General features: G+C 49.5%; 1 protein-coding gene, 1 long non-coding RNA gene and 1 pseudogene across 16 annotated transcripts; 1 reads left to right on the top strand and 2 right to left on the bottom strand.

Annotated features, from left to right (window-relative positions):
* Positions 1–4,407: 4,407 nt before the first annotated feature.
* Positions 4,408–6,690, bottom strand: LOC105061664 (capZ-interacting protein pseudogene; annotated as a pseudogene).
* An 11,941-nt stretch (positions 6,691–18,631) lies between these two features.
* Positions 18,632–207,282, top strand: SPECC1 (sperm antigen with calponin homology and coiled-coil domains 1). 14 transcript variants are annotated; one of them, XM_074342064.1, is made up of 16 exons: positions 18,657–18,738; positions 19,348–19,403; positions 67,449–67,615; positions 77,971–78,103; positions 134,196–135,745; positions 146,347–146,554; positions 150,364–150,437; positions 150,774–150,952; positions 163,094–163,239; positions 164,245–164,345; positions 167,520–167,601; positions 171,226–171,382; positions 173,965–174,067; positions 194,984–195,100; positions 199,543–199,602; positions 206,846–207,282. In XM_074342064.1, exons 3-16 carry the CDS (start codon positions 67,463–67,465, stop codon positions 206,933–206,935), a joined length of 3,153 nt encoding a protein of 1,050 aa, XP_074198165.1. In that variant the 5' UTR covers positions 18,657–18,738; positions 19,348–19,403; positions 67,449–67,462; the 3' UTR covers positions 206,936–207,282. The 14 variants fall into 14 exon arrangements, 13 of the variants coding, with proteins under 13 accessions (XP_074198167.1, XP_074198165.1, XP_074198160.1 ...); XM_074342059.1 differs by lacking the exon at positions 206,846–207,282 and adding an exon at positions 205,606–206,819; XM_074342067.1 differs by lacking the exon at positions 206,846–207,282 and adding an exon at positions 202,654–205,560.
* LOC141573548 (uncharacterized) lies at positions 79,488–84,687 on the bottom strand. 2 transcript variants are annotated; one of them, XR_012499348.1, is made up of 4 exons: positions 84,175–84,687; positions 83,378–83,851; positions 82,742–83,140; positions 79,488–82,380 (listed from the first exon to the last, which is right to left on the bottom strand). It is a non-coding gene; the product is annotated as an uncharacterized LOC141573548 (long non-coding RNA). The 2 variants fall into 2 exon arrangements; XR_012499347.1 differs by having other exon boundaries at positions 79,488–83,140.
* Positions 207,283–227,813: the final 20,531 nt, after the last annotated feature.

Below are 227,813 nucleotides of genomic sequence, written 5' to 3' on the forward strand. Positions count from 1 at the left end.
CTCGTTTGTTGGTTGGGACGAAAGGGACAGAGGAGTGCAAGAAATGCCCTGAAAACCTCCGAGACAGGAGCAGTGCACAAGGGTGTGGGGGGAGCGCTCCCGTCGCTGTAAATCTTCCTTTTCTCTCCAACTTCGTAGAATCAACGTAAAAGCAGGGTCCTACAGTGCTGCAGCCCCTCCCAGCAGAAATTCTGGAGCTACCTTTATTTTCAAGACACCTGAGTGCCTCCCAGGCAGCTAACAATAGCCGTGATTATTCATTAAGTACTTATCATGTGCTCTCAAAAGTATTAAGTGATTTATAATCACAATCTCACGTAATCGTTTACCTTCTCCACCCCCACCCGAAGCCGGTGTGAGGTGGCTCCCATCATTACCCCCAATTTAGGGATGATGACTACTGAGGCTCAGGTCACTTATCACAGGATCATAAGGCGTAGAGACATGATTTCAATCAGGGTCAGTCTGACGCCAGAGCAATTTGCTTATACCACTTCCTCCAGTCTTCCCCTCCACCTCCTGCTAACAGCCATTTATTCCATGTTTCGGAATGGGATGTCTATTGGATGAGTATAAGGGGATGAATGGTATTTAGCAGTGCGGATGCCTTCTGACTCATCACCCATTAAAGTTTTTATACTCTTAGGGAAGCTTTAAGGGTATTATCATTTAATCTTCTGAAATTTGATGATCCACACATGAATAGAATTAAAATAAAACAAGAATATCAAAATAAACAAGAATATTACATTAGCCTAAATACCCAGTTGTGACTGATACTTTGCGTTGCATTTCCAAGTTAATTTCTTAGAGCCACTGTAATTTACATGTAAAACAAATTTAATTTTTGTAAAGCAAATTTTTACCAGAAGGAATTTCTTTCATTATGTTCCTAATTTTAAGCAAATCCTCATAGTCTTTTTATACTAGTTGTATTAATTACAACAAATCAGTGAGGTAAAATAAGCAAGTTAATTATCATAAAGCCAGTGAATAAAATTAATCTCCTATGACAAACACTGTTTACAAAGCTAATGAACAGTGTCCTATAACAAACATTCATTCTAACGCATGTAGTTTTCTATATCAGACATTCATAACCTCAAGGAAACTATTCAAATAAATATTTTGATATTATAGGAAAAGGAAGCTCCTTATAACTTTTTAATAAGCAGATAAAAACTAGGATTTATAACAAAATTCAGAATATATATTGATATAACTTTAAATTCTTCTTAACTGTCCAAAGGCTAATTTTTAACCCTGTGTTTTACCTTCTCAAAAGCATTTGTGTCAATAACTTTGTAAAATTTATCTCTAAAAAAACTGTGGCTTCTGATTTTCGTTTTAATCAAACCTGAACCAAAGCAATTTGGCCTTAACATAGTTTATTTCTTCTGTAGTCTCTATATTGTGACACCTAAATGGGAGTTTAGATTACATTTTTCCCATCAAAGGAACCCAAAACTAGTAGTCAGGAGGTTATAACAATAATAATTTCCTAGATTTGCAAAACAGAGATTTCTTCTTCTAGTAACAGTGGAACAGGTCATTTGGACAAGCCAGCCACCTGCTAAGGAAAGCTGGAAAGGGTGAACAAAACATTAAAAGACACTGAGGCAATAAAAAGATAATGAAGAATTACCTGGTGAAGATAGAGAAGAAAAACAAAGTCCAGTGAATTAAGCCCTGCATTTGGGTCCTCCTGCTCTGGGAGCATCCACTGTTCATGGAAAAGAGTCTGAGAAGCTGAGTGATGCTTTCGATAGCAACATAGACTAAAGGGAAGAAGTTGGAGCCCAGAGCCTGTTTTGGGCTGGGATTCTGAGAAAGCTGCACCAGCCCTGCAGGGATCTCAACCCATCTTCAAGTCATCTGTGTGGCCCAGGAAATCTTAATCCCTAAAGTAAGCCAAGAAAATCCTACTAGCTAGTGTTCCATGTGCCTGATAGAAGCAAGTGAAAATCCTCTTGGAATAAGATTTCAACACCCAAGGTCTCAAATTATTTCCACAAACAATTTTCAAATATAACATCTGACACACAGTCACAGGTATCAGACATGCGGAGACAATGTTTTAGGAGGAAGAGCCAAGAGAAATGGCAAGTGATAGAAATAGTCGGATGGGAGCTTCAAATAGTAGAATTATTGGACGTAGATTTTAGCATAACTTTGCTTACTGTGGTCAAGGATATAAAAAACAAGACTGGAAATTTGGGCAGAGAACTGGAAACTACAAAAACTGACAGAGCATACGTGAAAAAGAAGCAACTAGAAATTCTAGGACTAAAAAACAAAATAACTGAAACTAATAGCCAAGTAGACGGGTCTGTAAGCAGAGTTACAGCTAAAGAGAGAACTTGTGAAATGGAAGACAAGTCAGAAGAAAATATCCAGAATGAAGCGTGTAGGGAGGGTTAGAGACGTAGAGAATACAGTGAGAAGGTTTACCATGTGTTTGATCAAAGCCCCAGGAGAAGAGAAACAATGTAGCAGAGGAAATATTTGAAAAATTAATGGCTGACAGTTTTCCTGAAGGGATGACAAAAACCAGCCTATCCATTCAAGAGTCACTATGAACTCCATACAAAATGAAGAAAAAAATCCACACCTAGGTTATGAATAATGATACTTAAAGAAACAAAAAACAAGTAAGAATTATTAAACCTAGCTGAGGGTAGGAGAAATAGATTACCTTCAAAGGAATGACACTTTGGCAGCTGATTTTTTCAACAGCTATGATGGAAGCCAGAGGACTGTGGAATTATATCTTCAGTGCGCTAGAAAAAGTAACCACCAACCTGGCATCCTTTACCCATCAAACACATATTTCAAAGGTGACACAAAATTAGACATTTTCAGACAAAATCAGAAAAAAATTGTCACCAGCAGAACTTACTAAAGGATACTCTAACGAGCTTGTTTCACACTATTCACACCAGCCAAGACATTGATAATAGCCAAGATAAGACATATTCACAAGATGGGCAAGCAACTAAATGTCCATCAACAGATGACTGGATAAAGAAGATGTGCTGTATATACAATGGAATAGTACTCAGGCATAAAAAAGGATGAAATAATGCCATTTGCAGCAACATGGATAGACCTAAAGATTATCATACTAAGTTAGGTAAGTCAGACAGAGAAAAATAAATATCATATGATATCACTTACATATGAAATCTTAAAAAAAATGACACAAATGAACTTATTTACAAAGCAGAAAGAGATTCACAGATATAGAAACAAACTTGTGGTTGCCAAAGGGGAAAGAGCTGGGGCGGGGTGGGTAGGGATAAATTGGGAGTTTGGGATTAGCAGATACAAACTACTATAAACAGAACAGATGAACCACAGGTTCCTACTGTACAGCACAGGGAACTGTATTCAATAGTTTGTAATAACCTATTATGAAAAAGAATATATATGTGGAACCGAATCACTATGCTGTACACCAAAAACCAACATGACATTGTAATTCAACTATACCTCAATAAAAATAAAGACAGCAAAAAAAGAATTTGCTTCAGGCAGAAGGAAAGTAACATCAGGTGGAAAGCCTGAGATGCAAGATGTCGTAAAGAGCTAAGTGGTAAATGCGTGGACAAACGTAGATAAACGTTTAATAATAACGTTAGGAAAGATGGGGGCAAGTTCTGCCCTTGCCTCAACGCTGTCGCTCCTCGTCCCTCCGGGCCGAGTCCCGCCCGAACAGGCTGTTTGAACCAGCTGTGGATGTTCTCACCACAGCCCTGGATCTCTTCTTTCTTTTCTTTTTTTCACTCGACCCAACACATTTTTTTTTTAATAGTTCAGTAATTTTCTCTTCTAGTCCAGCGTTTTCAAAATTGCTGGGCCAGTTCAAATGTGGACCCAGCTGAAAGGGTTGTTCTGGGGCCTCCGTGCAACTGAAGGTCTTTGGTGACTTGCAGGGTTTCTGTTTCCAATGATTCTCTTTTGTTTCCAGCCACCTGAAATGACTTTTGACTTACATCCGAGAATCGTGAAAGCTTTAGTCAGAAGGCGCTTACTTTACCCAAACCAGATATGACTCCCTAAATCCCAGGCCGCTTCCGAGGTCAGCCACAGGGAGAGGTGGGTGGGGAGAGCACCTGGGCCCCCTAGGTTGACCAGTACCCCTGGGGACTTGTCATCACAGTAGATTGTTTTAAAAATATATTTTTTAAAACCAAGTCCGTCAAGTGACACAAACTCAAGCTGATAAAAATCTGCTGCGCTCAGATCCACCCTCCATCCTACGGCACGGAGGTGGGGAAATGGCACCCTGTGCCTCCAGGCGGACCCCTGACCCTCAGCACGTCCCGCTTCTGCCAAGGCTTCCCTGGCTTCCAAAGAGACGGTCCAGCAGCTCCCTCACCAGCACGGTCCGCTCCTCTTCACATCTTAGTGTCCTGGGCAGGGTGTTGCCCTCTGTCTCGGGACCTCACTGCTGGTGTCTGGCTGGGCGTGGTCAGGGCTGGAGTCATTTGCTTTTCCCTGCCTTTCCCCTGTCTGGGGCTGTGGCTGCCTCCGCTCCCCCGGAGGACTTTGGGGGGCTCTCCTCTCCCACAGCGGCCTCCTCAGGCCCCTTGCATCTTGGCTTCTTTCCCCGGGCTCAGCTTCTTCGCTGGCCGCCCTCTCCTTCACCTCCGTAGGCTCCTCCATCTGCTTTCCCTCTGTTTTCTCCTCCGTGGGGCTCCCACACCCGCCCTCTGCCCCTGGGCTGGACGCTGGGGCTGGAGACTGGGGCTGGATGCTGGCCGGCCTTCTCTTCGTGCTGCGGGCCTTCCTCTGTGGCCGTGCCCTCCTCCTCCTGCTTCTCTGTCCTGCTGGACGTCTTGCTCGGAGGAGGGGATCCTGAGGCCTGACTCAAGGGGGGAACACATCACCTCCATTCTCTTCCTTGGCACCATTCTCCTGGGAGGGCTCCATGGCCCTGAAGTCTCCCAGGTCCCCACAGTTGGACTGGGACCTTCAGAATTGCCTGGACGGAGGGCGCCTTTTGATCAAGCCCCTGGTCTGCACCTTATTGTGACAGGGCAGACGGCTGCCTCCAGGAGGCTGGCTGGAGCTGACGGGCACCCCTTTGGCTCACTGGCCCGAGACCGCACGCCAGGGCTGCTGGGGGTAGCTGGCAGGCTGTGAAAGGGCAACACCATGGCCTTGAGTCCAGGACTCATGGGTGAGGCCGCAGGAAGCAGGGCTGCTGGATCAAAGGCTAAACTGGCCTGAAGCTTCTCCATCAGAGGAGAGCTCTTCACCTTGACTTTAGGAGTGTGGTTTGCACTGGGCGGTGACTTCTCCCCATTCTGGCCCAGCTCTGCCTTGAGGGGAAGAGAGAGACGGAGCAGCGAGGTTTCCTTCTTGTTTTTCTGGCTAGTGTGTCCTTGGCAGCAGCTGCCTGCTCCCTAAACCGCCCGGCCAGCTGGGCCACGGAAGGGGTGCCAAGTTGTCCGCGTTGGCGTTGGTCCCTGCCGGCCTTTCTTCCCTGTCCTCTAGGGGTGACTCAGAGGCGGCTGTGCGCTCCTCATTCGGCCCAGCTTCCCGATCCCTGCTCTCTGCTGGCCAGGTTCCCCTGCAGCCGCACGGCGCAGGTGGGTGACTGGCTTGCTGGCTGCGGGACTTGGATCTTTTATGTGGAAGTCTAGTTGATTTACAAGGTCGTGTTAGTTTCAGGTGTACAGCATAGTGATTCAGTTATACATACACACATATATATATATGTGTGTATGTATATATTCTTTTTCAGATTCTTTTCCATTATGGGCTATTACAAGAAATTGAAAGTAGTTCCCTGTGCTGTACAGCAGGATCTTGTTTACCTATTTTATATACAGTCGTGTGTGTCTGCTAATCTCAAACTCCTAATATATGCTTCCCCCCACCTTCCTCTTTGGTAACCGTAAATTTGTTTTCTGTGTCTGTGAGTCTATTTCTATTTTGTAAATAAGTTCATTTGTATCATTGTTTTTAGGTTCCACATGTAAGTGATATCATATGATATTTGTCTTTGTCTGTCTGACTTACTTCACTTAGTTTGATCTCCTCTGGGTCCTTCCATATTGCTGCAAATTGCATTAGTTCATTCTTTTTAATGGCTGAGTAGTATTCCATTATATGTATATATGTGTGTGTGTGTGTGTGTATAAATAGCTTCTTTATCCAGTCATCCAGGCCATTTAGGTTGCTTCCATGTCTTGACTAGTGTAAATAGTGCTGCTGTGAACATTGGGGTGCATGTATCTTTTTGAATTAGAATTTCCTTCAAATATATGTCCAGGAGTGAGATTGCTAGATCATATGGTAATTATTTTTTATTTTTTTAAGGAACCTCCATACTGTTTTCCATAATGGCTACACCAATTTACATTTCCACCAACAGTGTAGGAGGGTTCCCTTTTCTCCACACCCTCTCCAGCATCTATTATTTGCAGACTTTTTGATACGTGAAGTGATACCTCATTGCAGTTTTGATTTGCATTTTTCTGATAGTTAGCAACATTGAGCATCTTTTCATGTGCTTGTCACAGCATTGGATCTTGCCTCGTGGACGAAGCCCCCTAAATGGGAAAGCGCTCTCCCTCCCCACCCTTCCCCTAGTCTGACAGCTTTAAAGCCCACTCTCCCACACACGCCCGGATTCTGGCCATACCTGGTGGCCAGGGCTGAGAGTCCTTTGGCGGGCATGCCATTCCCTCCCAGAGGAGGGTCAGGCTGTGTGGGGACCTGACCTTGACTGTTTGCTTTGAGACAATCAGGAGTGGAGTGTGGATCTCCAGTAGAACGGGGCGTCTTGTGAGGCACCTGCTCCAGCTAAGGTCATGGTGCTGCCACATCCAGAGAGAACAGGGGCCTTGAGGAGTCCGCAGGTCCAGGCTCGTCGGGCATGACCTGTCAAATGCCCCTACTTCACAGCTCCGATTCCACGCCTCCCCATCGACTGTGACTGCAGCTGGGGGGCCATCTGGACCACGCTCTCTTTTCAGCTCTGCCACGCCTACTATTAGACCTAACTCTAACAGTGAGATCCTGGGTCTGCTCTGCAGCAGACTGTCCTGCAGCTGCTCCTTACAAGCTGCCCAAGGGGCCGGCGGCTCTCAAGGTGTGACCAGAGCTGGCACTCAGCCACCTTTACCATTTTTCAACCGGAAGCCAGGTGACCACAGGGTCATTAGAGGTATGGCTGCCCTGTACAAGTGCCACAGCCACCACCTGTCATTTCTTTAACATGCTAATTAAAGGTGATAATTTCATGCAGGCGGTTCTGGGTTTAATCCCCAGTGCCTCCATTAAAAAAAAAAAAAAGATAGCTGAAATTATCACCTTAAAACCGCTGGGTGGCGTTTCTCCCAAATTCTGTTATGAAGACCCATCCTTAGAGGCTCAGGTTCTAGACAAAAGGATGGAGGGAAGAGACTAACATCTGCTGAGCGCACACCAGAGGCCAGGTATCGTCCAAGAGACTTTTCACTCGATTACCGTAATATTGCATTTAATTTTCACAGCAGCCTGGGACGTTAGGTGTTATTATTTGCCTCATTTTGCAAACGAGAGAACGAGTCTTCAGAGAGGGTGAATGAATTGCCTTAAGATGTTTTCAGCTCAAAGGCACAGTTCTGCCTGGCTTGAAAGCCCGCATCTCTACGCCGTGCTGCATAAAGGTGTGGTTTGTCAAATCCGCTGGTTCACTTCATTTGAAAACAGTCACCTGACTTTATGTGCGTGTCTTTCTGAGATTGGAAGTAGCTGAACGGTCTCCAGTTCCCTATTTTCTGACTCACACATCCTCTCTTTGCCCTCTCTTGGTGGTGGTGGTTGAGGGGGCGGTCAGAAAGCAAACAAGATACCTGGGTCTGCAGCAGAAATGCGAGACCCCACACACAGCTTTTGTTCTCAAGCCAAGCAGAAGACAGAACCTGTCTGGAGTAGGACTCATCAAACCAAGGTGCTCAGGGCTGAACCATCTCTCCTGAAGACGACCTGAGCCTGTACTTGCTTTTGGACAAAGATGTTTGTAAGAGTTTTTTTTATTTCTTTAGAAATTTAAAAAATTTTATCTTTTAAATAAAAAAGTTATTCTGGTAAAATACACATACATAAGATTCACCATTTTAACTGTTTTTAGGTGTACAGTTCAGCAGTGGTAAATACATTCATACTGCTGTGCAGCCATCACCACGGTCACCCTCCATAACCCTTACCATCTTGTAAAACTGAAACTCTGCCCATTAAACAATACTCCCCTCAAAGATCTGCAAGCATTTTTTTTTCCTGATTGTGTACTTAATAGTAGTGAAAAAAATTAGAAGAATTCAGATCAAGGAGACATTCACCTGAATCAACATGTTTTAGTTTCCTTTTTGTTGAGCAATTAACTGATAAGCTAGTTTGAACCTGACTTTGAGGATAGAATGCCTTTGAGGTTATAGTAGTTTTCAACAGGCAAGTCTTGATGGTAGATCAATTAGCAAATCCTGAAGAATTCATATAAATGGTGTGGTAATGCCTGTTATGTAAGAGTTTTTTAAAATAACAGATGAATGTACAGAGAAACTGAGACTTGCCCTCATTGCGTCAGGCAAGTCGACTGTGTAGCCAAGCAGAGAAAATGCCAAATCGCAGCTCGGTTTTGTGCAAATCCACTCTGCACAGGCTTCTGGAACCCATCTGGCTAATTGTGCCAGCAGGGAGCTGGGAAGCTGGGAGCTGCACTCCTGATGAGGGAAGGCGAGAAGAGAGTCAGTGAGGCCACGTCGAGAGGGAAGCCCTGTGCAGTGGGCGGGGGGAGCGGCCCACGGCGACTTTCTGTCTGGTCTTTCCTCACCAGTGACTGGAGGTCAAGGTTGGCTATCTGGTGAAAACCATTGGATTGGCAAGGAAGGCTGATGCCAGGCTAAGGAGGCCACCATTTCCTAACTGTTTTCTGAGCTTCTGTTCCGTCTGCTACCTCTGCACAGGGAGAGCGCAGGTTTGGGGGCGTCGGTGATCTGGATCTCTGTCCAGGGGCAGTCTTTGACCTTGGGTAAATTCCTCTCCCTTGATGACTGGCGTCTGTAAAATGGAAATACCAGGAGTAGGAGTCTGGAGGCGGTGGCGGAGAGGGGCACGGCTGCTCTCGGGGTTTCTGTGGAACTGAGCAGAACCCTGCCACCCGCCCGCCCCCGCCACAAGCACAGAGGCCCTCTATGTCCCCTGCCTCCTGTTTGTGGAAAAGCTGAAGCCCCCAGGCCTCCCTGAGTCACGGAATAGCAGGCTCAAGCGTTAAGGATGAGGCCAACAGAGTCAGACTCCGCGTCTGATGCGCATTCCTGAGCTGTTTTACAGACACTCTAACTGCCACCAGAGGGAAAAAGCTACCTGCACAACGACCAGACTGCAGCCAGGACGTGAGCGTGAATGTGTCTGCAGCCCCCTGTTGTTGGGTGTTTGGGTTGTTCCCAACTTGGGGTGATCGTGAATCACACCGCCGTGACCGTCGGTGTACGAGGATGGCTCAGTCCCGCGTACTTCACCACGTACTTTGGTGTATCTAGCCAGGAGGAAAACTGCTGGGTCATATGGTAATTCTAGGTTTAACTTTTAGAGGAACTTCCAAACTATTTTCCGCAGCAGCTGTACCAATTGACATTTCCACCAGCAGTGCACAAGGGTTTCGATTTCTCATTAACACTTGTTACTTTCTACTTTTTTTCTTTTTTTTAAAACAACCATCCAAATGGCTATTGGAAGTGGTATCTCATTGTGGTTTTTTTTTTTTTAATTTTTAAAATATTTCCTTTGGATTCTTACATATTTCCCTTATACTTCCCCTGTGGTGGCTTTGATTTGCCTTTTTCTCATGGCTAGTGATGTTGAGCATCTTTTTCTGTGCTAGTTGTCCATTTGTACATCTTTGGAGAAATGTCTACTCCAGTCCTTTGCTGAGACTGTTACTCGTAAGAGCTAATGCTGTGCTTTCTCCAGGCTTGCTGTACCTGTCAGTATGGGCAAGGTTGTGCTGCAGTAACAAACAGCACTAGTATCTCAGTCACCAAAGACAAGAAAGTTTACTCCTCGGTCATCCCACGTGTGCAACACAGGTCCCCGGGGGGGGGCCTCTGCTCATTGCAGTTCTCAGGGATATGAGGTGATAGGGACTTCATCACCACATGTGCACCCACGGTTCCCACATCAATGTGAAGGGGCCGTGTCAAAGCACCTGCTGGGTGCTTTCCATTTACTAAAACAGGTCGCATGGTCACGCCTAACTCACTTCCAAGGAAACATCAAAGGTGGAATTTGGATGCCACGCTGGATCCTGGGACAGGGAGAGACGGTCTGCTGGTGAGCCACTGGGATGCCTGCCACCTCCGTCCACACACTCCCTCCAGCGGCTCCTTCTGCCTTGGCAGAAGTAGAGGAGGGTGGAGCTGGAGTTGGTAACCTCGCCCAGTGCACACCCATGTTAATTGTTACCAGAATCTCTGATTTATTCTCTGGTTGCCCCTCTGATGTTTATTGCATAAGACAATATCCCCTCTGGTTGCCACAGTGAATTTTTAACCATTTTCCTCCTGTATTTTGTTCATTTTATCATTTTTCAGATGAGGGAGTCCCTGTGCTTCAGTTGACTCTCTTTACCTGGAGCTCCTCTTGCACAAATTTTAAAGACACACTGCAGAGACAATAGGTCAGTGAAATGTCCCACCGGCCCTGACTGGGAAGCCCACCTACAGGTAATAAAGGGGGAACACTAACTAACGGTTTATTCTGTATCTGCCACTGGACATGCCCTTTACGTTTATTACCTCACTTAACCTTCACTCCAACCCCATGAGGTCAATACTGTTATTATACCCATTTCCTCTCTGGGGAAACTGAGGCTGAGAGCCAGAGCTACCTGGCGTGGATTATATTTCTATTTGAAATTGACTCGAGCTTGAATTCTGAGGTTTGGCTGGTCCCCATGTGACTCTGGGCACTCACCCTGGGCCTGGCTTCCTGGGCAGCCCCAGCACCCCTGGAAATGTGTCGGATTGGTTTGTGCACTTTTCCGAGAGTGTCCGTTGTTTGATAACATCTTAACCTGACCCAAAGCGTTATCCATTCCTGTGTTAAACACCCAAAATTTCTTGTTCAAAACTCCAAATAATTCTGCTTTGTTGGGTTACACGCAGCCTCCGCTTCCAGGCTCTGAATTTCAGCGCATCTAGTTCAGCACTAGGTCAGTCCTCTAGGTGGCAGCAAAACCCCCAAATAGACTTACCCCGGGTTTTTGAATTTTCTTACCACCTTTTTAAATACAAGGATGGAACCCAAACCCAGAGCTTCTTCCAGCTTTCAGTGGTTTATCTCACCATGAGCTAAATATACTAAGGTGCCTACTGTTGTGATTGTTGGATCCAAGCTCCGACTGCTGGATCGATTTAGGTAGGGCCTCAGGGAGTACAGATTTTCCTCCAAAGAACTAGAAGCACCCTGACTATGCCTCCGACATTTGTGTTCTCAGTCCCTGGAGCAGAGTGAGTTGAACAAATGAGTGCATGGATTACAAAAGGAAAGGAGGAACGTTAGGCATCACGTGGCGGGGCAACCCGGGTGCACCAGCCACCATTCTTGCCTACAAGCAACAGAAATCAGCTCTGGCTGTCTTAAGGAGAAAAGGAATTTACCGGGACAGTATGGGAATAGATCACAGAGTCATGAGGAAGGGGTTTGGACTGTTCCCTCACTTTGTGTCACGTGTCCAAGACTTCTGTGCAGTTGGATCCTTTGACAGAACCGAAGTCACATTCCAGAGCCCCCTGCACAAGGTGGAGAGAGGGAGGATGCACTTCCCAGGGGGGAGGACCTGCGTCCCCCAGCAGAGTGAGTCAGGTCCTTCCCCAGCCTCTGCCCATCCAGTATTTTTATTGCCACTCGTTGCTCTTTCTTGACTTCTTGAAACAGTCGTGAAGCCCACAGGCATTCTTGTCTTGCCTTTCGCTGGGAGTGCTTTGAGTGTTCCACTACGAGTGTGCGTTTGCGGAAAGCTTCAGGTGTTTAGATTCTCTCCCTGGCTTAGGAATTTTCCTTGTAGTCCCGGCTTACTGTGTGTTTTTGAACACAGAAATTGGTACTGTGTTTTGTGAAGGGATTTATGAGCACAAAGTCCCTCTACAGAGGACACTAACAGACCTTCAGGTGGAGCCAGCCTCTCGCCTTTGTGAGATGAACTCGTCTGACAACCAGTCTTTCTGCAAATACTTTCTGAGTACTTGCTGAGTGAGACGGCACTCTCAGCACTGGATGTGACCAAAGCAGAAACAAAGTGCCTACCTGCAGGGAGCTAGCGTTCCAGCCGGAGGGAGACAGAAAGTTTTTTTTTTTTTAAACATCCAATGTAAAGTATGTCAGAGACTAATGAGTGCTGTGGAGAAAATAAAACTGGGAAAGAGACAGGAGAGGGGTGTGTGTGTGAGATTTTAAATGTGGTGGGCAGGAAGTGACATTTCAGAAAAGACCTGAAAGAGTCATGTGACTGCCTGGAAGAGCATTCCAGTAGCTGGAACAGCAGATGCAAAGGCTTTGGCGTTCAAAGAACAGAAAAGACAGCTGCCGGCTTAGGGGCTGGGGAGTGAGCAGGAGGAAGAAGTTGGAGGTGACCTAAGCAGGCAGATCGTGTAGGCCCCTGGGGGGAGGACTCTGGCTTTTAGTCCAAATGAGATTAAAATGGGGAGTCACTGCAGGGTTTTGAGCAGAGCAATGGCATGATCTAATTTACACTGTCAGACTCCCTCTGACTACTCTTTAAAGACTGTGTTGATGTGGAACAAAAACAGACACCAGCGAGGGGGCAGCTCCCACGATCCAAGTGATTGGGGAAGGTGGCTCGGACCAGGTGGTCCCAGGGCAGAGGACAAGAACTCATTAAATTCAGAAGCGATTTAAACATGCAGAAAGACGGGAGATGGTGTGCAAGAGAGAAGAGTCAAGGATGATTTCGTCTTTTTATGTCTGCAGGCTGGGTTTGCCGTTACACTAAGATGTGAAAGACTTCAGGGAAAACAAATTTGAGGGGAAAATTTGAGCCTACTGCATTTGAGATGCTAATGATTGCTGTTGGATACGTGAGTATGGAGTTTGGAGGAGGACTCCCAGCTAAAGATAAAAATGTGGGTGTCACCAGTATACCGATGGCATTCGAAGCCCTGAGACAGGATGAGCTGGCGAAGGGAGTGAGTGTAGACTGGGAGACGGTCCAGGACTGCGACGTGGGGCACTCCAAGGTCAAGAGGGCGGGAGGGTGAGGAGGAAGCAGTGAAGGAGACTGAGAGGTCCAATCAGAGGAACAGGACAATCAGAAGCGTGTGCTGAGAAAGGTATGTCTAAGAGGAGGAGGGCTGGGCTGGCCCAAAGGCTGCTGAAAAGTCAGGTAGAATTACGCACTGAAAACTGGGCATTGGGTGTAGGACGGTAGAGGTTCTTTGGTGACCTGAAGGAGAGTGTTCCGTGGAGCAATTAAGACAAACATCCGATTGGAGCGGGCTCAGCAGAGAAGGGAGGGGAGACGTGGAGTCAGCACATTCAGTCAGGACACATTCCTCTTTGGAGGAATTTCTCTGGAAATGGAAATAAACAAAGGGGAGAGTAGCTGGAGGGAGGGGGGTTAAAAGAATATTTATCAGACGGGGGAAATATTATGAAGTGTATGTGCTGCTGGGCATGGACCAAGGAAGAGGAAGCTGACGAGCCGTCAGCAGGTGGTGGGGGCCAGGACGGAGGTCCATCCCGGCAGGAGGGGAGGCCCGTCTGGATGCAGGTGTGCGGAGGTGGGGGGCTGTGGCTGTGCTGGGCAGTGAGGGGTCCTTTTCATACGCATCCCTGTCTCAGCAAGGCCAGCAGTGGAGGCCGAGGATGGGGAAGGACGTGCTGGAGGTTTGAGGAGAGAGGAGGAAGGACATAGCTTTTGGGAAGAGGGAGAGAAATACAGTAGGGTTTCTAGGAAAGGCTGAGACTTCGGGCTGAGACCTTGAATTCGGAACTGAGACAGCAGAGTGAGGAGGAATGTCTTTCTCCAGTGGCTTGGCAGAAGCAACGTAGGTGTGAGCTCGCCAGTGTTTGCTCTTTTTATATGTCTTTGTGTAGAACCAATCTCTTTTGGGAGGGGGGTAATTAGGTTTATTTATTTAATTTTTTAAAAAATGGAGGTACTGGGGATTGAACCCAGGACCTCGTGCATGCTAAGCACACGCTGTACCACAGAACTATACCCTCCCCACCCCAGAACTTGTTTTATTGACCAGGTCAAACATTTTCTGCCTTTACTTTTTAAAATCATGTCCTCCCATATATATTCTTCTAGCTTTTAGAGTTGAAAACTTGATTCCTTTATTTTTAGTGCTTGTTTTTCTTGTTTTCAAATAAATTCACGTATGGTGATAAATTTTCCCAAGTCCTCCTTTGTCAACCTCGCTCAGGCTTTGCCAGATAACTCTCATGTTGAAAGTTATTTCTGGAGAGAGTAGGTAATTTCAATGTTCATTTCCTCTTTCCTCCATGACTTGAGTAATTTATAACATCATGTTGTGGTTAATTTCTAATTTTATTGCATTGGGGTCAGTGTGATTGTTGATTTTGGAATTTTTTGAGATTTTTTTTTCTTTGTGGCCTAATATTTATGAAGGGAATATTTCTCAAAGTAGAAATCCGACAGGCATTTTTATTAAATATAACACCGTAAACGCATCCCCATGGTTATGGTTTGTGAAGCAGTCCGTTCAGGGAGGTGGACGGACAGGGAACTGAGCTAAGCTAGGCTCTGCTTTGGTGACATGGCTTGCAGTCCCTTAATATGCCAGCTAACACGTGTCTGGACGGCGGTCCCCCAGGGCCAGTGCAGGGAGCAGTAACTGTGCTGGATGGGGAAGTAGCAAGGCTGTCCGTCCAGCTGAAATAAGCCTGCGAAGAGAAACTCCAGACTCAACAGTCAAAAGGTGAGCACCCCAAGTTAGGGTGACCACACCTCCCCTTTCCCAGAGATAATCTCAGTTTACAGTGCAAGTCCCAGCATCATATTAGCATCACCCTCTTTCAGACCCATGGCATCCCAGTTTGGATGAGTGCCCATAAAACATTCGCAAAAATTGACCCCATTGAGGCCATAAAGAAAACTGAAATATTTATAAAAATACGTAGTAGAGACAACATTTATTTCTAATCAGTGTTCACAATGAAATAAAATAAACATTAATAAGAAAATCAGAAACAAAAGACCCCAACACCCAGGATTTTAAAAACTCTCACACTCTCTCCTGAAGTTGAAAAACTCTGCATCAGTGGTGGTCATTTTGTAACATATAAAAATATTGAATCACTGTGTTGTACACCTGAAACTAATATAGTATTGCAAGTCAATTACACTTCAATTAAAAAAACATTCTACAATAGACTCATGAACAAGAAAATCTATGGCTACCAGGAGGGAAAAGGGAGCGAGGGTAAATTAGGAGTTTAGGATTAGGAAATACACACTACTATATATAAAATAGATAAACAACAAGGACCTAGTGCCCAGCACAGGAAACTATATTCGGTTTCTTGTAATAGGTATAATGGAAAAGAGTGAAAAAAATGTACAAGGTAAAAAAAGGTATATATATGTATAAATGAATCACTTTGCTGTACACCTGAAACTAACACTGTAAGTCAACTACACTCCAATAACATAAAATCTAAAAAGAAATTCTACAAAAAGACAAGTCAAAACTAAAATTGAAAAATATTTACAAAATAGCAATCACGGAGGTAATAAACACCAGAATTTACAGGCTGTGTCTAAAGTAGCACGCATCCGCGTCTAAAGGCTGAGCCTCGACCTTAAACACTCACATTTACAGAAAGAATCAAAAAATTACACCCAAGGAAAGCAGAGAAACAGAAACTAATAAAGATAGAAGCAGAAATTAACGAACTAGGAAATGACAGCCGCAATGGTAAAACATAAATGGTAAAGAATAAATCTAAGGTCCGATTCTTTGAAGAGAAAAACGCAATGTTAAACTGTGACATAATCAAGAAAGCAAAAATATACAAAATAAGGAATTAGGGGGAAGGTAAAAAGCCCCCAAGAGACTGCATTGCTTCCCTTTATGGAAATGCACTTGAAAACTTGGATGAACTGGACAACTGGTTTTGAGGAAAATACAATCTATCAAAATTGACTCTACAGTAGTTTTACAAGTTTAAATTGTGAAATTTCCACAAAAGAAATAAAGAAGGTTGTCTAAGAGTCATTCTCCCCAAGGAAAGTATCAGGCTAGACGTTTTCACCTGGATGATGATCAAATCGCAGAGGACAGGAAAATTGAATGCTAATTCAGTTGTTCCAGAGAAGCAGCAAAGAACAAAAGCTTCCAAATGTTTTATGACATGAGCACCACCTGAATTCTGAAAACCAAACAATATTAGACATTCAAAAAGAAAATTATAGCCCACTCTCACTTTTGAATATCAATGTAAAAATCTTAAATAAAGTATTAGCAAACAGAATTGGGCCCTGATATTTTAAACATATGATAGTAAGCTTATTCCAGGAATGAATTAGATGTTTTTTAATTTTTGAAAAAGTTAAAAAGAATTTTAAAGTTTGCCTCTCTCATGTGCATGATTTGTCATCAATTTATTTTTGATTTTAGGAATTTGGGGGGGGGTAGATAATTAGGTTTATTTATTTATTTTAATGGAGGTACTGGGGAACGAACCCGGGGCCTTGAGAATGCTAAGGATGCACTCCACCAGTGTTATACCCCCCACCCCTGAATTAGATTTTTTATTAGAAATTTATTGTAACTAAGGCATCATTCCGGGGGTAGGAACTCCGCTGTCACAGGGTTTGCCCAGACTACAATGCCAGGAGGGATGTCTCACCTGTTGGGTGAGGCAAATTCTCTGGTCTGGAGGCTCAGTCTTCATTTTTGCATGCCTGTTTACATCAGTCAACTTCCAAGACGTAAGACACTAGCTCACCTTTATGTCCCTGCCCCCCCCCCATGCTCTGTATTTCTCCCTCCTGATCTAGTTCTCCCCCCTCCCCTCCTGCAGACCCTCCCCTTTCCTCCCTCACCCCTCTGCAAACCCATTTCCCAAACCTTTCCCAACCTGACGTAGCATCCCCTGGAACTTCTGCCCACAACCCGCCCTTCCCTCTTCATCCTCAGTTACTCCAGTAAGATAAATAGATCTCTGGCCTGCCTCAAAACTACCAGTCTGCTGGACTCGGGACTCCCAACCATTTGGTGCTCTGCCTCCTACTTGTCTTCTTGCCTGTTTAGACCCATGATCCAGCATCACTCACATACACACATACACACACCTGCTGTCCTCACAGCAACCTCCTCTCTTCCTTTCCAGAGAGAACCTCTTTGAGTTTTCTCCACCAAACCAGACCTTTGCCCCTCTTCCTCCTTCTCTCCTCTTACACAAGAGGGTTGCTGCTGCTCCTGGGGGCTGCTCCACTGTTGGCATTTGGGGGTGTGGGTGTCCTGGGCTTTGCAGGATGCATAGCAGCACCCCTGGCCTCTACCCACCAGGTGGTGGTGGCATCCCCAGTATGACAACCACATCTCCTGACATCGCCTAGTTCTCCTGGGTTGCGGTGGGGGCCGGATGGCCCCTGAGAACCTCTAGTCCAGGCTCGTCCCGCTACTGGCACCTGGGACTCCACCTGACCCGTGCTGTGGCCTCCCATATATACAGCTTCTCCAGAATCATACAGTGTGAGGTACCTTTTTTCCCCTATGTAGTCCTTAGCTCCCATGCAACTGGATTCTTCTCGTAACCAGTTAAACATCCTTAAACAACCCTGCCTCAACTACACTTCCACGGAACCCCATACAACTGCACAGAGCACACCTGTCCTTACTCTCCCCGGCCCCCATCCTGAAGGGCTGGTTCTCCGCCCTGCTCCATTCCTCCCTCCTGGTTCCGTCCTCCCTCCTTTCAGTACGACTCAGGGTCCTGTCGTTCCCCCCCTGCAGGTCCCACTAGGTCTTAGGTGACTTTCGTGTGGATACATGCAGCGCTGGAGGAGAACCAGGTTGAGGGCAGCGAGGACCCTGAGTCCGGTGTGGTCCCAGTGGAGGCAGCGAGGACCCTGAGTCCGGTGTGGTCCCAGTGGAGTCCCTGCGTCTCAGTGACATCCTAGACGAGGTGCTGGTGGGCGTCCGGACGTGATTGCCAGGGTGACAGGGGTCTGAGCCAGCGGTGCCACCGGGCACACAGCCAGGCATGTGTGCACGTGTGTGTGTGTGTGTGTGTGTGTGTGTGAGATGCCACGGGTGTGAGGAGGTCCCTGGCAGGGGGTTGTAGAGCGGTTGTTCTCAAACTTGAGGGAACTTCAGATTCATTTGAAGGGCTTGCAAAATGCAGATTGCTGGGCCCCACCCTCGTTTGTTGTTTTTTGTTTTTGTTTTTGTAACGCAGCAAATCCTGCGGAGACTCGGTGGGAGGGAGGGCTCGCGTTTGCACCGGGTCCCCAGGCGACGCTGGAGCTGCGGGTCCCGTACCGGGCCGAGCTGGGCGGCCCCGGCGCCGCGGAGCGCGGCGGCGGGCGGGGGGCAGCGCAGGGCGGCCGGACCACATCTCCCAGGCTGCCCCGCGCCGCCCGCGCGCGCCCCCTGCCCGCGGCTCGGGGGGCGCCGCTCGGTGGCCGTGTCCCTCGGCGCGCCCGGGAGGGAGCGCGGGAGCCGCGGCGGCTGCGGGCTGAGGAGCCGGCAGGTGAGCAGCGGCCGCGCCGGCCGCCCGCTCCTGGCGCCTCAGCCGCGTTGTCTTCGCGCGGCGGGCGGGCGCGCGCGCGCGCGCGCGGGGTGCGGGTCCGGGTCCGAGTCCGAGTCCCGGTCCGGGGTGCGGGGTCCCGGCGCGGGGCGCGGGGCGCAGGGCGCGGGGCTGCCCCTCCCGGAGGCGGCGTCCTGCCGTCCGCCCGCCCCGCCACGCCCGGGCGGCGGGACCCGTGTGGCAGGTGGCGCGGCAGGTGGCCGGCCTCCCCTCCGGCCCACGGTGTCCAGGAGCCCAGGACGGAGGCCGGTGCTGCGGACACTGGGCCCCAGCGGCGCCCCGGCCCGGCGCGGGGCAGCCCCGCGGGAGTTGTCCCGGGTGCTGCGTGGCGGGGCCCGAGCGGCCCGCGGAAGCCGGCCCCGCGGAGCCGTGGGCACGGCTGCGCTGGCGCGGCGCCCGCGAGGCGCACCTGGAGCCCGGGCACCGTTTGGATGCCTGGTGGCCCGGGATGCGCAGCCTGTCAGGGGCGCAGCGGGGACGCCTCCTCCTGCCCGCGCATCCTGGGAGTACCATTAGTTACATATGCTTTTCTTTCTTTTTTCTTTTTTAAAGGAAGTTGGACCCCGAATGTCTTATTTTTCTTTTGTGGGAGCTCCGTTTGCCGGCAGGTAAGTTTATATAATAAGCGGTGTGCGGTGAAAGACGCGTTCCGGTGAGGCTGCTCTCCCTTGCCCTCTATCGGAAGCGTCCCCGGACGGGTTGACATCCTTGAGCGACTGCGGTCGCTGCAGGCGGCAGATAAAGTGGCGTTGAGTCGTCACAGCTCGACCCTTCCGAGCAAATTTTTGGTTCAGAAGGTTTTTGTTAATCTTGTTTCAAACGAGATGTTGTTTCGTTTAAGATGGGGGAGGCGGGGCGTGGGGAGCAAAGCCTGTGGGGCCTGATGCCTTGTACAGAAATGGCTTTGCGGGATGAACTCCCAAAGCGAGTTTAATTTGGTGCCCCAGACTGGGTCGGAGCGGACCCTCCAGCCTGAACTCTGCCCGTTTCAGTGGTTTTCAGTTGATTTGTACGTAGACAAATCTCTTCTGTGAAGAAACGACAGATGTCTCTTTCTAACGTTTGCACTTCTTACATTTTGTTTTCTATGGACCCCCCTCTCCACAGTGCTGACTATTTAGGTTAAATAGGACATTTTTATCTTGGGCTTGGCTTTAGGGGAATGCTCCCCAGTATAGCTTCACTAAATATCTTCTTTATTAGATTGTCTTCATTTTGTTGATTCCTCCCCACCCCATTAGTTTGTATAGTAAATACTGATAGGACCAGGCAGTTTTCTTCTTAAACATTGGTGATTATACTGCTGGCTTTCTGTCTCTAAAATCCTGGGATGAGTTAAAATGTATGTTCGGGTTGTCTGATAGATTCAATTAGCTAACATTTCATTTAGCGTTTTTGCACCTGTATTTACAAGTTAGATTGTTATATATTTCTTCACCCTCCCATTTTTGTCTGAGTTCATAATCAAGGTTTTGCTGTCTCCACTGATTATGGGGGTGCTTTCCATCATTTTCTATGCTCTGGAGCAGAAGAACGATCTGTTCCTTGAAGTTTGGCAGAATCTGACTGCAGACTGCCTGGGCTGCTGGCGGTGTTTTTTTATTTTTTAAGAAATCGGTCAGTATTTAATTATGTTTTCATTTTTTCCATGATCATTGACTGTTCTATTTCTTCAAAGTCAATCTAATACTTTATATCTTCCTAGAAAATCATTAACATTATTGAAATTTAATATATATTAGCATAATGTGGTACATAGTATTCTCGTTGCAGGAAAATAAAGTCTTCCACATCTGTGGTCTGCTTTCCTTCTTGTTCACACGTGTGTGTGTGTGTGTGTGTGTGTGTGTGTGTGTGTGTGTTTGTGTGCGCCTCTTCTCTTTTTTAATTGGTCAGACTTGCTTAAGGCTTCCTTATTTTCTTAGTCTTTTCAAAGAACTAGCTTTTGGATTTATTGATTAATCCTATTGATTTTTATTTTTCTGTGTCATTAATTTCTGTTCTTTTTCTTTCTACATCATTTGAGTTTATTTTACCCAAGTTCTTGAAGCAAAAGATGAGATCATTCATGTGACCAGTCTGTCCTCGTCCTGGTCCAGGCCAGAGCTTCTAATTCCCATCACCTCTCGTTTGGCCTCAGCTCTATTTTCACTTTAAACTTCAAATTAGACATTATTGCTCTTGCTATTATTATTGTTTTCCAGGTCACTATTTGCTTGATTTATCTACCTGTTTACCATTTTCTTCCCTCTTCACTCCTTCTTGATCACAGGTACTCTCTCTTTCTCCCTAAAGTACATTCTTTAGAAGTTCTATCGGTGTTGATACATTTTCTGCTTTTGTAATACCTGAAAATGCCTTTATTTTGCACATGTTCTTTTTGGGGGGGGATTAGGTTTATTTATTTATTTATTTTTTTTAGAGGAGGCACTGGGGATGGAACCCCGGGCCTGGTGCATGCTAAGCACGCGCTCCAGTCCTGAGCTGTGCCCTCCCCCCTTGCACACATTCTTGAGTGTGTTTGTGGCTTGCCCATTCCCAGTGCTGTATATGTTCCACTCTTGTACGTGTCATGGCGTGGATGTCCATTCCACCTTAACTGGCCCTTGGGTGGTTGGCAGTTGGGGGCCGTCATGAATAGCGCTGCGGTGAAGCTCCCGGTCTGCGTGTTTGGCTGAGTGGGTGTGTGCGTTTCTGTTTAGTAGCTGCCTAGGAGTGGAATTGCTTGGTCATAGGGTGTGCATATGCTCAGTTTTAGCAGATCTTGCTAAACAGTTTCCAACAGTGGTTGCATCCACTTCTGCACTGAGAAGCATGTGTGGTTGCTGCACATCCTTTGCCAGCTCTTGGCAATTTCTGTCCTTTTTTATTTTAGTCATTCTGGTGGGTATCACACTGTGGTTTTAATTTGGATTTCTCTGATGATACGTGAAATTGAGCTCTTTCGGAATCTTTAAGTTTTCACACATCTAAACTTTTTTCCCTTGACTTTCAAGGATAATCCGTGCATATGAGGTTTGGGGGTTTTGCACATGACACATCCACAGTTTTAGGTTTTACTGATTGTTTGCTCATCGTTGGTTGCTTGATCTCTCGTTTTCCTCCGTTTTGGATTCGTCTTTGTTTTGATTCAGCAAGTCCTTAAGTAACTGTATTTTTTACCCCTGTGATTCTGTGGGTGGTAAAATTTCTAAGCCCTCACATGTTTAAAAATATATAAAAGTTTTGTTTTCCATGTTGAAGACTCTTGACTGGGTAGAGGAGTCTGGGTTAAAATCTCTGAATTTTGAAGATAATTCTCCATTATCAGCTGGCATGAGTGTGATTGGTGTGAGGTCTCTGCAGCCTGACTCCCACTTCTCTGTGGTTGACCTGTTTAGATTTTCCTTTTTCCCTCGTGTGCCGAAATTTCACCCCTGCCTGTCCGGGGTAGGGGGTCCTCCTTTGTTCTTCCTGCTCAGCCCTCGGTGGTCCCTTTCATTCTAAAGCTTGGCACTGGGGGAGTTTGAGTACTTCCTTGCTTCCTCCATTTTCTTTATTTTTCTCCTTCTGGAATTACTGTTTGATGGATATGAGAATTCCTTAAGTTATCCTTCACATTTCTTGACTTTTCTCTCACATGTCCTATCAATATGAGCAACATTCTGGGGGATTCCAGCCAACTCCTCAGCCCATCCGTTGAGTGTTTTTATGTGCTTTAAAAAAAACATATATTTAATTTTCAAGGTTTCTACTTTTGTAAATTTAATTTTTGGAATAGGTAAGATATTCAGTGTTCAAACAGTAGACTGTATGAAAAGCTGTAAGTGAAGGACCCCCCCCCCGACACCCCCCAGCTCTCCCTCCCCCACATGCGGGGCCACTGTCACTAGTTTCTTGTATGTGCCTCTGGTCTCTCTTGGCAAATACAAGCAAATGTGAATTAGAGGCTTAATTCCTCCTTTTTTTTTTTTTTTGCGCAAATAGTAGCATTATTCCATATAGTGCTCTTGACTCTACTTTTTTATTATTTTTTTAAAGTGTCTAAGATCACACAGGTTTCCTTTTTAAATTTTTTAGAAGAGCATATATATATATATATATATATTTTTTTTTTTTTTTAATGGAAGCACTGGGAATTGAACCCAGGACCTCATGCATGCCAAGCATGTGCTCTACTTCTGAGCTATACCCTCCCTCCCCCAACCCCACTTTTTAATTTCACAGTATAGAGTGGAAATCCTCACCTGTCTGTTGGCTCTTGCTTTTCACGGGTAGAGTGTCCCCTCACGTCTTTCTGAGGACGTCTCATAACTCCCTCTATGGCTCCATTAACTGTGCCCTTGGATCTATGTTCTCCTGTTGCTTCGCTGTGCCCATTTCATGACGTTGAGTAAAAACTTGGGGAATCTTCCTTCGTCTGCTCATCCTGGAGTTTGAGGATTCCTGATTCCTGGTCTCTTTGCTGCCTCTGGTGGTTGCTGGACATGCTGCGGACTGGGGTGTAGGACCAGGAGATGGGGTGCGTGTTGTGGCTGCTCAGTGTATGTTGGGAGGGGTCCCCGAGCCCTGGCCAACCCACTGCGGGTCCCCACTTCTTGTCAGATTCCATCCCGCCCCTCTTTCTCTGCTGATTTGAAGCCTGAAACCGGTTACCATGTCCCCCTGCACCACAGCCTCCTCCCAAGCTGTGTGGGGCTGTGGTGTGCTCACCTGTCCCTGAGAACTCTCCACCTTCCAGAAACGTCTTAGATGTTTAGCTGGCACTGTTTCTGTTTCTCAGGCCTCTTACTGATTTAGTGGTTTAAAAATACTTCTGCCTCTCCAAAGGACTTTCGGGTACCCGGAAGGCGGAAGTGGGTATCTCGCCCATGATCTTGGTCCGACCTCCAGTATTATCTTTTATCTTGAATTTATTTCTGTGTCGGGGTCCCCAAGGCCACCCCAGATTCAGTGCTTCACCAGGAGGTCTGACAGGACTCAGCGTGTTGTCATCCTCAGGGCTGTGGTGTCTCACAGGGGAAGGACGCAAAGCGGGATCGGCAAGGGAAGAGCCCACAGGGCCAAGGCCGGGGGGCCGGGTGCGGGCTTCTGAGAGTCCTCCCCGGGCGGGGACGCGGGGGAGTGCTGGCCACCGGGAAGCTCGCGGGAGACGCGGCGCCCGGGCTGTTTTCTGGGGGCTGGTCCTGGCGGTGCCCTTGGCCTGGCCCCAACCCAAACCCCGGGCTCCCAGCAGGGAAGCAGGTGTTCCACCCAAACCGCAGTGTTTGTACGAACAATTTAGGAGCGGTAAGAGCCTCTCTTATCAGCTCTGCAAATGTCAGGACCCAAAAGCCAGGTTCCTGGAGCCCAGCCAAGGGCCAGCCTGGCAGGCAGGGCTTCTTAAGAGGAGCCATCTCAAGCCGCTGTGTTAACCCTTTTTTGTAAAGTGTCCCCCCTGTTTTCCACAGAGAAAGATGGACACCGCCTCTGGGAATGACCGCTCTCAGCCAGATCACCGGGTGTTTTTCCCCTCTCTGGGGAGGGAGCAGCGTTGTCTGAGGACTAAGATGCAGTGATGGGTGTGGAACTGTGTCCTGACGTTGGAAGACGTCAAGGCGTGATGTGTGCCAAGCAGCTCTGAGGGGCGCGGGTGGCAGCTGTTTCAGATGATAAGTTCTCTAGTTGGTCTCTGGTCACTGTAGGGCAATTGGTGGCTTATGGTGAACATGGTGGACCGCAGTGTCATGTACGCCTTTTCCACAGGACATTCTGGCCACCCCGCCCACATCAGGCTCTGCCTCCCAAACTCTGGTCGTGGCTACATTCAGGCAGCATTTCATCTCTTACTCCTCTTCCGTGGCTGCGGCCGTGGCCGATGGTTTTGATTGCTTCACCCTGTGTCTGAGTTTAATCTCCCTCAAGATTGAGAATTCCCTGAGGACTGGAAAGCCGATCACAGTGATGTCCCCAGCGGGGGACATGCTTCCTTTGTGCCTGTTAGTGGCCGTGAAGGGGCACCTGCAGGGACGCAGGAAGCCACCTCTTCTTCACACTCTCCCCTCCCTCTCACTGCGGCGCGGATGTCGGCTCTGTGCCGAGGATGCGGATGTGAATCCCAGGCGGACGCGAACGGCTTGGGTCTGAGCTCCGACCTCCCAGGTGGCAGATGGTCTAAATCAGTGTTTTCGTCTGAAAGGCTTTTCGAGGTCATTGAACCTGCATGTGGACTCAGATTGTCCAGCCTTTTCTTTTCCAACTCTGCAGGCTGTGTCTGGTTGTAGACCTGTTTCCTCCCTCTCCTCGTGCTTCTTAGGCCCCAGGTGTGGGGAATTGAATTAATCACATTCTTGTTCTTGGCGCTTTGTCATCGCTGGTCCCTGCAAGCCACCCCTCACACTTCCACTGGTTCACTTACTCATTCATTCCTCTTTCTTCTGTGTCCCCCACTCTCATTCTCTTCCCCCCAGAGCCAACTATTCTAATGGGCTGAATACACGTGCTTCTGTTGAATGTATTCTTAAGATTGTGGACTGTGTTGTGTGCATGTATTTTTAATGTACGTCAGTGGTGTCATGTTGTAGCTTTAGACTTCTCGCTCACCACCATGTTTTCGTGACTCATCCCTGTTGCTGCGTGACTGTCTGGTTTGTGTACCCAGTACATCTCGCCCACCTCTTTCCTGGAGACAGACACCCGGATCCATTCCTGTGCCCAGACACTACGAACAATGCTGAATGACCCACCTGTACCTGTCCCATGTGGACTTCTGTGAGTCTCTTTAGGACTGAGACTAGGAGCAGGATTGCCTGGTCGTCGTGTGTGCCAATGCTTAGTAAAACCAAGTACCACCAGCTGCTCTTCAGAGTGGCTGCACCATCCCACGTGTCCCCAGCAGCGCATAGGAGACCATTCCAAATGCCCTTATGTCTGCAAACACTTGGCATTGTCCATTTGTAATTTTTAGCCTTCTTACTCCTTTCATTTACATTTCTCTGGTTACTACCAAGTTTGAGAATATCTTTACAGATGCTTGTTACCTTGCTGAGTTTCCTTTAAAATAGATTGCCTGTTCATGCTCTTCCCCTGTTTTTCAGTTGGGATTTCTGATTAGAATATTTTAGACATTAGCCACTTGTTGATTTTTAGACAAGGCAAATGGCTTCTCCTGATAGATAATGTGTCTGTCCACTGTGTTGTTGGGTATCTTTGTTGAACAGAAATCCTGAATTCTATCATCAAAGCAACCAGCTGGCCCCCAGATCCTGAGATAAATACCTGTATTTGTTGATTGACAACACTGTAATAATCAAGACCCTTCATATGAACATTCAGATTTCTAGCTCCTGCTGAATCAGTACTTGACTTCAGTGTTGATTTCGGTGTTGGCCAGAGCAACTGAGGGGTGGGGCTCTTCACCCGCCGGCCCTCCTCAGGCTCTTGACCGGGTCATGCAGTCTTTCGAGTTGATGTCCATCCCCTGTTGCACGTGAAGCAATACCTGGAAGATAAACGTAGTGGTAGCGTCATGAGTGTTCCTGAAGGTGTTAAAGGAACTTGATTATGGGGTGGAGTGGGCTTGGAGCCGAGAGCACTCATGCCGTCCAGTGCGTGTCGTCACAGGAACAGAAGATAGATCACGCTGCCCACCCTCTTCCAGCGGTAGTAACTCAGTCTCTTCAGCCTTTTCTGCGGTGTTCCTTGTTTTGACGCACTTTTTAAAAGCCCATGCTTTAGTGGAGTCTGCGTGTGAGTGGAGATTCCAAACCAGGGACCTAAACACTTTTCCTACAAAGAGCCAGTAGTAAATATTTTAGGGTTTTTGGGTTGTACAGTCTCTCACGACAACTCAGCACCTATAGTTTGAAGGCAGCTGTAGACAATATAAATGAATGTGGTCCATTCATTTGCCCAGATTGGACCCACAGACTGCAGTTTGCTGACTTAATTTTTTTCTTCCTTCTGTTGTTTCTAAGATGCGAGTTTATTTTTCATTTTTACAGGGGGCGGTAAGTAGGCTGCTTTCTTCACTCTCAGAGGAGGTGCTGGGGACTGAACCCAGGCAGGCCCTCATGCTTGTTGAGCGTGTGCTCCACCACTTGAGCTGTACCCTCCCCCTAAGGTGCGAGTTTATAACCCGCTCCTAATTACGACATAGTAAGTACTTATCGTGTGCCCGTGCTGAGATCACAGTGATGGATGAGACACACAGTTAGTCTTTAAGCTGGAGGTCTGGGTGGGGAGACAGGCAGGTGAGGATAACAGGCCCAGACGGGGTTTAGGGTGGAGGCTATCAGGGAAGGCTTGCCGAAAGAGGAAACTGAAATGAAAGGGGAAGAGGAATTACATGGGATGGGAGTGGGGGAGGGGTCTTCTTGTACTTTATCTGAAAAATCCAAGAGGGGAGAGTTCAGCTCAATGTAGTGAATATGGGTTTTGTAGTGGTGGGGAATGTGGGGTCCCCAGGATGGACATGGTGGGGTGGTAACCAGCCAAAAAGTGGGTGACAAGAAAGAGGCTGCGTAAAAATTCCACAGACAGTCACAAGTGCTGAATTATCAGAGGTTGATGGTGACAACACCCATGCTATTAAAATGTGTCAGAAAATAAAACAGAATGTTAATTTCACAAAGTTAAAAAAAAAAAAAGACCCTGAAAAAGAAGGATAGACGCCCACAAAAGTAAACCAGAGACCAAGAGTACATATGGATACTTGCAAATACCCGCCATAAGACAGCAAAATGAATTCAGCAGAATTCAGAGCGTAATAAACTTTTCCAAGTAGGTTTGATTCTGGGAATTCTAGAATGCTTTGATGAGGAGTGACTGTAGCTCAGGGGCAGAGCACGTGCTTAGCAGGCACGAGGTCCTGGGTTCAGTCCCCAGTACTTCTGTTAAAAGAAGAAAAGAGTGCTTTGCTCTCAGGACATAGGTTAGTTTAATCCACTTATGTCAGTCATGGAAGGGGGAAGCTGTATAGCCGCCTTGAGAGAGACTGAAAAGCACTGCATGGAGTCTGACTTTGAGTCCTGTCCTTCCTTGTCCCCTTTCGCGTGCCTGCCTCCAAGCCTCTGCCTGGCCAGCTCTCTCACTCTTTTATTTCTCCAGCAAATCTCTGCTCGTTATTTCTTGAGCTTTTCCTTCCCCATGCTTTTTGTGACCCTTCCCTGTGTGCTCTGCGTGAGGTACCGTATTCTCTTCTCTCTAGTCCAGGGAATGCTCTGTTCAGACCTCTAATCTTGCATTTCCGTGGCAGTTCTTGGTTCCGCTCAATGCTGAGTTGACCTCCGTCTGCAGGAGCCTGGGCCTGTGTTGGGCTCTGGAGACACTGAGATGAGTTAGCGGACGCAGTGGTCATTGGCCTCCTCGCCCTCAGGCTCACTGCTGCTGCCCTCCCCCAACTCTGCTTCTGGCTGGGAGAGGGGGAAGTGAGGTAAGACAAAGGATCTGGGGGCTTCTGGATGTCTCAGGGCTGGTTCCAGCTCCAGCGGGGTGACACTGGCCTCTGGCCATACCCCCTCCTTCCCCAGTCCCTCTGGGGGAGGCGTCCCACCGGTCCCATCCCTGGGTCGGCTCACCTCCCCATCTGGCTTTTTAGTCCTTCCCGAAACCTCTGAGCTGGTTTCTGTATTAATTTGCCTCTACCGAGTTCCCTCTCCTGAGTTCTGTTTTCCCGATGGGCCCCTGCCCCATGTAGACCAGAAGCCTGCTTCCGTGTGTCCACAACCTTACAGGACAGACACACGTTACTTAGGACGACTGTGATTTCTGTCTGTTCAATGCTCCATCCTCCCTTCCCCCTGAAGTAGCCTCGCCTTGGCCCAAGGACTGGCAGTGACCCAGAATGAGACCATCATAGACCGTCACACTCCATGTTCACAGAGGTTTTTCCAAGGGCAATCATGTCCGAAGCCAGGCTAACTACTTTCCTTTGAGTTATTTGAAGTGGAGCTGGGAGACTGAGAGCCCCCTTGCTCTCGGGGTCATGGATGTATGAACTCTGCTGGAACTTGGTCTGTTTTTTTTTGTTTGTTTGTTTTTTAATTCATGAAGGTGGTCTTTATTTGGGTTGTGAACGAAAAATACTGCAAACTATATCAGTAAATAAAGAATGCTGAAGCCTTCAAGTCATCAGGTGCTGCCGCCACCCCTCAGTGAAGACCAGCCCGCAGCCCGGCCTCTGCAGCCACTCACAGTGGTGCCCTACGAGGGGACTCAGAATAAGAAAGGACAGGGCACTGGCCCTAGAAAGCGAGGTGCTTGTCAAAGGAATGAATTCACTGAGCCCAAATATTTGCTCCCTCCCATACATAGAAAAGCGCTAAATTCTTTAGCTTGAGATGCCTGGTTTTCTTTAGTTAACAAGTAATCTTTTATTGTTCCAACTCCCTGGTCTTTGTTGTAAAGCTCCTGTATGTCCTAGCTCCTCCCCTGCCTCTTCGGAGCAGCCCCTCAGAGCCATCTGGGAGGCTGTCATCCTGGCTCAAGTCCTCCCGCCAAATAAAACATAACTCAGCTTTTAGGCTGCGCATTTATTTTAGTCGACAGGGTCAATGTATGTCTCCCATGCCTGGTAAGTGCCCAGTAAATATAATTTCATAAAATCTAAGGTGCCACCCTTTAAAAAAAATAATTAATTAATTAATTTAAAATCTTATTTTTTATTAAAGTGTAGTTGCTCTACAAGGTTAGTTTCAGGTGTATAGCAAAGCGACTCGGTTATACGCATACATATACGTACATTTAAAAATGTATTTTCAGATTCTTTTCCATTAGAGCTCATGATGAGAAACTGAATACAGTTCCCTGTGCTCTGCAGTAGGGCCTTGTTGTTCATCTATTTTATGTGTGGTAGAGATGCTATCCATTTTAAAACAATTATTTTGCGTTCCACTAAAAAAGAAAAAAATACTTCTGATTAAACTACCACATGATGTTTTTTTCATTATGCGCGCTTTCTATTTTAGACTTATTAAAAGAGCGTTTAGACATATTTAGACACCAGTTTATATCCTATAGCATTTTTGAACGTCTACAAAAAGGAAAGTATGAGTGAAGAAAAGCAGTTAAGGCATTTCTAAAACTTCCCCTTTTGAACCACTTTTGAGATCAGGTCGTTTGTGGTTTCTCACAGACGGCGTCCCCTCGGCCGTCAGGACCGCTGGTAGCGTGTGGTGGTGGTCATGCAAGCGGTCCTCTCTTTGGGGTTTTCTTTTGAACTTGTAACACCCACTCTGCAAATCTGAGGCTGGCACTTCCTCATCTCAACTGAAGGCAGCCACACAAGTGTTGATGAAGCAACCAGGACTCACACTCCTTCTTCGATGGTCCTTGCAGGTGTCTTGGAGTCGATGGACCGTGGTATTCGTGCAATTAATTTATCGAACGAACCTGGTTCTGCCTGAACCCACCCACCCGTCAAGACAGTGAAGGCAACACAGAAAGACGTGGAGGGCGGCTGTTTCCAGGTCCTGCCAGTCCTTGGGCCCCGTCCACCCCTGCGCTTTCCATGGTTTATTTATGGACATACGTGACCCCTCCCTCTTTTTTTGTGGAGCTGGTTCAGGGTAGTTTAATGTCACTTGCAACCTAGAGAATCCTGACTAATACAGAAGCTTATAAAGTGATCATAGACGACGTGGTGTGTGCAGGAGTTAAAACTCCCTTGCGGCCCAGGAGCAGCAGTGAGGAGAGGGGGCTCGCTCCGTCCGAGGCGTCGCCGAGAAGGAGGGGTTTAGACTTCGGCCCTCTTGACTTTCCCAGGTGAGGCCAGACCCTCCTCTGAGGTGCAGCCAGGGCCCGGACCCTGCCTACACCCAAGCTTCAAGTTACTCGTTCCCATTCTCTCTTCCTCACCGCCTTCTGTTTCCTAGGCAGGACTCAGACCCAGTAAATCCCTGTTGAACAAATGGATAAACGGGTTTTGAGGACTGAGAGGTTGCTCGTAGGCAGGATGGAACGGGAGCTCCAGGAAGAGAAGCCAGAAGGGCTTGCTCTTCCTCGTCTTTTCCTTCTTCTTTTCATGTCAGCGTGTGTTTTAATTTACGTCTGGTGGTTCATGGCTGTCGTTACGTTTTGCTGGTGTTGAACTTGTCCGGAACAGGCTGAAATGCGCTCCTTCGGGCTGACCCCTGTGTTCCTTTGACACGGCCCCGCTGGTCTTAGGGCGCTGCCTTGACTTCTGGGCACCACGTGGCGTCCCAGACTCCCTTCCCTTGTTCACTGTATACTCCACACCTGGAGTTAGCTGGTCTCCAGGAAGCCCTGCTTCCGTTTAAGAGGGACGGGCACTTGGAAATGGTGGCATGTTTCTAAGGGAGGAGAGTGAGAAGATAACGCACTGGGTTAAAGCAGTATTTCGTGGTCAGAGCTCTTGCTATTTTGGTGACTCAGTTCCTCGTTCAGAGTCAGGGAGGGAGAGTTTCGGTGTGACAGCAGTCTGTGAGCTGTTTTTCCCCTGTGAGACTGGATTTCTTGGGAGCCAGGCTGGTCTCTTTCTCAGTTTTATATTCAGTGTTTAGTGTGGTTTCTGAACAAAGGAGTCACCTGATAAGCATTTGGAGTTAACTGAACTCAGGAACGACTCATCTTCTACTCAAGTATTTGTCTGACCCCGTAGGAAACAGTAAAGGGTTTGGAAAGACGCTGTGGTGGAAATGCTCACAGGCTGTGGGCAAGTTATTTAATGTTTGAGAACTTACTCCCCTTGCGGAACGGCAGAGATTTTATTGGCTTCATTATGCTAAAATGGCTAAAATAAGATCTGAGGCTGTTCTTACGAGGCGGTGTGAGGCGGGGGGATGTGGCTCAGGTCGGACGATTGCTGGAGGTGACTCGCAGGGCCCGCCCGGGGGGTGGATCGGGCATGCTGGCGTTGAGCCTCTGTGGAGGAGAGCTAGGTTCCTCCTTGGCTGAGCAACACTCCCTCTGCGTGGCTTTATGGCTTTTAAGTCAGTTGCTCAATTTCTTTTCCTCATTTTCATCTGAAAAGGAGTGTGCCAGGACACTAACCAAGTTGAATTAAGGTGTAATGAGAAAAGCACAGAACCCTTTGATGTGTCGTATTAAAAGTGCAGAGCTTAGTCATTGTGAGTAGCAACAAAGGAAACCTAACCCCATGTGCTAGGGTTTGCTTTCCTTTAAAGGAGTTGCAGTTTGGCATTTTAACAAGAGTTCCAAATGAAAAGGTAGTTGCAGGCCGTGTCTGGCTTTGAGACTGATCATAAGGGCTGTAAGACTGGAGTTTTTTTCGGTTGACTCTAAGTGGGTTTTGGCAGAAGGGCACATTTGTGACCTGCATTTTGAGCGAAGGAACAGAACCTAAAAGGAAAGATTAAAATATTAAATGCAGTATTTATCAAGAAAAGGGTGTGTGTGTGTGTGTGTGTATGTGTGTGTGTGTGTGTGTGTGTGTATGTGTGTGTGTGTGTGTGTGTGTGTCGGTTTTTTGTTTTCTATTTTAATGATAAGAAAGAAAACGTTTATTCCATCACCATTGGCAGAGGTATTCCTTGTGTGTCTCTGTGTGTCCCAGATATCAAAATACAAGAAAAGTTAGGGATCCCTTAGGTTTAAAAAAATACTTTGCTTCCCGAATTCCTCTTTTCAAAGAGGAATTCTTGCCTGGTGTAAGGAATTGCAAACAGCACACATCTCTGTACGTCAACATGGGACACCTTCGTGCTGCTCTGCGAGGGCCGAATTCTGTGGGTGTGCTCTCACTGAGCAATATCCTGACGATGGGCGTTTGGATTATTTCTCCTTTTCTCCTGTTATAAACAGTGTTTCGGTAACATCGCTATGTGTTTATCTTTGCCCAGTTATGGATTATGGTAGAATTGGCATCAAGGAGTAGAATTACTGAGACAAAAACTGTGGATACGAAATGTCCATCTCTAGATGAATGGATAAGATGTGGTATCATCTCTCTATCTATACACAATGGAATACTACTCAGCCATAAAGCAAGAATGAAGTAATGCCATTTGCAGCTATATGGATGGACCTGGAGATTATCATGTTAAGTAGAGTAAGTCAGAGAAAGAAAAATACCATATGAGATCGCGTCTATGTGGAATCTTTAACAAATGATACAAATGAACTTACTTGCAAACCAGAAATAGACTCACACACATAGAAAACAAACTATGCTTGCCAAAGGGGAGAGGGGTAGTGGGAAGAGATAAATTAGGGGGTGAGGATTAACATACTTCAATATATAAAATAGATAAACAACAAGGTCCTACTGTCCAGCACAGGGTACTGGACAGTGTTCAATTTCTTGTAATAGCCTATAATGGAAAGGAATCTGAAAAAGAATATATATATATATATCTCTGAATTGCTATGCTGTACACCTGAAACTAACACAACATTGTAAGTCAACCACACTTCAATACAATTTTTAAAAGTGGATATTTAAGATTTTTCCAATTGTTTTCCTAAAGAGTTGATCCATTTAGAGTGGCTGAGAATGCTTCCCCGACAACTACATCACCTTTTCTACACTTTCGAAGCACCTGTATTTCTCCACTGTACCACATGGCAGAGTTGCATTTAAATAATTATGTACTCACTTGAAAGTCCCTCTTCCCTTAAAAATCCTCTAAAAATATAAGTTCTCTCTGGACAGGAACATTGTTTTTATATCATTCATGTTTGTATCTCCAGCATCCAGCGTAATTCCTTATACACCCTGTGTCCTCAGCAACGGTAAACATTCTCCTGAACCCTCGCCTTGGTCTTGTCGATGCCTGCCGGGCTGACAGGCATCATAGGTCACTATTTTACTCCGTATTTAAAAATTATTAGTCAGTGTGAGCAACCTTTCACATAGCTCTTAGCCATTTACATTGTTTTCTTTGTGTAAATATCGTTTATTGAAGTGTAGTCAGTTTACAATAACCATTTATATTTCGTCTGTGCTTTTTTCTTTTTTTTCCCAACAGGACTATTTACCGTATAATTGATTCAAACAGCTCTTTCCATTTTCTGTGTGGTATTAGCGGTGTTGCACGTATTTGTATCTGCTTTGCAGCTTGCCTTCTGAATTTGGATTTTTTTTTAGACAGTTAATGAATCATTTATTCAGTGATTGGCAGAACCAGATTTTTGGCGTCTTTGTCTTTGGAAGCGGGCGATGTCCTGTTGGAGTTCAGCAGGTGCTCTGGGTGGCTGGGTGGGTCCCTGGATGTGGGTTTCGGTGTGTTTGTGGGACAGGGTGAGCTACGAGCGTCCTTCTGCTCTGCCATCTTGCTTCTCTTCTCCTGAATTTGTTGATGGGGTTTTGGGCCATATAAAAGTTTCGAGTTTTTACACAGTAACTCCATAAATGTCTTTTTTTCCTGCCACGTATCAAAGGATATTTCCCACATCACGGCTTTAGAATTTCATTAGTACTTTTTTGATAGTTATGTTGAATCTACATCGTGAAAATATGTAACTGTCTCTTACACTACTGTTTCCCTTATATGGACCCTTTTGACTTAGTTTTCTGGGTAGATACATGTTTAATGGTTACCGCCAGTCCTCATGGTGACACCTCCGCACACATTTTGCTCAGCTGATGATTGTTCTCTGGGAGATTCCTCGGAAAGTGTCCACCAGAATTATTCTCCCTAAGATCTTCCATGTCCAAAACAGCTTATGATCTTTACGCCTGACAGTCTGGCTGGTTGGCTGTAAAATCTGTGGCTTATGTTTTCTTCCTTGAATATCTTCGATATGTTACCCACCTGCCTGCTGTCAAAGTGTGATGACAATTTGATTTTTTCCCCCTTGTAAGCAACTTGATTGCTCTGCCTAGATACTCAAAGGGTTTTTTTTCCCCCTTATCTTTAAGATCTGGCAGTTTTCCCAGCAGTGCTTCAGAGCTGGCCATTCTGGGGTTCAGGACGGAGCTCCCATCTCCTGGCTTGTTTAGAACACCAGGTTCTAGTCTGTGTCCATTTCACGAGCTGTCCCGCTGACATGCCTTCATCGTCTGACGTTCGTCTTCTCCATCTTCTGCTTTTTCTATCATACTTTGTGTGGGATTCGGCCTTTCTTCCCTCCTTTTGCTTCATTTGAGCAAGACGGACATGGTGGACGGCTGTCCGGGCTCTCAGCACCCCGCGGGCTCTCTCCCGTTCTCACGGGCGCCCAGATCCATGACCTCGGGCTCAGTGAGATGTACAAGCTGATTTCCTCCCCTACTTTTATCTGGATCTTGTCTTTCCTTTGTCCCTCATGTCCCTGAGCTGCTCAGTTTGTCCCTAATGCACCCCTGGCGGTTGTCCCCCGTGTGGGCCTGTGTCCTGGATGGGAGCTTTGGTTGCTCAGGTTCTCCAGTCCCAAGGCCCTGGACAGTAGATGGCCGGTTGCCATGGTTTCTCACCTCGTTTTCCGCACAGCTGTGCTGGGTGGACGAGACCTCCTCGGACTTGCCTGTCTCCCTCCCACCGCGGCCCACTGCTCAGATATGGTGGCTACAACTGCGGGCACTGAAGGTGCCGATGGAGACGGTGACCCCGCCTTCTGGGGTCATCTGTGTCCTGCAGGACGTCCACGTTGGCACACCCAGCTCTCAGCCTGTTCCTCCAGCTCCCTGCAGGCTCGGCAGAAGGGGGCACGTGTGTTTGTAGTTCGCGGCGTAAGACCCTGGCGGTTTTCCTGATTAGTCTGCGGTGATCTTTTCTTCCCTGTCCGCTGCCAGTATTGTCTGGGTCGGAGGTCACGGGAGGAGGTGAAGCAAAGTAGCTCCTGCCCCCTCGTCTGCAGCTAGAAGCGAATTCGTATCTTATCCCACGTGGTCTGGTTTTCTCTCCCCCCTCTTTTATTTGGAAGATATGCTTGTCTGTTTTTTATTCCCCTGTTTGTTATCTTTATATCTTAAACGATATGCTTCAAACGTCTCTCTCAGTGTATCAACTTACATACCTTCTGGAGTATCTTTCCGAAAAAAATAAAATAACTGGCACGCCCTGCACCCTTTCATTTTTGTGACCGTTCGGGAATTTTTGTTATTGTTTTTGCATTATTAGCCTTTCTTTCTCAACTTCTCAACATGGCATCCCGTATTGTAGCCATGGTAACATAGGTTATTTAGACTTAATTCTGTTTAGATTTAATTCTGCGCTTCACTGGGCTCAGAACTGCTGATTCACTCATTGTTTATACTGAATACCCCGAACCACGGACTGGCCTGTGTGCCTCAGGTTTACAAGTGAAGAAAACAGACACAACCTGTGTCCCCTGGAGCATATGTCCAAGAAGGGGCAGCAAACAGTGACCCTAATACAGGAGTAAATCAGACAGTGTGTTAGAAGCAGGGGTGAGGACTCCTGTACCTGATGCTTGGTTTGTCAATTCCATTGATCTCGTTTGTCGGCAGGTACCAGTATCAAAGTTTTAAAAATTCAGTCTTATAATAAATTAAAAAGAAAAATGAATTCAATAAAATTATTTTGCAGAGAAGTCATGTGGGAAGGTGTTAGTGGTATCCTCACACTAAGCGGTTTTAGATGCCTCTTCTGGACGGATTCTGCGATTCATTCTCAGGACGTACCTTTACTTACTGGCTTTGAACTGGCTTTGCTGATAGAAGAAAGGCCTTCCGGTTGCTCATTCCACACCCTCCTTCCCTGGCTCCCCAGAGACAGAGGAGATGCATCTGCAGGACTGGCAGAGGTGGCTGTTCTGGAAGATGTGGGCGCTCACTGAGGCTCATGCTGGATAGCTGCATCTTAGTAAGCCTCCTCCTTTAGTTAAACTGGCCGTGGCCATCCTCCAGGAAAAAAATGATAATTGCTACTATTTTTCAGACAAAGGTTTCCTGAGCTGATAAAGAGGAATTGCTTTAGGCACAATTTCAGAGATACAGAAGCACGTCTTTGTTATTATGATCTTGCAAGTTTGCTCACTGCTTTTCTGAAAACAGTACATGGAAAAATACAGTATGTCCCGAATAAGCACTTGGGTATTTCTTTTGAAAAGTTATGATTTAAATTCTGCCTTGGAGTTGTCAAATACTTTCTTTTAAAAATGCATATTTATGTAAGCATTTGCTTTAGTGTTTTGCTACAGAACCAAACTTGGGCCCGCTCGCCAAGCCCATCTGCGACACTGGGTGGGGGTGAAGGAGAGCGCAGCGTTTATTTGCAGGCGGGAAAGGGCAGCTCAGGCTCAGAAGACCTGCACACCCCCAGGGCTTTCAGGGAAAGATTTTTAAAGGTTACATTGGGGTGAGGGTTGCAGGGTGTGTGATGAGCTCATGCACAAGTGTCTGGTTGGCTGGTGGGGAGGTAACGGGGAGATGTGTCAGGAATCTCAATCCTCAACCGTCTGGTTCCAGCCAGTCCGGGGTCTAGTGCTGGTGGTCAGCATGCAGTTAGCTTCTTCCACCTGGTGGGGGCTCAGTACCTGCAAAACAGCTCAAGGCTGTGGCTCAGGACATTATCTACAGCCCTTGAGGAGGAACTGAAAGTCCTTGACTTTGTTTTATGGCCAAACTGTGATGATTCTGTCTTGCTTGGCTGTCTTCCTTTGTTTCTGCATTTTCTCACTTCTCTGATTAAACCTGTTCTTTGGAACTTGGGGGAGCCTAGGAGGCTAAAGCTTTTCTACAAACAAGAGGCGGGGGACATGGGAGGAGGTACCTGTTGTTAGGGGGCTCCCGCAGGGTCCTGCTCAGTTTAACTTTTCCTTTGAATTTTCTTCATTCGTTTGTTAATTCAGCAAATATTTATTGATTATCTGCTCCATGCCAGATAATATTGTAGGTGCCCATGAACGGGGGGGGGGGGGGGGGGGAGAAACAGACAAGGACCCTGCTCTCACTGACTTTATAATGTAGGGGGCAGATAGGCAAGCCATAAGAAAATTTCAGGTGGTCATCAGGGCTATGGAGAAAATAAAGTAGGGTCGTGTGACAGTGAACGACCTTGGGGGCACTCTCTGGTAGGAGGTGATGTAGTTGAAGTTAGTTACCATTTATTAGAGAGCCAGTGTGGGAAAATGGAAGAAGCATGGACTTCAGAGTTAGATGAGGTTCTGTGAAAATCTCAGGTTTTCCAGCACAAGTTGTGTGAACTTCAGCAAATTATGTAACGTCTCTGATCCCCAGTTTCCTCAGCTGCCCCGATGATAAAAAATAATACCCAGCTCGTAGGGATTTTTTTGAGGATTGAATGTGACAACTTAAGCAAAGAACCTAGGAAACTTTCATCTGAAATGGTTCCCTTATAAATAGTAGCTAAAATACTTCTGACTTAATTGCCTTCTTCATTAAAATTTTAAAAATAAGACGTCTCCCCATGAGTTCATTAATTTTTATATTTTGTACCTAATAAGATGTTTCAAAGAAAGCACTTTTAAATAGCCATTCATGCCCATGGTCACCATGGTAACTGCTAAAATGGGGACTTGCTGGTATCAGCTTGTTCATTTCCATGAATCATCATAGTTTAATGTTCATCTACTGTTGGTCAGATTTTGTTGAGGGCATAAATAACAGGAGGGGAGCTACATTTGTATTTAACATCGCATTTGTACTAACATTGTCTTAAAACAAATTTTAGCAGAGCTGTAAGCAGAGTTGACACACCAAGGATCTAGACTCCTGAACAAACAGGGTTCTGGTGCAGAAACAGCACCGCCAGCTTCACCTGTTCCACACTGAGCAACGCGACACCCCATGGTACAGAGGACTCTCACCACCTCATCCACGCTGCTGGGGTCCTACTGCGCCCCAGACCGGGTGCAGGCAGAGCCCCGAGACGCCAGGTCTGCAGGGCTGCTGATGGGTGCTTTCCGTGGAGGAGATTCTGAGGCCACGCTGGTCGTCTTCTTAGATCCGCAGCCAATCAGATGCCATCCCAGGGAGGAGGACCAGGGACTGTCAGAGGTTAGGGAACAGGAACAGGGAAGCGGGTAAGTCAGAATGATGCAACCTGCAGCAGCCAGGAGAAGAAGCAGGGGTCTGCGAGCACCAGCAGAGAAGGTAGGAAGGCTCCGGCCATGACTGAACTGACTTGAGTGTGTTTCCCCTCGGGGGTCTGTCTTCCTCACAACACATGTTGCTGTGTACCCACCTGGCCTAGAGACGGGGCCACACTACGTAGCACCCCTTCATGCTTGTTTTCCTTCTCTCTCCTCTGTCCCAAGTCAATGGGCAAGGCATTCTGCAAGAACTTGTCAACCACCCCCTATTCGTTTATGTTTTGACTTGTCCCTCTCTGCTGATTCCTTTGCCCTCTACCTATAGACATGCTCTTAGGCTTCCTGGTTTTTTTCGTTGTTGTTGTTGTTTTTAAAGGGCCACCAAAATCCTCGATCTGACCTCTAACAGTTGACTTCTTTCATGGCTAAGTTTTCAGGAGCAGCCCGACTCCATTTCCTTTGTCTTTCATCTCCTCCTTAATTCTGTGACCTTGCTTCTAATTCTGTCTTCTGTAGACATTGTCCTTGCTGAAGTCAGCAGTGACCATCTAGGGGTATGTTTATCTGCCCGCTGGCCTCTCCCAGTTGGACATCTAAGGCATTGCAAATTTAGCATGAATGGAACCCACCATCCACTTCAGTGGTGTGATGATTTAAAAACATATCGACAAATTCTCTGATACTTTTCCTTTCAAGAGTTGGAGCTAAATCTTCTTGTCCTTGAATGTGGGCTGGACTTAGTGACTCCATCATAAGGAACGGAATAAGGCAGAAAGGATGGTGTGAGACTTAAGGGTTATTAAATACACTGCAGCCTCCTCCTTGCTCTTTCTTGGATCACCTGGTCTGGGGGAAGCCACTGAAGGATATTCAAGCAACCCTATAGAGAGGTTCACTTGGCAAGAAACTGAGATCTGCCGACAACCAGCACTTACTTGCCGGGCAGGCAAGTGATCTCCTTGGGACTCCAGCCCTGGTCAGGCCTTCAGATGATGCATTTTCGTTGAACAAGACCAACCCAGCAAAGCCTCTCGTAGATTCCTGACCCACAGAAACTGTGAGATAGTAAATTTTGGTTGTTTCAGGCTGCTAAATTTGGGGGGTAATTTGTTACACAGTGGTAGATAACCAATACACACGGCCAACCTTCTCTTTTTTCAGTCTCAGGAAATTGTACACAAACCAGGAAACTCCTCCTTCCTCACCAAAGTTCAGCTGATGATCGAGTCCTGTTATTTCCATTGTGGTATCTGTTGGTTCGAACTCTTCTGACCTTCCCTGTCACTCTCTTAGTTTATTGTTTCTCATTTAGGCTGATTAAATTTCCTCTTAACCAGTTTCTTGCTTCCAGCTTTACTTACTTATAATCTGCCCTCTGTGCTACCAACAGAGCAGATGTTCTAAAATGTGAATTTGATCACCTTGCTTCTTTGCTTAAATCATCCTCACTAACTCAGGGCTTATCAAATCCAAGCACCTTAACAATGCAGGTAAAGTCGTTTGAGGTTTGAGCCTGTCTTGCTTTGCAGCTTCATCTCCTGTCTCTCCTGCAGGAGAGAGTCCAGCCATCACAAAAGTACTTGTTTATGTTGCTTTGCAGCATTTCAGTACAGTTTTAAAATATGCTAAAAATACATGAACGTTTTAATATGTAAAGAAAACTGTCAACTCCTGGGGAAGTCAGACTCACAGAGACTTAGCTGCCCACTGTAGTGTAGCCACATCACGGTACCCTAACATCTTAGCATGAAAAATCAGGATGTTTTGGGTAAGATTCAGGCTACTCCAGATACTGATGACTGAGATGTACTATGCCAGCAAATCACCTGTGGTCGTAGAAACAGTCTTAATCAGCATCACCAATGTTGTGAAGAAATAGTCCTACACCGTCCCTCATGGTCACTCAGTCCTCATTTCCTCATTTTAAACACTCATGTGAGTGCCCTTCCTGGTGTGAAAAGCAAACTGTTGTGTCAGTTTGAAGAGACAGATTATCCATGACTGTAGTTTGATTCAAAACATTTATCCCTCTCTCACAGCTGAGTGAAGGTCAGATTGTTTCTTTAGATCATCCGCTCTGGTCTGAGGACAACAGCAGTGGTGAGGGTGGACGTTGAGGGCCATGCCTTTTAGTCCGCGTCGCAGTTTCCTTGCTCCCTGGCTGCTCTGGCGACAGGTCTGCCACCTGTCTAGTCCCTGGGCCCCTCCCTGTGTGCCGTGGCTCTGGCGGTGAGCCTCCCACAGCAGAGCTGGGCTTCAGACCCTGCATGGAGGCTCAGTCACCGGCAGGTTGGGGCTGCCTGCTGTTCCTCTTCCACGTGGCGCGCCGCAGGCATTCTTGATGTTCCGAGCGTTATTTGATGGAGGAATTTTGCTCGCACCTTGTTCTGTTTTCTCTCTGACTGAAACCTGTATCATTAACTCTGGGGCAACTCCGAAACACGTTCCGTGAGTGTGTGTTCTGTGCCAGTTTTATCAGAGGAGTGCGGCTTTCAGTGGTGCCTCCGTAGTTCTCCTTTGAAATGCGTCCGTTTTACCTTGGGAACCGTTATTTTGCCCTTGAGGAAGCGCTTGGCCACTGTGCGGTGCCTGAAGTGACGCGGAAGGCGTGCGTGATTGTCTGCCACTGTTTCAGAAGCTTCATAAAAGCGATAAAGCGCCCCAGGTTTAGGAGCAATGCATCAGCGACGCGGTGAGTCCCAGCTCCTTAAGGTTTGCCGCCGTTCTGCCTGTTTGCTCTTCCCCGTTTTAACTGAGCATCTGACACGGCACAACCTGCAGGGCAAACATCCCTCCACCTGGAATTCTGGTCCCGTTCAATGGCGACCCTTACAATCGCTGAGTCGTATTTATTCTCTCAACATGACCTTTATATTTCCTTGAACCACGTTGCTATACCAGTTTTTCTGAACTGATACAATGCTACAAAATAGAAGGAGGTGAAAACTGTGAATTTTAACAAATAGGAAAACACCAGTGCACCAATATTATGAAAATGTTTGGTGAAAATACGGCAACAGGCTAACCAAGGTGAATCACATCCTTTTAACTGAAGGTTAGATGCAGACAAATGACCAGTGCAAGTGTAAATTTCAAACTTAACAGTCCTATTAAGAGCGTTAACAGGATTTTGGTAAAAAGAATAATCTTACATTTCCAGTTTGTAAAATACACGTGAACAAAAGTGTTTGTTTCTTTTGAAACTGAAATTCCCAGAGTGCCTCTGGATATGTTAGTCCCATTTTCCTTCATGCATTCAGCAAACATTTGTAAGTGCCCTGTGCCAGTGTTCTGCAAGGGGAGGAGACACTGAGACAGAGCTTCTGCCCTCAGGAGCTAATGATTTTTGCACGTGTGGTTTTTGTCTGTATTTTGCTGCGTATTTTTCTGTTTCTCCTTTTACTTACTTACTGTTTCAGATCCATAAACTATTTAAAATTATTGTGGGGGGCAGGGTATAGCTCAGTGGTAGAGTGCATGCTTAGCATGCACAGAGTCCTGAGTTCAATCCCCAGTACCTCCGTTAAAATAAATAAGTAAATAAATAAACCTAATTACCTCCCCCCAAAACAAAACAAACAAACAAAAAAACAAAAACAAAGAGCAACTGTGGTATTAAATCTTTGTGGATATGGGTTTAGACATTACAGTTTTAAAATTCCAGGTATAATATACAAAACACATTCTGTAAAAAATTCAAATTTAGAAGGACGGGGAGTAAAATGCGAAAAGTCCCCCTTTGTAGTCTCCATCCCAGCTGTGTCGCAACGGCCTCCCATCCGGTGTGTGGAAGTGCCTGTTGCCTACATTTTTGCTAACATTATTATCCTGTTTAAAAATATTAGTCCATAGACATTTTGTTGATTCTTAAAAAAAAATTAGTCCATAGACGGGCTTAAAACGTCTTACTGCTTCGGGTCGTGTTTGCTGGCTGCTGGATAGATGAAGCATCTTCTTGAGTGTCTGTTAGTCTTTAGGATTTTTGTGAATTGCCTTTTCCTATCCTTTGCCTTTTTTTCTCTGGGACTGTTTGTTTCTTATTGAGTTAATTTTGGTAATCTGTATTTTCCTAGAAAATTATCTGTTTTGCCTAGTTTACAAATCCATATATATAATTATGTCCTCTTTCTTGTTTCTAATTTGGAAGCCTTTTTTTTTTCCTTCCTTGATTAAATTTCCTGGAGATTCTACCTTATCAGTCCTTTTAAAACACCAGCTTTTGGTTTTATTAATCTTCTGGGCCCTTACAAAATGTTTTGTCTTTCATTAATTGCTGCTTTTTCTTTCCTCCCATCTTCGTTCTGCTTTCTGTGTGCACACAGGAAGTCGGGAGCGAAGGTTCAAAGGCTGTTGGTGGGGGTTGGGAGTGTAATTGTTGACCTCATCCCCTGCCCCTCAACTCCACCCGTCACCAGTGCAGACCGTTGAGAATCAGGAAGAAACACGTCAGGCATCAGATGGAGATTAGGTGTCAGTTCTGCTAATAGTAAGGCTGACTTGGCGAGTAATGCTTGACGTGTGATCAGTCGGGCTGACGACCCTCCCCTCTGAGTTAACCTGACCAAGAAATTCTGAGAATAAATAGTTTTTGGGAGGTCCAACAAGAAGCCAGTTAGAGCTGGAGAAATGAGCTGTTCAGGGAGTTCAGTCTTTATAGCTCCATCTGGAGACCCAGACAGGAAACAAAGGGAAATGGGTGATTTGGCAGACCCGGGTGGGCTGCCGACTGAGCAGGGCCAGAGTCAGGGCGTCCAGAGAGCTGGTGGCCAGCGAGGTGTACGGAGGTGTGTGAGACCTGCAGGGAAAGGGACCTGAGACCAGGCAGGGTTCAGGGCCTTCAGCTGAATGTGACTTTGAAGCAAACCTGGCTGGGAGGGAGGTGGTCTTGGGGCAAAGAGGGGTCTTTCAGGTTCAAAATCCTGACGGCAGGAGAGTCAGGCTGGAGCTGCGGGGGACCGAGGCTGAGTCCCTCTTCAGACTCTCTGGGGCTCCTGTTCTTTTCCCAAATTAGTTTAACATCTGCTTTGAAATCAAAAGCCTCACAGCTTTCCTATTCCTAGCTAATTAAACAAACTCAGACATGTGCACCGCCCCACTCAGCATCCTCACGCTGCCAGGGAGGGAGGCGTGGCGTGGGTGGGAGGGGCGTGTCCCTGGGAGCAGAGGGTGGTCCCTGCCGGGTGGAAGGGCAGCAGGGACGGTCCAGCCCTGGGGCCCACATGCCTCGTGGCCACATGACTGCTCAAGGTTCCCCGGAGTGTGTGAATTCATCTGGCCCGACACAAGTGCCTTTCACGGAAACTTATCAAGGCGTGGTAGCCTGTAAGCTGGCAAACATCGCATTCCTGGCCAGCCTTTTACAGAAGGAGCCTGGCCTTTGTGGCTCCTCCGGGCGGGCGCAGTGGCCCCTGCCTCAGAGCTCATAGGAAGGCCAGCCTCACTAACCACCCCTTCCCACATGTGGGCGTCTCCCTCTGTAATTACTTCCCTCTATGTAATTTCCTGCAGTGGAATCTTATGCTTTAGAACTAAATTAAAAGTCATCTAAAGAGATGGTTTGGTTAACACAGAAGTCAGGTTCCTCCTAGGAGGAATGAGTGTTTGCAGTCCCGCCTCACAGACACTTACAAAGGAGAGCAAGGCTTACCTGAGGCTTGAGATTCCATGTGGTGTACCAGCATGCTCACTGTGACCTGCTCACCCACCAGGGAGACAGTGTCTATTTATAATCATTTTCTTTTAAAAAGACTTGGGGAAAGGTAATTAGGTTTTATCTATCTATCTATCTACCTATCTATCTATCTATCTACTTATTTTATGGGAGGGACTGGGGATTGAACCCAGGACCTTGTGCACTGCAAAGAAGCACTCTACCCTGGAGCTATACCCTCCCCCCAGTACCCATTTTCCAGTAATAAACCCTGGATCTGCCGCTGGCTAGATGAAACTTGGAAACCACGAAGGTTTTCACCTGCTTTTGCCCCGGGAGTGCGCCCTGCCATTGTAGCAGATCCTCTTGGTCACCTCGCTGCAACGAAGCAGAGTCCAGAGGACTCCTACTCTGACAATTTTCACAAAAATTAGTCAAACATCTGCTGGAAATCCATTCAGAGCCAGTTTCATCTTTGGGCTTTGTCCTAGTTATTTTTGGGATTGATACATTTATTTTCCAAGAGCAGAACAGAACATTTTTAGGCTTTGATTTTTGGCTTAGAGGTTAGTGAATTCTGTTCTGGGGAGAGCTGGCAGGTGCCCCTTGGAGGCGCTGTGAACTCTGCTGGTGCAGAGGGCAGCGCTGGTCTGGAGTCACAGGTCAGTCCAGGAGCTGGACCACTCTTGGACTGTGCAGCCTCCGGGCAGAGGGACACGGGGACATGCGGTTGTCCCATTGCCACACTCTGTTCTCAGAGAACCCAGGAGTAGAGGTTTTCAGGCCCTGCAGAAAAAGTCCTGTCCAGGGTCTAATTCTCCAATTAATAAAGCCTTCCTTGGGTCAGACTGAATGCTCCGTTCTGCAGTGTAAGCCTTCATGTCACAAATAGAGTTTGATGCCATCAGGATGCATACTTGTTGTCATGCTTAAATAGTCTTTTTTAAGATTCTAGAACTGTTACATGTTCATTGCAACTCGTGTGGAAAAGTCTTAAAAGCGTAAAGAAAATTAGGACTTCCTGGCATCGCTGCACCCAGAGATAACGTCCCCGTTCTTTGCATTTTTTAAAATTTTATTTTACTGTGGTAAGAACACCTAACATGAGATCTAGTCTGTTAAATTTTTCAGCGTGCGGTAAATGCATGATTGTTGGTTATAGGGACAGACAGCGGTGTCCGGCAGGTTCTCTAGAGCTGACTCATTTTGCTTGACTGAAACCTTTTGTCTGTTGATTGGTGACTCCCCACCTTCCCCGCCCCAAGCCCCTGGAAGCCGGCATGCCGCTCTCTGAGTCGATGAATCTGACAATGTTAGGTACCTCGCATAAGTGGAACCATGCACCATTTGTCCCTTTGTGACTGGTTATTTCACCGAGCCTCGTGTCCTCAAGGCTCATCCCTGTTGCCGTGTGTCGCAGAGTTTCCTTCTTCTTTAAGGCTAAGTAGGATTCCATTGAATGTAGAGACCGCGTCTTATTTATCCAGTCGTCGGTCAGTGACATTCAGGTTGCTTCCACGTCGTGGGTATTGTGACTCGTGCTGCAGGGAACATGCGGGTGTTGGTACCTCTTGCAGACCGTGATTTCAGTTCTTTTGGATGAACACCCAGAGGGATTACCGGATCGTATGCTAGTTCTCCAGCTGACCCTTGAACAACATGTGTTTGGACTATGTGGGTCCCCTTATTTGCAGAATTTTTTTTCAATAAATACACAGTCAGTGCTCCCTATCCAAAGGTTCTGCGTCTGCAGATGTCACCAACCGCTGGTCACGGCTGGGCACACGGTGTGAGGTAGGGATCGCTTTCTTCCTCCTTCCTTCCTTCTCTCTCTGTTTCTTTCTTTCTCTCTTTCTTTCCTTTTTTGCATACGATCAGCCAATTTTCCCAATGCCACTTTAAAAAAATGTCTTCAGGTTAGTAGCACTGTCTTGTTTTTTTTAGTTGAAGTGTAGTGCATTACAATGTGTGGGTTTCTGGGCCACAGCATCATGTCCCAGCCATAATGCCATCCTTATTATGATCCAGGTTCTTGTGTTTGGGCTCTGTTGTGATCCGTGGATGGTCCTTCTATTCCCGAACCATACTATTGTAATTATTTTACTTTTCTGGTCCATTTCATTATTTTTTAGTTGAAATAAAGTTGATTTACAATGTTGTGTTAGTTTCTGGTGTTCAGCATAGTGACTCAGTTATATATACATTCTTTTTCATTATAGGTTATTACAGGATATTGAATATAGTTCCCTGTGCTGTACAGTAGGACCTTGTTGTTTATCTATTTTACATCATTTGTATCTACTAACCCCAAACTCCTAATTTATCCCTCCCCTCTGCCTCCCCTTTTGGTAACCATAGGTTTGGTTTCTGTGTCTGAATCTGTTTCTGTTTTGTAAATAAATTTGTTACCTTTTTTTTTAAGAATTTTTTTTCTACAGAGGATGAATTATTTTACCAGATGAATTTTAGGATAATTTTATGAAGAATTTCCTTCACATTTCTTCTATTAGATTTTCTACTGGGATTAGAATACATTTATAAAATTATTTTGTGGAGGATGAATATCTAATTGGAAAACCATGGTATATTTTTCCATCCAGTCCCCGTTTTTGTCATTCAGTAAAATGTTGTAGATTTTGGGGGGGGCCACTGCAGTTTTCTTACCAGCTTTATTCATAGAGATTTTATAGATAAATATTTCACTTTGTAAGGAGGATTTGTCTAGCAGGCAATAACTAATTATTTATTATACAATTTAATACCCACTTGTTTGAGAAAATGTAGACGATACAGTGTGAATTAAAATAATAAATGACCCACAATTCCAGAGATAGCCCCTGTTAACGTTTTGTGTGTCTCTCCGTTCATAGGTTCAGGGCCTAACTGCAGGATAGGACGTGACCACATGAAGGCTTAGCAGTCTATGCAAGGCGCTGGTGGGCGACTAGGTTGTACTTTTTGTCTGCACAGTGTCGTTTTTTCCTGTGGGGAAACGGCTCTTCTAACCAGTGGGGCCACCAGTCACCCAGCTCCCTCTCCCCAGTGCCTGGGTGGATGGTGTATCGCTCTGGGGTTCTTTTCTGAGGTGTCTTCTTCCGGGACCCCGAATGCTAAAGGCCTCGCTCCTGGGATGTACCGCTGGGAGAGGTTTCCCGTCCCGAGAACACCTGGGTTTGGGTGAGGGAAACCTGGGGAAGCAGCTCAGGGAGGTGGTGGGAAACTGGGTCCCAACGGCTTCTGTGCTTCTAGGTCTGGCTGGCTTAGAGCCAGCTTGAATTCATCCCAGACCGCTGGTTAGCCAAGGCAGGAGGGTTGCTACTTCGGGTGGAGTTCTGTCACTGGCAGAGTCCCGACCACTGCCACCTCCCGTGTTAGTGTCACACAGTGGGATCACCCAGATGAGCTGGGTCCTTGTGTGTCCCTGGCCCCTGGGAGGGCGGATCACCCTCAGTGAGACCATGTCCCAGGCGCTGTGCCTATTGCTTTTTCTAAGGCAAAGAAGAAGGGTCCCCAAAGGGGACAGCATTTGCTGGGGGTTGGGGGTGCACAGGGGCCACAGTTATGACAACACACCTGGCAGGGGAGGCCAGCTCTGAGCTGTGTGGCCACAGCTCTTTACTGTGGTTGGAATGGCAGAGTCTGGGGATGGGGATGGAACCATAGTGAACACGGGGGTGCCAGCATCTCTGAGGCTCTGTAAACGCCGAACCGCCTGCTGAGTGAGGGCTCCCTGCCATGGACCAGCTACTTGGCTGCTTTTCACACTGATTATACTGCAAAATAGCAATTAAAATCCAGCTCAGGTGATGGAACTGTAACTTGGTGCAGCAACTATGAAGGACAGTACGGAGATTCCTTAAAAAACTAAAAATAGAGTTACCATACGATCCAGCAGTCCCACTCCTGGGCAGATATCCAGGGGGAACTCTAATTCGAAAAGACGCATGTACCCCAGTCTTCATAGCAGCACTATATACAATAGCCAAGACGTGGAAACAACCTAAATGTCCACCAACAGATGATTGGATATAGAAGACGTGGTGTGTATATACAATGGAACACCACTCAGCCATAAAAAGAGTGAAATGTTGCCATTTGCAGCAACATAGATGGACCCAGAGATTGCCATACTAAATGAAGTAAGTCAGACAAAGACAGATACCATATGATGTCACTTATATGTAGAATCTGAAAAAAATGAGGCAAATGAACTTATTTACAAAACAGAAAGATACTCAACAGACATAGAAAAGAAACTTATGGTTACCAAAGGGGAAAGGGGGGGTGGAGGGATAAGTCAGGAGTTTGGGATTAGCAGATACACACTACTCTATATAAAATAGACACACAAGGTCCCACTGTACAGCACAGAGAACTATATTCAGTATCTTGTAATAGCCTATAATGAAAAAGAATATGTATGTGTATCTGTGTGTATGTATAACTGAACCACTATGCTGTACACCAGAGACTAACACAACATTGTAAATAACTATATGTCAACATAAAAAAAAAACCAGCTCACGGCAGTGACCAAGCTCCACCCACCCTGATGACTCTGGTTCTTGGTGACAGTGGATGTAACACATGTACCTTGTTCACCTTCACAAAACTTCTTCGACGTCTTTTTTCCCGGAGTGTGTTTGCCGCCCCCGCCCCGTGGCAGGAGATCTGACCGTCCCTGGGGCGGGTGGGCCACCTGTAGTGAGAGCGCGCTTATGACTTTGAAGCTCTCTGAATTCAAAATGAGGTCTGAAAATGTGCATTTAGAATGGAAAAAGAAATGGCAACAAATTACTGGCGCCACAGAGATCCAGATGCCGGGCCTCCGAGAGCCCTGAGTCCGCTCATCAGAACCACCTGCACTGAAATGCGACCCGCCTGTGACCCGACTGCCCCTTCCTGCTTAGAACATTCTGCCAGTCCCAGGCTTTGGCGAGTGAGGGGCCCAGAGGCTTCAGGACAGGCTCAGCTCCGAAGAGCAGACTGGCTTTTTCTGCTTGTTTTTTCCCGGTCTGGTATCTCAGGGAGCAATCAGCAAGAAAGTAGTCAGCCTACATCTTTAAACCCTTATGTGTTAGAGAAGGGGTCGAAGGGAGTATTGGGGATGGAAATGATTTTGCACTGTGTTGTGGGGTGGGGGTAGGGAGAGGCCGCCAGGAGCCTGGAGAGCAGAGCCCGCCTGCTTCCTGAGTGAAGCGTGGCTCGGATGCTCAGTGCCCGGCCCCCGAGTGCGGTTTCCTCCCGGCGGCTCCAAGCCCCAGAATAGCGCCGCGGACTTGCTGACTGAGGGCAGCAGCTCCCAGGGAGCAGGAGCAGCGGCGGCTCTGCAGTGAGTACCCGGCGGGGGGCTGTTTACCACGGGCATGGAAAATCTTAGAAGAACAGCTCTGTCTGGGGAAGGGGTTCTTCTGCTGTGGGCGTAACGTCTGCTGTCCCCGGGGATCCCTGCTGTGACTGTGGCCCCGTCATCACGTGCTCCCGGGGTTCGGGGCCGGGCACGTCAGGGCCGCGTGCGCGCTTTACGGGTAAAAGTGAACTCCAGACGTCTTCTGACAGCTTGAAAAAAACTGTCTTTTCTCACTGCCCTGCCGCTTTTTTTCCTCTTGCCAGGGAAGGGTAATTAATGCTAACTCCAGGTTAGGTGCAGAAAGGACCTGGGAGAAGAAATCCTGCCTCCGGGTACTCATTACCGGCAGGGCGGAGGGCTGTTGTTCACACTCCCGGTGAGTGGGGCTGCTTCTGCGCTTGCTTCTCAGCAAGTGTGGGGAGTCCCACAGCCCGCGGGGGCCCTCCCGCCTTGCAGATCCGCTCCGAGCGGAGGGCGCGACCCTGTCCTGGGCTCAGTATCTGGGCCAAACACGGTGCCTGGCAGGCCCAGATGGCAGCGTCTCAAAGATGGGACGGAGATAGAGGCTCTTCTAGGAAGTTACTACTTACGTGGTTTCTGTTTAGCCGCTGTTTTGCCCCACCCCTCGGCAAAGGGCTCGCTGCTTCGAAAGGTCTCCATCACTGTTTGCTGGAAATTAAGTTATGGGTTTTTTTTCCCCCATAAATACAATCTCTCACGGGGATAAACATTTAGCTCAGGAATGTCGGAGTCCATCCTTTAAGCGTACTGGAGAAATGAGCTTTCTCTCTCTTGCCAGGATGCAAAGGTCAGGACAGAGGAGTGCAGTGTTCCCTGTCCCCTGCAGCCCAGCGCCACAGACGGGACGTGTTGACGAGGCTCGAGCTGGCGTGGCCGGTTCACTTCCCTTAATCTTCCCTTTGCCCCGTGACTTTCCGTGTGAGGGTGAGAGCCGTCTCAGCAGGAGGAACCCGCAAAAGCCCACGGAGTGCAAAATAAACAACGCCTCCCTTGCGTTTGGGAACGCCCGCCGCATGCGAAGTAGCTTTTCTCCTCGTTTCAATTTTATTTTTCAAGCACAATAATTTTTAAAATGATAAAAATAACTTTTTTTTTTTTGCATGCTGACTGTGTGCCAAGCGCAGCAGTCCAGTTCCCCCCAAGTATTAGCTCCTCGATTGTCACAGGGGCCCCAGCAACCACCCACCAGCCTGCGGGACCTGATGTAAAAACGCAAGTAAGTGTCAGAGGACACGGAGAGGTGGGCGTCCGTGCCCACGGCTGATAGGACAGGAGTTAGTAAAGCTTTTTGTATGGTGATTTTACAAAATGTAAAGTAACCTCTCATATGTCTTAGAAGGTACTGGACATGCTTTCATGTAGGTTTATACAATACGGTCATATTTACATTAAAATTTCATTATTTTTGTTAATAAACCTAAACTCTTTTTTTAAATTGAAGTCTAGTTGATTTACAATGTTGTTAGTTTCTGGTGTACAGCATAGTGATTCAGTTATACATATATATATATACACATATATATATATATATGTATATATATATATATTCTTTTTTATTATAGGTTACCACAAGATATTGAATATAGTTCCCTGTGCTGTATAGTAGGGCCTTGTTGTTTATGTATTATATACATAGTAGTTTGTATCTGCAAATCTCAAACTCCCAAGTTACCCCTCTCTCTCTCCACCCCTGTAGCCACAAGTTTGTTTTCTATGTCTGTGAGTCTATCTCTGTTTTGTAAATAAGTTCATTTGTGTCATTTTTCTAGATTCCACATATGAGTGATGTCATATGGTATTTTTCTTTCTCTGCCTGGCTTACTTCACTTAGTGTGATCATCCCTAGGTCCATCCATGGTGCTCCAAATGGCATTACTTCATTCTTTTTTATGGCTGAGTAGTATTCCATGGTGTATACAGCACATCTTCTGCATTCATTCATCTGTTGATGGACATTTAGGTTGCTTCTGTGTAAACTCTATGTTTTTATTTGTATGTATGTAGTTTATTTTTAAAAAGTTCTGGATATAAAATATCAAGCTGTTTACTGTGTTACTTCTGGGGAGGGGGTAGATTTAGTCAAGGTCTCTTTCATTTTTTGCTAGATTTTGTTTGAATTTTTTATGAGTCTGTATTCATGTAAGATAAATAAACAGATGTTTTTCCAGGACCACAGGCAAGAAAATTTCAGTGTGCAGGATCCCAGCTGTAGAGTCTCAGGGCTGGGAAAGTATACAACCATTTTTAGGAAAAGTGAGCATTCGGGGGCAGCATTTTAACATTTCTTTGGGGATTTTAACTTATATTTTAGGAAAAGCAGACTTGTTGAGAAAACTCAGGAGGGGCATGGAGGAAAAAAGATGCTTCTTCCTTGACGGAGGAAGGGATAGCTCAGTGGTAGAGCATGTGCTTAGCATGCACAAGGTCCTGGGTTCAGTCCCCTGTACCTCCGTCAAAAAAAAAAAAAAAAAAAAAAGATTCTTTTTCCAAACCCTGAGCTGATTCCATCACTCCAGCCTCCCCCATTCCATCCCCTTTTCTCCACCCCTCCTACCATTTCTTCATTCCTTTCACTGGGGCCAGTTTCCCAACTTTAATCATTTAATTCCTCATTTCCCAGGTTTTTGCCATAGCCAGCTACCATCACCTCCTGGTTAAATGTCCTCAAACTGACTTACATTATTAACACCTTTTATTTTATTTTTTTAGCTCAATATGAGATTTTTTTATTTTTATTTTTAAAATTCTATTTATTTTTTAATTTTTAATTTAAATACAGTCAGTTATGATGGGTCAATTTCTGGTGTAAATCAGTGTCCCAGTCATGCATATACTTACATATATTCGCTTTCATAGTTTTTTCATTAAAAGTATTATGAGATATGAATATAGTTCCTTGTGCTATACAGAAGAAATTTTTAAAATTTATTTTTATATATAGTGGCTAACATTTGGAAATCTCAGACTCCCAGATTTATCCTTCCCCCCCCCTTTCCATGGTAACCATAAGATTGTTTACTATGTCTGCGAGTCTTTTTCTGTTTTGTAGATGAGTTCATTAGTGTCCTCTTTTTCCTTTTTTTTTTAAGATTCCCGTATGAATGATCTCATATGGTATTTTTCTTTCTCTTTGTGGCTTACTTCACTTAGAATAACGATCTTCAGTTCCATCCATGCTGCTGCAAATGACATTATCTTATTCTTTTTTATGGCTGAGTAGTATTCTACTGTATAAATATACCACAACGTTGTTTCCATGTCTTGGCTATTGTAAATAGTGCTGCTATGAACATTGGGGTGCATGTATCTTTTTGAATTAGAGTCCCCTCTGGATATATGCCCATGAGTGGGATTGCTGGGTCATATGGTAAGTCTATTTTTGGTCTTTTGAGGGATCTCCGTATTGTCTTTCCATAGTGGCTGCACAAAACTGCATTCCCACCAACAATGTAGGAGGGTTCCCTTTTCTCCACACCTTCTCCAGCATTTATCATTTGTGGACTTTTTATATGTGTCAGTAGTTTATTTCCTTTTATTGCCAGGTATGGATGCATTACAGTTTGATGACTGATTCCTATCTGTGTGTGCACGTGTGTGTCTGCGCGTGTGCGTGTGTGCATGTGGGTGCGTGTGTGCTGCTTCTATACAGATTCTCAGAGCTGCCTTTTTCATCAGCCACCCGCTGATGAGTTTTTGGCCTTCTGGCCATGTAGGAAGCTAAGTCCCAAGCATGGCAGCTCAGAGTCACCCTGGGAGTTTATTAAAAAATTGGAAGCAGGACTCACCCTTGATGGACTGAATCAGGGTCCCAGGGAGTGACCCCCAGGGGTGGGCGTTGTTAATCAGTCTTGCAGGTAATTTCCATCAGCCAGGGAAGGGGGCTGCTGCTCCAGGTAACTGTCGTGGGAACAGTGGCTGTGGAGTGATAACCCCCCGGTCCTGTTTGTGTGTCACTAAGAGGCCATTTAGTCTGAACTCCGGGGTGGTGTTACTCTTTCTGAGTGCCGACCACACCAGCCTTACCTGCCGCGGGACATTTCTGAGCTCTCCCTGCGTGTAAGGCATGGATCTGGACGCCGCGTGTTTGTGCGGAAGTGAATCAGGCTTGGTGCTCGCAGCTCGTTGGAGAGACGTGATGCTGACGTGCACCAGCTCACAGGAGATGGCGATCGTGTAAGAGTGTGTAGACAAATGCTTAGAATTTAGAGGCACATCCAACAATTTCCCCCTTTTCGTGGGTGTGGGGAGGTGGTGGCCGGTTAAGGTTGCAGGAAGGAGTACCATTTGATCTGGGACTTGAAGCAGGAGTGAGATTTGTGTGAGGGGCAGCGAGGCCGGGAAAGGCAGAGCAGGCAGAGGGAACCAGAGGAACAAGAAAAGACGCTCGGCGGCGCGCAGTCCCGCCTGGAGCCCAGCGGGACTGGGGAGGAGAGCGAAGAGGGCGGAGAAGGGCGGCTGGGGAGGGGGCGTGGGCGGAGCTGGAGATCCGGCCCGCGCTCGGGCGAGAGCTCCGCCCACAGGGTGTGGTCACCCCCGCGGCCGCCCCCACGTGCCCTGGTGCGCTCAGGTCAGCCCCTTGCGTGTGGTTTCACACGCCACCAAGCGTTCGCTCACTTCTGGCTCTGTCTCCCTGGACGTAACGTTCAGGCTCAGACCCACAAGACTGTCCAAAGTCAAGGGCTCATCCCGCAAGGCTGCCCCGCCCCCCGGACACTGAGCGCACGTCCAGGCTGACGCCTGTGCTTCTGACCCACTGGCCATAGATGGGAGGTTCCCACGATGCCCACCTCCGATTGGATCAGTTTGCTGCTCAGAGAAACACGTGCTTACATTTGCCAGTTCACGATGGAGGGCGTTATAAAGGATACAGATGAACAGCCGAATGGAAGGGTACTTAGCAGGGAGGTCCAGAGGGGTCCCGAGCACTTCCTGTGGAGCTGGCGTGGGCCACCCTCCCAGGTATGGATGTGTTCACCAACCTGACGGTCCTCACTCTTGTTGTTCAAGGGTCCTCAGGGAGCCAAGGCTGTGGTGGGTGAGGCTGGAAGTCCCAGCCCTCTGATCACGTGGTCTGTCTGGGCAGCCCCACCCCAAGAACCACGGACAAAGCCCAGATGTATTTCCTATACACAGCCCCTCCTCCCACTCCCAGGCCCTGGTGACCACTGGCCTGTTCTCCGTCTCCACGTGCCGCCTTTTCTAGAAGGTCACGTAAGCAGCATCCTACAGCAGGAAGCCTTTAGAGTCTGGCTTCTTTCACTTAGCACAACGCGTTTAAAGTCCACCCATTTTTCTGCGTGCACCACTAGCTCATTCTTTTTTCAGTGATGAGGAGGGTTTTATTGTGTGTTTATCCACTCACCACGTTAGGCCGTTTTCAGTTTTTGCTGTTATGAACTGTCGATGAAAAAGAGTAATCGTTAGTCAATCTAAGAAAGAAATGGGTATTTTATTCCAGCCAACCTGAGAATTATAGCCTGGGAGACAGCCTCTCAGAAGGCTCTGAGAACTGTTTGGAAGAGGTGAAGGAGACCAGTGTACGAGTGATTTTAGCGAGGGAGGTCCAGGCAGTGAAGCGCACAGCTCAGTAGAAGGAACTGACATCTTAGTTAATGCTTTTTTCTAAAGTGCTTTTCTAAGTATGGGAGGATGCAAGAATCCAGGTTCTGGATGAAGAATTTCTCCTGAAAATATCCGACTCTCTGAGGGCTGGGTCTGCCAGTTTTCCCAGAACACGGAGCTCTCATCCTGGTTTTCGCCCTGAATTCCTGCCGGGGTCAGTTACAGGCCAGCGACTGCCGTGGCCAATGACTTGACTCTTGTAGACCTGGATGGTGGGCAGCTTTCTTTATTTTTCAGTCCCTTCCCTTGGGGTCTTAATTTCCACCAAGGTTTGGGGGGCGTTCTGTGACCCATTTGTCCCACAGTGCTAGGAATGCTCGTTCCCAGGTCAGGCGATGGCTTTGCTGACAGGACACTCCATGTGCTGGTAGTGGACCAGGCTCCGTTAACAGTGACCAGTGGCCCCTGGACCCTTGTCTCACTCGTCTGTTACCATCCAGGAAACGGGTTCTCTCTTGCTGCTTCTTCCCATATTTAGAGTGACACTATTACAGTCATTGGTCTTGTAGGACTACGTACCTGATCTATTGTTTCAAATCACTGGACCATCATTAATTTTATCTGAGGCTCAGCCACACATCTGGTAACGCAAGAAACAGTAACCTGCTAATACAGGCAGACTGCAAGTAATATAGCCAATAACGTTAGCGGGGCCATTGGTAAGTATTTAAGCTGAGAAGTTCCACTGGGTGCGGCCCAGGATCTCCCCAGGTTGTCTGACTTAGTCTGTTTTGCACCAGTCACTGTCTATAAGGGAACGATATATTGGCATCGTACATAAAGTCCACCAAAGAGTCTGTATGTCTAAGGAGAGTGGTGGGTCATCGTGACCCCTTACAGGATAGAGACAGGAACGTTGTCTTCTAAGGAGTTACATGGCTGGAGCCAGAAGGAGAAAAGCTGATACTTGTGGTTGAGCAGGTATTTCTGCCATGGGGGAGGTCTGGGTAACGCAGAACACAGACGCACCATTCACACTGGAGGGGAGGGAGGAGGCCGAAACGGGCAAAGAAAAATTTTATGTTTCAATTTTTCTTGTCTTGCCTTAAAATATGAATTTTATTTCATCAGAACCAAGCCTGTGAATCAAGCTGTTACGAGCATTTTCATTACAGACACAAGTTTCCATCATTCTTGGGTAAATACTGAGGAGTGGGGGTCACTGGATTATATGATAAGTGCATGTTTAATTTAAAATATTAAAAACAAGACAAGAGGCCCAAAGTAGAGTCACTTATGCTCAGCCCCATGTCACCCAGAGACTTAATTTAGAGTCTAGGCTCTCCCAGGAGTGGAATCTTCAACCGTGAATCAGGAATCCCCTGAGCAGCACCAGGGAGGTCGTCTGCCCTGGAGACCCCTGCGGCCCCTAAAGGGAAGCCACCTTGCAATAAACAACCTGCTTTTTTATTTGGCCAAGTGTAACTCCCTGTCCTTGCTCCCTTCTGCCTAGAAAAGTCTTTCATTGTGTATAGCTCCTCGGAGCTCCTCTGCTGCACGGGACACTGCCCCATTCATGAATCACTGAAGAAAGCCAATAAGATCTTTAAAATATTACTCAGTTGAATTTCATTTTTTTTTTAACAATGAGAAATGGCTACATTGATTTGCAAAGCAGCTGCGCCATTTTGTGTTTCCACCAGCAGTGAGTTCCGGTTGCTCCTTGCAAGCACTTGTTTTTATTTTTTTTAATTTCAAGCCATTCTGGTGGGTGTGCAGTAATATCTCCCTGTGGTTTCAGTTTGCAGTTACCCAATGACTGATGACACTGAGCATCTTTTCATGTGTTTATTTACCATCCAGTTGTCTTCTTTGGTGACGTGTTTAGGTCTTTGCGGTTTTTACCGAGTCGTGCGTTTTGTCGGTGTTGAGTGTTGTGAATGCTTCATCAATTCAGGAATCGAGTCCTTTTTCAGTTTTATGTTTTGAGGATGTTTCCCTCCCAGTTGGCGGCTTGTCTTTTCATTTTCCTGACAGTGTTTTTCAAAGAACATAAGTTTGAAATTTCGATGATGTCCAATTTATAAGGTTTTAAAAAAAAATTTTATTTATGGATCATGCTTTTGGTGTTGATGCTAAGAAATCATTGCCTAACTCAAGGTCACAGAGATTTTCTCTTGTTTCCTCCTAGAAGTTTTCTAGTTTTATTGAGATTTTCTGTCTGTCTTTGGCCAACATTTATTACAGACAGGGGGCCCAGGGCTGTGGAGCCCCAGGGGAATGAGACAGCCCTTCACTCCAGACCGCTCCAGGCCAGGGATCTGGGGCTGGAGACAGGCTGCGGGGTGTCCTGCTGTGGACGCTCCTCGTGCTGGGCAAGAGGAGCTGCTCCTGGACAAGGGCAGGCGCTGACCTTTACAGGACAGGCGACGTTAGGAGAAAGTAGCTGGGGGCGTGGGAAGCCCACTGTCCCAGCCCACTGTTCCGGGTGGTTGTGGGGAGCCGTGGGGAGGCCTGGAGGCTGGTGGTACGGCAGCTGCCTGTCGTTTGCACGCTGGGGTCTGAGTGCAGGGCGCCTGGCAGGCCCGCAGCGGACCTAACCCCCAAACAAAGAGAGGGTGGGGGCGGCTGGGTGACATGGCTCCTGCTTTGTCTCCTGAGGAGCGGGGCCTGTCTGAAAGTGAATCAGATTCGTCTGTATCACAAACAGCCCATCCCTGGGGGGCAGCCCCGTGCTGACTGTGACTGTCTCGGGCTCCCACCCTGGGGGCGGATCCCAGAGCCACTGCTTCCGCACTCCATGTACCTTCCTCCTGGTAGGTTTCCTCCCAAGGCCCTTGCAAGGTGCATGTGCTGACCAGGTGGTCCCGGGAGCAGCTGGAATGTTCTCTCTGGTGTTGGCAGCTATTGTGTGTATTTGAAACACACCACCAGAAGCGGGGTGGTGGGGGAGCGAGGGCATGTTCCAGACACCCAATGAATTAACCCCGCAAAGCACAGCCGTAGCTTTCTTTAACCAGCTGGCACTATAGGAAAGCAGCTGAAAGCCTGGGGGTTAGTCAAGAATATCTTGGGAACCGAAAACAGAAAAGAAATCAGCACATTCAGTAATTTCACTTAATCCTGTAACAATAAGGACACCTGGAGCCACAGCAGACTCCCCCAGCCCGTGTGAAGGGGCGGGCTTTGCCCCTCACCCAGAAGAGGGGTCTGCTCTCCTCTTCGAGCTCCTGTGACCGCGGGCTGCCTTTTCAGGGTATCACCGTTACAGGGAGTCCACGTCATTCTGCTGGGGTCCTCTGGGAGTCTCTTGGGGACGACAGGCCTCAGAAGGTCTCTTGTCAGAAGAGGAGGCCGCCGACTTTGAGCAAGAAACAAGAGGGCAACCAGAGCCCATCTTGGTTTCTTCCCTACATACGTTCTTTATTATGTCAAGCTCAAGTTTTGCTTTGGTTATTAAATTGGTTGTTCCCACTGCCACCCCCACCACCTACCCCCCACACATAGGCACACAGAGCCAGAAACTGGGCAGACAGCTTGGGCATCGGCTGGGGGAGCCCTTTCCCCCGGCATCCCGGTGCCCGCCTCTGACAGCAGCAGGTGAGGGGAGGACCGGGCAGGGATGAGCGCATCTCTCAGGGGAATGGAAACTAAGTTGTCGTGACGACAGTGTCGGAGATCCTGGCGTCCTCTCACTGCCACGCGGACTGTGTTGGCTCCAGAGCATGAACACCCGGGCCCTCGCCCTGAGTCAGGGTTGGGGGTGCCGGGATCCCCCACCACGGCTCCTGAACTCCTTTCTCAGCAAGGGGCCTTGGAGGTGAGCCTCCGGGGTTTCTCTGAGTCCCAAGTGCAGTGTGGACAGTGAGGCCTGTGGATGCTGCCCTCCTGGGTTTGCAGGGCAGGGGCTGCCTTCTTCCCAGCTTGTATTTCCCTTTTGCCAGAGGCCGTGAGTGAGCTCAGGGGGCAGTGGGTGTGGGGAGGGGACCACCTCCCCACCGTGGGTGGGGGCTCTGGCCATGGCACGACCCTGTCTGCATCTGTGCCCAGCAGCGTGGGGGAGAGGACTCGCGCCCGCCCCCGGCTCTCGGGACTGCCAGTGCCCTGACGGGAGCTGGTGGAGGGCGTGGGGGAGGCATGCCCTGCACCGCTTGCATTGTTTCTGGAGGAAATAGGACAGAATGAGTCAGAAGTGGCCTGTTTCCTTAGAAGCTGTGCCACTGACATCACAGGGCTTTGCCCCTTGTCCGACCTGACTTGGGGGCCCCAGTTAGGAACAAGGAGACAGAAAAGGTTGGAGAAAAGGTAGACTCTATGCTTTAATCACTGGGTCCCTAAACCTGTGGTTGCCATTGGCTACCACTTAACAGCTCCCATAAATTCATGTATTATGATGTTTCCATTAAGATGTCTGAACCCTTAAACCATAAAATTGTAAAATATTATTTACTATCACTGTGAAATTGGGAAGGACATCACATATTTCAAAAGCTGTCCTTCAGGAATAAAGTCAGGAACGGAGATGAATCCATAGATGGTTTTAGAGATTTGGGGTTGGATAATTTTAGGATCTATTTCTCAACCATGTTATAAGTTATGGGGCTAATTTTTATAAGGTTAATGCTTATCTGTCAACAAGGTAATAATGCCGGAAGGCTCTGTAAGCACATTAGTGGCGTTCTCATCCTGAAAGCAGCCTGGGGATCGGTTTATTTGGTAATTGTTTGGAGACCTTCATGCGTCTTATGGGAGAAGGGCTGTCAGTGCTGCGTGGCTCCGCTTTGAATTTGCCCGTTAATTCGGCGCCTATTTTGTGAGTGGCGGGGCCCCCCGCCTGGCCTGGGTGGGGGTGAGGGAGCTACTCCAGATTGTGGAGAGAAAGGGCCTCTTGGAGCAAGAACCCCCGTGCGAAGGGCAGGGGCGGGGCTTCCGGACGCAGAGCTCTTCCTTGGGGACCAGCTGGGCGTGTCTGAGGGGCTGGAAGTCTCGGGACTGAGGCAGGCGGCCCAGCGGCCTGGGCCTTTGGGAGGCCTGACAAAGATCTTGGATTTCCATTCTCAATGCAGTGAGAAGCCACAGGGGGGTTCTCCACAGTGAGGGACATGATCTGACTTGTGTGTTTTTAAAAATATTTTTTAAAATTTAAATTGTGGCTAAAAGCACACACACACCTTAAAATTTACCATCTTAGCCATTTTCATGATTTGTGGGGGTTTTTTTTGGGGGGGGTGCTTAGGTTCATTTATTCACTTATTTTATTTATCTGTTTTTTTTTAATGGAGGTACTGGGACTTGAACCCAGGACCTCATGCATGTTAAGCACTGAGCTGCACCCTCCCCCTGTGATTTGCATTTCCTAAAGACCCCTCTGGCTGCTGAGTGGGCATTAACGGTGGTGGGCAAGATGGGGAGAGCAGAGCCAGAGACCGTGAATGGGGCGGGTGGGCTGCTGGGGTGTCAGGAGAGAGGCGGAACCGGGCAGGGAAGCGCAGGAAGCCAGGCTTGGAGGGGTGAGTATCAGCAAGGCCTGGCGAGGAAGTGGTGTTGGCTCGAGCCTGTGGGAGGGGCTGGATGGTTCACAGAGGGGGGTCTCAGGGGAGGGTCTTGGGACTGGGGATACCCCAGACGAGAAGATGAGGGCCCCGGCTGGGGTAAGAGGCCCTGCTCTGGCCACACCGCAGGTGAGGGCCACGCGGCTGGCGGAGCTCCTCTGGGCCATCCCTTAATCTGGAGAAAGGTCGTGCAGAGGCCCCGTCAGGGACGTGAGCAAACCCCTGGGCGTGGGTCGAGGCTGACGGTGACTCGGGAGGACAGCAGCTGCCTCCTGGGGCGACTCTGGACGCCGGCCGAGGCTGGCGTGGAGGCGGCACGGTGAGCGTCTGTTTGGAGATGAGGGAAAATGCAAGGTCTGAGCAGGGAGCGGCGTCCCCGCTGAGTGCGACAGTTCTTGAGTATGGGCTGACTTCAGGAGGGGCGTCCGAAGGGGGAGGCAGAGCTGGGCTCAGCCTGCCCGAGGAAAAGGCAGGGCTCTGGGGGACAGGGCTCTGGGGGACAGGGCTCTGGGGGACAGGGCAGGGGCCTGAGCTCCAGGCCAGGCGGTGGGTTCTAGAAACCCAGCCCAGGGGAGGAGGCCAAGGTGCCTCTGAGGTTTCAAACCCTGGAGAGGCCGGCAAATGGGGAGCCGGGAGAAGCTGGCTCAGGGTGGGTCTGGGTACTGTGCCCAGGCTGATGGCTGGAGCTGGAGGCTGTCCCCTGGGGAGGCAGGTCAGTGGACAGACAGGTGCAGGGGTCCCAAGGAGGCCCTCCCAGGCTGGGGAGGCTTCCGGAGGGGGTCCCCCAGCTCACTTTGGAAGGCGAGTTGGAGAGGGTCAGACCAAGGGCAGGTCCCCGTTTGTCCCTCTACATCCCCTCTCACCTCCTTGACGACGGTGGCCAGGGAGCAGAATGGGTTTCTTCTGAGTGAGGTCTGAGGCATTTGTCTCCCCAGCTCCCCGCGGGGCCTCCATGGGTTGGCTGTGTTCCTCTCCTGAGGCCTCAGCTGCTGCTCTGTGTCCAGCTCTCTCCGGGGTTCGGCTGTTTCCTCCGCCAACCCCGGTGGGCCCTGGGGTGCTAAGGGTCCCAGCCCCCGGCTCCACACCTTCCCGGGCACGCGCACCCCCCCCCAGGTCCCGCCCACCCCTGTGAGCAGTTCCTTTCTGAGCTGTCCTCAGCTTCCCAGCTTATGTCTGACATTTAGGCCTTTGACCTAGTTTGAGTTAACTTTTATGTGGTGTAAGGTGAGGGTCCAGCTTCATTCTCTTGATGTGGATGTCCAATTTTCCAGGCCCTGCTTGTTGAAAAGACTGTCCTTCCCTATTGCACGGTCTCGGCAATACACGGTAGTTTATATTCTTAGTTACTCTTTCAATAGACCTTTTGAAACCGTTCCTACAGAAAGAGGTCTTGACGTATTTTATCCCCAGATCCTTCTCTGCTGCCTTGGCTCTTTCTCGTTCAGTTCTTTGATGGGAAGCCACAGTGTAGGCAAGGGAACAGCCACTGATCAGCGGCCCCCAGCTCTGTGGGATGCCGACTTCTTGGTTCAGCTTTAGAGACAGAAGGATGGCCCAGGGCAATGATTCTAAGGGCTTGGTCTTAATATAGCTCCAAGATTACAGCCTCCGTCTAGGGTCTGTGTTTCATGGTTAGAGACTCAGCTTCTTCTGTTTCTTATTCCAGATCAAGCCCCGCGTCATAGTTTCTGCAAGCCCGTATTCCATTTCCAGAGTCTGTACTCGGTTTGAGATGGTGTGTTTGGTGACGTGTAAATGTTCTTTTCTGGTTTGATTTTGTTTTAACATTTCTTGGTTCTCCTTTTCTGTAAGTGACGCATGCTGATGGGATGAATGAATTGAGGCTCGCCGTCTTCCTTCAGATCCGCGTGGAAACCTGCTCTTTTCCCTTTTCACCAGGAAGGAATCTAAGGCTAATGGGATCATTTTTCATCTCAAGACCAGCAGGAAATAATCAGCTCTGAAGAGTTTCCTGTGGCCTCAGCCCGAGTCCGGGATTCCTTCCGCTGCTCCCAGACCAGATTCTCAGCGCCGATGTTGCGGTGTCAGGCGGGAAGGCAGCCAGTGCCCGTACGAGAGCCAGCGCCGGAGGGCCCGCGCTCTTCCTCTGGGACCGGGCTTCTCACCCTCGGCTCCTGGCATTTTAGACCGGAGCGTTCTTTGCCGTGGGGCTGCCCTTGGGGTACCAGGGTGTCCAGCAGCATCCCCGGCTCTGCCGCAGTGCCCCCAAGCCGTGCCAGCGAAGAGCGGCTCCACACCTTGCCAGCTGTCCCCCGGGGGCAGGCCCCCCGCCCACCCCTGGAAGAGGTCAGGAGCAGAGTCAGCGCGTGTCCCAGAAAGCTCCAGGAGATATTTTCAGCATGTTGTTCTCTTGCCTTCTATTTCCTGCCAAGTCCCCTGGTAGTTGAGCTATGTGAACATTCTTATTTTGTTAGTTCTCAGACTTGAATGCCTCCGCTCTCTGCTTCCTGGTGCTCATTGTCCTGGGACTGCAAACCTCAGGGCCCTCTCTCGCTCCCCGAGACTCCTTATTATTTGGGATAGTCCAGAATACTTTCCCTGTCGCCTTTCCATTTTTCTTGCCTTAAAAGGGTAATAAAGCTGAGGCCCAAGGCAACCCCTCCAACACAGGCTCTGAAGGCGGTGAGGAGGGGACTGAGCAGCACGTTGGAGGGGGCGGGAGGTGCAGACAGGGGCTCCGACTCCCCACCCTCCGGTGCCCGGATGCCTGATGGTATTCCTAGAACAGCATCCCCCTCCCCTCCCTCTCTTCTCTTTTCTACTTGGCTCCGTACAATCTCTGAATGATGGTTTAAGTGTTAATTCTTATACTATTCAGGAGAGGAAAGGGGCTTGATAAGAAAATAAAATGAAAAATTTAAGGCAAACACCCCCTGGGAAGACCCTCTCCCTGCCCCTGTGGGAGTGGGATCCTAAATTTAGCTGCACAGTGAAGCCTCGAATAACACGGGTTTGGACTGCACAGTTCTACTTACGAGTGGATATTTTTCAATAGTAAATGCTACAGTGCTGGTTGAGTCTGTGGATATGCAGGAACCACGGATGTGGAGGGCTGACTATAAATGATAGGTGATGTGGAAAACAGTAGGAGGTTCCTTAAAAACTGAAAATAGACTTACCTTATCATCCAGCCATCCCACTCCTGGGCACATATCCAGAGAAAACTCCAATTTGAAAAGAACATGCACCCCAGTGTTCATAGCAGCACTATTTACAATAGCCAAGACACGGAAACAGCCTAAATGCCCATCAACAGATGACTGGATAAAGAACGTGTGGTATATCTATACAGTGGAATACTACTCAGCCATAAAAAAGAATGAAATAATGCCATTTGCTGCAGCATGGCCCCAATACTTAACCAGGTGCTGGGATGTGAAGAGTGGGGAGCAGGGCGTAAAGCTAGTGTCAGCACCAGCTGAAATGGTTTCCCCACTGTCCCCTCTCATCCTCTCGCCGTCCCTGGAAAGCTGCATTGATCTTGCAGAGCCCACCACCCCTCCGAGCATCCTGTCCTCGGCATCCTGTCCTGGCATCCGTCCCCGGCAACCTCCCTGCCAGTGGGGCTCTCTTCCTGGTTCAAGAGGGGACGTTACTTATTTCAGTTCTGTCTATTTTGATTTCTTGAAGAAGATGGAATTTGAGGGGAGGAATCTGGCTGGTGCATGAGGACAGAAGAGAAGCCTCCGTCTGGGGAAATAATGGGAGAGACAAGTGAGGGGAGCTGAGAAAGGAGAGCCTGGCAGTCGGGAGGAGCCCGGGGAGAAAGACCCTCTGGGTACATTCGTTTGGGAATAATCTAATTGAACTCAGAGACTCCAGGAGAATAAAGGAAGGTGTGATGATGCAAATGAAGCAGCCCTGGGAATCTGGCCTCAGAGCAAATCACCTGTCAGCCTTTGAAAAGCAGCTGCACGTTCTTTCAGGTGGTTGTCCGGGTCGCCAGAGGTGAGGAGAGGGGTTGAGATCTGGAGGTTTTTTTTAATTGAAGTGTAGTTGATTTACAATGTTGTGTTAGTTCTAGGGGTACAGCAAAGTGATTCAGTTATACATATATATATTCTTTTTCAGATTCTTTTCCATCATAGGTTATTGCAAGCTATTGAATCTAGTTCCCTGTGCTGCACATTACGTCCTTGTTGTTTGTCTATTTTATACAGAGTAGTTTGTATCTGCAAATCCCAAACTCCTAATTTATCCCCCCTCCCTTGCCCCTTTGGTGACCGTAAGTTTGTTTCCTTTTAGGTTTGGGGTTTTGACTGGGATGCCTTTTTTTCTTTCTTTTTTTTTTTTGGTCAAGGACTTAGGGAAATGTTGGGGAGAATTTCTATCCTCTTCCTGCTGCTATTTGTCTTTACATTCTTACCTTTCTTCTGAAGGATAAATAAAAGGCACTTCATTTCTGGGGTGACCCGGGCAGGTTTTGGGAAGTGTAGACTCATTGCAGAATCACCTATGTTTTCACAAAGTAAACCCTGCAATAATCATCTCTAAGTAGTTGCAATCATAATGTAAAAGGGTGTCTTGATTAGAGATATTTTACTTAAGTCATCTTCAAGAACCAGACTGACACGTGACTGGTTGGTTCTGCAGTAACGGATACAGCTCATCAGTCATTCTCCCCAGAATCACTCAGACTATGTTTGTTCATTTTATATTGGGGGTCCTAATAGCATTAGTTGCCATCTAGGTCTTCACCTAGGAATTCTTTCATCATTGCTGTGGAAACCAGCATTAAAAGCTGCGGGCCAAGGAAGAAAAATAATTGGTGCCAAACATCAGTAAAATATGTGAGAAGTGTTTTTTAAAATACAGAATTTTTAAAATTGTGATACTTGGAACCAAGCTGAGACTGATAAGGCACTGAACTAATCATATTAATGGGAATCATGAAAAATTTTTCTCAGAAACACTCTTAAAATGTTATTTTCACCTGTAGCCACATTCATACAGCTGCCAGGGCCACCGACTGCAGAATGAGCTCTACGGAGGGTCTTGGACACCTGCCCCAGCTAATCCTTTAAGTGGGAACAGGAACTGGACAGCCCTGGGGAGACTGAAGTGGTCAAGGGAACCGGTGTCCTCTGGCCGGAAGAGGAGACACAAACAGGAGGAGGTCCCGGCTGCCCTGGGCTGGGGGGGACGGCCTGTCCTTTTTCTCAGAGGGGTGAGTGGGGTGCACTGGGATGCAGTGAGGGGAGAGGAGGACTGAGCGGCTGAGCACCAGCTCCGACCTCCCGGAGGCAGTTAACAGACCCCTCAGAAGTGGCAGTTGAGTTTTTGGTCTTTGTGTATCTTGTCCATAATCTGCACGTGCATGCACTTATTTTCAGTCCCTTACAGTTCCTTTCCTTTGTATCCTGTTGCTCCAGGGAGACATTTGTCCAGGTGCAAGCCCTGCAGCAAGGGCCCCAGGCCCCCCCTTCTCAGCTGCACCTGCTGCTTTGCTCAAGTTGTCTTTCATAGAGTATTTTTGTGAGGGGGAGTAACTCTGCCCCACAAGTCAGGTCTGACCAATTAAAATATGCTCTATTAGTTTGAAATATCATTTTTGTCCAAAAGAAGAAGCTATGCTCCTGTGAAACCTAATTTTCAATTAGTTCATTTACATCTACTTTCAACCCTAAAGCCTCAAGGCTGATGGATATAGGATGTCTGGACTCAAGCCGACCTGTTTTATGTGAGGAGATACATGCGTGTGTGTGTGGGTGTGTGCATGTGTGTGTGTGGTAGCAGTGCTGTGCCAGGTGCCCCTGACAAAGGAGAAGCCATTGTTTTGCTGAAAAGTGATGCCAGAATATCAATAATATTGCACTTTAAAAAAGATTGAAATATAGTTGATTTACAGTGTTGTGTTAGTTTCAAGTGTACAGCAGAGTGATTCAGTTATACGTATATGTGAATGTTCTTTTTAGATTCTATTCCATTATAGGTTATTACAAGCTATTAAATAAAGTTCCCTGTGCTGTACAGGAGGTCCTTGTTGTTTATCTATTTTATACAGAGTAGTTTGTATCTGCTAATCCCAAACTCCTAATTGATCTCACTCCTCTCCTTTCCCCTTTGGTAACCATAGTTTGTTTTCTATGCCTGTGAGTCTATTTCTGGTATGTAAATAAGTTCATTTGTATCCTTTCTTTTTTTTAAGACTCCACATATATAAGTGGAATGATATGTGATATATTTATCTTTGTCTGACTTACTTCACTTAGTATGATCATCTCTAGGTCCATCCATGTTGCTGCAAGTGGCATTATTTCATTCTTTTTTATGGCTGAGTAATATTCCATTGTATATACATACCACATCTTCTTTATCCATCTGTTAGTGGACACTTAGGTTGCTTCCATGTCTTGGCTTTTGTAAATAGTGCTGCTGTGAACATAGGATGCACATATAGTTTTAATAATTTGGTAAAAGCTGTTGTCAAATTGTAGTGATTAGCCTGGTGCAAAGGTACCATCTCAGGGATTGAATGCTCCATTTGCAACCCAGTCCTAAGGGCTCGTTCTCCATGACAACAGTGGGGACTGTGGTGTGTCGGGGAACAGCTCTGTGGTGTCACTCAGCAGGCTCCAATCCAAAGTGGACACACATGTCTTTCTTTTCTGTTCTTGTACAGAAAGACCCTCAGGGATGAACATGAAAGGTGCAGCCAAGCCCTGGAGTCCGGTCACCAAAGCGGGGAGCCATGGGCTGGACCGCGCGCGGGCCCTCCCCACCGCCTCTTCCGGCATGAAGAGTTCCAAGTCTTCCACCTCGCTGGCTTTCGAGTCCCGACTCAGCAAGGTATGGACCCGAACATGCGGGGCAGGGCTGCTGGGCACCCTGGTGGCCGTCAGCCAGGCAAGTAGCCTCTCGAGGTGGAAAGGAGGCTGCGAGGACGGTCCCAGGAGTATCTTGACCTAAAGGCACAGGGCAGAGGGGGTTAGAGAGGGAATCTGCGGAAGGTTGAGTGACTAGGAACCCCTGAGCCAGATCGTGCGGACTCTTTGGCCAGAGTTTGCCCCCAGCGCCCACTGGATGGAGTCAGGATCACCAGGGAGCCTCAAGGCCCTGAGAAGCCCCGGTCAGCTCCCCACCCGCCTGCGTCTGGGGTGGGCTCCTGCTCTCACCGTTCTCTCCCCACCCCTGCCCCCCGCAGCCCCTGGGAATCTCCACTGCTGGTTCCTCTCCACCCCCGGGGTGGGGGCGGGCTCTAACAGCAGGTGGGTGGGACGCAGCCTTGTCTGTGTGCCACCCAGTGCCCCCTTCCTCACCCTGAGATGAAACGCATAGACAGTGTAACCCACCTACACACACTTACTTCGGAGAAATCAGTGCAATATCCTAACCACAGAGGAGAAACACTGTGATTGCAGTGGAGTGATCCGCGTCTCCCCGCGTCTGCCCGGGCGCGGCTCCGCGGAGGGGCCCGCCGTGCTCCTTGGAGCCCGTGGCCCTGGCCGCCGCAGGCAGGCTGATCCGGGGCTGTTGGGCTGATGACTCAGACACCAGGAAGGCTGTGGGGGAGGGCGGGGGGCATGATCGTTTGGATGAGGAGCACTCTCGGTGAATTTCTGAACCCAAGTACAATCTTCCCTTCCCTGGAAAGCTGAGTACATCTTAAAGGTGTGCAAGAAATACAGTTTTTATATGTAAGACAAAGGAAGGCACTGAGCTGGGATAACAACAAAAAGATGCTCTGGGAGTGTCTGCGGAGTCTGTGAACCGTGTGCGATGGGGGTTAGTTCTGTGCAGTATCGTCACATTCACCGTGGGACATCTGGGCTCTCCATCCTCCCACCCGTTAAATACCAGTAGCACCTCCAGTGATGGTGACAACTGAAAGTGCCCCCCACGTTCCAGACATGCTCCTTGACAGATAGCACTGCCCCTGCTGAGGACAGCTGTTCTAGGTGGCAGCGTCTGTTCTCATGAATTCTCACAGCGTGCGTGGATGACACACAAAGTTAGCACTCCTCCAGCTGCCTCTGTGACACCGCCTCTCAGATGTCTAGAAGGCACCTTGAAGGTGACTCATCCAAAGCTGAACCTAGACCCCTTCCCCTCCATCCCTCCCGCCACCCCCAACCTGCTCCTCGTGAACCTTCCCATTTGAGTAAAAAGCAGCTCCGTCCTCCGGTCGCTCCGGCCAGCGCCCGCGGCATCGTCCGTGGACCTCCTTTCCTCACATCTCACGGTCCGTCAGCAAAATGCTGTTGCCCTTAGAAACAGATGTGAACTCCATCCAGCTCCCACCGCCTCCCAGTGGCCACGGGGGACATGCCACCACCTTCCCGCTTTTGTCTCTGCTGCCTACGCTCCATTCTCAGCAGAAGCCGAGCGGTCCTTCCAACGTATGAGTCATGTCACTTCTCTGCTTAAAACCCTCTAGGTTCTCCCCACTCACTTGGAGCAGAAAACACAGTCCCCTCTGTCCTGGCTCCCCAGGCTCTGGACACACAGCCTCCAGATGCCTGTGGGCTGTCCCTCCGGCGAGCCAGGTGCTGCTCCTCCTGCCTGCAGACTCTGTGCCTCCATCCCCACACCCCAGCCGCTCCTCCCCTGCGTCTGTGCCCAAACGTCACCTTACCAGACGCCGCCCCAGACCACTCTGTAAGGACTCCCTTGCCCTGCCCTGTTTTCCTTTTTGGCTCTTCGACCCTCGCAGCCGCCTGCTTGGGCACTGCCATCTCCCAGGTAGACTGGAGGCCCCTTGAGGGCAGGGACTGTCTGTTCCTTGGTTTGTTGCAAGCTCTGTCCCCCACACTCAGGAAAGCACCTGTCCCTGGCCAGCACTCGGCGTGGGTTAAGTGCCCGAGTGAGCCAGTGACGGATGCTGGAACAGGAGGACCTCTCTGGGAGGTCTCAGAACAGGCTGTGCTGGGGTCCTGGTTCTGCCGCTTTGTAGCCATGAAGCCTCAGCCAGGCTGTGCAGCTGCCCTGAGCTGCGAGACGAACTGCATACCGTGCTTGCCGTGGGGCGTAAACGCGGACAAAGATTCCTGCACGTAACTTGGTTTGTTGTTCTGTTACCTGGAGTTGACCGTAATTTCCATGATTTTATCGTCTTTGTCCTATGGCACATTTGGGAGATGTCTTTAATTTAGATTTTATTTTTTAATTTTATTTTTTATTATTTTTTCCTTTTTTTAATTGAAGTACAGTCAGTTACAATGTGTCAGTCTCTGGTGTACAGCATCGTGTCCCAGTCATCTGTATACATACCTATATTCGTTTTCATAAAAGGTTAGTACAGGATATTGAATATAGTTCCCTATGCTATACGGGAGGAATTTGATTTTTATCTGTTTTTATATATAGTGGTAATTTAGATTTTAGATTAATACCTACATTTCCCCCATAACAGAGCCTTAGAGCTTCTGGAATATATTAAAGTATTTTTAAAAGCAGTTTAAAAAAGAATGGTCTGGAGCTCAGGTGTGTTTCCTAAAGACGATGACAAGGTGGCCACTTCTGCCCCCTGACGGGCGTGCGTTTCGGGAACTTGTTCCACGGGGGAAATGTCGGGGGGAAAGCGAATACCCTTGTGGAGAGTCTCTGCTCTGGTTCTGGTTCTCGGACCTCCAGGCCCAGTTCTGTGAAAGAGGAGGACGGGGTTCGGGGCGGCGGCGCGGACAGCTGGAGGCCCCTGCCCCTTCCTGGCCCCGGCCGTGTTCCCCTGCTCTGACCGGCCTCCCCTCTCCACCCTGCGGGTGGAGGAAGAAGAGAAAAAGCCCGGAGAACAGAAGAGAGAAAAAAACGTCGGTGGGCAGGAGAACAAGCCGATTTCCCCCAGTGCTTTACGATGAAACCCGCAGGCAGAGAAGTGGAACCGCACCGGAGCACCACGCCCCCTGCTGGACGCCACGGCTAACGTCTTACTATAACCACTTTACGGAAGATGGAGACACATGTTTTAAGTGGCCCCCAAATAGGAAAACGAAACTAAATGCACCAGAAGTAGAATGAAATGCCCTACCCGAGATACTGGCCGGAGCCGTGTCGCCACCAGAGAGCAGGGAGGGGGACGGGAGCCCAGATGGGACAGGGTTGGGGGGAGGGGACTACGTGAATCTTCCTGTGTCACCCGGGCCTAGCACAGGGAGGCCAGCACCCGCAGGGCTCTGATTCAGACAGGCCACGTCCCGCTGGCCTTGTAGAAGGCCCACGTCTGTTAGTCAGGACTCTCCGTCGCAAATGACAGAACATTGGCTTCAGCAGAGAAGTATATTGCGCAGGTCACCTTGTGCAGGACGGATGTGCAAGACCGGAGCACAGAGGGGCCGGGACCAGGGAACAGGACACCCAGGACTCTGGGTCACCCATCTCGGCTTCTCTGTCCCCTGTGTGTGGTGCAGAGCGCGGCTGCCAGCAGGCTTAGGCCTTCCAAGGCCTGGCTGCTTCTTGGCTTCAGATTGGTTAGAAACAAACAAACAACAGGTGATAAATTGGGAAAGGTTTCTGCTTGGCTGGGTGTGAGTCATGTACTGACCCCGCCCCATCTCCTGTGTCCTGGGGTCAGGGGCCCCAGAAAGTGGAGTCCTACAGTTTAGGCATGTTCTCCACGCATCCGGGGGACCTGGTCCGTCATCTTTCTTGGGGAGGGAGCGCTCTATACCTGCGCCCCCAAAGCAGTAGCCACCAGCTACGTGTGGCAGCGAGCCCTTGAGACGTGCCCTGAGTGCCAAAGACTCACCAGATTTTGAAGAGTGAGTGCGGAAAACGTAAAACATCTCATTAATATGTTTTATGTTGATTGATTGTATTTTGAATATATAGGGTTGAGAAAATATATCATAATTAAAATTAATTTTACCTGTTTCACTTAAACTTTTTCTTTCTTACTGTTCCTATGGAGATAGTATAAATGTAGGCATGTGGCCCGTATAATAATATTCCCATCTTCGGTGCTGCTCTAAACCACTTGGTTCTCAAGGTGTGGTCCCCAGCCGGCAAGTCAGCAAATGCAAATCCTCAGGCCCCACCCCAGACCTAGGGAGTCAGAGGCTTGGTGGTGGTGGTGGAGGTGGGGTTGGGGCTTGGGATCGGGCAGGCAGCCCCTTCATTTTAACAGACCCTCCAAGGGTTCTGACGGACCCTCAGGTTTGAGAACCACTCCTTTAAACCACCTTTAAAGCTGGGATTGTGTCCCGTGTGATGATTTTACAGCTTTAAATTCCCCGAGCCCCCCTTGGTGGAACTGAGAGACATTTCTTAGTTGCATTCCTCTGTGAGCTGTCTAAACATTTTCCTTCTGTGAGCTTTCCTGTGCAGGTGCTCCTTAGCTTAAATATCAGTGAAATCGTTAGTGAAAAAGATCTATTAAACATATCAAAGCAACACCGACGCATTGGTACAGATCTTCTGTGACAAACCAAAAAATCTCAAATTGTGCTGAGGCTGCATCCGATGCCCGGGAAACAAAGCCGAGAATGCAGCTCCAAGTAGACAAGGAACCAGACTGAGTGGCTGACACGGCCAGCTCTCTGCGTCTGACGTTGCCTCCAAAACATGGGCGTGCGGTAAGAGCGGCTTCAGCTGTTTGCCTTGGAGGACGGGTGGCATCAGCCTGGGGTCTGTGTGTCCTCCCTCTGGGAAACCTTCCAAGCAGGGAGTCTTTCTGAGTTGGAATTCCACGCGGGAGGTGCAGGGGCACGGAAGCTCCCTGGAAAAGCTGTGCTGTCACCCAGACGCCCCGTGCTATGCAGGAGGGGCACGGCACGACACTGGCCTGGATCACGTCTCCTTAGTCCTTTTGCCTGGACAGGACGGGATCAGATCTTTTAATACAAAGTGGGACCCCGAAGTCCAAGAAGAAGCAGAGTAAATGGGGTGCGGCTGGTAACATGGGACTCGGAAGTGGGCTTCGGGGCCGCAGGGGGCGCAGAAGCGGCAGAACTTTCCGGAGCAGCTGTCATTTGTGCAGCAGGCGTCCTGCGCCAGCGTGTTTTGTGTATTTCATTTCTGCTTGGCACGGTAGCATGTAGAGCATCTGCTGTCCCCACTGTGCCCGGTCCTTCATAAGCAGACACACTGTGAATGTATCCGGGACATTGTTATTAAATGAGCTCATCAGATGAAGGGTCCGAGGTCCAGGGAGGCTGGTGACTTGCTTTAAAGTTCCACTGTGCCCCCTGGAACCCCTGTGGCATCGCCTTAATCTTTTCTGAAAACACTCCCTTCTCGTGCTTGCTTTAATTGGGATTTAACTTTGATAGGATAACAATGGTAAAAACAATCATGTGATTTGCACTACTTATTATAATAGCCGCTGTCTATTAAAAGCATGCTACTGTGCAGACACTGTTCTTCTAAGCACGTTACATGGCTAACCCATTGACTGCTCTGAGGTAGGGACCATTGCTATATCTGTTTTTTAAGTGAAGAAACCAAAGCACAGAGAGGTAAAGTGATTTGCCCTAGGTCACACAGCTCAGAAGAGGCAGAACCAAGATTCAAACTCAGGATTCTGTCTGGACTTAGAGGTCTTGTCCTTAGCTACCAAGCTGTGCTGCACATGGTAGAGCTGTGGTTTGAAGGAGAAGAAACCACATTCTCTGGGTAAGGGACGAGAAGAGGCCACGGTGCCCTGTGCCGTCAGCTCGTGTTCATTCCCCAGTGCCCTCAGTTCCGCCCCTGACCCCCAGATGGGCTTGTCATCCTCATCGTCCAAACAGAACTCAACGTTGCCCTACTTCTGCCTCCCCCATGTGCCCTCCCTGGCTGCCTCCCCCCCCCGCCCCTCCCTGCTTTGGTCCTGCTCACACAGGGGTCTCCCCAGCACAGACCTAGCTACGTCACTCACCTGGCTTCAGACACACCAGCATCTCCACTCTCTTCTCACCAAGTCCAAATTCCTCCTCATCGCCCAGGCCTCGGGGAATCTGGAGGTCCCACCTCGCCCCGAGTACCTGCCTCTGTCACTAGGGACTCTCTGGGACGCCCTCCTTCCTCTCCCTGGGACCCCGACTCTCCCCACCCACTTCTTCCTGGTTCTCACACCTGATGAAATCAGACACAAAAGGCTATTCAACGGCTGAAATGCCCTTGAACCTTTAAACTGGTAACAGCATCTGATATTTAGGCTCGCCTCCCTAGTCCACGGGACTCTAAGGATGAGGGAGGTGGCCCGAGGAGCTGGGGAGGGGAGGAGGGAGTTCCCTCAGGATCTCCCGTGTCACATTCTTCAGGTGTGAAATGCTGCTTCAGCCAGACCCGAGGTTATTAGTCAGGGCGTTTCCATATTGTCTGTGGAATGAATTTAAAGTCTGCCTTAGGATTAAGGGTCAAAATTCAACGTGTTTGAAATGTAGGTTACATTCACCAGGTACTATAATACTTGGCTTTTATCACAGGCGCCCTTAGCAGTGTGGTGTTTCCGATTTAAGGGGGGTTCAGAGGCAGCCCCTGTGGTGGTGAACGGATGGGTGACGGGCACACACGGGCTCCAGTTTATAAGCCCAGAGCATGGGATGTTGTCATTGCTGTATTGTTGCAGTACTTGGGCTTTGAGCAAAAGCTTTATGAGGGTACGATACGCAACAAGCCTGATCAACAAATGCTTTCAGCAGAAATAAGTCAATAAAATCTAGTATAACCACTGAGACTTAACTCAGTGAGAAGGACCTGAAGTGACTTGATCAAGTTCTTCTATTTTTTTAGGTGAGAAAACTGAGTTCCTAGATAATCACTTGCCCAGGGCCCCACCGCTAATCAGTGCCTCATTTCTAATACAGCACAGTACCCCATGATCTGGTTCCAGATTTTTGCTTGTAAATATAAAGATGCTACCAGTCCAGAGAAGCATCATGGGAGGGGCACCAGGAAATGGCTCAGGCCGAGTTCCCACAGTTGTAACATGATGATGATGATGGTGATGGAGGTGGTGGTGGTGATGATGGTGGTGGTGGTGATGGTGGTGGTGATGGAGGTGATGGAGGTGGTGGTGATGGTGGTGGTGGTGATGGAGGCGGTGGTGGTGATGGAGGTGGTGGTGGTGATGGTGGTGATGGAGGTGGTGTTGATGGTGGTGGTGGTGATGGAGGTGGTGGTGGTGATGGAGGTGGTGGTGGTGATGGTGATGGAGGTGGTGATGATGGTGGTGGTGGTGGCAGTGGTGATGGAGGTGGTGGTGATGAAGGTGGCGATGGTGATGATGGTGGTGGTGGTGGTTGTGGCCACTATTTATTGTGCTCTTAATGAAGGTCACAAACCTAGAGGTGCATGTCTGATTTTCTCCCTTTTAGAATTGAGCACCCCCCAGCTCATTTCCTGTGTCTCGCGGGTGGGAAGAGGTAGAGCAGCCTGTCTGGGAGCCCTGGGCGCACACACCCTTACCCACACTCGGCCTGCCTCCCACAAGATGGCTGGACACCTTGTATGTAGAAATCCCACATCCCAAGCCCTCCTTTGCCTCCCCCCACCCCTGCAAACACACGTAAACGCTGCAATACAGCGCCTGGGCAGGTGGCCAGACAGTGTGGTTATGTGGACAACAAGCAGCAGCAAGCGAGCGCACACAGATTATCCCGTCAGTATTAGCATTTGTTTTAAAAAATAATCGTTTGCTGTACATCTGAAATACGTGTAGTTTGCTGTTCAGGAATCATACCACAATAAATGTGTTTAAAAACTAGATAAACAGGGGAGGTACAGCTGAGTGGTAGAGGGCGTGCCTAGCAGGCACAAGGTCCTGGGTTCAATCTCCAGCACCTCCATTAAAAATAAATAAATAAAATCTTTCAAAAAATTAGATAAATAACAAGGACTTACTGTACAGCACAGGGAACTACATTCAGCATCTTATAATAACATATAATGGAAAAGAATCTGAAAAAGTGTATGTATATACATATACGTATAACTGAATCACTTTGCTGTACACCAGAGACTAAAACAACATCGTAAATCAGCTATACTTTGGTAAAAATAAATTTTTTTAAAAAATAATCTTTTGTTTAAAGATCTCGACTAGGATTACTTGGCTAATATTCTGACTTTTATTGGAATATTTTTTCTCTCTTAAAAAGTAAGCTGTGGGGAGTTAATGTGTAGTGGGTAGTTTCAGTTTGGGAAGATGAAAAGCTTCTCGAGACGAATGATGGTGCTGGTTGCACACTGTGTGATGGACTTCATGCCCCTGAACTGTACACTCAAAATGGTTAACAGGATCAATTTTGTGTCATGTATATTTTACCACAATAAAAAATGTAAAGAACAATGGGGGAGCCCTGGACCAGCAGTCTGCGGGGGGCGCTGGGGCTTTGCCCCGGTCTAACACATCCTCCAGTTCTCTTCTTCTTTTTCTTTTTTATCAAACGTACTTACAAAGCGGTGTGTAGGGTGCATTCATCTTAGTCTTAGCTGTAACCTCACTGAATTTCTACATGTGCTTGTATCTGTGTGCCCACCACCCAGCAAGAAACAGAGCGTTCCAGCGCCCCAGAACTTTCCTTCTGTCTGACTCTCCCAGGGTTCACTGCGGTTTTGACGTCCATCGCCATCACTTGATTTTGTCCTTTCTTGAACTTCATGTATGTGGAATCAGGCAGAATATGCTCTTTTGTGTCTGGTGTCTTTCACTTAGCATGGTGTCTGTGGGACCCTCCTACTCATTAGCATATCAGTAACCTTTTTTTAATTGCAATGTAGTCTCCATCGTATTTTGTGACATGATTTAATTTACTCCTTCTGTTGAAGAACGTTTGGGTTTTCTAGGTCTGGCTGCTGTAAATAAAGCTGCTGTGAACATTCTTTTGAGGAATCTGTGTACTCACTTTTCTTGGGTGGAGGGTGGGTTTGCCGAATCACAGGATGCAAATATGTAGCTGGGGTAGATCCTGTCCATTTTCCAGAGTGCTTTACCAGGCTGTACTCGCTCCCGCAGACCAGGAGTGTTCTGGTTGCTCCCTGACTTTATCAATGCTTAGTATTTTTCTCCTCTTTTAAGCCATTCTGGAGGATAGGTGATGATACCCTGAAATCTAAACAATGCAAAAGTGAAAAATGTTTACAAACTATTTATATACAAAATAGGTCCTACTGTACAGCACAGGGAACTATATTCAATAGCTTGTCATAATCTATAATGAAAAAGAGTGTATATATGTGTGTAACTGAATCACTGTGCTGGACACCATAAATTAACACAACCCTGTGAATCAACTGTACTTCAATTAAAAAAAACTACGAAAGTGGAAATTTTTTTTAATTGTGTGAATATTTAGACCCCTAATCTTCAGAAAATGACCTGGAGCCTGCAGAGCGGGATGGATGGAGCAGGGCCCGTGGCCCGTGTGGGGTGCCGGGCTGCCCGCCCCGCGTCTCCGTTGATCTGAGGGCGTTCGCGCTGTTTCTCCAGACGTCAGGCTTGTGGTGGCTCCGGGCGTCCCGCTGTCCATCTCCTAGAACGACTCCTCTGCACGGTGCTCCTTAAAGAGGACTTACAACAGTTATGAGAACCGATCTATGGTTTTCTCATTAACCTTAAATATAACGTACCTGGGTGACAGCTGAGCTCATCTAGGGGAAGGGGACCCTTCTTGCACTTCAGACCCTTTCAGCAAATGTTTGTTCTGTGCCTCCCATGACAGCGAAGAAGGCAGAAAAGGACCGGAGGGGCCCTGCTTTCGTTCTGCTGTCGCTAACAGTGTCCTTCCGGCCCCCAAACAGCCCCTTTCCTCTCTTTGAACGTGGTGCGCCTGTGAGGTCGTGTGCGGTGCTTGGAGTTCAGGTCTCCCACCTCTTTCCTCTCCCTCCTCCAGACGTATGTGTTTGCACTACTTTTTATTGTTTTTGAGTTTCTTATGCATCGCCCTACCCTGCCTGCTGTGCACATATAGTTCTTTTCTCACCGGTGCCCTTCTTTTACTTTTTTTTTAAAACCTCATTATTTGAAGTGTGAGTAACGGGCAGCACCCACCCACCACCTGCTGGGGTTCTCTGAGGCAGTGACAGCGGCTCGCACTCCGGCCTGCGAAGGGCGGACGCGGCGGGCGTGTCCAGCTTTGCGCCTTTCCCTTCACGCCATCCTGCTGCTCAAGGTCCCGAGGCTGGGCCGCCGCCGGGCAGGCGGGATGCTCGCCGCGTCCTGGTTTACGGTGCTCCTTCCCGAAAGTGCACCTCTTCACGCTCCCTCTCTCCCTCCGCCTGTCTCTTAGCTCAAGAGGGCCAGCAGTGAGGACATGCTCAACAAGCCAGGGGCTGCTGCCGCCCCTGGGGCGGTTCGGCTGAAAAAGACGACCACGTCCGGAGCCATCTCCGAGCTCACGGAGAGCCGCCTGAGGAGCACAGGTAGGAGGGACCAGGTCGGGGGGACCAGGTGGGAGGGATCCAGGCTGGAGAGACCCAGGCAGGAGAGACCCGGGTTCTTGTCCATTTGAAAGCACATCAGAGATTCACGGCCCCTCCCTCATGAGGCCTGTACTGGGCACTTACTTTGGGCTGGGAACTGTTTAGGCCACCACATTCCCTATGCAGGAATTTCACATCTCATGGGGAGACAGGCAAAACTGAACAAAAAGGCAGCGGGAGCTGTGTGCTTCCCTCAGTCCCTCCAGTCACCCGTCACATTGCAGGTGTCGCGTCCTTTGAGGTCCAGGCAGGGTGGTGTGGGTCTGGGGCTGCCTCGGAGCTGCACGTGCCAGTGGGTGAGTGAGTCGGGAGGCCCGGGGCCCCGCGTCTGTCCTGGGTCCTGTGAAAACCGGGAAGACCCTCGCAGAAGGCTGCGCAGTGTCACCTAGACGCCAGGGGCTGCTGGAACCCCTGGCCTTTCCCAGTGTTACTAAGGTTTCGAGAAACAGAAAGCGTTTTTTTTTTAAACCATTCTATTTGAGGTCAGAGTGTAGGAAACTTAAAACATCAAAGAACGTATTTAATTTTCTCCTGCAGCACTTAGATAAGAAAGTCAGGCTTCCCATGAAGTCAAACTCATAATGCAGCTCAATTAATAATCATAACGTATTGCTCAATTGTCTAAGACGGGGAAACAGCTGAAACACGTCGTTACTAACTTATAATAGGGGTTGAATGGTAGCATACTTACGATTTTTGCACTTATACATAAACTATCTCAATCCAGGTTCGCTTTCCAAAGGTATGTTTTAATTTATTCAGTGTTTGAAAAGTTGAATCTGTAAAGAGTGTAAGTGACTTTTTTTTTTAGGATGCAGGGGAAATGGCCTCATGTTTCTATATAATGGTTTTACTTTTTGAAAGACTGCTTTCATACTAAATATACACACGTTTGGTTTTTAAAATACGACACATGAAAGTACAACTTATTTTTATCAAGCCAGCCTAACACTGGTTCTGAAAGTTAACAAAGTGCCATGAAAAACTAAGAGGGGAATCTCGCTCTCAAATGTTGATGCAAAAGTGTGAGATGAAAATCTTAGCAAATAGAACTCAACCATAAATTAAAGAATAGCAGTGCACATCACAGCCGCCGGGGTTTCTGCCATCTCGAATGACTTCCTAGGGAATTCAGGAGTCGAATCCACCACTGCAGTATTAATAGACAAAAGAAGAAAAGCCTGTGGTCATCCTGCTAGAGGTGGAGGATGTATTTGACAAAATCAGCACTCTTCCTGATTTCAAAGCAAACTCCTGGTAGACGATAAATGTATGGCTGCTTCTTTGGTGATGTGAAATGTCTGTATCTCAAGCCAAAGCCAGCAGTGTGCTCAGGGGTGAAGTCCTAGAAGTGTTTCCATTAAAATCAAGAACGATTCAAAGTTGTCCACTGTGACCTCTGCCATCTAGGTTTTCCCACAGGTATTAACCACGGCAGTGAAGCCGCACAGCTATGGAAGTGTGTAAATGTTGGAAATGAATCAGATACAAGATGATAGTTTTAGGCAGATAATAGCACTGTATGCTTAGAAAAGAGGCTTAGAATTTCCTGGAAGTTGCATCATTAGGACAAAACCTAAAGTGTCCTGAAAATCTATTAGCTACAGGAAGAGTTCAGAGTGTGGCCACAGAATGTGAGATATCAGTGGCTTTCCCGTCAGTGGTTACTCAGAAAAGATGATCGTGTAAGAAATGATCCCACTGGGATCATAAAGGGGCAAAAAAGATAAAATAATAAATTTAATGTTAGAAAAGCTGACATTAAAAAAAAAATCCTAAAACCCTTTTGAAGGACGTAAAAGAGACATAAATAAGTAGAAGGATATACGTTAGTTCTTGCCTAAGAAGATAAAATGTAATTAAGATTAAATTTAGTGAGTATAATATGTTAACTCTAATGAAGATGTCAAAATGATTGTGAATCCATTTTCATCCCAATTAAAATGTCAGTGGGAATTTGGGAGTAGAAGCACTGATAAAATGGTAAAACGGGGTTACGTAAAACGCACACCTCCCTGGGCGCGGTTTTGCCCTCCGCCCCAGGCCGGCCTGCAGACACCTGGCGTGATACTGACACCTACTGGGCACAGGTCAGGGCTGCAGCCGAAATCCCACAGCCAAGAGAGGTCCAGCCCTAAGTGTCAACAGTGCGGCTCCTGACAAACCCTGACCTAGAGGAACAAATACTCTAGAAGAACCAGGAAATTTCAGAAAAATACTGATCAGGGGACTAACTGAAGCATCTTGGAACTGGAGAAGAAACAGGCCCTTCAGGGGAACGGTGGAAAAAGTCCCAAACACGCTGGAGGATTTCGTGTAGGATAAAGGCGGCATTTTATATCAGGACAGATAATTCACTCAAAACTAGTGATCGACTGGGTCTTTCGGGAAAAATGAAGCTGGGGTCCCTATCACATTCTTCTCATCCAAATAAATTCCAAATAGATTAAATATTTAAATATTAAAAAGTGAAGCCATGAAAGTACAAAGAGAAAACATCAGAGAATCAGCTTGTAGTCTTGGCCTTGGAAGGGCCTTTCTAAATTGGAACAAACACAGAATCCGTAAAGGAAATGGTGAGAAGTCACATAAATATTAAAAACTGCTTGGTTAAAAAGAGGAAGTTATTTGCAATACACGTAACAGGACTTATTTACAAAGAGTTTGTATAAATCAGTAAGGAAAAGAAAAATAGTACAGAAGAAAAATGAGTAGTTCACTTAAAAAAGAAATACAGCTAGCCAATAGGACGATGCTAAGTCTCACTTATAGCTAAAGAAATGTGGATTAGAACAATAATGACGATATACAATTTCCCCTCACAGATTAGTAAAAATTAAACCTGTTGATAATTTCTGGTGTCATTAAGCGTGGAGGGAGCCGGCACACAGCACAGCTGCTGCACAGGACAAGCTACATCTGAAATACGTGTAACCTTTCACCAAGGATTTCTACTGCTTAGCATTTAGCACTACTGATACAGTTGAACAAGGATGCCTATATATGTAGACAAGATGTTCAGTTGTGGCATTATTTAACAGTAAAATATAGGAAATACCTAAATGTCTGTCAGTCCAGGGCTAAAGACACAATGGGATTTAGGTACAGTGGAATAGTACGCAGCCAGGAAAACAGACACCATAGATTTGTATGAGAAAGATCATTAAGTGGGGAAAATAACATGGTGCCTGTAGTATGACCTCATTTGTTTTACTTTTTAAATACATATTAATTTAATTTTTGAAATCATAGCTTTTTTTTCTGGAAGGGTGTAGGAATCTTATCTTTGAAGAGAGTTACTGGAATTGAAAGTGGTGGGTGAAGGAGATGTTCATGATAGATCTTCTATACTGTTTAAAAAAATTTTAAAACACATGCATACATTGCTTTAAATAATTAAAAACAGAGTAAATACAAATCATAACCTAGACTTTATTTTTTGGCCTTAGCCAAATCCTTCCTCTTCTTCTTGCCTTTTGTGGTGTTTCTCAACCGTTTGTTGGTGAATTATTTAATGTCCCTTTATTCAGGATCTTAGAGAAAGACCTCGGTTTTACTGGTTTCCTCACCCCCTGGGCATTACCTTCCTTTCTCGTCACATTGAGGAAATACCACAGAATCACCTGCACAGTGCTGTTCTCACGACAAGGGTCTCTCAGTGCTTTGTAAAGTGTGCTGGGCTGCTGGACCATAAGATGCAGTTTTATTTCTAGAGTCACCACTCACACTCAGTTTGCCGCCTACTTTGTTGTAATGAAATGGTACCCTTTGACTTAATCGAGTTGAATTAGAAAATTACATTTGTCCCTAGAGCTTTTATTTTTAAATGTAGGCAGTCCTCAGTATTTTTGTATCAGCTTTTGGACCGCTGGCACTTTTGTGCATGGTAAGGGATCCCCAAACTGCCTCCCGCGTCCGTGGTGAATTTGGACCCGGGCATAAGCCGTTAAGAGCAGTGGCCGGCGTGGCGGTGCTGGCAGTCAGCCGGGGTCTCTGCACTTCACGGTGCTCTTAGGGGGTCACTGAAATATCGGATCGCACTTTGTCTTTATGTGTCATGCATGAAGAAGAAGGAGGTGGAAGTGCTGGCACCGGCAGTGAGTGTGGGCTCTTACATCTCAGTACCGTTGAGACAAAGGGGCAGGTGATCTAGCGCGTTAGGAACAGCACCTCTGTCGGGCTTTCACTGGGCTCACAGCCGAACTCTATAGATTCAGCTGCAAAGAAAAAGTAAAGAAAGAGGACAACGCTAGCAGTGTAGATGGTTTCCTCCTACAGGAGAGGTGTAACTAAGTTACGCACGGACTCTTGGGGGCAGAAGTCTTCTCAGGGCCCTCAAGTCTTCGTTTTTGAACTTTTGGCTTTGGGACACGTTTCTGTAATGCACGGGGTGGTATAATTGGTTTTCTTTCCAACACGTTCACTTTGGAAAGGCTCTCGTCATGAAAGTAGAGTGCAGTGTTGTGGCTCTAAGCACGCGGCAGCCACACCTTTGACCGACCAGCCTGTGTTGCACATTTTCCTGGGAATTGCCCTCCCGGAGGACCTCTAACCTAGGGCAGGAGGAGATGCTCTCACCTTAGGTAGCAGTGATTGCATGGGTGGTCACGCTCGCATGCGGTGCGGGCACTGCCTGAAGGGGCAGGAAGGAGTGTTTCCAGGTTCTGGTGTCCAGGCCCGATCTGCCCCCGGGCCTCTGCTGCCGTCTGCGGTGACAGGGGGAGCAGGTGGTCCAGCCCTGCTTGGTGCCGCCACGTGCCGGCCTCACTTGTCCTCACAGCAGCCTCCAGGAGAACATGGTGTCTCCTCTCCTCCAGATCAGGAAACCTCCGGAAGGTGGGCGAGTGTGGCTTTGTCTCTCCCGCTGCCCCACTGAGCGCTCGCTCCTCCCGTCGGATGCTTTCATCAGCACTGAGCATCTGCGGTACAGCCCGGGCACCTGCTTCCTTTTCTCCCTCAGGTGCCCTGCCGTCTTACCTGACGGGCGTGGAGTTTAGGGAATGGGTGGCCCCTTGTGCCGGCGGTAGTCTTCCCTGCGACCCCGTAACTGCTCTTCTTGGGCCCCACGAAGTGCTGAGAGCCCGCCAGAGCGCTAAAGGAGTCCCGCCACCAGATGGCAGCCTCGTCCACAACACTGCCCGGTACTGGGCATCCCCACCGGACCAGCAGTTTAGGTGCCTGGCTTCAGAAACAGCCCTCCCTGTAGTCACTCACCAAGTCTACAAATACTCTTGAGTGCTCACTGTGCACTGGGCACTGTTCCAGGCAGCAGGGGGACCCCAGTGAACAGGACAGAACTCCCTGCGTCCACGGAGCTGCATGAACAGACATGGAAGGAACGCGGTGACCAGCCCAAGACCAGTAGGCAGCACGTGACTGGGGCCAAATGAGGAGGGGGCAGTGGTGGGGGGCGCGGGCAGGGGCTAGGGGACTGGGGAAAGAGGAGTGAAATGACCCGACCTCACTTTGGAAGGGGTGCTTTGGCTGCGTGTGGGGAGTCGATGGATGGAGGGGACCAGACCAGAGGCCAGTGCCAGGCCCGGGAGAGAGCCTTTTGAAGGCTGAATAGTATTCTATCCTCTGTCAGCGCCACCTTGTCTGCGCCCTCCGTCATCGGCAGACCAGGGATGAGCTGTAGCTTCTGGCCGCGTCTGGGGCGACCCAGGTGTGAGGTTTTGAACTTGGTACCTGTGCCAATGAGTCCTGGATTCGCGGACGGTACCTGTGGGCTTCACGGCCCTGTATTTCCCAGGGGAGCGTGGCCCTCGGGGCTTGGTGGCTTTCCTGGGTCCTGCCTAGCAGCCAGTGATTCAGGGACGTGGGCAGTCTCCCTGCACCCCCCCGCCAGGAATACTGATGTTCTGGCCGAATCTTCCATCCAGAGCCATGGCTGCCTCCCTGGTTCCCTGAGTCTGCTCTTGTGTCTTCCCTGAAAGTTCGCTGACTTCCCCCACCTCCTCTTCCCTCCTCGGTTGAGTTTACACCTAGGGGTAAACTTTCATTTTATTTACCTTATTGCTTTTGTGGATGGGATTCCTTGGCCATTGTATTTCTTCTTCTTTAATCTGGAATTCTCCGTGAACTTGCAGGTCATCTCCACACTAGTCGTCCGATTTTACATGTGCTGCTGATGTGAATGCTCGCGGTGTCTTTTTAAAATCAGCTGTTTAAAAAAATATTTAATTTGCAACTGACTCCCTCCCTGACTGGCACTAATGGTTTTCAGCTGATTTGCACATGTGTTCCAAGTGGATGGCTGTATCAGCTGCAGATAACGCGCCTTTTGTCTCCTCCCCGGCCCCCGGACTGTGCCCTTCCTTTCTGATTCCTGCCGAGTCGTGTGTGGCCCGAGCTACGTTAAATGCCGGCCGTGTCATTGTTCTCACTGTGCTCTGGTTGCCCTTGGTGTTTCCCCATGAAGTCAGATGCAGACGGTTGGCTTGAATAGTCCATGCTGTGTGGGTTCAGTCCTTGCCTCCCTCTTTTGCTCAGGGTCGTTAGGATTGAGTGATAGATTTATTAAGTGCCCTCAAGGCATTTTCTTATTCTTGTCATTATTGCTTTTCTTTTTACCCTGGAGTCTCCTTCGGGAAATTCAAATTTGTGTCTATTAGGTCTCCTGGGTGTGTCTTCCACGTCCCATATTTCCCTTGATTGTTTTGATTACTTTCATTCATCCTCTGATTTTTTTTTAAGTTTATCATCTAATAAGCTTTGCTTTGTGTTTCTTTCCTTCAACTACTGTGTTTTTAACCTTTAGTCGAAATTCTCTGATCGTGAACTCTTCGTTCTTCATGACTTCTTGCTCTGGCTTCATAGCTGTAAAAGCTCCTGGAATTTCAGTGAGGATGCAAATTAGAGATTTTCTAAACTCTTCTATTTCTTCCAGGAACTTTGTTTCGTAGGTGCATGTTTCCCCGGGTTCCTCAGATCTCTCCCCTTTTGCAAACAGCCAAGACTGTCCATACAGACCTAGTGACTTTCTAGAGCCGTCTGTCTTCACAGAGGGAAGTCCGTGCCCTGTCACGTGCTGGGGGCGGTGTCCACGCCGGTGACTTTCTGTCTTGCTGACGACTCGGGGTAAAGTTCTCAGCAATGCAAAGGGCTGTGTTCCCTTGATTTACGTGTTGGCTGCATTTCTAGAAAATTCAGTGTATAATCATGTGTGAAAACGCTCCTTGTGTTTCTATGTGAAACAGAGTTGGATTCCCAACTCAGATCACAATAAACAGGATTTTCACTTCCCGAATGCTGGGTCTCACAAGAAAGGAGAGTGGACAGTAGTAATCAGGCAGACCCCTGGTGTTGCAGGGCCCGCGGCAAGGAGGCAAGTCAGGGCCCACTGTTTATGGGCAATGTTCCGGCCAGGAGTTAAATCTGCTAGTAAAGAAAACCAAGTTTCAGGGAGAGGGTGTAGCTCAGGGATAGAGCGCGTGCTTAGCATGCACGAGGTCCTGGGTTCAGTCCCCAGTGCCTCTGTTAAAAAAATAAACCTAATTACCTCCTTCCTCCCCTCCCCCCCCCAAGAAACCCCAAACAGACCAAAACAAAAAAAAGGAAAAGAAATTTCAAGGATTTCCGATGACCTGTTAGGTTGTGGATTTGATGAAAATAATTTTCTGGCTCATTTTCATTGTTTTTAATCAGAAATGAGTGAATTTTGTGTGGCAAATTTTATTCTTTTTCTTTTTTCCGCTCAACTTTTTCTCCCGAGTTCATCTTGGTATTTTGTAATTTCTATCACTTCATAACTTTTAATTATTCTCAAAGATTTTTAAAATGTAATGGTATTCAAAGTGTGCCATTTTTATATAAATTTTCATCAAAATGTAAGCTAAAGTCAATATCAAGGGTAAAAATGTATTTCCCTTATTTTAAATTACCTTTAATGTTGCAATAACTGTAGCTTCACGTGCAGTTGTGAGAAATAATAGAGGAAGACTCCCTGTGTCCTTTACCAGTTCCCCCAACGGTGCCTTCTTGCAGAGCAACAGGACAGTGTCACCAGTGGTACCGACATTCCGTCTCTCTGGCCCCGAGCCATCCTCTCTCAGTGGTCTCAGATTTGCATATATTCAGAATCCTGAAATACAGGGTGTTCCTGAAAGTTTGTTCGGCTGACTGGCTTGCTTTCGAAATTTGTTTGTTTGCATATTGGTTTCCAGGTCAAAACTTCGTTGCGTGCTGGGAAGGTACTTTTCCCACTCAGAGTACAGTGCAAAGTGGAAGTGCGTCGGCCCCACTGGACCTTGCTCCAATTGTCTTAATGCTGTTAGAAGGGCTGTTTTTCCTCCTTTGATCAACCCCCAAAGACAGTCCAGCTGAGGTGGTTTTACGCGGTGGGGACGCCTTTCGGGACACTGAGGCAAGAGATGAACAATAAGTGAAATCAGCCTGCATTGGATCATCTGCATTGTGCGGGAACTCTGTGTGGGGTTGACGCGGGCGCGCCAGCACACGTCAGCGGTGCAGCACAAGACTGTGGGAGCAGTGGCACGGGGGCGGGGGCCGCCCTCCCTGCCGCATCCCAGCTGCGGGGCCTGAAGCAGATGAACCGCCCCTGCTCTAGGGAGCAGCCGCGTCTGTGGGCTTCGAAGCGAAGTCGGGTAGAAAGGCTCCTCCTGCAGCTGCTTACGCGCGATGAGTTTTCCGAGTGAACCCGTCCCGGCTCCCGGCAGTCCCCGTGTCTCCTTCGAGGCCCTTGCAAGCCATTCCTTTAAAAAAATCTGTTCTATCAAATTCTAGTGTTTGGCCAGGTAAAAATTTTCACTTGTATTCATTTTTGTGAGTAGGCTCTGCAATTCCCATGGCACCACATGTGAAGAGGGCGGTGACATGTTTTGCTCCCCCCCCCCCGCCCCGTCACCCGCCGTCTGGCACGCGGGTATCCCAGAGACGCCCAGTGTGTTCGGGGGCAGGTGCCGCTTCTTGTCCCTGCTGCGTGCGGGGCGCGGGGCGGGGGCCGGTGGGTCATCCCCACGTGCGCAGGGCTCCGGCCGTGGTCCACGCCACTCCCCCTTGTGCGTGCAGTTTCTGTCTCTCTGGGCCCGAGCCGTCGCCTCTCGGGGGTGACATAACCATCCACGACCTCATTCAAAGTCACCTCAGCGTCTGGGGTTGTAATTTCCCAGGGCCGGGGGATTTAAACTCATTTGGTGGTTTTCTTGGATTTGAGAATCCTCTCACTGAAGTCTGACCTGCCCTCTGCAGGGCAAACCATTTTGGGGTGTCCTTGTTTTTTCTCTTTAATTTTTATTTATTATTATTATTATTATTTTTAATTGAAGTATCGTCAGTTACAGTGTGTCAGTCTCCGGTGTACAGCACAGTGTCCCAGTCATGCACACACATACTCGTTTTCATATTCTGTTTCATTAAAGGTTATTACAAGACATTGAGTGTCATTCCCTGTGCTACATTTGGGGTGTACCTGTGAGAGGGGACAGGACAGGTGTGGGGTCTAGAGCAGTGGGCGGGGTGGGCTGGGGGCTTTGCCCTTAACCATTTCCAGCAGATCTCGGCTCCTTTTCAGGGTCAGCTTTTCAGACTTTTTCTTCCAGAGTTCTGCCCACGTCACAGCCCCCTCACCCCCTGACTCTGTGTCCTGTTCTTCAGTCGTCGACACGCCCTCGCATTTGCCGGGGTCACAGTCACACTGGTTGTTTGGGACGCTCCCCGTTTTTCTCCCGTCGGCATCATCGTTACTCATTGTTGGGGGGGCTCAGAATCTCCCCTTTGGAGAAGCATCGTGTGTCTCCCTGCCTGTAAGATGAGGTTAATCACACCCCACCTCGGGCAGTGGCGTGGATGAAATGAAACAGCCTTTGGGAGGATCCGAGGGCAGAGGGTGAAATGTAGCTGCGTTTGTAACATGTTCTTTCCCTCAAACCCTCCCCCTTAACGGAACCCCTGGGCTGGGAACTACTGCAGTTAAATAAAACCTCCCTGCCTTGGCCTCTGGGGCGCCTTGCCTGGAAGACAAGGTGTTTTTTTTTTTTTTTTCTCCCAAAGTTATCACTGAGTGCACTTGGTCAACAAGTCCTTTTTCAGTCAAAACAAGTCATTTTTAGTCAATTGAGGGCCAGGTTTTGACTTGATATACAGAGGAATGTTCTAACAGCCAGAGAAGTTCAGGGACGCCGCCCCAGTAAATGAGGAATCCTGGTTACCGCTGGGGAGGCGCTACTCTGTGCCGCACTCCTCGGTGGAGAGGTTTGGAAGTGACAGGGTCAGATCTTTGTGAACATCCTTCCCCAGCCGGAAGGGGTTGCCTTTATGCTGAAACACATTTTCCTAGATGTCTTCCCTCGTAGGAGACAGTCTTCCAGGTGCGCGGACTAGAAGGTCCCTGATGACTCCCAGACCTGCATCTCTGCCCCACCTTGCACTGCCTTCCAGAAGCACGCCCCCAGCTGCTGACAGCATCTCACGGATGTTCTGCATGTGTGTCCATCCGTTTGCTCCTTCAACAAATGCTTAGTGCCCACCAAGTTCCGGGCATCTTCCTAGGTGCCAAGGATGCAGCGGTGAACGAGCCAAGGGAAGCCCGGCCCTCCGGGGTCTCGCTCTGCGTTCTCGTGGGACTGATGGGGAGGACGTTCACCGCCCTGCTGCCCTGGTTCCCCTGCTTCCTCTAGGTCCGACTCCTCAGGACTGCGGCGGGCTCCCTCGCCCAGATCAGCCTTGCTGTTACCTGCCAGCCTCCTTCCCCTCAGTGTGTGATGCTCTCTGTCGCGGTGTCTCATTTCTTCTGGGCTCCCCTGACCCCACCCTGCACAGCGTCTCTCATCTAAAGCACCGACGCTTCCCGGCTGGAGCTGGGCTGTCCTTAACGCTTGCTTCACACTCCTGCCCTAAGTGACGGGGACCAGTTTGGGTCAATTGGTCGACGAAGTTGGTTAAATCAGGGAATCCTAAAAAAGCAAAATGTACACTCTAAACGTTTTATTTTCACCCACAACGTCCAAGTGCTCCCGCCCGCCGCCGTCTGCTGCAGAGCCAGGGCGTTTTCTTGGAGTGCGTTAGCATCTCCGCACACCTGGACCTCGCCTCCCGGACTTGCGGTTCTAGTCTCTAGACAGGAGCGAGGGCTTGGGTGCTCCGGAAGAAGAAGATGCCTGCGGGGTCCTCTCTCGGGATTGCAAACGGACCCCTCATCTCGTGTAGCTGCTTCCAGCACTTTTAAACAGCTCCCTTCATCAAGCCTTTTCAAAGCATTCAGAGTGGCTTTTGAGGAAAGCGTCTCTCTTTGCACTCATATGTCATTGGTTCCCATGATAATTCAGCTATGTAAATAAAATCACTAGTTCGAGCATATTCCATATTCGGGGTTGTGACAAATGCGCAGGCCTCTCGGTACAGGGACGCCCCGTGTGGAGGGAGCAGGGGCACCGAGAGGGCTCATCCCACCCAGGATACTGGTCAGTGCGTCTTATTCACATGGTGACTCGATACCTGTAAAGTGTCAGGCAGCAGGTGCATGAGACAGCGTGGTTTGTGCCAGAAGAGTAGCCGTCCTGAACTGCAGGTTTCATCAGCCACCCGTCTGCTCAGACACTTCAGGTGCAGCCCTGCTGGGCCGCGAGAGGGACTGGGGCAAACCTCTTCATCCAGCGTGACCCCTGCAGCCCCATCTCCACCCTGTTGGTGCCCTGAGCTCCAGTCCCAGGCGCAGGGACACACGCAGGACATTCTCACCATCAAGCCTTTGTTCCCCTGGATGAACACAGGCGCAGCCCAGCTGCTGGGGCCCACATCTGGGGACACACGTGTCCTGCCAGGCACCTGCGCCTCCAGCCACGGAGGGACCAGCTCCAGCCTATAGACAGCATCTCCTCCTTGAAGCCTTTCTTGATCTCACAACAGGATGTGCTTTTCCCCCTTTCAAAGACATGCTGCCTTTGTATCCCCATCAGGGCCTCGTGGGTCCCGGCCTGCGCTGTCCCTCCTTCCTGCCCAGTCATTGTCTGTGGCTTTGCATGGAGCCGGGTGTGGGAGCTGCCGGCAGCGCGTTCCGGAAGCAAGTCCATCTATCTCTCTCCCCCTTTATCTCATCTTCAAAGCCTATGTCTTCCCAGCCTATCTTCTCAGCGGCGAGGCACCCCCAGGATTCAGTCACGCTAATTGATTCAGAATGAGGACGGGGCTCTTTTTAGTTCAGAAATAATTCATAGTCTTGAAGGCTCATCCATTTATCTCCCTTGATTTAAAAAAAACCCAGTCTTATTGAAATATAATTTACATATCATCACAGTCACCCGTTTGAACCGTGCAAGCCGCTGGTGTTTAGTAAGCGTACAGCCGTCCACCTTGACGGAGCTTCACAAGACTTTCAGAAAGGTCCCTCGTGCTGATTCCAGTCAATTCCGGTGCCCCCGCCCCACCCCGGGCTCCAGGCCACCACGACAGAGCCTCCCTCGACTTTTCCTGCCACCTTTTCATCACTGGAGAGGTTTTTAGACCAATAGACATGCTGTTTGCCTGAGGAACTTTTCTTCTGGTCCAGTTACTGAACTTCGTTCATTCGCCTCCCTTTGACTTTCTCCCTGCGTTTAAGTTTCTCTTGGTTTTCTTTGTGTGACTCTTGTCTCTGCTAAGCAAGTTGGCCTTCGACTTGTTAAGAGAGTCAAGGCTTCCCCACTCCTTTAGCGTATGGAAATCGTGAAGAGTGTCATGTGCAAAACAGGTCCCTAGCCCCTCCAAGGTGTGGAAAATCTGATCTCCTGTTATATTCAGTATAGGGCACAAAAAGCCACGTTAGTGTTTTTGGTAACACACAGTTTTTGGTAAGAAAAATGACATTGTTTTTTTGAAGATGATCAACGCCTGATAGCTTTAAAAATTCGTATGTAGAAAAGTACAAAGAACGTCAAAGCATGACCCAGACAGAACCCAGCTCTCAGAAGCAACCGGCGGTAAACGAGGGTGGTCTTCTTTCCTAACACCCCTCTCGGCAGCGATACAGCGAGAAGGACGGTCGCTGCTAGGCCTGCCAGGCCGGGCGGCAGCTCTGGGTCCGGGGCCCCCGGCCAGACCCGGGCATCCTCAAGGGCAGGCCCTCGGCAGGGCAGCATCCGACCACACCGGGCACAGAAGCAAAAGACACCTGCGGCGCTGGCTGGGTGGCAGGCTTGGCCTGTCTGCAGTGGGGATGAAGGTCGAGTTATAGTAATAAGTGACCAGAGCTAGAAAGATACCTTTTCACCCTGTTAACTCGACCCCCATTTGTGCTCCTGGACTCGGCAGCCTAGGGAACCTTACGTGCCACCAAGGCGCCGGTAAATGTTCAGCCTTGGCTTGTCTTTCACATATAATGTGAACTTCAGACTCTTCAGGCCAGCGATGAGTTTTTAGCATTTACACGCAGCTGCGTGGGCAAGTGGTGGGTGGGCAACAGAGCTCTGAGGCTGGGGGGAGGGGAGCGTGACACGGGCACTCAATGAGGCTGGCGGAGACGGGGACGGACGGTGGGAATTTTGTTGGATGGGGTTTGCAGCGCTGATGGTCACATCTTCTTTCACTTAGATTGTAGCGATGTTACTTATATTTAAGTTGAGCCCTGTTGAAGATTTTTTTAATTAAAAAATGTGTTTTCTGTAATCCAGGAAGGGTTTTCAAGATTTTCTCTTGGAGTTTACAATTACTTATTACAAGAAACTGTTTGCTTTTCTGAATCCTGAATCCTGAATTAGTGGCTTCACTTTGAAGATTCTGGGCTCGGCTTCTCTCTGAGGCAGAGAGGTAGAAAAAGAAAGAGTAAGTCCTTTGGAGGCAATGGGCCTGACTTAAACCCCCGCTCCTTCCTTTTCACCTGTAGGTCCTTGGCAGGCTAGCTAGTCTCTTTAACCTGAATCCCTGACTTGAGAAAAAGAGCCTTGAGGTCAGACCCTGACTCAGCGGGACTTCCACACGCTGGAAGCGTACCATGCAGTATTAACGAAACAAAAGGTGGGTGACTCAGAGGTGGTCTAATCTGGGGACACAGTGATGTCGTGGAGGAGCCAGTTCTTTCCGTCTTTCTGGTCTGCCCTCTGCAGCATGTGGACGGAGCCCTCTGGCCAGCTCCCCTCCCCGTCTGGGTGGAGTTGGCTGCTGTAATTCTGCTGATCGCGAGCAGAGGACAAAGTCCAGTGGAGGAAAAGGGCATCTCTTCCAGTGTGTCCCCTTCAGGGCAAGAAAGCTTTCCCCAGCCCTCCCACCAGGCCTCCCCCAGCCACCAGCCAGGAAAATGGAGTCACTGTTATTGGCTTAGACTGTGTCACTAAGAGTCACTCCTGAGCTAAGAACCGTGTGACTTTCCATCAGTGTCCTGTCTCACGTCCATGGAGCTCTTCAGCAAGAAAGGAGGAGGGAACAGCTGACAGACAGGTAGTCCCCAGTGACTGTTAGACCTGTGTTGGGGTGTTACTTTAGATCTGAGGTCATTATTGTCTTTAAAGGAACAGACTTTATTTTTTTCATTTTTCATTTTTATTAGGTAAAATTGATACAATTTGACTGTACATATATAATATGTTACATGTAAATATATATATATAATATACTGCACATTTTTTACATATATCACTGTTTATTGTTTTTAAGAACAGTTTAGAGCTTTAGTTTTTTAAGCTTACATAGTTATCAAAGGAATAAAGCCAACCACAAAATAAAAATCAACAGAATGCAGTAATCCAGTCATAAAGGACAATCAGATGTGCTCACACATATTCAAGAAATCAATCATCTAAGTTGTAAGTAGTTCATTTGTGTCCTTTTTTTTTTTTCAGATTCCACATATGAGTGATATATGGTGTTTTTCTTTCTCTTTCTGGCCTACTTCATTTAGAATGACGATCTCCAGGTCCATCCAGTTTGCTGCAAATGGCATTATTTTATCATTTGTTATGGCTGAGTAGTGTTCCATTGTGTAAATATACCACAGCTTCTTTATCCAGTCATCTTTCGATGGACATTTAGTTTGTTTCCATGTCTTCACTGTTGTAAATAGTGCTGCCATGAACACTGGTATGCATGCATTTTTCTGAATTAAGGTTCCCTCTGGGTATATGCCCAGGAGTGGGATTGCTGGATCATATGGTAAATCTATTTTTAGTTTTGTGAGGAATCTTAATACTATTTTCCATAGTGGCTGCACCAAACTACATTCTCACCAACAGTGTAGGAAGGTTCCCTTTTCTCCACACCCTCTCCAGCCATTTATCTTTCATGGACTTTTGAATGATGGCCATTCTGACCGGTGTGAAGTGATACCTCATTGTGGTTTTGATTTGCATTTCTCTGGTAATTAGTGATATTGAGCATTTTTTTCACGTGCCTGTTGCCCATTCATATGTCTTCATTGGAGAATTGCTTGTTTAGGTCTTCTGCCTGTTTTTGGATTGGATTATTTGTTTTTTTCTTATTAAGCTGTATGAGCTGTTCATATATTCTAGAGATTAAGCCCTTGTCAGTCTCATCTTTTGTAAGTATTTTCTCCCATTCTGTAGGTTGTCTTCTTGTTTTGCTTATGGTTTCCTTTGCTATGCAAAAGCTTATAAGCTTAATTAGGTCTCATTTGTTTATTTATTTTTTTAATAAGTGTTAAGAATTAATATCTTGGTAGTGAGATGTTTATGTACATTTGTAATTATTTCTTTTGAATAAATTCCTAGAAGAAGAATTGCTAAGTTTAAGGATATGCACATTTTTTTTCTTGTTTTGTTTTCTGATCATGAAAGTAAAATATGTTTATTGTTAAGGTATTAGTGATACTTGCTATAGAAAAAGCAACTCCTGTATAACCCTGTTTTTCAGTTACTTGGTTATTTGTTATTTGGTTATTTGTAGTAATTTGCTACATACATGTCCAAATTCACTTTTACACATACTAATATGTACAATGTGAGAAAGCATTAAAAATATTGCCGTGTAGATATTATTTTATTGTATAAATGCCTAAATGTAAGGAGGTTCTTATATTCAATGAAGATTCCTAAAAACCCTTTTTTTGGTCTTCCTTAAATATCCATTTCAAATATAAGTGAAATAGAAAATACATAATTTTAAAATTAATTTTTGTAAATTGAAGTCTAGCCAGTTTACAACGTGTCAATTGCTGGTGTAAAACATAATGTCCCAGTCATACATAGATATAAATACGCATATATTGGTTTTCATATTCTTTTTCATTATAGGTTACTATAAGATACTGAATATACTTCCCTGTGCTAGAAAATAATAATTTAAATGTCTAATTTATCAATTTAGTTACACCTTTACCTTTGAAATCACACCTTAGATAAATATAATCATTTAGAATTACATCGTTGCTCTTTTAAACAAGCGTCATAGGCACCTAGGACAACCCTAGAGCATTTTTGAGGTCATTTAGCACAGGTTGTGGAACTTACCGCGCCACCTCCCCGGGGCTCCGGATGATCACTCTGAGTCCCTTGGAAATTCCGTCCTAATCACGTAACCTCGGGCAGGTGGCTGTCATTTGCCCCGAGTTGTGATTCCCACAACCTGCTTCTGAGGCTCTCTTTAAAACCTGTGTTTTCAGTGAGGGCGAGTGCTGTGCGTCGTGAGGTCACGCCCTCAGGAATGATCACAAGGAGTGTGTTCACCTCCTTTCAAAACCGTGTGACCATGTTAAAACTAGCATTGGTCCAGGCTGTTTCAGGATGTGTCTTCCATAAATAGTATTTAATGCTGATTGGATCCTGGTGGTTTTTGAAAAAAAAAAAAAGAAAGAAAGAAAACAAAGAACTTTGGAGACATAGGGAAATTTTAGTACAGACTGTATACTGTATCATATTTTGAACATATGATTTTCCGTGGGTTGTGATAAGGCTGCTGCAGGAGAGTGCTGCCGGGGGTCATGCTGGAAGTACTTGGAGGTGAAGCCTCATGATGTCGGCAACGTGCTCTCAAAGGAGTCGATGGGACGGAAAATGGAGAGGGGTGGAGAGAAGTAAAGGAGATAAAATGTATCATTGGTAAATGCAGGTGAACAGAGGTGCCATCGTGGTTCTCCCACTTTTCCATGAATTTGGAAATGCTCAAAATGAAAAACTGAACAATAAAGAAGGCTTTCCCCCTCCAGCATTATAAAAATATTCATCCATGTTTATTTCTGGGACTTTTATCTTTGTGTATTTTACACTTAAATTTATATTGAATTGGAATTTATTTTTGACATAAAGAGTGAGATACAGTCTGCATTCCACTTGAAGTCCTACTTCATATTAAACTCTTTTAAATCTGTTTTTTGGGGAATTTCCGCTCTGTTGTAACCACACTGTTTTTCTGATGTAACGTTATGGCATGTTTTTATTTCTAATAAGACAAATCTCTATTCTCTCTCTTCCAGATTTTCTTAGATTTTCCCATGCTTTTTTTCCTCCAGGTGAACTTTGGAATTAAATGCATGACATTCATGATTCATTTGAATTTTGTTAAAATTAAACATTAATTATTTGGGCATACTTGATTTTAAAAAATAATGTTTAGTCTTATTTCAACAACAAGGATTTCTCTGGATATCAAAGAACCCTTCAGGTGAACTGATGGCTATTTTGTTTGAGAAGTTAGCGTTTTTGTTGATTATAGAGTAAATAAATATGTTATTTACTTCAGTATTTATTAGAGTTTATGGAGGCAAAAATGACTAAGACAGCATCACTGCTACTCAAAGAGTTCATAGTCTTCTAAAGAAGAATAGTTTACATAATGTGATTTTGTGGGAACATACACACATTTACAAGGTACAGAAGTACAGTAGGGGATTTAATTCTGGCTAGGGTGGGCAGGCTCCCTGGAGGAAGCGATGCTGGACCAAGAATTTAGAAGAAAGGACAGGCATTTGCCAGGTGGTCAGGTTAGAAGGGTACCGCATCAGAGGGCACATCGCAGATAGGAAGGCACCGAGGCCCAAGGCAGTAGGGTGTTTTCCAGGCACCACAACTGGCCATGTCGCTGGGAGATAAAGGGATGGTGTACTTTTGTAAGATGAGGCTGGATTGACAGGTGTGGAGGTGCGGTACAAGATTACACCGTAGGGAAGAACTGGGGACTTTGTCCTAAGGGTAGAGGGAAGCCTTGGGGAGCTTTTAAGCAGAGGTGTGATAAAGTTGGATTTGCCTTCTTTTTTTTCCCTCCAATTTCACACTGAATCTTTTTTTAATTGAAGTATAGTTGGTTTACAACACTGTGGTTGGTTTACAACATTGTGTTAATTTCTGGTGTATAGCACAGTGATTCAGGTGTGTGTGTGTGTGTGTGTGTGTGTGTGTGTGTGTGTGTGTGTGTACCTTTTCATATCCTTTTTTATTATAGACTGTGACAGGATATTGACTATAGTTCCCTGTGCTATACCAAGGACCTTGTTGTTTATCTTGCATCCTTGATAAATCGAGGTGGGGAGGGGTTTGAGCAAAACTGGGAACCCCAAGTCAGTGGGAAGCTGATGCTAATTCATCCTTGTGAGAATGAAAGGCCCAAAATAAACAAGTTCCAGCAAAGACGAGAGAGACAAGATTACAACGATGTTACAGAGATAAAATACACACAGGACTTGAGTAAATATTTTAGACTATAAAAGAGCCATAGTTGTCGGGTATGTATCTTGGATTGGTATCTTGTCCAGTTTTCATAAAGGGACGCACGTTCATTGCATAACACTTGATGGGATTAATGAGATGGCCCATCAGGTTCCCAGACTCTCTGGACCAGTAGGTAACTGTTCCATAAATTGAAGCTCCGGCACTGTCACGGCATTCACAAATTCAGCCTTTGTCTGTTGCTCCATAAATATTTTGGGAGATTGACCATCTGTTTTGGGCCTTTTCTTCGTCTTTTGACAGGGCGGGGGACTTGTACTTGACCTCATATGCGTTTCTGCTCTAAAAATCTTCCTTATGTGATGTATCTTCCTTAGTCCATTAGCTCCGGTGTGTTCTGTGTTGTGCCAGGTTTCGTAGGTTACAGAAACAGAACTATGACTCCTGCCTCTGACCAACTAGTTTTGTTGGAGAAACTGCCTTGTGGCACTATTACTGAAAGTAAGTAATGTGTAAGAGCTGATTTGTTTATGGTACAGCCATTCTCCGCTCTCATGATGTTTGGAGAGACAGTAAACCAATAAACAAGTATATTGTCTACTACATGGTAGTAAATGTCACAAAGTTCAACAAAGCAGAGGAGTGTGTGTGTTGAGGGTCTGATTTACTATTTTGTGTGGTGTAACAAGAGAAGCCCTCCTTAACTGAATGAATGAAATTTGACCAGAGACTGAAGAAGTGAGAGCAAGTGAACCATATGGTCTGTGTAATGTAGGAATGTGGGGAAAGGCTTTCCAGGCAGAGGGAACAGCAAGTGCAAAGGCCCTGGGGTGGGAACAACTGAGCTGGTTTGAGGAGCAGTGTGAGAGGGGAAAGGCGAGTCCCCTGGTGGAGGGAGGGGCCTTAGAAGCCATTATCAGGGCTTTGGCTTTTCCTCTGAGTGAGACATCAAGCCATTGGAGTGTGTGAGTAGAGGTGTTGTATGATTTGACCTGGGTTTTAGGATTGTCACTCTGTTGTGTAAAGATTACAGGATAAAGAGGCAGGGCAGAAGAAGGGAGACTGGCTGGGAGGCAGCTGCCATCATCCTGGTCAGTGATGCTGTGGTGGTGAGGAGCACTGAGATACAGTGGCATTTGCCACATATGTCTCGACATATTCCATTTACTGAGATGGAAAGACTACGTGAGACATGGATGGAAGAAGTCTGGAATTCGGTTTTGTTCCCGTTAACCTGAAGGTGCCTGTTAGGACATCAAAGAGGAGGTGTCAAGAAGGTAGTTGGACAGGGGAGTCTGGAGTTCAGAAGGCAGGACTGGGCTGAAGGTATACAGGTGGTATTTAAAAGCCACAGGTTGGCTGCGATGAGCAAGTCAGACAGAGGCGATGACTAGATTGGACAGAGATGACCGAGCTTTAGGGCACTTGGGGTCTAGAGGTCCAGGAGATGAGGAGAAACCAATGAAGGGGACTGAGAGGAGGACTGGGGAGGTGGGCAGAAAACCAGGAGAATGTCGTGTCCCGGAAGCCAAAGGAATAAACTGCTGTGACTCGATGCTGAATGACAGCTGAGGCGGACCAGGGTTCACGTGATGCAGGAGACGGGGCCAGTCCGTCCCGTTCATGGTTTTACTGCCCATGAGATGCTTTTTGCTGCAGGACTTAGTGAGTTCTAAGCATTTCACTGTGTGGCTAACCATGAAAGTCGTTCGGGGTAATTTCCATAAGTCAGTCATTTCTGATAGCAGTTTCTGTTTAGGATTGGCATGAATTTTTATAACGAGTGGCAGTATTCATCTTGGAAAGCCGGCAAGTCTTCGTTAAAGCGTTTTCTTCACCACCTCCGTCCCTCAAGTTGTTTGTTCGTCTGCTCATTCATTCCAAAACGGACTAATTACCAACACCCCAAAATACTTCGGAAGCGCCTGTCGCATGCTAAGCCCAGGTTTTCCTGAAGGACCGCGCCTTTCTCGGGACGCTCGGCCTCAGCCTCCCCGCAGCGGGGATTTTCCAGGCCAGTGTCCAGCTGCAGTTCGCGGCGTCCGCCCCTAGAGGCCGGAAGTCGGGCAGCGGGCGCGTCCCTCCCCCGCCTGGGAGGGACCCCTCGGATGCTCAGGGACGACATGCAAATCAGGTGGGCCGGCGGTATGCAGATGAGGTGGGCGGGCGGTATGCAGATACGCAGGCCGTGTCGGGCCGGCTGGCCGCCGGAGTCGAGGTGGGCGGGCCCGCGAGGGGCGGTATGCAGATGAGGTGGGCGGGCCGCATGCAGATGAGCGGGCGCGGAGCGGCCGGGCGGCCGCGGGGACTGGAGGCGCCGGCCCTTTCTTTGACTGGAGCGGACCCGCCGGACGCAGCCGCCTCGCCAGTCCGGGCCGGCGCGAGCTGCCGCGCGGTGGACACGCCGTCCGAGGCGGCCAGCCGGCCGCGGCTCGAGGCGGCCGAGCATGGGCAACCACTCGGGGCGGCCCGAGGACCCCGAAGCAGGTCTGTGCGGTGGGCGGGGGTCGCCGCGCCCCCTCCCGCCGGGCGCCCTTCCCCCACCGCCTCCGCCGGGCCGCGCCGCCCGCGGGCGCCGAGGGGCGCGCGGAGCCGCGAACTTCCCGGCCGCGAGTCCCGCCTCTGGAATGCGCCCGGGGCTTGTGCAATCACCTGTGCCCGCGCCGCGACGAGGAAGTGCCGCCGGCTCACCTGGAGCCCCGGGGGCGCGGGGCCGGGGGCGGGCCGCCGGCGGGCCGGGCGCGCGGGCGCTGGGCGCGGACTCCCGGGGCTCCGGCCGCGCTTCTGGTCTTCGTTCCTGTGCGTGTCGCACACTTTCCAGAGTCCCGTGGAAGGGGCGGCCCGTCAGCAGATCTGTTACTCAGCCTCAGGCCCGCGGCCGGGTTGTGACTGTCTCTTACTCAGAATAGCCGGTGCTTATTCTGGAATACCAGGCGCTTCTCTGGTTTATCAAAATTTTATTTCCTCCAACTGAGCGAGCTCGGCGGAGAGTCAGCTGGCCTCTGGGTTTCATGTCCCGGTTGGTCCTCCTGGCCTCCCACACAGATTTAGATGCTGGTGACTACGGGGTTGCATTTAAAAACAAGACGGAACATTTCTGTACCGTCGCAGAGGCAAATGGGATTTAATTTGGCCTCCAAGGTGCCCCCTGGCTGGTTTGGGAGAGATGGTAAACCTAGGGCTGGAGGCCTGGGCTGGCAGGTGACAGGTGTGTGTATCTGTGATAAAGTTAGAATGCTAAATACTTTTTCCAGGGAGTCATTCTTAAATCTGCATTTGAGGAAATTGAAGCCCTAAGAGGTGGAGCCGCTTGTCCAGGTGACAGGCCAGGAATGGGGGGCGGAGCTGTCACTAAGACTTGGGTCTCTTGGCCTGCATCTTCTGTTCTTCACTCACTGTGGCAGGGAGGCCACGCCGGGGCAGGCCGTGACCTTGCGGCTGGGCGGAGGTGGGTGCCTCCCAGGCAGCTGTGGGACGTTGGACTGGCAGAGCAACCAGGATGGAAAACTCCAGAGATGGGGTCACTGCATGGATTACATAGGGGTGACTCTAAACCACACAGCACCTACCCAAACTTCTTGGGGTGAAATAGGCAATGTTTGCAAATTAATGCCTTTGTCATAAGCAGCTCCATGATAAACGACTAGGTAGACGATCTGTAACATTTTAAGAGCACCTCGCACTAGCACATCCCTGCCCAGGTATTGTGAAAACCCCTGTGCTCTTTCCTTAGTGTCAAAACTGTGAAGACACTGCCCGCTTGCTAGAGTTTTTGAGTTATTTGGGTGCTTGTATTCCAGTTTCTAAGTGACCTTGCTTTTTAAAACACTAATAGATAGGGGATGGACAGGACACTATGCCAGTGCTTTATTTTGCTGCATTTTTCGAAGAGGGCGTATAGTTTCAGAATGGGAACTCAGTCTGATTAGCTGCCAGTAAGGACACCTGATTATAAAGTCTCAGGAAAGACTTTAAATGCTAGGCTGTTGTTAGCTGAAAGTGTGTGTATAACTTTGAGTGACCTCAGTGCTGTGATGAAAGGCTCTAGACTGTCCCTATGAGACCCTGGGAATCAGAGTTTTGTTAAAGATTCGCATATCCGCTGTCTGCATTACCGTGCACGGGGCTGGGATGGTGGTGGGGGCCTCCCACTGGCAGTGGTGGAACCCTGGACTAGGATCAGAACAAGTGCTTCAGTGGGTCATCGGAGCAAGGGGCCCAAAGGGGCTTGGTAGAGGTAAGGGGGACACAAGGGGGCTGGAGGAGGCAGAGCAAGACCCAAGTCTGATTTTCACGGTTCCTGGGTCATGTCAGTTTTGTCCTTGTGGGGTGCAGACCCTTCAACAGCATTGGGAATGAAAGAGTGTTATTGGAGAGTACCCCCTGAGAAAGACCAAAGGGGTAGGAAGCAGAATGGGCCGGGAAGGCCTGTAGACCATGGTGCAGACACAACACCCAGACAGGAAGGGGAGGCGGCGGCTGTTTGGGCAGAGAACCGTGCGGGTCTGACCAGGCCCTGGCAGCTGCCTGGGGTGCCCAGAGCAGACCGGCCGTTAAAGGAGTCCCGAGTCAGGCGGAGGTGGCCAGTCCCTCGTCCTGTGGCTGGGTCAGTCCTTGCTGGAGGCTGCCTGGGAGGAATGTGCCCTTCAGCTCAGAGGCCAAGCTGAGCCTTGGTGGCACCAACAGCTGGAGGTGTCAGCTAACGGCAGCCCTTGCAGCTGAACGCCAAGTTCTTTTCTCGAATAGAGATCCAGGCAGCACACCTCGTGGCTGACTCCCGTGGGACCTCAGTTGCTTGGACAGGGAGGGGCTATTTAAAAGGCAGATGAGGTAAAATCCCCATCTCAAACCCTGCCCTACCCCCGTCCCCACCCTTTGTGGAGTCTGCCGTCCTCTGAGTTGAGTCATCGTGACTTACTGTGGTATCAGAGGATGGAAAAGAGAAATGGACCAAGTAAAAGACTTGATCTTTGTGTGAATGAGGGCAGCTGGAATCAGAACATGTTGATGACCATATCTCTTACCTCCTGGAAGGTCCCAGTTAACGGTCCTTCCATTTCCAGGCAGGTTGTCAGTGCCTGCGTTGTCAGAGAGGGTTGCCACGGACAGTTGTGCAGGTTGTGCACTGTTCAAAGGAATAAAGCAATGAGTGGGCCCAGGTGGGGTTGTAGCAATCCAGAGGAAGGGGTGCCATTTTGCAGTTTTGCCTTTGTACGGTCACGCAAAGGTGCCCAGTATTTTAAAGGAGGCCTCAGTAGAAGGTGAGCTTAGAAGGCTTTTCCTGGCCTCACTGCTAGCTGCTAGCTGCTAGCTGCTTACTATTTGCTTTAAATTTGCATTCACGTGTTTAAAGAATGGATACAAACCACAAGACACAAAGTAAAAGCTTCTACCCATACTCCTTCAGGTACCACTCTGAATTAGTTATAGTTAATGCTAACTGTGGTTAAAGATGAATCCCAAAACGGCCTCTTAAGACAGTAAAAGTTGCTTTCTCCCCTTTGGGGAGTTGCAAGCTGTCCGGGGAGTGGTATGATTGTTGAAGACTCAGGCTGGTGAACGTCCACCTTCAGTGTCTGGCTCCCCAGCTGGCAGTCAGGAGAAGGGAGAGGGCGCGGAGCATCCCGCAGGGGTTGTAGGGCCGCCCGGAAGTGGTGCCCATCCTTCCCGCCCCTCCCTCTGGCCAGACTCTGCCTGGGTGCTGAGGGCTGGGAGGAGGGCCAAGCAGAGGGCAGCACGGATGTGATACCCACGCTCAGCCACATTTGTGTCAATATTTTCTAATGTTAGTCAGAAAAAGTGAAAGGCATATATGTAGTTTACAGCCATGAACCCACGACATAGATTCAACGATTAACACTTTGCTATGTTTGCTTTTCTCCTTATTTTTATCCTACTGTCCATCCGTCTGTCCCTCTTATTTTTTAATGCATTTCAACGAAATGGTGGTTATCTCTGTAATTCTACCTGATGTGTTGTACCTCTGCTGCTTTCTTGATTTATTAGCTTTCAAGGCTGTCTACCAGCCCTCACTGTGAAAGCTGAGGAATTAAGTGCATTTTTACTACTCTATTCCTCCCCTCCCTGATTCCTGCAAGTCATACTTAAGTTTTCTAAATCTGTTAGTGGAGTAAAATGTTAATGGTGGAATACAGGTCTTGGGTGTAAGCTGTTCACTGTGAAATTCTTTTAACTTTGCTATGTGAGATTTTCATTCAAAAAACTTTAAAATGGGCAACTTGGACACACAGGCTCTGAAGCACAAGGCAAACATGGCAGTGTTTGTATGTGAGAAGCTAATCGTGTAGTAGGTGGTGAGTCTGTAGCTGTGCTGCGCCCTTAGTGAGATCCAGTTTAATTCAAGGTGATCTTCTGTGTACAAGAGTATAAACTTTTTTTGTGCTTTTATTTTTCAGTTGTGAGAACCACTTATTGGTATGTTCAACAGATTTAGGTATGCAGAGACATGGATAAATCACTGATATATATATACCTTAGGAAAGAACTTTAAAAATTCTAAGGAAATCTGTTTACCACCTGTCTTTCTTGACTAGCCAGCTTTAAACAGAGCCCTTGGCGAGGTGAATGAGGGTGTACCATCCCTAAGTTTCTCCTGCCTTTTCGCTACATCCTCTGTACCCTGCTGTTGGTCTGCCTCTGAAATTCTACATGGCTGGAATGTTCTGTTTCATAATCAGTGTTATTGAAATCTTCCGTGTGTTGTTTTTAGGTTGATTCTAAAAATTGAAAACCAATCAGCATTTAAAATATTAGGGTCCCATGTATATAATGTCCTGGAGAACCAGGGAGTGCCTTTAGATGCAGAGAAAAAGACATGTACTTTCACGTCGCTTAACTTGTCCTCTGTGACAGACAATATTACTTTAAAACGGAAAAAGAAGGAGTAAAGAGTTTGGAAAAGAGTTGGTACAAGTATTATAGTCATTTGCTTTAAAAATTGCCTTAACATTCTGTTACCCTGTTGTCCAGCTTCTCGGTTTTACAAATTGCTGTAGAGAATTCATTTTCTTCTTGGAGCTGGAAAGGGTGATGGTTGAGAGTTCAGGCTCTGGAGGCAGATGCTACTTTTGTCACTGGTGGCTCTGAGACTTCGGGCGAGCGATTCAAGCTCCTGGAACCATCGGTGTTTCCGCCGAGCGAAGAGGGTAGGGGTGCAGCCTACCTCGGAGGGCTGCCAGGGTCGTTCCCAGATTGAGACGCACGGTGGGTCAGAACGAGCCGCACCCTGACGCTTTCGTTGCTACTGTTCCCCGCCTTCCGACTTGGCCTTTTGGTTTGAACTCGGTTGCCTCTGGTCCTGTCTCGCTCTCGGGTGAGCTCACTACTTCTTGAATCCTTTTTCTCCTTTTGCATCCCCTTTGCTTTGGTTGGAGTATTTCCTGTGATTCCCTCTGTCACCACACTTTTCCATAGTGTACCACCTCTGTATTCACTTTCTTCGTTTTCCTGTTGACTTTTACAATGTCATCAATTGTATTTTCTATTTCCTCTGTTTTGTCTTATTCTAGAAGTTTGGGGTTTGGGGTTAAGTTAAGGGTGGGAGGAGTTGGTTGGGGGCTTGAGCAAATGAATTAATGGCCTCTGTTGTCATTAATTTTGGATTTTAAGGACTCATCAGAGTTTTTACAATATTCGCAAGGAAGAGAATGTAGCATGTGTTTTTCTCAGATGTATCTTGATCCACAGAAGAGTTTCAGATGCTTTGGAAAATGCACCCTTTTAGGATTAAGAAGATGTGTGTATCGAAGATCAATGATAACACATAGTAAAAAAATATAAGTAATAGCAGATGTCTGTGGATAATGGATGTGAATGGGTTAAACTCATTTTAAAAAAAGAGCCCCCTCCTCTAGATTAAATCAGAAAACAATGTTTGTATGGTCCAGAAAAGCATATTCAGATGTTCCTTTGATTTTTTAAATTAAGTCAACGACAGTTGTGAATAATAAAAAACTATTTTTTTAAGCTTTCAGGTTCAGCACCTTGTTAATTGTATTTATAAGTTCAGTGAAGTTTAGTAATCATTGCTTAAGGAGATCTTTGATTAATATTCGATCCCATTTATAAACTTAGTTAATAAATTTTAAATATTTTAAATTGCGTATATTAATGTGGTATGTGTAGGTTCCTGTTAGAGTCCTACTGACAAACAAGCCTGGTTTTTAAAAGTCTTATAAATTTAGTAATGACTCTTAAAAACCTGGTGATTCAGTCCTCTTATGCATTCCAGGACACTCACGCGTTGTCCGTGTGTGTGAAAGTAGGTGCACGTTTTCAATTAATGACACAGTTTAAGTTGGAATCGTGAGGCTGAGCTGCAGCTCTCAGTGGGTCCAATTCTGTTAAACATCAAGCACGTAATTCCAAAGTGTAGGTGTTTCTTAATACGTGATGCTATTACTACTTGTTTAATTCTTTTGAAAATTCCTTTACTTGATTCTAAACCTTTGTCAAATTAAAAGACGTGAGTAAGTGTTTTATTCCAAATAATAAACAGTATTGGCTGTTATCCCATACGATTTAGGGGCTGCCTTCTCAGCCTGCTGGGGTTTTTAACTGACAGAGCGCTCTGGCAGGGGCGGGGCAGGACTCTCCCCCGGAGCCCCCTTGGCTGCGCAGGGACCCGTTCTGGAGCGGCTTGGCTGAGCACGTACACAGATCGCCGATGCCTGCTGCCCCGACTCACCCTTTATCTGAGGGTTTCTCTGTTTGCCTTCAGCCTTTCTGATAGTTTGCCAGGGTATAGAATTCTAGTTTCAAAATCTCTGTCGTCTCTCTGTGACACTGGCTTCAAAAATGGAAGAAGGAAGTGGTCATAATGCCCGTCTGCCTTCAGTTCCGTTTATATTTTACTGAATTCTTTTATCTCCTGATAGCGGTCCGAGACCTCCATTCAAATGGCCATATCACCTGATCGGAGTTAGCACTTCGTTGGCATTTAAAGTACGTGAATATTCTCCCCTCAGACCCAGACGACCTTTGACTTGATCAACCCTACCTGCTTTTCTTACGCTTTCTGTCTCTGAAGGCGGTATCTTTCTTGATAATGAAGCAGAATGTGACTTAATTGTGGATATCTCCTGTGGCTTTGTCTGACTGGCAGCGGACTACCGAAACAGGAGTGTCAGGTAAAGACACCCCCCCCCCCAGAGCGCCTTCAGTCAGACGGGACCTTCTGTGCTGACAAAGGTACAATTCCAGAAGCAAAAGTAGCAGTTACAGAACACAGCACAGCGGCAAAACTGTGGACGTGATTAAAGCAAAAGCTATTAGAAGTGCCTGGAAATCGCACACGTGATATGAGAGAATTCAACAGTGTGTCTTACACAAGCAGTGTTTCTAGACCGTTCATGGAATGGTTAAACCATTGCTGTGATCCAGACCAGGAAGAAAACCTGATCAGTGCCTCTGCAGGGAGATTTTACTGGTCACCGTGTGAGCATAATGCCACGAAACTGTAGGTAATAAAGACTGGAACTTTAAAAACTCAACCCATGCGGGCAGGGCACAGTGACACAGTTAATGATACTGTGTTGCTTATTTGAAAGTTGCTGAGAGAGCAGGTCATTTTGCAACTGGATGGTGACTGGGTGGACACCAGACTCACTGTGGTGCTCGTTTCACGGTGTAGACAGAGATCGAATCATCGTGCTGGATACCTGAAACTAATATAATGTTAGGTGTCAACTATACCTAAAAAAAATCCATTTGGAAAACTTGACCCAAATAGGAAGTGGAAACTATAATAATAGACCATTTAGAAAAGTAATTGTGAAAGCCTTCATCTAGTTCCAAACAGTAAGTGAATCCATTCCTCCAAGTGCCTTCGTTACCGCGAGTGAAGTAAGTGCTTTATGCAGAAAACTGGAAAATAAACGACAGAGAAATCTGGGGAAATGGGAGGGCGTTCTTACAGCGGGCAGGAGCTAGTGAAGATGTGGCCGCGTCTGTTTCTCTCTGTTACCAGCAGCTCTTGGAACATTGCCTGGCACATGGCGGGCACTCAGTAAATATTTGTTAGATGAACAGATGAATGAACAAAAAGGAAAAAAAAACAGTAGAATTGAAAAATCTAAGAGTGATCCTTTGTTAAAACACTGAAGCAGATAAAGCTGTAGTTTAAGGAGAAAAAAAAGAAAAACACAGATACCCCAAATTAGCAATGTCAGAATATATATAATCAGAGACGTGGAGATTTAAAAAAATAGAATAAAAAAATAGAATTTTTTGATGAAATTGAAATTCTCTAGGAAAAATGAAGCTACCAAAATCAGTTCACGAAGCAATGAAGCACTTGGGTGGAGATGTAATCTTGGCAGACGTCCCTAAGTGACCTAAGAGAAAAGCTCCAGAAAGAATCCTGAACCCAGATGGTGCTGTAGGTAAAGGTTTTCAAATATCAGAAAAATAGAGTATCTCTGCTAGATCAAGTTGTCTAATGCACTGTTTCCCAAAGATTATTGTATTATAGAAGGTACAGGTAGTATTTAAGGTGTATACAGATGACTGGTTTTTATTTTAATAACTTAGAATGTGTTAGAAAAATTATATATTCAATTATATAGATCATATGTATGTGTGTGTGTGTATATATATAGTCTATGTTGCTTAGGACAAGGTTAGGTTTAAAAAAAGTTAGTCAATGTTAAGTTTATGCAGAAAGTATTAAATATATAATAGGACAGGTAAATGTGAATCTGGCCAAAACTGTAAAACTGCTACTCAAATAATAGGAACTTGAAAGGTACATAAAAGGTGGAAAGCATTCCTATTTATTTGATCAGAAGCGGTGATAATACTGTTAATGCTTCTCCTGAGACCAAAGCCTTTCAGCGACTCAGCTGAAAATAAAGCCAGAGGACAGTCCCCCTAGGGTGGATGTGCACATCCCAACTGAAATGAAAGCCAAATTTCATCCAGTGATGTCTTTGTAAAGTACTACGCCGTTGGTTAAAAAAAAAAAAAACTCATTCCAAGAATACAATAATATTGTTATATAAATAGAATTTACATCAGTAAATTTAAAGAGAAAAACATTTCATTTTGCTGTATGTCAGTAGTGCATTTAATAACATTTAACATCTACCTTATAAACATTTAATGGGAATGAATGGATTCTTTCTTAAAATAATAAATAAAATGGTCTGAAAGCTGCACACACCATGCGTAACAGGAAACTAAAAACATTCCTGCTGAGGTCAGGAAAAAAACAGTGGTGCCCATAGAGGACATTGTTTTCAGATAGACTAGCCAAAGCAGTGACATTTAAAAAAATATTTAGTAAAAATGAGACAAAATTAGCATTATTTATAGGGACTGTAATTCTGTTAGAAAGGCCAACTGAAAAACTGTTAGAACTAGTGAGAATGCAGGACGGTAACTAGCTTGGAAATGTGTGTATATGTGTGTGTGTGTGTGTGTTCATGTATGTGTGGACACGCACATACGTGTGTACATGTGCGTAGGGAGATCTGTACAGAACAGTGACTTTCTTTAGGTTAGTGATAACCAGGAGCGAGGGTTTATTCAAAGGTCGCGTTCCCAACGAGAACAAAGTGGACAAAAGCTGTGGAGATGGGGCACGTCAGCGCCTCTGTGATAAACTGGGAGCTCTGTGCTCGGAGCAGGACGCTCCTGATGACCAGGTGGGTGTCCCCTGTTACGCGGAGGACTTAGCCTTCACGTGTTAAGGGCTTTGAAGTCAGAAATAGTTGCTGAGTTCTGTAAAATGCCTTTGGGCATCCCTCCGAGGTGGTGATTTTCTTTTTAGGCATAAGGATGTGACAGATTTGAAAATGTTCACCTTATCATGAAACTTTAAATCAAGTTTTTCTAAATCCTGCTCTTGGAAAAAAAATTTCTTTAGCGTGAAAAGTGCTAATTATCAGTTGAAGTTTTTTTGGTCCCCGGGGCCTCATATGCAAAGCAGGGTTTCTGCTGCCGTTAATGTTCAGCGACTTTGTTCGTAGGCTTTTCAACTTTCCCACTCGGAGAAGTGTTTGGGGATGGAGGTGGCTGGGATCTCAGCTGTGCTGTGTGTGGCCCTCAGTGTGCTTTATTTTATTTTATTTTTATGGGGGGAGGTAATTAGGTTTATTTATTTAGTGGAGATGCTGGGAGTTGAGCCCAGGCCTTCATGCTTGCTAGGCACGCACTCTACCACCGAGCTGTACCCTCCTCCCCGCAATGTGCTTTAGGTATGAGATTTCTAGGCTGTTGAATTGTTTTATTTTCTTTAAGTGTTTATCCGGCTCCAGTTGTCCGAGACCAGCCTGGGTTATAGTGTCATAGAAGCAGCGCAGAAAAATGGAGAATTTGGAAGGTTTCAGCGCATCCTTACGAGGTCCTTGCCATCCCACGACAGAGCACTTCCCCAGACCGTCCTCCACCCAGACCCTGCCTGCTGGTGGTCTTCACTCGGCCACTTCCCTCTACGAGATGCTCCGTCCCAGGCTGTCTGCCCCCTTCCCGCCCAGCCATCAGGCCCCAGGGTCCCCCCTCCGGGCACTCTGTTCCCAGCTGAGCAGGATCCACGTGAGACCCCGTGGTCGCCTTCCTCACCGCCGTGGTCCCCGCCCTCTGCAGAAGTGCTCACAAAAAGCAGGGTTTTGTTGAGCCGGTGACCGCTGTCCCTTGTATTTCCAAGACATTTTTTAATTATCAGGAGAAAGTAGGTTTGCTATTTCAAGATTAATGTGGCTGGCCAAATATTTAAAATTGATATTTAAGAGGGGAGGGTATAGCTCAGTGGTAGAGCATATGCGTAGCATGCGTGATGTCTGGGTTCATTCCCTAGTACCTCCATCAAAAATAGACTAATAACCCTAATTACCTCCCCCTTCCCCCCCCAAAAAAGAAAAAAATTGATATTGAAAAAATCATTCAATGTTCTGAAATTCAGAAAAGCTTGTTTCACAGAGCTTTTCCCCCTTGCATCCCACTGCGGAGATGACCCAGGTGCCCTGGGCCAGCGGCTGCTGGAGGGGCCGGCGGGGCGCCCGCCCACCCGCCCTGCCGGCTCCGAGGCCGCACTCACGCACCGCCCCCAGCTCGCAACTCAGATCTCTTCCTGAATGTTCTCTGCCGGCTCTGAGGCCCGTGCTCGTTTTTTTAAAACCCTTGCTCTGTTCCTCTAGAAACATTAGTCTCTTTCCCCTCCCTCATTGCCAGCTGCTTGTTCCAAATTGAACCTTATTATGGTTGAGTGTTGAGATTAGGGGTCAGGATAAACCTGGACAGTGGTCCTGAGTCTCGACCTGAAACTGTACCCAGGAAAGAACCAGCGCCAGCCACCTCCGGAGCCCTTGAAAATCCCCTTTGTTTTATCTGCCAAGAAGTTCATCTCCTTCCTCTGATTGGTCCTGCTTTTCTCTCTAGCACCAGTGGCCAAATTAAAAAAAAAAAGCAAACCCCAAATCTGGAAGGCTAAATTATCAGCAGTCTGACCCCTTCTGATTTATAAACAGATAAAGGGCCTATTCATAGCGGTCCTAGAACTACTATGAAAATTAGCCATTTATAGTTATATCGTGGTCTCCTCTGCTCTCACCCTTCAATCTGAGTGCAGTGCAGTGTGCTGAAGTCACAGGGGATTATATGCTTGCAACCGGCCCAGAGACATGGTGGAACAGCCTCCTTTTGCGGGTGTGTGCCTTTGTTTGTGTGTTTCTGTGTGTGTGGTGTGTGTCCCCAGAGCCTCCCCGACGTCCTGGCCTCCTGTGGCTTTTGTGTCTTGTGCCTTCGTAGGGATTTTCAATCAGTGACGGTAGGTGATTAAGGAAAAAGAACAAAAATGAAGCGATAACAGTAACTGGAGCAGTGATTCCATAACCTGTGCACTAAACCCGACCTCTTTGTGGGGAGTTCTGGTATCCAGAGTCCTGTGCTGACCGTTTCAGATACAGACTCTGGGAAAGTCTCACCAACACCCCCCCGTTCCGTTGACTCTTCCTGTCACTCAGGTCGGTACTACGGATGTCAGTTCCATTACCAGCCTTGACTCGGGGTGGGGGGTGCCCTGAGGCTTCTTGATGGCTGTGATCAGTCCACTCGGGGTCATGGGCCGCTCAGCGTTCTGGAACCCCCTCGCTTACCTGCGGCCGCCGGTCTGCTCCCATGCGCCTGGACTCTGGCACCTGAAGCTGCCAGGACTGTGTCTAAACCAGAAGTGCTTCTCCTAATCATGAATGACAGAGTGAAGTTTGGGGCACAGACATTTTTAGCATCTCTGGAGATCGCTTCCTTTTCCCGGCTAATGACATATGGCAGGTGGTGGGTGGCCGGCAGGGGAGTCTCAGCTAGGGCATCGCTGCCCCCTGCAGCGTCCTGCCTGTGCTGGGCGGGCTCCTCTGCATCCCGGGACCACACCTCCCTCCTCATCCTGCCCTTGGCCTGGGAGGCTCTGCTCGCAGGGCTTCACTGCCCACCCCCACAGGTTGCCCAGCTGGGAGGCTCGGATGGTACCAGTTAATGCCCATCAGGAGTCAGTTTGCTCCTAGTATTTTTACTCTCAAAGGTGCTTCCGTTCGGAAGAGGAGCTATACCTTTGTCCTGCACCACATCCTCTCAGGCCTCAGCTCAGATCTTGTCCCCCCCAAGGAGACCGTTCCCCACCAGCCCAGGCAGGCTCCCTTCTCCCCCGGGGTGAGCTCTTTTGTGTGTGCGGCTGCAGGGTGGCCCTCCCGGCTGGGCTGGGCTGGGCTGGGCTGAGCCAGGGTTGATGAGAAATAGAAAAACTGTAGGCCTTTTTCCACGAGAGGACGGAGCAGGGCCAGACCTGGAGGAGGTGAGGGAGGAGAGGTTCTAGGGTGGAGGGGGGCTGGGGAGGAGGGGAGGAGAAAGGGAGGGTGAAACGTGGGGCTGGGGTCTCCGGGGAGGCTCGCTGGTATGACTGTGTTCATCCCTGGAGAACTTCCCATCTCTTCTTCCCCTCAAGGCTGTGAGAGCCAGATCTGAATGACCTAGAGACAGTCAGCGTGCACACTGCAGGGAGAGGCTCTGGTGAGCTGGACTCTCCATGGATTACATGAAGTGAACTGCATTTTCTCTAGGTGAGCGGCTGGGGATTAGGCCAAGCCCCAGGTGTGGAGACAGACATCGGAGGTCCGTCTCTCCTTCCCTGACCTTGGTGGGGCTTTCACGTTGGTGAAATGAGGGCCTGAGCTGTGTCTGCGACGTCCCTTCCACCTTTTAGAAGAAGTGCATGATTCTGTGGGCTGCTTTACAGAGGCCAGACCAGAAAGCCTTTTGAATTTTTAGAGGACTAATTTTTTCCCAATTGCAGGCCAGAAAGGAAAACTTCCAAATAAGGGTGCATGAGCTAGTCTGGGAAACAAAGGGAGACAATAAGGAAAATACAAGTCTGGCCTTTGCCCTGGCACGAAAGGAATGCAGGCTGCTCGCTGACCTGACGGCTTCTGCTTTATTTCATGTTTAGGTGGAATGGTCGGCCCTGACCATCCTTCCCAGAGAAGCCCCCCCTCCGGCTAGTTGAGCTGCTTATGTTACCCTTGAGAGCACCGTGGTCACTTTTAGCTGTAAAACCACTGTGCTTAGTGGCATGTCTACCAGGAGCAGTGTCTGAGAGCCAGGTTTAGAGAAATTAATCTAGGCCCACAATACGACGGTAGACATTCGGTCCCCACCGCTGTCTGACACTGTCACAAACGTTGCTAGGGCCCCTCCGCCCAGCTTGGCCGTCTGAGTGCGGGGGGGTGCTCGGGAGTCGTGCTCTGACTCACTGGATCGTGCAGACACCGCTCGCATGGGATGGTCAGGATTTTATATCCAAGGGCGAGAAGTGGACAACGAGGAGGTAGACGGACAAAGCCGCGTGCAAAATTGTCTGTGTGTCTCTTGTGTCTTTGAGGAAATCCTGTCCGGGGAACGTGGGTGGGCAAAACCTCATTTCCTCCTGGGGCGTCTGGAAGTTCCGGGAGGGGCTGAGCTCTCCCCGTGTCTTGTTCCCGCCACTGCCTTTGCTCCGGGCTTTGTCTCTCAGACGTTCATTCACCTGTCTGCATCTCTCTTGGCAGTTGAATTTTTGACCTCTGATTAAAAAACTAGTAAGACCAACTAAGGCTGAGTAAGACTCAATTAAAATAAAGATTAAGACAAAATAATTAATATACTATGCACGTATACTGAGGTTATAGAGAATCGTTCCGGTTGCTTCCTGGGGAGATGGAGACAGAGATCTGGGTGCAGAAGGCTTATGGGGGGTGGGGGTGCCCGAGGAAACCGCACCTGTGAGGGGACAGAGGACGGGACGGGTGGAGGGAGAGGTTGAGGCCTGATGCCGTCTCCACCGCTGTCAGTCTGTCGGGGGGTGGGGGCTGGATCTGGGCAACCCCACAGTTGGAGGCCAGGTGGCCAGACCTTTGTGGGTCCCCCAAGCAGCCAACAGAAGGCCGCGGGGGAGAGTGTGTTTCCAGGCTTTTTCCAGCAATCTTTCACTTCCTGTGTGAAATCTGCCCTCAAGGGAGGTTTCTGACGTCCTGAATACAGATGAAGATTCAGCAGGTATTTTCTTCTCCAGTGTTCCCTCCAGGGCCTGCTTCCAGGCTGACCATAAGCTCTGCCCACACAGGGACCGGCTGACTCAGTCCCACCCTACTGCCGCCACCGCCGTGGCGGGGGTTCGGGGACCGGAACCACCCCCTCTGTGCCTGAGGCTGGGCGGGGAGGCCAGTCACTGCCTGCCCTGCAGAGTGAGAAGCCTGCTGATACCCTGACAGAAAGAGAAATGGCTCTCTGGTCCCCAGCCAGTGCTCCGTGGAATTTCTGGGCAGTAGGGTGAGAGGAGCATCGTCCTTGCTCAGAGTAAGCCCTTCCTGCCGCACCTGAGCTCATCCCAGTGCAGTGACTTTGGAGGCTGGGGGCTGGCGGTTGGAGGAACCCAGGTGGTTAGAGGGTTGGGACCTTCAGTCCAGCCCTGACTTCTGGGGAGGGGAGGGGAGGGGACAGAGAGCATTTCGCCACCAACGGCTAGTGATCCAGTCATCTTGACTACGGAGTGGGACCTCCATGAAAGTCCTGACCTGTGGAATTGGGGAGCTTCCAGGTTGCCGAACGCTAGAGGTGCTGGGAGGGTGTTGCACCTGGACCGGGGGTGGGGCTCCCTGCTGCCCCCACAGCCCATCCCAGCCGCCTCTTCCACTTGCTGTGCTGAGAGGTACCCTTTACAATTAACTGCTGGTCTCCTGAGTCAGCTTTTCGAGCCCTGTGAGCTGCTCTCTTGAATTCCCAAAGCTGAGGAGGGGGTCGTGGGACCCCTGGTTCAGAGCCAACTGGTCAGAAGTACAGGCAACAGCCTGGGACTTGTGACTCTGGCACTTCCCGTGGGGGCAGGCCTGTGGGCTGAGCCCCCAACCCGTGGATCGGTTAACCCAGGTCAGAACTGACCTGGAGGACCCCCTGTCGTGTCCCCAGCGCTGAGGACTGGCCGGCCGGGCTCGGCCACACCGCTGGCATGGGAGCCGGTGTGAGTGCAGGGGGCCGCAGCACGTCTTTGGGAGCTCGAGCCTCCCGTGTCCCCCCGCACAGCCTCGGCAGGAGGGCCCTGCCAGCTGTCACCGAGGTGCACCTGCGCTGTGGGTGCAGTGTCTCCACCTGGAGCCCCCTGGGGAGGACAGTCAAACCCCGAGACGAGGTCTAGTCGTTCCTAGACCCCTGCCTCTAACACCGTTGTCAGATGTCAGAACCCCACCACCCACAGCAGCCTCTGTGCTGCGTCAGCCTGGTGCTTGAGTTCAGACCCCTGGTACTGTTACCTCCTGCAGATCCTTCCTCGTGGCTTTACCTGGTAACTGGTGAGCCCTTAAGTCTGATAACCCTGATCTTTGCCGCAGGTTACTTTTCTCCCGTTGCTTTCTCCTGCCGTCTGGCTTTGCTGCGATACTCACACTGGGCCTCTCTGATCTTTCTCTAGATCTCTTAATTTTTAAGAAAGTTATATGACTCTTACTGTTCTTTTTCTCGGAATTCTGAGTGAATTTCCTCAGTTGGCATTCTGACACACGACTGATTTTCTGTAGAGGTCAGTATGGCTGGGCATCAGAATTTAGCCCGTGAAAGCCGTCTGTCCTGATGCCAAGCTTCCCCTTTTATCGAAGGTGTTTTCCTTTTGGCTCCTGCTGGAAACGTGGACGGGAGACTTGGCAGAGGTGTGTGCACCACGCTGGCACTGCGTTGTCATCTGGGAACCCTGGCCGATTTGCCCTGCCGCTGGCCTTCGGTCACCCCCCTCTGTCCCACCCACCAGCTCTCCTGACCAAAGAACACTTTGTACAGGTCCTGGGGCTTCTCTGACCACCGTCAGCTCAAGTCCTCGTGCGGGGAGCGTGCTCTGGGCCTCTTGCAGACTGCCGGGCAGGGTGAGGGGTGGCTGGATGCATGGAAGGACAGGCCCCAGGCCACGGGTCCATAGCCTTTAAACGCCCCCCCTGCATCAGGCCAGGGGGCTTCATCCAGGTGTGAGTCAGCCCACGCGCGAAACAGCCACACACAGCGGGCACGTCGAATAGAGACTGTTCTGTTAATAAATTCAGCCCAATGTGAACTGTGTTTAGTCCCCATGGCTTGTGTAAACGCAGGTTCCTGCAGAGCCCTAGGTGTATCCAGTTTTTCTTCTTAATACTTAACAGCGCGAGCTGTGGGGCGTGAATTCCCGCGTCCTCACCCTGGCTTCGCTGCTGGGCAGCTGGGGTCCTGGGCTACTTTCCTCATTTCTTGTTTTCTTTCCCTTCTCTGTGAAGTGGGGATAATAGCACTTCCCTGAAGGAATGCTCAGAACAACATGGTGTTTCTTGGAACGATGCCTGGAAAGTACTAGGTTCTCAAAAAAAGTTAATAAATGTTAACAAATAAATTAACAGTAAATGTTAACGTCTCCTATTTGTCTTCCCCAACCTGCCTCTCCTTTTCCTGACTCTCCCATCGTTTTCCTCGACGTAGACTGTGTTTCACTTATCCCCGAGTGCTGACCGTTCCTGCGTGCCCCCACCCCGTGCCTGCCCCCAACGTGTCTGTGGTGTCGTCGGCAGTGCAGTGCTTTCCTGTTCCTGCTGTCAGAAATCCACGCACTTATTGGCTTAACAACAACACAGATCGATTTTCCTACAGTTCTGGAGGTCAGAAGTCTAGAATGAAGGTGTTGCCTGAGCCGCATTCCTTCTGGAGTCTTCAGCACAAATCTGTTTTTCCAGCTTCTAAAGGTCACCCACATTTTCCCTCCACCTTCAGAGCTCCTCCTCCAAGCTCTGGTTCTGCTGTCACGTCTTTTTCTGCCTTTGACCCTCCTGCCTCCGTCTTAGAAGGCCCTTGTGATTTTATTGAGCCCACTACATAACCCGGGATAACCTCCTCGAGTCAAGATCTGTAATCACTCCCGCAAACGCCTTCGCCATGTAGCATGTTCCGGGCTCCGGGGGTTAGCAGTGGGCGTCAGTCTACCCCAGGGAGGAGGAGGCGCAGTGAGCCGGGTCACAGCGTGCTCACTCCGCAGTGCTGCCCTGAGCGGAGAGGAGGTGTGGAACTCGGGCCAGGAAGCAGGGTTTCTTCCCAGGGACACTGGGGTAGGTTTCATGGAAGAGGGACGTTGGAGTGAGTCCTAAAGGGTGGGGAAGCCTTTGCTGGGGTGGAAGGACTTTCAGGCAGAGGAAACAGCCCTGGCTGAGAAGCTGGGATAGAATCCAGCAGGTGTGAGGGCTGCTTAGACCTCTGATGTTGCCAGAGCACTGAGGAGGGATGGGTGGCGGAGGAGTGTGTAGGTTAAAGAGAGGGCCCTGTGATAACCGCGCAGAATGTACCCGGTGGAGAGCGGGGAGCCCACGGAGAGGTTTTGGTGGTTTTTTTTTTTTAGTATTTTTGTCTGATTAGGTAAGTAATACATGCTCATCTTATAGAAAATGAAGAAACTAAACAAACATACCCAGAAAGTAAAGATCACTCATAACCCTGCCACTCAGATCAGGCCTCCCGGCGTTTCCGCTTGGGTGGGGATTGCGGCTTTTTACACATGCTTTCCCACAGGTCCACCATATGGGGTGTTCAGATTTGTATCTTGACTTCTTTATTTAACTGTGTATCGTGGGATTTCTTTGTGTCATTAAATATTCCCAAATCATCTTTTCTTTTTTGTTCTCATCATTTTAGCAATTTAAAAATTTTTAAAGGTTTTTTTATGGGGGGTAATGTAGATTTATTTTTTATTGTTATTTTTTAAAGCAGAGGTACTGAGGACTGAACCCTGGACGTCGTGCACGCTAGGCAAGGACTCCACCACTGAGCTGTCCCCTTCCTCTATTCCCAAAGAGTCTTAACATCGCTGAATATTCTGTTGCGTGAATTACCATAATATTTTCAGTCCTCCTATTGTTGGAGCCAATATTTTTCTCTGTTTTAAGTAATCCTAGTAGATAAACCTGTGTTTAAGTTTCTGAAAGTATCCTGAGGCTAAATTCCTAGATAGAGATTTCCTTAGCCGAAGTTTGTAAACCTCTTGGTGTGTATTTCTGTGTTCTCTCTAGACACGCTTTAAAATACACACAGCTGTGCAGGAGAGTGTTGGTCTTAGGATCCCAAATAATTTCCCCTAATTAGATAGGCGGAAAAGTATTTCATTGTTTTAATTTGTGTCTACTGAATTTCATACATTTATTGGTCATTTTTTCCTGTGATTTGTCTTTTCCTGTCTTTTCTGTTCCATTGGAGTTTTAATATTGTTCTTGTTTATTTTTTGGTAGCAATCCATTTCTGGTACATTGTTGCAGATAATTTGTGCAGGGTTTTTTTTTTTTTTTTTTTTTTGGTAGCATGTTGGTTATTCAGTTCTTTGAAAGACGAAGTCTAAAACTGTCATGATGCGGGTTTCTTTCTTCTGTTGTGATTTCCTACATTGTTTCTAGGCTTAGGAAGATTTTTCCTACCCAAAGGTCAGATGTTTTGGGGTTTCATGTTCCATTTTTTAATGTTTATGTCTTTAGTCATTTGGAATGTATTTTGACATATGACGTAAGAAAATGTACTTAAAGCATTTGGCAATTATTCCAGCAGCATTTACTGAGCGAGATTTCTTTCCCTCGCTGATTGAATTTGCCGTTTTCGTCCTACGTCAGACCCTTACACGTTCTGGCTGTGCCTGCCCTTCCCTGTGCTCTGCCCCAGGACTGCATGGTTCTCGTTGGTGTGGCCGCGTGGCGTTTTAGTGTCTGCAAGTCAAGTTTTCTTCATTGTAATTGTTTTTACCTTTTTTTTTCATATTTATTCTTTCAAATGAATATTTGAGTCACTTTATCTGGTTTCCAAAAAAATCCAGTATGAATTTTGGTGAGATTGCACTGCTGTGGCAGGGAGTCAGCACGCTTTCCAGAACAGCCTCTCCTTCAAGGAATGTGATCAGTGTCTGCACTCATTATCTTTTATGTTATCTAGTAAAATTTTTGACTTTCTCTGTATAAACGTGACGGATGTATTAAGATTGGGTGGCTGGGAATGCGGTGGTATCGCCGAGTGAGAGAGACAGAGAGATCAGGAGGTGGATTTAAGAGACAACATAAAGAACTCAGTTTTAGAAATTTTGAGATTTAGCTCATGGGCCCCTCTGAATGGTTCCGCCCTCTTACGCTGCTGTTGCTTTGTGGTGGGGGAACGTGGGTGCTGGTCAGTGGATATGGTCCGTGTTTTATGCTCAGGCTAGACACCCACCCCCCACGCCCCCAGGATGCTTCCTTTCCTGGAGGAGTGGTGGGCAGCAGGAATGTGTATCTTTCACAGGTCATTGGACAATGACATTTGCTGGTATCTCGGCTGCACTGCCCCGGGTTCTTCTAGAGTCTTCGCTGAGTTTTATCCTCTTAACTGTTCCCTTTCAGGACGACGCTTTTCAAGATTATGGGGTGACATTGGGTTCTCCCAACCTTCTGCAATGCTGGTGTGTTCTTGTTGTTTTATTACATACTGTTTATTTCATTGGGTTTGTAGCTTCATCCATCTCCTCCGTTTTCTTCCCCCTCAGATCCATCAGCTCTGGTGGGATGACCTGTCCTCACCGCTCTCACTGGTCTGCCCTCAAGACCCAGCTCCGTTGTGGCACCTTTCCCGACCCTCTGGGCTAGACCCAGCATCCTTCCATTACTCCCAAGGCCCCCTGTTTACCGCACTGTATTGAAACCGTCTCCTTGGGTATCTGTCACGTATGTTCTTACATCCATACCTCGTACCGCTGTGCTTGGCACACACACGGTATCCAGGGAAGCTTTGTTAAATGCAAGCAATCTGAGCTACATTCATGCCAGGACATGGATGCGGAGGGGTTATAGGTGGCTGGAAATCTTGCAGCCACGGATGAACGTTTAGGACTCACTCACGCCGAGGGGCTGTTTGAGGCTGTAGGGCAGACCGTGGGAAAGGCGCTGCGAGGGGACCCCAGGCAGCGCCCCCGCCCCGCCTGTCTCTGGCAAACCTCACTCAGCTCCGGAGTCTGGGGATAGAGATGGTGCAAGCTCAGGCCTGGTCCCGTCTCTCGGCCACTGCTTAGGACTTAGTGATTTGCAGTGCAGGAAAAGCCACGTGTGTCAGATACAGCAGCTCCCTTTCCGCTTCCTGCGTTCAGTCTTGAAGGGGCCCTGGGCCCTGCAAGTTCCAGGAGCCTGGAGCAGGGAGGGAGTGCTCCTCCACTGTGTGTTCCCAGGGACACGAGCCAGACAGAGGTGTTCCCCGTGGCTGGGTGGAGGTGGGCTTGGGTTCACTGCTTGGGTTCTCGAATGGAAACTCCGTCTGCGTGATGACTTGCCCCTGCCCAAGAAGTGCTGCTATGCTTGGGTGCGGAGGGCTAAACCCATATTTTGCAGAGAACAAGTCGGATCCACTTCAAGAGAGATTTACCAACTTGAGCTACAGACCTCAAGCTGAACATTCAGAACAAAAAGACAGAAGAAAGCCTTCACCAGAAGAAAAATAGTACCCCTCTCCAAGAGTTAGTGATCCTGACTTGAAACTTTCTCTGGACGCAGTACCGAGGGCGACAGGCCCTGTGGGGGACTGAATTCTGGAAGGAGTGTCTTGTAAAACGCAAGGAGACTGAAGTCCCGAGGTGGAAAAGGCAAGATGCTTGAGGTCCATCGAGGAGACCCAACAGTCGAACACGAGCTCTCTAGCAGGGAGAAGGAGCAGATGGAGGAGTCTCAGTCAATGAAAGAGAAAACATTCTGGGCCGAAGAAAATGTTAGACGCCAGAGGAAAAGGACATAACTCACTGGCCAGACTGCAGCAGTAAAGACAAGAGTCCTGCCGACTCCCGGCCAGGAAGCTGGCTCAGCCTTGAGGACCGTTCGGAGGGCACCGGGGTGCCCGGCACTGGAGGCCCGGGTAGCACCTGAGGGACCGCTGATCTAAGGAGCTGTGCGTCTTCCGTGCCCAGCCCTGTCAGCCTGGGGTCTTCCTTGCAGGCCAGAGAGCTGGTGTTGGTTGCTTTAGGAAGAAAAAAATCAGTATTTAAAGGTTATCGAGTTGTCGTGGAATTGTCCCAAGGGCTGGAGAGTGAGGCTTGCAGACGCTGCAGCCAGGAACAGCGCCTAGAGTCACAGGGGCATTGGATCCGGCTGGATGCGGCTGCCCCGGGCAGGGCTGGCACCAGACATGCCGGCCCCAGGCCCACGGCACAGACCTGGGCTGCTGCTGGCCAGGGCCTCAGCCTTGCTGCAGCCGCCGCAGCAGCCAGCGAGCACTTCCTGTCTGGTCCTGGCTGTGCAGCATGCGTCAGTTACACGGAGTGGCGGGCCCAGGGCCTCCCCAGCTGCAGGGGGAGGGGCCGCGGCTGAGAAAGCAAACAGGTGACGTTCTCAGCTTGTTTAATGGGAGGTGGACCCCGCCTTCAACAGAGACTGACAGCGTGCGGAAGTTCCCAGGCCTAGGAAAGAAAGGTTGCAGGGTTGCTAGTTAGGAAGAAAGCCAGATACGGCTTCTCCTGCCAAGGTGTCATTCCACGAATTGGCAGAAGAAGGCTGTGTTTAGACGTGAAGGGAGTACGTCCGCTACTCGCGCACACACTCAGGTGTGCAGTAGAGATGCGGCTGAGTGGCCCAGCAGACGTCGCGGACCAGGAGGGCGAAGGGCGTAAGAAACAGTGCTGAGCGTGAATCTCGCAGCAGGAAACGAGTGTATGGAAGCGGAGCGTGCCTGTGCGGCTGAAAATGCAAAGCAGGATTCTTAAAAAGAAGGATTATTCTTGCAGGGAAAATCAAGGAAACAGCCCAGAACTAAAAATTCCTGCCTATCAGCAAAGCTCAGGACTGCGGGCGGGGTCGCGCAAGGCGTTGGGGTGCAAAGTTACTGCGAAATCAGCCTCGTCTTTGCTGGCGAGGCGCTGGCGTGGGGGGCACGGTTATTTAATTTTGGTGAGGGTTTGGTTAGGACTGTTTGGAAAGGCCGGGAACCACAAACAGAATAGAAAAGCTGGTGTTCCCGAAATAACAGGGATTGAGGGTAATGAGGGGTAGACAGGCCACAGAGGGAGGGAGGGAGAGAGGCAGTATCAAGTCGGCCAAAGGGAGGAGAGGGAAAAGGTGGAACGAGTTAACAAGCAGCAAACAAAATGAAGGGAACAGGACAGCCAGAGAAACAGCCCACAATCAGTACTCTGAAGCCAGACTCACCTATTAAGGAACAAAGACAGCGGGGTTAGCGTCAGGCAAGGCCGAGGGCAAGAACAAAGCACAGAACAGGACAAAGGGGTATTGCATACTGACAGAAACCCAAAATACGGGGCCGTCTTTAATCTTTAAGCAATGAAATACATACAACAAAAACTGAGGATAAAAGAAAAACTTAATTAAAAAAAAGTATAATGCCAGAAAATATTAATTATGTATCTTTTCTAATTGGACGAGCTGGGGAAGCTGGGTTGCCACCTGGGATGCCCACGGGGGCCAGTCGGGAGTGTGGCGGGTATGTGACTGGCTGGTAGAAGGCAGCGGAGAGGACTGGATTGCACTGGGAACTGGAGAATGCATGCCTGGCCTAAAGGCACTGAGACTCATGCATTTAAAGCACTCTGCCAGCCAAGCAAAACATATCTGTACGGTGCAGGCTGCCAGTTTTCAACCTTGGAAACAAACAAATAAAAAAATCCGAAGTGTGTAGGTTATAAATAACACACTCATCAAATTTATACATTCTTCCTTAGATCTTGGGGTGGTTTACAGACGTTGGTCATGTGCTTTGTCACGGAAAACAAAAAGTAAAATTAAAGAGCTGTGATTGTGCTGGCAGTGGTATGTCATCTTAATTCAATAAAATTAGCGGTTAAGAAAAAAAGACGATTATTTTTAAAACACTGCTTTGGAATTCAGAGACACTTAAAATAATCTCTGCACCGGTAGAAAGTCAAAACAGAAATTTTAAATCGTCTAGAAATAAATGGAGGGAGGAGGGTTTTTAGCAAAATGCGTGGACTAGAACCAAAGCTATCCTCAGAGCAGAATGTGTAGTCATAGACGCTTTTATGAGTATGTAAGAAAAGAAAGACTGAAAATGTATGAGTGAAGTACTCAACTTACGAAACTAGGGGAAAAACGAAAGAAAAGAGAAATTAGTAATGATAAAAGCTGAAATAAATGAAGTAGAAAACTAAAATGGTAGAGAAGATAAGGCCAAACGCTAGTTCTTTGAAAAGGCAGATAATGGAAATTATCTCTGATTTTTTTTAAAAGAAGGAAAAATGTTAAATACGAGTAAGGATCTATTGTTCTGGATATGAAGGAAATGAAAACTGTAACAACATATTTGAAAAACTGGAGGAAGTGGATGAATTTCCTTCGAAATATAAAGTCACAGAATTATACCTAGAAAAAATAGAGACCTTGAAGTCCTGTCACTAGCGTTTAACATTGTTTTGGTGTTAATGCAATAAAGCAAAAACATCTTCTGGGTTAAACATGGAAAAGAAAACACAAGTTAGACCCAAGAATAAGAGAATTTGTGTGTAAGATAAATATAAAAAGCACAATAGCTTTTTTCTGTATCAGCAATAACTTGTTAATATTGGGGGGAAAAATCACAGGTGCCACGAAATATATAGGAAAATTTTAACGAGGATATTGTAGGATGTAAGGTGGAAAGTATTACATCTCATTGTGGTCCATAAAACAAGACAAAATAATGGAGAAACTGCACTGTGTTCCAGGATGGGCAGAGCTAATACTAAAAAATTACTAGTCCTTCTCCATTAATATGCCAGGATATGAAACTAATTTCTCCCCAGAATTATTTCTTAGGAAAAAAGGAAGCTCCTTACATTCAAGCCTCACAAGGTGTCATTTTTAACTGGGCATGTCCTTAATTACTTTATTCTGAATAACAAAGTAATACCTGGGGAAGCCGGACAAAATAACCTCAATGTGAGTTAATTTTAGAGTTTTAATTATAGAGTGGGTTTAGAAACAGGGAGACAAATTTAAAACAAATTTAGTCTTTTTGCCATGAGGTATGATCTCAGAGTTACAAGTGTTCCAGGTTGTTGACTTGAGGCTTTGAAAGGTTTTATGACAGCCCAGGAGGTGGTCAGGTCATAGAGGTCTCAAATACATGCCCACAGGAAGAGCGGTTAGGCATCAGCCTAATATCAGGCAAATATGTATTTGTGACTTGGTGTATAATTTTCAGTGACAGCATGATACCGTCACTGGATTCAGAAAAGCAAAGAATCTCAAGGAGCTTCCGCGGTTCTCTTGTGAATTGGAATAGACGGTTTAAAAGTAGCTCTGGGAGTGATGGAGGCAGTTAATAGAGGGGAGTGTGGAGAATCTGGACAAACATTTTCTTGAAATATGAGTATGGGGGTCAACATTTCTGGATCAATGTATTTTACATTATGTGATTTTAAATATGTATGTATACATAGAAATGTAACGTATTAATATACATTATATAACGCAGTGAGGCATCATGTGTCATTGTAATCTAACATATAGAGAATAATAAATGTGTGATTAAAGTATGTTTCATATGGAAACAGAGAATATGTATTATATACTAAATGCATGTATAATATATAAATTAGAGCGAGAGAGCCGGCCCTGTGCGGCAGTGAACGCTCACTCAAGGCGGTCAAGAAGCTTGTCTCTCGTTTTTGTTCTCTGCTCTCTGGGAAATGGGTCAGTCACTTATTTTCAGAGTCGGTCTATGTCAGGGTTAAATGTGGCTGCAGGTGACAAGCCGAATGCCTGACCTGAGAAACCAGGAGCAAGTGAGATGGTGGTTTTAAGCGACGAAGTTGTGGGGAGGCCTGTCCTGAGACCGCGGTGGTGGGCCAGAGGGCTTGGTAAGGCTCAGCTGTCGCGCTCTTCTGCTGCCAGGTTAGAGGCGCCTTCGCGGGCAGATCCCACTGCTTATGGCAGGTACGCAGCCCGTGCGCGGGAGAGGCCCGCCGAGGGCGGGTCCCGTGGGCTCTTTCTCACCGAGCAGTTTATTTTGAAGTGTGACGTGCATTACGTACTTGGCGTGATGTGCGGCAGACGCCGCACCTAGTGTTCATCTCTCGCCGTTGCCTGACACCCCTGCAGGGTCTGCAGCTTTGCTGTCTGGTTTACGCTGGAGCCCTCTGCCGGTATTCCTGTACCGGCGTCCTGTCCCCGCAGAGTCACTCAGCTGGGCCCAGACCACGTTATGAACACTTGCTGAAACTTTGGTGTCTGCTCCCAGCACCTACTTCCCTCCTCTTTCAGGAATTCTCCTTGGGTAATTCACCATGTTTCCACTTTGAGTGGCTCAGCCAATCACCTCGACCCCAGTGAGGCAAGGACAGCAAAGACCCCGTCGGAATGGGATGTGAGGGGGCATTGCTGGGGCTTCCCCTTTTTGGCTGTTGGGGGGTGCAGGTGTGAGGCCCGGAGTGGTCAGAGGCATCCCGGGGCCGTGAGGCAAGGCGGCTTACTGATGCAGGGGCCGACGAGGAAGCGGGGCAAGGCGCGGAGAGGAGTGGGCGCTGAGGACGTCTCGCCCCTGAGCTGGACCTCAGGTCGGGCCCGCTCCCCGGCTTCTGGCTCTGCGTGCCAAAAACTTCTTTTTTTACTATGGCAAGCCCAAGCTGGGTTTTCTGTGAAGATTCATGGAGAACACATCTCCATCTGCAGCATTTCTGAAATTCTGCGTGAAATTTCGGAGGGACCTTCCTTAATCAGAGGCTCTCCTGTGGGCAGTTCATCCGATGACTGGCCCCGGGTGCTGGGGGCGCCTAGGGGAAGGATGAGGGCTGTTCTACTTGAAGAACAGAGGCCGGGGGAGTCAGAGCTGCCGGCAGGAACCCAGATGTCACGTGGAAGAGGCAACCCTTTTGCTGTTTGTGGTTCCAGATTGTTTCAGAACTGGAACCACCGTGTGCTTGGTACTGAAGACAGCACTGAGCCGGGTGTACAGAAGGGTGTCTGGCAATGTGAGCTGCTCCAGAGTGGGAGCAGCAGGTGCGCTCGCTGGAAACACGCAGTGGTAACTGGAACAGGAGAGCTTAAAACAGCAACAGAAGCTGGACGCTCTCTCTGCTCCTGCGCGTGGAAGATTAGCCTACGTGATTTCTGTTTCTTCCAGTTCTGAAATAACACGATCTTGTGCCTCCTTAGGAATCACGACACATGCTTGCCAGGTGACCCTGGGCAGATGGAGAGGCCTCTCTGCCTTTGTTTTTCTTATCCGTAAAATGAAGACAACGATGCTTTGCCAGTCGAGTTTTGTGAGCCTCACGAGGGGAATGAAAATGCTTTGAAGACCGTGGAAAGGGCTGCTTGCATTTCTACACTGTGAGCGCCAGATTAAAGATTGTGGACAGTTCCTTAATGTTCTTTGGATGTTTTGACCTGTGGGTGGTTAAAGAAAGAAAAAGAAAGAAAGAAAGGAAGGAAGGGAGGAAACAGTGATGTTAATCCAAATAAATAGGATTCAGCTTGCCCAGTCCACCTAATTCTCTGTCACCAGTTACAAATTTAGGTGAATGCACCATCTTTTAATAGTGGAATTTGGGAGTTTCTCAGTGACGGCTGTGAGACAGAGCCAAGTGTCTCGTTTTAGGGAGACAGAGCTAAATCATGATCTGGGATAGGTCATTCCACTTTGCACCAGGCCTCGCAAAGCCCACCTTTTCCCATCTTTCCTGGGGGAAGGCTGCCCCGGGAGAGGCGGATCTTTGAATTCACCACAGGCCCCTGCACCCTCGGCTCCTCCTCATTCTTCGTGTTTGCTGCCTAGAGACCCTGGGGGTACCGGGAGGTTCCTGTGCAGAGATGCCAGGCTCTCGGGTTAGGCAGAGAGGATTTCATTTGACCCGCACAATGGACCAGGAGGCTCCCGCAGCGTGCAGAGCGGATTCCGGGCCCGGCTCTCCTCTGGCCACATCAGTTTCAGTGGAAACTAGCAAGTGTCCTGCCCGCTTTCTGCGCGGCAGCGGCACCCCGGGAGCTGCCCTTCCAGCGCCGGCTTGCATTTTGGCTTCTGGAGCTGCCTGAGCGCAGGGGCTGTTGGGGCCACCTGCATTTGAAGCTGGTCAGACTGTTACTGCTGTCTCTGTCCAGACAGTGCTGCTCTGTCTCCCGCCCTGCCCTGCCTGTCACCCGGCCCACAGCAGTCCCTGTGTCCTCCCCAGGCCAGAGCCCCTTCTGTGTGTCCAGGGCCTTTGTTCAGAAGCCCCTTCATGCTGGGGCGCTGTTCATGGTGGCCGCGGTCCAGGGTGAGGATTTGGGGAGAAGAACGCAGATTCACAAGTGTTTTAAACTCTCACCCAAGTTGCTAAGCAGGTGGGACATGAGCAAAATTAATTCTGCATTCCGGGGTAAAAAAATGTAAAATGAAGAGACAGAAAACACTCACCTGTGACAAAGACCATCTCCGAGCGTGGACCCTGCCGGTTACCTTTAATGCAGGAAATAAAGTGAGCACGTGGTCTGGTTCACCTGTGTGTGTGGGATTCTTCTGTGGTTTTTTGCATGAAAACTGTTTGTTTTGCAAAGAGGGTTTCCATTAACTTTACTGAGCGGTATGTACGAATCTCTAGAAAACATTCCATTGAGACGCTCCAAAAGGCAGTCCAGCTGTGGAAAAAATTACCAAGCGCCCCAGGCAAGGCGGGGCCCGAGGTCTGATAACAGACTCAGTTCCTTATGGCTGGCTTTTCTCATCCTTTTTTCTTTTATCTCGTTTGTTCCAAGTCCAAAGGATCGGTGCTGCCTGTAAAACTAACTGACCGTTGACTACCCACTGCCGCGCGGTTTCCGCAGACATTCTCATTTCTTGTTCTTAAACCCTGTTAACAGAGGGGTAGGTGCACAGGTTTAAAACAAAAAAATGAAATGGAGCAAGCCCTCGTTACAAAAAGCTTGGCCCCTGCGGCCCCTCACCTCCCACCTCTTGTCCTGCATCTCGAAGGTACCGTTTCATCATGCTTCTGCTGCTTTGATGTTTAAGATAGACTTTTAGAGCAGTTTTAGGTTCCCAGCAAAATGGAGCAGAAAGTACCGAGAGCTCCCATGTACCCTCTGCCCTCACCCACTATGGACACCCCTGCCAGAGTGGAACCCACTCTGACCCACCGTGGTCCCCCGGGGCCTGGAGTTCACAGCAGGGTTCGTTCTTGGTGTCTGTGGCTTCTCTGGGTGTAGACAGATGTCTGGTGACCTATATCCATCATCCCTTCAGACCTGGGCAGTCACTGATCTTTTTACTGTCTCCATAGTTTTGCATTTTCCAGAACTTCGTGTAGTATAGTTTCACCTCGGCTCCTTTCTCTTAGTTGCATGCATTTAAGGTTCTTCTGGGTCTTTTCGTGGCCTGATAGCTCATTTCTTTTTAGCACTGATTACTGTTCCATTGGCTGATGGACCACAGTTTATCCACTCCCCCACTGAAGGACATCTTGGTTGCTTCCAAGTTTCGGCAGCTACACTTAAATCTGCAGTCACTATCCATATGCAGGTTTTTGTGTGGACATAAGTTTTCAACTCTTTTGAGTAAATACCAAGGAGTGTAATTGCTGGGTTATTTGGCAAGAGTGTGTTCAGTTTCGTAAGAAACCACCAAACTGTCTTCCCAAGTGGCTGCACCGTTTTGCATTCCCACCAGCAAAGGATGAGCTCCTGTTGCTCCACTTCCTCACCAGCATTTGCTGTTGTCAGCATTTGGGGTTTTAGCAATTCTGATAGGTGGGCAGTGCTGTCTCGCTTTAGTTTTTCATTCCCTAGTGACACGTGATGTTGAGCATCTCTTCGTGTGCTTGTTTGCCATCTGTATTATCTTCCTTGGTGAAGTGTCCAGATAGTTTGCCCAGTTTTAATCAGGTGGTTCATTTCTTATTGTTCAGTTCTTTGTCCATTTTGGATAACAGTCCTTGATCCGATGAGTCTTTTGCAAATATTTTCTCCCAGTCTGTGGCTTGTCTTCTCATTCTCCCGACAACGCTGTTTATTTTTCAAATTTAGACATTTTTTGACTCCTGCTATGACAGATGAGGATTTAACTCATAACCTTTCGCCTCCTCCCAGTGTCATAATAACACTCTTTTTAGTTCCTTTCTTGGTTACCTATGTTAATAATGTATTTCATCTTCATTTCTTATTTCATCAACTGTATGTAGTACCTTTGACTCCGCATTTGTAGGATGAGGCTGTATACTCGTCACTGCCAGCTCTCTGCTCCTTGTTTTCCATGACCCAGTTTCTTTCATCTGTCTTTAACTTTTTTTTTTTTTTTTTTTTTGCTAGCAAGGATGACAATATTCCAGTGTTCTGTAAAATAGTCTCCCCTCTTTGTGTTTTGGTCGTGACTACATCTATGCAGAGTCAAGTCATGTACTATGATCTGGTTACCTTTCTCAGGCAGCTTTTTGTTTTTATGGTTTTATGGGTTTTTTTCACTGTTTTTATTACATCCTCATTTTTTTTTTCATACTCTTCATCCAATGAGGTGTTCTGTTAAAGAAACTTCCCTCCTGAGGCACTTTGTCCTCCCAGCCCAGCGTGGACTTGTTCTCCGGACCTGCTCCATTGATCCCTTCTTGAGACTTGCCTCGACTGCTTTCCTCTGACAGGGCCGTGCATCCTGGATCCCTCATCCTCTTCTCTTTGGTTTCCTTCCTTGTTTTGCTGGCGCACATCCTCAAATAACTCCCTCAGAAAGGGTGTGGGCAGTTTAATTTTGCAAGTCTTTGCATGTTTGGAAATGTGTTTTCTACCTCTGTGATTGATTTATAGTTAGATTGGGTGTAGAGTTCTTGGTCGAAGATCATTTTCCCACAGAACTCTGAAGGCGTTTGCTTTGTTGTCTTTTAGAGTTCGGTATCCCTGGTACATGACGGTGCCAGTCTCCTCCTCAGGTCACACCCCTTTCATTCTTGGCGTTCTAAAACTTCAGAGACGATGTCTCCACCTCCACGTGGCTCTTGTTCTGTTTGTTTTGTTTGACATGAATTCTGGAGACTCATGTTCTTCAACTTTGTGGAGTTGTCTTGCGTCAGGTGATCGTTCCCTCTGCTCTGTTTCCACTGGTCTGCAGCTCTGGGACTTCTGTCAGTTGGTTGTTCAAGCTCCTGGATTGGCCCTCTGTGTTTATCTTTTCTGTTTTCACCTTGTTTCCATCTTGTTCTGCATATTGAGAGAGGTCCTTAATTTTACACTCCATTCTTTCCACTGAATCTTTTAATTTGACAAATGTCTTTTTGAGAGCTTTTTCTTGCATTATCTTTATTCTTTTTTCGTAGCATCCTGGTCTTGTTTTCATGGATGTGTGTCACCTTGAACCTCAATCAGTGAGACCTTCCTCAAGTGCTTTAACTTAAATTAGCCTTCTTAGTACTTTAAATGTAAGTTAGCCGCCTTCTTCTCTAGTCCGCTCCCATCAGCCCAGGGCCTTTGCACGTTCTGCTCACACTTTCCTAGCCTTCCTTTCTCCCTTTTATGTGGTTGGAGATATTTTTGTGATAATTCACTTATGCTTATCAGGTGAGTAGTGTGATACTCAGACGTTGCGCAGAGGAGAGGTCCGTGTCTGAGAGTAAACTTGGGAGCCAACTGTGTAGAGGCGGGATTTAAGATCGTGGGATTGGGTAGACTCATCAGAAAATACTTGTAATAAGAGAAGAAAAAAGGCCCCAGGTGTAGATCTGAAGAATGCTAACATGCAGAGAGTGGAGAGGGGAGGAACCAGACGGGGTGTCTGCTGAGGGAGGAGGAAGCTAGGTCAGTGCGACATCAGAGGCACGTTTGAGGAAGGAGGGTATGGTTCCAGCTGTGCCGCGAGGACTGGGGACGTGCGCTGCGCTGGGCACGTGGAGGTCATCGCTGGCTCAGCAGTGCTTTGGCTGAGCCGTGGGAGTGGGCAGACAAGGGGGTGGGGAGGAAACGAAGACAGCAGTGCGCACAGCTGGTTGTGGGGAAGAGGTGAGTCAGAGGCGCTGCAGGGAGACGTGGATTCAGGTGCTTTCTTAAACGGAAGAGGATTAAGCACAGTCAGAAGGGTTCATTGGAAACAGGATGATGTTTCAACACTTCGCAGGTGTATTGCGGGCACTGGGGAGGGATACTGACTGGAGTTCAGTAGGGGTGGAGACCAGGAACACCCCGAAGGTGAGTACTGTCGTGACCTTGAAGCCAAGGGAAGAAGTTTGCCACTGACGCAACAGGACGAGAAGAAATACGTACAGATTCTGGAGCAGAAAAGTGAGTTATTTAAGGGGTGTTGATCCTGAACGTGGCAAAGGTGGAGGAAGCTGAAATCAAGGAAGAGTCGTGACAACGTTTCAGAGATTTAGACGGAACGTTCTGAGGACTTAGACCAGGTTCAAACTGAAAGGCAAGGAAAGATACGGAAACACTTCCAGAAACCGTTAATAGGTTTGAGTGACCGACTGGTTGTTTACAACAAGAAAGGGGGAGAAAGTTTCATAGATGTTCCCAGGGTTCCTCGAATGGGGGAACCTGAGAAACAGCGGGTGCCCATGTCAGATGTGGAAAGTGCCTCTCAAGAGGGATGAAACGCACGGGAGGCCACATTTGACGACGAGGAAATTATTGGAACTTTCTGAGAAAAAGTACGTGAAGCCTGGTAGGAAAGAACAACCTAGTCTAGATTTCTAGAAACAGAACAGGCAAGTCTCCTTGTGTTTAGGCCGCGGGGCGGCAGTTGTGTGAACCGCCGCATACGTCTCAGAGTCCTTGGAGAGTAAATGAAAGATGAATCCTTTACCTCAGGATGCCGCATTCCCGTCACCCCTGCACGTCAGGCAGAACAGCCCCGTAGCACATTCTCTGCACGAGATGAGATCAGAAAGGGACTGAAAATATTTTATTTTCAGCTCATGAGAATTACTGCCTCAAAGAGGCACCTGATCGATGATTTAAACGATCACACTATCGTTATTTCAGACATGCTTTTTGTTCTCTGAAAAGATTAATTTTTTCCCACCCACTTCTCTTCTTGTATATTGTTATGATATTCCCCTCCTGGTTTTTTTTTTCTTTATTGCATAAATGTAAACTTTTAAAAAGAAACAGGAAGATTACCGTCTGGCCAGCTTCACGCTCATCTGGTGTCAGTATCCTCTCTTCCTGCCTCGCGCGTGTCTCTGCGAGCACATAGTCTGATGCACCTGTGGTCAGCCACAGTCGAATGTCATTCTTCACTTGGCATTGCAAAATGTAGCAGATCCCAACATGCTTTTAAGAAGTGCCAGTATTAGGTGGAGCTTGCTTTAATTTCTTGCTGTTGGGAATGGTGGCAATAAGTGACCATCTGTCAGGACGGGAAGGAGACAGAAAAAGTCAAGGTGTCGGCTGAGCCAATCCTTGTCCCCTCCCCCAGACTTCCCGCCACCCCTGTCGCCCTTGCCAGGCTGCGCCAGGTTAGGGAGCACGCCCAAGACGTCGTGCTCTGCAGTGATGCTTCCTGAACTCAGAACTGGAGACTGCGAGGTGGCACCCCTCCAGCTGGCTATGTTGTCAGCTGTACGACGCCCCCACCAGTGCCCATGCCGGGCGTGTCTGGGCACAGATGGGGGAGTGAGCCCCTACCTTGGCTTGGTCTGATTATGAATTTTAGCAACTTTCTCAGCGTAACCTCTGCTAATTACAGTTTCTGAAACAATGTGTCCGAAAGTGGCAAGGACTTTTTAGAGGAGAGAAGACAGTTACACTGAACTTCAGGTGATGAGAAGGTGGCTAGGGCCCTTGGAGAGAAAAGGAGAGAGGTAGCGACAGCCCAGCCGGACGGGGTGCTTCGTAATCCACCCCTGGATGTGCTGCGTCAGTGTGCTGTGGTTTGTTGGGAACGGATTCCTGGTGGTTTAGGTAAGGCTCGGTCACACCCGAGTGGAGGACAGACAGGTGTGTCCGGGAAAGGAGGGGGTTTCGCTGTCGCTGGGACTGAGGGCAGAGCTGGTCTCCCGTCCACTGTGAGCCTTCCCGTCTTCAAAACCAACACGAGACCGAAAAGGAGCCTTCGCTTCGGTGGCATCATTCGGAACGCTGATGCCTCTGTGACAGTCGTGGGCTCTCGGCCTGGCCTCTTCCCACCAGAGGTGTGGTGAGACCGCAGTCTCCTTCCAGTTTGCATTCCGGTCCTTGCCAAGATTCCTCCTCTCTCGGGGCTGGTGTTACGAAAACGTTTTACTGCTGAGTGATTTTCATCTTCATTTGACAAGAATCACGAAACACATCTTTTCTTCTTCGAGCGTTCAGACTGACGTGGGCGGGCCACCGGGACACCTGCCCGCGTTACATGAGTGTCACGGGACTCCCAGCTTCCCGGCAGCTTAACTTGAGAAAGTCAACTTAAAGACCATCGCGTTCCTCTATGTGAATGTGACAGCTTAGCCTTGATTGTGTCAAAGTTTCAGAAGCACTTGGCTGCCGGACACTTAGCAGGGGACACGACCCACCTTCCTGTCATCCCCTCGGGTTCCGGGATGCTTGGAGATGCAGTTGCTCATGTCCCAGGAGCTGTCTTGGCAGTGGTTTGGAGCCCCTTCTCCATGGTGGTTTCTGCTTCTGCCTCCTCTCACTGGGGCCTCCGCCAGTCTGTGGACACGTCCCTGCCCCCTGCCCCTTCCTTAGAGGCCTCCATCCCATGGTGCACTGTCAGGCAGGTTACTGCCGTTGGCCTTCATTCATCACGTGGCCTTCGAGTTAGTAAAAGAGGTCCAGATTTTTCATCATATACTTTATCCTCTGAGGTGGGTTTCACTTCTAGAGCATTTGGGAGATGGCTGTCTGGGTTTTCACCCCTAGAATTTTTTTGACATTATCCATAGTAAACAGTATAAATGAAAACTAAAGATATAGCATAAATGAAGATTAAAAATAATTATAGTAGTGTAGATGAAAAGAAGAAATAATTCCTTACCTTACATTTCCCATTCTAAGTTCTGTATCTTTTCTCCATGTGATACGAATCTGTTTTAACATTTAAAGCCATTCAGCCGATGTGAATCCTGGGCCCGTGTGCCATGCGTTCTTGTTCCTCTATGAATATACATGATCGCAGCATTCCCACTGATGTTAAAAACCGTAAGTTTGGGAGTTTGAGACTTACAAAGGTTAATCACTATATATGAAAATAGATTAAAAAAACAAATTTCTTCTGTGTAGCTCAGGGAACTGTATTCAGTATCTTGTAATAACCTTTCATGGAAAAGAATATGAAAATGAATATATGTATGTGTATGCATGACTGGGACGTTGTGCTGCATGCCAGAGATTGACATATTGTAACTGACTGTATTTCAATTAAAAAAGAAAAAACAAACCCCTAGGTCACTGGATCAGATCCATCTCCCCAGAGTATTATTGGGGTCTTCTGATTTCTTCATCAAATCTGCACTCAGTCAAGATAGGCTGCTGGTCCTTTTTTTGGAGCGTTTGTTTAGGGAGTCACAGTGATCCTGTGTTTTGTTGAAAGGCTGTTGTTCCGTTGCCGGGACTCTCAGTTCAGAGGTGCTACATCGCGGGTTACAGAGAGCCCGGCTCACGGTGGCTGAGGAAGGGAGGCCTGGGAAGGCCGGCTGGGGCCCACGGCGCGCCGAGACCTCGGTGACCTTCCCTCTCCCCTGCGTCCTCACCTCCCTCTTGCCGTGGTGATTGCCAGCCGTCCCCAGACCTACCCGACCCTCTCCCGCGTCCAGTGTGTTTCGGAAGCTCGCCCGGGAAGCTGCTCCTTGAGTTTCACTGACCTTCACGGAGGGCGTGCCACGCCGTGGACCAGCGGCCACGGCTGGGGTGGGGTTGTGCTGAGCAGCTCGGCTTGGGGTCAGCTTCCCCCAGTACAGGGCTGGGGCGGGTCTAGGAACCCCCGTCGGAGCGGCATGGTTACCTGGGTGTGGGGGGAGAGCTGGAGGAGGGGCAGCAGCCGCTCTGGCCCCTGTGCCTGTGAGCTGCTGTCACTGGGTTTCATTCATTAAAGTGCTCGCTGCGTTTCGTTCACTTCTGCTTCTGTGTCTTTAGGGGCTGCGCCAGCAAGCAAGCGGACAGGCATCCCCACCCCTCGAGAACTTTCCGTAAGTGTGCCGCGAGAGAGGACGGCGCCGCGCGGCGCCGCCAACCCGAGGAAGTCGGCGTCCAGCCCGACGTCCTCCAGCGCGCCCACCCCAACCAAGCACGCGCGGGCCGCCCCCGCGCGGCCCCGGCAGGAGCAGGAGGGCGCGGAGAAGGCCGTGCTCGAGTCCCAGGTGCGCGAGCTCCTGGCAGAGGCCAAGGAGAAGGACAGCGAGATCAACAGGCTTCGGAGCGAGCTGAAGAGCTGGGGGGAGCGGCGGGCGCAGAGCGCGGGCGCGCCGGCGGGGGCGGCGGCAGGCGCGGAAGCCCTGGTCCGGGCGCTGGAGGAGAAGAACAGGAGCTCCGAGGAGGCGCTGGCCGAGCTGCAGGAGGAGAACCGGGCCTTGAAGGAGAAGCTGGCGTACTTGGAGCACTCCCCACACTCGGAGGGGGCCGCGAGTCACGCCGGGGACAGCAGCTGCCCGACGTCCATCACCCAGGAGTCGAGCTGCGGGAGCCCAGCGGGCATCGAGTCAACCGGTGACAGTGACGCGGAGCAAAGGAACACGCAGGGAGGCGCGCTGCGGACCTCGGGCTCCTCCAGCAGCGATGTTACCAAGGCCTCCTTGTCCCCGGATGCCTCGGACTTCGAGCATATCCCCGCCGACGCCCCCAGCGGGCCCCTGTCCCCCGCCGGGAGCCTGTTCAAGAGCCCCGCGTGCTCCGCGGCCGGCGGGTCCCCGAACACCGCGAGCGAGCTGTCCCTGGCGTCCCTGACGGAGAAGATCCACAGGATGGAAGAGAACCAGCACAGCACCGCGGAGGAGCTGCAGGCCACGCTGCAGGAGCTGTCGGACCAGCAGCAGATGCTGCAGGAGCTGACGGCCGAGAACGAGAAGCTGGTGGACGAGAAGGCGCTGCTGGAGACGTCCTTCCAGCAGCACCGAGAGCGGGCGGAGCAGCTCAGCCAGGAGAACGAGAAGCTGATCGCCCTCCTGCAGGAGCGGGCGAGGGGCGAGGAGCCCGGCGCGCAGGAGGGGAAGATCCTGGAGCTGGAGCAGAAGTGCACGGAGATCCTGGAGCAGGGCCGCTTCGAGCGCGAGAAGCTGCTCAGCATCCAGCAGCAGCTGACGTGCAGCCTGCGCAAGGCGGAGGAGGAGCACCGGGCGGCCCTGGAGATGGTGAAGCGCCTGAAAGAGGAGAACGGGCGCCTGAGCGCCTTCCTGGAGCTGCAGCGGCGGGACGGCGGCGCCATGGCCACGACCCTGGAGGAGTGCCGCGCCGCCCTGGAAGGGCTCAAGGTGGAGAACGGGTCCTTGAAGGCGCACCTGGAGAAGGAGAAGCAGAGCGCGGTGGAGACCGGTCCCCCAGGGCAGACAGCTGAGGGCTGCGAGGTTCAGGAGATGCTGAGAGTAGCTCGGGCGGAGAAGGAGCAGTTGGAGCAGTCCTGCTCCGAGCTCAAACAGGAGCTGCTGAAGGCTCGCGGTGAGGTCAAGCATGTTTCAAGCCTGCTGGCCAAGGTAAGGGGCTTGCTCTTTGCTCATCCTTGTCAGCATGACCCCCCTGGACCTGTAGTCACAGAGCACAGGGAATCATTTGCTCAATTCCATTCATAATCCAGCATTCTGGCCCCAAGATCTGTCAGAGTCCAGATGGATTGGGGTTGCAGAATTGAAGCACCCCTATTTCTGACTAGAAGCTGTAGAACATGCAGTGGGGGTATTGTGAGTCCCAGGTAGGGATAAAGGACGTCATGGAAGACAGCCCAGAGTCCAGTGCCCGGTGAGGGGGACACCCAGAATAACATGGATAAAGGAGGGCAGTGCAGTGTAGGAGGACTTCTTGGAAGAGGTGGCAATAAGCAGAATTTCAAAGAATGAGAGCCATCCAGGTCTATCGGTTAGTATACTTTGCGCTCCTAGGAACAGGAAATTAAAATTACCCCAGGTTTCCCAACCAAGTAATAATATAACCACTGTTTCAGTGTTTTCTTCCAAATATATGTGTGTGTCTATCCCATGAGTTAAAAATAACTTTTTGAGGGGCTGGGGAGAGGTAATTAAGTTTATTTATTTATTTAGTTAGTTTTTAATGCTGATACTGGGGATTGAACCCAGGACCCCGTACGTGCTAAGCCTATGCTTTACCACTGAGCTATACCCTCCCCCTTAAAAACAATTTTTTGAGTCGTACATATTATTAACTTTTCAAAAGTTTGATGTTTTTTTCAGAGCACATCCTGATCATGAACTGTTCTTCCACACGTGATTTTGAAGGCCAGATGGTGCTCTGTTGTGTGAATAGAACTTCACTGGTCACCTGTTGTTGAACGTTTATATTCTTTTCCAGTCTTTCCATAGTGTGAATCCTTTTTAAAATAATCCCTCTCTGATGATTTCTTTAGGAAAAATTCCTAGACGTTGACTTACTAGATGTCAGAGCATGGCCATTTTAAAGATGGTTCTGAATACGCTTGGCCAGGTTGGCGTCCACAAGTGTCACCGCGGCGTGCTCCCACCAGCAGATCAGTTCGCACGCCCCCTACCCCTTGCCAACACATGGTGTCAGGTTGCTGGGTCTTTCAAGTCTGGTCTTTTCCTTCTTTTTCCCTTCTGTTTTTCTCTTGGAAAGCTCTTCTCCAACCCCAGGTCAAATACATGACTGCTTACTTTCATTTTGAAAAATAATCCTTTCATCAGTCTGGAGCTTTGTTCCTTGGTGAAGATGGCAGGTAACTGTGTGATAGTCACACAGCAGTGCTGGGGAGGTGTGGACAGGTGGCTTCCAACCTCCCATCTCCTCTAGGCTCTGGGTCTGTGACTCAGGGGTCCCTTGGTGAGTGAGGTTAAAGACATCTTCCCACCTTATTTCAGGCATTATCACTGTTTTAAAAAACAAATTATGCCAGGAACCCCCGGGGGATTTCTCCTCATGTTTCATCCACCTTAAGAAGAGTCAGTTACAACCTGATTGTGGCTCTGGGCCGCCTGCTCTGAGTGGTGGGCAGTGTTGAGTTTTTATCGTTGTCTGTGTTCTGAGCTCACAGCATTTTATTCACAGTGTGGAAGCAGTTCCATCAGCAGCACTAGCCAGGTGCCCACGTGAGCTGTAGGTGGTTCATTGGTGGCTCTACATTAAGATTGCATGTCTGTGGGATACGTCCCCCTGCCGTTAGTTGTAAAATGTTTAATCTTTCAGGCAACCTTCTTAAGGTCCCCCCTCAATCCCTCATCTGTCTCGTTGATATTTCTGTTGGCGATACATTAAGTACATGTGTCAGTGAGAAATAATTTGGTGTCTTAAAACAATAGCTTGTTTTTTCTGATATAGTTATGTAATCATTAGAGAAGGTTTGGAAAATACGGTGAAGTAAAAAGAAGAAAATAAATATGTTAAATCTCATTCCTTGGGAAAAAACCCTCCCAGCGTTTTGCTGTTTGTCTTTTCAGACGTTTTCCTAGTTTATGCACTGGTTGGCACGCATACAAACTGGTATCAGCATAATTACGACATGTAATCTTCGAATTCAGAATAGAGTCGGTCACTCCACATTCCATGGACGCAAAGCCCCAGTTGGATTAGTTTGTCAATTCTGCTGTTAATCTTTTTTTTTTTTAAACACTGTGTTTTTTTTGTTTGATTTGTTTTTTTTTAGTTTTCTTTGGTGGGGAAGGTAATTAGGTTAATTTTTATTTACTTACTACTATTTTTTTTTAATGGAGGTACTGGGGGTTGAACCCAGGACTTTGTGCATGCTAAGCATGTGCTCTAGGACTTGAGCTACACCCTCCCCCTCCCTGTTAATCTATTTGATTAATTTGTTTCTACTTTTATCTTTATTAATTCTTTCATCCAACTTTTTGTATTTTTCTCTGGTTTCTTCCTAGTTTCTTGCGTACAATTCTTTGTTCATTTAAGTTTATCCTTTTTTGGTTGATAGTGAAAGTATTTAAAGGTATGAATTTATCCTTTATGATAGCTTTGGCTAAATGAAGATTATAAAATCTAGACTTTTCTGGGATAAACGAAGTCTAATTTGGAGAAAAAGAAAAAGCATTTGCATCCTCTGTAGCGTACAAGGTGCAGCATACGTGTTTTAAATCAAGCTGTGGGCTATAGTGTATATATATGTAGTATATATTCACCTATTCCGTGTCTTTATGCACTGCTTGCCGAGAAGAATTAGCAAGTACTTGGCAGGAGGAGGAAAAGGCCCTAGCTGGCATTTTGATGTGAGAGTCAGAGCTGAGAGGTGGGAGACATGGTGTCACAGTTTCTTTTGTACGAATCAAGACCCTCGGTCTGTGATTTTGTGCTGGCTTCTGTGCATGGGGACGTTAATCTGTAACTGCAGTAAAGTTGTGACTTGTACTCATCTTCACGCCCTTTTCTGTTACGGAAAAGAAGTAAAACCAGACCTCCTGGGCGACTACTAGCTTACTGCAGCCCCACAGCAGAATATCGGCTCCGTCACCAGCAGCCATGAACTCAGATAGTGAGATGCAGGGACTCCTGCCCAAAGGCCACCGGAGCACTTTTTGCCCAGAACTGTAGTGAGGATATAAAGTATGGGGCTGGAAGGTGGAAAGGCTGGGTCCTCCCGACTCGGCTGGCGGTTAACTTGGGGGCCTCGGGCCCCTCCCCGGTGAACAACAGAAGCGTGGCGGTGGAGGAATCCCGGACTTGTGCCTGACTTAAAGGGTGTGCTTTCAGCTTTTCATCACGAAGGATGTCTGGTAGGCACTTGCTGTATACCTTTTAGTGAGTTATTCAAGTCTTTGGCTGTAAGTGTTTTGTCTTTGCTTATTTTTTTTTTAAAGGATGGATATCGATTGTTTCCTCCATCTGCTAAAGTCTTACAGATCTCTTCCCTTAATTTTATTATTTTTATTGATTTATTTTTTGATGGAAGTACTGGGGGTTGAACCCAGGACGTCGTGCATGCTGAGCACACACTCTATCACTGAGCTATACCTTCTCTCCTCCATCTGCTAGAGACCTCAGACACCTGTAAGGTCTCTGCTGTAGGGCTTGGGCAGCTCCGAAGCTCTCATAGGTTTCCTGTAATCGTGCTGGCTTTTCTCCTTTAATATGTGAGCAACGTGAATTGGCCCCTTTTCTTGTCTTCTGAATTGAAGTTTAGCTGGTTTACAGTGTTGTGTTAGTTTCTGGTTACAGGATAGAGACTCAGTTATACACACATACATTCTTTTTCATTGTACGTTATTATGAGCTATTGAATATAGTTCCCTGTGCTGTACAGTAGGACTTTCTTATCTGTCTGTTATATACATGGTAGTGTATGTATCTGCTGATCCCAGACACCGAGCTTATCCCTCCCTACCCCCTTCCCCTTTGGTAACCGTAAGTTTGTTTTCTACGTCTGTGAGTCTGTTTCTGTTTTGTAAATAAGTTCGTTTGTGCCTTTTTTAGATTCCGCATACAAGTGATGTTGTATGATATTTGTCTTTCTCTGCCTGACTTAGTGTGATGATCTCCAGGTCCGTCCATATTGCTGCAAGTGGCATTATTTCATCCTTTTTTATGGCTGAGCAGTGTTCCATAGCACACATGTACCATGTTTTCTGTATCCAGTCACCTATGCTGTGAATGAGGATAACAGACTCTCTGAGGCGGTCCCGTGTTAAGGCAGCTTTGCCTTCCTGGCTCTGTTCTAATTATCCAGTTCCCGGGGCGTCACTGGACACTTTGCACGGAGCTTTGAGACGCAGCACCCTTCAGCCCGAGCAGGGTGGCTGTCCGCTTGGCCGCCGGGCAGACCGCTCGGCGCTGAGCAGCTCTGGCCCTTGAGCTCTGCGTCCGTGCACCCGATCCCCTAGCAGAACGGGAGTATTAGCAGAAAAGAACAAAATAACCTGTTGACCAAGAGCAAAGGCAGTGCCAAAGCGTCCTGTGATTTGACAGATTAGTGAATCTACAGAAGTTTCCAGCTCGGGTAAGTTACTTAAGTGACTCAGATACTATTAGAAGAGCCTCTGAAAAGCCTTCAAATGTCTTTTTCTCCCCCTCCGCCCCCCGGTGCGGGGCAGTGGTTCCTCATCCGGCGAGTGGGGAGTTGGCGGGGCGTGCCCGTTGGCGGGGCGTGCCCGTTGGCGGGGCGAAGGTCTCGGAGGCCCCTCATCCTCTCATCTGTCTCCGGCTGTTTGCGGATATCTCCATTCTCTGAGTTCAACCTCTCTGACACCCACCTTATAACTTCCCTGGCAGCTTAACGTGTGATTACATGACTTAGCTTTGCGCAACTCTGAGGATCTGATTTCCCCAGGATCCTGGAGTCTCGGCCTCCTGCGAGTGCACGTGCCGGCCTAGCCCGCCCGCAGCGGGGACTCGGACACGATCATTGTTTTTCTAGACTATCGTGCAACCCAGGTTTCCTTTTTTTTTTTTTTTTTTTTTGACTTTCAAGTTTCTAGTCATTTGGGATCTTGATTTCAAGTTAGAGAATTTTTATAAGGCTTGGAACCTAGAAGTTGTAAAAGAAAACACTTGATTTTTTTTTACCCCTCCCCCAAGGTTGGAAGGTTCTGGGTGATGTCCTTAGAAATTCAGTTCTTTCTACAAAAACTCAGGTGTCTCTTCCAGTGGAATAAGGGGGTTATAAAGAAACACATGCTGTGAGTGGTCGGGGAAAACGAGAGGTGACATGCTCATTGTGTGTCCTGCGTTGGTCACCAGGCCGAACTGATTAGCGTAAAGACTGGCCGCAAATGGCAAAAGCAGAATTTGAGAGGAAGGTGTGGCAAGGAGGTGGTCGTGTAGCTGTGCCTGAGAATAGGAGCCTCCAAGGCCTGGAGAGAGCTTGGAACGGGGCTTAAGAAGCCGGTGGCCCATGAGGAACCCCAGTGATGCTTTGGACTGTGAGAGGCAGAAACCCCGGGCATCAGTGCCCCAGCTGGCAGGTGTTCCCTCGGCCCCTGTAACCGGGAGCCTGGAGGTGGTGGTCAGTGGCCGTGGTCCGGGCCGGCGTAACATCACGGCTCCCGGCTGGCAGCTCCGTGACCCTCTTCCCTCCAGGGTGCAGGCCAGCATGGTGTCTTCAGCAGCAGGTCCCCACGGTCCTCACAGGCAGGGGCTTGGCAGGTCCCCGACACCCCTATCCTGGGGGGAGAGCACTTTCCCCGGGAGCCCTCAGCAGCCCTCCCTTTACCTCTGGTCAGACCCTCCCTCAGGTCACAGACCCTCCCTCAGGTCCTCTTCCCTGAAATCGCAGGATCACAGCCTGATTCCTGAACAGAGTGGGGATTCTTGGTAAGAGAAGAAGGGGGAATGACATCTGGGTAGCTGAGAGCATTGGCCACAGCCAGCAGGACCCCAGGTAGTCACTTCTCCACCCCGTCTGCTTCCACCGCCAGCCTCGGCCCCTCCACCCTCCTCCCACCCCCCAGGCCCAGTTCTTGCTGTGGGTGTCTCTGGGGGGCTGTCTCCGCCCCCTTCCTCCCCATCCCCAAGGTCCTGTCTTGGGCTTTAGGTCTCAACCACGGTGTCACTTCTTCAGAGAGGCCCCGGGCTCCAGGGGTCTGGAGGACCTGGGCATCCAGCGTGAGCTCGGCCCCGTGGTCCACCCCCGGTGCCCCCGAGGTGCTGCGCATGGCTGTATCTGTTTGGCGGATCACTTCCCCTGCAGGAATCACCGACTGGATGCTGTTGGGGTAACTGGTGAAGACTGGGCTGTTTCAGCTGCAAACGTGGAAATTTCAGTGCGTTTCAGTTCAGGCGATTCTCCCATCACCCCGGTGCCTTTGCTGACAGGAGCTCAGCCGCCCTTTCGGTCCGGGTCCTGGGGCTTCTCGCGGGGAGAAGTGTGTAAGGCACGCGTGCAGACGGAGCCTGTTTCCCCTGGAAGCAGAGGGCTTTGGGAATAACCAGGCTAGATGTGTTAGATGTAAAAGCAAACAGAAAGCAACACCTTCCTCACGGCGAAGTTACTCAGCCCGCGCACCCACTGTCACGCTAGGTGCACTCTTAGCTCTGCGGCTGGTATGTCTCCCGCGGATGCTTGCTGGGTGAGCCCAGTGGATAAATGAATGGAGGAGCGCTGTCAGAGGAACCTGCAGCAGGATTAGGGGAGAGAGGGGCTAAAGGCATGTCAGTGTTACAGGGCGTGTCAGTGGTAAAGGTCGGGGCGGCGGGCGTTACCAGCGCCACCGGCTGCTGTCCGGTGCTGTCCCTCGCCGGTGCCCTCGGCCTTACAGCGCTTAACTCCCGTCATCACCTAGCGCTCAGGCTGTAGGTGCCTCTGTCATCCAGTGTTTTTCGGTGGAGGCCCCTGAGGCAGAGAAGGATTGCATCCCTAGGCTTGACTCATTAACTGGTGAAGACCAGGATTCGAAGTTCTGGGTCTGACTCCAGAACTCTTACGCTTTTTGGGGGGTGGGGTGGATAATTAGGTTTATTCTTTAATGGAGGGATGGGGACTGAACCCAGGACCCCTCATGCTAAGCGCGGGCTCCACCCCTGAGCTCCACCCCCCAGAACCCCTGTTCTCAACCACTGACCTTCACTGCCTCCTGGTTACGTGAAGATGGAGCAGAGACCGCCCGCAGCAGACCCGGGGGCCCCGCCGCTCGGCAGGCGCACAGCCAGAGCCTGCTGGTCTGAAGGAAGCAGCCTGTGGCGTCTCGATGAACTAGGTGATGTTCGCTTGATCGCAGACAAAAAAGAGGAACTCACAGCGAAAACCTGAGTCACCGAGACATGTCCTGTTGTTTCATTTATAACCTGAATCTCGGGGGGTGGGGGGAAGGTTCTCAGTGAGCCAGGTGTGCTGGTGGGGGCGGGGACGGCAGGAATGTTGCCGAAGAGAACAGCAAGTTCTTGGCCTGACCGAGGAGTGACGAGGCGGTTTGCAGTGGTTGGAGGGCACAGGCAGCCACCTGCACTGGGGCCGGAGGGACTCAGCCGGGCATCCGGGTGGGCCCGGAGGGGTGGTGGCCAGCCAGGGATGCTCTGCAGTGTCTGCAGTGGGCAGGGTGCCCGGCCAGGCCCCCAGGACTGCCCTTCCCCGGCCGTGGGTGGTGATGGCCGCTGACTGCCCCCTGGGGTCTCTGCCCAGGGCTTGCTGTCTGTGGGGAGAGCTGCCTCCTTCTCCAGGGTAGCTGCACCCATTGGCCGACCCACGGGGGAGAGGGGGGAGAAAGGCCAAGGCCCTGCTTCAGTTTGGGGCGACTCTGCAGGGTGCCCCAGTGCAGGGCCCCTCGGGATCAGCTGAGCCTTTGCTGTGACTGCCCCGCGGCTCCCCCTCCTCTTCCACCGGGTCTGGCTTCCCCAGGCCCCGCAGGGGTGGGTCCCCAGAGCACTCATGGTGAGTTCTTTGTGCCGAGCCGTCTCAGAACCTATTTCCCTGGGAGCAGACCTGTGACAGTACCTTTCCTCGGTTTTGTGTCTGACAGGCCAGAGGAAAGGTGGTGACCCTCGCCGAGACTCCAGCCCCGTGTGTCTCAGGCCGAGCCCTGCAGGACGTCCCACCCCAGTGGCCTCTGCTGCCGTCTGCCTTTGGTGGTGTTCCGAGCTCAGGGACCAGTCTTGACTGCCCCCTCCAGGGCGGACTGGTGCTCCCGGGAAATTCACTTGAACCTATTTTGTGATGCAATTCTGCACAGCCCATTTCTAGAGAAAGCTGATGTTCGAAGATGAGAGGTGTATGAAAGTGACTGCTCTTTTTAAGGGGGAGCCCTGAACCTGGCCGGGAACCTCGGAGTGCACGGTGCCGGTCTGAGCTGCTGCGTGAAGTGGAGCGTTCTTTTCAAGTGGTTTCATTTCTCTTTCTGCCCATTAGTTGCTCTGTAGAACGAATGTAAAAATACCTGCCTGTGACCGCCCAGCCCCTGCGGGAGAGCTGTGGAACTACTTAGGGACTGGCATTTTCTTTCTTTCTTCTTTTTCTTTTTCTTTTTATTGACGTCTACTCAGTGACAGTGAGCCCGGCCGCTCTGCAGAAAGCCAGGGTCTGACTCGACGCGGGACTCACAGGTGCCTTTGTGGCTGCTTTTTACAGGCTGCTGGACGTCAGCCTGCTCCCTTTTTTTCTTTAATTTTATTTTTTACTGAAGTGTAGTCAGTTAACAGTGTTCGTTTCAGGTGTGCAGCAAAGCATCAGTCATACAGGTGCATACATAAGTATTTTCATGTTCTCCTTCATTATAGGTTATTATAGGAAGTTGAACACAGTGCCCATGCTGTGCAGTAGGACCTCATTGTTTGCCCATCTTATACAGCAGTGTGTCTGCTCATCCCGAACTCCTGATTTATCCCTCCGCCCCTCTCCCCTCCTCTTTCTCCTTGAAAGTGGTCTTCTGTTTACTGAAGTAGCTGTCGTAGGGTGAAGACTTGGTGTTTTCCGTGTGTTTTGGTTTTCTTGGACCTGCAGTGCATCGCCGTCTAGTCCCGCACGCTCGGAGACATAAGGCAGTCAGGAGAGACGTAATGACTTCTGTCCCGTGCTTACCGTGTGCCGGGCGCTGTGCTGCATGCCTGATGTGCACTGTGTCATTCAGTTCTTCAGATGAGGAGACCGAGGCCGGGCGAGGAGAGAACCCAGGCTCTGGTTGGGAGGAACTGGGACTTACCTCCGCAGCCCGGCTCCAGGCCCACACCCTCAGCCACGCGGCTGTTGCACAGTGGGTTTCAGGCTTCTGACCGCTGCTGCAGTGGTGTGATTTGCACTGCAGTCCAGAGCCACACCTTTCTCACAAAAACAACACAGGGTTCACAGATCAACCCTGGCCTTGTCTCTGCTACGCCCAGTTCTCCCTGCTGGTTTCCTCCTCCTTCCCTTCCTTCCTTCCTTCTTTACCCTTCGTCACAACCTCCCCATCGAAAAGCAGGGCAGTCCTGCCCTCCAGTGCCTGCTGATTCATTCAGCAGATGTTCACTAGGTACGTCCTGCAGGTCTGACACGGTGTGGGCACCAGGGGTCCACTGGTGCAGACGGCAGACCGGCTCTCTGTCCCCGCAGAGCTTACAGCCAGGTTTTGCACATTAAATGCAACTGGGGAAAAAATGTATTAAATACAGAGACTTCCCCTCTCAAATCTAGGAGAAAATCTATTAGGTATCAAGCTTATACATTACCTGGTTAATATACACCTATTCAGTAACATTAAATAAAGAACTGTTCAAACAGGGCATGGTTCATAATAATAAAATAATCGGTATGTTGGGACCATAAAATACTACGCAGCCTTTGAAGTAGTGACCTAGGACTGTGTGTCGTGATGAATACACTGCAGAAACACAGCTGAGAACAAGTTACAGCAGCGTGATCAGCACAGGACACACAGGACACGGGACAAGCACGTGCTCCCATGGGACACACTGCAGACGGGCACAGGGCGCTGCAGAGGCACAGTGCAGGGTAGCATCGTGTGTGTGAAAGGTTTAAAACGTCCAGAACGGTACTGCGCATGATCCCAGACACATCCAGGTGCAAGTGGAAAACCGTTCAAGGAGCAAGCACATGCCAGCTTCAGGGGCACGTGCTGGCCTCTGCGGTGGGAGGGCGGGTCGAGGCTTTAACAAATCCTGTGAAAGTGAAAAGGATTCAGCAGACGTGGCAAAGTTGAACCACTGCTTTGGTGCCTGGTTAATGGTGAAAATTGTACAGGTGACATGAGTGTGCTGTGCACTCTGTGTCTGGTGTGCGCACCTCTCTGTTCTAAGCCTTCCGTGGGCTGGGGTTGCCATCACTTTAACTGTCTCATTAACATGGTCTTCCTCTAGAGGAACACCGTCGCCCCAGGTGCTTGACTGCGGGACGTGTGGGGCTTGCAGGGGTGTCAGGTCTCTGGCTCACCAGCAGGGGGCGCTGCTCCGCAGCGGCTGTGGGCCTGGTGAGCATCGCGGAAGGTGCTGGAGCGATGTGGAAACGTGCGGCTTTCTTTATGCCCTGGGAAGGGGCACAGAATCCTCCCACTTGGCCACCTACATCCATCACGTTCCTCCGCGCAGCGGTAGCCCTGGCTATTTCAGAGGCCAGGACGCAGACCCGGGGCGGGCACGCGCGTGCCAGGAGCCTCCTTTGCTGTTGCCTTGGTGGCCCTGACGCTGACGTGCGGGGGACTCCTTCCCGCCTGGTGACCCGGGGCCCTTGCCTTTATTCTAGGTGGAAAAGGACTACTCTTACCTGAAGGAGATATGCGACCATCAGGCAGAGCAGCTGAGCAGGACCAGCCTCGAGCTGCAAGAGAAAGCGTCGGAGAGCGACGCGGAGATTAAAGGCATGAAGGAGACCATATTCGAGCTGGAAGACCAGGTGGAGCAGCACCGAGCTGTCAAGCTGCACAACAACCAGCTCATCAGTGAGCTGGAAGGCAAGTGGCGTGAAGCCCCGGGCGGGCGGTGGGGGGGGAGCCGCGGCCGTGGGCGACTGGGACGGGAGGTGCTGGGAAAGTTCTCCCTGTTGAGTGTCGATGCTCTCCGGGGGAGGACGGCCGTGAGGGAGGACAGGATAATGGATCCCCTGAAGCTCAGCTGGAAAGCAGGTGACGCTGAAGAGAAGACGGCTGATGGGTGGACAGCCGGCGGCGTGGGAGCACCACGTGTGGCCTCGGGGCAGGCGCTGACAGGTGTTGCCTTTGGGATCTGACGACAGAAAGGCGGCAAGGGGGGGTCGGACTGATTCGAACAGGGTGTGCTCTTGGCCTCGGGAAAAAACAGCTCCGTGAACGCGTCCCACTGACAGTGAGGTATCAGATGATACAGATGTTGCCCCTTCTTTCTCAGGAGGCACCCGCAGACGGCTTATTTGTGAGCTTGCTTGCTTTGAACAGGGAAGGACATTTTTAAAAGAGATTAGTTACACATTGCCTGCTTTGTCCACATAAGCCTTATCAAATGATCGCATCTAATGTGTTTTCCTTTCAGAACAAAAGAATTAGTGTGTAGAGGTTTTAGTGACACCAGCCTTCCGAAAATAGCAGGGCCGGTTGCCTGAAAAGTTCCCCAACGGGTACAGTCCGTTCTGGTAATTCATGGAATCCACGTTGGCAAACTCACCTGCCTGCTGAACCTTACTTGTGACCCTAGCGTCAGTACGCAGGGCACTTCCGCGGTCCCTGGCGCACGTGGGCAGGGCAGTGGGAAATCTGAGTCTCCCAACGTGCACCCCCAGCTCAGGTGGGGCCAGGTGATGCCTGGCTTCCTGTTTCAGCCCAGACTGTCAGCAGGTGATTTAGGGGCACACTGTTTGCATTTTTGTGCTTTTATGTTGGTGATGTCTCTGTTCAAAATGGCCCCTAAGTGTTGTCCTGAAACGCTGCCTGGTGTCCCCAGTGCCAGAGAGCTGCAATGTGCCTCGTGGAGGAAATCCGCACGTCAGGTGACAGGCTTGTCTGTTCAGGCCCAAGGCACAGTGCTGTCTATGGTCATGAAAACTCCCAGACAAAGGGGAGGGCAGCTTCACCCATCTGGCCGTGAGCTGCTCTGGAAAGTGCTGGGCTGCAGAAGATGGGAAAGCAGCAACATTGGTGGATTCATGAGATTTAAAAAAAAAAAAGTAGCACATAACATGGTTGTGAACCAAAACCGGAGGAATTGCGGTCACTCCCGCAGGAAGGTGTGGAGCCCTCAGCCGGGCGGGGCCCTCAGCAGAGGAAGTTACAGAGTGCAGGTGAGGCAGGTGAGGCAGGTGAGGCAGGTGAGGAGGCAGCAGGATCATCTTTCACATCCCCGCCGAGTGTGACACAGTGAAGGGCGCTGCCAGCCAGCGGGTCTCCAGCATCCAAGGACATGGACCAGCGAGCCTGTTTAATGCACAGAGCCTTTCGCTGGAGGAAACCATTGGGACCAGAGGCTGGCGGGGGCATCACACGCCTTTGCCCGGGGAGCAGCGTTCAGTGCTCGCTGATTCCAGGTGCCCAGCACCTTTACAGAACTGCCTCGAACATGAGAACTGGCAGCCGAGGCTGCACCCCGATGAATTGGTCAGCGTCACGGTTCCATCCTGGGAAATGCGGCCGGACCACAGAGCATTCTGTCAGTGCCATCCAGGCTGTTCCCAGCAGTCATGCCTGGGAACACGGCAGAACACCTGGCGCCAGACCAGACAAGTGCGACGTCAAACAGGAGGAGTCTGGCTTTGTTTGTTTCTGTTCTATTGTTGTTGAGAATTTGGTTGCGTTGTCCCCAGATCCCCCCAAAACAGCACGGACTCACCAGGAAAGCAGCACATGATTACCGTACAGGGCGCACGTCAGGGCCACGCCCTCGGCCGCATCAGGACGTATCCCAGGTTGCAGATCATCACGACCACGCGTCTTCTGAGAAGCGTTTAGCTTCTGTCAGGGTGCGAAGGTGTATTAGATGTCTTCACTCGGAGACGCGGGCACGAGCAAGGCCGGCCCGAGACCAGGGCTCCTCGGGAACGGACGGAGAACGGACAGTCAAGGAGCGCTTCTCACCTGCAGCGCCGGCCCCACACGCGGATTCTCTGGCCCCACACGTGACTCTGAACTGGTGGGTAGAGCACGACCACGTGTGGGTTTTTCTGAAGCTTGTCTGGTAATTTTGATTCACGTCCTTGACAGCTGCCGCTCTGGAAGGAGTGGTGAGGACCCAGTGAAGAACTTCAATTAGATGTTATGGACACGATCGGATTTAAATCAGAACAACCTGAACGCAACGTGGAGAGAACTGGCGGCAGAGGGGGGCTGAAGACGTGTTTTTTTTAAAGTTTCTAATTCATTTTTTTTTAAGTTTTTTACTGAAGTATAGTTGATGACAATTTTATATGTTTCAGGTGTACAGCAGAGTGTTTCACGGTTTTTCAGGGCTACCCGCCGCTTATAGTTACTATAAAATGCTGGCCGTGTTCCCTGTGCTGCACGGATGTCCCCGGAGCTCGTGCACTTTACCCACACAGTTTGTGTCTCTTACTCCCCCGCCCCATCCTGCCCCTCCCGGCTGCTCCCCGCTGGCTTGTGCTCTCGTCTGTGAGTCTGCTGCTTTTTGTTATATTCACTGGTTTGCTGTATTTTTTAGATTCCACAGAGAAGTGATGTCATACAGCATTTGCCTTTCTCTGTGTGACTTATTTCACTCAGCATAGTGCCCTCCAAGTTTTTCTTCCTTTTTTTTGAATTGAAGTATAGTCCGTTTACAGTGTGTCGGTTTCTGACATGCAGCGTAACGTTTCAGTCATACGTATACAGACGTGTATTCTTTTCCATGTTCTTTTTCATCATAGGCTACTACAAGATATTGAATATAGTTCCCTGTACTGTACAGAAGAAACTTGTTGTTTATCTATTGTTTATATAGTGGTTCGTATTTGCACATCTCAAACTCCCAAAGATGTTCTTAATGAGGGAGAGGGAGTCACGTCGCTGGTGGAGCTGTTTAAAATGTACCCGTCAGACCCTGCCGCCCCGGGAGATCCTATTTCCATGGGTCAGAGTCTGCGTTTGAACGTCTGCGCTTTTGAAAAGCTTCCCAAGTGATCTGGAGGTTTAACTCCAATTAAGACCCACAACTCTGGAAGTCTGAGATCTGCAGATACTAACTACTACGTGTAAAGTTGACAAACAACGAGCTTGTTCTGTACAGCACAGGGAAGTACAGTCACTATCTGGCAGTAACCCGTAATGGAAAAGAACGTGAAAAGGAATATATGTGTGTATGTGTATGATTGAGACATTATGCTGTGCACCAGAAATGGACGCAACGTTGTAAACTGACCATGCTTCAGTTAAAAAAAAAAAAAGACCTATGACTCAAGAAACGGTCCAGAAGTCAGAACAGTAATAACCAGCTGCATCCTGTGTTAGCAAAGCCCTCCCCCTGGAGCAGGGAAGGAACTGAGGGCGCCTGTGTGAGTGTCAGGAGGCCAGGCACCAGCCTGTGAGTGTGAGCGGGTCTCTAGGTTCCTCCCGTGGTGCTGCGGCCACCCAGCCGTCGTCTGAGGGCCTGACCTAACCAAACACCACGTGTTCCCCAAAGCATCCCGTTTTCTAGCTCGGAGGGCCCTCCCGCCTCCAGCTGCCATGCTCAGGCTGCCCAGCTGGGATGTGCGAGGGGGACCTCAAAGCCTGATGCCGACCCAGGGGCTGCTTTTTGCCCGTGAGCTGAGCTTCTCCCCAGTCTTTTACCTTTTCTGACACCTGTCTGCCCTGTTTGTTCCCAGGCAATGTAATGAAGCTGGAGGAACAGAAGTCAGACCTGGAGAGGCAGCTGAAGGCTCTGACGAAGCAGATAAAGGTGAGACATGGGCACGGCAGGGACGGGACCCTGTGCGTCCTTGTACTGGGGCCGCCCCCATGAACTTAGGTTTGGAAACCTTTGAGAAGTACCCTGATTGCTCTCCCGCCTGCTGTGTAGAGTCTGTTTGCTGTCCTGGGCCCTGGAACCACAAATGGTGCTGGCAGGAGGGAAGTTCAAGTGACCTTCAGTTTTGGTCTGGAGACTGACACGCAGGGTCAGTCCCCCCCACCCCCAGCCTTTCCCCACGGGTCAGGCCACGAGAGCCAGTCCTTCGCGGTGTGCCCCCGGGGACCCGGTGCCCGTCTGACGCAGGCTGGGCCCTGGCTCTTGCAGGAGGAGACGGAGGAGTGGAGGAGGTTCCAGGCGGACCTGCAGACGGCAGTGGTGGTGGCCAACGACATCAAGTGTGAGGCGCAGCAGGAGCTGCGGGCAGTGAAGCGGAGGCTGCTGGAGGAGGAGGAGAAGAACGCCCAGCTGCAGAAGGAGCTGGGGGACAGACGGGGCCCCGGCAGGTGGGTCCTGGCCCCGGGGGGAGGGGGCCTCTCCTGTGACCACATACGGGCCTGGGCGCTGGACACGGCGCTGGAGCGGCTCCGCCCCGAGCCTTCGTCTCTTCCTAGGCTCCCTCTGCCGCTCTGCCTCCTATCTACAGTTATGGTATAACTAACCTCTCAGCCGGGCGTAACTGACCCCACCCCAGGGTATAACCAGCCCCGTCAGCACCGCGTTTATCGGTGCAGAGAAGGTGCGTCCCTCACCTGCACGGACCGCGGCCACGCCCCCAGCGGGGCTTGGGGAGCAGGCTGCTTCTCACAGCGCCGTGGGCTCAGTGCACCTGTGGGTCACCCTCACCCGGTGGGCGACGCTGGACGCCTCCACGGGAGTTGGCCGCCCAATGGTGGACTTACCGGCCTGGCCTGGGACCTGCTCCTTACCAGCAGCCCCCTTGGCTCCCCCGGGGAGCCCTTCAGATAACCCACTTCGTTAAAAAGGGTGAGCGTGGAAAACAGGTCTGGCTGCTCTGCGACCCTCGCTTCTCCCCGGGAGGCAGGGACGTCCTGGGCCGCGTTGCCCCCGCGAGCCTGTCTTAACCATGACATTCCAGAGCAAACTGCTCCCAGGGTGAGCACGAAGCTGGTTACTGTTTAAAATGTAAGTGCTTTACAGACAAGATCATGAACTTCAACTGAGGCAGTGCTTCTTCCCAGGTCAGGAATAGATGCCCTTAACTCTGAGATCCTGGGATAGTAGGGAGTTATTTTGAGTTCTCAGATGTCTCAGTAGGAATGAAACATAGCAGAATTTTAAACTCAGATTTAGTAGGTTCCGGTACAGTTTGCCCTTTCCCCCATTTTCCGGAGGTGGCAGTGGCTGGATCCTGGGCCGCTGGGTCTGATGTACTACCGTGAACTTCACGGCGGTGGAAGGGGTAGATTTCTTCCAGAGTTCTTTTCTGATTCTCTTAACCACACTTGCCAATCCTGCAGCTGTTTGTTTGTGACTTGTCTGTAAAACAGCCTCTAGAGAAGGACCGAGATTATCCGCGTAGCTGGGTTCACGCTTCGCGCCTGCAAGTCTTGAGGTCCTGGTTTTATAGTCACACCTAACCCCTCTGGCCACCAGAGCACGAGAATTTTAAGCTAAGGGAGAAGCAGAGCTGGAAGATGAGATTTCACGGTGCTCCTTGGTGACGTGGCCATGAGGTCGCCTGGTTTGCCTTTGTGTCTGCTTCTGTTTGTCCATCTGTCTTGCTTTTTATATTGTGTGTCTGGAGGAGGAACCATGTCATAACTTGCACTGCTTCACGTGTACCTGTTTTACAGAGAAATGCTAAGAGAGAAGCCCTGAGTTTAGGAGGTGGCCCTCAGCAAGTTACTGTCTGAGATGCTGCGTTTCTTACACAGCTTCTGGGACACAAGCCAGACCGTGCAACCTGGACCCTGACCTCAGAGGGAGGCTGCACGTGTCTTGACCATTTAGGGCCTCGTGCACCACATCTCATGTCTTCAAACTTAGGGGCACTTTTTTTTTTAACCCAGTATGTTTCTCTTTTGATTTGCAAACCTACCTCCCAAGTCCAACAGTTTAATCCTTGGTCGCAAAACATTTCAAAATTCTAGAACTGACGCCAGTTCAGAACACGGCCCGTGAACGAGGCCCTGTGGGCGTCAGTGGTTTTCTGCCTGTCGTTGCCTCGCGCAGGCCTCCAGACAGGTGCCAGTGCGGGCCCTTATCTGGTCTTGGGCCGCTCTGGCTCGCTGCCCCTGCTGAAGAGTTGGCCATTGGGAACTGATGGCTCGGCCACGTCCTGAACCTTCCACGCGAGCAAGGCTCGCGGCGAGCTCGTGCCCTCCAGGGTCCTCGGCCCGCGTAGGTGTTTCCATCTTGGCTGCCTGGGCTCTTGACTGAAACCCGATTTGACTTGGATGGGCGTCTCAAACAAGAACTCAGAGGTCATTCTTGGTTCAGCCACAGCCAGAGAACCTGCAGAAGATGATCTGACGAGGACCTCCGGGCACAACCAAGAGAAGGAGAAAAGTGCTCGATGGCGGCTCCGGACAGGCGGCTCCGCGTTCCCGTGCTCTGGCGTGGACAGAGGCCAGCAGGCGGGCGACGAAGGCAAGGCAGCGCTGACGACCCGGAGCTCAGCAGCTGAAACGAAGTGGACGTTCTGTGAGCTAGTGTTTCAGATAAATCTAAGACTCGGCTCATTCACCGTCTTCAGCCCTGTTACGGCTTCAAAGGTATTTTTATTTTGGAGTCAGAGCATGTGATGTTGAGACACGGGGAAATGAGGCTGTGGTCTCATCGTTGCCACCAACCGCAGACCGAGCTCCTTCCTCTTAAACGAGGAGGTCAGAGCAGGCCGTTCTGTTAAGGCCCCCGCAGCTCTGCTGTTCTCCGACCCTGGTTGGCCAGCCGTCCTTCCTCTAATGGGAGAGTCAGGAACTCACGTGCCTGGTGACTGTACCATCTTTCCAACACCGTCCTTGGAACCACCCCGCCCCACCCCCAGCACTGTGGTGTCTCCGCGCTGTAGCTGGGCCCCGTCTTTCTCGTCCAGAAATCTGAACAAGCCAGTGTGGTGTTCATGGACCTGACAGTGATCTGTTTTGCCAGACGTATAAATTATTGGGTGAAAGGATAATAAATGAATAACCTTTCCAACACCGGCTGCTTCTTGTTTTGAACCATTAAGAGAAACACAGTGAAATTAAAACTTTCATTGTAATTAAAACATCAACTCTTTTTCCTGAAAAGTTGTGTCCTGGGGCCTGGCAGATGCAGAGAACACAAGTCAGCATTAGGCGCAACGTCGCGCCTTGACGGCCACGCGCAGCCCCGTCAGGGAGGAGCCCGCGACTCGGGCCCCCGCGCGGAGAGACCCGTGCGTTTCTCCTCTTAGGCTGCAACAGTCAAGACCGTTGTTTTTAGGGTGACTTGCTCGATCTTTGCCGTCTTTGTCCTGTGGCACCAGTGAGCACCCTTGAGCAACGTCTGAAGGAGCTGCACCCCCTGAATGTCTTGCCTAATGAGCTGTATTCGCTTCCAGACCAGAACGTCCGAGGCTCGCGCTGTGTTTAGCCTGTGCTGCTGGTTGTCACGTTGTCCCCTCTGCGGTGAGCAGCCGGCGGCCCCTCCCGGCCAGGCTCTCAGGAACTGGCTTCTGACTGTGTGTGCACACCGCCCTCTGCCCTCACGTCAGCCGCCTGCCTGTGCGCCCCGCGTCTTGTTCTTCCGGCTGTAACGCTCCGCACCGCTCGCCGGGTGTCTGGCGCTTCACTGCAAGGGAAAGGGGGCAGTTGGGGGCAGAATCTGGGGTCGCTGAGATAAGCTGTTCAGCTCTCTCCTTGCAGATGCCTTGAGACAGCGTCCCTGACCCTGGTGGGGGGCGGCTGGTTCTCAGGGGGGTCCTTGAGCGGCTTCTGAGCACAGCTCACCTGTGCACCTCCCACCGCTGGGGTCCCGGCACTTTACTTGGCCCTCAAGCTCAAGGTGGAAACTGGTTCTCGGGCGATGCAGCAAGCCTCTTCCTCTCCTGCGACCGACTCACGTCTGTGGCGTTAGAGACGTAGTAATTCTGAAGAGTTAGGATCCCTGCCGCCCAGCCCCCATCTTTACAGATTTGCTTTGGAAAGCGAACGTGAGTGTCCCTGAAGCCTTGAGAATCTGTGTACTGTAATAATAAAAGACGTCCTTTTTCTCTTTTCCTTTTTGGCCCTGGAGCGAGGACCGTAGAGGGAAGCACAGGCCACTCCGTCAATTATGGGGCCTGGTTTTGTTGGTTTTGGACGTTTCTGCCGACAGCCCTGCCTGCCGGCGCAGGTCTGGTGGGAGGAGCCTGGGAAGGGCATCTGGAAGCTTGGGCATGTTCTCCGTCTGAAGACCTTTGACTTCTAAAAGCAGTCGGAGCAGTAGAAACTGACGTGTCGGTCCGATTCTGGATGTTAGCTTGTCCCCGCGGACAGCGCCAGCTGTCGCTCCCCGTGTCTGTAGACTGAGGTCTTGTTGCGTGAAGTCACGCCTTTACCAGTCTTTCCCTCCCGTTTCTATCTTCACAGCGCCATGGTCTCTGTCAGCTAGTGGAGCACGTGGTGGAGGAGAGACCGCCCGGCCCCGGCCATGACGGGAAACCACAGCCAGTTCTCTCTGAAGGGGGGACTGTGTAGAGGAGAAACCCCCTCTTTATAAAGAACCAAATGGTCTCCTTATAGCATCCACTGTCTCACACAGAGTCGTTGCGATCAAGTCTCTTTACCTTTTTTTTTTTGCATTTTGGAATCAATTCTGCACAAGCAAAGATGAGCCTTCTCTCTTTTTCTTTTTCTTTTTTTTTTTTTCTTAGAAGATTCAGCAGTCTTTTATTTGGAACATAAAAGGAAGTTATTCTGAAAACAAAGTACAAGTCTGCTGTGAAAACTTATTTTCTGTGCAGCGAGAGAGATCGTTGCACGCCCAGCGAGCCATTCACCTCAACCCGGGCGTGTGCTTTGCGTTTCAGAGTTGACTTTTGTGTTTCCTTTTGAGTATGGTATCTGATCATCCTGGAATTAACACTATTTTTGGCAAAAATAGGAAGCCGTCTGCATGACGTCTCGTTTCAAAGTTAGAAAGTTCTGCTTCCTCCACGTCCCCAGTCTGCATTTCACCTTTCCGAGCTGAGGTCTGACTTCCTTACCTCATCTGAAACAAGCCGCCGCTGGATTTGGGGCTGATTTCCAGAGCTTCTTGGTTCAGCGGTGGACGTTTGGTTGGTCAGAAAGGATGCCGCTGAGTCAGGTGAGCTGACTCAGCGGTGGTGACGGCACTCATTGGAATCTGAAAACTCACGGACAACAGCTCCAGCAAAAGCCTCGTGAATGAAACTCACCCTGGAAACTTAAAGACTTCTTTTTTTTTTAAATCCAGAAGCATATAATTCAAAGGGATCCAAGATTCTAAGTGCGATTTTAAACTCTTGGAAGTACACGTGTTTGAGAAGAGATCCGGGTCCAGTTCAGCAGGACGTCCTGCAGCTCTCAGGAGGGGAAGAGTCCAGATGGTCAGTGACGTTATCCAGCGGATGAGACGAGAGTTGCTGTCTGATCCCAGGAGAATTAGGGACAGGAATGCTCTTTCCCTCAGGAGGGCGCTTGGGGTGTTCAACCCGAGAGCACGGAGTTACTAGGAATATTAAGTCTGGTGATAGAAAGGAGAGGTTGGTGTCCTCTGCAAAAATAGCTTCTCTGGAACTGGCCTGGTGGGATAAGAGTCTGCATCCTGGGACAGCTTCACCTTCGACCAAGCATTCTTAGGACAGTGTAGAATTCACTTGCCGGGTGTTTTCAAATATAAACAAGAAGAAAAAGACAATTTCAACTTCCAGCGCACAGCTGTATTTGTACCGTGAATTTTGATCTGTCTTCCCCTGGGAAGTGTTGAGTATTTTTATATGTAAGTGTTCATGAAGTGCTAAATAAATATTGTTATTTAGAAGAGTCTGTTGCCTGGTTTTTCATCACTGGCCGTGTTTCTGCAGGGCCTTCCTGCCCCTTTGTTCTCAGTTTTCCACTTTCAGAACTTGAAAGCCATAACAGATAACTGGGACCGAGGCAGAAGTAAGCTGGATTTTCAATACAAGTCGTAGGTAGGTTTTTAAACACAAAGGCTGTTTTTCAAATGACTTCACTGTTAGAGCAAGAGGCCAAACTAATTTTGCATACATTAATGTTAATGCAAAGCTCTGGGGTATCAGAAAGTATAGCACATGGAATTTGAAGTCTAGATGTCTGGTTGACATTTAAAGGCAAATAGTAGATTGTTTGCTGACCTAATGTATTGGATTTCTTCTTAATTATGAAGCAATATTTACAGTAGTCAATATCTATGCATTTAACTCATGTCCATAGCTGCATGGTATCCTGGAAGGCGGATGTGCCCTGGGATGTTCAAATGTTGTCATACTGGTGAACATCAAGGTTGTATATTCTAGCATTTTTTTCTTTCCAAATAATGCTGTAATAACAACCTTTATTCATGTAGCCTTACAGGCTTGGTTCGTATTTTTGTGGGCTGGGTTCCTAAAAGTGTGACTGCTGCCTTAGAGAACGTGCACTTTTTAAATTTTAATAGATATTATCAGGTTACGTACCTGGGACGTGTGACGTTTTACTCCCGGGGAGGGTGCTTCCCTGAAACGAGGGTTGGCAAAGAAAACCCGCTGTCTTATTAGTACTTTTTGTTTGTTTGCTTTTGTTTTTTATTTTATTATTATTTTTTAATAGAAGTACCGTCAGTTACAATGTGTCAATCTCTGGTGTACAGCACAATGTCCCAGTCATGCATATACATACATATATTCATGTTCATTAAAGCTTATTAGAAGATATTGAACATAGTTCCCTGTGCTATATAGCAGAAACTTTTTTAAAACCTATTTTTATATATAGTGGCTGACATTTACAAATCTCAAACTCCCAAATTTATCCCTTCCCACCCCCTTTCCCCGGTAACTATGTCTGCAAGTCTGTTTCTGTTTTGTAGGTGAGTTCATAGTGTCCTTTTTTTTTTTTTAGATTCCACGTATGAATGATACCACGTGTTATTTTTCTTTCTCTTTCTGGTTTACTTCACTTAGAATGACAATCTCTAGTTCCATCCATGTTGCTGCAAATGGCATTGTTTCATTCTTTTTTATGGCTGTGTAATATTCCCTTGTATATATGTACCACAGCTTCATTTCCTGGTCATCTGTTGATGGACATTTAGGTTGCTTCCGTGTCTTTAATTTGAGTGTACTATTATGCATTAACCATTTTCACCTTCTCTTTTGAGAATTGCTAGTTTAGCCCTTTTGTTTATTTCTCCACTGAGCTTTTCTGCGTTTTTCTCTTATCAGCTTATGAATCAGTATTTTATCTGGGATATGTGTTTATCCCGGTGCATTGTGGGTCTTTTGGCTTTATCATCTTTCATCATGGGAAACTTTATATTGTTATGTGATGTAATCTGTTAGTATTTTCCTTCACCGCTCCTGGGTTTTTCGTTTTTGTGTAAGATTTTTCTCTACCCTGATCTTGTACAAATAGGCGGTTACGTTTTCCTCATAACACATATTTTCATGGGATTATTAGATTGCTGATTTCATTTTTTTTTTTAACTCAGACTTTCATTTTATTTAAAAAAGTTTTCTTTGAAGGGATAAATTAGGAGTTTGAGATTTGCATAGCCTTTTGTTTTAAATTGTCATCTTTCATATATTTTCTTGAATTCTCTTGAATTCTCAAGGTGGATGCTTTTCAGCGTCTCACTCTGTTTCCTGTCGTGTGTTTACAGATGTCTGTCCTGCTGGGAGGGCAGGGAGTCTCTTCCTTTAATGCCTCGAAATCTGTCCACAGGTCACGGCCTGTTTTCACCCATCACTTACTCTTGCTTGAACGGCTGAAAGTGTATCAGGGCCTGTCCTTTGCCCAAGATCAGTGTCTATAGATTCTGCCTAGATCTGTGCTCAGTTGGCCCCATAACTCTTAAAATCTCCTCGTGTCTTAAATGAGAAGGAAGGCTCTTTAAGGAAAATGCGTATTGTGTATCAGAGACACGGAGGTTCGGAGGAGAGTGAGTGCAGAGGAAGACGTGGCAGCGGGGGAATTCGTCCACGTCTGCTTTCTTCTCTGTTTGGTGGCACTGGTGTGCAGGAGGGGAGCCGGCTTTCTGGGCCTGTTTGGCTTGGCCCGCTGTCCATTTTAGGCGTGTCCTGTGGCCTTTCCCGATCTGCCACTTTCTGCTGCTGCCCTTTGTCCCTGGGAGAAAGCACCCCACCTCCTGGGGCAGTCAGAGATCTTCTGCAGGAGCAGCACCCGGCCCCCTAGGATGGAGGTGTGCGGGGGGTCCCCTGCACCCACCTCCCCTTTGCGAGGGAATTGGGGGAAACCTATATTATGTTTCTCTTCATTTCCCTCCACTGATTGTCTGTGTAGCAGAAATTCTTCAATGTCCAGGACACATGACATCTGTCTGTAGGATTTTTATGATGTGTTTCTGTGGGTCTTAACTGTTGGAATTTGGAAGTTCAGATGCTTGGGTTCAAATGGCCATTTTACCCTGTTCATTACCTTTTTTAATATATTTTTATTGAAGTACAGTCAGTTTATACCCTGTCTGTTATTTATGGTTGTAGAAATGCTTATATTGAAATTCAGAAGTGGGATTCAGAAGACGCTGTTTGGCACCCAAGACGGAAAGAACATTTACTAATTTCTGTCTCACTGTGGAGCTACAGACGTCTTCTAGATTTGTTTTGTGCATAATCATAGAAACATTTTGAGAAAACTGCCTTCTGGGTAAGGATATAGACGAGCAGAGGCCCCGAGGCAGGACTTGGGAGGAGGAGGACTTCAGGTGGCCAGGTAGGTGGAGGGGGGCATCGCATGTAGTCCTGCGTGGCCCTGGACCGGCCTGAGCTGGGCTCCGCTCAGTTGTTCAGGAAAGAGCCGTTGTGAACACGTGATCAGGTCGACGTGACTGGTCTTTACACGTATTAATCTGCCAGGTGTGAAGCCAGCAGTGGGATAATGTGACATTTCCCAAACGTAGCTTCCCTTTGAACACTTTAGAAACAGTTGTGTGCAAGAGTGCACACGCCCTTGGGTCCGCGCAGGCAGCAGCGCCAAGCCGGGCGCTGTGTGAGGAGGTGGGAGCCGTACAGGACCGGCGTTTGCAGATTCTGTTCCCCACGGAACAAGGAAGGCTGTGCGTTAGACAGATCAGAGAGCACGGAGGAGCCAGAGGTGAGGACGGACACGGGCGCTCGCAAGCTCAGGCGACGGTCACAGGTGCCCCCAGGCCTGTGGGCCGCGCCTCCCGCCCCGTGTCCTGTCTCGGTGACCTCGCCTGCAACGATCTGCCCCTCTCAGGTCGGGGCGCCACTTCCCAAGAGCACGTTATCACATAATCATAAGAACTGGGCAGGGGAGATACACGCTGGTGGTATTTTTCCTGAATACATGGCAGACAGATTTGGACAAGTCTCAGCAGTGTTGTTACTGTTGTTGAGCCTCGTGTGCCTCTCACAGGACACCCACGCTTTACAGAAAACCCGAGAAAGGTGTGCAAACAGCTGGGCTCACCCCAGACTCACCACGTACAAGCCTGTGATCTTCATCTAAAACAAGAGATTGCGACTTACGGAATTTGGGTGGAAAATTAAATTAGATGAGGAGTATATCCTGCACTTTTTTTTGTGGAAAATATTCATTATTTTCCCAGTTTTACATGCTGGGAGCAGACGGGAGACACCTCATTTTCGTGGTTGATTTAGCGTGGTCGCTGGACAGGGCAGAACTGTTGGAGCTGCGCCTGAGAGACAGCAAACGGTGTGCAGCTCAGGAAAGGCAGGTGCCCAAGGCTCACTGAGAGATGGCACTTGGGTGCAGTTGTGCTTACAGAACCGTGCAAGTCGTACTTTTGGGTGATTCGAGGAATTTTCAAGGCTCCTTTGGCGACGTGAGGGATTTATATTTTACAGATTGACCAAGGGGCGTCACCTCTGTCTTAGGAGGCAGAAGGTAACCCTGACCGAGTGTTTACCCCAGAGCGGTCCCTTGCAGGGGTTTCTTTCTTTAGTGAATTTGCTGCAGTGCACCTGGCTACATGCTGAAGTGTTTCTTCGTGTCCTCTGTGGAATACAGAGTTCTTACGCTTCCTGGGAACAGAGGAAACGGGGTCGTTGCTGGTTGATCACAGTCTGAAGATAGGCTCGGGGGCCTGTTTGTGATTAAAGTTCTGATAAAACCAGTAGCGTTCTTCTCAACTGTTTTCTACTGTTCTTCAGTTCAGGCTTTGTTTTGTGACTCCCTGCACACACACATCGCTGTTACACGGCCTGGGGGCGGGGGGTGGAGTTCAGTACTGTAGCTTCTCTGATCTACCCGGACAGCTTGCAGAGTTGACTCCCGCGGTCTCGCCAAGCCAGCCTGAGGTCAGGGAGGCCCCTGTGGTATCGAAGGCGGGGGGCTGGGAGTCCTTGCAGCCTTGCTGTTTTCTTGTGGGGTCAGAATGAGCCCTGTTCATCATTCAATACTGTGAGTCACAGGGAGAAACTTAGGTAATTGAAGGGGACACCTCAGAGGAGGTGGGGTTCTTTGTTTTGTTCGTATTCTGTCGTCCAGGAGTGAAGTGAAAATGAATTTTTACAGACGATCTTCCTTTGAGGGGTACCCCAAGTTCCCTCGGGCTCCGAGGTGTCAGGTCACGTTCAGGAGCGGTGAGAAGGCATCCGTCCGCTTTGTGTGTTTCTGACCTTCCTGAGAATGGCTGGGGCAGGAATGAGATTTTTTTTCCTGCTCGTCCCTAACCTGATCTCGCTGTCTTCCTGCAGAGTCACCATCTAATTTTAAACTGGGTGACACAACGGAGAAAATACCAAAATCCAACTCCATTCAGTTAAAAAAAAAAGTCCAATTTCTGAAAAACCTGAAGTTTCCTTCCAAAGAAGTCATCAGTTTACAGATTTTTTTTTTCACTCTCAAGAAGGGGCTTTGGAGACAAGAGCTTAGAACAGTGTGATTGAAGTGTTTTCTGTTTCGCTTACAGTTATTCGATTCGCACTGATTGCAGAGCAACCGAAGAAAGCTTTGAGAATTAAGAGCAAGTAAATTCCTTCACGGAAGCTTATAAGTAGCTAGGCTCATTTCAAAAAGATCAGTAAATAAATATTTTAAACTTCCACTGACCTTATTAAAATATACTGCCAGAAGGATTCTGTTTGAGCCATTCTCATAAATTAGTCATCTTCTTGCAAAACAGCTGTGGCAATTTGATACAACAGAAAGAGCAGTGATGTAGAAGTCAGAAGATTGGGAGACCTTGTCTTGGTTCATTCACAGGGAGATTAAATGACAGGCCAGAGTCCCCCGGAGGGGGAAGCCGTGCGGGAGAGAACTGAATCAGGCTATCTGTCTTTAAAAGGCTCTTCTCCAAGTCTCTGCTCCAGTTTACAAGCCACAGGGAGACCTCTCCAGGAAGGAGACGGCGAGAGCAGGCACTTCACCTCGGCAGAGCTGCAGCCGTATGCTGGAACGCTGTTAGCCATTCTCACTCGGGGGGGGGGGGGGGGGGGGGCAGGCGTGTCTGAGGCAGCGTTCTGTCGTGCCTGAGAGGTCGCAGCCCTGTGGGCTTGAGCAGGAAGGTGCTAAGTGCTTGCAGGATTGTTGGGAGCCTGAGCTTGCAGGAACAGCTCTCCAAGTCACAACACGTAGAACTGGGCTGCCAGGGGAGCTGCTGCCTCTGCTGTGAACAGGCACCTTCAGCCAGAAAGCTGCCACCACAGTTACCAGCAGCAGAAGCTTCTTGCCTCTGCTCCGTCTGTCTCAGTGCAGTGAGCGCCCTGTGCCCTGCCTCCCATCCCTGACTCAGGTCCCAGTCTTGGCCCGTCTTCCTGGTGGGTGGAGCCTAAATCCCATCTGAAATCGTAGCTGCAGGGCATTCCTCACAGGCCATCTTTCCAACCTCTGTGCACCAGGTTGGGGTTGGAATTCACATTGACACGCCAGCCCATTTTATCCACCACGGACAGTGAGCTATTTTATGATAAATAACATTGGTGTGTATCTTTTACAGTTTGCAGAGTAGACTTGCATCCTTTTTATTTAGAGCTCATATCATAAAAAATATCTCTGGCCATTCCGAAGAAAACATCTCTGATGAAAACTGAGACTGGGACCTGTGTTATTTCCTTACGTTATTTCTCTTTTCTTCCTTTAATTGAAGTACAGTCGTTTACACTATGTCAGTTTCTGGTGTCCAGCGTCACGTCCCAGGCATGCAGATAGGTGCATATATTCATTTTCACACTCTTTTTCATTAAAGGTTATAACAAGATGTTGAATATGGTTCCCTGTGCTGTACAGAAGGAATTTGTTTTTTACCTGTTTTTATGTACAGTAGTTAATATTTGCAAATCTCGGACTCCCAGACTTACCCCTTCCCACCCCCTCGCTGTTTCCTAAATATGCAACGCGGTAGGAAAAACAGGATTTTCAATCAGGGATTCTCCTCCCAGATCTGTTTATCTCCTTCACGTTGGCTCTGTTCCTGTCTGTGTCCTTCCCCCCCCCCCACCCCGGCCCCCGGGGATGTCCTCCGCCTTTTCAGTTTCATTTGCTCTTTGCGTGCAGACCTGTGAAGGACGAGTCGGAGACCGCCGAGGTGGATGCCCCCGGCCGGTGGCATGGCGTCTACGTGAACAGAACCCCTCCGACGTCTTCGGAGTCCGCAACCACTGTTAAGTCCCTCATCAAGTCATTCGACTTGGGACGCCCAGGTATTTAGTCGTTTTGTTTCATAAGCCAAAACTCAAACTCAGACGGTGGCCCCACGTAACCAGCCTGTCCCACTCCACACTGGCCTCACGTGGACGCAGCCCCAGGGCCCTTTCTGGGTCATCCATGTGCAGACTCTGTGTGCAGGCCGCAGGCCGCAGCCCGGCTGGGGCTCCAGGGTGTCTCCCCTCCTCCCTGCCTCTCCTCACCTCCAGTTCCTGCCTCACCACCTTCCCTTTCTGCCCCTGCGTCCACTAAACCCAGCTCACTGCTGTCTCAGGAGAATTAGCAGGGTGGCCAGAGGCTGCCTCTCCTGGGAGGTGAGGCGTCTTGTTGGCGCCTGGCCCTCCTTATCCAGAACTCACTGTCACTTTCCCTACTGGGCCCTGAGTGTGGCCGCCTGTGCCGATCTGTCGTTCCTGATCGGGGACATTCCCGGGTTTGTCTGGAAATGCTTGGTGGACACCTTTATTCCCTCTTACGACGTCTGAGGAAGGTGCATCTCTCTGCTCTGCAGCCACAGGCACAGCAGGCAGAGGAAGCCGAAGGCGCCTCTGTCCCAGATGCAGTATGTTTCTTCCCTTGATTGCAACAAATGTGCTCCCTGAATGGGAAGCCCAGAGTCACAGCTAATCCTGGGGTGTCGTCTCTGCTGAAATAGTTTGCAGCTGAATTAGGCTAGGATCAGACTGCAGATCTTGGAGGTGAAGGCCTGTGAATTGACCCTAATGGTCTGTGCACGTGTGTTCCTGCCTTCGGTGCCTCGTTACACGTATGTCTTCTTTCCCCTGAGTGTCCTACATCTAAGACCAGCCCCTGCTAGTGAGCTCCCCTCCTCCCCCCCGGTTCAGCGCTGGTCCGGAGACGAGGACCAAGGGGTGGATGTGACGCCTAGTCTGCGTCGTGGGCTGCTGCTTTAGTCACCCGGAGAGTAACAGGTCAGGAGGTATTATTGGCTGTTTTGTGCCGGGGCAGCACAGGAATGTTCCCTTCTCTTTTCTTGGCAGGTGGAGCTGGACAGAATATTTCTGTCCACAAGACCCCCAGGAGCCCCCTGAGTGGCATCCCGGTGCGGACTGCCCCCGCCGCTGCCGTATCCCCCATGCAGGTACCAGCCGCGCCTCTGGGGTGGGCGGTGTCGCTGTCGCGGTACCCAGGCCACAAAAAGAAGCAAAACCCAGTTGGTTTACTTTTTGAGGCACATTGAACATCTTTTTTAATAACCCTAAAATAAATCATAATAATGATGAAATTTCCATTAAAAATTATGCTTTTGATGTCTGATGAGGAACACTGACACCGTAAGCGTCAGTTTCAATGATCCGTTTTTCTGTTTCCCGTAAGATGACGCTGAAAGTTTTCAGTTAAATGAATTGTCCTTTTTACCAAAAGCGGACATTGAACCAGAGATGTTAGTGTTAACCGTTTATGAATTCTTAGAGCTAGCTGGCTGTCCCCTTTACCATCTCCTGAAGGCTTTAGACCAAAGCCTCTTGGCATTTCTAAGACCAGGGCTTTCGATGTTGTTAGTAACACTCAGCGTTCTGCTTCTGCTGGACCAAGATTGGTGTCGTCTTCAGCAAGTTCTATTTTTTTTTGGTGTCGTTAGTGACTTCCGTATATCGTTTGGGATCTTTTAAGCTTTTTTTTTTAATTTATTTTTTGCCCTCGAAGGTAACTTCCACCATCTTACATGTAAAACCAAATAAAACAACTGCTTGTTTTATGATAATCATTGTTTAGTGGAAGTGAAGGAGGTCCTGCTTCATTCTTACTTACTTCCATTGAGGCACAGAAACACGAGTTTGCTGGTAAATGTGTGAGCGCTGTCTCCCTGGGGAAGGAGCCCCGGTTTGCAGTGTTCGCCAGTTTCTGTGGTGTCAGTATTCCCAGCATGGCCGATTTCAGGCTGTTCCCACGACCTCAGTGCACGTGGAGTTGAGAAGAGGTACACGTTATGCGGTGTTTCTACGATAGATGTGACAGGTGTAAAAACCCCGACAGTAAGAAGTAATAAGATAATTAGGAGGCAGTGAGTTTTGAGGACTTATTACTTTTGCTTTTAATCTGGTCTAATTTCAGGAATGGCTGTGTTGAACAGCTAGCTTGCAGAATTTCTGAAGGTTTCACAGCGGGCCCTGCCAGCAGGTGCACAGCAGCTGCCATGAGCCACTGGCTGTAACGCACGTACCACAAAGCACACAGCTCTTCAGTACGGAGCTTGAGTGTTTCCATGTGTGTACACCTGCCTAGCCAACACCACGATAAAGCCTTTCCATTGCCTCATAAGGGCCCTCATGGCACCGCCCGTCAGTAACCCCTTAGAAAGAACCGTGATCTGACCTCTCTCACCATGGGTTAGTTTTGTGTGATCTCAGACTTTCTCTCGTGACTGCATGGTTTTGCTCAATGTTGTGTCTGTGAGGTTTGTTCATGTGGTGGCGATTTGTTCATCTTCCTTGCTGTGTAGTGTTCCTTTGTATAAACACACCATTACACTGATGGCTCATCCATTCTACTGACGGTTGACTTCTGGAGTATTTCCAATTTTTAACTCTTGTGTTTATTTTAAAAGTAGCTTTTCCCAGAAATTTCAGTGTAAAAGGGAAAAAGTTGAAAATCTCCCTTCCTCCCGGTCCCAGAAATAACCACTATTTATGTCTTGTTATGTATCTGTCTACATGTTTTTCTTTAGCATAAAAGTGTGTGTGTGTGTGTGTGTGTGTGTGTGTGTGTGTGTGTGTGTGTGTGTGTAGGGAGGGAGGAGAAGTTTTATACATGGGGTTTCACTGCCCGTTATGCAGACGCCGGCTCCTTTGCTGTGTCGTGGGACTGACATCCCCTTTTGTTTGCTGTTACAGCACGTGTCTGGAACAGGGACTGGCACGTATCATACAGCAGAGGCTCAGTAAACGTACGTTGAATGAAGGCAGGCATAGATCAGACACCTTTAAATGTCGGCGATCGGAGAAATAATTCATCCTTTTAAAGGCTCCTCGATACGGGTGATTTATTTAACCGCCCCTCTGTTGATGGATATTTAGGTCATTTTGGATCAGTCTTACTACACAGAGCCCGCAGTGGAATCCCTCTGCCAGGTTTTGCCCACGCGACGGGCTGTCTGCGTGTGAATGTGCACCCCGTTCGTTTGCAGATACCGGAAGTCACTCTAGCTAGTCAGGCAGAAAGGAATTTAACCCGGGGTGGGCGGGGAGCTGGAGAAGAGGCTCTGGTCTGCACCGAGCTTCGGGAAGTGCTCCCAGAACACCCCAAAGTTGGCCCGTTAAAGGAACGTCTGTCCCTGCCAGAATCGGGAAGTCTTCCTCTAGGTGCTGGCCTGGGACGGCGTCTGGCCAGGTCTAGGGCCAGCTTTGCGCCCACAGCGCAGGTGCAGCCCCTCCCAGCACAGCAGGTCAGGTCCTTCAGGTCCGTCCATGTTTAGTTTGTGGCCGGACTCCCTTCTGTGTTGAGGCTGAATAACATTCCATTGTGGGCAGAGACCACATTTTTCTTTCTCCAGTCATCTGTTAGTAAACATTTAGGTTGTTTCCACCTCTCGGCTGTTGTGAATGATGCTGCAGTGAAAATGGGCGGACAGATCTCTCTTCCAGATCCTGCTTTCAATTCCTTTGAGTATCTACCCAGAAGTGATGCTGCTGGATCACGTGGCAGTTCTATTTTTAAGTTTTTGAGGAAGTTCCCTACTATTTTCCATAAAGCAGCTGCACCATTTTACACCCCCGCCAGCAGTACGTGAGGGTTCCAGTTTCTCCACCAATACTTGTTTTTCCTGTGGCTGGTTTTTTTTTGTTTTGTTTTGTTTTTTGTAATAACCATCCTAACAGGTGTGAGGTGATACCTCTTTGTGGTTTTGACGTGCGTTTCCCTAAGGACCAGTGATGCTCAGCGTCTTTTCACTTACCTGTTGGCCATTAAAGAAAACAGTATGTTTACACGCATCCTTGAGTATACATAGAATGTTCCAGGGAAATGTCCATAAAGCTGATTAATTGCAGTTACCATGTGAAGAAGAACCAGGTGATTGGAGTGGAAGGAGACTGTTTCCACGCTCTGTCTTTTTTGTTCCTTCCGAGGAGCGTGCCAGTTTCATTTATTACCTATTCAAATAAATAAGTTGTTTTCAAAAGTCCCCTTGGTGATGCTAATGAGCTGGAGAACTGTTGTACATGTGCACACATGCTCACGCACACACACGCACACCCCTTGTTCACGCTGTTCCTGATGTCCGCATCCACTTATGCTGGTGCCCTTTGGTTTCTAGAGGCATTCCACCTTCAGCAGTGCTCGGCCGGCTAGCAGAGGAGTGACTCAACGCTTGGACCTGCCAGACCTCCCCCTCTCAGGTAAATTACCTTGAACATGAAGTGCTGATGACTTACTTGTTGTAGGGTTAACTTTTCTTTTGTCTACATGGACTGAGCTTAGGAAAATAATCAGTGGCATTTATTGCAAACGATTTCAAACTCTGAATGTGTGTTATGGACAAGACCCTAGCTGCTTCCCGCCGCCTACACCTCTCAGGACGCGTGAGTTTGGGAGGAATGTCAAGCTCCGGGGATTTTTTGCTTCTTTGTTTTTCGCTAAATCTCAGGAGAATATCTTATCTTTTTTTTTTTTACAGCATGGGGTTTCTTTTTTTAATTTTTAAAGTTTTGGGGGGGTAATTTTTTTTATTTTAAATTCTCTAACTTTTGGGGGGCTTATTTATTTAAAATAATAAATTGGGTTTATTTGTTTTTATTTATTAGCAGAGGTACTGGGGATTGAACCCAGGACCTCGTGCATGCTAAGCACACACTCTGCCACTGAGCTATGCCCTCCCCCCTCTTATCTTTAGAAGTAACTATTTTAAGGAAAAGAAACCGTATCTGATTCTGAAGGTCTGTGGCTCCCGCTATTCCTAAAATAAGCCCCTTCTGAGATCTCCTGGTCTTTGCATGGGGTCCTTCTCCTGATGTTACACTGTACGTTTTAAAAAATCCAGCTCCTGATGGCGACGTGGTGGTCGTGTCCGCAGCCCCACGTCGCCGCGTCTCCTGTGCCGGTGGCCGACGTGAGGGAGCCGTCGAGGGGGGCCCAGGGGTGGGGCGGCTTGCACTCGCAGCTTGGCCCCGCCACCTCCGGTCCGGCTCTGGCCCGGTTATTCCAGCCCCCAGCGCTGTGGTTCCCTCACCCCCGAGACAGAAATCATAGAAACCGCGCCGCCTGCCTCGCAGGAGGGCTCGAGGGTTGAGTGGCCCCTGCGGGTGGGGCCGGAGCTGCGGAGGGGTGGCCGCTGTCACCCGCCTGCCGTTCTCTGTGGAGTCAGCTCGCTTGCCGGAGCCCGGAGACGCGCGCAGAGCGCCCAGGCTGTGCGGAGCACGTACCCTGGAAGTTTGCGTGCGTCTGCGTGGTCACTGCTGTGAGGGGACAGAAAAGGTGAAAAGAACCACGTGAGTTAGGCCGGGGCCTGTGAGAAGGAGAGAAGGCCGGACGTGCAGACTGCAGCGGGAGGAGCCGCGTGTGTGCCAGCTTCTGCAACACCACGGCGCGAACTAAAAGAAGTCCCCGCCGTGCTGGTTCTAGGTCAGACGCAGTCAGGGTTGTTCTTAAAACCGTCGTTTCAGTGAGATAAGTTTTACCCTTTGGTTGTAAATGCTTTCACCTCAGCACCTGATTTTTTTCCCTTTTGCATTTGGTCTTCTTTTTCATGGAATTAATAGGACTTAGATAAACACTGACTGAGAATTCAAAGGTGCACCCTTGGCCCGGTCCCTGCATTCCACCTGGGAGAGGCTCAAGCCCTGAAGAGCTTGAGTGGCTCCAGCGGCCCCCCGACTGTGAGGAGCTCTGGGACCAGGGCAGGCTTTCTCCTTCCTTCTCCTGCGTTGCCACGAGGGCCGAGGCTGGAGGTGGCTCTGATGAGCAGCTTCCTGAAGAAGTGGTGACGGTTCGTGCAGGACGTGGAGTCATTGTAACGACTTCCAGGAAGAAGGAAAGGGCGACGGAAGACCACGGGGCCAGGAGAATAAGGAATGCAGGGGTGACCCTGCCTTGAGTTCTCCACGCCTGCCGCGTGGGGTGAAACGGGTTCACCGCGTTACACGCACGGCGCTGTGCGTGCAGGCGAGCGTGTGGTGGCAGTGCTTTTAATTGTGATGAACTGCCTGTGACGTAGCATTTACCACCAGAGCTGGTTTTAAGTGCCCTGGGTGAACTTCTGGTCTTGGTATTTGTGTCCTCTCTGGCCCTCCAGCTGTGAACTGCCCATTGAGTAGAGAGACCGTCCTTCTCATGGGGAAGATAACTACTGACGCGGAGACCGCAGGACGGTGGTCAGCCCCCGCCGGCACCTGTCCCCCCAGTGATTCTGTTTACTTTACTCGGAAAGCATTGCACAGTGAAAATTGCTCGCTTCCTGGCCGCCTTGCCGACCTGAGGTCACCAGATGCCGCAGGACCAGGCTGAATACGCTGTTTTTGTGTTGCCTTTAGTGATGTAAACGCTGTTTTTCTCTGCTCTCCCGAGCTAATTAGCCTCACTCCCAACCTGACTGCCCATAATTGATGCTATTAGCTGCACAAGTATTGTTTTCTCCACGACTGCTGACTGCGTCAGGGGAGGGTCCTGGGCTCGGCCTGGCCACTGGCTGCAAGTCCCCAGTTCTCTGGGTCCCGATGCCTCTGTACACAGAAACTAGAAGGTCTGGAAAATCTTCTCCCACTGTCCACCGTCGTGGTCCTTTACAAAACGCCGCATTAGCTCTCCTGCCTCAGGCCAGTGTGGCAGCAGAGAAGAGCCTTAAACATTTCTGCTTACTTTTGGTGAGCCAGGCCCTGTGACTGGGAGGCTTCCTCTCCTGCAAAACGGGTCTCTTTCTTGGACCCCAGTGTGTTGTCTGCTGCCACCTGCGACCCGATGCCCCCAGGAGGCACCTTCCCGTGGGCTCCCTCCCCGGGCACCAGCTACGAGACGAGGAGGAAAGTTACTGAAAGACCCCTTCAAGAAAGCGTTTGTGCAGACCTCTGGGCATGAGCTGAGTGAGACTGGCTCGTGTAGCTCAACGCGGCTGAGTTCCTGGCAGGCCGGCTGGTCTGCCGTTTCGGTACAACAGCGCAGGTGGCCTCGTGCGGTGGGAGAAGGCTCTTAGAAGCAGGGCCTCTGCTCAGTGCTCTCTGGGGACTATCTTGAAATTCATAGTAATTGTTGAACCGGGGGCTGCTGGGCCCTGAGTCCCTGTGAAGTGTCGGAGTTGGTCCTGCTGTCACCCCCAAAAGGGGAAGGGAAAAGACCCGGGTTCTTGTCTTACTCGAAAGATAAGAACTCAGACGGGAGACGGAAGCGTTGTATGGTGGGAAGATTTTAAAGGATTTGTTAGCAAAGGGAAAGTACATCTCCGAGAAGAAGAGGCGGGCGGTCCTGGGCGGGTGGCAGCGCTGGCCTTGGGTCCCCCATCTCACCCTCGCGTAGAGGCGGCTCTTGACTGACGGTCGGCTCTTGCCCTGGAGTGCCTAGTCATGCTTGTCCTGCCTGCGCCTGTCCGCACCCATGATGCACACAGGAAAATCCGCAGGGGAGCCTAAACCGCGATGCTGATTATATTGCAGTGAGCCGTGGGTCACGTCCTGCTAGGTCCTTGCGGCCACTGTGCAGTTGCGGCCGTCAGGTTCTAACCGGTTTCTTGCTGGCATCATTTAGAGGAAATAAGCCTGCTTATGCTGGAAGCCGGCACACTGCCATCTTCTGGACCCTCCTCCCTCCCCTCCACCTTATCTGCTGGGTGACCCCACTTAAGTAACGACCCAGCACTGCCTGGAGAATCCTTCCCCGAAAACACCACGTCCCTGTTTGCATTTTTACGACTTAATCCAGAAGCTGCATCTGTGTATGTCTACCTGTGTCTGTCGTGGGTTTGTCCTCGGGGAGAGCGCGTGTGACCTGCCGCGTCTCTCATTCTCAGGGCGGTGGTTCTGTTGTTGTTCCCGCAGATCTTCTGAAGGGAAGGGCCGAGGACCTGAAACCGGACCCTTATCTCCGCAAGAGCCCCTCGCTCGAGTCCCTGAGCAGACCCCCTTCTCTGGGCTTCGGGGGCACGAGACTGCTGAGCGCCTCCCCCGGGGGCTGGAAGCCGCCCGGCAAACTCAGGTACCACGTTTCCAGCAGGGAGAACTCAGGGAGCGCTGGGCCCACGGCCCTGTGCTCTTCCTTCTGTTTTATCCTTTACCGTCAGTTTACTTCTGCAGGTGTTTCTGGAATGCAAATGGTTCAGGCACAGTCCCTGTTCAGCGAGGGAGGCGGGCACTGGATGGTAGCTCCGGGCCGAGTGAAGTGCAGGGCCCTAAAGAGAGAAGCAGAAGCAGAGCCCTCGGGGGTCCGGGCGGTGGGAGGGGCTCACAGGGGTGGGGCCCGATGTGCACAGAGGGGGGCCTCACCCCTGCTGGGGGGTGGGCATCGAGGAAGTCACAGCGGGAAAGCCAGGTCGAGCCACACTCCGAACGGTCTCAGCTGGCAAAGTAGGAGGTTTGTGCTCGTTTTGGTAAAGCAGCGGGAACCACGAAGTTTGCGGGTTTGTTTTTGGTTTTGGGTGGTGGTGCAGGAAACAGCAGTGCAAAAGCAGGATCGGGGGGCACTGCAGAATCGGTGTTTAGGTCACTCTGGCAGGGATGTGAGGGGTTGGGGGGAGGGGCCTGGGGCTGCTGGGGGCCTGCTTCCCCAGGGCCTGCCCCTGCTCTCGCACCCCTGCCACCACCTCCCTCCTCGGTGCTCCTGGTCACCCAGCCACGGCCGACCTTGCAGTCACTCGCCCCACTGCAGGCACGTCCCTGCTTCTGCTAACACGCTGGGTGCACCTGCGCAGAGCAGGCCCTCTGGGAACCCGCCCGACTCTGCTTCTCCGGGCCTCCTGGACCCACCGCAGCTCAGCCCCTCCCACTTGCCGGCCCCAGTGTCCCGGGAGCCTGGAGCCCGGCCGCCCAGCCTGCTGTGTTCTCTGCCTTCACAGCGTCAGGCCAGCAATCCCGACCACCTGCGAGGCTCTGGCCTGAGCTGTCTTCCTCTTGTCCTTTCACACTCCTGTTCTCCGCCCTCCTCCTGGTCACCCCTCCACGAGCCGCAGCCAGCCACCCCATAGCGTGGACACCTTCCTCGCCTTTGGGGTCTGACAGCCGCTCGGTATTTGATTCGCTGTTGTAGACTGTCTGTCTGCCCCGTCTGCTGTACCTAAGTGGACAGTGAACACTTCTCCTTGTGCTTTGATGTCTCTCTCAGCCCCCGTTTTGCTCCGCACGCAGCATTTGGCTCAGTAAATGTTTATGAACAGGCAGGTGGAGGGACACACAAAATCGGCGGCTTTAGAGGTGATGGCATTTTAACAGACAGCAACTACCATTAGGGGCGTTTTCAAAGGATTTAATGGAAGTCTACACAGTCCAGTTCCGCTATTGTCACATCTCTGGGTGCGGCCTATATTTGGACCCAAATAGATGAAGTCATATCTTTCAGAGGTTTAATTTAAAGCCCCAGATATGACCTTTCGGTCTTGTTTATGCACAAGAGATAGGTTTTGAGGACCCAAACTGGTGCTTTTCTGAAACTGTTCTTTTCCTCATGCCAGAAGCGCATGTGAACAGGCTGCGAGGACACGAATATGCTGTTTATGTTATTCCCTTCCTCGTGAAAGGTTAGGTTGGTGAAGTTCGTTTGTTGCTTCCTTTTTATGTTCATGTCATCGAGACAAACCAGTGACAGGATGTTCATTTCTTACTCTGGAAATTCCCATCATTATTACTGCAATCACATCCAGTCAGGTTTTTGTAGAAGGAAACTATTTGCTACATGCTCTGTTTGTTTAAGCAGAAGCCCTTCTCCAGGCCTTCATTTCAGTCTTCCCTAATTTGCCAGGCCTGGAAGTCCAGGTCTAGGTGACGAGCTAGGACCCGGCGCAGCGAACACGGGCAGAGTCACCGTCACGGCACAGGTCACGGCGACCCTGACCACAGACGCCTGGGCTGGAGTTTACAGAGGTGCCAGATACAGTGAAGGAAATCACCTGGAGTCCAGAAGGACCCCGTTGCTCTTTTTAAAATCATTTACAGATATTTTAATTAAATATTGGATGGATATGAAACAATAATAGTAACACCGTATGTGTAACGGAGAGACACCTGTACACGTACTTTCCAGTTTAAGGAGAAGAAGAGTCTTATTACTTCTGAAATTTCCTGTCAGCCTCTCCATTTGCGGCACCTCCCCCACGGGTCACCTGGTTTGTCCTCTACACCCGTGTGTTTTCATCTCCACCCCCTCCCCTCCCCGTAAGCAGCCAGCCTGGTGTCTTCAGAGCGCCCTTCCCGTCTGTCTTTCCCGTGGTACGTAGATGTCGCCTTAGCCTTGAACACATAGAATGCTTTTTCTACAAGTGTCTTTTATTGAAATGATACCGTACTTAAATAAATATGAGGCGAGGTTGGAGCAGCAGATGGATAAAAAACAAAACGAAACAAACCACCACCACCCTCTCCCCAGAATTCTGAAAACCGAGAAGCACAATTTAATTTCTGTTTCGTACTGTGAGACCTAATAAAAAGGTACCGATAGGGTCGTTTCTCTGGAGTCTCAGTGGCCAGACCTCGACTGCGGCCTTTCTAAGCTGGCTGCTTGCTCCTTGTGTGTCTGAGGCTGTAAACATTAGCATCTTCTCTTCACCCTGTGCTCCTCTCTCTGACTAGTGTGGAGAGAAGGGACCCGCTGGCTGCCTTGGCCCGGGAGTACGGCGGCTCCAAGCGCAATGCCCTGCTGAAGTGGTGCCAGAGGAGGACAGAGGGCTACGCGGTAAGGGGCCCGGGGTCCCGGGGCGGGGAGGATGGAGGGCTACGCGGTAAGGGGCCCGGGGTCCCGGGGCGGGGAGGACAGAGGGCTACGCGGTAAGGGGCCTGGGGCTACGCGGTAAGGGGCCCGGGGTCCCGGGGTGGAGGGGGCCTGGCCGGGCCAGTGCACGCTCCCCGTGGTCTTCTGTCCTTCCTGGCGGGGCTGCACCAGGGGCCAGTCACAGAGGCAGGAGGGGCTGGAGTCCAGGCCGACCCCCCAGCACACATGACCCGAGCGTGTCTCCTCTGGGAGAGAAGGAGGCCTAAACCCCCAGCCGTGCACCCGTCAGGCTGCTCCCACCAGGGAGACGGCTCTCGCTAAGTCATCTTCCCAGAGCGGTGCCTGTTCCTGATCCGTGTGAGCGCCCCACGTGCTGGGCCTTCGGGTTGTCTGTTCCATCAGGAGCTGCGTCGTGCGGTTGAAGAGTTTGGGTTTCCGGGGACAGCTGTTTTCAGTGAAGGCCTGTTAAACAGGGAGCAACCCCAGTGCAAGTTTAAGCTTTTAAAAATGTTTAACTTTTTGTGGGGGAGGTAGTTAGGTTTACTCACTTTTTTGTTTTTTTGATGGAGGGACGTGGGTTGAACCCAGGACCTTGTGCGCGCCAGGCATGCGCTCGACACGGAGCTATCCCTCCCCCCAAGTTTAAGCTTCTTTTTATTATGAAGTATCGTTCACAAAGATAGAAGTGCATCAAATATAAATCATAGTTTCACAAGTTATTGTGAAGCGAGAACCCTAGCAGTCGCATCCAGAAGCAGAGCGTTGCCAGCCCCCCCGGCCCTTCCAGGCGGCGTTCCAGCCGCAGCCCCTCCTCCCGCAGGCGGCCTGTCCTCAGCTCTTCCCTCGTACTTTTCCACAGACGTGTGTGTCCCCAGTGCCCTGTCCGTGTGTCTGCCTTTGAACATCGTGTGCAGGAATGGAAACACCATCACAGTCGCACACGGGCTTTCTTGCCCGGTGTGGCGTTACTGAGGTGCATCCATGACGTTTCCCGTAGCGACGGTTTGTGCATTTTCTTCACCGATTAGCAGCCCGCCATCTGGTCGCACCATTGCTTATGTGTCTGCTCTCCTGTTGACGGGCGGGTGAGTGACATCAGATTTGGGGCTCTGTAAATAGTGCCGCCAGGTCCTCGCGCGTCTCGAACACCCTGGTGCGCGTTCCTCCCAGGTCTGCGCCCGGAGCCGGAGCGCGGGGGTGGCTGGCCGTGCCAGGCAGGTTCCGGTGGCGCCTGGACAGCCTACCTGCCGCCAGCGGTTCGTGAGGTTCATGTTTTCTCTCCCGTCTCCCCAGCACTTGCTGGCGTCCGTCTTCCACTTGTGGTCGTTTGGACATGTGTGATGTGGCATCTCGTGTGGTTGTGGCTCGAATCTTCCACCTGCAGGTGGGGTCCCTCCCCCCTCGCACGCTGACTAGACACCCGGGCCCCCTTGGGTGGCACCGACTCCCGCCGTCTGCGCATTTTGAGGATCAGCTCGCCTCTCTGTCCCTGCTGCCCCAGGGGTTCTCTGGGCGCAGGCCTTCCGTCAGGTGGGCGTCTTGCGGGTGCTCTCTCCCGGGGTGGCTGGCTTTTTCCTCTTTTGTTGAACAAAGTTCTTCATTGTGATTACACCTGATTTGTCCGTCTTCTCTCTGATCAGTGCGTTTTGTTCCTGCTTAAGAACCCTTCCCCTACTTTCAAGGTCATGAAGATACCTTCCTGCGTTCTCTTCTGGAAGTTGGATGGGTTGGCCTTTCCCGTTAAATGCACGCCTTCTCTAAATAAGCTGCAAACCCCCCTCCAGTCTCCCCTCTCTTAGGCCCGGCCCCCCGCACCTTTACCCCACTATCCTAAAAATTCTGAGGCTGCCGTCCCTGTGACGCTCCCTCCTCAGAACCCAGCTTCTGAGGGTGGAGGAGATGGAGAGGGACGGAGAGGGAAGAAACCAGGTCCGTGTCAGCCGCGAGCCGGCCCAGGCGGTCCTGCCGCCGCTGGAGTCCTCTTTGTGACAGCAACAGCCAGACTTCTTCTGGTCTCATTCCAGCTGAGAATGGAGGTGTCCTGTGTCTCTGACATTATCTCCTTTTCGTTTTCTGTTAAAAAAGGAAAAGAAAAAAATCAGGTTAGCGACCAGTAGCAGGGGCTCCCCGGGTCCAGAGACGCACTGGTGCAGTCTTCCTTTAGCTGCTCCGTCCACCTTCTGCTCGCGCCCTTTCTGAGGGTCCAGGTGTCCCGTAAAAGGCCAGCCTAGTCACAGCATCCCCCGCCGCCCTGCTGGGAAGCAGAAGGAAGGGCGAAGTCAGGGAGGGAGGCTGGTGACGGAGGCTTCAGGGTGAAGGAGGTGGGAACGGTGACAGGAAATTGAGGGTGAAAACACCAGTCATCCGGGAACCAGGTGTGACCAAGGCCGAGCCCCACGTGGTCACGGACGTGCGGCTAAGTTGTCACCTCCCCGCTTTACAGAAGTGGCCACGGGGCGTGCGGGCATGGTGGGAAAGGACAGGCGAACTTCTCAGGAGGAGTCCGCCCTTGAACGTGTGACGTCCCTGCAGTGAGGTTGCGGGGAGAAATCAGACGAGATCTTTCCAGTCGTGAGACTGAGAATGAGGTTTCCCGCTGCTGTGGTCTGCCTTGTTCCTTCTGTCTGCGAACGTCTTGAACTAGTCTTCCAAGCGTTTTACGTTTGATGCAACCCCAAACGCATTTTGCCTGAAGGGTGGTTTCCATTCGTTGTTTAAATCTCTGTAAATTGAGACAAAGTGTAAATCATGTATGTCTGGTTTATTTACTCTTCGCAGAACATCCTCTGTCTAAACCTGTTTGTCTAGAACGCCTCGTAAGCCTCTGAAGCGTGTTCTGTCCGACGTAGGAAGCCAAAAATAAGTTGTCGAGAACTCAGGCGGTTCACCGTCTTTTAAAAAAACAGTATGATGTGCATTTCAGCTGAAAATGACTTTCCTGTTACCCTAACAGAGTGCAGCGGGACGGGCTATGTCCCAGCTCTCCGTGTGTTAACTCAGTTAATTTTTACCGAGGGGCCCCGCAGTGCCTCATGGTGTTCAGGTGCTGGGAAATCAGCCGCGAGTGGAACACGCAGGACTTCTGTTCTCATGGGACTTAGGTTCTCACGGGGAGCGACAACTAATTAGAACTAGAAAGTAAAATGCGTGGATGTTGGAAGGAGGCGGCTGGGAGCGTCAGCCCTAACGTAGAGGTCGGGGAGGTGACCTTCGGGCCGTGGCTCAGCCCACCTGGACAAGATGAGGATTTTTGTGTTTTCATCGCTGTATTTTGCACCAGGTTCTAGGCTGCGACAGTCGGCCCCACTGATGTCCCAGGTGGAGTTTAAGTAATGCGAGATGGCCTCTCCAGCGTCACGGCTCCAGAGGTTAGAACCGCAGTCCAGAACCCCGGCTGAGCCCCTGGGTCGCCCCCAGGTTGAGGTCACACGATAGGACATAAACAGGCCCTCGCTGTGGAGTGAGACCCGCGCTGAGCCTGAAAGGCTCTCATCGAGGGGACCCTCCCTGGCCTTCTTCTCAATGCAGATTTCCTTGGATTCTTTTTTGAAAAAAGGCAGACTTCCAGGAAGGCCCTGCAAATGACTGTCAGTCGCTGGGCTTGGCGCTGGGTGGGCATTAGGCTGTGTCTCACCTGACCCCCGGGCCCCTCCGTCTCCTTCCCTTAATCTGCGTTTGGTCCCTTCTTGGTTGTTCCAGAGAGATTGCCGTCTCTAGCGTAATTACCAGTAAGGGTCCTGAAGGGGGGAACACCAGATGGTGGCTGGGATGGGCAGGACCCAAGAATGACCCCAGTGACCCTTGCCCTCATGTGATTTCCTCCCTGTGTACATGGTAGAAGGGAGATTGTCCCAGTGGACCTCACACGCGGACCCTTGTAAGCCGAGGGTTTTCTCTGACGCGTGAGGCCGGGCACCGTTGGTGGGGTTGAAGGTGGGGGGCACGTGGGACGGGGCTGAGCGAGGCCCTCGGCCGACGGCAGCAGGGAACCCGGACTTCCTAGCACCTCAATCGTCTTCTGCTTTTTAATTGCACTGCAGTCGGTTACAGTGCGTCAGCCCCTGGTGTGCAGCACTGTGTCCCCGTCATGCAGACACATGCATGTGTCTGTTGTCGAGAGAGGTTGTTACGAGGCACTGAGCATAGTTCCCTGTCCTGCACTTTAGTTTTGACTAGTGTTGGGGCGTCGAGGCCCTGCTGATGCCCGGAAGACACCACGGGGGCCCCGCAGTTCTGAAGCGGACGGTGACAGGCTGGTGCTGTGGCGTCCTTGTCCTTCCTCTCCCGGTCCCGATGCCCCCGGCCTCAGAGGCTGAGGACGCTCAGTTTGCTTGCCTTCTGCCATCCCTTAGCTCAGGGACCTTGACCTGCAACAGCGATGAAGACGTGGGGTTCAGCCCCAAGCTCTGCAAGGTCCTGGGACCTCCCCAGAATCCTGACGAGGTGCAGCCCCCCGCCCCCACCCCCGCAGGTGGCGGCTTGGCTGCCTCCCAGGGCCCTGTGCTCTGGACCGTGTGGCTGACGCCGCTGATTCAGTCCAGGCCACATGGCACGTTTGAAAGGGGGATTTCTGGCAACACCTGAGGCAGCTTGGAAGTGGAATCTGTCCCAGAGCCTCCGAGGAAGGGCCAAGCCCCGCCGACACCTTGACCCTGAAGCGGAGAACCCAGGACACCTGCTCACCGGGACTCCTGAGCCCCGAACAGCGTGCTGACGGTAAACGGGCGCTGTTTAAGCTGCTGGGTTTGTGCTAACTTGCAGCAGCAGAATTCTAGAGGAGCAGTTCCTGGGGTCACGAGGTAGCGGAACCCCAGCTTCCCGCTTAGGGTCAGATCATCCCCTTTTCCTGATGCCAAACCCGGGACAGACTTGTCTTCTTTCGGCCTTTAGTGTCCCATCGCCCATGTCCTTGTGTTTCTAGCTTGTTTTTTAGTGGAAGTACCGGGGGTTGACCCAGGACCTGCACGCTAAGGACGCGCTCTGCCCCTGAGCCCCCCCTCTGCTGTGTTTCTAATTTGTGACAACACGCTTCTTCTCTCAGGCACAGGTGCGCCTTTCAGCTCTGAGGTGCTCAGTGCTGCCTGGGCCCCGCCTGTAAGACTCGATTCCTTAGGCCTAGGGTCGGGGCCAGGCACAGGCGTTCTGTAACAGCTGCTGAGGTGACCTGCTGCGTGGCCGGCACCGAGAGCCGAGGCGGGTGGCACAGCTCCAGGATGCCCCGTGGTCTCTGCTGCCCGATGTTTCTCCTGTTCACGGCCAAAGGGATTTGACAGCCGCCGTTAAGGTTGCAGATGAATTGGCCCTGAGACGGGGAGGTCACCAGGGCGGGCCTGGCCCCGTCACCGGAGGCCTTTGCAGCGAGTCTGTGGGAACTTGTTACACAGCAGAAGAAAGCTAATGCTGTGGCTTGAAGGCAAGAAAGCACCTGGCCCTTCTTAGGCAAACCGTTCTTTTTTTCTTTTTCTTTTTCAAACTGTGTCCCCCTGAGAGCAAGCTTGGCTGTCACTTTACTGATTTCTTTCTACTGCAATTCTGCTCTGAAGTTGTGATTTGACATTTGAAATCTAAGGCCTTTAAAAGTCAGCCTATTAGAACTTGCTACCAGTTTTGGAGCCTAGCTTTTGAGAAGCAGGTGAGTTGGAATAACCCCTGCCTATGTCCTCGATCAAGTGAATCCCCGGTGTTGGCCGCACGGTCCAGGGCGCGGGGCCCTGGGAGGCAGCCAGGGCGCCACCTGCCCAGGGGAGGGGGCTGCACCTGGTTGTGCTTCTCGGGAGGTCCCAGGACCTTGCAGAGCTTGGGGCTGAACCCCACGCTTTCATCGCTGTTACAGGTCAAGATCCCTGAGCTAAGGGATGGCAGAAGGCCAGGCAAACTGAGCGTCCTCAGCCTGGCTGAGGCCGGGGGCATTGGGACGGGGAGAGGAAGGACAGGGACGCCACAGCACCAGCCTGTCACCGTCCGCTTCAGAACTACGGGGCCCCCACAGCGTCTTCCGGGCTTCAGTAGGGCCTTGGCTCCCCAAGACTTTAACACAGGGAAGTCCTGGTCAGCCCACACCACCAGGAGACCGAGGTTTCATAGCCAGATTTGGATTTGCTACAGGCCCTGCTGATTTCAGACATGCTATAAGGCTAGACCCCCAGGATTCTGAAGCTCTCTGACAAGCAAGGGAAACCTACACACACACACACACACACATGCGCACACACACGCACACACATGCACATGTGCACACACACGCGCACAAGGACACACACATGCACGCAGACAAGCACACACTAACACGCGCACACACACACACAGCAGTGGGTGCCTTGCTCAAGGCTCTGAATTCGTTCACCACTTCTGTGAAGGTTCATTTTCTCATGGCCTGTTCTGTATGTTAGTAAACAAAGGCTGTTTCCTATAATAAATCTGTCTTACAAGCTTTGCTGCCATGGTCTGAACAGTTAAAGGCTTAAATCCTGAGAGATTAAAGCAAAACGCTGAGGAGTCGGCCAGCCCCAACCCTGTGCTCCTTCTCAGGAAACCGAGCAGACCCCTTCCAGTGACTTGTGGCGAGTGAGGGAAGGGGCCGGGCTCAGGTCCTTTCTTCCCGATGCTCCTGCAGTCGCTGGTCTGCAGACGCCCTCCAGCCCTCTTCCTGTCTTTCCTTTGGGAAGGTGGCTTACACGAGGTCACTGAGCCAGTAAACAACTGTCCACAAGACTGTTCCTTCCCACATGGTCCCATCACCCACTTGGCGATTCCCATCCTGCCCTTCCGTGTTGCCCAGGCTGGAGCGAAGCTTGAGGGGCTGATGGTTTTACCCCCTGAACAGGTGCTGCTGAGCGAGGCGGGAACTGGTTGAGGCCGTAGGGACAGCAGGCGTGGAGCTGCGTCCTGGGACGTGGAGCTGCGCCTGGGCTCGGCCAGCAGAGTCTGGAGGGCACTCTCGGCACTTTTGATTCAGGGCAGTTTCTGGGGGGACGTCGTAGGGATCCTTCCGGCCCTGGCCTGAGACAGCTGGGTGAATACTGATGTCCTAACTATGAATTAAAATGTTTCATCACTAACAGGCGTTACAAACAGTTATCGATAGCCAAAAATACTAAAAGTGCCTTTTAAACTAAGCGTTAAATGTGTTCAATCTGATTTGTAGTCAAAGAAATAGAAAGGAAAGACTGAGACCCCATTTCTTTGCTTACCGTAGCAGGGGAGCTTTTTGTTTTTTATTTCTATGTTTGTTTATTTTTTTAAAAGATGTCTCCGGTCCTTTACTTAACTGAGCACCTGCCCTGCATTTTGAAGGAAGTGATACAGGGTCAAATCAGAGCCTTTTTCTCAAGAGACGGTGTGAGAACGTAACACCGGTTTAACGTGCCACGTTCAACGAGAACGGAGTTCACACAACTCACCAGGAAATAAAAGGCGCGTGGAATTTATCAAGTTGGTTGATGTCATTCTCATGGGTCACAAGTGTGATAGCTGAGAGCAAGGCAGCATCGTGGAAAGCTGAGTAAACCGGTCTACTCTATCGGTACCCTGATTTTCTAAAAAATTCACAGATAAAATGTAACTTTCCACACGAATCCTTCCAATGATCATGATCACACTAGATTTTATTCCAGTTTACAAAAAAAAAAATAAATAAAGGCGGTTGGACAATCACATAGTGGATTCCATTTTGCTAAGGCAAAAATAGGAAGCAAGTAGTCTTTAAATTTCCTTTGCTCTTCAGGAGAGCTTTTTCAGTGGCGAGCTGGGCCGTGAGAATCCGGCCCCACCACCCAACTGGCTGGCATGAGGCCACAGGGTGGAGTTTCGGGAGTCTTCTGGTTCTAGCCGGCCTGGTGTCTACGTGCTGGTTGTCGCCATGTGGCCACCGTCCTCCACCTGCGTGGGGGTCTCGGGTTCGGCAGAGCCTCTGAAGATGTGCGTCAGGTTGTTGTGTACGTCCCTTGAGGAGGGACTTGGACTCTGTTTTATTGCTCAACTCTTGTTTCTTGACTGTTTCCCTTTGTTCTTGCATTCCCTCACTTCCCTAATTGGTAACTGCTTCAGTCTGCTCTTTGGAACTCAGGGAAGGTCTGGGAGACTAAAGCCTTTTTCTACAAACAGGAAACAGGGGGCACGGAGGCGCTTTTGTACCCAGGAAGGCCCTGCAGGGTCCTGCTTGGTGTCGGTCCCCCCTTTCCTTTGATCCCCCTCAGTCCTGAGGGGGACAGGTGCAGGACGAGGCGGGACTAAACAAAGAGGTTAATCGTAAACTCCGCAGGGGGACTCGGTTTTAGGGGGACTCGGTTTTGGGGGACTCGGTTTTGGGGGGACTCGGTTTTGGGGGACTCGGTTTTAGGGGGACTCGGTTTCAGAGGGGGCGACTGGGCACAGGGTTTCTTCTGCGGGGCATGAAGATGCTCTGGGACTGGACAGTGGTGGTGGTTGTTACACCCGGTGGGTCCCTGAGAAAGCTACTGAGCAGTGCATCTGTAAGGGTAAACTCGATGGTGTGCGAATGATATCTCGGTAAAGCTATTGTTTGTTTCTAGAACAGGCAGCTGGAGGAGCTTCAGCAGAGAGACCAGGGACCTGGTGGCCGAGGGGTATGGGGGCGGGGGAGGAAACCGGTACTTAAATGATGAATCTTATCGAACTGTAACTTCAGAAAACGTAGCTGTGTAGTCCTTTGTGTGTTCAAAAGTAAGTGAAAGGTAAACAGAGAGGGCGAGGCTGGTCGTTTTTCCCTGGGAGGTGGAATTCACAGGTGTTCACTGTGCCGTGTGGTTCACAGTCCAAGAATGTCCTTTGTATAGAACGTTGTGTTATGACATGCAGTCTGGGGGTGAAGTCTGAGGGAAAAGGCCGTAAAAGTGTATTACAGTCAATGATTAAACCAGATCCTCCCTGAGAAACCTTCACAGCGGACAGGCAGACACCCAGGGAGTTGCAGTACAGAGCAGGGGGTCGAGGGGCCCGCGGGACCCGGTCTCATTCCCGTCTCTGCTGTGCCCCTCCAAGGCCATGTGACACGTCACAAGTTGATTTTTTTTTTACTGAGTATTTTTTCCATTACTTTTTTTTAATTGACGTATAGTCAGTTACAGTGTCAGTTTCTGGCGTCTTTTTTTTTTTTTAACTGCATCTTTTAAATTCACATATAAACATAAAAGACTGATGAAACATTTTTCAGAAAAACAGCACTTTTCCAAGCGGTGTGCCCTAAACATCCTTAACCCTGAGTTGCATCTGGAGAGAAAACCCACATTGCCGGCAACGTGTGTTTTTCTGTCGCCGAGTTCCCAGACGAGCCCTCCCAGACTCCTAGCCAATCGCGAGCGGCCTGTGAACCGTCACGCCATTCGGGGCCCCATGTGTGCTTTCTTTTCTGAGGCAAGTCTCTTGAGAGCTGCAGGCATGATTCAGAGAATGTGAAATGTTTTGATTTATTTACTGTCATTAAAGTGCCTCTTGACTTCCTTACAAAGATAGATTCCCAGGGGAGCCTGTGCTCTGTGGGGGCCCCTGTTCACCCACTGTCTCTGCTTCTGCAGCTGTTTGTTTATTTAATTTTTCTAATGGGAGAATAGTTGATTTACAGCATGGTGTTGGTTTCTGGGTGCAGTGTAGTGATTCAGTCATACGTATATATATTTTTTTCAGGGTCTTTTCCACTGCAGGTTATTACAAGGTATTGAATGTGGTTCCCTGTGCTGGACAGAAAAAATTTGTTTTTAACCTGTTTTTATATATAGTGGTACTCAGGAGCCCCCTTTCCTGCTCTGGGTTGTGATGCCATTTGGGGCAAATAAAAAAAGGATTTTCTGAACAACAATGTCAAGTGGCAGGGTGCAGAGACGCCCGTGAGGTTGTGTGCGCAGCAGATGGGGAGGGCCCCACCCCACCATCATCTACATGGTCACAGAGCAGCAGCCACAACACCCTCGCCACTGCAGACTGGCCCACAGGAGGGACCCGACCCAAGCCAGGGTTTTGTAAATCGAGCCAAGAGAGCGATGGCTGGGACACAGAGCTCGGACGCCACAGAGCAGAGTGAGCGCCCGGCTGGTGGCCGTGCCTCCCCAGGCTGCCAGCCAGCGCGCCCTGGCTGGAGTCTGGGAACTCGGGTTTCGGGAGGGCTCCTTCCCACCGTTCCTGGAGCCAATGACAGGGGCTCACTCTGCCTGAACAGTTGGCCCAAATCCTGTGGTTTGGGTGCAACACCTGCTTCCCTGCTGGGAGCCTGGGATTTGGGTTGGGGCCAGGCCAAGGGCACCGCCAGGACCAGCCCCCAGAAAACACCCTGGGCGCCGCATCTCCCGCAAGCTTCCCAGTGGCCAGCACTCCCCCGCGTCCCCGCCCGGGGAGGACTCTCGGAAGCCCGCACCCGGTCCCCCGTGGGCTCTTCCCTTGCTGATCCTGCTTTGCATCCTTCCCCTGGGATAAATGTGTGCCCCACTGTGAGCGTGACTCTGGGCCTAGGCTGGGCATCCTCTGAGCAATCACTGAACCTGAGACGGAGGTGGTCGGGAGACCCTGATGCGGCCAGCTGACCAGGAGGCAAGTGGAAGGGACAGAGAATTTGAGAGCGCGGGAGACGACGGGATAGTAAGGCTGACGTGACCCCACTGTTCCCTGAGTTCAGATGTGTCTCAAGGCTCTGCAGCACCCTGTCAGAGGCCCTCGGTTTCTGGGGGACATTAAAGTCCTTAGGACAGATTTCTCCTCTTTTTCAGTTGGTTCCAGTTGGGCTGTTGCTTGAGTTCTAGCTCAGACGGAAAGTCATAACTGATCTTCTCTTTACTTCTGCATTTTTGAGTATTTTACACTCTGCATTTGTTCCTTTTATTGTGAAAGAAAACCAGTGCTTTTTGCTTTATTCCTTATTTGTATTTTTTAATTAAAAATAATTCTTTGAGAGAAAATAAAATATTTGTGTATAGTCAATGATGTAACTCCTATCCCATTGCTCAATTCTACCCTTGAAAGTATCTTTTTTTAACAATTGGATTTTTTTCCCTTTTTTCTTATTTTACTTTATCTTTTTGGTTGGGGAAGAGGCAATTAATTTTTTTTTTTTAACGGTGGTACAGGGGATTGAACCCAGGACCTCGTGCACGCTCAGTGCGCACTCCACCACTGAGCTGTACCCTCCCTCCTGGATATTTTTCTTCAAATTAAGGTTTCTCAGCCTTCACACTGGATATTTCGGGCCAGATAATTCTCTGTTGTGGATCCGTCCTGTGCGCTGTAGGATGTTTGGCAGCATGTCTGGCCCCACCCACAAGAAGCTGTAGCGTCTCCCAGTTGTGAAAACCATTTAAAAATGTCTCCGGACATTGACAGATGTCCCCAGCCAGGGAAGGGAGGGGACAAGATTGTCCCTGGTTGAGAACCACTGCTTTAAATATACAAATGTGCGGAGATAAACTTACTTTTCAAAATGAGGTCCTGTTGATCTGTGATTGCTGTTTTGGCTAACAGGTGTGGTAACAGTTCTGTTGGTGCCTTGAGAGATGCTCTGTTGTCTTTAGCACCTGCAGAGATTTTCACTGGGTGCACGACGACACTTCGTCTAGTCTCCTGTCGACGAACCACAGAGTTGCTTGTAACTTTCTGAATGACTGTGAAGACCGCGGCCAGCATTCCTTGGGCGGCTTGCTGGTGCCAGAGGGCACCATGCAGACCTTGCTGCCGAAGGACTAAAGTTGTGTTGGTCAGCTGCACAGGAGCTTCCTAGGCAGCGTTTGTCAAAAGCATTTGAAGGCAGAGGTATCAGCTGCTGCCTCTTAAGCCGAGAGGTGACAGTTGGTTCAAGCAAAGACAGACCAAAAAGGCCGACAGGAGAGTCTGGGGGAGGAGGTACGTGGAGGGCAGGGCTGTGAAAAGCTCCCACATATCCAGAGAATTTAGAAGCTCAGAAAAGACCTGACGAGACCTGAGCTCAGACCTCTGGCTGACCGTCAGGTTCCACACGGGCAGGAAGTGAAGGCTGAGCTGTGAGTGTTGGAGGGGAGCCCACCGGCAAAGACCAAGGAGGTTTCCCAGGCGTTTGGGGAGATCTCTGTCCAGTCACTAGCTGGTCACTAAGCTAACAGAACAGAGACTGCAGTGCCACGCCCAACAAAGAATACATACTCTACAAAATTAGTTCAGAAAAGTCACTGCGCCAGCAAGCACCACCGCAGACAGTCACAGCAAGCCCTGCAGAGGGGAGACACTCTGACTTTGAGCGTTGTCACATGGTAATCCTCAAAACGCCAGTTTTCAACAAAGTTACATGTATGCAGAAAAGCAAGAAAGTTTGGCACATTCACAAGGGAAAAAAAAAAAATCAGAACTGTCCCGAAGGAGTCCCAGACACTAGACTTACTAGACAAAGACTTTAAACCAGCTGCCTTAAATACACTCACAGAGCTGACGAGCTTTGACCACGGACAAAGAGCTAAAGGAAATCAGGAAAAAGATTCATGAACAAAATGAGACTATCAGCAAAGAGACAGAAAGCGTAAAAAGGCACCAAACAAATTCTGCAGGTGAGAAGTATCATAACCAAAATGAAAAATGTGAAAAGTGTCAGCAAAGATGTGAAGAAGTCGCAGCCCTCACACTGCTGGTGGGGACGTAAAATGGTGCAGCTTCTAGAACAGTTTGACAGTTTCCCAGTAAGTTGAACGTGGATTTACCATATGAAGTAGCAGTTCCACTCCTGACCATGAACCCAAAGAGCTGAAAGAGGTCAAACAAAATGTAGCACATGAACATGCAAAGCAAGCGGCACCGTGGCAGTCGCCAAGAGGGGCACGTCAGCTGGTGGGTGCCTGGATGGAGACAAGGTGGTCTGTCCACGCAGTGAGCCACTTCAGCCAAAACATGGAAGCAAGTGTTGGCACCTGCAACAAACACCTCATAGACCCTGAAACCACTGTGTACAGTGAAAGAAGCCAGATGAGCACGTTTATCATTCCATTTACAGAAAATATCTCAAATAGGAAAATCCACATAAACGCAAGTGCTGAGTGGTTGCCGGGGGCTGTGGGTGAGGAGAGGGTGACCGCTTAACAGGCACGGAGCTTCCTGCTGGGGTGACGAAGCGGCTCTGGAACTAGGTGACGGCGCTGGTCGCACAAACCAGGGAAGGGTCTAAAAGCCACCACGTTGTACACGTTTAAATGGTTTGTGAGTTTTGTATTTTGTCAATTTTATCCCAATAAAATAAAAACAGTGCCATGAGGATGAATGTTATTTACCATACCTTTTTTTTTTTTAATTGAAATATAGTCAGTTACAATGTGTCAACTTCTGGTGTGCAGCACAATGTCCCGGTCATGCACATACATACATATATTTGTTTCCATATTCTTTTTCATTAAAGGTTATTACAAGATATTGAACACAGTTCCCTGTGCTGTACAGAAGAAATCTGGTTTTTATTTATTTTTATATATGGTAGTTAACATTTGCAAATCTCAAACCCCCAAATTTATCCCTTCCGACCCCCTTTCCCCTGGTAACCATAAGATTGTTTACTGTGTCTACGAGCCTGGTTCTGTGTTGTAGATGAGTTCATTAGTGTCCTCTTTTTTTTCTTTTTAATTAAAAAAAAGAGTTTTCTTAGATCCCACATATGAGTGACATCATATGGTACTTTTCTTTCTCTTTCTGGCTTACTTCACTTAGAATGACGATCTCCAGGTTACCACACCTTTTTATGCCTGTGCTAAGTGTAAAATAAATTCCTAGGTAGTGAAATGGCTTTGTGAAGGGGTGTGTCACACCTCCCATTGTGGCGGCGCCAGCAAGTGGCTCTCCTGTGACCTGCCCCGGTCCCCCGTGTGAAGCTCTAGGACAGTTGCTTTGTTTACTTTTCTCTTTGCCTGTTCATCTTTTTTCCTCAAAGTTTGAGCGCTCTTCTAGGTTGTGGTCGCAGTTTTCACTTTCAGCAGAGCCTGCCTGCCCTCGCGGTGGGCTGCTGTGGCAGGGCGCCCCCGGCCGGAGCAGCAGCAGAGCCGCGGGCCGCTGCTTAGCCGTTTGCCGAGGACAGCAGTTCATTCCTGGAGGTGCTTCCAGTCGCCAGGGGGCATCACGCGGTGTGTCGGTGAAACCACTCGTCTTCTCGCGTGGCGCTCGCGGGAGGACAGAGTGCGTGTCGTCCGTCCCTGCAGCCTTGTCCTCCTTGTCTGCAGTCTCTCCTTTTTTTTTCCAATTGTAGTGAAATATACGCCATGTAAACTACCATCTTAGCTGTTTTACGTGTTAGGTTCGCTGACATTAGGTACATTCACGCTGTTGTGCAGCCGGCACCCCCTCCACCCCCCCATCCCCCCATCCCCCCAGACCTTTCTCGTCCTCCCGAACTGAGTCTCTGTCCTGTTGAACAGTCGTCCCCCCAACCCCAGCCCCCGGAACCTCTGTGCACTCTCTGTCTCTGTGACTTTGCCACTGCGGGTGCCCCCTGGGAGTGGCCCCAGGCAGTGCCCGCCCTTCGGTGTCTGGTTTTGTCACTGGGCGTCATGTCCTCCAGGCCGCGCCATGATGGGGCAGGTGTCATGAGTCTGCGTCTTCCTCGTGGTGAACCCAGCCGGACACGTCAGCCTCCCCGAACCACAGCTCCCGGGACCACGTGCCCCCGTGTCTTTAAAGCCCTCGATGGCTCTGTACGGACTGAGTATTAGAGCCGCATCTGGAGGCTGTGTGGGAGGGTCGGCCTTTTCTAAGATGGGTATTTAGCCATCTTGTTTTCCCTCCTGCTTCTCAGAAGTATGGAAAGTGGCTGTCCTCGCCTCGCCCCCAACCCCCCGTCACCACCACCTACTAGAAGGACTGGGAGATGAAGTCCTCCGTGTCCTTTGGGGAAAGGAGAGAGTGTTTTGGTCACTGAGGATTTGGACTCTAGAGTTCTGAGGTCATGACGGTCTGTGTTGAGAGGCAGAGGGTCACCGGGCAGAGGGTTGGGAAGAGGGCAGGTGCTTCCAGGAAGACCAGGAGCCCAGCTTCAGGCTCAGCTCAGCCCCGGAGGCTGAGGGGCCCACACCCCACCCGTCCCAACCTGCTGAATCCCTACCATATGCGGGAGGAAGGGAGGGGGCAGAATGAGGTGGGCTCTCAGGGACAGCGCTGGGGTCCAGTTAAAAGCTCCTGACCCAGGTTAGCTGAGGCTCGGGGCTCTATGGGATCGAAGGAAGGAAGCACCTGCTTTCAGACATCTGCAGCACGTACGTGTTCCCACAGGGGTAGAAGTGTTAGGTGTCCTGCCAGTTTCTTGAACTGTAAGCAGGATTTTCAGAATACAGCGGTGTGAGACTGTTCCCTCCTGCTGTGGACGGAGGTTGGTTTAAAAGACCTGCGCCCTCTCTGCCCCCTGGATCCTTGTCCTGTGAGGGGGAGGGGGCCTGTAGCTCAGATGCGCCAGCAGCCGGCGCGGCAGTGAGGGACCACCCACCACCGAAAGCCAGTCTCTTGCCTTCAGGGAGAGAGCCCGGGCCTGGCCGCTGGCTGCCCTTCCCTGTCATCCCGCAGGACAGCACATCAGTCTGCTGAGATCACACCAGTCCCAAGTGAATCTGCACTGAGAGTTTTTTCCATTCTCTTATTCATGAAATGTTCGTCTGGGAAAAAGCAGCATTCTAGCCTTAAGGAGATTGTGATTTCAGAGGCTGAATTCAGCCGTTCTGGGGGAGGAAGTTAAGATTGGGGTGAGGAGTGTTTGTCTAGTATAAACGAAACTTGTTCTTGGAACAGAATCCCTCCAAACTACGTAACTAAGTTGTTTACTTATTATGTATCGTTTTCTTAGTAAGCACATCCAAAAATACACAAGTGCTGTTTCTCTTTTTTTAAAAAAAGTCCTTTCCCTTACCAAAAATATTCTACTTGGAGCGCTCGAGCATCGGAAGGTGGACAGAAATACGCTGTTCCCTGAATCTTTGTGGATTCTCGCGCGAATGTGTAGTGAAGTGGCCACTTGTAAGTTGAGGGGTGGGGGTGGGAGGGGTAAGGCGGAGGAGCCTCCTGGAGGGCAGTTTAGCCGGATCCATCGTAGTGTAGTCCACGCGCGGGCAGAGGAGTGACAAGAGGCTGGAAACAGCCTGAACGTCTGTGGTGTCCACCGTGCCGCGGACCCCTAGAGGAGCCTGGAGACTAAAGTGAACTGGTGTGTGGTGACTGTTTTCCACGTGGCCGACATTGTTCTAAGTGCCTTATGCGTGGTGCGTGCAGTTAATCTTGACTGCAGTCCTACAAGGTATCTATTCCGTATCCATTTCAAAGATGGGGAAACCAAGGCACAGAGAAGTTACACAGTTGCTCACAGTCACAGTCACTCACAGCACTAGCGCGTGGCGGGGCTTCTGGCTTCAGGACCCACCCTCCTCGTCTCTGCACTGTAACTGTTTTTCGTATGTGGCGTAAGGACCTCTCTATGCATCTGGCGAGTGGGAAAAATCAGGATGCAGAACAGTGCACGACATGCTGCATTTGCATAAAAGGAGGGGAAATAAGCACACACATTCGCGTGAGTGCAGAGCAGTGTCGTCCAGTAGAACTTCCCATGGTGATGGGACTGTTCTAAATCTGCGCCTTCAGGACAGTAGCCACTCACTGGTCATGGTTCCCAAGCACTTGAAAGGTGGCTAATGTGACTGAGAAGTTAAATTTTAAACTGTTTCATTTTAATGGTTTTAAATGCCACCTGTGACCAGTGGCTGTCGTGTGGGACAGTGCAGGGCAGAGCAGCCGTGGGAGCTGACCAGAGATCACGTAATCTGATGGTTTTCAAACTCTCCTTTAGAAAAAGCTTCCAGAAACTAGTTGGAAGAACCGGTTCCACAGCTAATCACTTCAAAACCACAACTATAATCTAATGTAATCTAATCATTTGAAAGATCAGGAAACTAAAAGCCAGAGAAGTTGAGTCATTTGCCTGAAGTCACAGTCACTGCTGCTTTAGGGACCGAGGAAGACCCAGGCCTAGGAGCAGGTCACAGCTTGGGTTTGTTTTTTCCTCCTTAGAGTCATTTACATTTTGGTTTTGCCAAGGCTCACTCTGTCTGATTATCAGTCACAAAAAGGAAACAAAAAACAGATTTTTGTCTCCAGTGTTCCCAGAACCACGTGGGGAATCCAATCATGAACGACTTACTCATTCTCTGCTGCTCAACCATGGGGCCTCCTCCAGCCCCCAGATCACAGTGTGTCCTGCCCTGCCTGCTCCGCTGACGGGGTGAAACGTCGGGGCCAGGGGGCCACGTGTCGTTGTCGCGCCTCGGGGCCTCACAGGTGCAGGGGCTGGGCCAGCATTTGCTTTAATTAGACTTCAGAGCCTGGCTTGGGCTCTACTCCAGCCTGGAGAGTTGCCCCGTGAGTGCGGATGGTCCCTGAGAAGGTTTCTGTACCGTGTCCTCGGAGACCAGTGGATACCGATGAGCACTGGGCTAGGAGGAGGATGGGGTTTAGGAGTGCGAACAGATTCCTGAGCCTGGAAAGGGGGTGGTTGGGCAGTTCTAGGATGAATGGAACCAGCAGGGCTGCAAATAACCACGCCCTTTCATAGAAAGAGCAAGCCAGGAAGAGGAGTGAAATTAATGAAAATGAGGTACCTGACTCAGCAGGAGGAGGAGGACCCCAGGAAAGTGTTTCTCCAGAGTCCGGGGCCTGGGCGGGGCCTGGGGGTAGAACCTGGCAGGGAATCATTTGGGAGCCAAACCAAGGAGTATAGAGCAGACCGGCTCCCAGGAGTGGCAGAGGAGCCGGTGTCCCCACGCTGGGCCACGTTTTGTGGCTGGACGGGGGCGGCAGAGGGGCGCTGGCTTGGTGTGGACCCAGCTCGGTGGTTCGGGAGATGCCAGGCAGCAGGACACTTGCAGTGAAACTGGACCACGGGTCACAGTGCCTCAGCCGGGTCCGTCAGGGAAGAAAGTCGTGGGTGGGGACGCTGGAGCATTTGTTCAGTGGAAAAGGAGGAAGCCAGGGAGAAAGCAAGAAAGATAACCCCCGGCCACGCCTCTGATGTCAGCATCCTTGTGATTGTGTCTCCAGAGGTTTGCAGTATCTGCCACACATCCCTGGAGACACAGCAGCCCTTTTGTCATCAGAAAGCCTCCACCCTCAGGGGACGTTCCCGCTCTCTGATCCCCTATGACTTACCCCTGGGGTCCTGTTTCTGGCTTATTGAAATCTTTTTGGATTCTGAATCTGTCCATTTGCTGTTCTCTGTCTCCCCCAGTTCTCCTCAGCTAAGTCAGAGGTAATGTAGAGAAGTTCAGTCTTCCAGGTTGACACTGATCCTATAATTGGTGAGAAATACCGGGTGTCTAGAACTTGCTGCACGTAACAGATACCAAAAACCAGAACGTCGGAGTTTTCCCACGAGCTTCCTAGGAATGTAGGCAGATAAGAAAACTGAGTAATTGATTTTCTTTATAAAAAAAAAGTTTTCTTAAAAATAGTTTATTTAGCCTAATTAGCAGACAGCTGGGGTATTACCAGTTCCCCATTCTGAACAAGAATGCCGCCATCAGCATTCTTGTAGGTGTGTCTTTGGGCAGATGCATGACTGTTTCCCCTAGAAAAGCTGCCTAGATGTGGAATTCCTCGGTCAAATACTATTTTCGTTTAAAAAAAACAAACAAAAAAAACCTTCCCGTTGCCTTCCTAAACGCCTGTGCTTGCCCGTGCTCCTACCCGCCAGCCTGGACCCGTTTCCCCACTTCTTTGTTAACTCTGAGTCAGCCATGTTTCATTTTTGCCCGTTTGAGGAGTGAAATATTTCGCTGTTTTTATTTTCTACTGAGCCTGGACGCCTTCCCTGTGTTTCTGTTTGTATTTCCTTTTCAGAACATCACCACTTCGGTTCTCCGCCAGTCTTTCCTCGAGTTGTTTATCTCTTTCCTACGGATCAAAAGAATATATTCTGGGTATTAGCAATTTGCTGTATACTGTGTCTATGTCTTGTATTTAGTCTTGGTCGCACAGAAGCGAAATTTCATGTTGTTGGCGTTCTCCATCCTTGCTTCTGTGCTCGCGTTATGCTGGTTGTGTCTTGTGTTTTCTTTCCCCAAGATTGTAAACCTGTTCATCTATGTTCTAATAATGTTTAATGTCAGTTTTTAAGTTTGGCCATCTGATAAGCTGTATGTATCCCCAGGCAGCTAAGCTCCAAAAGAAGGGAAGCCCGGGAGGTGATCACATCTCTCTGCTTGGGAGCAGTTTCCACGTTGCAGGGCAGAGAGCTGGCATGCGGTCCAAAGACAGCGGTCCTCCAGGCTGGGGAGCCAGGGCGCGGAGCGGGCCCCTGAAGCCGCCGCGTGCCGTGGGGCAGGGAGAGCCTGCGGAGAGGGACCCCCAGCCTCCGCGGGCTGCGCTGTTCGTGTGCGGGGCCGACCCCTCGGGTTCCCCAGGTAGCCCGAGACGGAACAGCTCCAGGCGGGGTGGGAGCAGCGACGCCCGGGCAGGGGCACAGGCCCCTTTGTGATGATGTCACACACACCCGCACGTGTGCACGTGCTCTGTATTTTTTCTCACCAAGTGCCCAAAGGAAGCTCGGTCTTCCCAGGGCTTCCTACACATTCTGGACCTCACAGGGGTGAGTTTCTTACGTCCTCTGTGAGCTATAAATTGTCATTTCCCCCTTCCCCCGAACGAGTCAGTCTGATTCTGCAGCTGGGACAAGAAAGACGTCTCCCCGAAGGCCAGATGCGTCCCGCAGCCCTGGCGGGACTGCGCACATGGCCTGCCAGCGTGTGCTCACAGAGTGGTCTGTGTTTTCCCCAAGGGTTGGTGTTTCCAGGCAACAAAAGCCAGGCAAAGTGAACCTTCCAGAAGCGAATGCTGTGGCTTGTTGGGCTTAGCTTTGCTGTGTCCACGGGGTCATTTAAGAGTCCTGCTCCAACGTCCGCCCTTCTAGAATTTTCTCAGAATGCTACCTTTCATATCTGAGACTTCCTTTCCCCAGAATTTTCTCTCACTCAGAAATATCTCTAAAGTATTTATATCCTAGAGAAAGTAAAAGATAATTTGCAGTGAGTAATTACCACGTCCCTTGGGAGAATAATCTGCGCGCTTCCTTTGGTTCTTGCTCTGCACGTCCCTCAGAGCCGTACAGCACGTGAACGCCCAAATGCTCGCGTCCCTTTTAACAGCCGCAGCTCAGTCCCTCAGGGTGATCTGGGTCCCTGTTTGTGTTTCTTTCCTCCCTCCCATCCTTTTTTCTTTCTTTTTTTTTGATTGTGGTTTAAAAAAAATTTTTTTTAAATGTTTATTGAAGCATAGTTGATGACAAGGCTGTGTTAGTTTCGGGTCTACAGCAGAGTGACTCAGTTACACGTATACATACGTACATGTTTTTTCTTTTCAGATCCTTTCATTTATATGCTCTGGTGAGGAGACTGCTTAGCATGAGGGTTTCCTCCCCCTTGGGAAGCCCCTCGAGTTGCGGGGAGAAGGGGGTAGTGGCAGGAATGAGCCCCAGCCCAGCCACGGGGGGTTTTAAGGTCTTACTTTGTCTTGGTCTCCCTGTTGTTAACTGGGTCCTACAGTGTCATGACGGTGGTGCTGGTGGGGGAGCGTGGAGGCTGTTCCTTGGCCAAAGGCTGGAGATGCTGGGATGCACAGAGTCAAGCCGCAGGGCGATTCTAGAGGAAGACAGCTCAGCGCCTTTGGTGTACCAGAGGGCAGGCGGGAATTCCCTCCTGTTTTGAGTCCCAGCAGCTTTTTTCCACGCTGTTCTGTGAATGGATGTGGGCAACCCCAGGCCACCATTCCTGGCATGATGTCCTCCCAGCAGACTTGCGGAGGGTCTTACCTCGTCCTGCTGCAAAGCCAGAGGTGGACACGCACGTCAGGACAGTGCCGTTCGTACTGAGTGGGCACAGCTCGGTGATCAGCGCTGCTTTTCCTCCGCAGAACATCGACATCACCAATTTCAGCAGCAGCTGGAGTGATGGCTTGGCGCTCTGCGCTCTCCTGCACACCTACCTGCCCGCCCACATCCCGTACCAGGAGCTGAACAGCCAGGAGAAAGTGAGTGCCCGCCGGGTCACGCCGCTTCCTCCGCAGCATTCGAGGGGGCTCCTCAGCCTGTTGATGCACCCCAGCGGTGGGGGGGGGGAGTTGGGGCTTGAATTGGAAACTGGGGTGTTGATACCAGCCCAGGGAACTGCTGAGGGCTGGCCTGCACTGCAGAGCCACAGCCTCGGTGAATGTGCCCAGTCTCCTTGTTACCTAGGAAAGCGCAGGGAAGACCCTTTCGCTGGGGCTGCTGGGATGTTCCCATCACCCATTTCCAGAGGAAGCGTTGGTGGAGTCTCACCTTCATGGTTCCAAGGCCTCGGCCAACGTTTTCAAAATCTTTCGCAAAGAATCAGAAAGCACCCCCGAAGAGCTCCCCGCCCCGCAGCCTCGGGGAGCGGTCTGTTAGCTCACATTCCAGGAGGGTCACGGTGCTCACAGACGGCAGAGGAGTCCTTTGCTGGAGAAACCTTCGTGACTCTGTCTAGCCCAACTTACATCAGAGCCACGGAAGCTTTTTTGCCTTTAATATAATCACCTGTAACAGGGGTTGGCAAACGCCCCCAGCAGGGGCCGGGCGGTGGGCCCCGGGGGTCTGTGGTTCTGCCTCAGCTGGTCAGCCCTGCCGTGGCAGACCTTAGTAAGCGTGTGGGCGTGCCATGTTCCAGTGAAACTTCGTTTACAGAAATGGGCTGAGGGCCGCATTTGGCCTGTGGGCTGTGGTTTGCCAAACCCTGACCTAGAACATCCTAAGAGTCATATTCCATGGAGTGTCCTTTGGAAAATGCTGTACTGGGCCCGCACTCACTCACTCAGCGAGTGTTTCTTGCCAGGCGTCAGGCTCAGTGAACGTGTTCTTTGTCCTCAGGGGATGGACCTGTAGCAGGTAACGCTGTAAGGAAGTAACTATAGACCGTGGAAGGAGCCGTGAGAGAAACATGGGGGTCTGACTCCACCAGGGGTCCGGGAAGGCTCTGAGGAGGAAGTATTCAAACTGAATAGTGGACATGAAGGAGCCAGAGATTCAAGGAGCTGGGGAGCCTTCCAGAGCAGGACACTGCCCTGCTTCACCTGTTAGCGGGGACCGGGTGGCAGCCCCTTGCGGGGAGAGATGTAGGAAGAGTAGAAATACGCCCAAGATACAGAGTCAGCTGGACTCGGAGGCGGACTGGCTGTGGGGGGAAGCCAGAGGTGGCCCCAGGTGTCTGGCTGAGCAGGGGAAGGAACAGAAATGTTTACAAGTCCTGTTTTGATTTTCCCACTAGGATTTAAATTAAGTCCAAAGGGTCATGGTACCAATGCAATGATGATAATAACTGAACAGAGTGATTTATTTTTTTAGAGTGTGTGTCAGTCAGGGTTCTCCAGAGAAACAGAACTGATGGGTGTGTGTGTGTGTGTGTGTGTATGTATACACACACACACACACACACACACACAGAGGGGGAGAGAGAGGCTTATTTTGAGCAGTTGGCCCGTGCAGTCATGAAGGCTGACAGATCCAAAATCTGCACAGCAGGTTGGCAGTCTGGAGACACAAGAAAGAGCTGGTACTGTAATTCAAGTCTGAAAGCCACCTGCTAGCAGAATTCCCTCTTCTTTGGAGGAGAGCTTTTACCGTTAAGGCCTTCAACTGATTGGGTGGGGCCCACCTGCCTTATAGAGGGTAAATTTACTTTACCCAAAATCTACTGATTTAAATGTTAATCTCATCTTAAAAATGCCTTCACAGAAATGTCTACAATAATTTTTAGCCAAATGTCTGGGTACCAAGGCCTGGCCAAGTTGGGAACATAAAATTAACCATCACAGAAGTACTAAAATTTCAGAGCATAAATTAAAATGTATGCATGGTGCTTTGTTTGTAATCTGTGAAGCAGGCTGGACAGGATTATTAAACATTTGGAAAACAAAAAAAATGGTTTTGTTTTGAATCATTTTACATCTGAGATGTAAGGATGCAGGTAGCACCGTCAGGCAGGCAATGAACAGCAAGCCTGGGGTTCGGAGGGGAGAGCAGAGCTGAAAAGAGAGATCTGAGGCTGCAGTGAATGGACCAGCTCTGTCTAATTGAACTTAAATGATGGAAGTGTTCTGCGTCGGGGCTGTCCTAGCCACGTGGGCTGCTGATGGAAAGTGGCTTGTGGCTAGTGTGACTGGAAAATTTTAATTTTAATTTTAATTACTTTCAATTAAATAGCCACATGTTATGAGTGGTACTGTACTGATCAGGGCAGGTATAGATGGTATTTAAAGCCGTGAGATGGACGTCACCTAGGCCTTAGGTCCTCAGGGAAGGTCTTAGGGAGAACACACTCCCGTGTATCTCCTCTGCTCTCAGGACCCCACTTCCGACACCTCTGCGAGCAGGTGTGGGGTTCCCACAGCCGGCAGTCGTGCAACACCAGCTGGGTGTCCTGCAGTTGAACTCGGTTCTGACGCTGTCCACCCAGACATAGCGTCAGGTCCCAAAGGTTAAGGGCTCAGTCCTCCACAACTGCCGACCCCCTTCAGATGCCAGTCACAAGTCCAAGTTGTCACCTGTGCTTCTGACCAACCGGCGGTAGATCAGAGGGTCCCATGACCCCGCCTGCAGTTTCTGTTAATTTGCTCGAGTGGCTCACAGAACCTGAGAAAACTGTTTACTGGATAACTGGTTTGCTACAGAGAAGTAAAGGACACAGGTGAGCAGCCAGATGAGCAGATGCACAGGGTGAGGTCTGGGAGGGTTCTGAGCACAGCAGCTTCTGTCCCCGTGAAGCTGGTGGCGTCACCCTCCCAACAGATAGATGTGTTCACCCACCCAGCAGCTTTCTGAACCCCGTCCTTTCCGGGTGTTACGGAGACCTCGTGATACAGGCACCCTTGATTTATCATTGGTGGCTGCTCCAGCCTCCAGCTTCTCTCCCCTGGAGGTCAGGGAGGGGGACAGAAAATTACAACCTCTGATCACATGGTTGGTTCCCCCAGCACCCGGTTAAAGAGGGGCTTTTCTGAAATCACCTCATTAACAAACAAACCCAGGTGTGGTTGAAAGGGGCTGGTTGTGAATAACAAAAGACACCTATTTCACGTTTAGTGCCCTGAAACCATTTCTGGAACGAGGACAAAACCAAATAGAACAAAAGATGCAAGAAGCAGCTCATGGGTTATAGGCAACAGGCAGAATGAGAAGAAGCCAGAAGATGGGAAGAAGCCAAAATAAGAAGAATCCCAAACAAGCAGAACTGAAGGCAAACCAACCTGAAGAAAGGCGGGGTCCAGCCCGGGCGTACGCTAAGCGCGGCATGGTTTCGGGCAGCTGGGTGAGTTACAGAGAGGAAACGCCTTTGGAAGAGGCGTCCTGCGTGGCTCCGCGTCCGGACCGGACTGCGGGGCGGGACGGAACCGCGCTGCAGGGAAACACCGCTCACGGCCCCCAGTTTTCAGGGCTGTCCTGCAAAGAGGGCGCGGGACACTCCAACGTGCCTAAAGGGAGCAGGTGCTGCGTGCCTTAGCAGTTTAAAAGTAAAACTTGACAGGGTGGAGGAAGGGCAAGGGCACTTCTTACCACACAGAGTAGAGTCAAGAAGTGATGACCGAAATGGGACAGGAAGTGGAGGTTTAAGGAAATTGTTTAAAGTCACAAACATAACTAAGAAAGGAACTAAAATGAGCTGTAATGAATGGAGGAGAGAGGTGCCTGGTACTTAGTCCTCGTTTATTGTGGAAGGAGATGAGAAAGTAATGGCTATCTTAGAAATCAAGAAACGGTGGGGGGAGGGTGGTAAATTAGGAGTTTAGCAGATACAAGCTACTATGTATAAAGTAAACCACAAGGTCCTCTGTCCAGCACAGGGAACTATATTCAATAACTTATAATAACCTACAATGAAAAACAATATAAAATAAAAAATATGCATGTGTAACTGAATCACTATGCCGTACACCTGACACTAACTCAACATTGTAAATCAACTGCATTTCAATTTAAAAAAAAAATGGTGCAAGCAACTACAGACAGGTAGGTAGAGGTAATCACCTGAAAAATTAAAGAGAGAAACAAAAAGTATTTCTCCCAAGGACCAGGACTGGGAGAGAGAAGTTTTTCATACGACTGTATTTAACTGTGTGCACTTACTACTTCAATAATTGTTTGATACAGCAGCGTGATTACACAACTTGATATACAACAGAATGTCTGCCTCATAAATTTTGACAAGGTAAAAAATAACCAAATAACAAAAATGTACCTTTGACAGAAATCAATCAGTAATGTCATTTTTAGTGACAGTTGTAACCTGTTCATCTTTTTTTTTCCCTTAAACTGAGTCCACTGTTTGCATATTTGACTTGGAAACTTGTGTTTTATAAATAGCAGATAATCTACATGGGAGTGTCAGCTGGTGTTTTTTCCTAGCAAAAGCCATATATGTTTAGTTGATAATTTTAGTCTCTCTGTCTTTTTAACCTAGAAAAAGAATCTCTTGTTGGCATTTGAAGCAGCTGAAAGCGTGGGCATAAAACCAAGCCTGGTGAGTATCACCTGCTCTGGGTCCTTGTGGTACTTCACTCTGATTGTATGAGAAAGAACTTATGCCTGCTACTGAGTAATTTTTACAGAACAATGAAATCCGTTCACTGAAGATTTGTTACTCATGATTCTTAATGTAAAATTTTACAGTTGGTCTGACCACAGATGATTTAGAGTTTTTTCAGTAAATATTTCACTGCAGATTAATTTCGGTTCTAGACGGAATTATCACTAAAGCCCTCTTGTTCAAGTCACCTAGAAATCTGAATACAATGTAATGTAAAAACATAAATATATAACTGAGCTCTGGAGAAAGAATGGGAAATAACCAGATGCCAGGAATTAAAAGAGAAATGAAAACCAGAGCCATGAGGCATGTGCTGAGACTGAGGGCGGGGGTGGGGCCGGGGGGGTGGTAGGGGGCTTGCAACAAATGGCCACCTGGTGGTTACGGGCTTTAGGTAATGCCCGCACAGGAGCAAGAGAAAACCCTGAGCTCCCATCAACAGAGCAGTAGTGCTGAGACCCCTGCACACAACCAAGGCCCAGAAGGGCGGGTGCAGCTCAGGGGTAGAGTGCGTGCTTAGCATGCACAAGGTCCTGGGTTCAATCCCCAGCACCTCCATTAAAAGTAAATCAATATAAACTAACTAACTAACCAACCAACCAACCAACCAGCCAACCAACCAAATCCTCCCTTCTCCCCAGAAACAAACAAACAAAAAAACCAAAGCTCACAAAATGCCACTCTTCTTAGTGAAAGGAGAAGTAAAAATCTTCACCTGCCAGTTCGGGGAAGTGATAGGGAAGCTTGGTCTCCACCTTAGATTTTTTGGTGGCCAAAATAAGAAAATCTCCTGTAAAAAAAGAAAACTGGGCCAGATGAGGATTGGAGTCCAAATTTATAATGTCTGTGCTACAAGAAAAGGTTGTCCTGTGGGGGTGGGTGCAGCTCAGAGGTAGAGCGCCTGCTTAGCATGCAAGAGGTCCTGGGTTCAGTCCCCAGCACTTCCTCTAAGAAAATAAATAAAGTAAATAAACCTACCCCCCAAAATAAATAACCCCCCAAACCTAACCCCCCAAAATAAATAACCCCCCCCAAAAGAAACGTAAAAAATAAAGTTTATCCTGTCTCCACTGCAGGAAGCTCCCAGGCCAGTAGCAAAATGGCTGCTGGAGATACGCCCACAATCCAAAATTACAAAACGCTCGAGAAAATGATCTACCTGAGCTGTTCAGCAAACACAACAGACAACATGATCATCTACCAGAACCTGAGATAGTAAAACAGTAAGAAAGAGACTACAAAAGACTATGTTTAAATTTATTAAAGAGACAGAAGAAAGAATGAAAACCATAAGGAAGGAACATACTCCTATAAAGAAAGATTTAGAAAAGAATTAAGTAAAACGTGTAGAAGTAAAAATCTGTAATTAAAAACACCAGCTGAGTTGAAAACTGGGCACCGCAGAAGAGAGGATTACTGAACTGGAAAATAGATCTAAGGAACTTACTCAGAACATAAAACAGAGACATTTAAAAACGGAAAAGATAATAGAGGGGTTTTATTAGTTAATAGGTTTTCAACTTCAAGAAATGGAAAACACAACTAACAGTTGCTTCTACCATAAAGATATTATTTTTTTCTTAAAGATTATTTTTTTCTTCTCTGGAGAAGTCCAGAAGGAGTTTCAGGAATGGTTCTCTGCTCAGTTTTGTAATCAAGGAACCCAAAGTGTCTCTTCTCTATATTCCACCATCTTTAATCTGTTGGTTCTTTGTCCCCAAACTTGGTCCTCTGTGGCTGAACACGGCTGCCAGGCTCCAGACATCACTCCCATCCGCAGGGCAGGAAGGAGAGGGAAGGGGGAGAGTGAGTCCCTCACATCATCCCCCTTCGATAAGGAAACCAAGTCTTCCCAGAGTCCATCCGCTTATTGGCTGTACTCTTACGTGGCCACCCCCAGCGGCGGTGGAATGTGAGGTGACATAAAACTTTCTCCATCCTCTTCGTTGGGAGACCTGCAAGGGAGAGAGAGGCAGGGAATAACCGTTGGGTCATCCAGCTGCTAGTGTCTGTCCCAGAGCTTGCGAGGCATGGAAGATAAAGGCAAGTAACGTCTAAGCCCCACGCACGGTGGGAATTCCAGGAGAAAAGGGAAGTATGGACAGAGACAGTGTTTGAAGAAATGGTGCCTGAAATTTTCTGAGGCTGATGAAAGACTGCAGATTCTTAATGAATCTCAAATAGGAGGAATAACACAAAATGTCTGTCCAGACACCTCATCATGAAACTGCAGAAAGAGCAGAGACAGATCACTTGCAATAATTTCTGCTAACCAGTAACAACAACAGCAACAACAACCCTGGTAGAAAACTATCAAAGTCTAGAATAGGCAGCTCACAAATGTCCAATAAACGTTTAAAAAGATGTCCAATCTCATTAATGATTAGGAAAACCTCAGTTGACGTAAGTGAGCCACCCTTCCGTGACCCGCAGAGGACAGAATGAAAATGGGAAGGAACAGCTCTCGTAGAAACCTGAGTGCCGTCAGCGGTGTTACGCTAACATGTCTGAAACAGAATGGACAGTTTTCTAAATAGATGTAAATATATTTATTTAAATGTTAAATTTAAATGTTTCTCTAAAACTTAGAAAGAAGTAAAACTTTAACCATTAAGGAAGTTAAACTGATTGTGTAAAAATATAGTCACAGACACACACAAAAAAATGCCAGTAAGCCCAGATTCCACTGGACCTTTAAGAAACAAAGCCCCTGTCATGTAAATACAAGTCTAGGGAATTTTAAAAGGCATGCAAGGACTTCACGTCTGGTCAAAATGGAGTAGCAGGACCCTGATTTATCTTCCTCCTAAAACACGAAACGGCTAACAAGTATCAACAGGTCATTTACACAAGGAGTCAAAGATCACAAGAACTTGCTGGAAGGTGATATTATACGCAGAATATGGTTTTCCTTACAGTGTTACAGTTAATATTGCCTTTTTAATTTAACGTTTTTTCTTGTTTTTCATCCATTGTACTATTGAGGTTCGTGAAAGCTGGAAGTGAATGAGATCATCTTGTTGGACTAACAGCCGGAGCCAGCAGTTTCATTTGTACAGATGTCTGTGAGGAGCTGCTGACAAACATAATAATTCATCTCGAAAGCACTTAGGAGTGTTTGTGATCAATTTAACCAGTTTATGCCATCAACAAAATAGAAGCTTCCTACATTATTCAATTTGCTTTTCAGTATCTTGATGTGGATTGAAAAATAATATATTTAATTGCACATGACATTAAAAAAAAAACACACACACCCAATCAGAATTGGCAGCAGTAACAATCCCGAGTCCTTGGTCAAATTGTATTATTAGGTTAGTCAGGGAAAAGATTCACTTATAGGCATGTATTCTAGCAAACATGGATTTCTAGGTATAGTACATTAGCAAGGATGAGATTTTTTTTAATGTGCTTTTTTAAAATTATTTATTTTTTAATGAAGGTACTGGGGATTGAACCCAGCACCTTGTGCATGCTAAGCACAGGCCCTACCACTGAGCTATTTACTCCCCTCAAGGAGGGGATTTTTTTTTAAAAGTGAGAACTCGACAGTGTTCCTCAAATTTTAGAACCTGTTCCTCCTCAGCCACAGGGTAATGGAGAGGCTTAACCGACAGCTCCCCACGGGAAGGATGGGTGAGGGGGGACGTCTGACATCGCTGCTGCTGCCGTACAGACAAGCAGAGTGTGCGTCCTCCGAGGGGTGATGTGTTTGTATGCGGCGGGGCAGACGTCCCCGCACTGGGTCACACAGTCTGCGAGGTGGTGGGTTACTGAGTGAGCCCGTGTGTCAGGTTCTTCGGGTCCCCTGTGGAGGGAGGTCCTTACAGCTCAGGACTCTATGAAGACGTCGGAATGACCCCTTAGGCGCACCTAGCCTGCTCTGCAGTGCAGACTTTGTCGAGGATGCTTGGTTAATTCGTTGACAACGTGCATGTTTACTGTGTGCCGGGCATTTTCCGTGTGTTGGCTTGTTGGCCGCTTAGAAGTCCTGTGAGACAGATGCTCCTTAGCAAGTGGGACCCCGAGGGACATGCAGTTTGATGAAAGGGCACAGGGCTCATGAGTCACAAAGACAAGGGTCAGGGGCCAGCTGGCTCCAGAGCCCACAGCTCACCTGTCCATGACCCTGCACCCGGGCAGCCACGCCCACTCGGGCTCCTAAAGCAGTTTATTTATAGTCCCTCAAGCCCATGTTACCTTGTAATTTATCTGCTTATAAGGCTTCTCTCCATCCCCACCAAGACCATGAGCTCCTGAGGGCAAGAGTCCTATCTTTTCTTTTTTTTCCCAATAATTTTATTGTGCTAGAAGGCACGTGACATGCTCTAAGTGTCTGTCCCTTAGCCAGGACCACTCTGCCTTGATTAACAGAGCTTTATGAATCGTGACACGGAGGTCTCCACTCCCAACTTCAGTCTTCTTTTCAGAATTGTTCCGGCTGTTCCAGGACTTTTGCCTTTATAAATTTTAACATCAGTTTGTTGATACCTACCCCAAAAATTGGCTGGGATTTTGATGGGGATCATGTTGTGTCTGTAGGTCAGATTGGGAAGAACTGACGTTTCAGCAGCTCTGTGTCTTCCAGTCTGTGAACCTGGACCACCTCCCCACTTACTGAGAGCGTCTTCCATCAGTGTGCAGCCGTTTTATGCACACAGATTTTTTTTTGGTGCCATTTTAAATGGTTGGGGGGGGTTGTTGTTGCTTTTTCCAAATTCCAGTTGTTTGTTGCTGGTATGTAGGGAAGCTATTGATTTTGTATCCAAGACTTTGCTAAACTTGCATCAGTTCCAGGAGGGTTTTTTGGGTAGATTCTCTGGAGTTTTCTACATAGACAGTCATGTCATCTGCAAAAAGCGCAGTTCTTTCCAATCTGTGTGCCTTTTATTTCTCTTTCTTGCCTTAACTGCACTGGGTAGAACCTCCAGTACAGCCCTGACTAGGAGAGGCAAGAGAAGACGTCCTTGTCCTGTTCTTTTTTGTTGACGTCAGTCTCTCACTGTTTAGTACAATGTCAGCTTTGGGGTTTTGTCGATGTCCTTTACTAGATTAAAAAAAACTCCCTTCTCTTTCTACTGTTTTGAGAATTTTTATCGTGAATAGTTGCTGAATTTTGTGTCATGCTTTTTCCGCATCTGTTGAGACGATCATACAGTTTTTCGCATTTAGCCTGTTAGTAGGAATAACATGGACTGACCTAAGGTTGAACCAGCCTTGCTTTCCTGAGATGAACCCCACTAGACCATGGTCCAGTTTGCTAAGCTTTATTAAGGCTTGTTCGGTCTGTGCTTGTGTGAGAACTAGGTGGTTTTCTTGTAATGTCTTGGTCTGGTTTTGGTAGTAGGGCAGCGCTGGCTTCACAGATTGAGTATGTTTTCTCCTCTTCTTCCTGGAAGAGACTGTGTAGCGTTGGGGTTATTTCGTCCTGAGCTGGTTGGTAGAATTAACCAGTGAAGCCAGCTGGGCCTGGGGTTCTCTTTTGGGGGAAGGTTTTCAGCTACTAAGTCACGCCAGGGTCGCGCCCCAGCAGGTTCTGTCAACGCAGCACACCATCTCTTCTCCTGAACGGTGCGAAACGATTTCTTCAGACAGGTTCAGATGTGATGCTGACGGTGTAGCAAACTATTTCTCACTGTAATTACTGTTAGTCTCAGGCACGTAGGCTAGTCTGAGTAAAACCGGGAACGCTGGTGGGACCCGTCCTTGCCCTCCTCGGAGGTGGGGCGTCCGCGGGTCCTCCCGTTCCCGGGGTGCACCTGCCTCCCGAGCGCTCCGTCTCTGCTCCCGGACTCCCCGCAGCCGTCGCGCCAGCGGCCCTCCCGCGGTCAGAGCTCCAGCTCTCGCGCCGGCCGCCCCCGGCAGCGCCCTAGGCCGGAGGACGCTGCTTCTCCCTGGGTCGTGTGAACACCCTGTTTTCCTTCTCACGTGTTCTAGGTCCGTCTGTGTGGAGCGCTCCCCACGCTCCTCCTCCTCCCGTCTGCCGTGACCGATGACACACTGGTGTTTCAGCAAAACCAGGGAGCACAATCGGGAAGATAGGTTTCGATGCTGTTGATGTGGAAGCTGAGCTGTTCTGTCCCTGCCCGGGAGCAGATGGGCTCAGAGTGCAGCCTGTTTTCCCGCTGCGTCTTCTGGCTTGACATTGGGTCCTTTGCTACTGTTCTCTTGTGACCACAAGAGAGTCCCAGTTCAGTCACAAAGTGAATTATTAAATATGCTCAGTGGCACGAATTTCAGGAGTGCCTGGCTGAGCACGTCCCTCCTGCCGTCCCTCCCTGGCCTCTGCCTCTGCTTGCTTGCTGCCTTCAGGACTAAGGGGGAAACCTCAATAAAACATTCAGGGGTGTCCCTTCATTCTGGTAAAGCAGCTTTAAATCGATTCAGGGCTTTTGTGGCAGGGAACAGCACAGAGACGCTTACTGCAAAGTCTGTGGGGGAGGAGGGAACACAGCCACGCACCACGCGTGCAGAGGACAGGGTACAGGACTGTCCCCTAGAGTGCGAATCCCCTAAAATGAATTGTGAATGAAAAATGCTCAGTGGAAAAGCACAGAGCACAGTGATGGAACCGTCGGGGCACCCAGGTGCGTGTTCACGTGCCACTCAGGCTCATGGGGATCCTCACACAATAATGGGACTGTGGTGACTCTTTTGAAAACTTTTTTTTAATGCTCATTGTCATGTCCTTAGAAGATGAGAGGGGGAGGTCGTGTCTGATGTTCTTTAAAAATGACAGCATCTCCTGAATAAACAGGAAGGAAAGGCTTTTTTTAAATTGCAGTATAGCTGGTTTACAGTTTTGTGTGGTTCCTGGTGCACAGCATCGTGATTCAGTTAGACATAGACTTTTTTTTCATATTCTTTTCTATTATAGATTATTACAGGCTAGTGAGTGTAGCTCCCTGTGCTCTACAGCAGGAGCTCGTTGTTGCTTCTATGTATAGTAGTTGTATCTGTTAATCCCAGACTCCTAATTTACCCCTCCCGCCTTCCCCTTCGGTAACCATAGTTACTTTTCTGTGTCTGTGAGTCTGGGAAACGCTTTCCTTTTTATTAAGTGTATTTAGCACCAGCTGGACGTGGCCTGCGTCTCCCGTGCGTGCGGTGAGACTGGGTCTGGGCCCCATTGTGGGGAGGACCTGCGGCGGCCCCTGACCTCTTCCTTCTCCCGCAGGAGCTCAGTGAGATGCTGTACACGGACCGGCCGGACTGGCAGAGTGTGATGCGGTACGTGGCCCAGATCTACAAGTACTTTGAGACGTAAGCCTGCGGGCAGCCCTTGCTGCTCGCCCTGGAAGCCCCGGTCACCTTCCTCAGGCCCTGCTCCGTCTGTCCACCACTCGGCGTCTGGATTTCAAAGGAAGGCTCAACTCGGGGACCAACACGCAAATAAGAAACAGCTAGGACCCATCGTGCGCCCCCCTTACGCCCTGATGTGCTTGGACTGCAGGTGGGGCAGACGTGCTCCCAGGTCTCCCTCCTCCCAGGAGAGCCCAGCTGTGTGTCCACTGGAGCTTCCCTGAGACTCAGACAGAAGCACTTCCAAACCCATCGTCTTTCCACTAAAAATGCTGGCTTTTGCTCTTGGAAAAACTCTGCACTTGTGGCCTCCACCAGCCCCCTCAAAAAAAAAAGTCAACAAAACACAAAAAGACCAAGTTTTCCCACAAGCAGCTGAAGGACGTGGGCCCGGCCTCTCTGGGGAGCAGCCTCACCACGTAGGGCTGGACAACACTTTAGATCCCTGTCCCTTCCTGACTCTTTGGGCGAAAGATCAAGCATCTGAGATGCAAAGGAGCCCCTGGGCTGTTTGCCGGGTGGCCCTGGGAGGGGGGCTGAGACGGTCACACCAGAACTGGACGGGAAGCGTCAGTAAGCGTCACCTGCTCCATGCGTCCTGCATGTGTTCATGCCCCATCCACCCCACCCATCTGTGCCCTGCGCAGAACTTGGCAGAAAGTCACTCGGATGGAAGGGACTGGCCAGTGCCCCACTGCCGGGGTCCGCGTGCTTTCTTTTGCACAAACAGGCTGAAGATGTGCATTCCTCGGGATGCTGGGCAGACGGCGGATGTACACGGTGTTTCATCTCTGGATATAGTTTTCAGTCCTTCCTGGGCCTCTTACATTTGCAAGGCAAAGGAGGCCCTCGGGAAGGCCCCAGTGGCTCCTCGTACAAATGAACAGGGGTATTCTGGCTTCCCTAGAGGATGCAGTCACCCAACTGGTGGCAGAGCCCTCCCCAGAGCTGCCATGTCATCTGGGAAGTGCGAGGGCGGGTAACGTGGTCACCGGCAGCTCTTTGGTGTTCCTGTTGGGTATTAAATGCACACACAGGGCAAGAGAGGGGTTCCCGCTCTGGCCTAGTGGGGCCCCTGTCCTGGGGGAGGCGTGAGTGCAGCCCTCCCTCCCGGCCGCCTTGGCGGAGGAGGCATCTGGGCCCCGCGGAGGATCCAGGCCCCCATCTCCACTTGCTGAGGCTGCCGAGCGTGGTTCTGCTCTAGCGAGCTCATTAAAAACACACCCCCATCACCTGCCCCAACGTGGGGTTTGAATATTGGGAACAGGACTGGGGTGTCTTCTGTGTATTTTCAGTCCCTGAGAAGCACCCAGAGGAGAGAGTTTGGTGAGGGTGACTGATTCGTTGGAAGGTGGAGGCACCGTCTGGACAGCTGTAACTCCCTCCCTCCCGGTGAACAGCCCGAACGAAAGGCACTCCCAGTGTCTCCTCCACATCCGTCTCTTCCTCGTCCGTCTTCTCCTCATCCCTGGCTTCTGTCTCCCTCACACGACTGAGGGGGTGGGGGGCCGGGGGGTGGGATGGGGTGGGGAGTTTAGATCTATTTTTAATTGGAGAACTCAGAGCGCAAGGTGAGTGTGGAAAATAGATAGATTGAGAGAACACTGTGGTTACTGTCAGCAAACGGCATCACCCCCTGTTTTGTGTCCTGGGGCTTTGAGAGGCCATAGTGTCAGTGTTTCTCCCCATCTTCTTCAGCCACTAGTCACTTAAAATGACTTGGTTGTTCTGCAGATCCTTTTTCCAGAAAAAAAAGAAAGTCTTTTTAGATAAAAGACTGGTGCAAAATGCAAGACCCAGAAGAATGGAGGGTTTAAAAAAAACAAAACGTGAAGAGAAGTCCATGGTTCTTTGCACTGTGAGTTCTTTCACGACTGATGGTGTCGCGCCAGCCCTGCCTGCGGGGTTAACTTCTGGGGAACCGGGCGAGTCCACACGTCCCTCCTCTCCAAAAGCAATGATCATCTTTGGTCTTCATCCTTCATCCGGCTGTTGCTTCCTAGCTTTGGTTGAGACCATCCAAAGGATCATGACTGAGTCACAGTGCCCCCCCCCCAGCTTGCCAGTATCTGTGGTTCTCGTCCCCAGAAACTGCTTTCCCAGCCTCCCTCCTGCATCCCCACCGAGGGGCAGGCACCGCGCCCATTGGTGAAGGAGGACTCCGGTCGTCAGATGGAAACCCGTCTGCCAAATCCAGCTCCAGTCCTTCCCAGTGCAAAGCTCGAGTGCCATTTTGAGACAAAATTACACCTAACACTCAGCAAAAGACATGACCCAGCCACCTTTACTAGAAGTGTTTAGTATCTCATTTTCCCTGGTTCACGGGGGGTTTCACTTCTCTGACGGAGGTGAGAGTTTGGCTAACACCCTGAGTAGCACCCTGCGTAGCTAACTAATTTTAACTACGTTGAGTTGACCGCAGTGGATGCACCTGCGGCCTCGTTTCTACCGAGGGTGCAGCAATGGTGCTCAGCGTGACGTGCCAACAGAGAGCTGTGTAGCTGTTAACACAGACTTGTACGAAGTTTGACTCTGTAATATTTCTAATAAATATATTTTGTTTCTGTCTGATTATGGATTTATCCCAGTGGCATTTATTGTTACTACTTTCTCAAGATGCCAGGCTTGGAGGGAGGGTAGAGCTCAGCGGTAGAGCGCGTGCTTAGCATGCACGAGGTCCTGGTTCAATGCCTAGTACCGCCATTTAAATGAGTAAATAAATAAACCTAATCACTACCACCCCCCAAAAAATACAGGATGCCAGGTTTACGTTCAGTCTGTTTTCAAACCCGCAACTTCACGCCCCTGTTCTTGCTCAGCCGTGGTCCGTGCTGCAGCTGCCCCTGCCAGCAATGCCAGGAGTGACCAGAAAAGATTGGGTCCCGAGGTCTCCCTCCCCTTCGGAGCCCCCCTGCTGGGACAGCTGTCTCTGGTGGGAACCGCCCTCCAGGGCCCGCACAGGGTGCTGCCGAGCGGCGCGGGGAGGCCGTGGGTGCCCTCTCCCCGCATGTGCACGCAGCAGGAGGGGATGGTACCAAGATGGCACAAGCAGAGTTCCTAAGAATGTTAACGGACAGGGGATGCCAGTGTGTCCTGGCACCGGAACACTGTGCCAGCAGGCTTGTCAGGTGACCCGGGGCTCTTCAGGCACCACTCGGAGGTCACCATTCACGGGTGTCTTTGGTGACCAGCCCTGCCCAAGAGGAGGAGAGAGGAGGCTGCCCGTCACCACCTCCTCCTGGGGGCCTCCCCAGAACAGCACAGCCTCTGAGACAGGCTTAACAGGCCCCAGGCCAGGACATTGGCCCGACCCGCTTCTTCTGTGAGGTCAGGTGCGGGGCGAGGACACACCCACGAGACCCCCGGGTCTCCGAGTCATTGCGCGCAGGCGGCTCCGCGGCTCCGCCCGCACGCATGCGTGTGCGCCCCCCCCCGCGCGTGCGCACACGGACCCCTGCAGGGCGGCGGCGGCGGCGTCTGAGCCCTCGCGAGTCCGCCCCTCCCACGGGTTGGGGCCAGTCAGGGAGGTTCCTGTCCTGGGGCCTGGACCCCCGGAGGGTGGAGCTCGCCCCGGACGCTCGAGTCACGCGTGCTGACACGGCCCACGTGTCCCCACTGGGTCTCGGGCACGAGGCTCCGGGCAGGGCTGACCCGCGGCCGGTTCTCGCGGCGGCGGCTCGAGGCTCGGCCGGTGGTCGGTGGCTCTCTGCGGCCTCGGAGGCCTGGGGTCGCCGGCCTCGCGGCCCGGGCCCTTCTCCCGCCGCGCTGCGCTCGGCTCCCGGAGGGCCGAGCCGGGGTTCGTCTGCTCACGACGCCCGCGCCTCCTGCGCCGCCGCTGTGGGGTAGGCCCGCGTGGGGGAGCCGGTGGGAACGTCGGTCCGCAGCCCCGTTCCCGCGCCGAGCGCCTCCCTGAGCGCGGGCCGGAGGGCCCGGCACCCAGCCCGGGCCCAGCGCTGCGGGGCCGCGGCAGCAGTCGCGTCCGGCGTCTGCCAAGTGCATGGTGAACCTCGGAGAACCGCGAAGGAAAAGACCCGTGGGGAGAAACCGTCCTCAGCTTTCCTTCTTTCTTTGCTGCGTTACTCCTACCAGGAGCAGAGAAGCCCAGCCTTTTCGGCTCCTTCAGTGAAGGCAGCCTGGCTTAACTCACCTGCCCCCCCGGCGCTTCCGTGAGACGTTTCCAGACTGTCTAACACAAGCCATACACAGATTTGGCCTGGACATCTTGCAAGGTTGGCCCAGGATCCCGGACCCCTGTTAGTCCATCTGGGTTACTGCTCGAACCCCTCCTGAAGCCGCGTCGTCACCCTGGTACCAGGAAGACGGAGCAAGACAGAAGACAAACACGGAGATGCGAGCCTCAGCTTCCTTGCAGCCCGTGGCCTCGGGAGGCTCGCCACGTCTGAAAGTATTGTCCCAGCAGGCACATCCCACCAGGGGAGGAGCCTTGCCCTAGAGGACAAGGTCTCCAGCCGTGAGGGTGTCTCTGGGCGCTTACATTTGCCAGGAACAGACCCGGCAGGCCAGCCAGCACCAGGATACTCCATAGAGGAAGGTGAGTCACATTCAGTCCTGGAGACGCTTTTCAAACTCACTTCAACTCCCACAGAGTTGACCGCCTAGGGGGAAAAATAAGGTTTAAAAAAGGTGACTATTGCCACTTGCCATTCCAGTCAGCCACCCTCTGTCCAGAGCAGGCATGGGGCACAGGACACTGGCTGTTCCCTTCGGCCACCTCACTCCCCGTGGTCACTCCCTGGAGTGTCTCGTGACAGTGATGGCAGTGCTGAAAGCTGTGTTCATTTGTCTGTCCGTCTTGGGTGAAATATGGCCTCTAACTGCAAGCCAAGGACTTGATCTGATGCTCAGCCCGTCGCTGGAGGAAAACTTGACCGTGAGGGGCTCGTTTGGGAGAGACCGTGTGGACATTCAAGATGGTGTCCTCTTAAGGGTAACTTTGATAAAGAGAGATTTCCAGCTTTCACACCAGCTTCAGATCCTAACAGCTTAAAGAAAGGCACCTCCCAGAGGTCAGGTCCGCCAGGCAGAGGGAGCATTTAGTGTTTGCGCCCCAGCCCCTCTGTAGCAGCGGCTTCAAACAGCATGAACTTCTCTCTCAGTCAGAACACTCATGTCACCATCTTAAAATCAAGGTCGCACTCCTCTCTGGAGGCTTGGGGAGAATTCAGTTCCTTGCCTTTTTCAGCTTCTCAAGGTCACCACCTGCCCCTGGCTCGTGGCCCATTCCTCCATCTTCAAGGCCAGCAAGATGGCATCTCTTGACTAGTTTTCTGCACGCACCTCACCCCCTGGTTCTCTGAGCTGGGCACAGCTCTGACTTAGGACCTGTGTGATTGGACTGGGCCTGTCTGAGGAGTGGTTCAGGCCGCCCTCCCACCTTGAGACCAGAGCTTCATCTGTGCTGCACAGTCCCTTCTGCACGGAAGGTAATGTACCCCAGGCTCCGGGGCTGGGGTGTGGGCACCCCTGGGGGCTGGGATTCTGCCCACCACAGTGGTCCCTTCTAATCTCACATTAACGATCGGTGGAATATTCCTGTGCTTCCTAGAACAGTAACCACGCCGAAGAACCAGACCTGCCTACCGCCAGGCCTCCCCATCCTGCCTGCTTGGGCACTGGTTTTTGTACCAAGTCCTTTCACAGGTCACTAACCAGCCAGTGTTAGCTGTCCCTGGGGAAGGCGCCTGGCCCTGACCCATCCATGGGGGCAGGTGTCACATGGCACTGAACACGGTCATTCGTTCAGAAGGAAGCCAAGCCTCTTGCAGACGAGAGCTGTCTCCCTCTGGAGGTGTGGTGACAGGGCGGCCGTGTGCTGGCTTCTGCCCTGGGATGGGTGGGAACCCGGCGTCTCCTACACAAGCCCAGCATCGTGGGTGGCAGAGCCTTGCTCGACATGAGCAAGTCCTGACCCGAAGGGCTTGGGGCACGAGGCTGTTTTACAGATGAGGAAACTGAGGCACAGAAAGGTTACAAAATTTTCCTGAGATAACTCAGCGTGGAGAAGCAAAGCCAGGCTTTAAGCCCCAGCAGTGGCACCAAAGCCTGTAGGTCTGCCCTGTCGTGCCTCCTCGGGGAGCCATTTAGAATGCACTGGCCATGCCACCCTCTTTGAAAACAGCCAGGTGTCCCTGTGCGGGGACGTGGCCTGAGTCCCTGCGCGGAGACCGTGCACCTCGCCTTAGTGGGAAGGGAGCTGGGCTACATTTCTTTTTTTCTTTTTTTGAGTTTTAATCTTTTAAATTAAAATATGTCGATTTACAGTGTGTTCGTTTCTGGTGTACAGCACAGAGATTCAGGTAGACATACATCTATATTCCTTTTTGTATTCTTTTCCATTATACTTATTACAAGATATTGAATATAGTTCCCTGTGCTGTACAGTAGGTCCTTATTGTTTATCTATTTTATGTATAGTAGTTAGTATCTGCTAACCTCGAACTCCCAATTTTTCCCTCCCCCCTTCCCCTTTGATAACTATAAGTTTGCTTTCTATGTCTGTGAGTCTGTTTCTGTTTTGTAGGTAAGTTCATTTGTGTCTTTTATTTAAGATTCCACATACGAGTGTTGTCATATGATATTTTTCTTTCTCTTTCTGGCTTACCTCACTTAGTATGACGATCTCCAGGTCCACCCATGTTGCTGCAAATGGCATTATTTTATCCTTTTTATGGCTGAGTAGTATTCCATTGTGTATAAGTATACCACAGCGTTTTTATCCAGTCCTCTGCCGATGGTCGTTTAGGCTGTTTCCGTGTCTTGCCTGTTGTAAAAGTGCTGCGCGTTTGTATGCTTTTTTCGGATTCCACATGTGAGTCACAGCACGTGGCATTTGTCTTTCTCTTCCTGATTGACTTCACTTTGCGTTTCCCTTTCTAAGGGTCGACTGAAGCTCAGAGTAGGTCAGCAGCCTCGCCCAGACCCACCTCCGATGCCCTTTAGTCACTGGCAAAGGGACCCGAGCTTCTGCTGGGGGCACCTGGGTGTGGGGGCGTGGGAACACTGGGGGCCTGGTGGGTGGCTGGTGGTGTCTCCACAATGAGCTAGAGTCAGCCTGCATATTTTCTTGGGACGAAGTTCTTCCTGGTGGGGACAGTGTCCTGTGGGGTCCCCTGGGGCAGCCGGTTCATGGGTGACATGTGGGGGAAGGGTGCCCCACACAGGAAAGCACCCCTTTTTGGCCACCCAGCTGGCACTTGCTCACCTCGAGGGTCACCTTTAGTAAGACTGTCTTGCAGAAGCATTTCTTCAGTTCCACACCCCAGTTAAACTGTGCCCCCCCTGAAGTCACCTCTCAGTGCAGGCTTTGCTCTTCCTCCAGGAGCACTGTCAGATGTGTAACTGTCTGGGTATCGTTTGGGGCTAATATCTGCCCCCTCCACCCCATGGGGCAGGGACCTGGCCCCTTGGTCCGCTGCTCTGTGTCACAGGGCAGTGACCTGGCCCTTCCGTCTGCTACTCTGTGTCGCAGGGGCAGGGACCTGGCCCCTGGTCCGCTGCTCTGTCCTGGCACCGGCTGCTCTCTCCAGTGTGGAATGGGAGCTTGGGAGCCACTGGTGGGCGCCCTGGAGGAGAGGGGAGTCTCAAGTTCTTTTATTTGGAATGCTTTCATTTTTTATTTGCAGTCTTAAAAATGTCGAGCATTCTACATTCCCTTTGTAATACATCAGTGACAGTTTAGGATAAAAATGGTGACTTTGCCCCTAAAAAATCTTTGAGTAATATCGACGGCATGCCAGGAAGGTTCGTCATCCCGTCACAGAGCTGTGTCCCACAGCGTCGAGAACCCACAGGCATGCCTGACCCTCGGGGCACCGGTCCAGCCGGAGAAGCACAAAACTGGCCAAACGGATGAGTCATAAATTGTGGAATTGCAGGCATCTGGAAATAGAGAAGCAGGTAGCGTGGTGGTCACTGGCCTCCTCAGAGCCCTTTTCCACCCATTTCTGGAAAGGGTCTCCTCTGGAGTTTGCACACGACACCATGAGGAAACAGCGCTGGATTCCAAGAACGACTGCCGGCCTTCCTGCCCGCCGGGCTGAGTCAGCCCAAACCCGCAGCCCACGTGCATTTCATTGTCTATGTCCCCAGGCCGTGGAGGATTCCTCCCGGCTGCAGACAGTGGAAACCTGTCTCTTGGCAGAGAGTGGAAGCCGGGAGCCTGGGGGTTTGGCAAGTCTGGATCAGACCCAGCCCCAGCATCTTCTCTGTCCTGTTTGTAGTTTAAAGCAACAGGCAACTCTTCCTCCACTTGTGGGTCTGAGCCTGTGAGCACGAGCAGAGATGCAGTGGGGTTTCTGCTGCTGCAGAGAGCTGTGGTGAGTGGCTGTGGGAGATGGTACGTCAGCAGCAGCGTCACCTCCTTGGAAAATAAAATTCTCCCACCACAAGACCAGAAGCTGGAAGACCCGTGCCCTGGAACAGTGTAAACGTCGGTGTTCTAAAGTGGCAGTTGTTATGAAAATGCATATTCAGTACAAAAAATGCCAAAAAAATACAGAGAAAATAATCTCTTGGCATTACATCAAAAATAGATTACCAGAATTAACATCCTTTTGCTATTGGTGCTTGTGGATCAGTTAAGATTGGGTTAAACTGCAAGGAGTAGAGACCTGAAAAATACTATCTTGGATAAGAAAATTACTTATTTCTCACCAAAAAGAGAAGTCCAGAGGTGGTAAGTCCAAGGCTGGTATGTTGGAGTCGTCAAACCCTCAGTGACTCAGGCCTTTTCCACTCTGAAATCCTGAGGGAGTGGCATCTGTCCTCACAAGCTAAGATGGTTGCCAGAATTCCAGTCATCACAACTGTATTCCAGGTGGTGGGATAGAGGAAGAGTGCCGTGCCCCTTTTGCGTCTTCCTAAAAGACCCATATAACACTTCCACTCATAATTCATTGGGCAGAATTTAGTCTCATGGCTACACCTAGCTTCAAAGGAGGCCAGGAAATGTTATCTTTTAGGCGAATGGCAGTGAAGCTGACTAAAAATTAGGGTTCTGTTACTAAAAGGAAATGAAGAATCAACATTGTGTAGGCACCTCAAAGCCTCTATGGCAGTGTATACACTTTTCCATCTTAAAGTTTAATTCTTTGAATCAAAATTTATTTTTACTTGGCTGAAAAATAAAAAATTATGAAAAGATAAGCTGTGAAAAGTTCCCCGTCCGCTCACACATGCTCTCTGGTAACCGTGTTATCACTTACTTTGTGTATCCTTCCTGAGTGTCTTACAGATACACAAGCAAACATGCACACCAGAAATGGACACACTGAAGCTGACTGTACTTCAATTAATTACTCAGTTGAATTTATTTTAATTCATTCATTCATTTAAGTAAAAGACAAGCAACTGTGAATATTACATACCCCCATCTTTTTTTAAAACTTTTTTTATTGAGTTATAGTCATTTTACAATGTTGTGTCAAATTCCAGTGGAGAGCACAATTTTTCAGTTATACATGAACATACATACATTCATTGTCACATGTTTTTTCTCTGTGAGCTACCACAAGATCCTGTATATATTTCCCGGTGCTGTACAGTACAATCTTGTTTATCTATTCTGCATATGCCTGTCAGTATCTACAAATTTTGAAATCCCAGTCTGTCTCTTCCCACCCACCCCCTTCCCCCTTGGCAACCACAAGTTTGTATTCTATGTCTGTGAGTCTGTTTCTGTTTTGTATTAATGTTTTGTTGTGTTTTGTTTTTTTGTTTTAGATTCCACATATGAGCGATCTCATATGGTATTTTTCTTTCTCTTTCTGGCTGACTTCACTTAGAATGACGATCTCCGGGGACGTCCCCCCTCTTTTTAACCTGAAAAGTGGCATCATGCTTTTTGCTTTATTTTGTCTTCTTTTCTCTTAGTGATGCATCTTGGAGACATTTTCCTGTCAGTTCAAGGAGAGCATCCTCACTCTTGGTCTCTGCCGCCTGGTGTCGCGCTGTGTTATGTATCTAGTTCTCGGGGGAGGCTGGGGGAGCTGTGTGATCTGTCACACAAACCAGGACACTTTCCAGGGTGAACGTGGGGGTCTCTATTACTGATTGCACTGGAGCAAAGGTGTGAACTGTCCCAAGCAAACTGGGACACGGGGTCACCGCGCAACGAGGAACACGGGGTGTCGGTGTTTTGCAGTTACAGCGACGCTGTGATTAACGAGCGCGCATAGACAGATTCACCTGCATAAGGTTCACACGGATAATCGCCGGGTCAAAGGGTGCCTGCGTTTGTGCTTTGGGTAGAAACTGCCAAATGGCCTCTGAAGGAGGGGGACTGGTGTCTCAGCATCACGGCTTGGCCCACGGAGCATGTTGTCAGAACTTTGGGTTTTTGCCGATCCCAGTAGGTGAGAAGCGGTACCTGAATTTAGTTTTAATTTGCATTTTGTTAGTGAGGCTGAATGTGCTTTAAAAGCCTGTGTGTGTTCCTTTCGCCGTGACCTGCCTTCCGAACCCTTGGCCTGCTTTCCATGCTGAGTGTTTAGAAGTCTCGTCTTGGAGTGGTTTGCGCGTTGGAGAGATGGTGCTGGTGATTTGAGATGCAAATAGTTTCCCAGCTGGTGTGCGTCTTTGGTTACAGTGCCTTGTTGAGTTTTGCCATGTTGGAGGTTTTTATTTTTATCGTTTCTTTTATGCCTTCGGAGTTTTAAGTCAAAGCTAGAAAGCCCTTCCCTGGTCCAAGGTTAGAGAGGAGCTCTGTTGTGAAGGAGGGCGCCAAGGTTTTCTTCTAGAACATTCTCTCTTCCATTTAAAATCCTTGGTTCATTTGGGATTTAGCGTGGTGTTCATGTGGGGAATGGATGGATATGCTTTTGAATAAGTGTATTTATTTTTCCCATAGGAATACACGCTCATGGCCAAAAAGTCAGATCCTACTTCAGCAGTCTCCTGTTCCGGCCCTGCCCCCGACCTCAGGAGCCCTTTTCCGGTCGCTCCAGTTTCTTTTGATAGTTACCTGCATGTTTGTGAACAGTAACTTGCACTGCTCTGTATTCACTTTATCGATTTTGAGCGTGCTTTTTTGTCGTGTTGTGTGAGAATTTAAGTCCTGTGCCTCCACCCTCACGTCCTTTGTACACAGAGGCCCGTGAAATCTGTCCACTGGGCCGCAGGCACTGGGATTTGACCATGTTCTATTTCTCTCTTGCCTAAAAATGTTTTAACTTTTCATTTTTCAATAAGTGGCCTGATTTAGTCATTGCGGCCTCCTTTTCAAACGTAGAAACACCAAATTTGGGGCCAAAGTGTTGGAGGGGGGGAACACCTTAATTTTTTTCTGCAAAGCAAAATTTTTTTCCTAACTTCTCATACAGTCTGATTGTTTGAGATGGCTAGTTGCATGTGTCTCTGAACAAGTGATAACCTCGTGTCTGTCTTCTTGACTTCAGTGCTTTCAGCGTAGCATCTCTGAGCAACCCTAAGAGCCATCTACAAATTTTCCATATGGTTCTTCCATGCCAGGCAGCATGTCCGGTGCTGGGGATGCAATTGTGGGTAAGAGACGGCCCAGGCCCTTTTCGAAGCTCACGCTTTGCTAGGGGAGGCAGACAAGAAGCAGGAACATGCGAGTGGCAGGCATGGACGAGCACTAGGGAGAGAAGCCGCCTGGGGAGGAGCGGTGTGCCGGCGAGGGCGGGTGCTGTTCCAGGAAGGATGGTCCGAGAAAGCCTCTTTGAATAGGTGACAGAGTTTGAACAGATACCTGAAAGATATGAGAGGGAGCCTTATGAATATGTGTGGGGAGATCTTGATAGGCTGGGGGCGGCCTGTGCAAAGGCCCTGAGGCAGGAACGTGCTTGCTGGTTGTGTGTGGGGCAGGTGTGTGTGTGTGTGCGCGTGCCGAAGGCGTAGCAGGAGGGCCAGCGTGAGCAGCAGAAGGTGGAGGTGGCTGTCTGGAAGAGGTAGGTAGGTAAGAACCTCCTAGCCTCATCAGAAGGAATTGGCGGGTTCTGAACATGGTCTGACTTACGTTCTTAAACACTCTGTTTGAAAGTCAAGCAGAGAAGTGATTGTAGTGGGACAAGAGGGCAAGAACAGACTAGACTAGATCATAGAGCAGGGCCAGGAGGCTCCTGCCATGCTCCAGTGGAGCAGCCAGGGGGCACGGACAGGGTGGCAGCAGGGGCGGTGGAGAGGGGCGGGCAGACTCAGGCTCGGTTTCAAGCAGAGCCAACAGGTACTGGAACTGGGTGAGGGAGGGAGAGAGGATGGCCATGGGCGTGTGAGCGGGCATCGGGTGGACGCTGTGCCTTTGCTGACCTGGGAGGCAGGGGGGATGTCAGAGTCAGGTTTGAGATGCCTTTTTGACATCCAAATGGAGAAATTGAGTAAACAGGGAAATACAGGCATCTGGAGCCCAGGAGGAAAGCGGAGAACATGCAGACGGTTCTTGGTCCTCGGACTCAGAACAGCCAGAGCAGCCAGAGACTCGGCCGGAGCCGCTGGGGAGCGGCGGGGGCCGGGGGTCCCAGGCGCAGCCGTGGTGTCTTCACCTCAGAAGCCAGCGCCTCTGGAAAGAGAAAGTGATGGACACGCACGGCCGAGAGGTTGAGTAAGGTGAGCACTGAGAACGGAGCGCTGGGTGAGGCCGGACATGCTTAGGTGGTGACTTTACAAGGTGGTTCCAGGGACGGCGGACCAGAAGCCGGGAGAGAGGAGGGAGCAGGCCCCAGACCTCCCCCTGGAGGCGCCTGCTGCACGGGGACGGGGGCAGGGGGGATAGCTGGGGGCGGCACTCAGGCAGGGTGTCATTTTCATTTGCTGTCTCAAAGGGCAGGAGGAGACAGCACGTGTGCCTGCTCGGTGGGGACTGCCCAGAGCAGGGGCCGGGGGCTACGGAAGGAGAGCCCCTCCAGGGGCGAGGGCCTGGGCATCCGTGAGTCTGTACCTGGGCGCAGGGCGGGCTGAGAAATGCCACACGAGGCCCCGGGCGCTGATGCGCAGAGGCAGGAGGCCGGGCAGTGGCTGTTTGCCAAGCTGGGTGGACACAGGCTTTTGTTTTCACAGCTGCTGCAGCTGAACCAGTGCCTGGGGCTGAGCGGCAGGTGGGGGCGGGGGTCTCGCCCGGGAAATGGGCCGGGAGGAGAGGCGGTTTGGGGGGGTGGCGATTCGATTACTGGTCGTGACTCTGGCAGGGTGACCAGAGTGAAGGTGGCGCAGGTGGCTTGGAGGGAAAGCGTGGGGACCAGGAAGTTAGGGAACAGAGGCAGGAGGATTCACAGAAAGTCATTGTTGGAGCTGCCAAGAGTGGCAACATCTGGGGAGAGAAAGGCAGGGATGGGGGTTGGGGAGGGGGGACACAGACTAACAACCTCCTGGAATTGGGGCCGAGTGGCCGGAGGTCGGGCAGGAGGCCGAAGGGAGAAATGCTTCCCTGATGTAGAGCGAGGGGAGACGTCTCCAGGGAGGGTAAGGAGGGCACTTGGGGCCCCTCCAGAGAGAGCAGTGGGGCAGCGCAGAGGCTGCCCGGGAGGGTGGGGGGCATGACTGCTGTTCTTAGAGCAAGAGGGGGACGGAACATTCCGAGAAGAGGCCGAGGTTCTGGGGCGTCCTCCAGCAACACCCTGAGTTCCCCTGGCCTGGTGGAAACCTGGGGGTCGGGGAGGTGGACATTTGGGTTGGATGAGGGAACGTTTAGAGCCCTATGGGGCTCATATGAGTGTGCAGTGGAGGTGGAATCCAGCCAAAACACAGACAGTCAGGAGCGGTTCTGGAAGAGTCGGTGGAATGGACTCCTCAGCTGAGCCCAGCAGCCCTGGGCAAGTCCCAAGATGAGCCAGGCCTGCGACACGCCTCTCAGGGAAGACACTCATGGGACTGCTGTCTCTGCCTGGCTCCTGCAGGCTGGCCCGGCTGGGTGGAGGAGGCCAGGAAGCGTTTGTTCACCTTCCATCCTGTGGATGCACCAGTCACTGCAGCCGGAAGGTCCGTCCACCAGTGGGTTGTCACCCAGCCTTAAAAGGGGATGAAATCACAACTCACGTGCATCGGGGATGAGCCAGGAGGACGTGGCACTGAGTGGACTGAGCTGTCACAGAAGGACAGGTGCTGTCTGAGTCCACTCGCACGAGGCCCCTGGAGTTGTCAAATCCATAGGGACAGTCGGATGGGGGTTCCTGGGGCTGGGGGAGTCTGGGGAGTTACTGTTGAATGGAGATAGAGTTTCAGTTTTGCACAATGAAAAAGTTCTGGGGATGGACAGGGGTGTTGGTTGCACAACAGTGTGAATGTACCTAATGCCACTGAACCAGAATCTGGCTCCTGCCCGCAGCACCCTGTGCGAGGGGGAAGGGGTGGACAGTGACTCAGGTGGTGAGAGCTCCAGGGGGAGGGGGGCAACCCTGGGGGGCAGGGGCGTTGGGAGGATGGAGATTTGCTCCTGCAGAGACACCTGAGTGCCAAGGCAGGGTTTGCACCAGCGGGGCCGCACCTGGGCAGTGGCTCGACCCCGGGCTCAGCCGCTAGCAAACGCTCAGGACAGCAGCCCTGGCCCTGGACTTCCCTGACCTGCGTCTTAAGTGCCAGACCTAAGACTGTCATTAAAACAGCCAGATTCTTCACTTTAGAGACAACAGCGTCTGCTGAGCTCTGCGGTTCCTGCCCCACAGCACTTGTTGGGAACCTGGGAGGGGATCTGAGCCCACAGAGCAGAAGAGGTGGATAAAGTTCTGTACAAGACAACAAAGGGCAGGTATCAAGATGCCGTAAGGACGCAGTGCCTTTCAAAAGTGTGGTACCAGCAGAGGCGAGAGAACAGTGGATTCAGACATCAGAAGAGTCCAGAGTTCCGAGCTCGGGGGGGAGGAGGATGTCCCCGCGGGTGGGCGCCTTGCCGCTGGCGGTGGGAAGAGGGGCAGCTTAGATCCTCGGTCCCCACATGAGACACAAAACCCAGGAGCCACAAGTGGAAGTGAGACTGGCACATTTCACCACATAAAATGAAAAACTCTGACCAAAGGCACCATAAACAAAATTAAGAGATTAGAAACAGACCGGGGGAAAAACAGGCTGGGAAAATATTTGTGATCCCAAGCAGACAACACACGACGTTCACTGTGTATTTAATAATCAAAATACACAGGGCTCCCAAAAGCAGAGACATAAACAGTCCAGCCCGGGACGGGCTCACTGGCGGCGCTCAGGGGAGAGTGCAGAGTATCAGTAAAAATGAGGAGCAGCTGGACTGCCGTAGAAGGTAATGTAAAGTGGAGCAAGGATGAGACACACGTTTACTTACCAGATTGGAAAAGACAAAAAATGTTGATACTGTTCGGTTTTGGCAAAACTGCAGAAATGGACGCATTCGTACACCGTGGGTGAAGGAGGAGTAGGGTTTTCTGGAGAGTGATTTGGCGACGTTAGTGCTTTAAATGTTAACATGAAAACGTTGACCATGTGAAACCTTGGCCCAGCGTTCCCACTTCCAGAAATTCAGCCTACAGAAGCCCTCACGGGTGTTCAGGAAGAGGAGTGGATAAGAGTAACCGCAAAAATAATGGAAATAAAGTAGGAATTCCCATGAATGGAAGAGTGACAAAGAGTAAATCGTGTGTCCAGTAGCATGGAATACTGGGCATTTGTGTGAAAGGCTGGGGTCAATGTGGTCTTGGAAAGATGTCCATGAGATAGCTATTAAAAACAGGTTCTACTTTTATTAAAAAAAAAATCTATATACGTATAAATGCACATGGTAGGGGGGAGGGTATAGCTCAGTAGCAGAGCGTGTGCTTAGCATGCGCAAGGTCCTGGATTCAGTCCCCAGTCCCTCCATTTAAAAAATAAAAATTTTTTAAAAATGCATGCCCCAATTCACTAATTCCCGGTTGCATATCCTCTTCACCTTTCAACAGGACCTGTCATCACTAGCGTCTTCGGTTCTGTAACAGCTGCCACCGTGCTTGTATAAACGCAGAAGAATACCTGGAGCAGCACTCGGAGCTGCACCCACGGGGCGCGGGGCGTCTGGGAGGTCGGAAGGGCACTTTTACTAACGTAAAGGCTTCCGTGAGTTTACATGTACCCCTTGGGCATGTACCGTTTCTACAGTACGTGAGCACAACACGTCAACCCCAGGCACCAGGCTCCGCTGTGGCCAGCACCACCAGGTTTCCGCTGAGCCCCTGGAAGTCCAGTTTTACTTTGCCACGCTGGACAGCCGTCTTTCTTCAGGGGGTGACAATTCTCCTTTCATTATTTTTACATCTTTCCCAGAATCCGGTCTGTCACCCCAGATGCCAGGAACAGGGTGGCAAGCAGGCGGTGTGTCCGATGCAGTGGTTAGGATTTCTGTCCGGGACTCTGATTAACAGGACGATGAAGAGGGAAGAGACCTTAGAGGTCATGGGATTCAGCTTTCTCATTTCATGATTGAAGAAATGAAGGTTCACACAGGTGAAGCGATGGTCCCAGTGCCACAGGGAGAGCCAGCCCTTCCCTGGAGACCAGGCTGCAGAGTCCCAGCCATCATTCTGTCTGAATGAACGAGCCAAGAACTAAGATCCTCTTGACCTAAACACTTTTGTAGCTCTGAATTCTGTAGGATGTGTCACCATGAGTCCCAGAAAACACGCACAGCGTGCCTGAGGGATATTTGTACGTGTGTTATTGAACGAGAAGTCCGGGGGGGCCATTCTTGCAATTGGTTGCAATGTTCAAACATGTGGTGAAGGACACAAGCTGTTCCCCCATCTTCCCCCATCAACTTCAGCGTGTTGGTTTTCACATCAAGTTTGTTACCTCATGGTTGCAAGGTGGCTGCCATAGCTCTCAGTAGGCATTTTCACACAGCAGCGGCCAAAGCAGGAGCAGAGGAAGGAGGTCCAAACCTCCCCGCGCCATTCCCCTTACGTCCTATTGGCCAACATTAGTCATACACCCTTCCCTTAGACTCATCACAAGGGATCGTCTGATTGGCTTAGACTCATGGTTCATCCTCTGGGGTGTGCCTGTCACTGCCACCCTGGGGTTCTGTTAGCAACCCAGAAAGGAGTGACTGTTGGGAGCCAAGGAGCAGCACTGCCACCAGCTCCTAGTCCTTGGTAGTGGCCACCTGAGCTCGTGGCCCGAGGTAACACCCACACTCTGCAGGAGCAGTGAAGGAATGGCTGTGAACGTAGAAGGAATAGCGCAAATATGCGGCGGTGAGCGGATTCGTGGATTCTAAAGTTTCCCAGTGACGCCGTCAGCCTCCTCAGATGATGTGTTTTGCAAACCACACTTGTGAAAACTGGCCTTTTCCACCTGGGGTCTCTGACATCAGCTGCAGAAACAAGGGCCTCATTTCAAGTAAAGGAACTGCGGGAGTCCCCAGAGACAGGGCAGAGACATGGGCGTGCAGCCGCCATGCTGGGTGGAAAATGGGACAAGCTTCCCAGAGAAGAGCCTGAGGACGCAGGAGGCTCCCAGGGAACAAGAGCCCGGGGCCTGGGTGGTGGCAGTGGGGATGGAGGGGTTCGTGGGGCGACCTGGAGCAGAAGGAGTGGAATTCTGCAAAGTCTCAGGGCTACACAGACAGGAAAGGAGCGAGGAGGGAAGTCGAGTGTCCCGATGCCATTGCCCCTGGAACCTAGTGGGACATTCACCCACCTTCCCTAAGGGCCAGAGCCCCTTCCCACCCCTGGAGCGACTCTCCATCCTGTTCCAGAAGCCCCTCCTGCATCCTTTCTTGTGTGCCTTAGACCTGACCTTAAAGGCCCTCGACACTGGATTGAAATTGCACGTCTAAGAGAAGCTTCAGTGCCCGTTACCAAGAACCCGGAGGCAGAGTGGTCCCTGTGCCGGGTGCAGTGTGGGCATCGCCAGGAGCAGCAGGAATGCACACCGACCTGGTTTAAGACCCGCTCCTCCACTTGTAAGCTGAGAGTGGCTCCGGGAAGAGTCCTCCAGGGGTCAGGGGCAGCTACTTCCCCTCTCTGCAGGGCGTCAGGTTGCAAGCTGTGTGACTTGTGTCTGTATTTCCTCTTTGGAGAAATGTCCATTCAAATCCTTTGCCCATTAAGAAAATTGGATTCTCTGTTCTTTTTATCGTTGTGTTATGAAAGTTCTTTAAATAGTCTATATACAAGACCCTTATCAAATAGATGATTTGCAAATGTTTTCTCCCACTTCGTGGATTGTCTTTTCACTCTCTTGAGAGTGTACCAAAGGTTAAATTTTGATGCAGTCCAATTTATCTATTGTTATTTGACAGCTTGGGCTTTTGGTGTCATATCTAAGAAATTGTTGCCTAACCCAAGATCGCAAGATTTACTCTCATGTTTTCTTCTCAGAGTTTCATAGTTTTAGCTCTTACATGTAGATTTTTGACTCATTCTGAGTTAGCTTTCGTATATGGTTTGAAGTAGGGGTCCAGTTTCATTTTTGGCATGTGGATATCCAGTTGTCCCAGCACCATTTGTTGAAAAGGATGTTCTTTTCACACTGAATTGTCATGGGACCTTTGTTGAATATCAACAGACCACAAATGTAAGGGTTTATTTGTGGATTCTCAAGTCAGTTCTGTCCATTTGTATGTCTGCCCTTTTGCCAGCACCACATTGTCTTGATTACTAAAGATTTGTGTAAGTTTTGAAATCAGGAAGTGTTAGTTCTGCAACTTTGTTTTCTTTTTTCCAGATTGTATCGCCTATTCTGGGTCCCTTACGTTTCCATATAAATGTTAGGATTAGCTTGCCAATTTTTGCAAAGAAGTCAGCAAGGACGTTGAAAGAGATTGTATTGAATCTATAGATCAATTTGGGTAGTATTGCCATTTTTACAATATTAAGTCTTCCAGTCCATGAACGTGGGATGTCTTTCCATTTGTTTAATTATGTTACCAACCTTGCATTCCTCTGGTAAATCCCACTTGGTCATGGTGTGTAACCCGTGTTCTGTATTGCCGGATCCAGTGTGGGTTGAGAGTTTTTGCATCTACATTCGTAAGGAATACCTGTAGTTTTCTTGTTTTGTCTTTCCCTGGTTTTGGTATCAGGATAATATTGGCCTCATAGAATGGTGTGGGACATGTTCCCTCCCCTCTCTTGTGAAACTCTTTCACAAGAGTTTGTGAGGACTGGGGTTCATTCTCCTATGCATGTTCTGTAAAACTCACCAGTGAAGCCATCTGGCCCTGGAGTTTTCCATGTGCAAAGTTTTTGATTCCTTAATCTCTCTGTTTCTTACAGATTGGTTCATAATGTTTCTCTCTTCCTGAGCCAGTTTTGGTGGTTTGCATTTTTCTAGGAATTTGCCCGTTTCGTGTAGATGATCTTACTTGTTGGCGTACAGCTTTTCATAGTATTCCGGGGTGTTCCTTCTTACTTTTGTGTACTTAGTAGTAATTCCTCTTTTTCATTCCCAATTTGAGTAGATTGTCCCCTCTCCCCACCTCTTTTTGATCAGTCAGCTAAAGATTTGTTAGTTTTATGATCTTTTCCAAAAAGCAAATTTTGGCCTTGTTGAGTTTCTCTATTTTTTTCTCTTCTTTATTTCATTTGTTGTCCACTCTAGTCTATTCCTTCCTTCCTTCTGCTCACATTAGGCTTCGTTTGCTTTTTTTCTTTTTCTTTTTTTAGCTTCTTAAGGTGGAAGCTTTGGTTATTGATTTGAGGTCTTTCTTCCTTTTTAATGTAGGCATTTATAGCTGTAAACTCTTCCCTAAACACTATTGTCATTGTATCCCATATATTTTGGTATGTTGGTATGTTGTATTTTTGGTATGTTGTATTTTTGCTTGTTTAAAACATCTCAAGATATTTTCTTACTTCCTTTATGATTTCTGCTTTGACCCTTTGATTATTTATGAGTATGTTTGTTACTTAATTTCCAAATACTTGTGAATTTTTCAAATATCTGTTTATTATTGATTTCTAATTGTAGTCCACTTTGGTTGTACGACATACTTCGTATTTCAATCGTTTTAAGTCAATGGACGCTTGTTTTATGGCCTACCATGTTGTCTGCCTTGAGGAATGTCACATGTGCCCTCAAGAAAAATGTGTGTTCTGCTGTTGCTGGGTAGAGGTTCTGCAGTGTCCTTCAGGTATAGTTGTTCACAGTGTCATTCAGGCCTTCTGTTTCCATAGAGATCTTCTGTCTAGTTGTCTAGTCGTCCTAGCCGTTACTGAAACTGGAGTAGTGAAGTCTGCAACTATTACATTGAACGGTCTCTTTCGCCTTTCGTTTCTGACAACTTTTGCTTTATGTATTCTGCGGCTCCATTATTAGGTGAATATATATTTATAATGGATTGACTCTCTTATCAGTATAAAATATTCTTAGCTGTCTCTAGTAACAACTTCTTTCTGAAAGTCTATTTTGTGTGATAATACTGTGGCCACTCCAGTTCTCTTTTGTTTACTCTTTGCTTGGTAAATCTTTTTTCATCCTTTTCTTTCAATATCTTTGTGTTTTTGAATCTAAAGTGTGTCTCTGGTACACAGTATATGTTTGAATCTAGTTTCTAAAATCCATTCTACCATTATCTGCCTTTTAATTAGAATGTTTAATCCATTACATTTGATGGTATACTGATAAGGCAGGATTTGCATCTACCACTTTGCTGTTTGCTTTATCTCTTACACCTTTTTTGTTCCTCTGTTCCTCCACTACTACCTTCTTTTTTGTTAAGTGAATTTTTTCTAGTGTGCCATTTTAAATTCCCTTATCATTTGGATAAGGACTTTGCCCCCATGATAAACAACAGGGAGGCTGTCCCCTTCTGCTTTCAATGTGGTTGCATGAGCAGGTGATGTGTGCAGCTGTGGCAGCCTTTTTGTGACCATGAAGCAATAAGTTTAGGATAAAAGATGGCAGAGCCCAAAGAGAGAGCGCCTGGG

This window comes from Camelus bactrianus, chromosome 16 (genome assembly GCF_048773025.1).
Source record: "Camelus bactrianus isolate YW-2024 breed Bactrian camel chromosome 16, ASM4877302v1, whole genome shotgun sequence".
Taxonomy (NCBI): Eukaryota; Metazoa; Chordata; class Mammalia; order Artiodactyla; family Camelidae; genus Camelus; species Camelus bactrianus.

Coding starts and splice junctions, on each gene's coding strand:
- SPECC1 (XM_074342059.1), top strand. CDS start 67,463: ATGAACATGAAAGGTGCAGCCAAGCCCTGGAGTCCGGTCACCAAAGCG. Junction 150,438..150,773: donor CTCTGACGAAGCAGATAAAG/GTGAGACATGGG, acceptor TGGCTCTTGCAG/GAGGAGACGGAGGAGTGGAG. Junction 167,602..171,225: donor GCCAGACCTCCCCCTCTCAG/GTAAATTACCTT, acceptor TTGTTCCCGCAG/ATCTTCTGAAGGGAAGGGCC.